The sequence below is a fragment of the Lepisma saccharinum genome, chromosome 17 (assembly GCF_977018435.1).
Source record: "Lepisma saccharinum chromosome 17, izLepSacc3.1, whole genome shotgun sequence".
In the NCBI taxonomy this organism is placed as follows: Eukaryota; Metazoa; Arthropoda; class Insecta; order Zygentoma; family Lepismatidae; genus Lepisma; species Lepisma saccharinum.
The window spans coordinates 3,212,387-3,500,744 of record NC_139245.1 but is presented as its reverse complement, the minus strand read 5'-3'; the positions used below and the strand labels follow the sequence as shown (position 1 = coordinate 3,500,744).

Sequence of the window (288,358 nt, the reverse complement as noted above, 5' to 3'; positions counted from 1 at the left end):
GTCTGTGCTTACAGTTTTGAAAATAGGAGTTTTAAACTAACTGAAGCGCAGGTGTATGTTAATGAGCTCTTATAGTTTACTTGCACACATTGTAAATTGTTCAACTCTTATGTCTTGGTATTTAATATTAAAATGTGGGGTGTAAAGTGTATTCTTTCGGGGTGTGAAGTGGAAAGTGATATGGGAGAGGGTACTTGTTTATTTACTTTGTAAGTTAGAACTGGTTCCGAAATTATTCTTTACAGGGAAGAAGCGAGCGTGACATTCATTATTAATGCCATTATTTACTTCAAAAAGAAGAATTGTCACTCACCCTTCCATGCGATTTATTTGTACTAATCTTCTATCTAAATTCCATTACCCAACTTTGTCGATTGACAGGTGAGCTAACGCAGCACACATTCGAACATGAAGTTTTATATCCTCCCTCCAAAGGCATCTCGTGAACGCATGCGGTGCATGCTGCGAATGCGTCAATTGTGGGGAAAAGGACAGCTTGCTCTGCGACGGCATTAATGAGCAATTCTACATTCAAATTTCTTCATATAGGAGAAGTATTGGGATCTGAAGTGAAAGAAAGTAATAATTATTTTCCCACAATTGATGCATGCGTCACTTCAGATCCAAGAAATGTAATATAAGCTTAGTTCAGCGCTCTCGTGTAAAATAAATACTTCTCCTATATGAAGAAATTAGAATGTAGAAATGCTCATGAATGTCGTCGCAGAGCAAGCTGCCCTTTTTCCCACAATTGACGCATGCGCAGCATGCACCGCATGCGTTCACGAGACGCCTCTACCTCCTTCTCATCCATGAGTCCTTACGGCTGCGTGCCGTAAGGTCCACGAACCCATAAGTTCTTGTTTTAAGTCCACTTTATGCACAGTAAGGCTAATCGGGACTGGACCTACAGTTTAAAGTGGGATCCGAACCACTATGTGCCTCCAAATTTGTAATGGGTTCTATTGGGTTCCACAACAGGACCGGAATATCTTTCTCTCACAATTTAAATTCGGTCCAAGTTGGAGTCGTGAGGGCAAGGGTGATGAGTGAAGGTGAGGTCGAGTCGCGAGGGTAAGGGAGGTTGCTCAATGTTAGTAAGACTTAATTTATTGAATCTTTCACATTCCACAGTTGTGATTAATCTCGTGATGCAAACAGAGGGTTCAACCATCCAACGTTTGGAGATAGAAAATTCTGCAGAAAACAGGTGGAAGATCGGCGCAGGAGCGAAACTTAAAATTCACTAGAAACCATCGCCCTCCTCCAAAAAGATATCGCTCTCCCTCCCATCACCATCTGCTCTTTACGGCGTCGTCTGATGCCGCTTCACCTACGACACACGCCATCCGCGATCTCAAGGGGTCGAAGAACGACGCTCGGAAAATGCAATCACTCGATACTGGTAAATTAGCCCATTACGGGAAGAGCCCACAAGGTCCCTCGGTCCCAACGGCTCTCGAGACGTAGGAAATCTGCCGCCATTCTCGGTGGCATCGCAGAAGACACGAAGGAGACGAGAGGTGATGGCTTCACGTCACGCCACCGCCGCAGCCACGCGCTTGTGTTTTGTTTCGCTCCTGCTGCCCCCTGGGAGGGGGATTAATTTAACGCTTTATGGCCTGGGATTAAAACGAAAGCAGAGAGAGACAACAAGGAAGGCGGGGATTCGAGGAAGACGACGAGGATTAAAACAGAACGAAGAACTGTTTAAAAGACATAAGGGGAGAGGGGGGAGGGAAACGCCCTCAAGAAATACCCGCTCTATTTTTACGGTTCTTCCACACGCAAATGGCGGAAATGAGTTAGAGCTTGTAACTGCGGAAGAGGACACGTCTTATCCGAAGTACTGGCGGGAGTTGGAACCCAAGCAGTAAAATGAGATTATGGCATCGGCCGCTTCGACCGGGAACCGAGGACGGAACGCAAGTCGCGAACAGCAACAGAGGCGCTTCCAATCTCTTACAAGAATTTGCACTTTAATCACGTTGAATGGAAGCAAAACGAAGAAGGAGCAACCAGGAAGCAACTGCCGATCTGCTCATAAGTATCTCCTTAGCTGTAATGCTGTCGAACCGTACAAATGAAGTAAGATTTCATTGAATGGTGTTTATGCCAATGGGAGGCCGCAGAACCTTCAACAAGAAAGGTCGGGAGGGGATTATGACATGTTTACTGGCTATCCTAAAATAGAAATGCTTTAAAAGAAGTATATTGATTGAGTTAAAATGTTTGGGTTGGTCAACACTTTAGCCCATTTTGCACCCTTCAATATACATATACTAGGAAATTTCGCCTTATTTTAAATTCTTACTGAAAAATGTAAAACAAGGGGTGTAAAATGTTTCTTGGGAAAAATTAAAAGTGCGAGGTAGTAAAGAGGCCTGCACAAGACAAACACAACACATTAAAAAGTCAGAAGTTATTAAAAGCTTCCTCACAGACGGCGGGAGCGACCAGCTAAAAACGTGAGAAAACAATGTTGTCGTCGCCCAACAGGGATGACAAACAGTTCGGAAGATTAAAAGTCTGCCCGAGGAAAGCAAAGTTCAACAAGAATAGGCCGAATACTTAAAACGACATTACAAACACGACACGCCTGAGGGTCCAGCCCTTGCAGAAAGTGACCATGAGTTAGACGGCTGTGTCCAATACGCAGTCGACTAAGAATAACTTCTTCTCGACGAGAAGGACAGGACGAGGAACGCCATGCACCTATAATGGTGGGCTTAATAGCGTGAAGCTTCTTCCCGTCACCACATCCCACTCTTCCTGCCAAGTGTCAAGGAGGCAAGAACGAAAGAAAAACTCAATAGCTATGCTGACCACGGCAGAAATTTATTTTATTATAAAACATAAACTAAACGTAACGTTTTAACCTTCTAACCTTGAAAAACACACGAGAGAAACAGGACATGACATAGAGTGGGATGAGGCTAAGCAGATAGGAAGGGAGAAGAGAATACTAGTGAGAAAATGGAAGGAGGCCAAGGAAATAGAGAAGAAAGGTGAAGATGACACAATGAACTTGAATGGGGGACTGAAGATAAACAAAGAATGGAAGAAGTTGTTAAAGAGTGGAAAGGACAAGAGAGAAAGAGGAGAGGAGAAGGAAGAAGAATGAAGGAAAAAGAGCGTGAGATAAAAAGTCCAACCACATTCTAGATGGAAGAAAATATGCTTAGCCATTTAGGTGAAAGTACAGCTGACAAGGGAAAGCCACCTGCTAGAATGTTCCAGAACAACTTTCTAATAGTCTGGAGGGGAGTAATGTTTATATATGTCGTCCAGTTTTGTACCTTGTTACATTTGTACTTGGTGCAGAGTCTGAAGAAGACCTTGATAGAAGGTTGAAACGTTACGTTTAGTTTATGTTTTAGAATAAAATAAATTTCTGCCTTGGTCAGCATATTTAGTTTTTCATATCATGGAAACAAGGCTTAATGGTGTTACAACGAAAGAAGTGTTGTAAAAAAACAAAAAAAACGAAGAAGACAAAGAGAGAGAGAGATGAGAGAGGGGAGAAGGAAAATAAAAAAAGAGAACAATAAAATGAAACTCGCCAACTTTCCAGAGAAGAGTGTTGAGTGAAGAGTTTTGAAGGCTGTTTGTTCTGAGCTATAGCCTACGTTCTGCCGCCGTGTGTATATGTGTATTAAATACGAAAATGTGTAAATATTTGTACTTATGGAGCAAAACATGTAAATATATGTACTCATAAGTAAAATATGTGACGATCTCTGTGGCAGAGTGGTTAGCACAGCGGGCTGCGACGCTAGGAGTCCCGGATTCGAATCAGCCTGTTCATGGATGTTTTCTCTGATTGTCCCTTCATCAATTTCATTATATCATCACTCATCTTCATCTTCGCGATTAGCCAAAAGTGGAAGAATATCGAAGTAAATTAATCAATCAAGTAAAACATTTGACTTGAAATGTCATTTAACCGATTTGATCTAAAAATGTTAACAGATAAAAGTGTAATTTGTTTTGCCTTCATTTCTCCTTGAATAAACAGTAACCTGGCCTGGCTCTACCTGTTACTTGTTCCGTTAGTGCCACAGGTGAATAAAACGCAAAAACATAATAAACTAGCAATACGGTTCATTCGAAATAACACATCTTAGAATAACTACCATACGATTTCTTGTTATTTTTCTGTGCCATGGATATAAGGGAAACTCTTTCTTTTCTCATGAATGAAAGTTCGGACGTTCAGATTAATAAGATACGAGGGTCACACTAAAAGTTTTTAGACACGCGCAAGTAAAACACTGGAGACCAAAAGTATGAATGCTATAATTTTTCAAAGTATTCTCCATGACAGTTGATACACTTGTTCATCCGCTCAAACCAAGTGTGAAAGCACTGGGACCACACATCTGCAGGCACCTCTTGAATGCACTGAACGAAGGCGGTGACTGCCTCCTCGGGAGTAGGAAATGAAGAACCTCGTAATGTATCCTTGATTTTAGGGAACAGGAAGAAATCACAAGGGGCGAGGTCGGGACTGTAAGGAGGATGAGTCATTTCTTCGATGTTGGAGGCTTTGAAGAATTCAATTGTTCGTACTGCTGTATGGCTGCGCGCATTGTCTTGATGCACAATAATGCGACTTCGTGGGCGTTTTTTCACGAACTTTCCGTACGATCTCCGGTAAACAAACCGTAGTGTACCATTCAGCATTAACGGTCCGACATCCCTGTAGCGGCACTGTTGCAATATGTCCCGTCCGACTGAAGAAAGTGGCAACCATTTGTTTGCCAACACTTCGTCCCTTCCTGACTTTTGTTGGTGGGTCTTCATCCGGGAAGATCCACTGCATCGACTGTCGTTTGCTCTCGGGTTCATAACAGTACACCCAAGTTTCGTCACCTGTTACGATGTCATACACTGCATTTGATTGTCCTTGGTTAAATTTGTCCAGCATTTTCATGCACCATGTGACCCGTGCCTGCTTTTGCTCCTGAGTAAGATGGTGTGGGATCCATCTGGCACAGAGCTTCCTGACACCAAGGCGGTCATGCAGGATCGTTTGAACCTGACTCATACCAATACCCAGTGTTGCACTAATAACTGCATATGTCACCCGGTTATCCTCCTCTATCATGCGACGCACTCTGTCGACGTTTTCTTGAGAAGTTGCTGTCACAGGACGACCATCACGTAATTCATAAGTGAGTTTCTGACGTCCACGTCGAAATTCTAAAAACCAATTAAACACAGTCGCAGGCATGGGGCTTCCTCCTGAAATGCATTTCGGAGCCTTTCATAACATTGCTGCTGCGTTAAACCTGCTCGAAAATCGTAAAAAATCATTGCTCTGAAGTGCTCCCGTGTTAAATCCATTTTACTGTACACACACGACAATAATTGACTAATTTCTGGCACACAACAATTAACAACTATAAATTCTGCAGCATTATCACACTTCACAGACTACTAACTTCAACATATCCTAGAGACAATGTATTGCTGCAATCAGTGTTGCCGCATCTAAAAACTTTTAGAGGCACCCGTATAAAAATAATATTTATTTCGTTGCTTAAATATGTACGTACACAGAATTACATATGAAATAACCCCCACATAGGAAATGACACGATCGTCCTTAATTTAAACACTGTAATATATATATAAGAGAGGTTCGTACGCTGCGCTGGCCTAGACCAGCAGTACTAGTTCAAAAATGTATCTAGCTTGTCACTAGCATACATGATATATTTCTCTAATTCCCTCTTTTTTCTTCTTGTTTATAATGAAAATGGCCTCGAAGAAATAGACTAAACTTGGTTGAAATTACAACAACTAATCATGCTCTGTACTTGAAATTAAACGTGTCCCTTAATCCCCTCGGATACAACGTATCTCTAATAATAATAACAAATGTCCACCGAAACTAAGCTTTAGCTTGTCACCAAACGAATCAAGAAAAAATGCGTGGACTTATCTATGCAATTCGTTGAAAGCAAATGGTTGATCCGTGTCCGCTAGTCATTTTACTAGCCCCGCCACTCTACCGGCACCGAAGAACCTTCCAAAGGTCTCACCTCTTGCCGAAAAAACGTAAGAATCCCAACCCCCGTTACTCAATCGGCTCCCTTATATAGGCGATTCGAAAAAACCAGTAAACGGAACTTTTTCCAACACCCAGGTTGAAAAGACAAGATTTTAAAACTAACAGCTTTCTGCCGACTGGCTTGCACCGTCACGTAGGCCATCCCTACAGCAAGTTACATTGGAAACTGCATAAAAAGGAAGTATAGCTCTCACTAAAAATAACATTGAACATACATAAAAAATAATAAGAAGAAGGATCTTGTAGTGATTCTATCATTACAAATTATATAAGTATCTGGTCTTACATAGGTTAGTAAGTCACAAACGTTTATTTTTAAAAAAAATACTAAGTGAGGTACTGACATGAAAACCGTTTTATTTTTCAACACAATCTCCACCAACATTGATATACTTATTCCATAGCTTTATCAGTCCCCCAAAACCTTATGCATAAAGCCTTTGAGCTGCTGTCCCAGCCACAGTCGCACCTCACGTTCAACACCATTATCCGACACCGTGCGCACACTTTTCGGAAATTCAAAGCATCATGATGTGGGCTAAACTATGAGAACTACACTATTGCTGTTGCTATGCTGTCTATCGTGACTCGCCTGTCAGCTCGATCATCTACAGGTACTGTTCTCGAGTATGGCCGCCATTTTTAAGCTGAGCTGCCCATGCGTGCGTCTGCTATCTAGCGACTGCTAACTGAATATCGTCAAGCTGGATTGTGCTGCTACCTAGTGGCACCTTTAGAAAATACTCACTATTTTTTGCTATCCTACATCAGTTTGTGACCTATTCACTGACTTCCCCTCGTATAATACCACTAGGGTTACCAGACGTCCGGTTTTTCGCGGACATATCCTACATTTCAGCCTTATGTCCGGCGTCCGGGAGGAATTTGAAAAATATCATAAAATGTCCTACATTTTGAGCGTCACATACTATTAATTAGGAAAATACATGTTTCAGTTGAACAAAGAGAAATCATGCAAGTTACAAGTCTATGGGCTGTACTCCCAAACTCAATAGTGAAATTTATTTTGATTCAGTTATTGCCGAAAAACAAAAAAAAAGTTTCTGCTAGAACAAAGGAAGCAATTAATGAACAAAATTTTGGGGCCAGATTCTGATGATGCCACTGTTCAGTTCCTGAGTGGAATTTCTTGCCTTGGGGTTTATACTGATGGAACAAAATGTTCCCCATTCTTATTCAATATTTTGATTGTAAAGCTGGGGGTATAGAGAACAAAGTTATTGAACTAAAAATAAACAAGATGAAACTTCTGGAACCATTTCAAATTACGGTAATTGCTGAATATGTATTTGCCGTTACAGGTCATAATGCAAATGTTGAGAGAGTGCTTTCATTACCATCAGCAAAACGGACTCACGAGATGCATATTTTTTTCATAAATTCTGTAAAACGTTTGGTACTGGGTCCTATAATTTCAAACTATTTAATTGTCCAGTCTCCCATAAATATATTTTGTCTAAACCTGAAGTTTTGAGAAAACTTGGCTCATCTGAGTTAAAACATGTAGTAAGAGGTGCATTTTTAGTATAAGTGTCGATTTTAAATTACTTTCTAACATGATTTGGAAATGTGTATTATTTATTGCGAATGTTTTGTGTCCTTCATTTTGACTTGAAGTCCTACATTTTAGGACATTATACTTTTCCTTATAGTGATCTGGTAACTCTTAAATACCACTTGATAAAACACGGATCGTAAGGGTGTAGCTACGACGGCAACTGTACTCGTGAATAGTCTCTACGTGCGGTTGTGATAGAGCTTTGTCAGTTCTTTCTATCCACCACAGAACCAGAGACGTCTCGTGAACGCATGCGGTGCATGCTGCGCATGCGTCAATTGTCGGAAAAAGGACAGCTTGCTCTGCGACGACATTAATGAGCATTTCTACATTCTAATTTCTTCATATAAGAGAATTATGTAAGAAATGTAATATAAGCTTAGTTGAGCGCTCTCGTGTAAAATAAATACTTCTCCTATATGAAGAAATTAGAATGTAGAAATGCTAATTAATGTCGTCGCAGAGCAAGCTCTCCTTTTTCCCACAATTGACGCATGCGTTCAGGACATGCCTCTGCACATAACACTATTCTATCTCGTACATTTCCGAAGATACGGATACTTTTCACAAACGACGATGCATATTCTTCTCTTCCTTCATCCCAGACACAAGGTGTGTCCTCAACAGACGTCACGCTGGTCTCTGAAGTCCGTCATGTGAATGTATCAATGAAACCACTCCCCGGGGCGTCTGAAGGAGACGGGTAATGTCCATGTCCTATACTCGTCTTCCTGTTCTCAGAAGTGCTGTCTCGTCCATCCATCATGGCAACAGGGAGTACTTCATAGAGAGGGGGCAGTCGCCAGGATCGCTATCTTTCCTTTCCCATTCCCTTGATCGGATTTCTCAGAACTGTGCCATGAGGTCATCGGTACCTATCAGAGTGAAGTTCGTACAGGGTGGTCATAAGTTTTGAAACCAATCGACGTCACGCTGCAAGACTGAGTCCAAACAAAGCGGTCACGTGTTTTTCTCCTACAGGGTGTCTACCGAAATACCAAACCCAAAATTCTTGACTTTTTCTTGGCGTTTTCTTCCTTTTTCTTAACATTTATTTAATTGCGCCCTACTTAGATGCAGTTCGAAATTAAGAAAATATAACTATATTTTTATTCAATGAAAATACCCTTCCATATCAGTAAGGATAGAAACTGTTGTAATTATTAATGCATGTAAATATTAATGCTTCAGACTTCATTCTGGATGGGGAATGGCCACATTATTTTGTTAATATTTTCACAAAACTTCAGGCTTACAAGAATGAAATTCTTAAGGGAAGAGTTAACAAATAGTAAGCACAACTCAATACAATTTTAGATTTGCAAATATTAAATTATATCAAATCCCAGTACAGCTGTATAACAATGTAAATTTACTATACTGTAAAAAAATAGCAAAAATTCATGACCAAAAGAATAATTTCTTGATTTTTCTTGACTTTCTTGACTGGTAGAACTGGTAGAACGCCATGGGCGTTGCTAGAATTTTTTGCAGGTGGAGTCGGGCAAATAAAAGAAGAAAAATAATAAGTATTACCACCACGGTTATAAATGTTAGTATACGATAATAAATATTATAAAGTAACAAAAATTAATTTTATCCGAAATAATAATAATAATAATAATAATAATAATTATTATTATTATTATTATTATTATTATTATTATTAGATAAATGGGGAGACTCGATCCACCAAACGAGTGAATACCAGCACAACTATTTTCCATTATTTATTTTGCATTTTATGCAGTTAGCATCTGAAAAGCACTTTGATATTAACTTTTGCACGTCTCGTTCAAGAAAAGGCTTTAAATGTTAGGGGGAATTGTTTTTCATAAAGTTTGTTTTGTGACCTCTCACCTACAACTGTAATTTGTTCTTTGGATGAAATAGTAGAATATAACTTGTTCCTGTATTTTTCACTCAATGTTTTCCATCCAATGCATTTTTACTTTCCTGTTCGAATACTAACTAAATGAACTTTATTTGTGTTCTTAATAATTAGAGTATTTCGACTTTCTTGTAACTTTAAATTAACGACGTCAATATCGGGGGGGTGCACCGACCCGTTCGACCCCCCTCCCGACGCCCATGACCCTGTGGGTCTGGGAGGGAGGGGAAACCGTAAACGTCGTACAGTCTAGATTCCTAAAACAAGGGCTAGGAGTAGGGAGGGGTACGGCAACATGTGGGGCACTTAGGGAAATGGGAAAATTAAGAGAGGAAGTGGATGCCAAAATGAGGAGCATTAAATACTGGGCAAAACTGATCACCACGGAGGGGGGAAATTTGAAGAAACTCTGTGTACAATCAAAGATAAGGGGGGTAATGGGAGGCAATGGGTAGCAAAAATAAAGACGGAATTATACAGTATAGGGCTAGGATGGGTGTGGGAAGAGGGAATAGAGGGGAGAATTGATATGCAGATGCTAGGGGCCATACGTGCCAGGCTGGAAGATATTACCAAACAGAAAATTTTGGCAGAATGCGACGCAAAAATATCGTTAACATCGGCGAAAATAGTGGATACGGATCGAGAATGGGGAAGGAGGAACTACGTAGATTTGTGTGGGGCAAAAGAAAGGTCAGGATTGGCCTGGTTCAGACTGGGGGGATGGGCACAAGTTAGGCTTAAACGTGAGGACGGGAGCGTAGAATGCCCGTTATGCGGCGAAGACGAGACGAAATTTCACATTCTCCTCCAGTGCAAAGAAACAGGGGAGGCAAGACAAAAATATATCAGGGAAATAGATGAAGATAACATTGAGAATATAATGACAAGCGTTATTAGGAGGGAGAGACCGAGAGGGGAAGAGACGCAAATAAGGAATCTGGGAACTTTCCTACATTACGCCTGGGTAAAGAGAGCAAAGAAGCTCAGTGGGGATAGCGAACAGGTGTGAAAGAAGGGAGGGGTACCAAATAAATAAATAAATTCATAAATACATTTGAGGAAACGTAGGAACCACTCAGGTAACAGTGCAAGTATAGGGAAAGATTTGAAATGAAATAGTGTTTGTGAACTACCAAGCAGTGGTGAAGGGGGAAGCAGACTATAAAGGAGGAAGGGTGTAGGGAAAGTGCACGAAAATTTTTCACTTGTATGGTATGTATAGCTGTAAAGGCTCATACTGGAAATAAATTCTATTCTATTCTATTCTATTCAAAGCCATTGAATTTTCCATCGGAAGGGGTAGCTTTAAAAATTGTGGCAGTAGTTATGAAACAAAATTGTGATGCGTATTGTGAGGATTAGTAGGGGTCCGCAATTCGAACAGAATTCGGGAAGATTGCTAGTCGAGTGCTCAACCCGATAATTCCAGCATTGGTGGAAGTACTTATCAGAGGTGTTTATTTCCTTTGCGGGGAGGGGAGGGGGGGACAGAATCCGAACTGTAGTTTCTTGTATTAATTTTTCTTTTCTTGTTTTATTATTATTATTTGTCCTCCTCCGTGGCCGTGTGGCCGTCTGAACTCCGATTGCTGGACGGCATGGGTTCGAGTCCGCCTGGGTTCAGTCTCTGGGTTCTCGGCCTGTGTATAGGACAGGTGGCAACCCACCATCGTGAGGAAATGGAGAGCTACGAGTGAGTAGCGTAACCCGATCACACGTCACCTCATTACCAGTTGAAGATCTCCACACCTCTAGGTAGATTTATTTTTCTTTCTTTTCTTTTCGTGCGAGCCATAGGCTGTACGCACTCCATAGTTTTCATTTTTTCTACAATATTTTGTTACATTTAGTTTTCTTTTAAGCTGTCTCTTAGTTTGTCCCCTATATACACATTCTTCCCCTTTTTCAACAGCTCTTCTTCCAGTCTTCCTTCCTTCTTCCTCGCCCCACTTCTCTTTTCCTGCACTCTCACCAAAAACGAATACATTTTACTTTACACACACTTACACTATAAAGACGGCTCGTCTGGAGCATGATCACTCATTTCGCTGCCTTCTCTAATAGCTTTCCCCCGCCGTTCTCTTACTTCTCCCAGGTATCTCCCCACTTGCTGCCCCGCTTCCTTTATCTTTATTCTGTCGTCCAGCACTTCTATCACCTCCCTCCCTGTTAAGTTTTTCATCCATTTGTCCCTTAGGTCACGTGTAGAAGGGCAGTTCAGTAGGATATGCTCGTCCGTCTCCTCCCCATCGCACAAAGGACATATCGTTTTTCCTGCTTCGTTTCTCTTCCTTAGTTGTTTCCATCCCCCTAATCTGAACCATGCCAGCGCGCCTGTTTCATTTTTTCCCACAACCTGGATATATTTCGCTTTCCCCCATTCTCTTACTCTTAGCTGTTCCCTGATTGAGTTCTTTGTTTGGCAGTCTGCTATTATTTCTTGTCTGTCTATGTCCAGTAACCTGTCTCTGATTTGATTTTCTGTTGGGATGCCCCCCCCCCCTTTTCCACCCTCTTCCCATGCCCAATCCATTCCACTATTATATAAGAGATTTTTCACTTCCAGACCCCAGATGTAAACGTTTTCCTTCCCTGTCTGTATTTCCAAACATTGTCCCCTCAGCGTAGTTTGACCCTCTTGTGATAATCGCATCCAATGTTTAACAACCCTCATCCGTGCTTTTACCGCGTCTCTGTTCAGGCCTAATTCTTTGCATCTCTAGGTAGGATTTTGGGAGGGAGACTGGCAGTCGGGAGATCGGCCAAGGCCCTCCGAGGGCTGTCGCGCTATGGGTTATTTTTGTTATTTAGCGTCGCTTTTCTGCCACTTTTGACTAATCACGACGACGATGATAAGTGATGATATGATGAAATTGATGAAGCGACATTCACAAACAATACCCATGCTCAGGCTAGGATTCGAACCCAGGATCCTTGGCGCGGAGGCAGGCATTTGACTGAATAGAAAACCCAATTTGTTACTGCATTTCTTCATGCAATCCACAAGCACGTAGATCGCCTGATTTAGCTGTTGAAGCTGTATATTCGACTATAAGATTTGTATAAACGATAAAGCGTGAAACCCGCCAACATGCACAACACCTGCTTCCTTTCCTATCTGTTGGAACATGACCCAGGAGTGAACGGATGAGGGTGAAGGTGATTCAGCTCAACGGGTGACAAACAGAAGACTGTGGGTGTCATCGGTGGGTCCTCACGCGAGACACCATGTCTTCTCCTCTCATGAGATGGTTCTGATAAGTGCTGATGGATGGGTGGTTCCCTACATGAAGAGGGTGGAACTGTCCTCCGTGTTGAGCCGTACTTCAGGATATGTCATAGTGTGAGATAAACTCTCTACGCATGTTCTCCCACAAATCTACAGAAGAATACCGTGGGCGAGTGCACGTGTGTGTGTGTGCAACACAATGGATATAAGAGTGGGGTGAAATGCCATCTAGCTTGTTGTATTAGGGTATCAAGGCGTGAGGAAACGAGTTTTGAAGTGTCTCGGTCTCGGTATCGTCTCGATTTACAAACACCCGTCTCGTTCTTGTCTTTCAATCTCGCCTCGAGACTCGAGAATAGTCGAGTAAGAATGTGCCACTTTACAAAAATTTCCAAAAGTGTATAGAGGTCAAGAAGAAATTATCTTTTTTCTTATTTGGAGTCGCTTTTCTGTCACTTTGTCTAAGCGACAATGACGATGAGCTGTCATTAGACGACATTCATGAAGGGACACCAGTGATGTGCCGTAGACTATGAGTTTACGTCTACATGCGTTGTCTACATGTAATATACGCGTAGATTACATTGGCTTGTAGTTTACATAGACTACGTAGACAATCTAAAGTGCATTAAAATTAATTTTCAAGGGTTTCATGAAAGGAAAGTGACATTTTCAACTATATTGGTTCCTATCGAAATGAAAAGAATCCTATTTAGAACAAAATTTCTCTACTCTTCTATTATCAACTATGGAAGCAGATAAATAGTATAGAAAAAATAACAACAGATGGCAGTCGTGAGGCAAGAGTGATCATTTTTCCATAAAACACTAGAATGTTTCCTATATTAGGTTTCTTCCTAGGTGAGAAATTGTTCGAATTTGGAAGAAAGAGTATGAAATGTTCTCTTCACACATCAGCAACTGATACGCAGTATAATTTTATTTTAATTTCACGGCGCCCTTTGCTAAGTTATCACCTTTCGCCATGTTGTTTACATAGATTACGTAATCTATGTGTATAAAATAGTCTACGTGTAAAATGTAGACTATTGTTGTTTACGTGTAGACGCACATCACTGAGGGACACATCCATAGCCAGGCCGGGACCCGACCACACATACAAAGCCTGCTTTTATACTACGACTACATTCTTCCGTAGCCGTGCGGTCTAAGTCGCTGTGCTTTGGACTCCGACTGCGGGACGGCATGGGTTCAGTCTCTGGGTTTTCGGCCTGTGTATAGGACCGCTGGCAACCCATCATCGTGAGGAAATTGGGGAGCTAGGAGTGAGTATCGTAACCAGGTATGGAAAATCTCCTATAACGGCTGAGGGTTCGACCTGCTGACTCCACGTCACCCCATTACCTCTTGAAGATCTCCACACCTCTAGGTAGGATTGTGGGAGGGAGACTGGCAGTCGGGAGATCGGCCTAGGCCCTTCCAGGGCTGTAGAGCCACGTGTTATTTTTATTAAATTTAAGTGTATGTGTGTGTTGAAATAAGTAACTACATTCTACTGTGGAAACGACAAAAACATTTTTTATATATATATGTTGTTTAGCGTCGTTTTTATGCTACGTTTGGCTAATAGCGACGACGAGGATGAAGGATGACATGATAAAATTTATGAAGGGACACTCAAATAGAACGGCCATACCATGGCGAGATTCGAACCCGCGAGCCCTGGTGAGGTAGCGCTCAGTAGGCGCAAATCTACGAATCAAAATAAAATGTTTGACTAATATATTTATTGAAATTAGTATTATAAAACTCCCTTCCGTTGCTATAGAGTCAGCATGATTCCGTATAAATCGTTGCTACGCCAATTCAGGCTCGTCTTCTCTTGACAGTGTCATTCGTTGACTCCAATAATAGACGTATGATTTATTTGTTGGTTTCTTGTCGAGTTTTCACGCACGAGAATATAAAATCTTCGCAGTGGCCTGCTCATTTCATGCTGGAGTTTCAGCTTTTATGCAACCTTCGGGGGAAGGGGGGGCGGTTGAAAGGCTTTGGTGCAGCCTGGTGGTCTGTGTCGCGTCGGGGTGGGCTTGCCTGTTGATTGAAAACTGCAGAGAGTTTGGAGTGGTTTATGAAAAGAGAGACCTCAGACTGGGAAGGACTTTGACTTTGTACCGAACCGCAAAATACCTGTGTACGTTTTCTTCGCGTGGAACCCTTCGTTCTGGTGGGTGGGTTTATGCCTCTGCAGTTCTTTGACGCCGTTGTGGCAGGAGCTAAAGAGCGAGTTCATCCTCGACGGAGTCTATAAGTGTTTGTTTCTCTCCGAACCTCACGTTCAATTGTGCCCAGTTCGTCGTTTTCATCGGTAACACACTCAAAACGATGTTAAAATGAAGTCAAAAGCCTGGAGGACTCTTGAAAAGACAGAAGAACATCGCCTTGCGCCAGGTGTAGAGGCGTAAAATGTCACGCCAGCACCATCTGGTGTCTGAAACAGGTACCCAGGTGTACGTCTCCCAAACTCAACCATTCCCAACAGCAAAAAACGTCTGAGCACTCTTCTACTTGCAAAAGGAACGCTCTCTTAAAAGTTGCCGAAAATATTAACACGGAAATTAAACTCATACTTTATCTGACAGCGTTCTTTCGTTTAATTTGGGTGCTCTAACACTTGACCCGTTTTTACGTTCATTCCTAAACGAAAACTTTATCTATGTTACCCATCACTGGAAAAAACTTGATGCCTCGCAACAATGCAGAAGGAGATTTCAGTCAAGTTTACGACCTTTAATATCCGCTCGATGCCTCTAAAACCTGTAATATTCATGTCGTAAGATATACGCACACACACGCACATTATAATGTGTGCAGATGGATATGCAAGTAATATTCATAAGCGTGTAGTTTTTACTAACCTTAAATGTGCTACGTAGGCCAGCGTGTGTTGAAATAAGCAACTACGTAGATCCTAGTAAGAAAATGACAAAATTAAGTTTTATGAATTGGTGTTAAACCACCTGTATCTACTTGCTACTTTGCAAAAAAGTGTGACTATATTTATTGAAGTTGGTATTATTATACTGCTTCTCCGTGTACGTTTCACTAAAATATAATAAGTATTTTAAAAGTTGTTTTGGGATTTTGTATTCTCAGGGGTGCCCACAGGGGGGATTCATCCAGATTTTTTGGGGGGGATTTTTTTCTTCAAATAATATAAAATTCAATATTTTTATATTTTTCCAAAATATATGTAACATTTTAAAACCTTAAATGCACCATACTTAATCCATTAGATGAAGAAAAGAAAGTGTTTAAGGTATTATCGAAGAGGGGGGATATCCAACTCTTAGGTACATTATTAGGCCTTATTGACACGTGGGTTCTAAATGAATTAAACTTTGTGGCCGCGGTGGCTCAGTTGGTAACGCGTCTGACTACCATGCTCAAGGTCCCGGGTTCGATCCCCGGGCGGTTCAAATCTGGGAACTTTTCTAACGGTGGAAGCGGCCCCGGCGCCCACCCAGCGTCGAATAACATGGGTACCTGGGGGAAACCCTGGGGGGTAAAGGCGGTCAGGGGCGTGATGCTGATCACATCACCCCCACTCACGACCGGATCAAGAAAGTGTGGGGCGTTACCCCCACACCCCCTATACGCCTTCATGGCGTGGTGCTATGCACAGGGGAACACTTTACCTTTTTTGGGGGGGACAGTATCCAACTCTAGGTAGATTATGGCGGGTATATTAGTTGAGCATTAAATTGAAGGGTGTATCCAATTCTTGTGTATTACTATTGTCTTAGACTGTTGCGGAAATTCTGGTGTGGAGACTGAGAATTGATTTTTTGGAGGAGGCAATATCTACTCTTCAATATCAACAGTAAGTCTAAAATTGGCATGGAAATTTTTGTGCTGTAGGATTGAGTTTTAAATTTAAAGGGGGAGATAGGAAGCTCTTGATAAAGTGTTAAATCTTAGATTGTCAAGGGATTTCTGTAGTGGAGAGAGAGTACGAACATTAAATTTTGGAGACTGTATTTAAAGATATGTTATCCATACGTTTTCGACCCCGAACGTGCCAAAAGTGAAGCTGGAAAAGACGAAATATCTCGGGATCCTAAGAAAGTATTGACACTCCATTAAATTAATATTCTTGAAAGCCTGTAAAGAAATGGATGTAAAAATTTTCTTGCTCGCTTCGTTCGCAATTGTCTTTGTATTTGACGCTTCACTGACAATAATGTGAAGTTTTTATAGTATAGCTGCATTACAAGACAAAGCGATATTCTCGATTATGATGAACGATTTTAGGGGTAGTCTTGAGTGATGGGCCCCTGTTTAGGGAGGAGGGGCAGATCAAGTAGAGTGTTCAGTAAAGCTAAGAAAGAAGTTACTTTCAGTAGACACGCTGTCATAATTAAATACTCGTACTTTGTGGTGATTACGATATGGTTTGAGGGCGCGAATGATATGATTTGGGGGGGACGTATGACATGATTTTGGGGGCGATGCGCGATTGGCCTTAGGGGGGATGGGCACCCGTGTGAATTCTTCTATTTCCTTCTTACGTGTGCAACAGAAAATGAATGGCATATAACCACTATGTTTATTGTGAAATTCAGCACCATCTGCCGTCAAATTTGGGAACTTTCTGTACATTTAAAACGAGTGACTAACGACAGACAGCAACTTGGTAGATACTCGTAAATATATGCTAATAGTAACAAACTTGACCCACCTAACCTATCCACGTAGGCATATACAGTAGTAGCAGAAATAAGCATGTAAATAAGTTAAGCCCGATTTAGACGAAAACATTTCATTTGGCACTTTAGCTAGCATAAATGCTTCCAAAAATATAGCAGACAATACTTTACACAGAAGCATTTCCTGTAACATTAATATTTGCGATTGCGATGCGAAGCGTGGAGAGAACGTTAGATAATATATACAGCACGAAAGGCATACGAGGTGATCCATTGCCCGTTGTTTACAATTGAAAAAAACACTCATTTATTCTTCCATGCGTGTACTGTAGCTATACGTTCCAAAGTATGCTTTGCACCTAATACCGTTTTATAGGGAATGTTATTCCTCTCGGTTGAATAGTTATCGGCTTTTAAAAACGTGAAGTGATACATTGTTTACATCTCACGCGGCCGCCATTACCACTGCACTCGTGACCTAGAGCTCGCTTCTGATTGGTTATGCTACGGAAATAGGACGGGTTCTATCCTTGAGAAATGCCATGGCATCTGAAATGCCATAAGATTTTTCACTTTACACGGTATCATTTTGGTCCTGGTGTAAATGTTATGAAAAATGCTAAGGGAATGCTTTCGTTTAGAGAGGGACTTCTACTGATGTACTCAAAAGTGCCTTTCATTGCAAAAATTGCGCCATTTTTTAGATTACAAATTTTGGATCAATGAAGAGATTTACAGAAATTATTATCGTGGTAAAAATGAACTCCAGAGGATGGTACTAGAATGATTTTTGTCCCACAGTCCTAGACGATATTATTTCAGAGCAGTGTCGCTTCAGTGTGAAATCTTCCTTAGACAAATCAAGTCTATTGTAAAATAATAGCCGTGCAACTGTTGTTTTTTTTGTTGGGAAGGGAGAGGGTGTGCAATTGGGAATCTTACTTTTTGATCATCTCTGTTATTGGTGGTGCTAACGTAAAGCCTTCATCGCATCACGACTGTGGAACACATGTCGGCCATATATGAGCGCGAACCGAGTTCGGAACACAGAGGCAGGTGGCCTAAGATAATTCATTATACAAAACGCAGGGTGTAAAAGAAGCTCTCCATTATCATTATCTACCTCGGTCTGTCACCAATTTATAATATTTATTTGGTTAACATTTCCATCCGGCTGGGTGAGTGAATGAGTTATGGAACATGCGATTCTGCTAGCTGGAATAGGAGGGAGAAGTGTTCCCGGTCTTTGAGTGTGTGTGTGTGTGGGGGGGATAACCGCTAAAGAGATTAAGCGCGAAACCAAACTCGGATACCGGAATAAGCGCGAAAGGAACAAGAGAGAAGGAATAACAGCGAAAATATTAACGGAATAACAGCGAATGACTGCTTCCCTGTATTCAGGCAGGTCTAGAATACATCCTTGTAGCAACTGGTATATGCGCTTGTTTCCAGCATCAACACAGATCGTGGAAAACAGAGGGGCGAGAGAGTGAGGCTTCCTTCGAGCTTATTGGAAGTCTCACGGGGACCGTCTGTGGCGCTAGTGTCACAGCGGCTGTCGGAAGATCCGAGAACTAGGTCTGACGTGTTGGTTAATTGCGACATTCATTACCCTCTCACCCAATGAAACAGGTCGGCGATGGTAATTAACTGCCACAGATAATGCAAGACAGTGCAGTCAGGAATTACGGAGCGAGGGAGGGGGCGTTGGTGGCAGCGGGAGGGGGGATCACCCTGAGGACGGGAAGGGGTAACTCGGATGCAGTACAAGGGGAAGCCAATCTACAGAGGTTTCCGTGTGGCTATGAGGGATGGGCTACGGAAACCGGACTAGAGCTGTCTTGACACAATCAACGACATTGTCCTCTCCCTCTCATAAACTTGATAATAGTGCAAATTTCATACATTTTTTCTCTTATTACAGCCTGTGTATTTTCAAGTGATACAATCGCAATTAGTGCAGAAATCGTGAACCGCTTCGTTGACAATACTGTTTCAATTCAGGCGTTCAAGTCGACTTGCGTGGCGGAGCGCGCTACAATGCTAGGGACCCGGGTTCGAATTCCGGCCTGGACATGCGTGTTCTATCATGAGCATATTCAACAACATCACTCATCATCATGGTCGCGATTAGCTAAAAGTGGCAGAAAAGCGATGCAAAATATCAAAAAAGAAATCATTGCGTTCGACAAAGTGAGCATACTGGTAGTGCCCGACAATTTATCTTCTAATTTTCCTTTCTGACTGACGACTCATAAGCAGGTGCTTCTATAGTTCATTATTATTATGTAACGAAGTGCTGTAGCCTCAAGTTGGACTCATTATTTTCTCCAAATCGAGGATTCCCGGTCTAGTCGTGGCATAGGTTTTTAAATGTTATCTTCACCTTAAGTACAAATTATTTTTGGCAAATATATATCCACGGGGTTGGTGCCCATACGAAAATATAAAGTACAGGGTTATTAAAAAAGAATGGTACAAAAGTAAAGTTAATTTATTTTTAAGTGAAAAGAGTTACAAAAGCAATTCTGGTGGGAAAGAAGAAAGGAAGGTTGTAAATTTATAGCCTGTGGTTGTAGTTGACGTAAAGTCCGCTAGCAGCACGAATCCTATCCCCCTCGACGTTCCTGGTAGACCGGGAATTTTTCTACTGCACAGATATCCAGTTGATTCAAACTTCTGCACCCAGCGTGTAATGCAGTGTCTATGTGGTGGTCGTTTCTTGAATTTCGCACGAAAGTGTCTCTGAACTGTAACAACTGCCCCTGTTCGTGCAAGTTCCATTACGCAATATGCTTGCTCTACCTTCGTTGTTGCCATTTTAGCTATCAACAACAAGTAGCGCCTCTAGCGGATTTTCCGTCAACTACAACCACAGGCTATAAATTTACAACCTTCCTTTCTTTCTTTCCCACCAGAATTGCTTTTATATCTCTTTTCACTTAAAAATAAATTAACCTTACTTTGTACCATTCTTTTTTACTAAAGCTGTATAATTATTTGTTGCAATAAATATTTAGAAGTGTAAATAATTTGAAAAAGAGATTGAATGAAAATGAATAAGAAGCCCCTGTTGCAGAAGCCATCTTAATTGAACAGCGGTAACAGCGCTCCTAGTGGCAGAACTTATAAACTGAACACCAGTAACACATTTTCTTTCTCGAAACATGAGAACCATTCTCTTTACTCAGTGTTCTCTTGCGCAACGTAGAAAACTGACAAAACGAAATTGATCCTTTCGATAGAAGTTAATATGCATGAATTTTTTCAGATCACAAAATAACTTTTTTTCCCTCCTAGAAGACTCTTCTCTCTTGTTCTCATCGTCGTTCTCCCCCCCCCTTTTCCTTCCAGAAAGAAAACTTCCCAACTTTTCTAATTACTAAAGAAATCCCCTCCGAAGGCAGAAGCAGCCTTAATGAAAAATAATTCATCTGAGAAACTTGACTGTCAGTTACGTTTTTTTCCGCCCTCGTCTATCTCGCATTTCTTTCTTCCCTGTTCAAAAACTAAGTATTTGAAGATAAATAAATCCTTCTTGACGCCAGCGTTGGGCATATTATTAAGAGACAGTAATATTCTTCGTCGAATTATTTACTGTTAGCAATGCAGTTCAGAAAAAGTGTGCATAATTTCAGACTTGACACAAAAAATAAGAATGAGTTTACAATTTTCATTTTTAAAGCCGAATGAAGTTTATAATTTAATCACTATCACTTTCAAAAATACCATTGGTTCTCTGCATTGTTGCGACTAAGAGTGAAAGGAATATTGCAAAAATTATCTGAAAACATAGATTGGTATAGAGATATGATCATCCTATATTGAGTAATCTTTGCATTATACTCACTGCTCAAGAAAAGAAATGTGTACCTATCAAGTTTTTAGTAGCATCGAAAACAAGTCTCATAATACTCGTAAAAGTAATTTGAAAAAGAGATTGAATGCCCTGTTGCGGAAGCCATCTTAATTGAACAGCGGTAACAGCGCTCCTAGTGGCAGAACTTGTAAACTTACCACCACGTAATGCGAATGCAATTAGGAGCTCATTATTGATTTTGTCAATGTCGATCTTACATACGTCAGTTTTGTCTTGTTCTCATCCCCAATAAACCTTCCCATCACCGGTGACGTAGATAAGTATCAAGCTGGAATTTCGCATAATTACCGGGATTTTAAAATAAATTTACGTGGAATGACTGGTTACATTTAGAAATATATTGAAAGCGTTGTAATTTCAAGAAAAATAAAATTTCCTTTTTTGTGTTCATTAGACATCAGAGCTTCACTCTAAGTCTACATGTTTTTATACAGTTACAAAAAATTGGAAGTTTTGATTTTGAAATACATTTTCTTCGTGGCTCAGTCGGTAACGCGTCTGACTACCATGCTAAAGGTCCCGGGTTCGATCCCCGGCCGGTTCAAATCCGGGAACTTTTCTAACGATGGAAGCGGCTCCGGCGCCCACCCAGCGTCGAATAACATGGGTACCTGGGGGAAACCCTGGGGGGTAAAGGCGGTCAGGGGCGTGATGCTGATCACATCACCCCCACTCACGACCGGATCAAGAAAGTGTGGGGCGTTACCCCCACACCCCCTATACGCCTTCATGGCGTGGTGCTATGCACAGGGGAACACTTTACCTTTTTTCCACTTACTCCTAACTTGTGCCTGAATTAACTTAGAACAAAAATAAATTGGTACAAATTTTCTCCAGGTTTGTGACAACGAAAAGAAGAGTTTAAACTTATAATAACAATTTTAATAATAACAATTGCCATTAACAACAGTGGGAGTGAAGAAAAGTGGTTCCAAAAGATGACGTCGTACACCTGCATTTCTTTGGTTCTTCCTTAGTGCCTCTGTAAACTTGTGAAATTATTTAACCTTTAAGACGCAAATCCAAGGGATTGATGACGTAAAATGATACCATAATGGAATGACCCAGCGGCGTGTCAGCAGTAAGGAAGGTAAATTCGAGAAATTGATTGCGGCAAGCTAAAAGATAAATGCTGGTCAATCGGAATCGAAACTCCATTCCTGACTGTACTGTCTTTAATAAACACTTTCGTTCAACAATTAACTTTTTCGTTGTTATCTCGTTTTAGGAAAACTAATGCCAGCCGCACGCAGGATCCGACTCGACGCTACTCAACACGACTAAGGTCTAAATCACCATCCCTGAGACCTTCTGTAAACAAACGGTCTCACCGATTCGATGTATCACTCCGCGTCAGCTGATCCATGACCGCAATCATCTGCTGTTACACTCATAGTTCGCCGCACCTATTCATTTTATATAAGAGCCTCTGAATGTGAGAACCCGTTCTCAAAACATCAGACGAATATGCAGCCGCATACATTGTTACTCTCCCGGTCATTCTCTCTTTCATAACCCTTAAAACTGCAGACACTGACACACCACTGCACTGGGATACCAACTTCACCACTTCATTTACTGGTTTCTCAGGATACTACTGACAGAACGTTACATAAATATTGAGTAGAATCTGTTTCTCACCCCTTTGCAAAGGCTGTCCTTGCTGGTGTTTTGAAAACAAGCTCGGAGAACACGGAGACTTTCCCTCACGCATAGAACTCGGCATGTTATTTTTCTAAGGATAAGTCAGGCAATATTACTAAGTTGCACTACTTCCTTGCTGTTCACATGATTATTTTTAGAAAATAACCATTGTTATAAAATATCATTATGTACACAAATCTCTAAGCTCATTGAAAGTTATATTACTACAAAATGTTCACACTTATCTTGCCTTGCCATGTCACCAAGTTATTTTACGAAGTGCACTATATTTGGCGGAACAAAAATCGTTATTAGGATGCTTGTCAAAGTTTCCAACCGCAATAAATTTACAAACTTTTTGTCTTGTTTTGATCATCATCAATATATTTATTGGACTTACAGCAATGCATATGGCTGTTTATGCCCATTATATATTTTATTTATATAAGATACAATTTACATAAAATGTACAAACAAATTTCAAATACACTCCTATCTATATCATCCTTAGAAATATACATTACCATGTTATATCATTTTGTCTAAAAAATGCAAGTAAAATATATTCAAAGAAAGAAGCCAAATTTATGGGAAATGATTACTGGTGCAAAGAGTTAACCATAAAGGTGAAGCAATAAGTAAAAAAGAAAGAGCATTGGGTTTAAAGTGAGACGTCATTTGCGGCAGCGTATCCCATACTACAAATTTGCCATTGTTTTACCTTACGTAATGAATCCTGTAACAACGCTGGATTTTCGTGTGGATTATTTTACTTCTATGAGTTTGCAATGCTTTCTGCATGCAGGTGGTTTTGTTTACAGAAGGTGTCAGGGTTTGTGATTTGACATATAGTCAATTTGTTGGCTAAAATCTGATAGCAGATTTCGTCTATGTACGTAGTAGGTCTAGGTCCGTCATTTGTAATTTGGGAAGCAGGTAACATATTAACGTAACGATTATAAGTAGAGCTCGGAAGTTGAGGAAAAATCCTTCTTTTTCCTAGTGTCCGAAGACGAGACCCAACATAATATATGTTCATTTTGGGTCATTGTAGGCCAGAAAAAGGTGGGTTTTATTTGTACTTTTTTTGCCTTTTTCGGCGTTTTTTGGCTTATTGGTCCTTTTTTAGCTTTTTTTTAGGTCCTAACGGCTTTTTTTGCAACTTCACCTTCTTTCGACTACGTTTTTACTTCCCATTCTCAATTCGAATCATCATCAGTTCATCACCTCTTAACCATCCTTTCTGTAGTAAAGAAATAATAAAGAAATATATTTGAACCATCTCTGAAACGAGAGAAAAACATTTTTGGACGACTGAAATAGGATCCGAAGTCTTATTTCTGTAACCCTACTGTGGTCAGGCCAAATATGATTCTTCAAATATGATTTTTCAAATTATATTAATCTAAAAAATATATAATGTCTGAAAGAAGATGCATTTCATTCATATAGTTTTTTCGCATTGTGTTCCTACCACCAGAATTTTGAATTTTTTTATTCATTAAATATGTAACTAAAACTGAAGTTATTAATTCATTTGGATCTCATTTATACGTCTTTTTTTCCGTTTTTAGGTCCTTTTTTGATATTTTAGGTCTTTTTATACGTCTTTTTTTGCCAATTTATAGGTCTTCAAATTCCGAGCCCTAATTATAAGTAACAGGTGGTTATAATTAAAGTGACGGTGTTCAGAGTGGTACAGCACGGGCTGCAATGAGAGTAGCAGTCTGAAACTTCGTAGATATGCTAATGAAGCAATGCGCTCGCGAATTATGCAAAAACAAAAATTAGTTCCAATTCTCGCCACCAGGGTACAAAATGGCGCTGTAAGCAGTCAAAACGTGGAATTTTCCGTAACTCTGACGTCAAAGTCGGTGACATTGCCTAACCATTGTGTGAGCTCCCTGGTTGTGGTTGGTGACGCTTGTTGCTTTTTCCTTTAGTAATGTTCATGTAATTCGAATAGCGAAATTGTAGCGATATTTTATTACAAAGAATATTGTTTTCTGCGATTTATAGTGTTTTTCCTGTAACTATACCATGTTTTGACTGCTTACAGCGCTATTTTTTACCCTGGTGGCGAGAATGGGAACTATTTTTTTTTTTGCATAATTCTCGAGCGCATTGCTTCATTAGCATATCTACGAAGTTTCAGACTGCTACTCTCATTACAGCCCGTGCTGTACCACTCTGAACACCGTCACTTTAATTATAACCACCTGGTATAACCGTTTACAGCATAATCAGTGTATCAATGTGTATGTAGAATTTATGGATCAATTTATAGGTTGTGAATTGAAGGCTATTTCTAGCAAACAATTCGTTAGAAAATACTATGTTAACCATTTAATGTAAGATTCAACCACATTTGCTGTATTCAAGTTGCCCCCTTGCCTGAAGTGAATGGATTGGCGCATTTTCTTTTTTTTTCGCAAACCGTTGCAACGTGACTCGAGTCAGATGCTTCGTCCGGTGTGAGGCCTCCCATAAGGCACTATGGTGAAACCTTCCCTGGAACAGTTTGCGACAAGAATGACGCGTCGTGTTGTGTCGGATCTGTCATGCGGCTAACCAATAATTAATCAAAAAACAAAATCTAAGATCCGATTATAAAATTAAGGAACTAACGAAATAATTAACACAACCAACTAACACTAATACGTAATTTCCATAATTCCCAACATCCCAGGGAAACCTTCCCTGATGCGCTTATGAACACACCTTTCCTTGCCGAGGCCCTCCCGGTAGGCTAATCATTGCTGGTTCCCAGGAAAAAAATATATACTATATATATATATAATAAAAATAAAATAAAAATGAAAAATAATGATAATAATAATAATAATAATAATCGTTTATTTTAAGTGTTGAGCACAGTATGAAACCTAATGCAGCACTAAGTCAAATACAAAAGTACAAAGTTACACGAATAAAATACGTAAGCTGTAGAATAACATAACATAACAAGTTAGCAAATTTACACTTCAAGTTACAGTTTTCAACGAGATCTATTATATCTCTGATACTAATAATTGTTTATTGTTATATAATACTAATAATAATAATAATAAACTACTCTCACACTTAATCTGAATCCCCAAACTAAAATAAATTTCATCCTACCTCTTAAATAACTTTATTCCAGTACATCCACTTTATTTTACTTAATTTCATGAACCCAAAAAATACATATCACTCACACACGCAACCATTTACAGTAATTTGTATGATGACTTATTCATTAAACGGAACATAAATTCCTCATTTACGAATTGCCATAAATAAACCTAAACGCACATTTCTAGAACTGGAACAAAACTAAACCCAGGTACTTAACTCACAATCTCAAATACCAATTTATAATTACAATTAAGATAAAATAATAATAATATGTAGTACAAAACTGTGTGTATAATCGACTGTTTTTGGGTCCCAGAATAGGCTTGAGTAATTGTATTTGTAACATATTGTATTCATTTACATGTAAGCTCAAATAAAGTTTGTGAATAAATAAACGGGGAAACCGTAATTCAGAGACAACTGAAGCCCTGGTTTTTATTTAAAGGCACCAGGGCATAAAGCGCATTTCCCTGAATGTATGCGGGCGGAGGAGGGCTCGTCAAGGGGTACCCCCTTTATTATTAGTATTATTATTTTGTGTGTAGCTGGCCTAAGGAAGTAAAATTAATGTTCCTGTAAATGTTCCTGGATTATTTCAACATACATACATTCACTCATCTGCAGAGAACATTGGGTAGAATTCAACGGCTGCTTAGTTCTCAAGAAGACGTGGTGTGAACTTCTCAAGTGCGGATCCATGATCCATGATCCATTCTTCCGTGAAGAGTTCATTGTTGCGCGGAAGAAGCGACGCCAACAATGCGAGGCTATAATTGTATCTCCTTTTCGGTAGCAATTTCTTATCGATTACAGTCTTCAGACCCTGTTCAACCCATCCGACTGCGTTTCCTGCCATTTCGAGGCGCTCCGGAGAAAAATAGAAAGCCTTGCCGCTCTCCTTTCATCTTCACTTCCCCACTCTTAAAACCATTCATTTTCTTCACTTCCTTAATTTCGTTCGGTATTGTTCATTTGCCGATTCGTGGTTTCGGGGCGGCGCAGTTGGTACCGCTTGTTCTGCCGTCGCAGCGGCCTGGATCACGTAGGTGTGGGTCACGCTGGAGTGGGAGATTGTCTATATAAAAGTAATGCCAACATCGATCCTGCTTCTCTTATTGGCTGAAATTCTGATGGCTTTCGTCGCTTGGGGATGACGCCTTCATTTCTTCATTTCCTCCAGATGAGCCCAAATAATATCAGTAATTTGATGCCATTACGGCTGTGCGTTTTTTTTTGGGGGGGGACACTCCCTTGAGAATAGATGTGATCGTGAGCATATGCTACTACATCAGTGAATCTACCTGGTGATACAGAAATAAATAAGAGAGAAAATCATCACCTCTCCAGAATTTTTCTCATACAATTGTCGCCGAGTTCTGAATTTCGAAAGAAAAAAATATTGAAATTAAGGGTAGCTCTACTATGATTCTTTAATTAATCATTGGAGTCACTAATACAAGCATTATTATTGTTTTTAACGTATTTATTCGTTCTATAGTTTTCGTTTGGCTTCTCTTTTCTCAGTTTTAGTAAAACTGAAGTCCTGAACGTATCACCAGTTCGGCATCTTTGACACAACCCCAGAGGAAGCTGACAGGAACCGTATCTGGTTTCGAGCCACCACTTGTTTTTCTGTAAAGCACAATACCATAACACAACCTAGCAAAGAAAACGCAACCGCAACTTCACGTTCAAAAATCTCTAAAGAAACTAAATTAGCAACATCTCATTTAGTCCACGTGGATTTGACGAGAGCTGTCATTTCTTGGACGAACGCTATTGGTGGGAAAGGTTTCAAGGGACGATTTATTGGACTCCACGTGGACCTGACATGTGGTTGTTAGGGGGAAAAATGATCTTTCGGAACTTTCTTTGAAGTAAAGTGAGGTTGGAATGAGGACGAGGAGTATAACTATATCCTTTTATTCGTGGTTACTTCTTTTCTACTTGATCATTTCCCTTTCTATGTTTTTTCATGTTTTGTGGTTCACTTTCTTCATTATTGTCTCTTTCTCTCTCCCTCTCATCGGTGTTTCGTTATATCATTTCCTTCTCTCTCTCTCTTTGATAGTTTCAAATTTCTATTCCTATTCTTTCTCTCTGTTGGTTTGCTTCTTTCTCTTCATTTTCCTCGTTCTCTAAATCTTCTTTTCTCTCCCTATTCAAATGTTCCTACAAAAATACTTCTTTTTATTTGCAAACGAAACTGATCCCTCGACCCTTCATCTCCTTCGCAACAGAATTTGAATCACTTGGAAATTTTACATGGATTCTGGTGACTGGAGTGTCCAAAAATCACTTCAAACGAAACTTTTACAATTTTACTTTATAAGTGCAGTATTTGCAAGTAACGCCTAAACAAGAAAACGAATTTAAGGTGTAATTGATGAAACGAGTCACGAACACACATGGACAGCACACATCTCAAATCCTACAGGAAATTATGCCGGCAGACACCAGACCCTCGTTAGTCAGCAAAATGCAGTGCAGGGTGTAGTACGTGGACGAAAGGTAGACATATGGGTGCTTACGGGGAAATCATCCCTTACACCTCAAACTATGTTCGTGAGCACTGGAAGGGGAGGGAGGGGTCATTCCTTATTCGCACTCATAACCCTTAACTGGTGTGGTGGACTTGAGTCGCGGTCAAAATGCCCGCGACTTTATTTTGAGAGTAGCCTATATGATCAAATAATTATGAAATTGAATTTTTATTTATTACATTAATGTTAATTAAGTATACAAAACATATTTTTGCTTAAAATTCTTCACACTAAAATATTTAAAAAAATTATCAACTATTATTTACCATTTTTTTCTTGTTTATTTATTTTTCTTGAAAATTCTGAACTCACTAATGTTCAAGATTCAATTCAATTCAATTCAATGGTCTTTACTCTTGGGCGAGGTTCAGAAAATGCTGATCTACCAGCAGTATATGGGATTAAGAGAAAAACGAATAAAAACACTGACATTCATAAATTGAAAAGTTATTTTTTTCTGCATCACTTAACTTGGGTCACAATATATGCAAAATCTCACAGTACATGTGCCACACACAGGCCGTTTGTACTTCTTACAAGCTCAGAATCATTACTATCAATTTCCACATTATCATCTGACTCTTCATTTTCAATCTAAGTATAGCGTCACAGTCGTTGGCCAAATTTTTGTTCACGTCTCGCGCCATAGCACCAAACCCCACAAAAAATGATAACGTAAACGATGTGATGTGGGTCACATTGACCAGAACTTGCTATTATACGAAAACAATCAACTGCACATGTCAGGTTGCAACTGCTGTCAATACACACTCAGTGGTGTGCCGTAGACTATAAGTTTACGTCTACATGCATTGTCTACACGTAATCTACGCATAGATTACATTGGGTTGTAGTTTACATACACTACGTAGACAATCTAAAGTGCATTAAAATTAATTTTCAAGGGTTTCATGAAAGGAAAGTGACATTTTCAACTACATTGGTTCCTAACGAAATTAAAAGAATCCTATACACAACAAAATTTCTCTTCTCTTCTATCATCAACTATGGAATAAGATAAATAGTATGCAAAAAACAACAACAGATGGCAGTCGTGAGGCAAGAGTGGTCTTTTCCCCATAAAACACTAGAATATTTCCTATATTAGGTTTCTTCCTAGGTGAGAAATTGTTCGAATTTATAAGGAAGAGTATGAAGAGTTTTTCTCACAAATCAGCAACTGATACGCAGTATAGTTTTCTTTTAATTCCACGGCGCCCTTTGCTAAGTTATCACCTTTCGCCATGTTGTTTACATAGATTACGTAATCTACGTGTATAAAATAGTCTACGTGTAGAATGTAGACTATCGATGTTTACGCGTAGATGCACATCACTGTACACACTGCAACTATATTCAGCTACTGAGAACCAGAGCCCTCTACCGGAAAACTCATAAGCTATAGAAACGGAAATTCACGCTCGACAGCATTTTGACCCGTACCACACCAGTTAAGGGTTAACTCATGCATATGTTTCTATAATTGATATTATAAATTCAACGCAATATTGATGCACTGCAACTTTCGTACTTAATATGTTCCGTGTTTAAACATGACTGGGACAAAAAGCGGTTTCTCCTTCTCCAAAGCAAACGATGATAATAAGGCAGATGAAAGGAAAAACCCAGGTATGCCAACTGCTAAAAGCCATAGGACAATATATTTTCTGCACTCCATCAGTACTAGCCACCTACCGACGGCGTTACTAAACGCCATTTTTCACACCCTTCATGAGGATACGTTCCTTTCCTTGGCTTATCTGCCACTTCGGAACATGGAGTGTATAATGGTGTTTAGGCAGAGCTTCAGCAGCCAACATTAAGTTGATTTCTGGTTACCCCTCCTTCTTTTCGGATGAATGCAAGAAGAATAGCTTCCGTCAGTCTCAACAGTGTTGAAAAATATCCGTACGCTGCAAAACGCATAGGAAGCGAGACAAAAGAATATCTTCAACAACACTCACCCTGGCATTCATTTAAGCCTACTCCTTCACCCCACGCCTGCCGGTTATTCTTAATCTTGCTGTGAGATATATTACAAACTTTGTTACCAAGTTTATTTCGGACACCGTAATCTTTTCTTCCTTTTCGAGGTTCCACGCTCGTATTCGCACCGAAAGTGTAAATAACTCCTGGTCACGTTCTTTTTTGACAAATCGAGGGCGAGTTTCGTACCAGGACCTGGCAACATAGGGACGTGACGTATATCGCGATGAGAAACGCTTCAATGAACGTTAGATGTCTCTGAAGTGTTACGCAAATCTCCTTGTAACTAATGCTGCTCTTGCGTGTACAAAGCACTGTGTCGTTTTGTTATTTTTTAAGGCCACAACAGGGCATGGGTAAAAGATAAGTCGCTTTACTTAGAAACACTAGACAAAGTGATATACATACTGCAAACTTTCGAAGCTTCCAGTCACATAAAATAACTTTTCTTCTGAAATCCGTGTGTTGCATCATTTTCATGCACATTAAACTTTGCAATTCATTCACGTATTTTCAGGTGTTAATAATTATATATAGGCATTTTAATGTTTCTAATTTGTCATTGTGTATGTAGTGGAAATCCAGTCGGATTCTTTTCATGTTCAATGTTCGTATATATTTATTTGGTGGTAGTGGCGGCTTCTGACTATTCACACCATCGTGCATGCACATTCAAATTAATCTGTAATGTAATTTACAGAAATCTGCCCGCAATGAAATCGCAATTACGTTAGGGAGTGTTTTCTCTTTGTAGTTTCAACCCCCCAATATCTCTGAAATAATGATAAGGCATAAAAACACTTTCTTTGTCCACTTCTGTTATACAAGAATGTTTAAATCGCGAAGCTCTCGATTTCAGGCGCACAGACGGAGTAACAGTGTTATGTAAACACAAATAATAATTTTATAACATAATTAGAGATAATTTTCTAAGGCAAGTTATAATCAAAAATGCATTTTATAGAGGATGTGTGTTGAAAATCTTGCAACATTGTGTTTACAGTTAAGACACAAGAAAGGGTAAAATAATGAAATTAAGGGAGAAACTGAGAGAGAGATATAGAAAACAAGACTAGAAAGAAAAAGAATACAAGAACGTATTAAGAAAACGGGAAAACAGAGTAATGAAAGAAGCAATAGGAACAGAGAGAAAGACAACAGAGTGAGAAGGAGAAATACAAGTGAACTCTTGTAGGAAAGTGAAAGAGAGAAAGAGACAAAGTAACAGAAATAAAGCAAGAGACAGGGGAATAAAGAAAGATAAATATATGAGGGACATACTAAAGGAGAAAAAAACAGAAAATAGGAAAGAAAAGATAGTTAAATAAACAATCAACAAGAGACAAAATAAGCAGAAGAAATAAGATTGAGAATCTAGGAGAAATAGATAACAAGAAATAAGTAAAGAATGGAAATGACAAAAATAAAACAATGAAGGATGAATGAGTAAGCTCCCTTTAGCGTCCATGTGCTGGCAGCTGACTAGTGTTTTCACAGCTCGAAAAATCAGCCAGCTCCATGCAAAGGAGGTAAGAGCTCTTTCTGTGATGGAGAAAATAACATTGTCACTTTTATGCCAATAGCTACGTGGACATGGAATTGAATTATTTCCAATCCACCTTAATTTGTACAATTGTGCTAAGAAATACAATCAAATGGATATGGTTTAAAAATGTCTGTACAGCAATCTATTTTCTCATGTCAACTTCAAGCAAATAGAATTACAAAATGATGCCGACAATCAACGAAAAATCTAATTAAACAAATTTGTCGACGTAGCTTTACTGAAGTTTTCTTTAAACGTCACGAGGAACTAAAAAAACACCCTTGCTTTTAAGTTCAAATGTCGCATTTTGTGTTTCCCAGTCGGAGGAAATTACACGGAAGAACATCATACGTGTTGCCGCCATCTCACGGGACCAACGCGAACAAAATTGTTCACCTGGCTTTGTTCGAACGAGAGCACGTCACGCAAATAGCGTGGTCAAGCCTCACGTTTAACTCTATTTTCAATTAAACTGAGTACGTCTGGTTCAATCTCGTTGTCACGAGAGACAACAATGATTGCTTTATTAATTTGATGGGGAAACGTGCAACTAAGGCGGAAGCCTGTAATGAAATTCTTAATTCTGCGAGATCTATTGCACAAGAAGATTAGTCATTCTTTTTTTTTTATCACTGAAGTCAATGTATTAGTGCGTTTGATTCCCAGAGGGCAAGCTTTAAGCGTCTATCAGATTAACGAATTACACTGCCATCTATATTTTACTACCAAAAGCAGAGACAATTTTCTTTCCTTCTGCGTTCATTCCCCAAAGAATACGTTTCTCGTGTCGAATTAATATCACATGTCGCCAGCTTTCAGCCATTTTATAAAACTTGCCTGCAACCCTCCACCGTTCCACTTTTAAAATCAATAGATTATCATTTAGGGAACATTATGCTGTTTTAAGCCGGGACAAGAAGCCACAACGCATTCCACGTTATGAAAATCTTTCGATAAAGCAGGAAAAAGAAGGAGGGCGAAGAAGAAGAAGACGTAAGCGTAGAAGAAGAGGAAGAAGAATGATATTGAAAAGTCTTGTGTTGCATCCATAAAGAAGTGGAACAACTTTTCGATCCACCATAATTTGATAGGGGGGTGGGAGATTACGGAGAGGAAAATATGAGAAGAGGAAGAAGAAGAAAAAAGCTTAAACAAGTGAGTGCACAAGATGTTGTATATCAGGAAGCCGCTGAAGTAAAAATGTTCTCCCCTGGTGAAGGATTAGGGCGGCTATATTGGGCAAGTTCCAACCTTTGCTTCGTGAATTGATGAACAAATTTCTATTAAATTTGACCGAGGAAGAGAGAGAGGGAGTTTTTGGGTGCCGGCGTAATGGAAGGGGGGGGGGGGTGCTGTAGGAAATCACCAGCTGGAACAGATTAACTTTTCGGAATCGATGCAGCCACGGAGCGTTATTAGCAACTCCGATGCCGTTCGGGGCAAGTGTGGCTCCGGTCTGAAGTAACGAGCGTCATGTGGGGGGAGCATTTCGGGGCCCGCGAGACGAACGAAACCTCCCTGGCTGCTGTCCATTTCCATGCATACACACATAAAACAAAGCAAATTGCTCCGCTCATGAGCGCTCGGCTTCCTCATGCATTATACATGAAGGATGTATTACATGTGTGCTGCGGCGTACATTAATTCTTAATTGATCGGGAGGACATTTCGTCACCGGAGCATTGTGGTTAGGGTACGCGGATCATCAATTTCATAATAGTCGAGTCAGTGGACAAATGAACGTAGCTTTTTGTTTGTTTATTGGATTATGTTGTGTATTGTAATAAGAGGTTAACTGCGACAAGAGAACCTAATGAAGCGTAAGGTTCAAATTAGATTTCTGCAGTGGTGTAGTCACAAATTTTACTCAGGGTATACATACACAGTATCAGCCTGACACCGGGATATACCTGCACTACACCTAGACGGAACTATACCTTTGCGTATACTTTCTACTTCCGTTTCGCTTACATTTATTTATGTTAATTTGGCCATTACTCCAGTGAGTTTATGACTAGGGAAAGGATTTTAAGGTGCAAATTTATGGCCGTCAAAGGAAAAAAGATTCTGAAAATGTATTCAAAAAGGTGCTGATAAAATGCCATTATTTCAATGCTCTGCTTTTCTGTGCCTTCTGTATATAATTCGCGCGGACCGCACAGAGAACTATTGTTGCGCGCGGACCGCGTAGAGAACTGTTTCTGCCGAATAGGTTTTGTTGAAGCTTGTATTTCTCTCGCGGGTTTTGCTACATTATCTTGGGAACTATTGCGGGCTGCAATGATTATATTATACCAGCTCAACAGAATTATAGAGGAGAAGGTCTAAATATGGGCGAAGGTTTAAATATGGGTTTTGGAGTTATCAGCGCTCCCGGGTGCTGCAGTCTGGCAGAGGTTATGGGAACTGGTTATCTGTCAAGGACAAAGGTTGCGGCGCCAATTCGCAAGAGAAAGTGGTGGTTAGTTTCGGCCTTGGACTCTGTTATAGAATTGCGACCTCCGAAAACTTTTTGCAGGTATGTTTTAACTCAGCGTTTTCTGAATTGTCATCTGCTTTGTATAGGTTATGATATTAGCGGTACATAAAATAAATGTGGGCTTTTATAATGCCATGATTTGTTCGTGAAATATATAGCACAGAGAGCGGAAATAAATTGAAGAAGAAAAATAGCGCGATGGTCTAAATATGGGCTATGACATGAGGACTAATTTTCAACAAATATTTGGATGTTTTTCTTAATTTTGATTTTTCCAATTCCGCGCGATTTTCAAAACAACAGATTATTCATAAATATGAATTTTATAATGTTTTAGCGATAAATGACTGTTTTTCTAAATTTTAATTGCTTTTTGTGATATTGCCACTAGTAGCCCATATTTAGACCACAATTTTGAAATACATCATTTTACCATTTTTTTTTAAATTGCTTTTTTTTTTTTAAAAAAATGGAGACCTTCTATACTTTAGCATGCTATTACATTTAAGTATATATTTCATAAATATGCATTTTAAAGGCAGGTGCTTGATATTTTAATTTTATTCCTCCGAAAATTACAAAATAAAAAGGGGGGCCCATATTTAGACCTTTTCCTCTACTATTAGGATTTTACGTAGCTGCTCAAGAAGAGTGAAAATATTTTTTTTTCTGTCCAAATATTTTTAAGAAAACATGAAAGAAAAGGAATGGTAAAGGTGCTGAAGCATCAAAGGGGGGGGGTATAGGGGGATAAATCTCACGAAAACGTTCAAAAAGGTGCAACAAAGTGTGATCATTTGACTTGATTGTATGTCCTAAAATACATATCTCAAACGATCGGTGTGAAAACAGATATATTTTTGAGAAGGTGCTGCACCTTACAATCCGACAGTCAAATACTTCTAGTTTCACGTGAATGGGAACATAATGTCGAGTAGGCCCATTTGATCATTTTAGACCTCAGAAATATATGAAGATATGGCCGCAAAACCACGTTGCTACAAATAACACTAATTCAAGAGTTTGTGCAAAACGTTCTTGTGACAAATGTGGTGACGTATATGGAGTGTTTTTGAGGAGACAGGTAGAAATAGCTCCAGAAGAAGACTATTGCTCAATGTAAGTAGTATAGTTTTTTTTTCATCTTTCTCATTGCTAGTGTTATTAGCAGTATAAATAAAGTTATTAACAGTGTACAAACTGACAATTCACAAAAGCAACAACAAGAAAGTAAAGTATAATAACATGATTTTTGTTTGAGTGCTATAATTAAAAGAGGCATTTTATATCGATTTATACTTTTAAAAATGTTTTCTGTATTGTATGTTGGGACTTATATCCATTACTACAATTTTAAATAGAGCTACTTAGTAAAGAGTAGAAGTTTCGTGATGTCAACCCTATTTCCTAGACGAGTTTTGCAAATTATATATTCCGACAAAGTTTCATATTGCCTAGTGGGCTGCATGGATGCCCGCAGGAATTTTTCCAGGGAGGGGCAAGGAAGGTATTTTTTCCAGGGGGGCAAACAAGCCACATTTTCCCCAATAGTGTTGTTCCCTCAAAAAACATTGCTTAAATTTGAATTTATCATGTTCATGCATTAATTAACACATATTATTGTGGCTGAAATGAAATTATGTGTGTCAAATATATAATTTTTGGTTGACTTTCATTTTCCAGTGGGGGGGGGGGGGCACGGCTCCCACTTGCCACCCCTTCCGGATATAGAAAACAAGACTAGAAAGAAAAAGAATACAAGAACGTATTAAGAAAACGGGAAAACAGAGTAATGAAAGAAGCAATAGGAACAGAGAGAAAGACAACAGAGTGAGAAGGAGAAATACAAGTGAACTCTTGTAGGAAAGTGAAAGAGAGAAAGAGACAAAGTAACAGAAATAAAGCAAGAGACAGGGGAATAAAGAAAGATAAATATATGAGGGACATACTAAAGGAGAAAAAAACAGAAAATAGGAAAGAAAAGATAGTTAAATAAACAATCAACAAGAGACAAAATAAGCAGAAGAAATAAGATTGAGAATCTAGGAGAAATAGATAACAAGAAATAAGTAAAGAATGGAAATGACAAAAATAAAACAATGAAGGATGAATGAGTAAGCTCCCTTTAGCGTCCATGTGCTGGCAGCTGACTAGTGTTTTCACAGCTCGAAAAATCAGCCAGCTCCATGCAAAGGAGGTAAGAGCTCTTTCTGTGATGGAGAAAATAACATTGTCACTTTTATGCCAATAGCTACGTGGACATGGAATTGAATTATTTCCAATCCACCTTAATTTGTACAATTGTGCTAAGAAATACAATCAAATGGATATGGTTTAAAAATGTCTGTACAGCAATCTATTTTCTCATGTCAACTTCAAGCAAATAGAATTACAAAATGATGCCGACAATCAACGAAAAATCTAATTAAACAAATTTGTCGACGTAGCTTTACTGAAGTTTTCTTTAAACGTCACGAGGAACTAAAAAAACACCCTTGCTTTTAAGTTCAAATGTCGCATTTTGTGTTTCCCAGTCGGAGGAAATTACACGGAAGAACATCATACGTGTTGCCGCCATCTCACGGGACCAACGCGAACAAAATTGTTCACCTGGCTTTGTTCGAACGAGAGCACGTCACGCAAATAGCGTGGTCAAGCCTCACGTTTAACTCTATTTTCAATTAAACTGAGTACGTCTGGTTCAATCTCGTTGTCACGAGAGACAACAATGATTGCTTTATTAATTTGATGGGGAAACGTGCAACTAAGGCGGAAGCCTGTAATGAAATTCTTAATTCTGCGAGATCTATTGCACAAGAAGATTAGTCATTCTTTTTTTTTTATCACTGAAGTCAATGTATTAGTGCGTTTGATTCCCAGAGGGCAAGCTTTAAGCGTCTATCAGATTAACGAATTACACTGCCATCTATATTTTACTACCAAAAGCAGAGACAATTTTCTTTCCTTCTGCGTTCATTCCCCAAAGAATACGTTTCTCGTGTCGAATTAATATCACATGTCGCCAGCTTTCAGCCATTTTATAAAACTTGCCTGCAACCCTCCACCGTTCCACTTTTAAAATCAATAGATTATCATTTAGGGAACATTATGCTGTTTTAAGCCGGGACAAGAAGCCACAACGCATTCCACGTTATGAAAATCTTTCGATAAAGCAGGAAAAAGAAGGAGGGCGAAGAAGAAGAAGACGTAAGCGTAGAAGAAGAGGAAGAAGAATGATATTGAAAAGTCTTGTGTTGCATCCATAAAGAAGTGGAACAACTTTTCGATCCACCATAATTTGATAGGGGGGTGGGAGATTACGGAGAGGAAAATATGAGAAGAGGAAGAAGAAGAAAAAAGCTTAAACAAGTGAGTGCACAAGATGTTGTATATCAGGAAGCCGCTGAAGTAAAAATGTTCTCCCCTGGTGAAGGATTAGGGCGGCTATATTGGGCAAGTTCCAACCTTTGCTTCGTGAATTGATGAACAAATTTCTATTAAATTTGACCGAGGAAGAGAGAGAGGGAGTTTTTGGGTGCCGGCGTCATGGAAGGGGGGGGGGGGTGCTGTAGGAAATCACCAGCTGGAACAGATTAACTTTTCGGAATCGATGCAGCCACGGAGCGTTATTAGCAACTCCGATGCCGTTCGGGGCAAGTGTGGCTCCGGTCTGAAGTAACGAGCGTCATGTGGGGGGAGCATTTCGGGGCCCGCGAGACGAACGAAACCTCCCTGGCTGCTGTCCATTTCCATGCATACACACATAAAACAAAGCAAATTGCTCCGCTCATGAGCGCTCGGCTTCCTCATGCATTATACATGAAGGATGTATTACATGTGTGCTGCGGCGTACATTAATTCTTAATTGATCGGGAGGACATTTCGTCACCGGAGCATTGTGGTTAGGGTACGCGGATCATCAATTTCATAATAGTCGAGTCAGTGGACAAATGAACGTAGCTTTTTGTTTGTTTATTGGATTATGTTGTGTATTGTAATAAGAGGTTAACTGCGACAAGAGAACCTAATGAAGCGTAAGGTTCAAATTAGATTTCTGCAGTGGTGTAGTCACAAATTTTACTCAGGGTATACATACACAGTATCAGCCTGACACCGGGATATACCTGCACTACACCTAGACGGAACTATACCTTTGCGTATACTTTCTACTTCCGTTTCGCTTACATTTATTTATGTTAATTTGGCCATTACTCCAGTGAGTTTATGACTAGGGAAAGGATTTTAAGGTGCAAATTTATGGCCGTCAAAGGAAAAAAGATTCTGAAAATGTATTCAAAAAGGTGCTGATAAAATGCCATTATTTCAATGCTCTGCTTTTCTGTGCCTTCTGTATATAATTCGCGCGGACCGCACAGAGAACTATTGTTGCGCGCGGACCGCGTAGAGAACTGTTTCTGCCGAATAGGTTTTGTTGAAGCTTGTATTTCTCTCGCGGGTTTTGCTACATTATCTTGGGAACTATTGCGGGCTGCAATGATTATATTATACCAGCTCAACAGAATTATAGAGGAGAAGGTCTAAATATGGGCGAAGGTTTAAATATGGGTTTTGGAGTTATCAGCGCTCCCGGGTGCTGCAGTCTGGCAGAGGTTATGGGAACTGGTTATCTGTCAAGGACAAAGGTTGCGGCGCCAATTCGCAAGAGAAAGTGGTGGTTAGTTTCGGCCTTGGACTCTGTTATAGAATTGCGACCTCCGAAAACTTTTTGCAGGTATGTTTTAACTCAGCGTTTTCTGAATTGTCATCTGCTTTGTATAGGTTATGATATTAGCGGTACATAAAATAAATGTGGGCTTTTATAATGCCATGATTTGTTCGTGAAATATATAGCACAGAGAGCGGAAATAAATTGAAGAAGAAAAATAGCGCGATGGTCTAAATATGGGCTATGACATGAGGACTAATTTTCAACAAATATTTGGATGTTTTTCTTAATTTTGATTTTTCCAATTCCGCGCGATTTTCAAAACAACAGATTATTCATAAATATGAATTTTATAATGTTTTAGCGATAAATGACTGTTTTTCTAAATTTTAATTGCTTTTTGTGATATTGCCACTAGTAGCCCATATTTAGACCACAATTTTGAAATACATCATTTTACCATTTTTTTTTAAATTGCTTTTTTTTTTTTAAAAAAATGGAGACCTTCTATACTTTAGCATGCTATTACATTTAAGTATATATTTCATAAATATGCATTTTAAAGGCAGGTGCTTGATATTTTAATTTTATTCCTCCGAAAATTACAAAATAAAAAGGGGGGCCCATATTTAGACCTTTTCCTCTACTATTAGGATTTTACGTAGCTGCTCAAGAAGAGTGAAAATATTTTTTTTTCTGTCCAAATATTTTTAAGAAAACATGAAAGAAAAGGAATGGTAAAGGTGCTGAAGCATCAAAGGGGGGGGGTATAGGGGGATAAATCTCACGAAAACGTTCAAAAAGGTGCAACAAAGTGTGATCATTTGACTTGATTGTATGTCCTAAAATACATATCTCAAACGATCGGTGTGAAAACAGATATATTTTTGAGAAGGTGCTGCACCTTACAATCCGACAGTCAAATACTTCTAGTTTCACGTGAATGGGAACATAATGTCGAGTAGGCCCATTTGATCATTTTAGACCTCAGAAATATATGAAGATATGGCCGCAAAACCACGTTGCTACAAATAACACTAATTCAAGAGTTTGTGCAAAACGTTCTTGTGACAAATGTGGTGACGTATATGGAGTGTTTTTGAGGAGACAGGTAGAAATAGCTCCAGAAGAAGACTATTGCTCAATGTAAGTAGTATAGTTTTTTTTTCATCTTTCTCATTGCTAGTGTTATTAGCAGTATAAATAAAGTTATTAACAGTGTACAAACTGACAATTCACAAAAGCAACAACAAGAAAGTAAAGTATAATAACATGATTTTTGTTTGAGTGCTATAATTAAAAGAGGCATTTTATATCGATTTATACTTTTAAAAATGTTTTCTGTATTGTATGTTGGGACTTATATCCATTACTACAATTTTAAATAGAGCTACTTAGTAAAGAGTAGAAGTTTCGTGATGTCAACCCTATTTCCTAGACGAGTTTTGCAAATTATATATTCCGACAAAGTTTCATATTGCCTAGTGGGCTGCATGGATGCCCGCAGGAATTTTTCCAGGGAGGGGCAAGGAAGGTATTTTTTCCAGGGGGGCAAACAAGCCACATTTTCCCCAATAGTGTTGTTCCCTCAAAAAACATTGCTTAAATTTGAATTTATCATGTTCATGCATTAATTAACACATATTATTGTGGCTGAAATGAAATTATGTGTGTCAAATATATAATTTTTGGTTGACTTTCATTTTCCAGTGGGGGGGGGGGGCACGGCTCCCACTTGCCACCCCTTCCGGATATAGAAAACAAGACTAGAAAGAAAAAGAATACAAGAACGTATTAAGAAAACGGGAAAACAGAGTAATGAAAGAAGCAATAGGAACAGAGAGAAAGACAACAGAGTGAGAAGGAGAAATACAAGTGAACTCTTGTAGGAAAGTGAAAGAGAGAAAGAGACAAAGTAACAGAAATAAAGCAAGAGACAGGGGAATAAAGAAAGATAAATATATGAGGGACATACTAAAGGAGAAAAAAACAGAAAATAGGAAAGAAAAGATAGTTAAATAAACAATCAACAAGAGACAAAATAAGCAGAAGAAATAAGATTGAGAATCTAGGAGAAATAGATAACAAGAAATAAGTAAAGAATGGAAATGACAAAAATAAAACAATGAAGGATGAATGAGTAAGCTCCCTTTAGCGTCCATGTGCTGGCAGCTGACTAGTGTTTTCACAGCTCGAAAAATCAGCCAGCTCCATGCAAAGGAGGTAAGAGCTCTTTCTGTGATGGAGAAAATAACATTGTCACTTTTATGCCAATAGCTACGTGGACATGGAATTGAATTATTTCCAATCCACCTTAATTTGTACAATTGTGCTAAGAAATACAATCAAATGGATATGGTTTAAAAATGTCTGTACAGCAATCTATTTTCTCATGTCAACTTCAAGCAAATAGAATTACAAAATGATGCCGACAATCAACGAAAAATCTAATTAAACAAATTTGTCGACGTAGCTTTACTGAAGTTTTCTTTAAACGTCACGAGGAACTAAAAAAACACCCTTGCTTTTAAGTTCAAATGTCGCATTTTGTGTTTCCCAGTCGGAGGAAATTACACGGAAGAACATCATACGTGTTGCCGCCATCTCACGGGACCAACGCGAACAAAATTGTTCACCTGGCTTTGTTCGAACGAGAGCACGTCACGCAAATAGCGTGGTCAAGCCTCACGTTTAACTCTATTTTCAATTAAACTGAGTACGTCTGGTTCAATCTCGTTGTCACGAGAGACAACAATGATTGCTTTATTAATTTGATGGGGAAACGTGCAACTAAGGCGGAAGCCTGTAATGAAATTCTTAATTCTGCGAGATCTATTGCACAAGAAGATTAGTCATTCTTTTTTTTATATCACTGAAGTCAATGTATTAGTGCGTTTGACTCCCAGAGGGCAAGCTTTAAGCGTCTATCAGATTAACGAATTACACTGCCATCTATATTTTACTACCAAAAGCAGAGACAATTTTCTTTCCTTCTGCGTTCATTCCCCAAAGAATACGTTTCTCGTGTCGAATTAATATCACATGTCGCCAGCTTTCAGCCATTTTATAAAACTTGCCTGCAACCCTCCACCGTTCCACTTTTAAAATCAATAGATTATCATTTAGGGAACATTATGCTGTTTTAGGCCGGGACAAGAAGCCACAACGCATTCCACGTTATGAAAATCTTTCGATAAAGCAGGAAAAAGAAGGAGGGCGAAGAAGAAGAAGACGTAAGCGTAGAAGAAGAGGAAGAAGAATGATATTGAAAAGTCTTGTGTTGCATCCATAAAGAAGTGGAACAACTTTTCGATCCACCATAATTTGATAGGGGGGTGGGAGATTACGGAGAGGAAAATATGAGAAGAGGAAGAAGAAGAAAAAAGCTTAAACAAGTGAGTGCACAAGATGTTGTATATCAGGAAGCCGCTGAAGTAAAAATGTTCTCCCCTGGTGAAGGATTAGGGCGGCTATATTGGGCAAGTTCCAACCTTTGCTTCGTGAATTGATGAACAAATTTCTATTAAATTTGACCGAGGAAGAGAGAGAGGGAGTTTTTGGGTGCCGGCGTCATGGAAGGGGGGGGGGGTGCTGTAGGAAATCACCAGCTGGAACAGATTAACTTTTCGGAATCGATGCAGCCACGGAGCGTTATTAGCAACTCCGATGCCGTTCGGGGCAAGTGTGGCTCCGGTCTGAAGTAACGAGCGTCATGTGGGGGGAGCATTTCGGGGCCCGCGAGACGAACGAAACCTCCCTGGCTGCTGTCCATTTCCATGCATACACACATAAAACAAAGCAAATTGCTCCGCTCATGAGCGCTCGGCTTCCTCATGCATTATACATGAAGGATGTATTACATGTGTGCTGCGGCGTACATTAATTCTTAATTGATCGGGAGGACATTTCGTCACCGGAGCATTGTGGTTAGGGTACGCGGATCATCAATTTCATAATAGTCGAGTCAGTGGACAAATGAACGTAGCTTTTTGTTTGTTTATTGGATTATGTTGTGTATTGTAATAAGAGGTTAACTGCGACAAGAGAACCTAATGAAGCGTAAGGTTCAAATTAGATTTCTGCAGTGGTGTAGTCACAAATTTTACTCAGGGTATACATACACAGTATCAGCCTGACACCGGGATATACCTGCACTACACCTAGACGGAACTATACCTTTGCGTATACTTTCTACTTCCGTTTCGCTTACATTTATTTATGTTAATTTGGCCATTACTCCAGTGAGTTTATGACTAGGGAAAGGATTTTAAGGTGCAAATTTATGGCCGTCAAAGGAAAAAAGATTCTGAAAATGTATTCAAAAAGGTGCTGATAAAATGCCATTATTTCAATGCTCTGTTTTTCTGTGCCTTCTGTATATAATTCGCGCGGACCGCACAGAGAACTATTGTTGCGCGCGGACCGCGTAGAGAACTGTTTCTGCCGAATAGGTTTTGTTGAAGTTTGTATTTCTCTCGCGGGTTTTGCTACATTATCTTGGGAACTATTGCGGGCTGCAATGATTATATTATACCAGCTCAACAGAATTATAGAGGAGAAGGTCTAAATATGGGCGAAGGTTTAAATATGGGTTTTGGAGTTATCAGCGCTCCCGGGTGCTGCAGTCTGGCAGAGGTTATGGGAACTGGTTATCTGTCAAGGACAAAGGTTGCGGCGCCAATTCGCAAGAGAAAGTGGTGGTTAGTTTCGGCCTTGGACTCTGTTATAGAATTGCGACCTCCGAAAACTTTTTGCAGGTATGTTTTAACTCAGCGTTTTCTGAATTGTCATCTGCTTTGTATAGGTTATGATATTAGCGGTACATAAAATAAATGTGGGCTTTTATAATGCCATGATTTGTTCGTGAAATATATAGCACAGAGAGCGGAAATAAATTGAAGAAGAAAAATAGCGCGATGGTCTAAATATGGGCTATGACATGAGGACTAATTTTCAACAAATATTTGGATGTTTTTCTTAATTTTGATTTTTCCAATTCCGCGCGATTTTCAAAACAACAGATTATTCATAAATATGAATTTTATAATGTTTTAGCGATAAATGACTGTTTTTCTAAATTTTAATTGCTTTTTGTGATATTGCCACTAGTAGCCCATATTTAGACCACAATTTTGAAATACATCATTTTACCATTTTTTTTTAAATTGCTTTTTTTTTTTAAAAAAAATGGAGACCTTCTATACTTTAGCATGCTATTACATTTAAGTATATATTTCATAAATATGCATTTTAAAGGCAGGTGCTTGATATTTTAATTTTATTCCTCCGAAAATTACAAAATAAAAAGGGGGGCCCATATTTAGACCTTTTCCTCTACTATTAGGATTTTACGTAGCTGCTCAAGAAGAGTGAAAATATTTTTTTTTCTGTCCAAATATTTTTAAGAAAACATGAAAGAAAAGGAATGGTAAAGGTGCTGAAGCATCAAAGGGGGGGGGGGGTATAGGGGGATAAATCTCACGAAAACGTTCAAAAAGGTGCAACAAAGTGTGATCATTTGACTTGATTGTATGTCCTAAAATACATATCTCAAACGATCGGTGTGAAAACAGATATATTTTTGAGAAGGTGCTGCACCTTACAATCCGACAGTCAAATACTTCTAGTTTCACGTGAATGGGAACATAATGTCGAGTAGGCCCATTTGATCATTTTAGACCTCAGAAATATATGAAGATATGGCCGCAAAACCACGTTGCTACAAATAACACTAATTCAAGAGTTTGTGCAAAACGTTCTTGTGACAAATGTGGTGACGTATTTGGAGTGTTTTTGAGGAGACAGGTAGAAATAGCTCCAGAAGAAGACTATTGCTCAATGTAAGTAGTATAGTTTTTTTTTCATCTTTCTCATTGCTAGTGTTATTAGCAGTATAAATAAAGTTATTAACAGTGTACAAACTGACAATTCACAAAAGCAACAACAAGAAAGTAAAGTATAATAACATGATTTTTGTTTGAGTGCTATAATTAAAAGAGGCATTTTATATCGATTTATACTTTTAAAAATGTTTTCTGTATTGTATGTTGGGACTTATATCCATTACTACAATTTTAAATAGAGCTACTTAGTAAAGAGTAGAAGTTTCGTGATGTCAACCCTATTTCCTAGACGAGTTTTGCAAATTATATATTCCGACAAAGTTTCATATTGCCTAGTGGGCTGCATGGATGCCCGCAGGAATTTTTCCAGGGAGGGGCAAGGAAGGTATTTTTTCCAGGGGGGCAAACAAGCCACATTTTCCCCAATAGTGTTGTTCCCTCAAAAAACATTGCTTAAATTTGAATTTATCATGTTCATGCATTAATTAACACATATTATTGTGGCTGAAATGAAATTATGTGTGTCAAATATATAATTTTTGGTTGACTTTCATTTTCCAGTGGGGGGGGGGGGCACGGCTCCCACTTGCCACCCCTTCCGGACGACCATGGTGGGCTTGCAATAAGAGAACGCTGCGAAGGGAAACAATTTCCAAACTCTATCCTCTATAGTTTGTTTCCGCCAGGAGCAGTTGTGTCACTAACACTTTCTGCGCCTCCCCCCGGAACTTTCAGTTGGACGCCCCTACTCGTTTAAAAGAAAACCTTTCCTCTCTACAACCTACATTTATATTAGATATATAAATCAAGGGGTCCCGGGTTCGATACCCCGTGGAGGCACATAGTGGTTCGGATCCAACTTTAAACTGTAGGTCCAGTCCCGATTAGCCTTACTGTGCATAAAGTGGACTTAAAACACCAAATCAATCAATATTAGGTATATATACAAATATGAAATTACATACATGTAATTTGAATCAATGCAAAAACTGGTACGACAGGTTAATGCAACCAACTGTAAAAAAATATAGGGGTGTCATTTTATTGGCGCCCACAGACGACAGAAATGTATATAGGATATCAAAACAGACAACTTATCTCAGTACAATTTGTATCGTTAGTGCGTCATTTCCGCGTTACAGTCGTTCAAAAAAGACAATTTTGCCGCTTGCATCCTGGTAACTGAAGATAGCATCGGTGACGTCATTTTTTACGGTAAAACGGTACATGGTTGCAAGGAACGCACAATTTGTAAAAAATGACAAACTACCAACTACATTATGTGCTGTAAAACGAAGCGAGGAACGCGTCAAGTGAACCAACGATACGAAAAACTGTAGCAAGTTAAGGAAGTGGTGATATTGGATCATGTCTCTTAGCATACATGTCACATTATTTGCAAATCTCATTGTAAGGTTGAAAGTCAGCGTTGGCAGCGCATTTTCTTGCCTGTCATCTACCCTTCGATGACTTGAACTATTCAGGTAATGAAGGTTTTCTTCCAATCTGGTAATTCACTTTCCAACTTTCTAGTGAATAACATTTTCCGTTGCAGTTGTAGGGGCATAAAATATAATATGTTTGGTTGAAAATGTATTTTAACGCCGAAAGGAAACGTTTGTGAACTATCGATCATTCTTAATTTATCATTCTTACTGCACCCCACCCCCGCACCGCGGTGTTCGCAGGGGTGTTATTTACGCCACTGGCCAGGAGATAGAAGTTGGCAGAAGTAGTAGTTATAATACTACTACGTTAATGGAAGTGCCTGCGGAGGAAGCCATAGGTGAGTATCTGACAAATTAGAGATATCGTTGGAACTGAATAACACACCTGTGGAACACAATGTGTATGGCAGCATATATTAACCTTGTCGCGGATAATGCTTTTGAATTAACAGCTCCCTAATCAAGGTAATTGTTATTCGAGATTTTCTTCGAGAATCCCTCAGTACTACATCTAAAAAAAAAAAATTAAAAAATATATATACGTAAATGGTGTTTAGGGATCCTGAGGACCCCAAATATAAAATGCAGCTACATAATGTATATCGCCACTGCTTTAATGAAAAAAAAAAAATCAAACATATGTTTATAAAACTGAATAAATTTGCAAGAAAATTAATCCTGTTCATTTTCAAGACACTTTTGAACAAACATTTTGAGCACAACTTGCACACTGGACACTTCCACAAAAAGTTACATAAACAGTACTTTGGGGTACACAGGACCCCTCACTTACTCAGCAGTGTGAACACGACTGGCTTTCCTGCAAAACTAATGGCTTTTCTAAACTCCTCACCAGATGTCAGGAAACTACAGAGATGGGCAGTCTGCAGAGCAAAGCCATCTGGTGGCAGTCACAAAAAACATACCAGCTGGGGTCCTCAGGTTAAGGTGAGGAGGGACCAGTGATGTGCCGTAGACTATAAGTTTACGTCTACATGCGTTGTGTACACGTAATCTACGCGTAGATTACATTGGGTTGTAGTTTACATAGACTACGTAGACAATCTAAAGTTCATTGACATTCATTTTCAAGGGTTTCATGAAAGGAAAGTGAAATTTTCAACTATACTTGTTCCTAACGAAATGAAAAGAATCCTATTTACAACAAAATTTCTCTTCTCTTCTATTATCAATTATGGAAGAAGATAAATAGATTGCTAAAAACAACAACAGATGGCAGTCGTGAGGCAAGAGTGGTCTTCTTCCCATAAAACACTAGAATATATCCTATATTAGGTTTTTCCTAGGTGAGAAATTGTTCGAATTTGAAAGAAGGAGTATGAAAAGTTCTCCTCACACATCAGCAACTGATACGCAGTATAATTTTCTTTTAATTCCACGGCTCCCTTTGCTAAGTTATCACCTTTCACCATGTTGTTTACATAGATTACGTAATCTACGTGTATATAATAGTCTACATGTAGAATGTAAACTATCGTTGTTTACGCGTAGACGCACATCACTGGGAGGGACAACACCAGTTATGCATTTATTTAAATATCGTCAGAATTGGCACTGCTACTAAAGAAATCCACGCATAATTTGAGAGTATGAATTTCTCCCCATGTTGCAAGTGAAAGCTGTTTTTAAAATTGATTATTAAGCTAGATACCATGTTTGAAAAATGTGATGAATACGTACTTAAAGAATCCCATGTATTCCTTATGGAGAGACAACTTCAAATTGAAGTTACGGCTAAACAAATGGGAGTTTCGACTATTTCTAGCGCAAATATCATCTTCAATGGATCCTTTACCCGATCATATATTTTTTCCGCCATCGGAAGTTTGATATCTCCAAGAAAACGAGTAAAATAATTCTCCTATAAGCGTAATGTATTTCTCCCTGCCTCCTACAGCCATTCTGGCAGTGTTGCCAAACCTGATGTGCATAAAAGAGCTACATTCCACCAAGATCTAAAGATGACTTTCAAGGATCTAGATTAACGAAGGCTGCATAAAGTGTCTCCTAGAGTAATTTAGGTGTCAGAGGGGTGGGGGCGCTGCTATTACCGTTATCTTTAAAGTGATGGAAATGTATTCTTAGTTTTCACCGCCTAGATTTGGCGGCATTACCCATCTCAATAATTTTATGATGTTCATATGAAATCGAAAATAAAGGATTCCCGAATAATAATATTGACATCTTCACCTTAAGCCACAACTCTATATATAAAAATACCTGGGGAGGAAAGAGGGGTGTGGGTGACGCAGCCTATATATTAATATCACGTCACGTGCAAGAAGTACACTCATGGTGGGGTAGAGGGCGGGTGCCACAGTTCACAGTAACGAGTGCACGAAAGAGCCAGATCTGGCTCCAAAAGAGCGAAGTTGGCAACAGTGAGCGACAGCTGTCCCAGCGAGAAAGACCTAGGGGAAATTGTCCCTCCTCGCCTTAAATTGTTCTTCTGTATTGTTGTTTGAACCTGTAGGTACAAAAATATCTCAAGCCGAAGAGTGACAGTTTTGCATCAGTTGTGCATTTGTTTCAATATCGTCGGAATGGGCTGCTATTAAAAGAAGAAAACAAGAGAGTATGCATTTCTCCCCATGTTGCAAGTGGAAGCGATTTCTCAAGTTGATCATTAAGCTGGACACAATGTTTGAAATATATGACAAATAAGAAGTTTCAGACTCCCATGCATTCCTCGTGGAGAACAAAACGCAACAACTTCAACTTCAAGTTACGGCTAATCAAATGGGAATTGCGACTTTTCCAACAACAAACAAAATCTTCAATCTGCCCTCTTTCCGTTCATGTGGTTTTCTACGCCGTCGGAAGTTTGATATTCCCAAGAGAAGAAGTAAAATAACACTCCCATAAGCGTAATCCTAAGTTTTCATCCCTTTCTGCAAACATCCAGCGCACAGACCTCTCTTTCTCCAGCTCACCGCTGGGAAAGGTTGGTGGGGGAGGAGCAGTTTAAGGTCCTCGCGACTGGCTGGACACAAAATGTTCCTCCTGCCCTTAACTCCTTACAAAGAATCTGGCGATATTAATCTGCTCTCAAGTGCAAGAAGAGAAATAAACGATTTACGATTTAGTTTGGGGGGAAGATATTTTCGGTACAATTTTGAATGTATGCAGTCCACGAATTTCGCTATTGCTGGTCTAAGGGGTTATCCTAATATGCGAGTAGGGGTAGTTTGTACTTTGCAGTCACGATAACCATAACTTCTTCTTTGCGAGCATTTGGAAAGCGAAGCTTAATTCTCCTACCGTCTTTAAACACGCCACTGGGAATAATGACCCTTCTGCCGAAACCGAAATCTTGACAAATCGAGGGACTGTTTTGAAGTCCTCAACACCTCCCTTTGATAAATGACCGGAAAATCAACCTGGAGAAGAGGAACACTCAGACACTGCCGCGAAAGAACACAAAGTCAAACACGTCATTCTTCCCACTATTACCGAGTCAATTTACCGTCCGCCTTTTTCACAATTTACGGACAGCAATTGCATCACCTGGGTAATTTTTTAAAACCGGCCGACCACCAACGTCGATTACAACTCCACGACCCTTGACAATGAAGCATCGCTTCATACGAAGCCAAAAATCTCCTGCTCACGAGCAAATTAGAAGCGAAGTTGAAGTAGCACGAGCAATCCAGAAAACAGTTGCACATCTGCAGCTAAACAAAGCAGGCAGTTTCAGAAAAAGGCGTGACTGAATTAGAATTGGAAATGCAGAATCTGACGGATCCACAATAGCATGTTTGGTTTGAATAAGCTAGCAGTGGGGGTTAGTTAAGGTAGCAGGTGCCACGCTGACAGCGTACAAGGAGCTGCGTTAAAAATGCCTGGCCAAGCAGGAGGGTGAGCGTACGATAAATTTTCAATGTTCTCAACGTCTGCTTTCAAGACAGACCTGACTGGTTCCTTCAAGAGCAACGGAACAAGCTAAATTGTCAGCTATTAACCATCTCTTACGGCTTTACACACAGAGTCCCTTTCCAGAGTTTCCTTACAAATAAAAGTAGCAGTAACTGTAATTTCTGACTACTGTTTTTTTTTGTTTTGACTTTGTTTCTGCAGTAACTGTAATTTCTGACTACTGTTTTCTGTTTTGACTTTGTTTCTGCAGTAACTAATTTCACCACTGTTTTTTTTTTTTGTTTTGACTGTTTGTCTTTGTTTCTGCAGTAACTGTAATTTCACCACTGTTTTTTTTGTTTTGACTGTTTGTCTTTGTTTCTGCAGTAACTGTAATTTCTGACTACTGTTTTTGTTTTGACTTTGTTTCTGCAGTAACTGTAATTTCTGACTACTGTTTTCTGTTTTGACTTTGTTTCTGCAGTAACTGTAATTTCTGACTACTGTTTTCTGTTTTGACTTTGTTTCTGCAGTAACTGTAATTTCTGACCACTGTTTTTTGTTTTGACTTTGTTTGTCTTTGTTTCTGCAGTAACTGTAATTTCTGACTACTGTTTTTGTTTTGACTTTGTTTCTGCAGTAACTGTAATTTCTGACTACTGTTTTCTGTTTTGACTTTGTTTCTGCAGTAACTGTAATTTCTGACTACTGTTTTTTACTTCGTTTGTGTTTGTTTCTGCAGTAACTGTAATTTCTGACTACTGTTTTTGTTTTGACTTTCTTGTCTTTGTTTCTGCAGTAACTGTAATTTCTGACTATTGTTTTTTTTGTTTGAACCTTGTTTGTCTTTGTTTCTAAGTGAGTGAGGGCCTGCTGGATCCAGAAAAAGGTAGACACGAGCTTCCAAATCATGCAGCTTCATTCTATTTCGGTGAAAGAGCAACGTGAAATATTCAGAGTAGGCTGCTAGAAAAATGTTTTATTCCTCGCAGTATGGAGAAGCAATTTGAGCCGTGAGGGAAATTTGTATTCCGCAGTGCGCTCGGTGCTTCAGGGACGAGATTGCAACGAAAGACTCTTCTCCTTCCTTATCCACAACATCCCAGCGCTGACAAACTCTCGCTCGAAGTGATGCCATAAAGATAATTAGGATTGAATGCGTTTGGTAGCGATCGCAGGAGGGAAAAAAAGAAGTACCTAGGGGTTCTCTTTTTTTTCCCCCTTCCTTCCGTTCTTTGTTCATACGCATTAAGAGTCCTGATGTATCGGATATCGAGCCCATGGGCCTCGTTGGGGCCCTTCTACGGCGTCTCCTTCTTTCTTTGCTCGGCTGAATTTCTCATTTCGTTACCTTTATCCCCTGTGATCCTTAGAAGAACAGGGCGCACTCCGGAGTTAATTAAAGTTTTCCTCAGTAGGCGGCGTTGAAGTGGCGCTGGAGAGTCAAATGGGGGAGATGTAAGGTCATGCTCTTAGCTTCTTCCGTCGCTACGCTTTCAGTTTTCAAAATCCACGGGATTTCTTCCGCCTATTCGACCCCCTCTCTAACACCATATACCTATATCTCCCCGCCGCCCCTCTTCCTGAACCCAAATCCTCCTTTGCTTGCATGCTCTGTACAGCACTAAACCTCTCCACGCTTCTTTTTCGATGCAACTTAATTACCCCTTCCTTCAGTCCGCCATTAGTCGAATGGGGCAACCGGCATACCAACGGGGCGGAAAGTCTTCAGGAATACCAACTTCGGAAAAAGACAGACGAGGTGTCCTCCTGCATAAATTTAATTGGACCTCTCCTCTAGCTAATTCATGGCTTGGGGATCCCCGGTGCGCTCCTGTACTCCAATCAAGCAGACAATTAACCTCAAAAAGGCGTGATAGGCCTAGGAGGCACGTTTTCTTCTGCGTTGCATCAGATCAGCAGTTCCGGGGAGAGAAAAGTTGCTTCTGGTGGAGGGAGAACTTCGTGTCCCCCTCCCCCGGACCCCGGTGTCTTCATTTTCTTAATTTAACTTAATAGTTTAATTAAATTAGCGTAAATGAGTGCCCCGCGCTCTTTTTTTCCGGAAAGAGCCTCTTCGTGTAGTAAAAAGGCTGGACGTTTCCCCCCCATTGGTAAATTATGATTGCAACAGTGGTAATTGGGGGAAGGATCTTGTCTCGGCGACCATCTTTTCCGTGTCTTTAACTTTTTTTTCGCTTCAGCCTGCAAGGATCAGGGTTCATTTAGGTGCGGGCAACTTTCTCCCATCTCATTTGGAAGTTTTAGGACACGTACGTGGACTGGAGATGGAAAGGATGTTAAGGACGTTACCGTCAAAATCACCGACAAGATGTCCCCTGTCGTATCTCCGACGATTGGGGGAGCAAATGTGTTTTTCTCTCTTGTAACCCTACGCGTTTCGAAAGAAGATCCTTGGGCGATTACCTTTGGAGGACTCTTTTGCTGCCTTAATGAGTCCCTGAAAGTCCTCTTCCTGAGGACCTCTTTGATGGACGGATTATCCTCAACCTTTCCCGACCTGCTTTTCGTAAATGATGCACAACAGGTGGAGCGATCGTGAACACTTTCTAATGAGTGTGGGTGGGGACTTCAATACGACATCGACCAATCACGAAACGGGAGCGTTACCCGGACGTGCAACTTTGCTAAGTAACGAAGCCGGACAGCTGGCACGACCAAGGAAGCCATATCGAAAGCAATCCTTCAAGAACTGGTCCTCCTCCCTCCGCCTTGTAGCATGTAACCTGACCATTAACCGGACACGCATCCTGAATAATAACTAATGGCGTTGCGGCAAAGGAATAGCAGACTCCGAAAAGAAGAGCACTTTGGTCGGTAATTAAATTGCACTACGGTTCGGGTCCCGAGACCCCGTTGAGAGTTCCTACAGGTATCAACCCCCTCCCTCCAACCCCCGGCCTCGATAAAACCTCTCCCGATGGCCATTCCTCTCTTCCTCCAATCAGGTCAATTGCCGATGTTGATTCGAGAACCTCAAGCGGAAATCTGTTGCTCCTATGGGAGCCTTCCGTTATGTGACTAGAGCTTCTCGTCAAAATATACCTGGTGAAACATTCATCATTTCTTCTAGTTCATCCACAGAGATACACTCTAAAGACCTTACACCCGAATTCTGAAATATGGAGTTCTAATGATAATTGTAGATTTTTCTTCATTCCCGCGACACAGAAATAATTGCCGTTGTTTTGTCATTACACCCGTTCCACTGTAAAGAACTAACTAACTCTCTAGCCTTCTTAAACCCGAAGGTTTATGGCTGCAGCAACACAGGTCTTCCATCTGTCACTATCCTGAGCAAGATCTATATACTCTTTTCCATCTCTATCAATTTCCTTTAGGTCCATCTCAACTCAACGTTATCTCTCCATCTTCGTCTTGGCCTTCCTACTGGTCTCATACCATCAGGCCTCCCAACAAGAATCCTGTAAACTCCTCTTTCCTCTCCCATTCGTGCCACATGACCTGCCCACCTAAGTCTTCTTGATTTAATTATGCTAATAATATCTGGATATGAATACAAATTATGTAGTTCTAAATTATGTAACCTTCTCCACTCACCTGTCTCCTCATCCCTTTTAGGTCCAAATATTTCTCTAAAGATTTTATTTTCAAATACTCTTAACTTATATTCCTCTTTCAATGTAAGGGACCAAGTTTCTCATCCATATAAAACTACAGGTAAAAAAAAGAAGTTTTGAATCATAATTTCAACACTCGAGAAGATTCCTAACATTGTTTCTAAAGTTCACTTTATGCACACATGCTTGCAAATGAGAATTGGATTTGCCCTTTAAAACCGGATTCGAGCCACCGACATATCGAATCGAACATGGGAGGTGTGGAAAATTGCTAAGGTGAACGCCTGATGAAGAAAAAGGGTGGATTAAATTAAGAGTTGTGGTAACTACGCGTAACTCGACTTTCCCCTTCTTCCTAAACTTCAGTACTTTCTTCGTTGACTTGATTTGTTTGAAATAATCCAAGGGATTGTTGACGCCCACTTCTCATACCAAAGATTTCGGCCCAAAGCTGGGATATGGAAATGTGGTTCAAGGGTTATCCACTACTGGAGGTGAGACGAATCTATGTACTGAAGCTATTTGGCAATTTCGGACCTACGTATCTGTACTAGGGATGGCCAGATCCGGATCCGGTTGGTTCCGGATCCTAAATTTTTTTCTGATCGGCTCCGGATCCGGATTTTTCGGATCCGGATCCGTTTTGCCATCCCACATGAGCGCTTCTTTGGAAAGTAAGAATGTGTTTATAACATATTGTTACCTGCTAATATACATATACATATATATAGTGTGTGCGCGCGTACGCGATTTGTAATTAATACACTTACAAGGGAGGTCATCTAAGTTTCCCCCTCCGATTTCCATGAAACTTGGCAGGTGTATAGAGGGGCCCAAAGGAAGAAATACGTGCTTTTGTGTTTCAGCTAAAAAAAAAACGGTTTTAGGGGGCAACCCCCTTCCCCTCAAATGCCAAGATGAGGAGAAATTGAAACCCCGAAACCACGTAAATATGGCATAGGAAGAAACAGGGGGCATAGGGCCCCTCTATACACCTGCCAAATTTCATGTAAATCGGAGGGGGACACAGGGGTCAGATTCCCACGTCAATTTGTCCTCATCTTGACATTTGAGGCGGGTTTTGCCCCCTAAAACAGTTTTTTAGCCGAAACAAACACGTATTTCTTCCTTTAGGCCCCTCTATACACCTGTGAAGTTTCATGAAAATCGGAGGGGGACGCAGGGATCATATGCCCACTTAAATTTGTCCTCATTTTGACATTTGAGGGGGTTTTGCCCCCTAAAACAGTTTTTTTTTAGCTCAAACAAAAAAAAAACACGTATTTCTTCCATTGGGCCCCACTATACACCTGCCAAGTTTCATGGAAATCGGAGGGGGACACTTAGATAACCTCCCTTGTTAGTCTTACACTTTGTAATTATATAACACTGCATATATTATAATGTTTTATTTTAATTTGTAAAACTGTAACTGTTGGACAATTGTATAATTTTTGTATAACATTTCTATCTTGTTAAATGTGTTAAAGGTTTCATCCTGGAATGGAATGTCTCACATTTATGTGTGTTTCCATTTCCAATACATTCGAATGAATACATATTCGTTTCAATGTTACAAAATCACCTCTGACATTTTATGTTAAACAAGTAAGATCATTTTTGTGCACGAGTGTGTTAGCCGATGCATAGCAAAGTATTTTAGGAACAACACTTGAAAAAAAATCTTGAAGGACTAACTAATGAAAAATTTCTTTGTAATCGAAGATCATAATACCTTTTAAGGTGTGGTAATATTATAATGGGATTGAGATACGAAACTCTCGGATCCGGATCTGTAACTTTGGGATCCGGATCCGTTTGGCCATCCCTAATCTGTACCCTGAAGCAAGAAGAGCTTGAAAATGACTGAACCTGTAAGGGATTGCTTGGGGCATGAAATGTTAAGGTTCTAAAATTGCATTAGCAGAAGCGACAGGGGAGTGTGCTTGTGTTCCGTCTTGAAGCACATAGAATCTGACAATCTATGAAGACACATGCCGAGGGAAGTTAGTCTCTCGCTTCGCATTCGAACCTAGTGCGAAGGTGACACGTGTCAAGATGTGTTAATCCATGTGGTTAGGGGTGGGATTTCCAAATAGACACGCGCCATGTTGTTTTCTTAGCTTTGTTTTCCCGGTCAAAACAGTGGTCGCATTCTGAGGAATGGGTAACTCTTTTCCCTATGTTCCTCCCTCATATCCACCCCAATAGCTCTTGACATTCCCTCGGTTTTCAGGACCATTGCATTTAAAGTTAAGTTATTTATTGTCATTATGTTATTTGTGTTGGAACATTATTGAATTTTGTTATGTTCCGCATGTGCCCTGAAGCCTCCTGGAATGACATATTCAGATTGTCCCGATTTTCTGTCCCGGGGTAGAAAATTCTTTGAGGAATTCCTTGTAACTTAATTTCACAAAGTTTCTTGTATTATTCTCATTTTGATTCCGTGCTCGTAGCGAACACACAAATTTGCCCTGTCTTGTTTGTCCTTGAAAGTGGTCAACGTGCAAGCGTTGCCAGTGATACCTTATAATCATTTTGTGTTTCAAATTAGCTAAATGAAGGATCCTCAACAATTTAGATTAACTACATGAAAGTTTTTGTTAAAATATTGATATATTTCATCTACCTTAAAATCAAATTTTACATAGGAAATGTAAATGTTAATAAACCTTGGTTACTTTTCGTACAAAAGACAACTTCCTAAGACATTTGTAAATGTTATTATCAATTTTCAGTTGTTCCAAAGCTGTTTTTATCCGGGTGTCGATGTATATGTAAGTCTTCTTCCTTTTACTGCTAGAGACTCCAAGTTATACCTACCTGCCTAATTTGGAAGATGGCATGTACAGCTTCTTCTTTTAGTTTGATTATTAAATGGAATATATTCGGACAAACACAAATTCCCGTACATCGTTTTAATGAATTCCATTTAACTCATCTTGCTGGTTTTACAGTCGATTGAAGAATGATCAGAGGTGAGGCAAGGGGTCTTACTTATCGCACAACACTTGAGCAGCCTTGTGTTCTGACGTCACGGAAGAAAGCTTTTTAATTTTATGCTAAATGCCTACGTTGTTAGGTTAGGTTAGCTACGTTTAGTTCTCTTAGCCTAAATAAGATTTTTTCATTGTATTTATGCTAATGGAACCTAACCTAACCTCGTAGGCATTCCTCGTCTGACGTCAGAACACAAGGTAGCAAAACTATTTTGCGACAAGGAAGACCCGAGTCAGGTTAGGTCAAGAGGCACCAGCCAATGAGGTGTTTCTCCACGCAAGTTGGCTTATCACTGGCAACACTTGCATGCTGACCAGTTTCAAGGACAAAAAAGACAGGACAAGTTTGCGTGTTCGCTAACAGCACGCAGCTGCAAATCCTTCCGTAACTGTGTTCGCTAAGAGCACGTGTTCGATATGAGCACGTTCGCTAACAGCACGGCACCCTCATTTTAATGGTTGATTGATTGATTGATTGAAGTGGTATATTTTACTTCGATTTTGCTGCCACTTTTGACTAATAGCGAAGATGAGAATGAGCGACGATATGATGAAATTAATGAACGGACATTCACAAAGAACACCCATGCCAAGGCCGATACTCTCATCAGTACCGATGCTTGAAAATTTTAAACAATTAAAAGTTGTTCAATATAGATTAATATTAGCGTGTAAGTATTCCGCCCTAATTATATGCATCAACTTAACAAGATTTTTGCTTTAAATATTTGAGGATTATATCAGAGTACTAAAATTATAAAATTAAGTTTATCACACAAAAGTGGTGTAAAAGTATAAGAACCTGCATAATTTCCAGGATTATAACACCATTAAGCCTTGTTTCCATGATTATGAAAAACTAAATATGCTGACCAAGGCAGTAATTTATTTTATTAAAAACATAAACTAAACGTAACGTTTCAACCTTCTAGCAAGGTCTTCTTCAGACTCTGTATCAAGTACAAAAGTAACAGGATACAAAAACAGGGTAATATATATACACAAACATTACTCCCTCCAGACTATGGGAGTATGGGGAAGACCACAGAAAAGATATGCAAAGTGCTTAGGAAAGCGGGAATTAAAACTTACAGGAAGGGAGGGAGAAGCATCTTAGGAATAGCGAAGAATGCAAGCAAGAAAAAGGAGAACAGAGAAGAGGAAGAGGAAGGGATTATCTACGAAGTGAAATGTAAAGAATGTCAGAGTGTGTACATAGGAGAAACGAAAAAAAGGCTGAAAGACAGGTTGAAACAACATAGGGATGATGTACGACTTAAGAGAGAGAGAAATGCAATATTTAAACACACGAGAGAAACAGGACATGACATAGAGTGGGATGAGGCTAAGCAGATAGGAATGGAGAAGAGAATGCTAGTGAGAAAATGGAAGGAAGCCAAGGAAATAGAGAAGAAAGGTGAAGAAGACACAATGAACTGGAATGGGGGACTGAAGTTAAACAAAGAATGGAAGAAGATGTTAGAAAGAGTGGAAAGGACAAGAGAGAAAGAGGAGAGGAGAAGGAAGAAAAATGAAGGGGAAAGAGCGTGAGATTAAAAGTCCAACCACATTCTATATGAAAGTAATTGTGTTTAGCCTTTTAGGTGAAAGTAAAGTTGGCAAGTGAAAGTCACCTGCTAGAAAGTTCCAAACAACTTTCTAAATAGTCTGGAGGGAGTAATGTTTGTGTATAAATAATACCCTGTTTTTGTATCTTGTTACTTTTGTACTTGATACAGAGTCTGAAGAAGACCTTGCTAGAAGGTTGAAACGTTACGTTTAGTTTATGTTTTTAATAAAATAAATTACTGCCTTGGTCAGCATATTTAGTTTTTCATAATTTCCAGGATAATTCCTTACACTGCGAAAGTGTCGCACGCAGTGGCGTGCCCAACCGGGAAGGGTTGGGGTCATAACCTCTTTCTTTGGCTCAGTATTCCTAAAAAAATCAAAGGTAGAAAAAGATGGCTAAATGAGGACTGACTACCAAAAAAATGCATACCCCCCCTTTCGAAAATCATGGGCACGCTACTGGTCGCACGGACTGTTTGAGGAGCCCGTGAATGGTCGAAGTATCGACAGGTATCGGTAAATAAATTCCAATCGATACTTTCCGATATCGATACATCGATATCGGCTCAGCTCTATTTATTATACAAGATGTTTAATCGTAAAATTAATTACAAGTATACACTATTTAAATTAGACAACTGTAGGATTTCGGGGGAGCTTCAGCCCGCCTAGCCCTCTTCCTGGCTACGTGCCTGGAAAGAGGATACAACAGAAACTAAGCAAATTAACAAGAGCTCTCTTTAACGACCGTCTTTCTACAATCAAATAAATAATGTTAATTTTCACTGGGGTCGTTTGACCCCCATGGACCAACTCCATCCACATAAATTTCTGTGGCGACTTCCACTGAAAACAGAAAAAAAAATGTCTCTCTCCTTTTCCCCTCCATTACCACAAGAATCTCAGAAACAAAACATCTTGTTCTTTCTAAACTGCAATGGACCGGTCGTGTAGACGTCGCGAAAATCCCGCGTATGACAATATTTAGCACATAACTCGAGTTCGTGTTTTTTTATTTCTTGGACGTCGTTTACGTCCTTCGAAGTTAAGTCGTCTCCGGATTTTTTATGGCGCCATTTCTGTCTCAGTTAACGTCCTCGCTTCTTCCTTTCGCTAATCTCTTTGCAGTCAAGGTAGTGTTGCTAACTTTTATATTTTAACACTAAATGTAGTAAAAAGAGCTATTTTTTTTAGAATATTTAATATCAGCGTGTGCGTTTTTAAACACAGATTTTTGAAACAGTTCTTGGATCAAAGGGTCTAGTTGAGTCTCAAACATATGCGTTCTGACGTATATTTGTACTGTACCTATAGAACGGACTGTACCTTATTTAATATAATTTAACCAGATGTTGTTGTTGCATGTGTTAATAAAAATTATTATTACATTATCTTGTGATCTGGGCCAGGATTTCTTTCAGTCATTTCCCTGTTTCTGCGTGGCTCTGAGGCCCACCCAGCCTCGTATTAATTAGTCCGTCTAATTCGCCCGTCGATTGGGTGGAATTCTGGCATAAAGAGTTCGGGGACATAATATGATATCTTCATTGATAGTAACATAATAGCGGAAGAGGTCATCCGACTCTGTCCGAAAGGTACAAAGTACATACTTGGAATATGGTATTGGCGAAAGTGACGTCACCTAGTACAGTTCGAAAGCGTCAAGACCACAGTGCAGAGCACGCCAAGGTTGCATGCTCAGTCACGTGACAAGCGGACTTGTTGTTAATTTGTTTCAAATCGCGGAGGTAGAAAGCCAGAAAGTTGTTTGTTGTAGTTCTTCTAATATGTGGAAATGTATGTATAAGTATCAAATGCTATGTGATTTCTGTGGTGAAAAACAAGTGTTTAAACCGTGGAAAACCAACGTATCCTCGGTTATATCTACTGATCGTACTGGCGCTGCAGTCGAAGTGCAGTTCGAAAGACTTTCACTTCCAGACTTGGAAGACCGCATTTCTAGACCATTCTCAAAGTATGCTCGCTTCAAGTATGGTCTTGCACCTTTCGGACACGGCCTTAGAATGTATATGGATAAGTATGTTAATCAGGTGTTGTCTTCTGATGTTATTCTCAGGATGATTCATGATATGTGGTTGATTGATGAAAAGGCCATAATTTTTCGTAAGAAGTTTGATTTAACCCACCCACTGCTCCAATAGTTGCTGATAATCCAACTCTAATAATTAAAATTATATTTAAATTATTAATTACGTAGCTAAGTGGTGTTGATGGGGCAATTTTATGGATAGTTGTTATTATTAAACAAATGATTCATGTTATTAACACTAATTTTAACACTAAAAAATTCGGACAAAAATTCACGCAGGATTCCCGGAATTCAAGGAGTAGCCACCCTATAGTTGTGCGTAAAAATCAATACAGCATTGGAGAAAACATCCTTCGAAAAAAGGGTAGCGGAAGTTACAAAACATCCATCTACCCCTTCAGGGTTCAAGTGTGTATGTATTCATGTATGTAGGGTTATGTATGAGTATCTATCTTTTCACACTGCGATGACAAAAAATCTCAATACTAGCTGACCACTAGGGGTGTTGCTTGAACTCTCAAAGAGGCAACACTGCATGAAATCCCGAATCTTGATTCCGGAAATCCCTTTCGAAAGACGCTCGCTGTTTCCGGAAGAGACTTGCCTAGCTGAAGAGTTAGTGGCTTCGAAGAACGAAAGGAGGAGGGAGAAATTGATGCGATCTTCATCGCTTGCGAGTGCCTCATTTAACGAGTTTCATCCCCGTCCATCGCTCAAACAGGGTTCTAGTTGGATTTGGGCTGGCCACAGTGCTTGCCGTCTATCAACGAATATATACTGTGAATTCCCTTCGCGTCCAACGCCTGTAGATACGAACACAGAAAACACTGGGAGACGCTATCCACGACGAAACAAAAGACGGAAGCAACGTTTTGAATGGAAGATCGCATGGACGAGAACATTTAAGGACTCGACCTCTTCCCCCCGTCCCTCCCCTAGAAATGATAAATATTACTTTATTTTCGAGAAAAAAAAGAACATTTTGCACTTTGCAAAATTAAATCATTTCCAAGAGTTTTGTTCCTCCAACAGTATAAAAACAAAAGTATCTGCTGTATCGAAGTCAACACACATTACACGTAGTAGTAGTAAAGAAAAAGAGAGTTAGAATTGCTCATTTCCATACATCGTTGTAATCAGATCAGCGACTGTTGGCTTACAAATGGCGATATCGTAACCAATGAGGTTTAACCGAGATGCGATCATTGTTATTGAAAACTAAACAAAACGACGTAAAATATCGTCGGCTATGGCATTTTTTAACGTTCCTACAGGAACCATTATTCAATTTAAAGATATTTATATTGATTGTGCAGTAGGTGCAATACGTGTAACAATTTTATTATTGTAAAATCTTTATATTATCTTTATTGTATTATCATGATCAATGTTTATTTTTCTTTGGTTTTACACGCCTGCTTAAATAAAGACCATTCTATTCTATACAAAGCCGAAGTTAGTTCATAAATCTAACAAAAGCTAGAAAGTGTGATCTGAAGGTAGGAATAGAATAGTTATCTCATTACACATTATTCTAATATTTTTTTAGGTTCACCGGCTTATTTTAGCTTTGTGTGATTGTATCTACAGAAGTCTCTGAGTTATACATGAAAAATAAATTTCAGCATAATAACGTACGTATTTTAAAATATACTTCGGCTTAATCTTCTACCAGTGGCCGCGGTGGCTCAGTCGGTAACGCGTCTGACTACCATGCTAAAGGTCCCGGGTTCGATCCCCGGCCGGTTCAAATCCGGGAACTTTCCTAACGATGGAAGCGGTCCCGGCGTCCACATAACATGGGTACCTGGGGGAAACCCTGGGGGGTAAAGGCAGGCGGTCAGGGGCGTGATGCTGATCACATCACCCCACTCACGACCGGATCAAGAAAGTGTGGGGCGTTACCCCCACACCCCCTATACGCCTTCATGGCGTGGTGCTATGCACAGGGGAACACTTTACTTTTTTTTTTACTTTACTTTTTTTAATCTTCTACCACATTCAAACCACGTGCAACATATTTTGCAATGTTATTTTATTATAAATGTTAATTGCAAATAATCTTCCGAAAAATTTATTTTTTCTAACATTTGGGAAAAAAATGAGAGTCTGGATTTGGACAGACTCTTACACCATTGTAACAAAAGAAGATCGATAGGGTCATAGTTCTAAATTTGCACACTACGTGACGATAGACGCGCCGAAGGCAGGGGTCAATAACCCCCCCCCCCCCTGTCATTTGGACCATTATAATTATAGTTAGGCCAATATTACATTATTTCCTCCATATTCCTATTCACAATTAGCACAAAATTGTTTTTCAGCACATGAACCCCGCCAGCTAAACAAATAGGCTACGATTATCGGTGTGCCTATGATTGTTATGGACGGATGACCAGCAATAGACTGGAATGATGAAGCAATAAAATAAATACTATTCTATTCAAAATATGATTTAAGATAAAAACAAAATTCAACGTTATAGTTTGCATACAAGTAGCTGAATGTGAATGTCTAACGAACCTACACATCCGGCCATCATAAGTTCGTAACATGAACAAGAAGCCTAATATTTCCCAGTGTGGCTCTTACGAGAAACATGGATGCCGTGTTGATGCTTAAAATGCCCATCCGAAGGCTGTCCATCAACGCTCTTTATACCAGAGTCCATTAGAGGACAGATTGCCGTCGGAGCAACTGTGGAAGTGCGAAGTGTGGCGCCCCCTCCCCCCTTAAGACTTTTTTTTACGAGTCTCTCCAAGTCTACGTGGCTACTTATATCCGATAAGGCAGCTAAAAGCTCTCCAGCGCTTCACGGTGGCAGATTTTGTACAAAAAACAGGCACGAGCAGATCAGCCATTTTTCACACTCAAACGATAAAATGGCACCCTCTTCTACGGGTAATCTTAAAAGTCCACAGCAGTTGCAGTATAGGGATGCCCACAACAGAGGACGAGGAACGCAGCCATATCAGGATGACGCCACCCAGTCCCCCTAAACAGTCCACACGACAAAGATAATTAAGTGATCTTAAACCAAATACATGTTTTCACGATATTTTAAGGTTATAACAAAAGCAAGGGGAACCCGGGGCAGAACGGAACACTTAATATTCAAACGACAGTAAACTATATATGAGACAAAAAGGCTACAAATTTAGGTACATATCCTTTGAACATTGACAGACATTAAAATAGAAATTACACAGAAAGAAACATTACACACAAAGAAAAACTGGAAAAAATGCAAACTGGGGCACAATGGACCGACCCCCTGGTCTCAGAATGTGAAATGTAATATAATTGGTGAACATTCGTCTACAAATGATATTATGTAGTAATTATATAACTTGTTGGTGTGGAAGGACCTACGATTTGTGTTCTTTGTTCTGACGTACCAGGCCTAACCGGGATGTCAGTGGGGCTTGAAGGCAAGAAATCAACATCTGAGAAAATATCCATGTTAACAGGCCAAATTCCAGTTGCTTCGAAACCTTTGAGTATTATTTACGCACACATCCTATTACACACGTAAGTAATGCACACAAAAGACAACAGTAGTTAAAACGGAAGAATGCAATAACATACCAACATGGGACAGAATGGAACTCTATTAGGTTCTGCCCCGTCCTACATTGTTAAGCTACATGAGGTTCTGGCGGAAAATGCCGGTGAAATATGCAACTGTTAATATACAACACTGTAGTACCCACCACGTCTTTAACATGCAAACCAGGGAAACCATGTGTTACATGTGGAAATGTATCTTACCTTCAGAGCCGAGATGTCCAAAAGTTACAAGACAACCTCTAAAATCCAGCAAAACATCGTGAACATAAGCGGAGTTCTGGTGGGGCCAGGCGGGGCCTGCCCCCCCCCCCCCAACTTAAAGAAGACTAAAAAATAGCACATGATTAAGTTCAATTACTACATTTTTGTTATGAAGCCATACCTCAAATCTTGACGTTTGGCATGTTGGCATGTGCGGTAATTGCACCGCAATAGCTGGTCTTAGACGATTTGATTGATGTGTACAGTTTGAAGAAAGAAAAACGTAAAATGACTTTGTGTTGAATCAACAGTTACTGCAGAGGCATCAAAAAAACTTTTCAATTTAATTGTTCTAAAATTTCTGAAGCTAACATTGTACCGTAACTTTTTAAAGTAATACGAGTATTGTATCAATAAAAAAATAATGAAATGCAATAATCGTACTGTTTTGCTTCTTTTAAAAGTGACAACCAATATACTAATTAATATTTGTTTACTTACGCGAGAAAATTTAACATTTTCATCTCTAAAATCCCTAAAACGAACTGTTTTTAAGTTGTTTTTTTTTTTTTAATTTCCGGGGGAAGGCCTCCGGATCCCTTATAAAGTAGGGGATATTCAATAACACTCGGGTACATCATATGCTTCTCCCAGAGTCTGCCCCCCCCAAAGCAAAAGCTCAAACTCCGCCCATGATCGTGAACTTGACATTGATCATTCAACATGGCGTGAACTACCTACCAACCAACAGTTGATTCGTTCCATAGACTTCCGTTAGCTTCCGCCACCTTACGGAGAAATTAAGGGGGGATTCCATTCTGCCCTGGGTTCCCCTAACCCCTACAAAATTCTCTTCCACCTCCCATGATATTCTTCTGGATATAATATCGAGCCACGATTTTTCTGAAAATAACATCAACCTAATTCGTGTGAAATTATAGCATAATGCTGTTCATATGTGTATTAATACACAGAATGTAGTCGTAGGTATATGTATGTACAGTTCATTTTTAACATACATCACGGATGTCCTCCCCTACCTTCCCTCCTCATGGCGATATAATTTAACAACAAAAATGTAGTATGTATGTTTTGAATGTATTCGATTAATTTATAAAATAAATTATGGATTCTATCAGCTCTGTAATCTAAGGAGCTTAATTTTAAGGGCACCACTATTTGCATCAGATGGTGCGAACGTCACAAAGCAGTGTGCGAATTAACTTGAGGGGCGGGGTGTGGGGGGATGACGGGGATTCCCCCTTCACAAAAGAAATTCCCGGTAATTATTTTTATCCCTGCCAGGGAAATTGTTATCCCCTCAAAGAAAATCGAAGTGAAAGTATGTAGTATATAATTTCGTAATTATTAGAGGCACATATTCTTGGTAAATAAAAAATCAAAATTCGGGTTCAAGAGCAGTAAATGAAATGAAATTTTACTGTTATAGCGGTGAAAAAGCAGTATATAAAATGACATTTTGGTTTTAAAAAATGTGAATATAATCCAAAATTTGATTTAGAAACTGCACTTACTTCACAAAATAAACATAATCCTTCTAATAGCACATTTATGTCGTTACCAGAATATTAAATTTAATCATGTATAGTACAAGGGTCCATTTTTCTTCTCAAATATTTACAGCAGAATTAATCAATTTTCCGTGAATTGCATAACTAACAGGATAATTCTGGCTTCAGAAAGTGTTGCGTCGGTAAATAAACTCAAAATTTCGGGTTTAAGAGTCTATTTCGCATTTTCTAGTTCATTTCGCATTATTTCGTGACAAATGCACCTCACACCTTTCAGAAATATGAAAAATTAACATTACAATGTGTTATTTCACATGTCGTGTTTTCGTCAAAAACGAAATATGCATGCCTCTAGTAATTATGTAACAAACACATCCGAAAAATCATTCGTGTCCGTTGATGGTCCAGCCATCAAAGATTTCCCTGCCGAAAAGTAAGCAGCCTTGTGAATTAAAAAAAGACACCATTCTGCACCGAGCCGAGACAACAGCAGGCTGTTTCCACCTAACTTTTCATGGCATAGTGTTCATATTTTACATTAAAGTGTTCACGCCAAACAAATATTCTATTGTAAGGTACTTACACACAGAAAACTAAATGCATCATGTCGATTGATGCACTAAAGTGTGTTTTATGGCTTCTTCAAAGAATCAGATTCACATTTGATGCATTTGGGTGCATTTTTGTATGTCGTGAAAGAAACACCAAAGTGCATCATTTGATTCAAGTGAAGATTTATTTCAGTCGAGATGCACTTCAATGCATCAGTTGATGTTCCTTGATGCATCTTTCTGCATCTTTTTGGATGATGCACTTAAACGTTTGGTCTGAGCTACAGAGTTTATGTAGCTCAGACGAAATGTTTTAAGAGCATCATCAAAAAAGATTCATTCTTGTGCATCAAAACACATCAAGGTGCATCAACTGATGCATTGAAGTGCATCTCAACTGAATAAATCTTCACTTGAATCAAATGATGCACTTTGGTGTTTCTTTCACGACATACAAAAATGCACCCAAATGCATCAAATGTGAATCTGATTCTTTGAAGAAGCCATAAAACACACTTTAGTGCCTCAATCGATGCATTCGGGTGCATCAATCGATATGATGCATTTAGTTCTCTGAGTGTACAACTGCAAGGCAATAGCCAAGGGTACTCGCAGGATTTTTTCTCGGGGGGGGGGGTGAAACTTTTATTATTATTGATATTTTTTGTTATTATTACTACTATTACCATGGACGTCGGGAGGGGAGGTCGAACGGGTCGGTGGACCAACTGGAAATTGACATCGTTAATTTAAAGATACAAGAAAGCCGAAAGTTCGTTACTCCTATTGTTAAGAACAGAAATAAAGTTCATTTAGTTAGTATTCGAACAGAATAATCAAAGTAAAAATGCATTGGATGGAAAACATTGAGTGGAAAATACATGAACAAGGTTATATTCTACCATTTAATCCAAATAACAAATGGTTCCACAGTTTTCAAAATTCTAATAATTACAGTTGTAGGTGAGAGGTCACACAACAGACGTTATAAAAAAAACGAAAAAAACCTAACATTTAAAGCCTTTTCTTGAACGAGACGTGCAAAGGTTAATATCACAATGTATTCAGATACTAACTGCATAAAATGCAAAAGAAATAATGGAAAATAGTTGTGCTGGTATTCACTCGATTGTTGGATCAGTAGTAACGCACCGGCGTTGACGAAGAAAACTTCGTATAAATTTCGTCTAAACCGGAAGTAGATAAGATAAGAGATAAGGAAGTAGATAAGATAAGGGGGGTGGTGTTTGTTAATTGGTCTGGGCGGAAATGATAAGTGGATCGAGAGGAGAATAATTGTGTGTGAATTGTGATCAGTGTTAATGAAGACTTGATACGGGTTTCCGGTGTTGATGGGTGGGTATTTTTGGGGGGCGTTTCCCGTTTGAGACCGTTGATGAGTCTGAGATTCCTGGAAATGGGTGTAATGGTTTTTCTGTCTGAATAGAACATGTCCGAACATGTTTTGGGCGTAGGTTTGGATGAATTTGCAATCTCTGGGTGGTGTAACGGTTCTGTGTGAACATGCCTGAACATGTTTTGGGCGTAGCCTTGTAGTTTTAAGTCTGTTTAACGGAAATGGTGACGTAGGAGGGAAAAGGGTATAAATAGAAAGGAAAGAGGATCTTAGTATTATGTGAGGATGGATGTAAGCGGTACACGTTTGTCTGATAATGGTGTGAATTTCTACGAGATCAGCTACGAAGAGTTCTGGGAACTTGTTCGGTCTTGCGGCGATCTGGACAGCGATCGAACGGTCCTGGATCGGTTGCTGAGTTATTTCCCGTTTATGTATGTAGCGATACCTGAATCTCCCTGGTGTGGATGTCACGTGGTCAACGGCTCAGGAAAAAGAATTCACCGTCGCTGCGAGACTTTGAAGGAGATAGAAGAGAGGAAAAGAAGAGGTGACGAGAGAACAGGATTTCCGAGTCACCGGTGTATCTGCGAACTACGTCGCAGGAAGGAAGAGTTGGGCGAAGCTTTGAAGAAGAGAGTGAAAGAGTGGCTTTCTTTGTTGGCAGACAGAAATTCCGTGTGGTGTTCTGGCTGTGATCGTCCATTGTTACTTAACTTAGAAGGTCATCCTTTTTTCCCTGTGGTTCCTCCCGAAAGTTTCGATTTTCGCAGACGGCTGTTCCCCGACGATCGTGAGGATATTCTGGCTGAACCTTTATCGCCGATAGTGAGGACCCCGTCACCTACAGTATCTGATTTTGAGAATATTCTGGCTGAACCTTCATACCCGATACCAAGGACCCTGTCACCTACAGAACCCGATTTAATTCGTTTTTACCTCGTATGAGAGTGTTTACTCACCACGATTGCTGGACTCGCACCGAGCCGTATGTTATCGATTACCTGTCAGTGAATTCGAGATACAGAACATACAGAAAGTGGCCTATAGGATTATGCCAGACTCCCGAAGAATTAGTGACTGCATGATTTTACTATTCAGGCTTTAGCGACAGGGTATTATTTTTTCATTGTTCGTACGGACTTTGCGATTGGACATCCAAAGATTGTCCTATTCTAGGACATTACATGTTGATACCCCAGTGTCCTTTCATACAGAGTGTTGCGGCGTTACATTGTAACTCCAAAAGCTGCCGTTTGTTAATTGGGGGGGGGGGTAAATATGTGTTATAAGAGTGGATGTGTCTAATTGTTTAGGGGCGTTTGTTATCATGTTAGTTCAGATAGATGGTGTTTGTGTAGGAATGTGTTATAAGACCGGTGCGGTTGGGACTGTAAATGCAAAGATAGAGAAAATGTGATACTGTTTATTTGCTGGATGGAGAACGGAAGGAAAGAAAAGAAAAAAGTACGTTTCTCCGAAGAGGTGGAGGTGTATGCGATACCGGGGGAGGAGGATCGACGAGGTACGTGGGCACTCGACGCTCTGCGCGAGAGGATGCGCAAGGAACTTCAGGGAGAAGTTATCAGCGAGGAAGAGGAGGGGTAGATAGGTATATAAAGAGTTCCGTTGTGTTTGAATTTCACTATTCAGCAGACATCTTCAGCTGTGTACATCATTGGAGATAGTTGTTACCGGAGGAAGCGATAGAACCGCTATTCGAAGGTAAGTATGATGGGTTTGGTGTCCTGGGTGTTGACGTTTTTCGGTGGGGTGATTGGAAAATTATCCCCAGCTGAACCAGTTTTGGATTGTAGTAGTGACGTACCTGCTGCTGAAAGTTTACCGGAATCATCGATACGTCCAGGTGGGAGTACGGAAGAGAAATGGTATGAGGGTAGTTGTATTAGCGAAGTAGAATTTCGACGTAGTTGGGAGGAAAAAAATGCCTGAATATCTGCATTAATATGAACTGTGTTTTCATCATGTTGCCTATGGTAAAAAACTTTTGCTGAAAACAAAAAACATATGTCTTACTTTTTGTTTCTTATTTCCAGATGGCATCCCTACCGTTCGAATTTGACCTCCTACACGCGAATGTGAAAAATGAAGCTGAACGTGGAGGTGAGAGAAGGAATCTATGGAGCAAGACCCATGCGAAGCAGGCTGAGAAGCAGATTGCGTGCTTTGTAGATTTTTGCGAGGAGAATGGTTTAGCTGGAGAGTTGTTGGAAAATCTGGAAGAGGTGTGCAAGGATATGGAGGTTAGGCTCGACAACCTCGTCAAGCTGTTCACGTACATATTCGACAGGAAACAAACAAGTCCGGTGTTTGAGGGATTTATTGAAAATATAAGAAAAGCTACCTATGTACCATCCCACTTCAGCATGAAAGTGTGTTTTGAACTGATGGAAGTTTTCAAAGGTGTGCGGAAGCAGAGAGGTATAGATAAAATGGGGGGTACAGAAGGTGAAATGGAGAAGAGGATGCTAGAGATTTTGAAAAAACGAAAATTGGATAACTAAAAACTAACAATGCTAACACACTAATCATCTTATTCAATTTTTGTTATTTCTATATATGTAATGTGTATAAGTTGTATGTTTATCGTATTGTTATGCATACAGTTTATAAAAGTTGACATGTGTGCAGAGTAACACTGTTTTTTCTGATCCATATATGTATTTTGAATAAATGGAAATAATAAACATATATTGAATATATATAAAAATGATTATGTTAATTATTTACTTGGAATACTTACAAAGTTCTCTCTCTCCATATTATTGATGGCTTCTATAAGATGTCAGAACAAACACTGTCAGTGTGTTCGACAAGTTTCATTTTCCATTCGCAATATCAAAGGAAATGGGTGGATGTTGATATCTGTGTAAGGAAATGGGTGGATGTTGATATCTCTGTACGGAAGTGGGTGGATAGCGGTATCATATTCTGCTAACAAGAATGACAAACCATTCGCAGTATGTCACAGAACCTGCTAACACACATAACTCATGGTTAAAGTGTAAAACCGGATACCTTTGTAACCGTAAGTTAATGACCGCTAATAACAGTATATATATATATCACACACACACACCCATATGTCAGAGTATATATATATATTACATATACATCTTGACCTTGACGACCTTGACCTTGACCTTGGCCGTGACCTTGACCTTGACGACCTTGACCTTGACCTTGGCCGTGACCTTGACCTTGACGACCTTGACCTTGACCTTGACCTTGACCTTGACGACCTTGACCTTGACCTTGACCGTGACCTTGGCCGTGACCTTGACCTTGGCCGTGACCTTGACCTTGGCCGTGACCTTGACCTTGGCCGTGACCTTGACCTTGACATGATCTTGGCCTTGACCTTGACATGATCTTGACCTTGAAATGACCTTGACACTTCAAACCCGGATATCTCGGTAACCGGAAGTGCTAGACCGGAAATAACACCATATTCGAATTCTACGCCTCGAGATCTATCGATTGGACAACTTGACCTTGAAATGACCTTCAAACTTCAAACCCGGATATCTCGGTAACCGAAAATGCTAGACCGCAAATGACACCATATTCGTATTCTACGCCTCAAGCACAATAAATAGATAGACTCAATTATTTCGAGGTAGTTCACAAATCGACCGGAAAAATGCGTGATTGTGTTATCTTGCCTAGTTAGAAGATTGCGAATTATCTCGAGGAAGTGCAAAACCAACCGGAAACGAATGTGCTATCGTGTCTACATATAAAACCACATTGTCCCCTCCACTAAACAGTCTCAGTGATACGATCGTGGTGGAACCATGTACTGGCAGTTATCCGGTGACGAGTTGCTTGCGCTATTTCGTGATGGGTATTTCAAAACACCCAAACAGCTCCAGGAAGTTTTGTTACATATTGCGCAAAAGATCATCTTGGGAGAGACGATCACCTTAGTAGAGGAGTATGATCGGATGCTGCAAACTGTGACAACGACTGTACCAGAGCTCTCCGGGGAAGAATGGACGTCTTCGAAGGGGACTGCATCTTCCGAATCGCATCAATGCGCATCCGACCCTCTTTCACCACCAGAAATTGCAGTGGATGGTGCTCCCACACCGGGGATGGAGCCTCGACCAGGACCGTCTTGGAGACCCGATCCCGGACTTTTTGGAGAAGGAGGTGGTGTACCCCCAAATGCCCCGGAACCTGTACCAGGACCTTCATGGAGGCCTGATCCAACGCCTTCGATCGAGAATGTGCCTGACCCTACATCTGAGTCTTCTGGAGGTAAGAAGAGTAGGAAAAGGAAGCATGTGCCTTGGGTGGACCAAACTATTGGTAACATTATATTCCACAATATACAAGAACGTAGTTATCCAAAATTCCGTGCTAAAGGACAACGTGTAGAATTTAGTTTTTCCAAGCAACCCGAAAATGTAGACCCCCAGACCTGGATACGTGAGGGTGTGGAAAATTTACTGCTTTATGTGAAAAAAGGTGCCAAGGATAGTGATCAGATCGGTCTCACACTTTCTAATGTATCCGATGTGACAGTGAAAGATATTTATGTGGGATGGCATAGATGTGATCAGTTGAAACCTGATATGGTTTGGGATATTCTGTCTAAAATACTTCAGAGTGCTAAGACCTTTCACTTTACAGACCGTTTAATGTTAAAAGCTGACCACGTTAACATACCGGTTGGTGGTGGTGGTGGTAAACGTGTGTATTGTCTCCCGAATCACATGGCTTCAACAGTGAAAAGAAGTGTTGTACGTGTGCGAAATAGAGATAAGCCTTTGTGTTTGGTTGAAGCTCTGATTATAGGGAAGGCACATGCAGATCGAGATCCTGCCTATAATGCCTACAGAGCCGGTTTCAAACTGCAAAAACCTGTGTTTGACCTGATGATTAAAGCTGGTGTGAATCTGACAGCCGATGCATGTATCGGAAGTGGGATACCTGAACTCAGAAAATTCCAACAATACCTTAGCGATTATAAGATAATTGTGTACAACAGTCTTCGAGATCCTAAAGACATACTCTTTGAGGGGCAAGTACAAAATGTGTCTAAATGCATCTACCTCTTGTATGATGACGTTCAGCAACATTTTGATGTTATTGTTAATCGTGTTGGGGCATTTGCAGCAACGCAGGAATGTCGCGGGTGTAATGAGTTGATATTTGGTAAACCACACAGTCACGCTTGTAAACAGATATGCTCTATGTGCCGTGCCACACCACCATGTGTACCCCAATCTAACACCTCCATCACGTGTAAGGTGTGCCATAGAATATTCAAAGATCGTGGATGTTTCACTAGGCATATGTCTACATCGTTTCGAAATGGTACAGTGTGTAGTGAAATTCAGCAGTGTCCAAAATGTTACAGAATCGTATTCACAAGTAACAGACATGAAAAGAAACATGACTGCAATGCAAAATACTGTAAAACGTGCAAAAAGGTAAAACCGATCAACCATCACTGTTACATACCAATTCCGAACCCCCAACAAAGGTCCAAATTTTTGTTGATATTTTACGATTTTGAATGTTACACTGATGTCCCTTATACAGAAAAAAACAATTCTTTTCTTCATGTTCCAAATCTGATCGTGATCCAAACAGCCTGTCATGCATGTTATTTACAAGAAGATTTATCAATACCTTGTCGAGTTTGCGGAATACGTCAATATGTATTTTGGGATGACCCAGTCGATACATTTTTATCGTACCTGGAACTGCAACACAAATTCAATAACGTCACTATTTGTGCACACAATGCACGTGGATATGACTCAACATTTCTGTTACGCAGAATGTTGGAAAGAGGAATGGCAGCTAGAATTGTTTTGAATGGAACGAAAATCATGAGCATGAAGTATCAGAATCTACATTTCATCGATAGTTTAAACTACGTTCAATCAAACCTTGCTGGATTTTCCAAACTCTTCGGCTTACCGATGCAAAAAGGATATTATCCACATTTGTGGAATACCTACGAACATCGAAATTATGTAGGAGAAATGCCACCGCCTTCAGCATACGGATATGATCACATGAAATCTGTGGAAGATCAAACTAAATTTATGCTATGGTACGAAAACGAACGCAAGAACAATGTTCCTTTCAACAACAAAGAACAGCTGTTGGAATATTGCATTAAGGACGTGACACTATTGAGGCAGGGTTGTTTAAAATTAAGACAGAATTTTATGGATATTAGCAAAATAGACATCTTCCAAAAGTGTATTACAATAGCATCCGTATGTTCATTAATCTACAGACAGCAGTTCATGCCTAGTGAGAGCATTGGTATAATCCCCCAAGGAGGTTACCACCATGCCGACATAATGTCGAAGGCTGCATTGAAATGGTTAACATATGTCGAGGAGCAAAACAATTTCGCAATCATTCACGGTGGGAGAACCCGTGAGAAATATGTGTTGGGTGCACGCTTCAAAGTAGACGGTTTCCGTGAAGAGACACAAACCTGTTACGAGTTTTTCGGGTGCTGGTTTCATGGCTGTCCACGATGTATATCCACAAACAGGTGTGTATATCCGGAGTTTGACAGAGAAGCGGGAGAAGAGGATGGTAGCAACCAGCAGGAGAAAACCCAAAACAACAATTATGTCGACCGTGTGAACACGGCAGCATTTCGATATGAAACAACATGTCGTAAAATCAGTGCTCTTCAGTCTGAAGGATATAATGTGGTAACTATGTGGGAGTGTGACTTTAAGAAAATATTGGACGCTGACCCACAACTTGATAAATACTTGTCATCACATCCAGTTGTGCAGTGTACACCTCTAAACCCTCGTGATGCATTATATGGTGGTAGAGTGGAGACTGTGAGAACTTATTATAAAATCAAGGAGGGTGAACAGCTGAAATACTATGATTTCACCAGTCTCTACCCCTATGTTAACAAATACTGTGTATACCCAATAGGACACCCTACCATATTCCTTGAAGATTCCATGCCTTCTGTACCGGAGATATTAGCCATGGAAGGTTTTATAAAATGTAAAGTCCTCCCACCTCAAACACTTCTTCACCCTGTATTACCCACAAAAATGAACAAGAAACTCATGTTTGTTTTGTGCAAGGAATGTGGATTACAATTAAAATGTGAAGGTACCTGTCAACATTCTGTAGAACAACGTGCACTTTCAGGAACGTGGGTGATAGCGGAAATGCGTAAAGCATGTTCTCTTGGTTATACCATACTATCGGTATCTGAAGTATGGAAATATGAAACAGCTGTGTATGACCCTGCCACAAAAACGGGGGGGCTGTTTACGGGGTATGTGAACACCTTCCTGAAAATAAAACAGGAAGCAAGTGGATGGCCGATGTGGTGTAAGACGCAAAAGAATAAAGAAACCTATATTCAGCAATATTTTGAGAGGGAGGGGATTTTGCTGGATGAAAATAACATTGAGGTGAACCCCGGTAAACGCACTCTCGCAAAACTGTGCCTGAATTCTTTGTGGGGAAAGTTCAGCCAACGGGAAAACCTCTCACAAACTACAATCATCACTGAATCTAAGGATTTCCTTGATAAGATAACCGATCCGAACATTATTATTGGTGGAGTTATATTTATCAACCAGGACACGGTAGTGGTAAACTGGAAATATGTCACCGATGCTGCTCCACAAAATGACAAGGTGAGTGTTCCCATCGGTGCATTCACAACCTGCCATGCACGTCTTAAATTATACGAACTTCTGGAAAAGTTAGGCGATAGAGTGTGCTACTGTGACACAGATTCTGTAATCTACATTGATAACCCTTCGATGAAATACCACCCACAATTAGGTGATGCGCTTGGTGAACTGACTGATGAACTAACGGAGTTTGGTTCGGATGCGGTGTGTGAAGAATTTGTCTCAACAGGGCCAAAATGTTACAGTTTGAAAATATGTAAACCTTTTTCTGAACCTGAATATATTTGCAAAGTAAAAGGTATCACGCTGAACGTGTCAAGTTTGACATTGGTGAATTTTCAAACAATGTGTGATATGGTTAAAGATGGAAAAGATGAAGTTGTTGTGGAGAATATTTTCCGAATTAGACGAACAAAAGAATTCCAGGTCATCAGTTCATTGGAAACACGTCTGTATCAACCTGTCTTGGTGAAACGATGTTTTGATGATAAATACCTCTCGTATCCTTTTGGATTCTGTATGAAGTAAATATATTTCTTGTACATACAATTATTGTAAATCTGATTCTGTATAAAATGCCTGTGTTCATTGTGTATAAAGTAAAGTCTTGAACATATATTATAAATGTGCTTATTTGATTCTGAATAACATATATATTATGTTAACAGAATGAATACCTATCATTTCCCCCACAGAACTCTCAGAGCACAAAACCCGTAAAGTAATTTGTGTAACATAATGTTTCCGAAACTCGTTCATCCTTTTACAATGATGGTCTGTGGAGCATCAGGAAGTGGTAAAACCACCTTCGTAACAAACCTTGCCGTTTCTATTGTTCATCTTGTTGAAGGGCCTATTAAAAAAATAGTATGGTGTTACGATCAGGAAAATAGTATTCCGAAAAAAATGTATGACGTAGATTTTCATAAGGGTATTGTTAATTGGGAATCGTGGAATGGTAAAACTCCGACTCTTATAATTCTGGATGATCTTATGATGGTTGCTCAAGGAGAAAAAGTTGCTGATCTTTTCACAAAGGGTAGTCACCACAAAAATATCTCGGTGGTCTTCATAACGCAAAATCTTTTTCATCAGGGTAAAAATTGCAGGGATATTTCTCTGAACGTGAAACATTTTGTTATATTTAAAAATCCACGTGATATGAACCAATTTACTGTTTTTGCACGGCAACTCCACCCACATCGTATGAAGGAACTCGAAAAAGTATATATAGATGCAACAAAAAAACCTTTCAGTTATTTGTATATTGATCTCTCCCAGTCAACACCGGATCCTCTACGTTATCAGACAGATATTTTTAACGAGAATTACTCGACAGCATATCTTCCTCAGGAATGCTTGAAACATCGAGATGAAGAAAACGAGGAAGAGACGTACCAGTTCACATTCTAAACATAATATTTCCTTCAAGAAACATTCACCCTTTTTACACGTGCTGAAAAATTCTCCATCGAAAGTTCGTAAATCGTTATTGAAGACCGCACCTAAAAAGACAATTCGTTTCATCAGTGAATGCTGTCTCAATGTTTTAAAAGGTAACGTAAAACTTAAACCGTCTGCAAAACGCCGTCTGGCACCTTACAAGACAGTTTTACGTAATCTTGTAAAACCTAAAGTGAATATCGAAAAACGGAGAAACATTCTAGTTCAGAAAGGAGGATTTTTACCTTTGCTTCTGGGTTCATTGCTATCGGGTCTTCTAGGAACCCTTATTCCACATTAAAATGTCATCCGTTTATAAGAAAATGGTTGTTCTGTCGCCAGAACAGCTAGAACGCATTCGAAACACCGAATCGTCTGCGAGTCTGAAATTATCTATTCTGGATAAAAGAATGAACGATATTATGAAAATGAAGGATATATCTGACGATCAAAAATGGCGTCTGTACAGAAAGGAACTGGACGAGTATTTATGGTTGAGTAGAAAATCAAAGGAACCATTACGAATTCCCATCGTTCAAGATAACAACGATTCAACTGTTTCGCCAGATTCATCGTATTTCCCTCCAAACCTGGCAGAAACATTGCCGCACAATACGCGACAGGAATTACGGGATATCATCGACGAATATCAATCCACAGCGCAACGTCTAATAGACGGGCGTCGGGAAACAGAACTTCCGAAACCAAGGACGTTGACATATTCGACATCATCGTCAACGGAAATTCCTGGGCCCTCTCACAGCCAGCAGCAACCCAAGAAAAAGAAGAAGAAGAAGAAGGCGGGTGTTCGCGTTTCCAGAAAAACTAAACCCTTCCTGAGAACACCCGATGCATACAAACTTGTTCCTTTAAGGAGAAGTCGAAGACGCAGAGATCTATCATGGGAGTCCCTAAATTGAAGCACAATAAAATTCTCTCGAAAATATATTACGATCCTAAACATGGTGCGTCATTTTCATCCGTGGATCGTTTATGGAAAGCGGTAAGAGATAAAAATATATCACGTGATGAGGTGAAAAAATGGTTGATGCATCAGGAAACATATACACTCCACAAAGGTGCCCGAAAAAGGTTCCCGCGAAATCACTATAATGTGTGGAACATTGACATGCTCTGGGAAGCCGATCTTAACGATATGACATCAATACAGAAACACAACGACGGCTTCAAATACCTTCTGACGGTTATCGATGTATTTTCAAAGTATGCCTTTGCATTACCTCTGAAAAATAAAACTAGCAATTCGGTAACCGAAGCTTTCAAGAACATTTTCGAGGAGAGTAAAAGGAAGCCTGTCACGCTGCAAACTGATCAGGGGACAGAATTCACAAATTCCACATTTCAGACGTTTCTAAAGAAAGAGCAGATACAATTCTCTACTGCCTCTAATCACCCCGTCAAAGCTAGTGTAGTGGAACGTTTTAACAGAACGTTAAAGGAGCGAATGTGGAAATATTTCACCTCGAAACAGACAAGACGTTACATAGATATTCTACCACGACTTCTCGATGGCTACAATAACACTATCCATAGTTCTATAGGAATGGCTCCTCGAGACGTAAACGAGACAAACGTTTATGCAGTGTGGAAACATCTTAACAGATATAACGATCATATTTCACACCCAGCTTCAGATTTGAATGTGGGGGATATGGTACGAATTTCGGTTGTTAAAGGACATTTCGAAAAGGGTTACGAACAGTCGTGGTCTCGAGAAGTCTTCAAAATTCATGCCATCGTTCAACGTACACCTGTGCCAGTTTACGTATTGGACGATTTAAATGGTGAACCTGTAAAAGGAACATTCTACAAGGAGGAAGTTCAGAAAGTTTATTCAGATCCTAACGAAGAGTATAAAATCGATAAAATTTTGAAAACACGCGGTAAAGGTCGAAAATTGGAATATCTCGTTCGCTGGCTTGGTTACCCACCCAGTTTTGACTCATGGATCAAGGCATCTTCGGTAAAACAGCTATCGAACAGATAAATTACATATTTATATCAAAACATGCACCTTCCACGTTTCAGTGAGTTTTTTTAACTCGGTGAGAATGGATGACGATTTCTACGTCTACCTCCCGTCATCTGCATCGGAAAAATATTTTCCAGACAACACGCTGACCCATTTCACAGTAAAACTTGCAAGACGTATCGATCTGATTCCCGAATTATGGGAAGTCGGATTAGCAGAATTACACCATTCAACTCTATACGATAATGTTCTGGAGACCGATTTCGGATCGGTGACTTTTCCTGTTCGAACATACGCAAATGCGAAAGATTTGATTACCACGATTGCAGATTCCCTTCCCGATGATCAAGAAATACGAAAAACCATTCTTAAGGAATTCTGGCATTTTCTAATCGAGCCGCAATGGGGTTCACCTGGTTCATCCATTTCCACGGACAACACACTCTACATCAACGAACAGCCGTTCTATTTTCCTGCAGCAAATTATACGGTGGAGGATCTTATCTCTTTTTTAAAAACTAGTCCTGCCAATGTAGCTGTGCCTACTCATCTTCGATTCTACTTTAAAGAAGCATTGGTTAAATATCTGAATGAGGTGGGTGTTTCGCACCCCGAATCGGACGGTCGTGTGGACAATACAGTGACACCAATCGACGTAACGGACGATTATGCTAAATTTCGGTACGATATATTGAAATCTATCTATTCTACACACATAACATCTAATAACACTGTGGATAAAAATCCTTATATATTTATATATTCGGATATTGTAAAACAGCAATTGGTTGGTGAAGAAATGTTACGACTTCTACGTCTTGCTCGAAAACCATGTTTTGAAATCGATACACCCTGTATAGTACCAGTAGCCCATCACACATTCGATCCAATTCATTACGTTCCTCTGGATAAAGGTTCTTTTGAAACGGTAGAAATCGCCTTGAATGATAGAAAAGGAAATTTTATACCTTTAAGAAGCAGCTCCGTTCCCACAATTGCTGTTCTACATTTTCGTAGAAAACGAAAACCTTTTTAAAAAACAACAGAACATCATTTATTTCAGTCTATGTCGAAAACCAGATGAATCATCATGTATTCACAAGTCGATTATTATACTCACCAAATACATGGAGGAATTGGACCCATTTTTCGTTCTAATAGAATCCAGAAAGGGAGAGGTCTGGGTTCTCTTTTTGCAGGACTTTTTAGAATGGTGAAACCTCTTCTCTGGAGTGGCGCAAAAGCAATCGGCAGAGAAGCTTTAAAAACCGGTGCTAATATCATCACCGATATGGCGACAACGCAGCAAACTCCGAAAACCATTGTACGTCAAAGAATACGCGAGGCAGGTCAAAATCTTAAAACTAAAACGCAACAGAAAATCGATTCTCTGGCAGGATCGGGTATAAGAATGAGATCAACAAGAAAAAATACTCATTCGATGTTAAAACACTCGGCCACCCGTACCTCAACACTTCGAAAGAAAGGTGGTACATCTGCAAAACGTCGACAAACCCGCAAACGAGGAAATAAACAGAAAAACACCGTCAAAGATATTTTTGGATAATAATGGAGAATAACGCTTGCATGATATCACAACTGGATCTGTTCCAGAAAAAACCTATCCAGCAGAATGTTGAAAAAACATACACCGTTACCTACAAACCGATCGTTTCCATCGATAATCAAAACGTAATTCTGTTTGTGCTACCTGCAACGGGAACAGATTTCCTCGATCTCTCATCTTGCTATCTACGTATGGAACTTGAAATGGTCAATCAAGATGGGAGTCGCATGAGCGCTTCTCCAACCGACAATGCAACCACAAAAAACTGCGGAGTCATAAATTATCTCCAGAATACTATGTTTTCGCAATGTAACGTTATGATCAATGGCATATCTGTAACATCTGCTGATAACAATTACGCATATAAATCAATCCTCGAAGTGATCACCAATTACGGTTCCGATGCTGCCAACACACATCTCACGAACGCCTTGTATTACTTGGACACACCAGGACAGCAAGATAAAATTAATGCTGCAAACAAGGGTTTTACTACCAGAAAAGATTTTTTCCAATACATTCCGACAACCGGAAATCCTACAGAAGTAACATCCACAGTGGAAGTTATGGGAAGACTCCACATTGATTTCTTCAATCAACCTAAATACCTCGTCAACGGTGTTGAAGTACGTATCGAACTTATTAAGGCACGTGATTCCTTTTACATTTGGGGTGATCAAGATTCACCTACCGTAAAAGTAAGAATATTAAAGGCAGTTCTCGAAATAAATCATGTAATTCCTACTCCTACCACAAGTCTGGCTATAGATAAAGCACTTTCTTACGCTCCAGCTCACTACCCTTTTACGAGAAGCATCATTAAAGCTTACTCTTACGTTACCGGGACACAGCAGATTTCCATCGATAATGTCTTCCAAGGTCCTTTCCCGAACGTTGTACTACTTGCTATGGTGTCCACTTCCAGTTATCTCGGTAGTGCCAAGACAAACCCGTTTGACTTTAGAAGTTTTAATCTATCTTCTTTCCAGCTTGTTAAGAATGGAGAACTCATACCTCACGAACCTTTGAGGATAACAGCAGAAGGAAATGGTGGTTTGGTGACACGTGCCTATCAGACACTCTTTTCGGGTACAGGTATCCACCACGGTAATTTCGGTCATCAGATCACCAGGGAAATGTTCCAAAATGGATCATTTTTTCTGATTTTCGACATTACATCAGATTTTTCAGGGAACGATACACACATCAGTCTTCAGGAACAAGGTACCTTAGGAGTGGAGATGCAGTTTTCTCCTCAACTACCCGAAAATATAACCTGTCTTATTTATGCCGAATTCGACGCTGCAGTGGATATAACAAAAAATAGAGATATCATCGTTCACTAGTGTAGTGTTTATAAATTGCATGTACTCCTGTTATCAGCTCGCAGTGGGCTCGGTACAGTCGCGAAGGAAACATCGGAGCTGTGATGGAAAAAACTGACGACCCGTTTTTGAAGATTGAATATCGGAATAGCGACTTTTCGAAAACATTATTCCAGAAAACTCGTTCACCTTGGTTTCACGCTTTGGACAACGGTCTCATCCAAGTGACTAAAAACAGGGATATTATCATCAACGATGAATACGTCGCAGATCAGACACGTCCTCACTCGCAACTGCTCATCCAAAAAAATCTTTTGTGGTGTTTACCCCAGAGACCTTCTACCTAGAGCGTTCTGCACCCCTGCCTTGATAATTGCAAACACAGACACTTCCGATTCCCAGGGAACGCATTGGGTTGCATTCTATTTCGATAAGAACAATGTGGCCGAATATTTTGATTCATACGGTTTCCATCCGTATTACCAAGAATTTGTAACATTCTTGAATCGACATTCCTCTGTCTGGACTTACAACAATACCCCCTTACAAGGGATATCTGCCACAACATGCGGACATTACTGCTGCGTATATGCTTATTACAAAGCACGTAACATCACAACCAAGGATTTTATACAAACCTTTCCACCAGTCATCGATAAAGATGAATATATTCGACAACGTTTCCATGACATCTTCAAACGTTTACCGAACTGCAAGTGTCCTAGAGGAACCCAAGTGTGTCGTTCTATCCAAGCAGTACGGGAGTGTACGTAACACGCATGTATAAGACATCTGTGCATTGATGTATCTTGTTCAGTGTCTCCTGGGAAGTTCTAGTGACAACATCATGGAACCTGTTATGAACGTTCCTGTGAACAAACACGAAAAGCTCGTGGAACGTATGACTCGCAAGACCCGCAAACGTCTCCTCCCACTCGAGATCGAGACAACTAATCTCAGCAACAAAAAATCACCCGACAAAAAAATGGATGTGGCAACGGAGAACGATCAAGGAAAAATACCTGACGCAATCAACTTGCCTCAAGACAGCAACGAATGTTCGAAACTACATAACGTAGATGCCTGCACAGATCTTTATCTTGCAAACATATACTTTCTGAACAGTGAAAAAACCAAGTATGTGGCAATAGGTTTCAAGAAAGACTCCCCTTACAACCTTGTGTGGGAATTTTCGCAGCAGGGAAGATCACCCGTATATATGGATTTGGCACAAATTCGTGAACTGTATACTATACAATCTGATCTGCTAACTTACGTCGATACAGGTCGACGATTCAATTATTGGGTTACCGGAAATATTACCATCAATGGAGTAAACTTTTTTGGAAAACGTTGTATTTCTATGTATCGTCATTCTTCACCGGATGCATTCATTTTTACTCCCGATGAACTGCACATATTCCTATGTAAACTGCTGAAACCTTTGAAAAAATTAATGAGGGAACGTTATCAGAAAATACAACCCTACGTGGAGGGTTATGTACATAATATCATGAAGAACATGTATTCGGACAAAAAGGAACCACCCGAAAATCTGCTGAATCCTTTCTACATTCTCTGGTACAATGAACTGATGACCGAAATATATCTCGTCAACGATCGGGGTCACACACTGACATTGTAAATCAACTGTTACTTACCATGCATCCATATTGTATTGTTATTTGTATTGTACACTAGAAATTGTAAACCTTTCTATAAATTTTGTAACCTAGAAATTGTTGTAAACCTTTCTCTATAAATAAAACATTTTAAATATTCAACATCTTTTATTTGTTATATTATTATTACAATAAAAATCATACATTTTCCAGGTATTTTCAACTGCACAGGTTTTCCTCGGGTTTCTACATCGAGTATGGTCTCTGCATTTTTTCCCCATCACATGTATACTGTTCAATTTAGGACATTCAAGATCTTCCATGTTCTGTACAAATACATTCCTGAGTCCTTTTTCCCCGATGCACTTTTCCACAAGTACCACTTTTTCCGTACCTTTAACATACACTGTTCCTTGTGGAAGTACAGAATATAAAAGATCACCTAATTTCTCATAGGGGACCCAACCGTTTTCCCAGTCAAGTCCGTGTTTGAAGTCCCGCAGCCAGTAATTTGTACGGCGGTACTTTTCACTCACTAAATGTAGACCGTACGGGGGTTTCACCAAAAAGTCAAATGTACATTCAAAAGGATATTTCAATACCCCCACTTCTTTCCACACAAATTCACCATCTCTCCCTCGAAGACCCTGAACATCCAGAAAACACACACCCATAGTTCAACAGGTAAACACTGTGATTGTGTCTTCAATGCTGGCTCGGCATATGGCACACTTATCCAATTGAGAAGAACAAACTCCGCAGGATACAAAATGACGGCACGGAAGAATTACAACACTGCAGGGTTTTTCAAAACATATCTTGCACATAAACACAGAATCCACACTTGGGGAGTCTTCCTTCACTGATTCTGGACAGTCACAGTATCTGCAACTTTTCGAATCACGATGTAACGCTGCAACACTTTGTATGTATTTGCAGCTTGGTATCGACTTGTAATGTTCTATAATCGGACAATCTTTACATGTCCATTCGCACACTGTGTACAAACAATGGAAACAGGTCACTCTATCACTAAATCCTGAATAATAAAAACCTGCAGTAACTAATTCTTCTGGAGTCTGCCGTATTCCTATCGGCCACCTTTTATACGTGTGGTATCTATTATTCACTGACACATAATCGACAGTATATCGGCCGTTATGGAACACCCGAGAATGGTAACCGAACACTCTCATATGTCATCCAATGGAAAACAATCTGATACTGTGGGTGACGGTGTTGCAGGTTCTAGCGGTGATAGACATTCATCCAGGTCACAATCGAGATCGTCAGGAAACAATTGTTGACAGATATCTGGTGAACAACTCACTCGGAAACAGGGGTGTCCTGCTAATTTACTCAACAAAGTACGATTGCATGCAGAACACCATACAGAATTTTTCTTCTCCAGCAGAACAAGCCACTCTTTCACTCTACCATTCAAAGCTTCATGGACACTACGCTCATCCTTCCTGTGGCTCAGTTCGCACATACATTTGTGGCTCGGGAATCCTGCTTCTTCGTCCACTCTTCTTTTCCTCTCGTCTATCTCCCTCAGCGTCTCGCAATATTGGTGAACGCCGTTTCCAGAATCGTCGAACGTGTAACAACCGCACCAGGGAGTTTCACGTACCCCTACGTACATGAACGGGAAATAACCCAACAGGCGGTTCAGGACAGTGCTGTCACGGTCCAGGTCACCGCAAGAACGGACAATTTCCCAGAACTCTTCGTAACTGTATTCGTAAAAATTCAGTCCTCCACTCAACAATCCTGTACCGCACTCGTCCATTCTCTCACACACCGATCACGCCTCGACCCACTATTTATACCTTCTCCCATCTACGTCATTTCCTCCAAAAGGCAACGCCCCAAACATGTTCATTCCTGTCCTCCATTCATAAGCATGTTCGAGCATGTTCCAGCATGTTCTGCTCGGAAAATTGTGCCAACCATCGAAATTACAAATAACCAACTCCCATCAATCACCTCAACACCCCACACCCTATTCCAATAACAGTATATCGGAAATCAATACACATTTTCACATCTTTCATACAATTTCTTAATAAAAAAAAAAATAAAAAAAAGACCCAACAGGGAATCGAACCCTGGACCATCCCAACATAACCAATCACAATCAAGAATTTAATCACGTGACACGTTTGTGAAATCTACTCCCATGACGTCATCATCAATAAATCAATCACTGAATCAGGTGACTCGGAAATCACCGATCTGAGTTGGCAACACTGCTCTTCCCAATTGGCAACACTGTTCACACTCTGCTCCTCTCAATCCATTTTTTGGGAAATCAATATATACACATTCCATTTTCACATCTTTCACAACAAAATTTAAGTAAAAAACATATACCCCGAACTCCTGGACCATTCACTTTAAACACTAACGCTTTAACAACTCACCTATTCAAATCTATACAAATTTAGAGGAAATACACCCCAGTTGGAAACACTACTCTTTTTATTCACATTTGGCAACACTGATCACAATTCACACACAATTATTCTCCTCTCGATCCACTTATCATTTCCGCCCAGACCAATTAACAAACACCACCCCCCTTATCTTATCTACTTCCTTATCTCTTATCTTATCTACTTCCGGTTTAGACGAAATTTATACGAAGTTTTCTTCGTCAACGCCGGTGCGTTACTACTGGATCGAGTATCCCCATTTATAGTTTTGTTAGTCAATAATATTTAGTATTGTATAATAACATTTACAACCGTGGTAATAATACTTATTATTTTTCTACTATTCAAATTTTATCATTTGCCCGACACCCCTGCAAAAATTTCTGGCGACGCCCATGACTATTACTACTTTACAAATTATAAAATTCAAATTCAATTAAAAATACTTTGACATTGTATACAAGCTCAGACTCGGGTCCACTATAAATAGAAACTGGATTTGCCTTGTTTCCTTTCAATCAACATTATCACTTCGTTGATGAACAGTTCTTTGTCTTCTTGTACTATTTCACAATGCACAATTATCAATCAGAGCCAGAGACCACTTAATCTACTTACTGCCCTTCATGGTACTCCGTGATTTTACGTGCCGAAGGGTACTGTAAAATAATAATAATAACAACAATAATAGTTGTAACTTACGGCCTGTAAGTTGCAGAAAACAATACTTTTTGTTATAAAACATCGCCACAATTTCACCATTCGGATTATATTAACTCTTTCCAGAAATCTCAGGGGGGAAGTGCCTCCTGTCCCCCACCCACCCTGCGGGCGCCCTTGGCTATAGTTTAGTTTGAGAGAGAGAGAGAGATTACTAGCTGGTAACACAAACTAATTTGAATACACCCCCCCAAAAAAAACTACCTCGTACAATGAAATCACAATTACGCCATTGAATGTACAGTGGGATCCACTAGTAATTCTCGGCAAATTGTCCATGACTATTTTCATTAATTTTTCTCTTACATCCTGTGTGTTCTTAAGCGATGGATTTTTATGTATGCTGGTGCAGAACTTGCCAAAAGCTTTTTTTTTAGTTTTCTTTTAATTCTTGAAGCTCTTATTGGATCAAATAAAGTGCACGAACATGGTGATGGACAATTTGCACTGTAATACTCATGGATCCCACTGTACATCCCTCCAATGCAAAAAAAAAACAAACAAAAAAAAACTTAATTCGCACAGGGGCAAAAAGGGTATTTTCACCAGATGCTGAGAATAGCAAAAAGGCTATTTTCACCGGGTGTTGACAGGAAAAAGCTAATTTCACCTGCAAAACTTACACCAACAACTTAATACAAGTTGATTTCTTATAGCTGTGGAATGCATGCATGGTCTCCGTATTCTGAATTTCTGATCTCGAACAATTTTCTTTTTGTATTTACAAGGTTTAAAATGTTTTATACATATTTTTAATTCAACATTTTCTGATTATTTTTATTACTGTCAAAAATGTTCGTTCAAATATGGTGTTACGTCCATCATTTGAGATAAAGGGGGTGACTTTCAGATTAAAGTTTAATCCCATATTTTGCTCGGATAGTTAATCGGGACTGAAAGTACAGTTTTAACATGTCCGTATTTAGAGGGGTGGTTTCCAGGGTTGAACCCCCACCCTCGAAACTTCTGACATGTTGCATTAATGGAAGTTCAGAAACCAAAATCTGTAACTCATTTTCAAATCTTTATTCGCAGTTTCGTAAAAATACCACAGGGAGAAATGCTGAAACGGTTGTGCTAGAATTTTCAAGCATTTGAAATTCTGAAATTTGAGCGAAACAGGTTTAATTCCCGGAATCGCAGCTCAACCGTGACTCCTCCATTTTCACTTTGCTGTCCTCTTCCTACTGTCAGTCTGGGTCAGACTGAAAATTCCTTTATGATTGCCCCTAAACCATAAATTCCCTGTCAGGTAGGTTTTATAAAGTCCCCTTTGATAAGAGTTCAAATCTAGGATATCCAGTTTTGTAGAGCATTACGTTTGCAATTGAGGTTACTGGTTACAATACATGCACCAGGCTAATTTATAAAAAAGAATAAGTGGTTACACAGTTTTCAAAAATTAAGTTTTTTAAGGTCAAACAACAAAAATCTTTTTAACTAAAATTTCCATCTAACTTTTAAAGCTTTATCTTGAAAGTATTTAAAATTTAATAACAAAGTATAATAATTGTGCATTTCAATACACACTGTATGAAACTAAAAAAAAAAACTTGTGCTGGACATAACAACAGCAATATTAATAATTATTATTATTATGGAATAAAATTAGCTTATAATTATGAAATTTTAATTATATAATTATTGTTATTATTTCTACTATTCAAATTTCTGGCGACGCCCATGAGAACAATTTTTCCTCCCTACGGCCAGGAGTTTAAAGTGGGTTTTGAACCACTATGCAACGTGCCTCTAATGAGGATCAAACCTAGAACCCCTTGATTACAGGGTGACAGCTTAACTGCTGCTCCATCAGGCCCTTTTGTTAATGCACTTAATTGTATTTACAATATATATGTATAATTTTAAAGACTAGGTTTAGTAGCTTGCGTCAAAATGAATGCACGCGTTGTACTCCCAGTAACATCCACGTGCGTCCACGAAAACAGACCAGGGTCATATACTGCACACGTGCACTTTAAAACCTGGGGAAAATAGCTCAAAAGTGATTTTGTCACTCTGTAATTTTAAACAGTAACACACAGATATATATATAATAATAATAAAAAAAATCACGCACTCATTTAAATTCATGGGTATCTATTTCCAGTAAAATAGGGTAGATCAGTGGTTCTCAAAGTTTTTTCTTTTCATTGTACCCCTTTAGTCGTAACTAAATCATAGGTTTTCTTCGAAAAGTGAGTTTTAGGGAACCTTTTTGGCTGCCTGATTGGTCGAAAGTTTTTTATTTTTGATATGTTGCAGGCGTGTATCTGCAATAGACCAGTATGGCATTTGGACTGTATGTGGAAAGATGATAAATCCTACGTTTACAATCTTTATTAGTTACAAATATAAAAATGTGAAACATATGCATATAAAAAAACTAATTTTCATACATTTTTCCAGTTATTGATTGATTGATTTGGTGTTTTAAGTTCACTTTATGCACAGTAAGGCTAATCGGGACTGAACCTAAATTTTTAAGTGGGATCCGAACCACTGTGTGCCTCCACCGGGTATGGAAACCCGGGACCTCTTGATTACAAGGCGACGATGCTACCACTGCGCCATCAGGGAGGCGCTCCAGTTATTGAAGAAAAAGTAAAGAGCAAAAATAAGCTTGTAAACAAACTGTGAAGCACAATTTTGGAACTTTTAAAATTATAAATCCTGACTTTCTAATGAGAAGGATGTGCCTGACAGGTTTTTTCTCCTTTTATGTCTGGTTGTGTACTTTAAACGTTCAAACGGAGATTCGGCTCAAAATTTAGTATATTATAGATTTCTAACGAGAATATTATTCAAAACAAATATAAGATTCTCAGTGACAAAATCAGCCCTATTTTCCTGTTGAATGCTAAAAGCTATGATGTCTGAAACAATGAAGTCTGTTCTACACACCCGCAGCAAAAATGTTGTCCTGTGGGTATTCTTGACATTTCTCTTCCAAGCTGATCGCGTACCCCCTTCAAGTCGTTCATGTACCCCTTGGTGTTTTTTATTGATTTGTTAAGTCCACTTTATGCACAGTAAGGCTAATCGTGACTGGATCTACAGTTTAAAGTGGAATCCGAACCACTGTGCCTCCACCTGGTATCGAACCCTGGAACCCTTGATTACAAGGTGAGTACCCCTTAGGGTACGCAACAACAGTTTCAGAACTACTGGTGTGGATGAAATTGAAATTTTGTGTGAGAAACTGAAGACGACCTCAAAAATGTTACTTAAAAACATATCATGTTTCGTAGTGTACGACAACACATGGTAATCAATAACAATATTGTTAAATTAAATAATGGTTCCCGTAGGAACGTCCAAAAATTGCCATAGCCGACGATATTTCACGTCGTCTTGACGGGGTATTGGTTAAAGTTTTCAAATAGCAATAATCGCACCTCGGTTAGACCTCATTGGTTACGATATCGCCACTGCGCAAAGCTAAACTTTTCATCCCATACCGCTGCTAATATACGAAATATCTTATCCAACCGCTTGCGAGAGTTGCAGCTCATTACAAATTTTAGATATTGTGTGAGCAACTTTTCATGTAAGTGTTATACAGTTTAACATAAAATATATTTATACATTTAATTGTTAGATAACTTTCAAGGGCCGTAGTTTGGGGAGGGTGGGACACACACAATTTGTAGAAAACTTTTAAGCCAGACAACGACATTCTGGCGCTTCAACAGCACCCAGCTGTAGAGGCGGGTGCAAAATGATGCCGTCATGGTTTAACCTGGTGAAAGTTTCGATGGACACCTGTGAATTAGGGAACGCCGCAGGGAAAACGTCCTGAGAAGAGAAATATTGTGCACGTTCCGAAAGGCGCCCATTATTGCCACATATGTTTTAAAATACAGAAAAGACTGCATTTCTTTTACAAATAAAGCTGTTCCCATAGCTGAAAATTTCTACTGTTTCTTGCAGTAGACAAAATCTACTGTTATTAATTGTACTCTACTCATGGACGTCCGGGAAGAGGGGGCAAGGGGGGCCGCGCCCCCCTGGAAAATGAATTTCCACCTGAAAATTATATATTTCACACAATTTCATTTCAGCCACAGTAATTTATGTTAATTATTATACATACGTTGAAGGAACATGATAATTTCAGACTGAAATAGTATTTTTTTGGGGGGCATCACTATTACGGGGGCAAAATATACCTCCTTTCCCCCCTGGGAAAAAATACCTTGCTTGCCCCTCCCTGGAAAAAAAATCCTGCGCACACCCATGACCAGGCACGTAGCCAGGGGGAGGGCGAAGGGGGCTGAACCCCACCGAAATCCTACAAATATCTAATTTAAAATGTGTGTAGTGGAAATCAATTTGACTTCCTTAGCAGGATTAAATATCGTTTATAATAATTTGTAATATACTGAGAAAATCATCTTCAAGGCTTCTACCCAACCACTTTTTCGCCTTTAGATGGCGGCTGCTGATAATGGATTGAGCCCCTCCCGAAATAAAATCATGGCTCTACTGTGTATCTCGGAAATCTAATTAAACTTCAGTAGGCCTAATGTACATGTACAGTAGAACTACAAACTAAATATTCTCCTGAGCATTACATGTAATACTCAGGCAAGTATCTAGAAATATATTTCGGGGGAGGGGGTCCGAACCAATTATGTCCAAGAAATAATAATAACGTTTACATTAAAACAATTAAATTATAATTAAATTAAATATTAATCACAATATGTGAATTTATTAATATTGCATTTTTATTACGTGAATACTTAAAAAGATGGTATAATAATATAAATACATGTGTATATATATAACAGCATATATTTATTATCTAGTTTGCATGTACTTAAGGTCGGCAAATTTGCATAAAAACAAGGAAGTTAATGTCAAATAGATAAAAATTTGAATATTTATTGAATAATAAAAAAATGATGTTCCTGATTAATATTTGATTAACAATTCATTCCTTTTCAATAACAAAAGTACCTCAATGAGTGTGTTACGAAACCAAATGTTTTAATTCTCCCCTCCCTCCCCACCTAGACTACTACTACTACTGAGTCATCTTCTCCACCACTGAATATACTGTCTGTCACAGGGTGTCTACCATTTCATAAAAACAGAATTCCCTGACTTTTCAAGGTTTTCCATTATAAGAAGCAAAATTTAGGACTTTAATTTTTGTCCACTTTAGTTTTTATTTTTATTATTATGCTACATGATATTACCGGTCCACTGCAAAAACAGGGGAGCATATTCTACAAAAGAACTCAGATACTCACTTATGCTGATTGTGATAATATCACAGACCCTTCCAGATCTTAAAGAGATGTTAAATTGAAACGACCCATTTTCCTGGAGTATTTACTATAAAATTTTTACTGTAAGTACTGGTAGTACTCAGTACATCAAACCGCAGTATAGTTTGCCCACAACCAATTTAAAATTTCTTGCATGTCCTATTCTCCTTTGCTCAAATACCTATTTTAAGTTCAATACCACAAAAAAATTGACTTTTCCAGAAAAAAAGCATAAATTTCCCTGACATTTCCACAAAAAATAAATTCCCTGACTTTTCCAGACTGGTAGACACTGTGTATTAGTTTAATATCATAACAAGCAAGCAAGGCCAAACTTCTTTTGGCATTCTGGTCTAGTGGTTCTCAAACCGCAATAGTCAAATTGCATGTAGATACATGTGTGGACTGTCAAAATTCAACACACTATGAATTTTCCTCATGGAGTGGAGTATATACGTATTGCCAGCAGAAGGGGAGGCGGGAGGATGTGCACCGTACCCCCAATGTAATTGCCCAACCTGAAAAATATAGTCGACCACCCATCCATCTCTAGAATACTGATCATTGCACTGATTACAGTAATGTCTGGAAGTAACTTTTAACTAGTTACTTTTTCAAAATATTAACTCTAACTGAAACTCAGTAACTTGTTTCAAGTAACAAATAATGAAAGTATACAGCCAGTCAGGTATGGTTTCGCTACTTCATTACAGCTTATTAGTTTAGACCAAAGATTGAAACAGATGTTCATTACTTATCTTAAAGATGCCACGTTCAGAGGAAAAGAGCTGGTCAGGTTGCAGCTCTTGAGGTGAATAGGTTAATATAGTTTTCATGTTTGTATGTTTACTTGAAATTATAGACAGTGTTAAAAATGTAAACATGAACATTGGTTTCCCCATTTAGGTGTCCCCGTTGTTTGCATACAGTTCACAAGTATATGAAGTAAGAAATGAGCACTTTTGGTTTCATCAGTTGTGTGACGATAGCACAGACTGACGAGAGTCAAGAAAAGTATTCATTCAAGTTTTACCATGAAGGAATGAACTTGTTGAATCCTTTAGATGAGTAATTGAAGTGCAGATTATTATAAAAACAACATTTCTTCTTTAAAAATAACAAAAGTGCTGCGATACATTTAAAGTATTCAACGATAGTTCGACTTGCAATGTATATTCTCAAACACAAGGGTAGATGGTAATTATGGTCTAATTACACGTCTATCTTTTCTACAACCTTATATAATCTTAAGCTTGATCATACCGAAGTAGGCTACAAATGAAATGTAATAATTCGTTGTTCTGATTGCTCCACAATAAAATGGTGATTTATCAAACCACATATATTTGTATTGTGACGAGAAGGTGTTCATATAGATTTCATCAATTAATATTTAAAGGTATGTTGTAGAGTTATTTGTTCAGGTATATTCAGACATACAAGTTCTCATGTATTTATTCTCTCTATGTCCTTCGGAAACCTATGAAGTGATACTTGACTCAGTAAATGTGTTCCTTATTGAACATGCAACCATATGCTTCACAGCTGACACCCATTTTTCTTGTAACAGAATCTCAACTTCACAGTTTCATATTAATCTCCACAGAACCATCAGCGTAACCACATGTTCGAGGGGAACCAGATGAGTGTGCATGCTCAGCAGTAGCTCCACCTTTAACACCGTTTATAGGTGTATGATCTTACTAACACCCATGGTGATCAGGAGTATGCATCACCTCTCAAAATTGTTCATCACAATCATGTCAGATTGTGTTGATAAATAAATAGTAATTGTAATTGATTTTTATGTGAATACAATAGCCTGTATATCTTCAATTTTGAATATTCGAAATGCAGAAAGTTTTCACTTTCCTTTTACATCCTGTAAGCTTACACTTGCACAGAGTGGTTTTGTACTGGGGTGCGAGGGGAAGGTTCCCCCTCTGCTTTAATGGCAGGTGTGTTTTAATTTTTGAAACTTGATTGTATATTGTTTTTCAGTGGTGGTTGTTGATTTGCTTTATTTTACTTCGCTTTTGTGCCACTTTTTGCTAATTTGCGAAGATGGGAATGAGTGATAATATGATGAAATTGATGAGTGGACACTCACAAACATCCATGTCCAAGGCGGGATTCGAACCTGAAACCCCTGGCATCGTAGCACAATGTGCTAACCACTCTGCCACAGGGGCCAGCTTCTCCAAGGTTGGAGCAAACATCCTCCATTCATGGACGTTCACAAAGAAGGGTAAACTGAGGCAATTGTACCTTTTACATAAGTACAACTGGGAAGTTAATGACTTAAATTTTAAAAATCACCTTGAGATTTTTTTAAAAATGAACAAAGATATTTTAGATATTAAAATGTAAATTTCAATTTTTCATGGTACTCTTGAAAGTACTTTAATAATTCAATATAACCAGACGTTGATGGTTTAAACTAATTTAGTTATTTAAAAAAAGCATAAAGTGTTGTGGTATTTTTGACTGAAAGGAGGTTTATACAAAATACAATTTGAACCTAAGAATGAATTATAATTGTACAGTTCTAGGAGAAATAAATATGACCAAAGTACACCGTATAACCATGGAGAAAGTGCATTTAAGAAGCCTTCATAAATGTACAATACACCAACAGTACTGCAACTTCATCAAATCAGCAACCTGATTCCTTTACATAATTTTTGGTCTGAAAGGAACAATTTAGTTCCTTTGATGATAAGCTATTCTTGGACCTCCATAAAAAAAATAATACAAAAAAAATGTATACGTCCAATCCCCACCTAGCAACTTCCACTTAAAGCGCTGGATGTAAGTGTAGGAAACAACACATTGAAATGCCATTATCCATGACTCATGGCTTCGTAGCACACTGGGGTGTAAGGGGGACCAACCTCCCTTCCATGTAGTACAGCCTGGACTGCATTTTGTAGACTAGCAAGATGTTGCCATCTGGACTCATAGCCAGTATAATCTTCTGTGGGACACGTGTTATGTCGTCCCTATATACTTGCGATTGTCCTTTCATTAATCTCATCACTAGGGCCCGGGACTTTGTTATAACCTATTTTTCAATTGGCTTCGGATCTATTATTGGGGTGAGATCTTTACATATCTGATGAAAATCAGCTGAAATAGACAAACTTGACAAAGCATATTTTGACATATTTCACCAATTTCATGTTTTTACAACATATTTCTTCAATTATGTTGTAATAAGATATATTTCTGTATAATTTCGTAATTCTCTCGCACATAATCGGTTATTTCATAATATTTTTCTTCGTAGCTTTAGCACAACGCATAGTTCATATTGTCAATGGCAGGATATGGAAATTACGGAGGAAGAAAGGTGCCGTCTTTTCTTAGTACAGAACAATATAATACCCCACTTTTTTTATCCCGCCAACAATTGATAGCCATGCAAACATTATTGAGGCAAAATGTTCTCTCTCATTGTTGCACGGGAAGTAAAGAAGTTTCGTTCTCATTTCTTTGCCTTTTTCGCTTTTCACGAAAATCAGTCAAAAGGAAAAATAACATTAGGTACATTACAGCCCCTACTCTACTCTATCGGGTATGGTAGAAATTCGAGAGTATTGTTGTTTACTGGGAATATTTCTGCATTTTTCTGACATATTTGTAATTTTTCATGACATATTTTACAGTTTTATAGGACAAAGTCCTGGGCCCTACTCATCACGATTCATCTTCATCTTCGTGATTAGCCAAAAGTGGAAGAAAAGCGAAGTAAAATAATTCAATCAATCAATGCATACGTAGAACACTAATTAATTGCGACAAAGAGCAAATCATTTATGAAGAATTCTTCACACTTCTAGGCTAGTAAAAATTTAATAAGTTCTGGTGCCATATTGTCCACTGCACGTCACTCCATTCTTAATATCTCAAAAGAGGTAGAGGAAAATGAGGTGAAGGATACTTTGAACAGACTGACCAGATTCTTCAGGGGAAAAAAACATGGACACTTCAGCTTACACTTTGCTTCAGCACTTACCATTATGTGTTCACTGCAGCAGCTGCAAAAGCACACCTAGTGCAGAGATATCAGCAGGCCTACAATCTTTAGTATTAAAGAAGGAAAATCTACATCCTGCAAAAATAAATCAAATTAAAAGATAAATAAATAAAGAAATAAAGTGTTTACAAATGTCATAAACAACTTTTAATTTACAAGAGTCAAACAAAAACCTTAATTTGTTTTTGTTCCTTATCTACTAGATTTCTGTATGTAGGGTTGCACACGTTTGCTGCATTTTAGTGCGGACCTATTTGGTCTAGGAATTAATTCGTGCAGTTGTTATGCACACATTCAAGCTGTAGTTCAAACACAAAATACATAAATACCTTAAGAAAAATATTGTCCATCGCGAGCTACCACTTTCGCCCATCTGTCAGGCAAGTAACGGATTCCGTGGCGAGAGAAGTCCTCATCCTTTGAAGCGATCCAGTCAGAGACCCATTTTTCGATATCTTCTGAAGAAGTGAACCGCTGTCCAATCAAATCGTTATTCATGCAATCGAACAAGTAGTAGTCCGAAGGAGCAACGTCTGGTGAATACGGCGGGTGGGGTAAAACTTTCCATCCGACATTTTCTAAATAGGTTTTGACCAGTTTTGCGACATGTGGGCGAGCGTTATCATGTTGAAAAATAAGTTTATCATGTCTGTTCTCCCATTCTGGTCGTTTCCTGGCCAGAGCTTGCTTCAAACGCATTAATTGTCGTCGATAACGTTCTCCATTAATAGTTTCACCCAGTTGCAGCAGCTCATAGTAAAACCACACCTTTCATATCCCACCATATGCACAGCATAACCTTTGCACAGTGATTATCTCGTTTCGGTTGTGATGGACCTGGTTCACCTGGCTTCACCCAGGCCTTTTTTCGTTTCGGGTTCTCGTAATGGATCCACTTCTCATCGCCAATAACAATGCGATGCAAAAACCCCTTTCTTTTCTGTCTTTGAAGCAGAAATTCGCAAATGGTTTTTCGTCTTTCAACGTCTCTGTCTTTCAATTCATGTGGAACCCTATGTGACATCTTTTGAATCATTCCAATGGCTTTGAGGCGTTTGGAAACTGTTGTTTGATCAACACCTAATGCTTCTGCAAGTTCTTCCTGCGTTTGACATGAATCCTGATCGAGGAATGCTCTCAATTCTTCATCTTCAATTTTTTTTTACTGTCCAGGTCGCTCTTGGTCTTCCAGGCTGAAATCACCACTTCTAAACCTTGCAAACCACTCCTGACACGTTCGCTCAGCTAGCGCATGGTCACCATACACTTCCACCAAAATACGATGACTTTCGGTAGCACTTTTCTGCATGTTAAAGTAATGAAGCAGAACACCCCGCAAAAACACTTTATCTGGCATGAACTGCGCCATGTTCAGTTGACTACAAAATGCTGTTGTTGACGCGGCAATCAACTGCCCTATACTACAAACGATGCATGCTGACAGGAGTTTTCAACGCATGTGTGGATACACGGAACTGTGGGACGATACGCTCATTACGCCATCTCTTGTCCAGGCGCACGAATTAATTCCTAGACCAAATATTATTGATCTACATATATTTTCAACTTTGATTTGCTGCCTGTATAAGTCTTTGTGGTCCACTTTGAGCCACTGCGAAAGCCTGTCCACCCATCTGCCTGCGAACTGAGGCCATTGTCGAACTTTCTTCTCCATTAGTAAACTTGCTGGTGTGGTATGCATGCACAGAGATATTGAATTTTCATTTGACGAGAAGTTTCTGAAAGTTTTAGGCTGACAGAGGGCAAGATACCAGGTGCAAGTGTGTATAGGAGGCATCATCTTTAAAACAACAAAAATGGAGTTTTGTAGCTCACTTGAGTTGTGTTTCAGCCTTGAGGTCATTTTGTAAATAACAGTTGATCTTTGGACTTGGACTTTTAAGGTTTTCGTTCGACTCTTGTAATGTATTGTAAGATTAAAAGACAAAGCCTAGATATATTACGCTGTTGCTGCATTCTTGCACAATGTTCAATATTCAAAAGTCCTAATCGTACACATAAAGCATTTTGACAATATGATTTGTTCTGGTTTTAAGAAGATGACAATGATAGAATCAAATTATTCAACAATTAAGCATCTTGAAGATATCTCTTGGAACCTGTAGGTGAAAACTAGCACTGTCTCTGTAAACCTGAGATGTCTGGTAACCGTATTTTTGAACAATCACTGCAAATAAATGTGATATTCCAGAATGTGTTGTCAGAGGTTACGATCATTAGTTATTTGACCAGTTTTACTTAACATTTGTCCAACTTCCGATATGTCATTGGAAAAAGGGAGTCTCGGTGTCCAATTTCAAGGTTAACATTAAAGATTTTTTTTCTACCTGTGACTTCTGTGACTTGCAGGAAAACATTTTGAACTTGCTAAAATGTGTTTGTTTTGTAACCATTACAAAGCACACAACAGAAACATATAAGAAGAACTTAGGAAGTTTTCACATGGTTTTAACACAAATTTTAACCTTTCTCGGCCTTCCTTCTTTTCTTGATCACAGGATACAGTCCCTGCAAAACTTTGATTGCCTGCTGAAGCTTTTTAGTTTCATGATGTATTGCATGTATCTTTATCCTACTTTGGGCCAAGTACAACTATGTATTTTCAGCACGTGGATGAGGTAGTCGGTGATATACTTGAAGTAAATTTTTTTATATTTGTTATCGACTGTTATTGGTATAAACGTTCATATCACTATATCTTTATATACAATGAGGACGATTTTCTTCAGATTACTTTGACAAGATTTGTAATTTGCAAATATAAGAATATTTTGCCTATTCAGTCACTCAATAGTTACTTCACCAAGGCTAAGAAACATATCATTCAAAAAACACCATTAAAACATGGTAAGTGACACTTTGGTCATTTGGAGTTCATTAAGAAAAAAGGTTATTAGAAGCTATACTGTAGATAAATTGTTTTTGTGTTTACCAATTTCAGAAGGCTCCACTGAGTCCAATGCAAATTGTATGACATGGCAATTTCACTTGAAAATTGAAGGATGGCACATTTTACTTTGTAACTAAAAATTACCAAAATGTCACTTCCCATGTTTTATACCCGAGCCCTTCAATTTATAACTGAAAATTTTAACAAATTCTAGGTTCGTTTTTAAATTAGTAAGTCAGATACCTCACCAAGGTAACAAAATAATACCAACAAAATTACTAAATATGTCTTTTTATTTCCTCTTTTTCTGTTCATATGCAGTTGCTTGAAAAAACAATGTTACATAAGCACATACAAAGAAGTTATCACTTCACACTTTTATATATATATGTACATATACACACACCTATGTACACATACTGAAAATATACTCTCTCAAACCGACTTTTATGCATCAATGTGAATGTATAATCTGCTATTAACAATTGCAATGCTCAAGTTCTACGTTCTGGTAGTCACGGACATTTCTGGGTTGTAATGATCCTATTGAGAGTCGATTGGATTGTTACAACCCAGAAGTGTCCATGACTGCACGTTCAATAACACAATCTATAGCATAATATTATCTCTACGAGAGAACCGATTTTTTCTTAGATATAATTAAAATCTTTTTATTTATTATTTTAGGTGAAATGGATCAAAATTTTTTGATAACTGAAAATATTTAAAGTCAAAACTGGAATCAATCTAATGCATTACAAAAAACACATGTAATAGGAAGATTTGACAAAGCATTTAATATCATCTATGTTTGCAGTAGAAAATGTCTTACGTCACGTGCCGGCAACATATTTGTTAAAAACACTAAAAAATACACAAACATCACAATGAAGAAGAACTCCTAAAGTGTTTTTTAAGGTGCTGTTTGTGTGTTTTTCTTACAAATAAATCATCTACGTTGTACAGTTACAATTTTCGCCTTTCTCATACAGCTGAGAAATTCTAAAGTAAAAATACCAATGCTCACAAAGCAAAAATCAAGTAGACAGCAATACTAGTCATACTTAGAGACTTGCATAACTTGAGTACTGTTTTTTTTTACTTTCCTTAATACTGAAAGCAATTACTAAGAATTCGTAAGATTTGTAAGATTTACACAATATTAATAGAAAGCTTGTACAGTGGACATAGGTAAATTTATGTTTGTCACAATACGAAAGCACACTTTTCACCTTCATCCAGTGCAAATTACTCACATGCTCCTCGTCAATTTTCTAACCATACATATACACCATTCTTTGAATTCACAAGTAGGTCAATACTCAGAACATATTTCTGCAAGCATAAGTTTCTTTCTTTGGTACATTGCTGTAATGCTGAATAATGTGATGATGTAATGCAACTGCATGTGTGATATAGTGCAAAATGGAGCTTCATAAATGTTCATTACTGCTACAAAAATCTCCAATCTGCATGAATTTTTCTGCTATTAAAAACTGTACACACAATAATAATCTAGAAAACAATGCTTCCAACCTTTGAACACAGTTTTCAAGTCTGCAATGAGTTAACAGAAGTCTTTCACTTGTCCCTAACCTGGGCAAATCAATATTGCAAACTGTTCATAATTTCCTTCAGGTTTTGGGCTTTATATCGTTTTCCCATCCTTGTCAAGTTTCTGACCAATGAACCTATCAAGACTATTACAGTTTTCTCAATTTCATTTTTCTAAAAATCCTTGGAGATCAATAGATTATAGGGATTAGTAATATGTGAACTTCTTCACTCACTTTTTTTGGTCAAAATATTTTTAACAGGTTTTGCTTATACAACCAAAAATTTTTTTACATTACATAAGAGTACGAAAGTTAAAATTAAATGTATCATGCATTCGATGAATTAGAACTGCTTTAAAATTAATATTTGTAAAAAATTCTTATTTTTAATTTTAGAATGAAGTAAATAATATTAATCTATGAATTCGAGATAGTGATGAGAGATAATTATTTATATAATTATACAAGTTCAGTGACAGTACACATATTCTGCAATCGCAGTGTAGAATGTTCAACCATCTTCCTAGTTGACAGGGCCTATACACTAATTATTCTACCTGTTTGAGTATTGCTTGAATCAGTGTAAAATTCAACCCCCACTCGCTTCTTTTAAAGGTTATTTAGGCTGCCATCCCTTGAAAAACATAACTAACAACTTGACATAAAACTGTGTTATTTTTCTTTCTTTTTGGCACACGGGGAAAGATGTGCTAGATGAAAAATGCATGCGTGACTAGGATACAAGCCCTGATCTCTGACATGCTGTGCCATTCCTCTTATCAACTAAGCTAGCAAGCATTGGTTTAATCTAATTTTCTGCTTCCTCTTAATTACAGGTGATATTAATGTTGCTACGTATTTCCCAGCATGGAACTGATAATTACCTTTCTATTTGACACATGCATGCATTTCTCGCTTACATTTCTGCATGTGATATTTTCATTTTAACAATTTCTTACAATTTCATTGTTTATTTTCCTTCCCCTTTCACTTCTGAAAATGTGGTTAATTTTTAGTTTCATTTTATCATAATTCTTTAAATTTATATCTAGAAATTATGTAACTACTTTAGTTTAGTCACTTTCATACAGAGTGATCCACTGAAGTGGAAACCACTGCGTCTGTGTTTGCACTATCGGCAAACGAGGTGGTTGTGGCCGTAAGTCGGCACTGTAGACTGTCCGTGAATCAACGTGCAAGTTTCCGGAACTAGTTTAAAGAGTGATTTATTTACGACATGGAACTTCTAAACCCGGGAATTATTTGGAAATATTTGCTGAGCCATAACACACTAGACAAAACACAATACGTAAAAAACACCCTATCACTTCACAGTCGCCAGACTAATAAACAGGCCACACATTACAAAATACGGACCCTTTCACTTTACAATCTCATGTCTACTTTCAGGACCTCTGTAAAAACTGGTTTCTAGCCCACTCCGACCAGGTTACATTAGTCTTAATAAAGCTGTATCAAAAATGTGTGCGCATCGAAGGCAAGTGAATCACATTTTAAAATAATTACGGAAACTGTTGTGCGCTTGCTTCACCAACACTCTAAGAGCCGTGAGTGGCTCGCTTGTCGATAGCACAAACACCGATGCGGTGGTCTACACTTCAGTGGATCACATTGTATTTCCAGTCATTATAAATTCATTAACAAACCATGGTTTATTTAGCTTTGGCTTATGGTATCATGCAGTTTCTTTTAGGTGCTGATTCTATTAAATCGCATATACATCCATAATTTTTATTTATAATTGCTGCTATATTCTTACTTTGGGAAATTAAATATGTTAATCACACATCAATTATGATAGTATATTTATCGCAAAGTATCACTCCACCATGATGAATATGGTGTTTCATGCACATAATAAAATTTGACAAAGTTATACTTTACAATAATGAATTTTATTGTCTAGTTTGGTTTTTAGTCCACTTTATGCACCTAAAAGCTAATCGAGACTGAACCTACAGTTTAAAGTTCGATCCAAACCATTATGTGCCTCCACTGGGTATCAAACCTGGGGTTCCTAGAATACAAGGCAACAACGTTACCACTATGCCATTGGGAGGCTTTTTTACTTTACAATGAACAAGCAGTAGCAATTATTGTTTGACTGAGAACACAAATATGACAAATTTTACATTACATTTTTAAGTTACTGTAGCAGAAACAAATGGAAAGGTAATTTCCCTGTAAATAAGTAAAACGGCATTCATAAAAAAATAAAATAAAACAAAAGCTTTCATCTACACACCTGCGTAATACAGTTAGTGAGAAAAAGCAAGTGAACATAAGAAAGAGGAAAAAAAAAAAAGAACACACATAAATAATTTTGTATAGTTTTATACAAATACAGTTGTACAAAAACTTTAAGCAACAGCCACCTTTTCCATTTTCTACCCTACAGTCTCGAGTGAGTTTACCACAACCCAATCTGATTTGGTCCACGAGATATTTGTGAATCAGTACAATCGACGAGCTTCACTTTCTGTATGAATTAAATTTGGCAACATTATCTTTGTATCTAAATATATCTGTTTGGCATGGTTCCTTTTTCTACCGCTCGCATTCATGGGAGGTGCTAGTTAATGTGGGCCACCCACGACAAGACAGTACATGCCTGACGAAGCCACCAGGCAGGTGACGAAATAGGTCACGAACAAAAACTGTGTGGAAAAATGAACTTATTAGAGTGAATTACATGTTTTCTTGGTTCATTACGAAACAACACAATGAAGATACAACAGCCCTTTGAGGGGTCAAGGTTTGTCAAATGGTTTTCCATTAGGTGACGAGGTCAAAGTAACATTATCAATTCTCATTGTGGCTTTCTAGGCCAATAGTTCAGAACAGCTACTTGCCAAATAGCTTGCAAATTTCCCTCACAATGCTGGGTTGATATCTGTATCCACATTACGGGAACTGGATTAGAGCTACTTCAAAATAAGTCCCAACTATACAAGTAATAATTTTATGGAAGAAAAGAAGTTTCAAACAAAAATTATATATGGAAGGACTTCAGTCATTACGTAGCAGTCCTATATATCATGTAAGATAATACGAATTCTGGCTTTCCTGGCAACGTGATTCAAACAAGTGTTCTCGGATAACCAGCCAGGTTAAATCGGTGTTAGCTTCCAACGTTTCAAGCTCATACATTGCTGTCATCTTCAGAATGAGATGTATGTACTTCAAATGTTGGATGCTAATACCGATTTAACCTGGCTGGTTATCCGAGAACACTTGTGCGAATCATGTAAGATACTTTGACTATGAATGACCCTTTTTCACAAAACAAAAACAGACAACACAATTCAAACAAACTTGAAACCAAGACAGCATTGCTATATATTAATCACATCATAAATTAAACAAACATTTGTACTGTTAGAGCCTTACAGACCACAGTTTAAAACAGGACTGGAGAATACAAGTATGCATGTGTACTTAAGTGTGGAAGACTGTTAAAATATTGTATTTACGAGTAATAAGAAAAGATTAAGTTTAGAGAGAAAGAACAGTTTTGCACAATATATAAAATCATCTCAATACTGCCATGATGTACATAGGTTCTGAAAATTGCTACTAGGATTTTCTGGAAAATACATTATTATACATTTCTTTCCACATTACAAGTCTATTACGACATTCGAAATGACTTTCTAAACATAAGAGTCAGTATTTTCAGAATCCCATGTACATCTTATGAAAAAAGAAAATGCTCAAAATTCAATTTTACATTTTAGCAAATCACACAGACATTTTGAAATTCAAAAATTTTCACATATTTTTTCACTTCTTGGGACCAATCAATTTCAATAGTACATTTTCCAAAACCACATAAAAAATTCTCCAGAAATGAAAAAAACAAAAACATTGGCCACCGTTTAGTATATGACGACTCGACATGCATGGACAAGGAAACTGTACCCCTTTCTCTTAACAATATTGTGCATACTCATGGTTTTAAAAATAATGAAAACACATTATCCTGATTATTATGAACAAACATCAGAGACAGTATATCTTAGTAACTTAAAATACATACCAACATAAATACTTATTTTCAGGGGATGTGTGCATTCAATTGACTAATATATATGCTACAGGAATAGTGGATTGCATATGGTTTACATTTTGATATCCATGAAACCGATCCTGTTCTACAAATTGAGCCAGGAGATCATATACACACACATGCATGCATATACATAAACAGGTCATAAAATTGTGGATATATCTATGAGAAATCACTGAATTGGAAACTACACGATACAAGTGCTCACTTCTTGAACATTTAATTCACTACCACTGGAAGCAGTGTTCATAATCACCCACTAATTATATTTTTTAAATATTTTTTTTAATATCACTTCAAATATCAAATACCATAATCTGTGTCTGTGCAATTAAGAAATTTCATATTAGCAAGATAAATAAGAAGTTGAGGATGATGTCAAGTATTGGAATATTTATTTGCTGAGATTTGCTTAAATTATTCCAGGCAATCGTAGGAAACTGTAAAAGGTAAAGTGTTCCCCTGTGCTTAGCACCACACCATGAAGGCGTATAGGGGGTGTGGGGGTAACGCCCCACACTTTCTTGATCCGGTCGTGAGTGGGGGTGATGTGATCAGCATCACGCCCCTGACCGCCTTTACCCCCCAGGGTTTCCCCCAGGTACCCATGTTATTCGATGCTGGGTGGATGCCGGGGCCGCTTCCAACGTTAGAAAAGTTCCCGGATTTGAACCGGCCGGGGATCGAACCCGGGACCTTTAGCATGGTAGTCAGACGCGTTACCGACTGAGCCACCTTCTGAAATCTTAGCATTTTGTTATTTTTCCAACCTTCTATCCTTCATTCGCATCCATCAATAATGGATTAATGCAATTATAACCAAATAAACAATTTCCTTCCGTTTGTTTCAACTCATCTAATATAAATATATTAATAACTTACGTTTTGCGAGTATCTAGGTAACTCCTGCGACGTTTCGGGATGCAACTGCTCCCTTCCTCAGGCTGTTCACGTTTAGGTTATGTATAAATCATAACCACGTCGACCTCTCCATACGTACAGGATATAGGATTGGTAAAAGGTGTGTGGTTAAAATACAATAAAAAAACTTTAAAACTGTGAATTTTCAGAACACGCGGACCGTGGCTATTCACAGTTTTAAAGTTTTAACATTCCAAGGAGCAGTTTCTAATCAGGGAAACACTATGGTACTATGATGTGCACCTGTAATGGGTTTTAAATTTTTGTTGTTTTTTAACCACACACCTTTTACCAATCCTATATCCTGTACCTATGGAGAGGTCGACGTGGTTATGATTTATACATAACCTAAACGTGAACAGCCTGAGGAAGGGAGCAGTTGCATCCCGAAACGTCGCAGGAGTTACCTAGATACTCGCAAAACGTAAGTTATTAATATATTTATATTAAATTTGTGAGTAATTCGCACAACTTTCATCATGAATTCAACTCATCTACTTGAAAGAACAATGGTAACTTCTTACATACTTTAGAATTAGTAAACAAGGAAGTGCTATAACAATTTAGCAGCACATTGTAAGAAAACAACCTGCAATTTGAACTCACTCTATTTAAATATGAAGCAACCTCACTGTAAAACAAACAACCTACATACACTTGAGGTACATGGTGGTTATATTAAACAATGTTAAAACATGCAACTGAATCTATGCAACAAGAATTACAATTCTGTGCACGGTTATTCTGATATTAATACCTTGTAGCATGAAATTTTTATTGTTTACATATCAGAGCAGTTTACAGCATTCTGTTATGGTAAACACAGATTTTAATGTATGAATAAGCATGTATTTTAATATTTTAACACGTTAACTGCCACGTGAGTTGTATTTAACTCGGGCTTGTGTTGCACACGGAGCCTCGTGAAGCATATTTGTCTCACATGTCTGTTTACCTTGAAAGCCTCGTGGTGTACCGCCAACCCATGCTACAACATACATGTTACGTGAAGAGTAGCCCCATGGACAAAATGTTGCAGAAGTTCATGAAAATCTTATTTCGTGAAGCTGTTATTGGTACAATTAATACAAACGATTTAAAAAGCGTGGTTTAAATTAATAGATGTACACTAACTTCTTCTACATTTATTTTTGCCTTTAAATTTCACTTAAATCTGACAATTAAACAAAAACATTTTCACTCATGAACAGTTTTCAAGTTTTTCGGATTGTGCATCTTGCCTTGAATTATTGCTGGCCAGTTCCTCGAACGATATTGATACACATAGTGGTTCGGATCCCACTTTAAACTGTAGGTCCAGTCCCGATTAGCCTTAATGTGCATAAAGTGGACTTAAAACACCAAATCAGCCAACAATGATATTGATACAGCAGTATACGGCAGAGTCATGTTACAAATAACAGAAGACTCAATACTCAGGAAAAAACAATAACAATGTTGTGAGCCAAATATGACTCATGTGGCATGCAGCGTAATAATTGATTCTAGTGCTGCATGAGTTGCCCATGACTCAACGCACATAAAAGAATTAAAAATAACAATTTTGCATCTAATCATCAAGAAACATATTGCTTTCAACATTTTTATTATATTCTTGTAATAAAACATCGTAGCCCCAGGGATTTTTTTTTTCTGTTGTGGCAGTCAACGTGTTAAACTTCAACTTGACTGGTATTAGTTTAACATTGAAATTGTAATGCAATTAAAATCTCTATTAGAAATTTGGCAAACTTACTATAAAAATGGCAAAAAATCTTACAATGCATATTTCTGCCAAAAGCACATTGGTAAAAATATTTATATATATCTTCTCCCTTACCAAAATTGATGTCAAAAAATTTCAAAGTATGATACAACCTTTATTCACAAAATTTTCTCACAACCAATTAATATTCACTATTTTTGCATTTTCATATTCGCATTACTTTTGTTCAAAAATACATTGAGTATATAATAGAATATCATTATTCATCAAGAGTGTATCCCTTGAAGAAAATGCTAACTAACACATCACAAAAAAACATTCTTCTATTAAAATACTGCTGTTGGTATTTTCACACTAATTGTGGAATTTTATAAAGCACCGTTTTGTAGGCACACAGTATGTATTGTTCAAGCATGAAAAAAAAACACTAACTTATAATGAAAAATATCAGCTACAAAGCAGCTACACACAGAAATGAAAATACTTGCAAGCTAACAATCTATGTCATTCCAAATTTGAAAAAAAAATCTAAAAAAATACATTCTTTCAAATATATATAAATATATTTATGTAATACAGAAAGCTAAATATATTTTGGTATATACATATATTATTTCATAAATAACAAAAATAATACTACATAAATTAAAACACTGTAAACCTACACTATAATATATATTTGGTGATGGGTAACTCTATGTGAGTGCATAATAAACTTTGCCTGAGATGTAACAATAAAAATGGAATAGATAACTTCTGTGATGTATGCACAGTGCAGTCACAAACTATATAATATATATGTATACAGGGTGTTCCGTGACCTTGATTCAAACTGGCAGGGTGGATGGAGACTGGCCCCCAGTGTCGATGGCTATGATATCGTCAGAATGACTGAACGGATGTTTAAGCAGATGAGACAGAGCTCAATGGTCACTTCGCATTGGCGTTGAGAGCTGCCATTGTGAACAATTACTCTTAACGTTTTCGTCATAGTGTGCTACAATACACTGTAGTAATGTTCGTATGAAATCTACAAACCGAATCTTCAATCTCTCGTATTCCACTGTCACAGGCAACCCCAACTAGTTTGGGCTTGTAAACTTTTTAATTACGCATTTCTGGACTGGGATTCATCTCATCTCATATCGATACTTAGGCCAGTTTCCATCAAAACTGCTGTAGCAAGACCCCGTGGTGGAGTGGTTAGCACATCGTGCTACAGCGCCAGGGGTCCCGGGTTCGAATCCTGGCCTGAGAATGGATGTTTGTGAGCATCCACAATCAAACCATCAAAACTGCCACTATATAAGCATAATTTTTTTTTTTTTTTGTTATTTACTTACGTACAGTGAGTATATACTTGTCAAATACAACGTTTCGGTGGCAACTGCCCCCTTCTTCAGGTCAAGAAGTCGGCTTTATGGAAATCCACAAAGCTTCGCCATTTAGAAAGGATATAGGTTTTTACGTGGACGGGTTGAATGCTAAGATAACAAATGACTAAAACAGGACTATTCCCACATTTTAAAATCCCTTAAAACTCATATAAAAACTGTTAAAACCCATGTTACTATCCGATCACAATTCACATGTTGACTGGAACTGCCACTTTGATTCTAGGTCACGGAAACACCCTGTGAATATATTGCATTGCATGTCAAGCAATGGTTGTTGAGATTGTGGAAATTTAAATTATTTTTTTTTAGATCTGTCAGTTCAAATGAAGGGTAATGGGGTAAAAACAGGTAAGTCAACTTTGTCAAACTCCAAAAAAAAAAAAATGAAATTTTATGATTCGACAAATTAAAGTTTCAAATATATGAAACGAAAGAAAACATGTTGTAAACTCCACCACACCATCCACATGGCAGGAAATAACATCACTATCTTGCTCACGACAGAAAATTGACTTATCTGTTCATTTTCCCTGTCCCTTCAAATGTAGAGCAAAATACACTTCCAAGAGCAACAGGGTAGGACAAAAATTAATTTAAAACACTTTTGGGGATCAAGTAATGGCTAAAAATGAATACAAATTTTGACCATAACTTGCTTCAAAAAAAGTTTTAATTCAATTTGTTTACATACATACCTTATTCACACACACACACACACACACACACGTACATAGAATGTCAATTGGTAATCTTGACTGAATGCGCAAGCAGGAATCTCCCATACTTAGGCGATGCAGCTAGCACTGCACTTAGAGGCATCAGGAGTCCAGACTTGAGACTTCTGCATGCTGTCATTGGCTCTTTATTGTAGCGATTTATGTCCGAACTGGCAAGCATTCCATGGCAGACTGATAGCAAACTTTGAAGCTGCCTACGCATAGCAGATTCTCTCTCTCCTCCTTTCTGCAGACGTGTGCCTGCATTCGGACAGGGTTACTAACTGATACTGGTAGATACAATGTAAGCAACTCTGTATAGATTTTCATTGACGTCATAGAAATACACGTGAGATGTAGCTGCCATGATTGCGATCCTGGTAAGTAAACAAACGTGACTTAACATTGGAGAGGGGAGATTTAATATAATGATCGGTTCCTCAAATGGAAACTCTTGCTTGTTATTTTCATTTAATTATCTGAAAATGGATATGAGGGTTCTTTTTTCTCAATATCGACAAATATCAAACTGAATGAGCAGTGAGTCAAGAGTTGTTGACAAGTAACCGCTTGCTATGGCTTGTGGGAATACAACCTGCCGACTTTGATGAAGCAAACAAAAATGAATGAGTGTGCAGTGGTAAAATTCAGGTAACTACAAAATTCACGTATTTCTTTGTATTTTACTGAAGTTCATATTAGCATATCCCAAAAATGTTAATGGGATTTTATTTTTTATATTGAAGATAACTTTTATTTCCTAAGGCAAGATATTTTTGAGATGAACATGATGGAAATTACAGTGAAACAATAAGCAGGTGGAATAGACAAGATAACTGTGTATATATCTGGCATTTCAACCTTTGTCCAAATATTGATATCCTTTTTCACTCCTTTTGTGTCAAGTTCACATATTACTTCACATTATCACTGTATCCCTTTCTGTCAACTACACTAAGAGATTGTACATATGAAGAATTAGTAGTGTCATTTCTAGATGGTGCAACATTGTTTTAGATTGTACTCAATATTCCTGACATCACACACACAACTAAAACTACTGTGTAATTTTCAAAAAAACAAAGTGCTGCAACCCTAATGCATAGTAACTTATCTTCTTACTCTTTGTTACAAGCCAGCTCGTGAACATGTTATGACGTCACGTGAAATTCACCTGTATGAACATATGACAGGAAGAGGCCATTAAGACAGATAATATCAAATGAAACCAAACACGAACACTCATCACACAATAAGAAAGGGTTTATATTTTGCAGCCAGGCAACATTTGCACCAGAGGTCGCAAAATGGTTTCGGATGATATGACACACACACAGGATTGCCCAAGGGGGGAGGGGATTATAACACCCCCTTTTTTGCACAGTATTCCCAAAAAAAAGAACGTCAAAGTAAGGAAAAGAGGGCAAATTGAGAACTGACTACTAAAAAAAAGGATACATAACTCTCTCTCTCCTTTCGAAAATTCTGGGCACGCCACCCATTGCTTTAATACTGACTGAGTTGACTGTTGGATAAGTGTCGAGCAAGTGTCAAAAAAATGGTATGGGGGTTATTTGGATGTCTGTTACGTGTTGAGTTCAGGGGATATGCTTACATGCATCACACACAAACAGCCAATACCATACTCACCCAAGAATCAAATATATCCTTCATTCTCTAAACCTAGCATTGCTTTCTGCACCCTCCCAACCTCCTCTCTTTTCCACAGATGGAACCATTCAATGTGTAAGGGGCACCTGATTCTTCTTTACTGCTGCTTTTATTTATATATAGGTTTGTATACCATACCACTTATAGATCCCGAGTCATTCTTCTTCGTGTTCTATGGCACTCTTGTCCGTATTTGGACCATGGCCTTCCCAATCTTCCGCTTCCATCCCATCCTATCCAAGTCTGCTCTCTTCCAGTTCCTAGTTCTCATCAGTTGTACTGCATCTACTACAACCGCTTCTTCCCATCTGTTTCTCGGTCTCCCCACTGATCTTTTCCCTCCAAAATTTCCTTGCATCACCTTCTTGGGAATTCGGCTTTCATCCATCCTGATTACATGTCCTGCCCACTCTAACCTTTTAGCTTTTATATAACTTCAGATGAGGACATCTTTGTAAAATTCATATAATTCCTGATTGGTTCTTATTCTCCAAATATCTTGCACTTTTATTGGTTCAAATATTTTCCTCAATATTTTCCGTTCAAACAAGTCCTCCATTTCAGCTTCACTTTCAATAAAGGTCCATGTTTCACTTACGTGTATCATTATGCTGCGAATTAGGGTTTTATACAAAGTAACTTTACTTTAACTCTACGGTTTACTCCAGTGGCGACTTGTGACTTTTTCGGAGTGTATGAAGAAATTATGGTAAACCAAGAAAGTTTTGAAAAATGCGTTCAATTACAATCACACGTATCGCTTGTACTATCCTTTGCATTTAGAATGTTAGCTGCAGGGCCATGCTCAAGGTAGGGCAAGGGGCCCTTGCTCCTCACTTTGAACTACGAAATATTTAAATTTGAACCTATAAAATCCAACGAAAATAACAAACAATATTTCAGACTTTTCAAGAATTTCGATTTTCTTCTCCCTCCCTGTCGTCGAGTGGGTTCACCATAACGAAATTATGCTAAATTTTTCTAAATTGTGCTAGGATTTATTATGAATTACCTTTTTTTGGATAGTTGTAATTCTGCATCTACTTTTCTAGAGTTTTGAACTTGCGTAACAGTTATGTAATAGTATAAAATTTCCCCCAAAATTGTTTAAAATTGTGCAACAAACAACATGGGTTCAACATAGAAAAAAGTTTACCTCCAAATTTCCACCGATTTCCTACCACAAATCTCCTGGCGAACTAAATCGGGCTGCATGAAGTAAATATAGAAGATGGATCGTGGCATGGTTGTAAAAAAGCTTGACGCTGGATCGGATACTCCCTTTCGTTTGAAAAATGTCCGCTGGTGAAGTAGAAATAAGATTTGGATATAATATTATCTCTATTCCCTGAAAGCATATTCCATTGAATTCGATTTTTCCTCTCCCAGGGACTGGCGTTTGCAGATTTTTACCACTATGTCAAAAGCAGGGTGCTAAGTGTCAACAAATATCAAACTGTGCTTGGTTTAGTACCATTTTGCTGGGATTGGCAACGCTGATTGAGGAACAACTTGCTGGTTCCTCAGTCCTCGCCGCCCCTTCCACCCCTCACCCATCTGTCTGTAGGATGACCGCCGTGGTTCCTCAGCGAGCGGAAGAAAGCCTGTGGCCATCGTCTTTTGGCTGCTACTGGTGCATGCGAAAGCAGTCAACTCTTGACAGTAGCTAATCTAGTCAATTGTACGTACATTGCACTCATAATTTTATAACGCATTAAACTCCTAAAAGGTAGAGAACTCGAAATAAGTACAACTGAATTGTAGGAAGTTCCTCACTTCCTACATGGAGGAATCGTCCCTGGTTTACTCCATGGCAGTATTTACTCTTTGTATTCTATTTCTTACTTGTATAATCTCATAATTTTTGTCTGTGATGAATAATCTAGATAAGGGAAACTTGATACCACTTCCAATTCATGTTCTCCAATTTCATTCACTCCATGGATCCCGAATCAGTAGTATTTGAAAATACTGCTATTCACTTCTTTGTGAAATTACTAGGTGAGAGCTTACGTATCAGCCAAGCATATAAGCATATCTCCTGAACTCAGTGTAGTCACCCAATAGAGACATATCCTCCCTCCCTCCACCTTACACTTCCAAAACGCACCTGACACAACCAACCAATCAACACTCACTCAGTCGTAATTCAATGTGAGGAACACATCATCCAATGCCTGTTCACTATCAACTCTTCGTCTGGCTTCACTGCAGTTGGAAGCAGCAAACTTTCAATTCCAGACGACAATGCTGCAAATTATCATTTGTGTACTTTTATCTGGCGAGTGTTTCCTTCAGTTATGTACGGTACATGCATGTGCATGCATCAATGTACGTATGTGTGTGTATGCTTAAACAGCATGCAAACAGCTAATAATGACACAAATTAGTCTTCACGATACTATCAACAATTGGTTCAAAATAAATAAGGAATGATTAGGTAGCGAAGTCACAATTCTCAAGGCAAAAAGGCAAAAAAACAAAAAAACAAAAAAAACAAATAAAGGTACATAAAATATTCACTCTTTTTCCTCATTTGTAAACTAGTTCTGGTTTTATAAATAACTCAGTGCACACAAATTTCAACTATTTTCTTCTAAAAGAAATATATGTGCATAAAAAAAAAATCTCTGAAATCTAGAGGATAATTATTACATGCCAAAAATTGTTGGCAAAAGAGCATGGTAACACATACAATTAACATCTTACGATATTTCTATTGCAGATAAAAGACTAGATATTATGACTTTGAAACTAATACTTCAAACATAAAATATAACTATCCTATTTGGGAAAGTTCACAATCTATATCTTTTTAAAACATTTTAGATGTTAGCGGGAAAGCTATGTCTACTCCTTCACTATAAATAGAGTAAGGCACCATAGTGTAAAAGAACTAAGGATACCTCTAGCATCAGAAATCTAAATACATTTATCACGTAATGCATCAAGCAAATTTGGGCAACCATCTACTTTCACACCTTTTTGTTTCAAATCTACCAGTCTTGCTTCCAGGGCTCTTTTGTCTTTTCCCAAAGCCCACCACAACCTGACGCACAGCTGAAGAAATGGAACGTAATACTCCAGGATATCAGCATCGCTAACAGCTTCGAACCTTTGCAAAGCGAGCTCTGCAAACTTCTCGGCATCGCTGAAACCATCTATCGCAAAATGACAAGCGACTACCTCGCAAAGCGTAAGCATCACTTTTGGGTGACGATCCGTGTATAACTTATTCATGAGATAAAATATATTTTCCAAGAGAGGCACTGCTTCCTCGAATCTTGAGAGCTTCATCCAACACTTAGCTTCTTTGTATTCTTGCTCGTAGAGAAACGTGGTGAACGTGTTGCAAGTTTTCAGCTGAACATTTTGGCTCACGTGATGGAAAAGATCTTCGAATAAACCACTACGTTCAGAAATTAATTCTGGCGTAAAATTACCAAGCAGCACTTTCTTCGGGAAATTCACGCTTGTCATCAAATGAGGGAAATCTCTACGTAGAGACAGATACAATTTCAGGAAATCTGAGTATCTTCTTTCAATCACAGCTGGATTTGGGTCCTGGTTGGGGCCCTTTCGAACCATGATAGTGTAAGCCTATGAAACAAGCGAGTGTTAGACTGAAGTAATTAAGAGTATTCTTTAACATGATACCAATCAATAACATTTAATTCAAGTTTCCACATCCAATTCCATATCCTGACTAAGAACACTAACAAAGTAAACAGATTGAAAGAATTCTTTTTTATTTTCCACACAGCTTTCTTTTCCTTCCTCGATAAAAAAACTAAACTGTGAAAAACTTGCCTCAGGGCATTTATAAATATATATATAAATTCAGGCATAAATCGCCTTGTACACGATCAAATTAATCACGAACAAGTCGTTGATTGAATGCTTAAAAGGAAATGACGTCAGAGACAACGTCATTCTTCTCATTGAATGCAAGGTTACTTCCAAGTATTTCCATTTAGGAACTGTTCTAAATAACACCATCCAAGCCTGACTGTTGACCAGAGCACATGCTACTGATATTAACGGAAAGAAGCATCGAGGTGCAGAATGCTATTTATTTCTATTCTGTGGTGAAGAGAAAGCATCAAAGTGTAAACACGTGTTCGTGACTTTCGAGAAAGGAAAGGAGGAGCAGTGGAACATTCTGTATTTATTTAATCTCAACTATACAAAAAAGAATAATGAATATTTCTACAGCAGTGAGTAATGTGATAATGAAATATATTCGACACGACGACAACCAACTGTAAAACATAATATTTTGCTTTGATCTTAAATTGAAGTTTAGATAAACACAATGAAAAACAACTATATGTATATCTGTGGAAATGAGATTTGTATAGAGTTGCCAGCTTTTCTGATTGGACGTTTTTTTTCTGATAAAAAACTGGCATTTTTTAAAGAAAAAAATGCACATTTTGGCTTTTTACTAATTACAGCTAGCCTATTTCACTTGCAGTGTCAGTTAAGAGTTTTAAAGTATCATGAAGTCATATTTTGGAACTACCTAAATAATTTTACATCCAAGAGAGACACATTGGCATTTTCTGCTAGTTACTAATTTGTTTTTGCCTTGAGTTCGTGTATTACCTACACAGTGACATAGTGGTAACACTGTCTTATAATCAGAGGGCACCAGGTTTGATCCTCAGTGGAGACAGATTCGGATTCCATTTTAAAACTGTAGGCTTATCTGGTTAATCTAACTGAGCAAAAATGAACTTAATTCAAAGTTTCATGTGTAAAAAGTAAAGAAAAAAGTGCTCCCCTGTGCATAGCACCATGCCATGAAGGCGTATAGGGTGTGTGGGGGGTAACGCTCCACACTTTCTTGATCCGGTCGTGAGTGGGGGTGATGTGATCAGCATCACGCCCCTGACTGCCTTTACCCCCAGGTACCCATGTTATTCGACGCTGGGTGGGCACCGGGGCCGCTTCCATCGTTAGAAAAGTTCCCGGATTTGAATCGGCCAGGGATCGAACCCGGGACCTTTAGCATGGTAGTCAGACACGTTACCGACTGAGCCACCGCGGCCATGTGTTTGTCATCATGACCATTTAGAAACAAAATGATTTGGTTATACTCAAGTTGCATTTCTCTGATGTCACAAAAATGAAGCAAATGCTAATATTAAACTATTAGATGTTTCACAACAATCAAAAACTTTACTATTCACAATACATATGCAGAACTATATGCATACATACCCCCATTTAATACTTAAGATCAGTATGCTACTACAAATTAGATTTAGAGCTCTCTTTTTACAGTAGAGAGATAAATGAAAGCTGTGGAATAAGATAAATGCAGCCAAGTAATATATTTTCATTGATTTGAAACATTTTGGTGAAAAAAGCCGAAGCCCAGCCAAAAAAGCCATGGAAAAAAACTGTTTTCCCCCCAAAAAAGCCACTTCCAACTCTAGATTTTTATAAAATTAATTTGTTGTGTTCACATTGTTTTTCTTGTGTCTCAGATCGTATTTAGATTATTAATAATACCGAGAAAATACACCAGCATCATACTTCTTTCTAGTTTCTAATATGCGCTACTTCTTCTTTGTGAATAAAATTATTATGTTTAAGTATATTTATTTCTTTTCATGTCGTACACACTGCCACGTATTGCTAAAATGTAAACTTGTCCAATTTTTCTTGCATGTGCAATTTCAGACCGTTCAACGACTTTCAATTGTCAATTTTAAGCGCTCAATTGAATGACTTGTTCGTGATTTATTTGATCGTGTAGAAAGAACTTTTTGTCAATGAGTGTGTATTCAACAGAAAAGCTGTTTGCAATATACATTCTGTAATTAAAAATTAGAGATGACATTTTTATGAAGTTTTTGCTGATACCAACAAAATACTCATACATAATTTACCAACGACTCTATTATGAAATTACAAATGATCCATGAACAAACTGAATGGATCACTACTTGGAAAAATGGAACAACATAGACATTTGCTTTCAAAATAAGGGTACATGAATTAAAGTTAACAGGTGAAAATGTAGTTGTGTCGTTTGATGAAATATCTAATCCACTGGCAAGATCTAATCTGTTGTTTTTTTCATATATGTAAAGGACTCTTTATAAAATTTAAAGAAAAACACATATGCATAAGCTAATAAAACACTTTGTCTTCCAAATTAGTATATATTATGCAAGGTGGTGGTAACTGAAAGGAATCAACAATCTATTAAATGAAAATAATATTTCGTAATTTTATGTTTCATATACTACTTTTAATAACCAATAAAATGGTAAGTGTGTTCCATTACAACTTTTCACTATGCGGCATCATACAGTGCGATTCAATCAGTATACATCACATTTATTACTAAATAATAAGTAAAAAAAAGCAATTAATGTTAGCTAAAATCTGATTGCATGTTTTGAAAGATCAGCCAATTTAAACATTTTATCTACAATATATCAACATCTATATTATACGTAGAAAGTTTCAGCGAAAAATGCAGGCTCGACCAGGACTCAAATCTGGGTCTCTGCCATACCTTGCCATTGCTCTAACCTATGAGCTACCAAGCCAGCCTAGTCTCGCCTGATTTTTTGCTGTCGCTGTTTTACATGCGTGGAACCATCTAGCTGCCAGTGCTACCGCAATGGGATCTGTTGCCAGGTTCGAGTACTGGTCGAGCCTGCATTTTTCGCTGAAAAATTTACGTAGTACATCTCCTGTGTGTGCCTAATCTTCAATCTATCTTATAGTTTGAGAATGGCAAACAGATAAAAGAAATCATTGCACATTTTTGTTAAACTAATAATAATATGTAAAACATACAACCTACAATAAAATAAACTTTAATTGTTGTTTTTATTTACATATAAGTTTGTATACCATACCACTTATAGATACTGAGTCATTTATATTTGAAAATGCTAACTATTTTCGCGTTCCCATTTCATTCTAGTGTTCCCTCACAAATAGACATTACCTCTGGCAAAATAACACAGTAGCATAATTTTGCACGGAATTGTAAGCTACTTATAGAATATCATATAAAATAGCCAATCATCTTACTAACATGCATATATCGGCTGATGCTGATACAGAACTAATTAATCTGTTCCTTCCTTATTATAAAAAAGAAGAAAAGCATTCACAAAGTAATATTAACATCTTATGATAATGAATGTAGTGAAAATTTCTCAATTTCACCATCAGACATCTATGTTTGCATTCTATGTAAAAATGTTGTATTTCAGTTACACTGGATGAATTGAGTTCCAGACGTGTATGCACAGTTTATGTCCAGGCCGGGATTTGAACCTGGGACCCCTGGTGTTGTAGTGTGATGTGCTAACCTCTCGACTGTGGGCGCCAGCTTTCCGCACATTTAAATACACAGAAAGAATACTGAAACTAAATTTGAAACAATCATCCATTACGGTTTTAGCTGGTGCCGGTTCATCGGGAAATAGATTTCTCCATTTCTATACATATGAGATGCTCAAAATATGCTTCCAACATAGCGATTCACTGTGTGTGCGTAAAGATTAATGCCCACCGAGATGCAGAGCAACGTGGCATATAGATTAACGCCCACCAAGACAAGGAGCAACATGGCGACTGATGCATTTTCGGTGTTTCAGTGGCCGATAACCTGCAGACTTCGTGCTTTGGTTTCGTGTGTTTCTCTGTAGTGGGCTACACCACTGATTTCAATAAAATGAATGAATTAATTAAAAAATTTTGGGTGCATCGGTACTTAAGGCTATTCTGCACCCTTCAATATATTCGGGGAAATATCCCCTTACCTAAAATTCTGACTTAAGAGATTAAAACAAGGAGTGTAAAAAGCCCCTTGGAAAAAATTAAAATTGCAAGGTTGTAAAAAGACCTGCACAAAACACGCACAACACGTTAAAAAGTCAGAAGGTATTAAAAGCTTCCTCACAGACGGGTTAAGGGATCAGTTCTTTGCAAAAATCTAAAAACCTTGGATAAAACAGTTGTCATCACCCAACAGGGATGACAAACAGCTAGGAAGTTTAAAAGTCTGTCCGAGGGTAGCTAATAAGAATATGCCGCACACTTAAAAGAACGTTAGAAGCACAACACATCGGAGGGTCCAGCCCTTGCAGCAAGTGACCATGTGTTAGATGGCTGTGTCCTATACGCAGGCAGGTAAGAATAACTTCTTCTCGACAAGAGGGATGGGACGAGCAACGCCAAGCACCTATGGTGGGCTTGATAGCGTGAAGCTTGTTCCCAATTTCCGCATCCCACTCTTCCTGCCAAGTGTCAAGAAGGCAACCACGAATAACATTCTGCAGGTCGCTAGCTGGCAGAAGGTGGACGAGGTCGCCGTCTGCGTCAACAGACTTGGCGGCAGCATCGGCTGCTTCATTTCCTTGTATGCTCACATGTCTAGCGACCCAACAGAAGCAGACATCAGCACTGGCACATAAACATACGAGCCGTCTGAAGAGGAGTTGCACTACTGCCACATTTCTCCATGTCTCAGTGGGCGACATGCTTAAGAGGTACTGTTGACAAACTGTGACTGAACGTCTCACACCGAGGACTGTAGCAGCGGCACTGCTCTAAATATAACAAACTCGTTCTTGAAGGTCAAACCAATCCCTACTGGCAAGCTTGCCAACTCATCCAGGTGAATGCATGTATGAGCGCGGGGACTTTTCGAACACACTGTACAATGAAGACATGGAAAACCTTGTCATACGGTATGACACATGCCTGAACCATGGTGGTAAGTATGTAGAAAAATTACCAAATGTATTCTGTAACAAAGAAGTAAAATAAAACTAATTCTCTTATTTCTAAAAAGAAATGGTCAGGACATTCCAAATGACCCTCTTATTTATGTTAGGCACAAATTTGTCTTCCTTTTATATCTTGTTAAAAGGCAACTGCTGAATTAAATACTACAGTGCCTCTTTCTGTCCCTACAGTACGGACGCGATAAGAAGCGGCGTGCAATCAGAACGCAGAACGGCAGAACGTGACCAAATTCTGTCTCCTCGTTGGCTGCCATGTAGCTGGGGGGGTTTCTACGTTGCCACGTTCGCACAAACACACGGACAGGCTAGTCAGCTGTTGGCAAGCTCGGGATAAAAGCGTCACGCGAAATTAAGCACGTACGTATCAGTATGCTAATATATGTTATTTCCGTCGTAAATTGATAAATTAACGAATCTAGAAGTTTGAATCGGAAGTTTCTTGTAGGTTGACGTTAACTTCCAGTGTGAATTTTACATTCTGGCAAGCATGAAACATTTTATCTTCCTGCTCTACACAGCAACCGAAAACCTTCACTGAAAGAACCTTTGTTGTGTTTTTATTATGGTACATTGCAAGCATCAGCTACCGGCATCTTTTTACTTATGTTGTATCGTATCACAATTACCAACAAAAGAAAATGCATCTTGTGTTATGAACAACACTGTGGCAAATCGTTCTCCTTTGATTTCATGCCGCCTCTCTTTGCCTTCTTTGTCACGCCGCGATTGTTGAAGCTTCAGAACGTACAAATGAAATGTATTTCTTGAAAATTAGGGCAAATTACGTATAAACAAATTATTTACAACTTCGTTTCGTTAACACGGTTTTAAATTATATTTTGAGGAACCTACAAAAATTCACCTCTAAAACAGAATTTTACAGAACTGATTTACTGTATTACGGAGAAAATTTATCAAGAACAAATAAATTGTGTGTGAATTGATTGATTGAGTTGGTGTTTTAAAGTCCACTTTATGCACACTACGGCTAATCTGGAATGGACCTACAGTTGGAAGTGGGATCCGAACCACTATGTGCCTCGACAGGGTATCAAACCCAGGACTACTTGATTAGAAGGCGACAACACTTACCCTACCACTGTGCCATCGGGAAGGCACATGTGGGTGTGTGAAGTGAGATAATTTGGGAGCTATATGAGAATACAGGCTCTGGCAATACAGAGTTCAATAAATTACAACGAAACGCTTGGCAATTGCTCGATTTCCTTAACATTAATGATACATTTGGTACGTGTGTTATTAATGCTTTGAGCTACCTGTATGTAAAATCAAAAAAATGAATGAAAGAACAGAAGTAGTAGTTAAAGAATCAGTTGTTTTTTCTTACCGGCTGCCATTGCAGTGGCGCTATCACAAGATCATCTTCATTGTTGGTTGGTAAAGGAACATCTTCATCTTAGCTACTACTGTAACTGTTGTCTTCCCGCCCAAGTGAAATTACAAAATCCTCCATTTGCTGCTCTTCAACTCCCTCCTTTTCCCATGCTTCGGAAATAATCTTCCTTGCGTGTTCTATAGCCGAACGCCACTTATCTGCTGTCACATCCCCGATAGCCTGTTCTGTCAATTGCAAAATTTTGGACGGTGTAAAAGGTGGCAAAGTGTTCCTCTGTGCTACCAGCCCTTTGACCTGTGCCCAAATAAGTTCGATTGCATCGTACATACAATGATAAGGCGGGAGACGGACCACCGTATGTCCCGCTTCTTCTGCAAGCTTGTCTATTCGATATATGGGGAACTGGGGTCTGTGTAACATAAGGAGCTGCAGTAGTTCAGCCTTCCTCATGTTTCTGTGGACTCGCGAAAATCCTCAAGTAGGTCAATCCGGCAACAGCGCGTCGCTACCAGAGTGGGTGGTCCCACGCCGCTTGCTAGCGCGTCCCGACTGTAGTGTGCCTGTCAGCGGTCCACCTGGTGCCCGGCCAGATGTCTCCGCTATGGAAACCTTTGGCTTCGAAATGACTTCCAGTTCTCAGAATTACAGTTACAATTACAATCAAAATAAATAAGTACCTTGTCACAGGGGATGTTGTCCTCGTGCCACGGAGTTTTGATAACAAGACATGCTAAAAGGTCACTTAAGTTTCCTAACAGCTCGTGGCGCGAGAGCAGCAACTGAAACGCACACAATCTGTCAATTTCTTAACCTCATTCCATTTGCAGTAACTTCGCGATTTCACTCTAGTTGTATTTTTAAAGTGCTTGGTGTTCCAAGTGTTATTTGTGTTTTGCTATACTTCTAATAATGGCACATACGTACACGTTACAACAAAATACAGTCTATGCAACAAACCCACACACATTAGAACTGAAGGAGCATACCAGGAGAGAAACTGAAGCAATTTCAGAAGCTGAACTGTTGCATGTAAATGGAAATTTCCTAAAAACAGGAAATGTGTGGAAGCGAGCATCTATGTTGCTCCTGCGCTGCGACGTTTCGGGACGCAACTCCTCCCTTCCTCAGGCTGTTCACGATTATGTTATATATAATTCATAACCATGTCGACCTCTCCATAGGTACAGGAAATAGGATTGGTAAAAGGTGTGTGGTTAAAAAACAATAAAAATCTAAAACCCATTACAGGTGCACGTCATACTACCATGCTGTTTCCCCAATTAGAAACTGCTCCTTGGAATGTTAAAACTTCAGTTTCTAATCGGGGAAACAGCATGGTAATATGACGTGCACCTGTAATGGGTTTTAGATTTTTATTGTTTTTTAACCACACACCTTTTACCAATCCTATATCCTGTACCATGGTTATGAATTATATATAACATAAACGTGAACAGCCTGAGGAAGGGAGCAATTGCGTCCCGAAACGTCGCAGGAGCAACATAGATACTCGCAAAACGTAAGTTATCAATATATTTATATTAAATTTGTGAGTAATTCGCACAACTTTCATCATGAATTTGTGTGGAAGCACGAGGACAACATTTCCAACATAACCTGTGACATGGTACATGCTTACTTTGAATGTAATTGTAACTGTAATTCTGAGAACTCAAAAGTCATTTCGAAGCCAACGGTTTCCATAGCGGAGATATCTCACATGATATGACGGAAGTTGCCGACAGGCACGCAAGGGACGGAAAAATGCATTGTATTTTGTACTTGCTTAGTCTTGACTCAAAAACAAATAAAAAGATAAAGCTGCTTGCAATAATGTCAACGTTTCACTGGCTCCAAAGTTCCCAATACAGTCCTCGGGATGTTGGCAAAAAGCCAACTTCCTACCCTGTCCTGAACATTTATTCCTCCATTTATATCTTTGTAGTATCACTAATGACAGTCAAGTTATATTCAGAAGTACTACAATTTCAATAATAATAAACATTATATATCCATACCACATGTTTTTTCTCCTTTCCATCACTAATGGTTCTTGCAGAAACAATCTCAAAGGTTAGAGTTGGCAAAACTGCTACGTCACCATTTGTAGTGCTCTCAGGTGAAATATTTGCTTTGGTTTCTCTAGGAACTTTCGACCAAGACCCTGAAAGTATTTACAATTACACACATAAAGGCAAAATGTCTGCATGCAAATAAAGTCTAGCATGTAAATTGAAAAACTTACAAGAAAATACTTTGACAGACAAAATAGCTGGTGGATTACTGATTACCTTGCTTTTTCTCCTATACGTATACATACACACTCACCCGCACCCACACATAGTGCTTTTTTGGTAGTACAACAGTAAGTTGTACAGGTACATTCTCATCACTATAAAAACTAATAATTCCCCCCTCAATTTGAGTTTTAGCAATTATTTAAGATTGTGTTCAATATATGCTTTCGTAGTTAGGTTAGGCGGGCCAAGTTTGTTTCTCTTAGCATTAAAATAAAGTCCCTAAATGCATTCTACCAAGCTTCCAATTTACTTCTACATTAATTTCTAGTAGTCTGCGATACTTACAGTTGCTTGTTAACAGAAAATATATGGCAAGCACGCATGCATCTGCAAAGGTAATTTTTAAGTTGTTTTTTCCAACATAAATAACTTTTTTTAAAAAATCCAAACAGTACTTATTACGTTAAGGAAGGTTCAAATTTCGTGCGACAGTGTTTGCCCCCCCCCCTCACCATACTTGAACCAGCATGCATTCTGTTGGCCTGATGCCTTAGACCTTACGACCAGAGTGCAGGACTCTTTATCTTTTTAACTTACCCTACAATAAATAAATAAAAAATCATAATAAGTGCATTTCTACTGAACCTAATATTAATTTCTTTCCATTACCAGAAACCTGAACCCGAGATTTACAACCTAACCATGGTGAAACCAACACAGAATGAAGGGTGACATGGCTCCCTATTTAGATCAAATGCACCAATCTTGCAGTGGTGGATGGTTCTGAAATTCAGGAGACTTTAGCCACATATTCCCCATTATACTGTCCAACTGAATGTGTTGCTTACTATCTCATAAAAACTGATTCTAACTTTCTTTTTATATTTCAAAATCTCCTTTTCTTTTTAAGTGGCGTAACAGCACACCCAGTGAGGGCCAGGGGGTACCCTTGACGCTCTGTACCCCCTGGAGAAAGTGAAATATTTTGCATGGTTTATGAACATTTTCAGTCGATTTTAGCTCTCGGAAATGTGCTATTGTGAAGTAAAGTACATCTGTTACCTTAGCACGTTACTTTACTGTGAAGAAGAACAGCTCGAAGGCTTGGCGCAAGTGAATATAGAAACCAAAATGACTTTCCAGAACAGCAGCTATAATTTTAAGTAGTTAGGTTAGGTACTGATAGTTATTTTCAACATGTTCTTTCGCTATTTTAGTGTACATACAAACTGTTATTACTAACAAAAAGTGGCGAAAATACTCAGAAATTGCAGGTTTTAACTTACATGGGCCATATTTGAGGATCAAGTATCTCCGATATTTGTGCTTTCCAAATGTTTGAACCACTTTTACATTACATGAAACATTGAAATATGTCGATTAAAAAAACTTGACGTAATTTTCGAGGGGGTACAGTGGATAAACGGCCCCAGCCAGGGCCTACCTACTGACTGCCAGCCTTGCTCCCACCTGCCGAGGTGGTAAATCAAGGTGGTAAATCATCCATCCAGTTACATGGTGATGCGTGATCAGCACAAAAAAAAAACAGTCGTTGTAGGTTTCCATGACCGTATCACGCTACTCATCCTTCCATAATGTTTCATTTTATTGTTAGAAGTGGGTTTTTTTTCTTTTATTTTGCAGGTATGAAACATTGGATCACTTGGTTCTATGTCACCATAAGGGTAAGTAATAAATATGTTAGCACCCTGAGTCTTGTCACTGCTGTTTATTATTGTTCAAGACCAGTTTGCTACTTCTTTGCAAGTATATCCCTAATTGCCCTAATGATTCAGGGCCAATATCAAAATTTTGAGCTCTCTCTGGGATCAAACCCAAGACGGTTCACACCAAAGGCAACAGTGCTAACCATTTTGGTTAACCGAACATTAATTTGTCTAGTTTTTGTTGTTTGCTGGAAACAGTAGGGAGAACAGACTAGTGGGAGGTAATCAAACAGCCAACAACTTCTAAATAGAATGTCACCAAATATATTTTACACACAATTAATCAGGTATCTTAAATATAATATATAATTTACCTAGCTTTTTCTAGTAAGTATTTTGCAGTGATCAGAACGCTACATTTTAAAAGTAGCTTCGCTAGAGCTACAGCTATTCTTCCAAAATGTAGCTTCGCTACAGCTACAGCTACATTTATCAAAAAGTAGCTCGCTACGCTACTCATGTGCGCTACTCGCTACTTTGCTACTTTTGCATAAAAAAAACTTAAAAATAACCATGTGAATATTAAAAAATCCCCTACTACTGGTAAATAGATTCTGTTATTTATTATCATGATTCCCGTCATTCAAAAATTTTGATAGCTGTGTTACTTCAGTTACTTATTTTTACTATAGTTTTTGAGAATAACGTACCTATGCAAGTGGCATTTCAATTCAAATTTGATATATGAATATTGCAATTAGGGTGTTACCCAAATTAATGATTACAACTATACACAAATGAAATTTGGTAGGATTACGTTTATGTTCACATCAACTTATTTTTCTTGAGAATAAATATTTCATTTTTTAATAGACTGATATGATGGCAGCATTTTGAATGAAAAGTACCTGGGGCCCTTTGTTTACAAAAGGGCTCCAGGTTCGATACCCAGCGGAGGCACATAGTGGCTCGGATCCAGTCTCGATCAGCTTATCTATGCATAAAATGGACTCAAAACAAAAAGTAGGAAAGACGCCAAGTTGGGAGGATGGGATCCTCCTGCTCCTCCATTCCCCACACTGCTCATCATTCATCATTCTTCCTCGTTCTCACAATTAGCCGAAAGTGGCAGAAAGCTACTAGTATAGATAAGAGAATAATTAAATAAACCATTCATCCTCATTGTCATGATTGAGAAGAATTGAAGAATAGATGAGGAGGTAAACAGAAGAGGACACATGGGTGGTGGACTATATCAAAGCGTTCGAAGATTAATATGGAACAGGGATGTACCTATGCAATGCAAGAAGGTAACATGTAACACATACTATGTGCCAATAATTACGTGACATAGAGAGACAAGAAAAAGATGCAGGCAGTGGAGATGAAATTTTAAGGAGTCTATGGGAGAAGACTAGAAGGGATAGAATAAGGAATGAGAAGATCCGACAGCCAGTGGGTGTGGTGAAGCTTCAGGACAGGATAGATCAGGCACAGATGAGATGGTTGGGATACATGAGGAGGATGGATGCAGAAAGACTACCAGTAAGAGATTATAATGCACAAGGACAAGGGGGAGACCAAAATGTCGGTGGAAAGAGCAGATACCGGAGAGTGTTAGGAGAAGAGGAGAAGATTGGGAACACCATGGAAAGAGAGGAGTGGTGGAAGACCAAGAAATAATGCAGAGTCTTGACTTCTATGCCGACCCAGTCAGAGGCAGGAAACGGCAAAGGATAGTGATGATGATGTCATGATTAGCAAAAGTTACAGAAAAGTGACGCAAAAGTAGGAAAAATACATAATTTTTAAAACTATGTATATTAACTAAAGAACTAAAGGAAATTGTCGTTTCTGCAGGAATGTCAATAACTCGTACGTACTTTTTACAATATGATACAATATATTGAGGAAACTGTCGTGTAAACCCGAGTGTTCTACACGTATTGTAATTTTATAATTTGTGAACAAATATTTTCGCGAAAATAATTGTAATTCCAGAAACTCTGTCATTCTTGTAACAATAATTTCTTGCTGGTGAGATCCTATATACTGACAATGATCAATGCTGTTAATGTACTGAACCATTTATTGCTGGCACTATTCCTTTGTCAGTGCAGTGGAAAATCCATCGCTCCTTTTTGCACTGCAAGTTGTGTCTTACACAGCAATTAATGACATTTTGGTGCCTCTTACACCATGAATATCCACAGGATTTGTTCCGGGGGTGACGCAAACGAGGCACTTTTTTCCAGCGGTGCAGCAAACGAGGCATGTTTCTCCCCAAAATAGCGATGCAGCTCAAAAAAACTTAGCTGTTAGCTGGAATATATTCATATATGTCAGTTAGATATCCAGATACTAATTAAATAACATGCAGATATCTACAATCTAGATAACCTGTATTTTTATGTAATTGACTTTGTCTTTATGAACCTCCTGCAAAATTAAAGGTTATTGTTGATTTTTTCTGACGCTGTTGCCACATTCAAAATTCACCTTAAAATGCTGAGAGAAAATGTAGCTGTAGCGAAATTTTCGCTACAACTACAGGAATTTTGTAGCTTCGCTACCACTACAACTACAATTTTCAAAATGTAGCGTCGCTACAGCTACAGCTACAAATTCTGTAGCGACGTTACAAGTAGCATGCTACTTCTGACCACTGGTATTTTGAATGTTCTTATTCCACTATAACAACAATAGCAATATCTCTTCGGGTATTTGTACACATGCACATAAATACACAACATTAGTTATAATGGTAAGACTTACTGATATGTGCACTGGCCTGGCTTTGCGATCCACTTTGTCCACTGAAGCTCAAAGTTCCATGACCAAGCCTCAAGTCAGGCTCATCATCCAAATTATCTAGTTCTGGATTCATCATCTTCTACATTGCTATATCAAAAAACCTATTAAAAAATAAATATAGGCTACATTAAGCGTCTTGAAGTTCAACATTTCAGGATATGTAACTCACAATAAAGAACTGAAAATGCAAAGATGAAATTGGTGTTTGTTGAGGCAATTAAGTGCTCATGGACAAGTGACAGCTGGAAATAATGGAAAGATAAGAGGTTGGAATGAATCTAGTGTTAACTTTCCTACAATCATCTGTGTACCTGTCTACAGTGGCGCAGGAACGTTTTTCATTTGGGGGGGGGGGGGGTACAAAATTCAGCCTCCCATATATATAAACACACATACTACTGCACCTAGAAATACATTTCGGGGGTCCAACCAAGTGTTGCAATAATAATAATAATAATAATAATAATTATTATTATTATTATATTTAATTAAATTAAAATATTAATTAGATATGTAAGTTAATTAATATTGCATTGTTGTTATAACGTGAATAGGTAAAAGATTGTAAAAGAATAGATATATAACAGCATCTAGCTTGCATGTAGTTAAGATCGCCAAGATTTGCATAAAAACAACTGCCCTGGCAAGGAATTTAATGTCAAATAGAAAAATAATTGAATATTTATTGAATAACAAAAACAAAAGTTACATCCAATTAACGAAAAGTAAAGTTTCTGATTAATATTTTATGGATATTATCATTAGTTGTGTGCATAAGTCTTTGGAACCTTTCAAAGCCGTATGAGCCAAATTCCTTGCCTTCCAATAAGTTCAGCGGAAATAATCATCGATTATAAGTAATAAATGCTAAACAATTATATTTTGATTATTTACTTTTTGGTAAGTCTTTCGGGGAAGTGTCCGGGCCCCCTCCTAAATACGTCCTTGATAATTAGGTATAATGTGAAGACATGGGAAATATTCTATTTTAGAACAGCACACACGAATGTCCTGTTATTTAATGCAAAATTTCCATAACTATTTTTTTCTTTGTTTTTCTTAGAATTTATGTTTTTTTAAACAGATTTTAAAAGCAGATAACAATTCTGAAACATATAAAGCTCTGGACTTCGTTCTGGGCTTATTTGGATTTAACGGAACAAAAAATCAGGAGTTCGAAATGTGAAAATTTCGAACAAAGATACGTCTATTCAATTTAATGCAGGTTGAGATTAAAGGGGGTGAGGAGGATCTTGAGCCACCCCAACCAGGAATAACCATCTCCCACCCACTGGATATAGAAACCACATTATTGAATATATCATACTTATAGAGTTCCACTTCAGTTCATTCTAATTTTAAATTCCCATAGCTACACATAAAAATATCTTTAAACAATTTATGGCAGATGTGTACCACATCCAATGTCTTTTAGAAGCCATTTATTTGGTATTTACTCAGACATCTGTAGGGTGTTGTATAAAAAAAAAAGGAAAAAACTGAGTTGAGATGGTTCCCGATCAACTCGTAAAGTCCAACTTTGAAATATTTGTGAAACATTTGACAAAGCATTTATTTGTTATATAATTAGCTGTACCTAATGACACTCTTCAAGCACTGAAAGTACTATCATTACATATACAAAACCCAAATACTTCAGATGTCAGAGGAAGCAAGGAAAGGCATACGCTCAATTTTTTTTTTTCGTATCAATCTTTGGTGGACAAGGTTTCTTTTCGTATGGAGTAGTATTCAATGCGGACACATGCGTGTGTTTTCAGGTGACATGTCAACTTCTCGTTTATGTGAAAAGGTAAACTTTAATGTAAGCAAAAGCATGTGCACGTCACAGTTAAAGATTTTCGCATCTACAAATGCAAAACACATTCTCACCTCGCCGGCCTCCGGAGCGGAGGGAGAATACCGCGCTTTGATGCCAGAGGTCCCAGGTTGGGCATGTGAGTGTTTATCAATTTCATGATATCCATCCTCATCTTTGCGACTAGCCAAAAGTGGCAGAAATGCGAAGTAAAATAAACCAAATAAATCAATTAAACATTCGCATCTCACTCAAAGACCTTGCGAATCCAATCCAATATCTACCAATAGAACCTGCAGTGAGTTTCGTTTATCTCGTGCATTCATCTGACTAATGTAATTTTCTTACATATTGACTTTAGGGTTTAACTTAAAATGGCGTTGTGTTTGGGTTGCACTCGATACCAAAATTAGATTTTAAGCAATTAATGTCCAATTATAAGTATACCTAATACATAGGTAAAAATAATTCCCTCTCCCCTCCTCTGATAATAAACGTAAATTGGCCCTGTTTAAATGTCTAGGAAAAATTTCATTTCAATTAGGAATTATATCGCGATGCGACGAGTCGGGAATTGTCACAGCCTCATCTCGTCTCCTGTGTGGCGACATCCTTCTCGTTCATGTTTGTGTTTATTTTTGTTTCGGTTTCCACTCAGATGTTATTAAAATTTATTCTAGATTCACTTCATGCTCAGATCGGCTAATTGGGACTCTATTTTCAAAATCTCTTAATATATAGTAGGTTTAAGTATAGTTTTCCGAACACCCTCTTACAAAGTTATGATGAATATGGGTGAGGTACAGCAGTACATTGTACCCCCAAGTTGGTCTGTAGTGTCTCATTCGTGTAAGTATTTCGTTTTGGAAAATTCCATTTTAAATATTCAAAAGAAAATGGGATCAGTCATATACTCTTCTGATGAAGATTTGTATCTTATCTTCGAATCGACGTGACCACTTCTTTAGAAAAGTGTACCCCCCCTTACGCAAAGGAGCATTCGTATGCAGCGTGATTGTCTGAGAGCAAATCTGATTCCATCGTTCCACACACATTTTAAACAATTTTCATCTCCTTAAAGAGGTTTCCAAGAACTTAGGTCAATGAACTAACTAGTAGCAACCACAATGTAGTAAAATAGGTTTAGAATGGTTTGAATTTCTGTGGTAAGGAAGATAATGTTTAGGCCTATAAGCTATAAACAATACAACTTTTTTATTCGGTGAACTTAAAATAGGTTCTTTTACTTTGCGTCTGCTGTCAAATTAGCAAGGGGGGTACAGGGGGTACAACTCGATTTACGGATTTAGGGGGGTACAGTACCCCCTTCAAAAATTTATGGGGGTACAATGTACCCCTGTACCCCCCCCCCCCCCCCGTTCCTGCACCACTGCCAGTCTAGGCTACATGCCTAGACTACATTTACGAGGATTAAGAAACAAAACTTGCAGAAGTTTTATGGGCATCGACCCAAAGTAAAGCAAATCACCAATGTTTTATCAAATGTTATAAAATTAAGGCCGAGTCTGCTGCCACGCACGTGTCAGCAGTAAGATTAAGCGTCAAATTTGCTGCTGCCACGTAATTCGTCTGCTAAGAGTATGTTACAAATCTTAAGAACTGATTAAGACGAGAGAAATGCAAGTTTATGATTAGTGGGAATGAATGTACAGGCAATTTAGAATCTTTTTCTTTAGAAAGCATTTAGCGATATTATTCTAATGTTAACAGAACCTAACCTAACTACGAGAGCATTTAGGTTTATTATTAGAAGAATGATGAGGGACCTCATTTTAAAACATTTTCGTGAAAGTATTCGCTACAACTTCACAGTATGTGTTACAGACGTAATTGCATACATAGCATGATGAAATCACGATAAAACAAAGACCGAGTCTACTGCCACGCGCATCTTTTTTGAGATTCCAGCAGAAAAAGAACGTGGCAGCAGACACTGCCTAAAATTAAAGCTATTAAGGAGTATGGTTCATAGCAGTTAAATACTTCAGATGACTGATTGGATATTGTAATCCAGTGAAATCGTATAGACAGTGACGTGCACTGAGGAGTAGCTAGTCTAGCAGAGATAGATCAATCAATCTCACATCTCGAATTATATTCAAATCACAATATTTATTGTCTTGTTAAAGCCACCACAGCTCATATGCAACACCTTCTTTTCCACGCGCTTCTCGTCCATCGGTGTTCTCCGCGGGCAAAGCAGGCTGGATACCCTAGCTCGCTCTTCTTCAGCCAGGCCAGTTTCCAGGTAGAAACGGCCGGCCCAAGGAAAAGGAAGATTTCGACCTCTACTTCCCTTGCCCCCACGCTCCCCGCTGCAATGGTTGAAAGCCCAGGCTTTCAGGTTCCCCAGTCTATCTCCTATAGGACAGATAGGGGATTGGTTTCTCATAATTTTTTTGTAAATCCTCTAAAGAACACAGGGTAAAATTTTCTGCAGTACTTATGTTCTCTGTATTTACACAACCTTTTACACGTTGTACAATATGTGTGTATGTATAATATGGGATGTAGTTTTATTGTTTATAAAATGGGAACATGTTATGTGCAGACAATAATGTTATGCTTTCTTTCTTTCTTTTTCCTTTTTCAAATATGGAATATATAATGATTAAATTACAAATATGTGCTCAGGCTCTCTCTGACTCTCGTTTTAGTAGTGTTTTATTTAAATATACTAATATATTGGCCTGTAACAGTCATAAATACGGATGTATTTATTTGGGCAAGAGAACGCGTGTTCATAATGTTGTTGGTTTGGTTTATTTTACTTCGCTTTTCTTCCACATTTGGTTATCGCGAAAATGAGGATTGAGTGATGATATGATGAAATTGGTGAAGGGACCTCATATGAACAATCCAGGCCAGGATTCGAACCCGTGATGAGTGCGCATTCTTGTCCTATGTGTTGCAGTGAATAATGAAATAATTTGGAATGAAAAATGTATCTCAGAACTCAAAAAGTCAAATGAATATCATTGAAGAAACTACAAAAAAGTGTGTTGTGTTTTGTTTCCTGTCACCAAATCAACCAAGCGCGGGGGAGTGGTTATCATAGCGCGCTACGACACCAGGCGTTCTGGGTTCGAACCCCGACCCGGGCATGGACGTTCCCTGTGCTCGTCCCTTCATCAGTTTCATCGTATCATCTTCGAAATTAACCAAATGTGACAAAAAAGCGACGCTAAGTAACAAAAATGAAATCAAATCATTGATTGATTGCTTAAATTGGTTTATTTTACTTCGCTTTTCCGCCACCTTTGGTACAACAAAATAGATGAAGGAACACACACAAAGAACACAAATGGCCAATCCGAGATTCGAACCCAAGAACTCTGGCTTAGAGTCAAATCAAATAGTTTTTTATTTTCGAATGTGGGTGGGGGTTACGTGTACTTTTTTCTGGTACTCATTCATAATTTTGCAATCTTTTCCTGTTATTGACATTCTTCTTTTTTGAAGGAATACTGGACATAAAGGGAGAAGGGGTGTGACTCACACCAACCCCCCCCCACCCCCTTGAGCATGCTACTGACTGCTACCCCAAGTGTCGACGTCACCGCACGTCACTGCGTATAGATTTTGCAACCTTCTAATACAAACCTCCGAGTACACTATTGTTAATAAGTAAAGAATAAATCATACCTTAAACAGCGAGTAGTAAATGCCACATTTAAATTACGTTATTTAACACGATTAGCTTTCCAAAAACATAACTAAAAAAAAAAAAAGAACAGTTTGCACACAAGGAAAATTTCCAATAAAAAAAACTTTCACTAAAATTGAAAAAATACAACTTACACAGTGAAATCCAGTAATGTACAGTGTGCTTTCTCGATAAAAATCATTTTAGAACATGTGAAATAATTATTTTTATTACAAAATCAAAGTAATAGGAGGGTCTGGATGGAATTTGCCTCATAATTCTGTGCTACAGAAATCAGACGAAAAATATATACATATATAACTTACCACGTCTATAACAAAATACGTGCTTTCACGTGAATTAGTAAACATTATACTTATATAATGCTTTCACTTACATTAAAATGTTACTTTCCCTTTTTATTCTGACAAATTTCCGTCTGCACTATATTGTCACAGAGTGAAATACTTCAGTGTGGTCAGGTAAGTATCTTTTAAATTCCCTAAGAAGCGTCGGGTTTTCTGACTTGCACGGCGATCAATGTGCTGTGCAATTGGAAGATTATCCCTAAGTCGAGGTCAAATATGTTTAAACCAGCATTCTTTTGCAACTATTTCTTGTATGGAATAGTACACCTTATCGCAATGAGTACAAGTATTCGTTCACAAACTTTGCCAGTCCGCTAATATTTTTTTCGGGCACTCTACTAAAATACGTTTAAGACGTAATAGCTAATCATTGCGTAACTCTACACGGCAAAGAAAACATTGTTAGTAGTTGTCATCCACTTGTCCTTATATTAGCATTTTTCATGTAAATATAAACAGAAAGCATGTGTACCGTAGCCCAGTCTGTGAATGTTAATAACATAATATCAGACAGTTTACATGTTCAAAGTGTCAGTGGAATGTTTTGTGATGTAAAGATACACGTTGCTGACAAGGTGATATGGACTCATTCATGTGTTTTCAGTATATTTAGTTCGTATCTAAAAAACATATATCTCTCTCGCCTATCCATCAACACTAGTTCAGTCGCTTCAGCTACGGAAATGGGCAGTGCAACACAAAGTGTGCAGTATGACTGGTCTTTTAGTAAACCTTTAGAAATCAAACTGTTAGTGAATCCTGAAGATAGTTGCTTAGAATGTGCAAGGAAAGTGGTTGATTTTGTGTACTTGGGCAGAATCAATGTGTCAAACGAACATCTCCATCATGTCGAAACTATTGCCAGAGTGTTTAATATGCCTCAATTACTGTCATTATGTAGCACTTACAAAGAAAAACGTAAAGAGCATGTCTTGGCGCAGAGTGACAATTCTTACCCTGAATCAGATCATAAATCTCTGCCTGTGAACGATTACGTACACATGAATTTACTGGAAGGTGATTCGATTCTAATGCCAGTAAAGTTGGGTGAAAGTAATGTTGGAATCAATAATGACCTCAAAAGTCCAGTTTTCTTGTCGGATAAATTTCAGGTAGGTTTTAATGTAAGTGAATTAGAGACTAATACCATCTGTCGTGTAACTGAAGATGATATATTGACTGGTGAAGGCAGTTTTAGTGAAAGTACACAGAAGAATATTTTTCCCTGCTCCAAGTGTAAGTTGAAGTTTAAAACAAAGCTCCTTTTATGTCAACACAGATTGGTGCATTTAAGGAAATCTTATGTTTGTTATACATGCAACAGTTCATACTTTAAAGTTCATGAATTGTTGAAGCATTTGAGAGACGTGGACCATCAAGAACTTGTGTGCTCATTGTGTATGTACGAAGCAGAGAGTAATGAAAATTTAAAGAAACATTTGCATCGCCATCAACATAAAAAACCTTTCTTCTGTGGTGCATGTGATATAAGGTTTCAAACAAGAACAGCTTTAAATCTGCACACTCCAAAACATTCAACCGAAAAACCTTACGTATGTAACATGTGCAGCAAAGGTTTCAAGTGGAAACATGCACTACAGAATCACATGATTGTGCACACACCAGAGAAAAAACATCTTTGTGATCAGTGTGGATTCAGTACAGCACACCAAAGTACATTTAAAACTCACAAGTTAGTACATTCTGGTCATACTTTCAAGTGTCCGTATTTGGAGTGCAAGTTTCAGGCAGTGAGGAAGCAGAATCTCAAAGGTCATCTTCTTACTCACACAAAAGAAAAGCCATTTCAGTGTGAAATTTGTGGACAAGCATTTTCGTTAGTGAGAAATATGCGTAGGCATGCACGTATGCATGATTCGTCAAATAAATTGATGTCCTGTTCTGTTTGCCAGTTTCAAACTACTCGGTTGGATAAGTTGAAAGATCATATCAAAAAACACACTTCAAAGAGTAATGTATCAACATGTACTGTGAAACCAAGAAATATAAAATGTGATAAGAAGCCCAAGCAAGTCCTTCATTTTGAAGATTTTGACATTGCAGCAGAAGTTGAACTTGTACATGACCAAAGTGTTGATTGTCAACCAGTTAGTACCATGATTGATAGTGATTCAAATGGCAACACATTCACAGTTCTATCAATAGGTGGGAGTGGCATTATTTCAAGTCAAACAGTGCAGAGTACTGAAAATATTACACCATTCCCAGAAGAAGGAATGCAGACAGTATATATTTTCCCATAGCGATATGTTTCGTATGCACTAATGCAAATTTGTGTGATGTGATATGTTATTCTTTCTTTTAATAGCTGCTGAACTACATAGCAAAATGTTTTATGCTAATACTGTATAATAATAATAATATTTATTTCTGTAAACCTGTGATATAGACATGGAAAAAGTTAATGGTAACACATGGAGTATTGAGAGTTTTGTATACAATATATGATTGTTAAGAATATGATATGTCCTAAAAAGATTACATAAAATTTTACATACACAAAAGAGAGAGATATTACTATATAGAATTTCAAAACATGAGAGTATATATGTTATAAACAGTACAAAATGATTATAAATTAAAAGTTAAAGAATATAATAATGAATAAATATGGCATAAATAACTAGAGATATTATTAGTTAATGTGTAGTCCTCCTATATTTTCCATAAATGAAGATAGACTATATAATGCTTTGTTTAGCAAATGACTATATAATGCTTTGTTTAACAAATAGTCTTTTATAGTCAATGTCTGTTTATTTCGGGGTGGGGGAGTATTTAAATATTGTTTGGGATGTTATTAAAAACCATATTCCAGCATTCAGTGGTGTATTTTTTGATAAGTGCAGTCTGTCATTTTTGCTTCTAGTAAATAGTGGTAATGAGCAATTTGTTATCAACAAAAGAAAGAGAAGTTAGGTGTAAGCTTGAAAAATTGGGAATAAATTATATGAACAAAGACGTACATATTCAAGACAACGTTTGTGCCAGTGGTAGTTCATGAAAGAAATATTGATTGAGCTCAATTTGTAGTAAAATAGCCTAGTAAAATTAATTATGGCAGCATAAATATTTTTACATTAATGTTACTTCACTTAGACCACTTTCAAATTTTAATAGTTTGAATTTTGATTATTTTCTTTCCACTCGGAAGTTTTTTTACGCTGATAGTTTGGTACTATATCATAGAATGAAACCTCCAAGTATCATACCATTATTTCCTTTCTTTCATTGGAAATATGATTGATTGATTGATTTTAGTTTATTTTACTTCACGTTTTGTGCCTCTTGGCTAATTTGCGAAGATGGGGATGAGTGATGAAATTGATGAATGGACATTCACAAACAACCAAGCCCGACCGGGATTCGAACCCGGGACCCTTGGAGTCGCAGCGCAATGTGCTAACCACTCGGCCACAGGGTCAGGCATTGGAAATATGTCCATGTCCCAAGCAAAGACAAAGTGACCCTAACATGGGGGAGTGGTGAAAGGTTAGTAAGCAGTAGCACCGATTGGGTGCCAAAACTGGGAGGGGCAAGGACAGTTTACTTTTTCTTGGTACACAAGGCTTAGGATAAAGAGGCCATAGTGGGGGGACAACTGCCCCTATCGTTGTAAGTAAAGTAAAGTTTCCATGAAAATTGCACTGTGCCATGAAGGAACAGATGTGGAGGTCGAGTCCCACACAATCTCAATCTTGGCCATTTTTTGGAGGTGATGTGGTCAGCACCATGCTCCCCTACCCAGGGGCATCTGTAGACTTTTAAATTTTTTCTCTGCACTTAGCAGGTGTATCATCTAGGTACCCATTTTATTCAGGGTTGCCATTTTGCCTGTTTTTTTTTTTCGAAAAAATCCAACCGGGGCCAATTTTTTTGGGAGTTTTCAAATAAAACCTGGACAAAAACTTTTTTTTTCAAGGTTGTGTTTAAAAATGAAATATTTTTTTCCCTGGGAGTAACGTAATGGAACATTCAATTTGTATTGTTTTAGTTAACTGAATCAAAAACTATGTAATATTTTCATAGTTAAGCATTGATAATGAAGGTCTTGCACCTTTCAAATGATGAAACTAAGTTAACTAAAATATTTGACCAATAGTTTGATTCTACTTTTCCTGGATGGTTTAATAGTTAAAGCTCTTGCTTTGTGATCAGTTTCCAGGTTTGCATTCCCTGAGGAGGCACAAATTTTGATGTACGCAATCACTATGGCCTCTTAATGCTAAGCCTTGTCTACCAAGAAAAAATTAAACTGCCCTTGCCCCCCCCCCCCTCTCAGTTTTGGCACCCAATCGCAGCTACTGTCTTTACATAGGACATGGGCAGAAGTTATCTTGATGATGCAGTCACAATCAACTCTCCACAGAAAGCAACATTGACAATGAACTACTTTCCCTTGTAATCACTCAGTTTCAACTAGGTCTTGGAAAACTAAACCATGTCACACTTACAGGGCTCGAAAAATCCAGGTCGCCATGGTTACTAAAAGTTTCAGTCTGGCGACTGTGATCTCTTGCTGTAATATTGCCGTTATTGAAGTTTGCATGCATGAAATTTTGAACATCCTAAGTTCAAATTGCAATACAGCGTAAGTTAGCAATTTTTTTTTTTTTTTATCAACGTTGTGAACATTCCACAGAATCAGTAACAATTTCTTACTCTTTGTCTCTCAACCCCCCCATTTCCCGCTTTCTCACATGATGTAGCGATGTTTTGAATAGGGTGATGCTCAGCTTCTTATAGTATGCACAGTTGCTAGGAGGTGGGTTACCTGGCGCCTGATTTTCAGAGCTGGCACCTAGCTCTGAAGAAGATTTTTCGAGCACTGCACACTTACCTATCTTCCGCTCTGACTCCGACACGAGAGCAGTTTTGGTATTTTGAATTTACAATATAGAGAAAGTCTCCAATTTCGTTAATTTTCGGTATACTAACTAATTTTGGCCTCCTAATCACGAATATGTTCTAAAAAAACCAGGGGTCACGTCTGAAAATTGTACATTTTGATGAAAAATTGTTTGTTTACCGCAAAAAACCATCCACGGGTAGCCCCACAAACCATTGACGTTAGCCCCAAAAATCATCCATGGGTAGCCCCACAAACCATCTTTGGGTAGCCCCAAAAACCATCCACGGGTAGCCCCACGAACCATTCACATGAGGTTAGGTTAGGCCTGTTAGGTTAGGTTCCATTAGCACTCATTTCACCCCTAAATTCATCGAAAGAATAGGGATCGTACTAGATTTGAACATCATAAATCATTTTCTTGTAAAACAACGGTGTGGTTGGACACAATGACAGGAGATTACATTTTTGTTCGTAAAACTACACATATACACCTATATATATATATATATAAATATTCAATCGGCTTTTTTTCAAATTTTCAGACGTGACCCCCGTTTTTTTTCAACAGATTCGTAATTAGGAGGTCAAAATTAGTTAGTATACCAAAAATTAACAAAATTGGAGACTTTCTCTATATTGTAAATTCGCTCCGCAGTTTTCACTACCAACATCCAAGCATTAAACCTCATCCAACATTAGTCAGCACCTCATACTTGCATCAAAACTAAATGGACATTTGTTATTGTTATCACCTCCCCAACCATATGATCCCTAGTGTCATCAATGTTAGAGCTGAGTTGATGCAGATATTTTCACAGATTCCCACTGCTACGGATGCTTGTAATAATTAAAAGTTGTTCAAAATATTGAGTTTATTTTACTTTGCTGTTTTGACACATTTGGCTAATCACAAAGATGAGAATGAGTGATGATATTGATGAAGGGACACTCACAAACAACACCAACATGCCTAGGTTGAGATTCGAACCTGGTATGCCTAGCATTGAAGCATGCTGTGCTAACCACTCCACCATGGAGGCCGGCTTTGTTCAATTGTTGATTACTATTTATGTGTAAGTATTCCATTCTAATTATGCATCAATGTACCAAAATTTTTGGTTTAAAATATTTGAGAATTATATCAGAATATTAAATTACATAGTTTTTCTTGTATGTACGCATTGCTTGCATTGTAGACTTATTTTCCTGTAGTTTAAACATTGACAACATCCATTATATAACGGATTCTTTCTTTTTTTAAAAAAAAATTGCTAACCATTGTTATAACTGTATCTTTAGTCAAAATGAAAATAAATGTCTGATGAAGGGAGCGTGTGTTCTGAAACGTCACAACAAAAAACTGTTTTCTTATGCTTGTAATAACCGTAAACTACAGGAAAATAATTAAATTACATGTTATGTTGTCACAAAAATTTAGATTTTTCACATAAAACTTGTCCGAAATGAAAATAAACTTTGAATTTTGCTAATTAAGACTCTGCAAAAATATCATACAGCAGTTTTCTGAATCTTGTGAAAGGCCAGAAAAGTATTGCCCGGTATCAGTAAATACCCACCGATACCACTGGTATCGAACGATACCGATTCATCGTTTCAGGTCTAATCAATATCCTTACGTTTTTGTAGGTGGGAATGTACGCTCGAAGGTGGAAGATATACTTCCAGGTGGGATATACTTTGATGATCTTCACTTCCGTCTGTCTTTTGACCTCGCTCTCTTGTTATTTCTGTCTGCGAGTGTGTGCACGCAAATGGAGCTCCAATAGTCCCTTCCAAGTTTGCTATTTTGACTCTCTTTACACTCATGTTTGTAGTTGGTTACAAAATGCAACACCAAGTTGTTTACTTCATTCATTTTGTGTCACGTAGTGTATTTGGTGTTTGCACTTTGTTCTGGAATGGTCTGCAGTGTGGTGTGTAGTCATATGGTAAATCCTAACCAATCAACGAATGCTGAAAACAACAGGCCAGCATTTGTTGAAACTTTAACACTGCCATTCTGGTGAACAGTGTTTACTTGGTTGAACCCAATTTCCTTATACCAGCTAACACTGCACTACATCTTGTGCCAAAAAGCAAAAAGTGCAATTAACTAGAAATGGCTAATATGAACTATTGGTAATCGCTGTGAGAAAATGTCACCAATCTGAACCTATTGTGATGACTTTCAGCTGATTTTCACTATGAAGCCAGATATCCGATGTTTAAACCAGGCACGTCGCCTGATAATGTTCGCAGGAGCACATGAACACTCATGTATATGTCTTAAATTACGTACATATTAAATGCACACACACACACACACACACACACATACATATGTTTATTCATTAAAATACTATATTTGATGTACGAGTATATAAACACAATTTACTCTGATACTACTTATTTTACGTCTGATAGCTTCTCTAGATAGTTGGTAACACTGACTCCCACGGTGTTCCACGGAGGGCGTTGAACAAAATTGCTTTGCTTGTTGCATAGAGCTGACAGCTAAGGGGCTGTTGACCACTTTAACCCGAAGATGTTCACTTCGCTGTGCGAACACTGATGCAAGCGGAAATACTTCTTACATTCGGCACCAGAGTGCAGCATATACAAGGCATGTCTAGGGGGACCCGAAAATGTCTGTGCTACATAGTTGCAAACTTTAGCGAGAATTCGCTAAACCTGGCAGATTTGAAGCAGGAGAGGGACAATTTCCCCTAGGTCCTTCTTGCATTACTTCAAATATAGCATGATTTTTGGGGGGAACATTGTTGAAAATAACTGTTATTCTAACTTTTTCAATTGAAGATGAAGTTACAAGGGAGTGGAGTAAATCTGCATTCAGTACCAAAACATTATTGTGAACACTCGTATGCGAACCGCACGTGACGCCACTGGTTTAAACCCAGGTGAGGCATGAATGTATTATTGTATTCGCCCATTCATCCATTTCATCAGTTCGTCTTTATCATTGCAATTAACCCAGAGAGTGCATAAAAAAATAGGGAGAATGAGAGTGGCTTTAAACTTTTCCAGCACTGGTTACTGGATAAGATGATGGGATCAAGATTATATATAGTGCCAAAATCAATCCCCTTCCATCTTATTGATTTTCAGTCGCTCTGTACACATTTGGACACACAATTTTCTGTAGATATCAAATCCTGTTGGCTTTTTGCTTGTGCAGTGGTTTATAGACCATGGTGCCATCTACAAAGCTTCTCTGCAAACATATTTGTGTGCAAGATGTATTTTACTTGAAAATAGCAAACTTACTGGCATAAAGATTGACTTGGAAACTGATTCTATATATGTTACTGAGCTACTCTCTGGACATACACTATTATACCATACAGTTTTAATCTCTTCTTTCCTTATGTCATTATTATACAGGGTGTTTCATAATAGAGTAAACAACTTTAATTTATTTTGACTAAACTATATATAATACAACAATTATATTTGTTGTGTATCAATCAGTAACACTTCAAGTTTCTATGATTGTCCGGAAATGTTCAATGTGGGTTCCACCAGTTACGCGACACACATCCTTCAACCGTCTCTCTTTTTGTTTTAATTTTGGTTACATTATTTTCTAATTTAGACGTGACATTTTACCATTGCTTTGAATATATTGACCTGGTTCAGCTTGCGAGCTCTGGGTTTATAACACCAGACTGACAAGTCACTCACAAGTCTTTAGTTAGCTAATTAGTTAACAGTAAATAAGATTAACACAAAAGGAAATAAACTACTAATAATATCTAATTTTTACCTTATATTTGAAAATAAATCTTCAAATCCAATATTCACTACATCACTATAGATTTTACAGTATAAACAGTGGTATTTCCAATAATCAATATCAACTTTTCTTCTTATGCTGTTCTATTTTCTTCTTTCTTTCTCAGAGAATATGGTGTGGGATTATAGTAGTAACAATTAGTTTCAATAACAGCTCTTCACAAGCGTACCTTTACTAGCGATTTAAACTACCATCTAATGTGTTTAAAAGTATTTTCTCGATGCCCGAATAAAGTTTGGTCAACCACAGGGAACTCTGAATGCGACTTCTGATGGCACTACTGCCAACCGAGGAAGTAGTTCTTAATTCTTTTGTGTCTCGAACTGAACTGTTTTCGTTCTTTGGTCAACCGCGGGGAACTCGCAGCACGACGTCTGATGGCACTACGGCCAATCGAGGAAATCTTTGCTCACCGAGGAAGTTGATGTTAAGCCTTTTGTTTCCCCAACTGCACTGTTCTCGTCCTTTTTTCATCACTCACCCCATTACAACTCTAAGACTGTGATTGGTCTTAGCATAATCACGCCATGCAATGTTATCCAATGGCATTCAGGCTCTTACCCGCCTAGCTACAGCTTCTATTGCAACACTATTCAATCCATTGTCCTAGTTGTTTTGCTTTGCTAGGATCACGGCTCAGCACATGTAACTAAACACTCTCACTGAAACCAAACGCTCTTCCTATGCACAATTCCTGTTCCTTGAAATCACCCTTTTGTCCTACATGTGCGTTATTATACGTGACCCAAAGTAATCGGTCACAATCCCATCAAAATTCGAGTTCTTGCCACACTTTCCTTGCGTAATATCCTCCAAACTGTGGAATGAGAAACATCACCCAATTCCTTGCTTGCTCATCTTGTTGATATTTGTGGACTACGATGGAAGACTTCCCACACGGGATCAACATTTTCCAAGTTAGGTGACCTTCCTGTGTGTTTCTTTGCACAAAACCAGTTTCAACAAAATATTTGTGCCACTGGTAAATTAATTTTCTTCTAGGTAGTACGGAACCATCCCTCTACAGTTGTTGCGGACTTCATCCATCATGGTACTTTTAGACAGAACCTGCTTCATCTGGATCTGTGAAAGTCGCCATTTTCTTTAACACTACACCAGCACCACAAATGTCTTGCACATAAAAACAAAACTTGGAAGATTTTGTCATTCTTATACAACAAACCTCATTGTTGTGTTTCAGATAATTTTCTAATGATAAACCTGATAAGTTTTATGATACACGTGGTATGTGATATTTAGATAGTGAATGAAAGGAAGGAGAGCCAGAATGACAATATAACAAATGAGAATGGAAAGGAAACACTCACCAGAAAATCGAAAAGTGTCCAGTGAGTGTTTCCTATTTCATTCTGATTTGATATACGAGGGCCATCGTATCATTGGAATCATTTACAATCCTTCAATGTAATCTCCTGCTGCTGCATGAACACGTTTCCAAACATCTGGCAGTCATTAGATGCCATTGATAGCTCCTGTTCGTGCCAGTGAGCGCAAAGACCGCTCTGTGGTCAAAATGATGCTCAGGATGTCTGGAAAGAGTTTCCCCTTCATCTTGGGAAACAAATCAAAGTCGCAGGACTCATATCAGGAGAGTAACCCCATTGTTGCAGTACGTTCTGCACCACTTGTGCTGTATGACATCTTGCGTTATCGTGGAGAACGATGTGTCCTGATTGGAGATGTGGTCTTTTGCGCCTAAGAGCAGGGTGCAAATGGTCACAAAGGTAACTGACGTAATAGTCTGTATTCATTATAATACCTTGTTGAACACGATGTGCAGGGATAGCCCCGTCATGGTCATATATCAAAATCACCACCACCTTCAAATTATGTAGATCTGTTGCTGTGCTAGGATGCCCACCACCATGTTCTTTCGACCACTTTCCAATGTTTTGGCCCTATCTGGCAACAGTACGATATGGTAAAGGGTGATCCCCACATGCCTCTCATAAGCCCTTTTGAATTTGCCGTGCATTCCATCCACGTGCAACCTGAAATTTCATGAATATTTTCTGTTCTTCACGCGTGAACATTGTTCAGGGTGGTATTATACACGCACTTCACTTTAACGTCTTCTAACTACCACACAACGGTACTATTCACCACCAAACACCTACACACAATCCGTAGTACAACACTAATCACTGCCAAGCATAACTAACAGTGTCACTACATGAAAAATGTCCCTCGTATGTATATAATTTTATCACACACCAGTGGCGTAGCATGGACATTTCGGCTGGAAACGCCAAGTCCAAAGGAAGGGTCGGCCCTTTCTTGCTTAATAATTTACTTATAGAATTAGTCGCCACATGTATTGTTTATTTGCCTGAAGTCAGCTGGGTTTTCAATAAAACATCATCATTGCATGTTTTAGCTAGAAAATGAGATGCCTCACTATGCCACAAATGTTTTGAACTCTGGTGTTTTATACCTTTTTCTAAATACCTTTTTTTATATACCTTTCTGCTTGACGCAAGTCATTAAAAAACCTACTTGAATCACAAGCACCTCTGCACAACAGTAGATGTGGGCGATCCAACTACTGATTGATTTGGTTTATTTTACTTCGCTTTTCTACCACTTTTGGTTAATTGTGAATATGAATATATGAGTGATGATATTGATGAAGGGACACTGACAAAGAACACCCGTGCTCAAGCCGGGATTCGCACCAAGGACCTCTGTCGTCTTGGCGCACTGTGCAAAGCTTTCTGACACGGAGGTGGGTGGATGATCCAACTATCGTGCACTCTACTGACGTAACAGTGCCGATTAGTAATTCAGACCACTGTTTATTACATCTTGAGAATTCTGATAAACATTTTAAAATAATTTTGTCCAGAGACAATTCGATGTTAAGAGTTTTCAAATGAATGGTAAACATTTCCATTGACACAATATTAAGCAGTTAGGTAATAACAATAAAAAAAATAATAGTTTTGAGGGTTAAGTGGTAGAGCAGCCACAGGCTGAATTTCTACCACGAAGACTTAACCAACTTATTTGACAAAAACTGTGTTGATCTTTTAGTTTCTAATGCACATCGCTGTTCGTGCGGAAATTATACAATGCGGTGGCCATTAAGAAACGGTATATTTGAGATTGGTAAAGTTACGTCAGTCAATATTGCGTATTGTAGCATCACATAGCACGAGTTGCATGAGCGCAATGAACCGTGTAGGAATTCTACCGCTGTCGTCTGCTTCAGAAGGCAAGAAGGGTCACATGAACCAATCACGGTAGACCTCTGCTGCTCCGTACGCTGTCGTATGAGAGAGCATTTACGCACGTGCTGTAGACATCGAAGCTTTCCCTCCAGAAAGGCAGCAAGGAATATAGAGTCTTTTACGCCGAACCTGCCCGGCGTCCGGCCAGGAAAGGCATTGAAAGAAGATGCTAGAACGAGTGTTGAGAGTGGAGCGTTGCAAGCGGATCGCGAAAAATAGCTATTATAATGCCATGAAGGTCAAACATATATGAAATTAGTCAAGTTTTACTTTATATTCACAGCATTTACGCATTTTTGAAATTTTAAATGTGGGAACGCCAGGCATACGGGCATACTATAACGCTACGCCACTGTCACACACACACGTGCATATCGAATTTGGAAGACTAATTCTACTTTCAAATTGATGAAATTGATTTTTCAAAATTACTAAGGTAAAAGAAAGAGGAACATACTTTAGAACTGATCACATACATTTATTCATAAATACTGTTTCCAGACAAACACAAACATTTTACATTTCCATACATGATTGTTTAGGCATCACACAGCTATTTAACATTTATAGTTTACCAACAATAGAGCATTTTGTCACATGACAACACAATTTTTGTTTAGGGATTCTGCCATAACCTCATTGTCCACATGTAAATGTATCTTTTATAAAAATATAGATGTCTTTTTATATAAAAACAGTAAAACATTGTTTTTTTTTTACTGTAACATATTTATTATACTGTAAGTCTTGTCATATTCTTGACCACAATTAACAATAAGAATTAAGGTGATCGGTCATTATCATGATATAGCTTATGAGAAGGGAACTGCGATTTATATGTAGTAAAAATGTGTAAATACATATTTAGTTATTTTCACCAAAATATGAAGTTAAATATGGACCTAAAATTGTAAAAAAAAATAATAATTTAATAATTATGTATGTAATTCTTGAGTTTTAAAACAATTGCTTGCGCTTCTCTCGGCATTGCATTTATTACCGTGACTGTGTTGAAGACAAACCAGAAGCAAATCCATTGTGTGTGTGTCACAAAATTATTGCTTCTGGCACGTAACTAGTAGGACTCTCTTCCAACGTTGCTAAAATAACATTTGTAACAACCAGGAGCTGATTTGTGAGCCCTCATTCTCTATTGTTGACAACAATGGTAAATAAACAGGAATTTCAACTGTTTTACAATAGTGAGGGCAAATAGTTTGGAAGTGTAAAAGAAAAGAAAACATTACAAGAAAACTTGTAATTAACACAATCGGAGGGTATTAAAAAAAGGTCGTAAACTTTTGTTTGTTAACGTTGCTTCGGACTTTGTTAGTTATTCGCAAGAAATTCACTCAACTCTTTTGGACACACCGGGACATGCAGTTATTGCGCGAATATGGAGAATGTGTTGAGAAATGTTCTGAAATATGGAAATAATATGTAAATATAACTAAAATATGTAAGATATGAGCCAAAACCTAATACGTGTACAAATATGGAAAATAAAAACATTTTTTCGAGTCTATATGCCATGCTGCGCAAAGATAACATAGAAAATATACCTGATTTCAGCTTCATACATAGATAATTATTTACATATAAATCCGTTCCCTGCTTATGAGGAAAATATACCTTTGAATTTGTTTGTCTAGGGAGATGAGTAAAACCTAAATATGCTATCAAAAGCATAATATCCCCATGTAATCCAAAATATCTAATTAGGAACTAATGGCTGAGCAAACATATTACACAAAGATTACAAGTACAAAGGAGCTTCATTTTACATTTTCCTGCTTTGTACACTTTGTTATCATGGTCTCAATGAAGAAACATGCTATCAAATATTCATTACACATTTTCCCACAATATAAGATTTTTAATGATAGTTGATTGAAAAAATGCATACAAGGTTCCACTGTATATAGAATTTAATTTATATATATTTACAAAAATAAGAATTATTTTCATTTTTCTTTTTTTAAAATGATGATTCTTATATTTAAGTTTCCAATATGAAATTCTTGATTTATCAAAACATCTTTAAAAAGTTAAAAAGAGGTACCAAGTATAAACAGCAAAAAAACGTACTGCACTTTGTTTATTATGAATAAGCTTAACAAGGTTACTATGTTATATAATAAATGTAGATAAATCAGTAAGGCACATTCATAGTTACAGGTGTTAATTTTATCTGTCTAGTGCAGTGTGTAATCTAGAAAATATCTTTAATACAGAAAGTATATTATCAAAGTTGCTTTGTGCACGGTAAGTTCCATGCAGAAATTATTCCTGGATATTTTAAGTACAAGGTGACAGCCTTACCAACTCATATAATCATGAAGGTATTTCAAGAAATTGACCCATTTCATGTAGATTATTGTCATGAATTTACTTTTCAATGATTTTTTCCTTGACGTAAATGTATCATGTCAATTATTGGTCCACTTGTCAGTATAACAGCATCTCTTGGAAAAATGATTCAGTCATGCGACTTTCTTGAGATTCTCAGACTTGCCAGTTATATGTATGTATGTATGTATATGTGTGTGTATATATATATTTATATTATATTATATTATATTTATATTACAGGGTGAGTCACCTAACATTACCACTGGAAATATTTGGTGACAACAATGAATATTGAAAAACTACTTGTATGCAAAGACAAAGTTAGGAGAGAGGCTCATGAAATTAATGGATACGATAAATTCAACCACGTAAGGACGTATGATTTTAAAAAAAGAAACCTCATATTATTTTTAGTTCAGTTGAAAGTAGCGAAAAAAAAACAACATTAAGAATGTCTTTTGTTACATTGTAATATGCCAATTAGTTTCAAAGTAATTGTAACGTGAAGTTGATGCTTGAAACAAAGATCTCAGAAGTTCATTCGAGTGTCGTGACAAACATTGATTGATTGAGTTGGAGTTTTTAGTCCACTTTACGCACAGTAAGGCTAATCGGGACTGGACCTACAGTTTAAAGAGGGATCCAAACCAGTATGTGCCTCCACCAGGTATTGAACCCATGACCCCTTGATTACAAGGCTATGAGAAGCTACGACTGTGCCATCAGGTAGGTGCTCGTGACAAACATGTTTCCCCTTTTGACTTCATTTGTGTTTTTTAACAAACATGTTTCCTTTTTTGGCTGTTTTTTTTCCATCAACTGTATGCAGCACTTAAATTGGCCAACCCGGTCTCCCAATCTGACACCTTCAGACTTATTTTTGTAGGGCAGGTTAAAGGGGGAAGTCTATCACCATGCACCTATAACCTCACAGGATATGAAACATTGTATTGAGGCAGCCTGCGGCAGGTTTACAGAGGACATGCTACGCCGTGATTGAAAGTGTGTGTGGCAAATAATGGGGAACACTTTGAACATTTATTGTCCTGAAATTCTTTCGTTTTCTGTAATTCAATGTGTACAATGCTCTGACAAAGAGAATCCATACTGTAAAGAACAATACTAATAAAGTTTATATGTATGTGTAATGTGGGATTTAAATTCCTTCCTAAACTCTTCATCATTGTAAATAATAAAGGTTCCATTTTAACACATTTCTTCTTTCATTCTTGATGATGTCCTCCAATATACATATGAATGAACTGTTGAGGTTCATCTTGATCGTTGTATTTCACACTCAATTTCACGTTACAATTACTTGGGACGTAATTGACGTACAATGTAATAAACAAAACTCTCAATCTCTTTTTCCCCCCTACTTTCAATTGCGCTAAGAATAATATGGGATTTCCATTTTTAAAAAACAACTAAGTTTGGGTTGAAAATCACATTTCCTTACTTTGTTGAATGTATTGATTCCACTAATTTCATGAGCCCTTTATGTCCGTCCAAGTAGTTTTTCAATGTTGATTGTTGTTCATAATATATTTCCGGTGGTAATGTTAGGTGACTCACACTATATATATCCATTTATATCAGTCTGCTAAATTTCACATTAAAATAAGTTTGCAATTGACAGGTCCACCATGTTTTTACATCAGTTTTAAAATGTCATGCGAGTATAAGAGAGCCAATTAAGTCTCCCATTAAGTACCTTAACTAGGGTTAACACCAACTTCAGGGGTCGGGATTGTTTTAGTCGCCATTTTGAAACCGGTCAGTGGATTACAAAATCATGTTCGCATCCTTTTCACATTTTCTGTGACCTTTACAACGAGTCGGTATACTCGATTTGGCCCACCTTACTTTTTTTGCAAAACCATTTTCTACACGGAAAACGGTAGGTGGTCCAGACAAATGTTTCATATGATAATCGTATTTTTTCCCGCCTTTCCGAATCTGCATTCCAAACATACCCTTCCCAATTGAAAATCGCACGAACGGGGCATGTGCCCCCCCACTAAAACCACAAAGGGTGGCTTTCGGACTGTTGCAAATACTTTCTACGGATTCTTTGGACCCAACTTAGTGGTGCATTTTTTTGTTTCAACTTATACGATCTCCCGTTCGAGAAAAAGGTAGTGTCTGGGTCACTCTGAAACACCCTGTATATATATATATATATATATATATATATATATATATATATATATATATATATATATATATATATATATATATATATTCCTTCTGTAGGTGTGTGTGTGTGAAAATTTTACACCATTTCACTAATCAGTACAAATGTGGCAGAATCCCTTGTAAGTACACATGCTCTCATTAGTGAAAAGAAATATTCCATAACATTTCTAACCAAATCATACAGCTGAATGAAATAACAAAGTTATATGTCACATTCTAATAAATAAAGTATAAGTCAATGTCATAGCTTTAAATATGATATAGGGATGTTAAAAATCATTTCATAGTGTTTTAGCAGCACATCATAATTCATTATTAAGAGAATTGTTCACTTAATATTGATGGTACAAAAATATATATAAATAATAACAATACAAGAAGAGGAAGAGAATGAATAAATAGAATACTTTTCAGATTTTACACAAAGTAACATAAAAGTAGAAAACGTATTTACACCACAATGTTGAAAAAGTAACACTGGAATGCTAAGTGCTGGATAAACTTTGCACTACTATGTTTTGGAAAGTTCTTCGAGTTCATCATTGTCCTCATCAGGACAAACTACTTCCAGCATTGCTTGTAAAACAGAAGTAAGTTTTTCTGGAAGAAAGAAAAAGTTATATCAGGCGTATTTACCATGATGAATTTTTATACATATATCCTTATCTGTAAACTTATTAAAACGGTATATAAAGAGAGGCATACATATTTTGTTTTTGACGAAAACACAAAAGTAAAATAACACATTGTAATGTTAATTTTTCATGTTTGTGAAAGATGTGAGGTGCATTTTCCTACCCTCTTTTGTCAGAAAGTAATGCGAAATGAACTGTAAAATGTGAAATAAGACTCAAACACGAAATTTAGAGTTTATTTACCAACGCGATACTTTCTGAAGTCACAATTATCCTGTGAGTTATGCAATTCACAGAAAATTGATTAATTAATATTTGAGAAGCAAAAATGGACCCCTTTACACAGGAATAGACTTAATACTCTGGTAATGATATAAATGTGCTATTAGAAGGGATATGTGTGTAGTAAGTGCAGTTTTTAAATCAAATTTGTGATTATATTCACATTTTTTAAAACCAAAATGTCATTTTATATACTGCTGTCTCACCGCTATAACAACGAAATTTTATTTTATTTACCGCTTTTGAACCTGAAATTGACTGTTTTTGTACTGAAATTTTGCTTTTTTTATTTACCACAAATATGTGCCTCTACATATAGGGTGGTGCATATTGTATCTACCAATAGAAGTTGACAACACTGTCAGAATGCAGGTGCGCATGCACAGAAGTTTCTCATGCTTAAGCAGCTGCAAGTCTTGCAATTAGTCTGCCATGGAATGTTGGCGGGTTCAGACACGAATCGTGGCAGTAGAGGCATTCATCCGAACGGGTCCCATTCAGGAGACACTGCGACGAAAGCCCAATGAGGGTCGCCACTCGCCATCCACCAGTGCCAGTGTGTCTCAACATGATACGATGGGTCACACAATAGATAGCCAATGGCAGTGTGCAGAAACAGAAGTCTTCATGTCGAAGGAGGCAGATTCTCTGGCACCCTGATGCTTCCCAGTGGAGCACCTACTGCGTCTCCTGAATGAGACCCATTCGGATGAATGCCTCTACTGCCACGATTCGTGTCTGAACCGGCCAACATTCCATGGCAGACTAATTGTGAGACTTGCACTGCCGAAGTATGGGAAACTTCTGCACATGCGCACCTGCATTCCGACAGGGTTGCCAACTTCTATTGGTAGATGCAATAAGCGCCACCCTGTATAAACCATTATCTAAGTGCTTAAGTACAAGATGTTGACCCTCAGTCATTCATGTGGTAGGGTGTCTGACTAGCATTGGGGGACTTGGGTTCTACAGCTATGAGGGGAAACTAATTGCTTGATAATGTGGAAATTATATGATGATGAAAGTTATACAAGTAATGATGAAAAAGCCTTACTTGCCATTGGAATCAGTGATCCCATGTTCTCACAGCACAGTACATAGTAATCGCAAGACTTGTCGAACGTCAGGGTTGATCTTTCAACCGGGGGGAGGGAGAACAATATTTCTCCACAGTAAGCACCAAGGTCATTGCCTATTTAATGTAAAAGCTCACTGTAGTACCTTATGACTACAAAAGACAACATAACAGTGCATTGTTTTTAAGTTTAACTGTAACATCGATGATTGCATGATTCTTTAGTCCTAAGAGGGGCCTTCCTGATGGCACAGTGGTAGCGTCGTCTCCTTGTAATCAAGGGGTCCCGGGAGGCACATATTGGTTCGAATCCCACTTTAAAACTGTAGGTCCAGTCCCAATTAGCGTTACTGTGTATAAAGTGGACTTAAATCACCAATTCAAGTTATGCTATCCCATACGATGACAATTATGAAATCTGATTAATTTGTATTCTTCATGTAATTAAATTTAACAAATTGACATGTACGAAAGTAAACATACAGCACAGCATGTTATAGTATTTTATTTTCTTGTTGATATTGCTTTTGTGAATTGTTGGTTTATATAGTGTTAATAACTTTAATGATACAGCTAATAACACAAAAAATGATTGACTTTGGAAGAAAATACTTTGGAGACCGAACCACTTAAATTGAGCAATACAAAAAACCAACAATTCTCATTTTTTTCTTTATCTCCGTGTTTGAAACTGAAATGAAAACACCTCAATTGTCATGTTTAAAGGTAAACGTCAATTGTTGTGAGAAAGAGAAACAAGAACATTGGGACTTATCTCGCTACTTTGAAATCTGAAGTCACGCTAAGTCAAGCTTCTACATTGGTTTTGATCATGAAAAAAATATTTCATATCACTCAATACATATTCAGGGGGTTTCATCATTGGTCGACACATGGCACGGCACTCTTGACCCCACCCCACTGTAGGTCCAGTCCCAATTTCCCTACCTGAGCATAAAGTCGACTTGAGCACAATACAAGAAATCTCAGACCAGCTCAGTTCTTTACAAAACTGGCCAAAATCTTTCTGCATTCATTGCAATATATCAGAATTTCTGATGTTTCTGTACAATTTACTGTGCCACTTCCAGTTAATTCTTGCTTATTTTATTTTTGCAACTGTGTTTAGCGAGTAAACATAATAATAAACATGGGTACTAATCAGAAACTGGGAAATCAATATTTCTTTGGTTAACTGATCAACCTCGTCAGCTGCAAAAAGTAGTAGTGTGCGGGATCCTGAAATGTCAGAACAGGGATTTGGAAAACAATTTCCCATCCCAATCTTAACTTCGGGAAATAACTTTTCAATTTTTCATTATCCTGATGGGTTGGAAACTTTTGAATGGTTGTGCATTAAGTGGCTAATTCTCAAATTTTTCCACACTATAAGCGTGGGAAATTTATTTGCAAATGCCAGTTCTCATTCTAGCGAAAATCGAAAACAACCGCTTCAGATAGAAATAACATGTAGAATTTGGTATGTTTCACACTGTTTGGAAAATCCTGAAAATTTTCCATTCCAAATATTTTAATTTTAAAAATTTCTGTCTCAACGAAAAAATTTCCATCCTCCACACCCCTACAAAAGTCACTATATTAGAGATATTCCAAAATGTCAAATTAAACTTTGTTTCAGCAATAGTTTCTGATTACTTCATATGTATCAAATACTTTGATATGAACAAACTAATAATGAGCTAGTAAAAAAAATGTATATCGTAAATTTAGTAATTTATAAGTTTTTCAGTCTCCTCAATTGCATATTTGTAGCATTGGTTGATCTGAGATATCAAAGGTTAAATTTATATTGACTGTTGACTTTTCATTGGTTTTCTCCTGTAGACAGTTGGAAGTAGCGATCAAGATTATATGTCACAGTCAATAGTTTCAATAGGTTTGATTGATGGACAACATGAGAATGTATAGATCACATCAAGGCGTTAATTCACATTGACGTGAGCCTGAGGAAATTATCAGCAAGTTTGCTGCAACGACTTTGCAACGTCAGTAGTTATAATTTATGTAAAATATTATTTCAATCAATGTCAAAGTAATACGAGGTGTGACACAAAGAAAAAACGGGATTGATTGTATAAGTGAAAAACAAAAACGAGTTGGCAACAACAGTTTTGGTGACGACATGTGACACCCCTAGTCTATCTGTGCTGCAAGTTTGGGACTCACCCGGTCTCGCCAGTTGGGAGTATTGCATCATTGAGTGAACACCTGCAACCGTGTTCTTCCGAAAAAATGTCTAGTGTGAAAAGTGAACAAAGAATCAACATCAAATTCCTTGTGAAATTTAAGAAATCGGCAACAGAAACATTCCAAATGTTAAGTGAGGCTTATGGGAATGATACTTTGTCTAGGACATGCGCGTTTGAATGGCATAAACGGTTTTCGGAGGGAAGGGACAGTGTGGATGACAGAATCCCCAAGACCCAAAAAAGCTCACGTCACATTCAAAATTCAAGGCAATGTTGATTGTCTTTTTAGACATTCGTAGAATTGTAATGATTGAGTGGGTTCCCAGTGGTCAAACTGTAAATCAGCACTTCTTCATTGAGGTACTGAAAAAACTTCGTAAAAAATTAGGAAAAAAGGCCCCAGTTGTGGAGTGATGGATGGATTTTGCATCAAGACAATGCACCCACTTACAAGGCACTATCTGTCAAGCAGTTTCTGACCAGCAAAAACATTACTGTGATGGAGCATCCTCCTTATTCCCCAGACTTAGCCCCATGTGACCTTTTTTTTATTTCCTATGGTTAAATCTGGCATTAAGGGAACCCATTTTTCCTCAGTTGAAGACAAGGCAAAAACGGAAATGCTCCTGAAGGACCTTACTGAAACTGTCTTTCAACAATGTTACCAACAATGGCAGCATCGAATGCAGAAGTGTGTGAATGCCAAAGGGGACTACTTTGAAGGTGATAACATCACTAAGAACTAATTCTGCAAGTAGACTGAATTATATGTACAATCCCGTTTTTTTGTGTCACACCTCGTATACAACATACATGTTAATATCTACATATATTGTAAACAATACCTAAAGTAAACATATATTGCTTTTATATGTCTGTATTATATTGTTCTGCAAATTTGGTCTGACCAAAATAATTTGAGTATATAATTCAATAATTCGGCATAAGGGGGGAGGGGGATGTTCTACCTTTTTTGGAGTGGTGCATCATAGGCATTGGGAGGGATGGGCACCCCTGATGTGGTCCATACTTTAATAAATAATAATAATATGTTAATAATAACAATATGTCTTATAATTAGGCCTAACCAATTTTTCAAGAAAGGGATACCCTGACCTCATTTGGATGTCCCATTTATGGGCCAAAATATTATGGTCACCCTATTTGTAGCACATGAAACAAAACATTTCAGAGCTCTGCACTTGTTAGTTCCTGAAATATCAATGAGTCACTTTTGATAGCTTGTTGCCTCTTACAGCTAGACAGAAAAAACATTTTGATGCGTTTAACTGCAATTTCACTAAGTCTAACATTACCATTTGTATCTGGTAATTTCTGAGAAGGTGATAGTTGAAATGGATGAATACATAAATGAGCACAATAATGGCATAAGGTTACTTATTAGTTCTCTTAAAACTAGCAATACATAGTAGAAAGTGAATTCTTTTTGAGTGCCGGCCAGTCCCCATGGCAGAGTGGTTACCACATCGCGCTACAATGCCAGGGGTCCCGGGTTCAAATCCTGGCCTGGGCATGGATGTTTGAGTGTGTCCATTCATCAATTTCATCATATTATCACTCGTCCCCATCTTCGCAAATTAGCCAAAGTCGCACAAAAAGTGAAGTCAAATAAAGCAAATCGATCAATCAATCTTTTTGAGAGTATGAAATGAAAATTAGACAAGAGATGTTAAGAATGGGCCACCACTTTGAAAAACTCTTATAACACAAGTTAGTACTCGTTATGCAATATAAATATAATTGTCTGCATGCTAAGATATGTTGCGTAAAAATAAGTGGGACGACATGGGTCAAAAAATACCGGCATCTGCAGTCACATGCTATCTTGGCCCAGAGCCAAAATAAACGCACTGTCCAATTGGCTCCTTAGACCATTAATTGGCAAATAGAAACCTCCTTTGAAAGTGGTAACCACAAGATTGTAAATTTTGGTGAAAGTCTATCACAGTCGAGAGAAATACTGCATTAAAAAACAGTGTTACATGTTTCCAGTGAAATTATAAATTTATTCTACACAAATTCTCATTTATCTCATTACTAAGACTTTGCAGAACTTTAACCACAGCTGCAAGCTTGCCCTGTATTTACCCCACATTTCCTGCTAGGCAGGGTGCGAAATCACTGCAGATTGGTGGGGGGAAGGAGCAGACAGACAGACACACATGCACACACACACAGACACTTTTATATATATACAAGCTTAATGCCATTAAATATGTGTCAATTATTAAATAATGAAATTATATTACAAAATATACAATATATTATATCGACTGTCTTTCATTCAAAGTGTACTTGCAAATTAAAGATTTTAATGTACTACTGATGCTATGATCAATGATTTTCCTAAGGGAAGGGGAGGGAGACAAAAATTAAGAAGATAATAGTTTCCTGTATAAAATTCACATATAAATGCCATTACGTGTTTTATTAATATATTTCTATACTTCGTGGTTGCTAACGAAAGGCGAAGAGAGAAGAAATAACAAGTCGCTCCTATTTCTGTGTTCTGGGGATTGCTGGGTTCAGTGTCCTAAGGGATGACCGTTCTTTTTGTATATTTTCGATATTATTCCAGTCAAGTATATTCGAATCCCAAACTAGTTGTTTATGTTTGTTGTTAAAACAAAAACTCTCCCCTCCAGAAGAGTTTGGTGGGGGGATTTCAGGTCCTCCCCCCTGGGATTTCGCAACCTGGTGCTAGGGTGGTTTTACCAATTCTTTCCTCCTGCACCCAAGTGGTTATTGGACTCTATTTCGCAAATTTCGCTAGTTTTCCTGTAAAAAATTGAATTGCCAAAATACTTCCATGTGCACTCGACTCCCCATGCCTTGTCGATCGTGCCTTATGCTCATCATTGTTATACTCGTGACCTACAGTGCGCTAGGAAAACAAAATGCAAGCCGCATGTTTCGATCATAATGACAACATGGCGTGATTGGTATGCACCAGATTCAGTCATTATGACCAACGTGTTAAGGTGTAAAGATAGATGTGTTTTGTAAGAAAGTATGGCTTTGACTAAATGTACTTACTCAGTAGCTTTTGTGATGTCTGAGGTTTATTTTTCCATTTTATGCACACTAGGTAAACTGGTACACCAGACAGCGTTATGGCCAAGCCAATGACTGCAAAAAAGGAAGAAAATGTTATTATTTGAACAGAAAATGCTTACTCATGTTTCCTTAAGAGAATTGCAAAATTGTATGCACAGAAACCTAAAGAAAAAACAGAATAACTACTTAGGTGAAGTTTTTCTTGTATGTACGCATTGCTTGCATTATAGAATTATTTTCTTGTAGTTTACGGTTATTACAAGCATAAGAAAACAGTTTTTCTTTGTGACGTTTCAGGAGAACACACGCTCCTTTCATCAGACATTTATTTTCATTTTGACTAAAGATACAGTTACAAACACATCAAACGTCACAAAGAAAAACTGTTTTCTTATGCTTGTAATAACCGTAAACTACAAGAAAATAATACTTAGGTGAAATTCAGCCTAGGGCTTATCTGCCACCAGGCCTGTAGCCAGAATTATATTTCGGGAGGGATCATCATTTGACGTGTGCTCTGTCTTTCTTGCTTTCATATTTTTCTTGTGTATTTAGTCCCGCAAGCATGCAAATAGCGCTAACTTTATAATATTACATGGCTTAGAAGTGCAAGGGAACAACGCAATTGAGCTTAAAACAAAGATAAAGAAATAACATTTAGCTAAGCACCCATGTGCAGAATAGTTCACAGTGTTGCAATCTCTCAATGATATCGATGGGGGACACCTGTACCCCAATGGAGGTTTAATACGATATAATATAAAATTTACAATTTAGTACAGACTGGTACTATTGATCAAATACATATTATAAACAAAATTATTTAAAAAAAATCATACAGATTACATCATAGTGCATGAACACAGCCTCTGCTCTGCCGGGAAGAAATTCTCCATCATTTTGAAAGGATTCTAGTTCAGATATATTTCACATGCTCTTAGGTAGGTATTCCAGTATTTACAACCGCAAATGCGAATGAGGACTGATATGCCAGAGATTAAATTTGAAATTTCTTCTTGTACAAGAGTTGTGCATACTGGTGCAAGGGATCAACCTGTCAGCCAGATATGATGGCTTGCTGAATTTAATGAGTTTTTATATATGGCAATATGGTACATATTCATATTTATGTAAGGTAAAATGTGCTCACGCCTTGGGGTGCAAAATATGAACTGCATTTTGATATTTGTGAATTTTTATTGGTAAAGTTTTGATTTATTCTACCAGAGTGCACATCTCAATAGTCTAGAAATGGATAGACAAGTGTTGCAAATAATTACAACTTGATTATAATATTTTGTTATATTTATACAAATACCCAAGTGTTCCAAATGCTTTATTAACTGGTCAGCTAATACACTGATTTTGGATTGAAGTAAATTACATTATTTATTTATTTCTGATTACCAAATGTTGCTAAAATGTTTAAATTATAACTTATTTTAAAATGTGACTCAACCATGAATTGACCTTTGTCTTTATTGGCAAATACAACACAAATAATCTCAACAGAGAGATCCAAGTATGAAAACTGTGAGGACACCAGAGGTTGGTTTTGTATCTCAGTGGTATTAGCAAGTTCAATTTCTGGTTGAGCCACAATTCAATAAGCTATACTTTTTTCATATACCCATGCATCACAAATCTCCAATGAATATCCATACGATACCCAGAAATGTCCAGATCAGATCCATGGATATTAGGAATATCCATTAGACGTCCATAGGATATCCAGAGAATGTCCCAATCTGGATATAGGTAGTTCAGTCAAAAAAGAACATCACTTATAGCTATTGAGATGAATAATTATTCATCCAAATCAGTAAATGATGCTTTTCTATTTTTAGGTTTCTTAATTTGAAGAAAAATAAATAAAAGGAATACTCACTTGTATTCCAGGGCTGAACAATTGTAGGCACCAACACTAGGAACAAACAGCACAGCAGGAACAAAATAGGGAGAGCCAGATGAACCTTAATAGGGCGTGGCATATTTGGCTTCGTGTGTCTCAAATACAGAAGTCCTGCTATGCTTGCTCCAACTGACAACCACAGAACAAAACTGAAGTAATTGATAAGCACAAATATATTGCTTGTACAGAGCATCACAAGGGACATAACACACTGCAAAGAGAAAATTTTCATAAAATGTAGTTCAAAGTAATGAATCACAATGACAAAATAGAAAAATTACATTGAATATAGTTAAAATTAATGGGAATAATGAGAAGATTCATTACATGCAAAATGTATTTTGCATCATCATCATCCTTTGCAGGTTCCTGCCTCTGGCTGGGTCGGCATAGAAGTCAAGCCTCTCCATTTTCTCCTGGTCTTCCACCACCCCGCTCTTTCCACGGTGTTCCAATCTTGTCCTCTTCTCCTAACACTCTCCACTATCTGCTCTTTCCACTGACATCTTGGTCTCCCCCTTGGCCTTATTCTCACTTGTTGTCCATTGTAAGCTCTTACTGGTAGTCTTTCTGCATCCATCCTCTTCATGTGTCCGAACCATCTCATCTGTGCCTGATCTATCCTGTCCTGAAGCTACCCCTACTTCTAGTCTTCCCCAATACACTCCTTAAAAAATTCATCTCCACTGCCTGCATCTTTCTTTGTCTCTGTCATTGTCCAAGTCTCTGCTCCATACGTAATTATTGGTACATTATATTCTTGCATTTCATAGGTACATCCCTGTTCTACATTAATCTTCGAACGCCGTGATCGAGTCCACCATCCATTTGTCCTCTTTTGTTTACTTCCTCATCTATTCTTCCACTTCTCTCAATATACATGCAAAATATTATTTTCTTGTGTATTTATTTTTACCACTGCTTGAAGTGGAAGGGGTGACTCTTATACCCCCTATACATTTGTTGAAATTTATATTACTGAAGTTCAAATGGTCCTTAGGCTTGGCTTGACTTCGACCTATTCTAAAAATGTGTAGAGTTTTGAGAAACTACAGCAATATTCAAAGTTTTGCAAATTATGCCTGTTTAAAAATACTTCTATACAATTCAAGAAGCCATTCACATGGTTTGTGTGCATATTATTATTTGTATTCATATTAGTTTGGAAGAATTTAATGAAGAAAATCTCAGTCACAATTATGCAGGCACTCTATACATTTCTAAGTAGAATTTTGAATACACAGCTGAATATGTTGAATTCTGAATATGTAGATGTAATTCTTTAAAATAATAGATACTTTTGTAAAGAAAAATGAGTTTTCCAGAAAAAGTCAAATGTTGTGTTTACTTAAGAGAAAAACTTCTGGTCCATAGTTAGCAGTTAGTCTGTTGCTAAATTTACTTTTACATCTCTCCTATAAACCTTAAAATTAATTCCATACAATTATTTTTCTGTTTTAGTTCTTTAGTTTTTAAAAATTACTCAATGTGGGTAACTGCAGTGCAGAGAATTAGAGAATTCAATGTTATAATGTTTAGTCAGTGCTTGAAGTGGGGGGGGGATGCAAGCAGAAGTTTTGCAAAGCACCCCCCCCCCCCAGCTGTCTCATTGTCATCATGTTAAACCATAATAGGAGCACCCCCCTCGACCAATCATCATCCCAGTTAACATATTCCACTTCAAGAGCTGCTGTGAGGTCACATTTTTTGTGAATTTAAAAGCTGATACAGAACTACAAAAATAATATATCATAAAGTGTGTGAAATGTTCATATTATGATTTATACATGCCTGTAGGATTTGTTATAATTTTGTAATTGCACTGGTAGAAATAAATATGAAAAGGAGGTAACAGGGCAATAAATATTTCAAGGGTAGCACCAGGCCCATAGCCAGGTTTTTATTTCAGGGAGGGGGGGGGGGGGAGCTCATCCCTTATCAGCACAGGCCTCACCTTAAATATTTGTAAAGGGAGCAGGCTACTAATAAAACTTGATTAGTGGAATTACCACGGTTATAATTGTCATTTTACAATAATAACTATCATAAGTTATTAAAAATAAACCAATTTTGATCCAAATGTATTATTATTATTATTATATAAATGGGGAGACTTTGATACTCATCCACCATATGAGTGAATATTCAACACAAGTGATATCCATTAATTTTCTTACATTTTGTACAGTTAATAATAATAATAATAACCCATGGCTCAACAGCCCTCGAAAGGGCCTGGGCCTATTTTCCGACTGCCAGTCTCCCTCCCACGATCCTACCTAGAGGTGTGGAGATCTTCAACCAGAAGTGGGGTTAGCACGTCGAACCCCCAGCCATTGTAGGAGATTTCCGAGACCGGGTTACACTACTTACTCGTAGCTCCACAATTTCCTCATGATGGTGGGTTGCCACCAGCCCTATACACAGGCCGAGAACCCAGAAACTGACCCAGGTGAACTTGAACCCATGCCGTCCCACAGTTAATGTACTGACTTTCATAGTTATTGTATTTTGTTATTAACTTTTACACATTTCATTAAAAAAAAAGGTTCTAAACGTTAGGGCCAAACTTTACTAATGAAGTTTATATTGTCTGACCCTCTCAAAGAAAACTATGCATTTTGAGAGCTGTGGATCCATTTATTCTTTGGATCAAATGGTAGAATATAAATATATAACCTTGTTCCTCTATTATACATATTTTCTCTATTTAATGTTTAATGCTGCTAAGAAAGTAAAATAAATACCACTATACACTATTTAAATTAGATATTTGTAGGATTTCTTGTGGGGGCTTCAGCCCCCTTAGCCCTCCCCCTGGCTACGTGCCTGGGTACCACATATATATAATCAGATGTTGATTGCACGTAAGAGCACATATATGCAACAATAACAACAACAAATCAGTATTTTCATATGGAGAAAGATCTTCAAAATACAGTAATAACAAGATCTACATACAAGGACAAGAGGAAAGAATGTTATAAAATTCAACACAAAGCATAATTATACAACTAGATAATTTTGTTATCATTGGAACTTTCTTTTCTATCTGTATAACATACTGGGCAAATAGACATTCCTCACATTGTGATTTTGAATTTTTCCAAATTTTAGTTTGTGGACCTCAACATGCACTAGTTTTTATCTTCTTTTCACTTCTTTGAAGTGTCATCAAGGTATCCACCACTTCAAAATAATTTTGTACTATATTATAAGCATAGGCGTGCGCACGGGGGGCAGTTGCCCTCCCTAATCATGGGCATCCGCAGATTTTTTCAAAGGAGGTACAAGCAAGGTATTTTTTCATGGAGTATATTACCTCGAAAATAGTGTTGGTCCCTCAAAAAACAAAAATTGAATTTTAAATTATTGCATTAATGTAAATTACTAGGACTGAAATCGAATTATATGTGTGAAATATATACTTTTAGCTTGACATTCAATTTCTAAGGGGGAGGTGTTGCCATCCTTGCTCCCCCTTACAGACGCCCATGTCCCTACAATATTATACTTTCATCTACAAATTTAGTGTAGAGGAATCTTATCACTGTTATTAAACGATATTATACTCTTCAAGAAAATAAAGTATTTTCAAGTCGATTCAAGTTCAAAGCAACTACTAGTGAAGGGGGTGCAGTGATGCAACCACAGGAGGAGCAATGAGCATTTCCCCTCCCCAACCTTGGATGGAAATCAATTCTAGGGGGGCAAGGGGGGTCAAACATTGAGGTAAAAGAAAGCAAAACTAGTAGAATCTAAGAGTAGCAGGACAAAAGGATTACCAAGATGGGATTAGTTTCAAAGGAAAATTGTCCCCCCTCGATATCAAATTTTATACAATTCAAAATACATTTCGTAAAATATTCTTGCTTGCTTCGCTTGCAGTGTCTGCTTTTCTTACAGTCTTGTCAAGTTCAGAGCCGTAGCTAGAGGGCGGTGGGAGTTGGCTCTGGGCTCCAAATGATCTAACTGAAGAAAATTGTAAAAGAGAATGCCAATATTAAATCAATATTGTTTTCAATTTGCAAAACTTTAGATCTAGAAATTTTCTTGCTCGTTTCGATCTCAATTTTCTTCTTTTCTGTAATGCATTGTAAATTTCCAGAGAGAGAAGTTGTAACTACTAAGTGCTTCAGACTCTTGCTGCTAAACAGTTTTGTCTTAAATGCATGAACACAATTGTTTGGTAGAAAGGGAGTCCGGCACATTTCAGAGAATTTATTTATTCATTATGATGCCTCTATGTTGCTGCATTAGATATACACACACACACATCAATGCAATGAAACTAAAACGGTGAGATAAAACGAGGTTTTCTTTTCAGACTTAACTTTCATCAAAGCTTTTGCCACCCCTAATCAGAGGGTCTGCACACGCCTATGTTTGAAGTCTATATTTACACTCCTAGAAGCTACTAAACATGTACTTACCGTAAACAGAAGAGATGGTATTGGAGTAAATTTCCTCACATGAATAAATGAGAAGAAAGATGGAAGGTGGCCTTCTTGAGAACCAGCAAGAAAAAGCCGAGATGATGTGAATAAGATTCCATTCACTCCACCAAAAGTAGACAAAGCAACGAATACAGGCACCGACCAGCTTAGTGTGCCAAACATCCTGTTACCAAATGTCTAGAAAATAAAAAGAATAACACATTCATATTTCATTCCCAAATTGTAGACAATAACAAAATTTAAAGGATTATTCTCGTCTAAACTATATCAGTTATGCAACAAGTGTACACCGGTACTCACCCAAGTAACCACAACCATTGGACCAACCGCAGTTTTTACATGGCAAAGGTTGGGTTGGCAAATTCAAGTTGATCTTACGTTGGGCCAATGGTTGTCGCCAATGCTTGCCCAACCATGGAAAAGTGAGTCAAAATCAGTTTTGACAATTCCCCTCTTAAGACAACTTTCAAGAGTATGCTGTAAATTCTAGAGTGTGCAATAAGTGACATGTAACAGTTCTTTTCGAATAATTCAGTCACAGCACATACTGGAAATATAATATTTAGAAGCTATTTTTAACTTGTAGTCACTCACGAGTCCTTTGTCAGCTGCCATGGATGAAAGATATCTCTGTGCTGGGAATTGCTTATTGTTTGTTTAGCTGTAGCAGGAAAAGAACATTCTTACAAGTATTCTTGTGAAGGTGCTTGAAGATCCATACATGTAAAATAAACAATGTTATGTACAGATTAAATTCCATGAAAAGTGGAAAGAAATCTCTAGAAAGTTTTTTGTGCTACCACTTGAAGGTACCTTGAAAATAATGATACCACATGAATGAGAAAGTGCTGTGTATTTTTTTAATTTTACCCAAATAATTTGTACTAGAGTTTATATTTGGCTTCAATAAATTATATATATATATATATATATATATATATATAAGAACACAAGCCTATCTACACTTCAGTTTTCAGTACATTGGCCCAACATAAAAACCACACTTTGGGCCAATGTTGGAACCACAGCCAAAATTACCATTGCCTAATGGTATGTTCTTACGTTTGGCTAACCATTTTCAGTATGGTTGGCCCAATGTTTGACCAACCACTTTTGGTTACTTGGGCATGCCAGTCTTCTTCTTATAAGGCGCTACAGCTCTTTATGGGCTTTGGCCTGCTCAATTACATCCTTCCATTCTTCTCTACTCAACACACATTTCTTCCAGTTCTGTGTCTTCAGTTTTCTTATGTCATTTCTGACATCGTCTATCCATCTGGTTTTGGGCCTTCCTTATGATCTTGTAGCAATAGGTCTCCAATTGTAAATTTGTTTCACAGTTCTTTCTTCGGGCATTCTTTCAATATGACCCAACCAGCTCAATCTTTGTGTTTTGATAAATCTTCTTATATTCTTACTCTTTATTAATGTTTCAAGCTCTTCATTTGTTTTTATTCGCCATATATTATTAGATTGTCTCGTTGGGCCATATATTTTCCTTAATATCTTTCTTTCAAATATCATTAGTTTTCGAATTATATCTTCTTTCAGCACCCAGGTTTCACAGCCATATGTAACCACAGGTCTTATTATGGATTTATACAGCTTTAATTTTATTTTTCTGGAAACTAGTTTGAATTGGAATATCCTCTTATTCCCATAAAATGCTCTATTTCCAGCTGCAATCCTTTCTTTAATTTCTTCTTCGATTTCATTGTTTCCATTTACTATTGACCCGAGATATTTAAATGACTGTACCTGCTCTATGTGCATTGTATCTATATCCTCTTTTTGTTGTTGGATTTTTCTTCTTGTACATCTCATGTACTTTGTCTTTTTTTCGTTCACTATTAGTCCATATTTCATTGCCTGTTGCTTTAGTTTCACTAGTGAGTCCACCATTGATTGCTTAGTTCTTGTAGTAATTACTATATCGTCTGCATATGCACAGATCTGTCTTAATCTTGTTGAAATGTTTCCTCTGATTTCCAACTTCTGAATTATTTCATCCATGACTATGCTAAATAAAGTTGCTGATAATGGGTCTCCTTGTTTTACTCCTCTATTTATTGCAAATTTCTGACTAAAATCATTGTTTCCTTTTACTACTGCTGTAGTGTTTTGTAATGTCAACTTTATTAATCTTATTAGTTTGTTTGGGACATTAATTTTCTTTAGACATGTAGGAATTATATTTCTATTTACTGAGTCAAATGCTTGCATAAAATCGATAAATATGTTATGCAATTCAATATTATATTCATAACATTTTTCATATATTTGTCGCAGTATGAATATATTATCAACTGTAGATCTATTTGGTCTAAATCCCATTTGATATTCACCCAATTTGTTTTCTGTGATTTCGGAGATTCTATTTTGTAGAAGAATTGCAAAGATTTTGTATGCGACATTCAGAAGCGTAATTGGTCTGTAGTTATTACACTGCAACCTGTCTCCTTTTTTAAAGATTGGGCAAATGATACCATGTAGCCATTCTTGTGGCATTTCCTCTTTATTCCATATGTTGAGTATAAAATTATAAATTTTATTCCTTATCATATATCCTCCGTGTCTTATCAGTTCTGCTGTGATATTATCTGAACCAGGTGACTTATTCATTTTTAAGGATTTTATGATTTTATTTACCTCCTCATATGTTGGTATTGGAATTTCAGTATCATTTTCCAATTTTTCGGGTATTTCATCTTCATACGGTACGTGTTCCCAATTTAATAATTCCTGAAAGTACTCTTTCCAACGGAGTAATACTTTTTCTTTCTCAGATATTACTTCTCCAGATGCATCTTTACATAATCAAGTTGCATGAGTGTAGTTCCTTACATGAGATGTCACAGCCTTAAAAAAATTTCTTGAATCCTTTCTTCTATGGTATTCCTCAATCTCTTAGATTCTATTATTTATCCATTCTTTTTTCTTCTTTCTGCATACATTGTTGGCAATTCTCCTTTTATTCTCATATTCTTCACAATTTGCCCTTGTGTGTCTCTGTAAACATCTTTGTCGTGCAGCATTTTTCTGATTTATTACCATTTTACATTCATTATCCCACCATTCATTCCTTGGTTTACCATCTTGCTTTTGTATTACTTCAGTTGCTGTTTTCAGAATAGCTTCTTTGAGTTGTTTCCAATCTTCATTTATATCTTGGGTATCAATAATGTTTTCCAAATTTTGACTAATTTTTTTCCTATATTGTTTCAGAATTTCTTTACTATGCATATTGCTTTTATTCCATTTTATCTGTTGTCTTGGAATACTTTTTCGTACAGGTATTAATTTCTGTTTGATTACTGCCTTGACCAAAAAATGATCCGAATCACAATTCAGACCCCTCATTGTTTTTACATCCTGCACCATTTCCTTTTTATGTTCGTTTACTAAAACGTGGTCAATTTGGTTGGTAGTTTTCCCATCTGGGGACACCCAGGTACCTTTATGTATCTTTTTATGTTCATACTGTGTACTGATTACAGTCATATTATTTGCAATAGCATAGTTACATACTAATTCTCCATTATTATTGGTTATCTCATGCAATGTATGTTTACCTGTTACTTCTTTAAATGCATCCTCTTTTCCTATTTTTGCATTTAAATCTCCCAACAGGACTATCAGGTCATGTCTCGGGGTTTTATCTTGCACTACTTGCAGTTCTTCATAAAACTTATCTTTAATGTTGGGCCAACGTTGGAACCACAGCCAAAATTACCATTGCCTAATGGTATGTTCTTACGTTTGGCTAACCATTTTCAGTATGGTTGGCCCAATGTTTGACCAACCACTTTTGGTTACTTGGACATGCCAGTGGATTTGCAAATAAATAGAAAGATATAACCCCCCCCCCCCCCACACACACACAATAAACTCGAGTACCTATGGCAATACAGGTAAAATTTTCATGCCTGACAGGGATCATTTTATTCCCCTTCTTTCCATAAATGATGATGACATTTGTATCAAATGTTTCAAATTATACTTTTAAATGTAAACTTCATGAAGCAAATATCATTTCAGGCTTTCAAATATATTAGTGTGAATTGCATACACCACAGCTAACCATTATAAAACTGACAGTATGTACCCACTTTATCATCAAAGAATGCTGAATAATATTTTAAGTATTTATTATTGGTGACTAAAAAAATGTAATATATTGATAACTTCCATGTAATTGCAAAGTTGTTACTTCATCATCCTCATGTTAAAATTTTGCACAAGATGGAGTTGGTGAACTGTTAATTTATATATAAAGGTACAACAAATGTTAATTTGATGTAAATATTGGTTCTGTATTAAGTCTGTCATCATAATGCACTTGTATTTCCTGTTCACAACAATGTATATTTGGACCAATACTTATTGGAGAGCTTGTTGTATACCAACATATTTTATATTATTATGAATATAATTGATTATATTGGAGACAGTTGTAATACAAACATTTTCACCATGTCTAATTATTTTGCCTCACTTTACTTGCACTTATAAAGATAAGCCTGAAGAATATATTTTTCACATGAGTCTCCACCCCTAGAAAGCAACACTGAATTTGCAGCCAATATCAAAATCCATGAACATGATGAATAATGGGTATCTTCACACTTAGTAATAGTTCATGCATTACTTGCTAAATTTTATAGTTTCATTATGATATATATGGGCAGCTCAGGAATAAAACTTGACGACCCACTAAAGTATGAAACCAAGAAAACTGCAGGTGAAAGTTCATCCACTGCATTGTGGCTTATGGGTTACCTAGATGTTCCAGTGTGTATCTGCCTTTCAGCGGCTACTGAAGGAACTTCATTCACTACTGTACAGCAAATTTAGACTGTGCAGCAACTGAATCAAATGTTTAATCAATTTTGAATGGAGTGTGGGTTATTAAGTTTTACTCCAGAGCTGCTCATATTTTAAGACATAATTCAGATTAAAGTCTCATAATAAAGTTTTGGGAAATTTTCAAACTTGTATTGTATATTGTGCAAATTTCAGTGATAAGCAGTGGGGTGCGCAAGATTTTCGAAAGGGAGGGGTTATGTATACCTTTCTTGGTAGTCAGCCCTCATTTTGTCTTGGCATTCTTTTCTTTAGGAATACTAGGCCAAAGGGGGGTTATAACACCCACCAACCCCCCCTTGGGCATGCCACTGGGTTATGTATACTTTTTCTTGGTAGTCAGCCCTCATTTTGTCATATTTTCATACCTTTGACGTTATTTTTTTTTTAGGAAGACTGGGCCAAAGGGGGGGGGGGGGTTATACCCACACCAACCCGCCCAAGCACGTCACTGGTGATAAGTATAATCTTTTGGCTGAGAAGCTTTGAAATACTGAAGAAAAAAGTAAGGCAAATTAATATGTTCAGTAATTGTGACTTGCTTCCCAAGGAACAAAATGATTGATTGGTGTTTTATGTCCACTTTATGCACGGTAAGGCTAATTGGGACTGGACCTACAGTTTAAAATGGGATCTGAACCAATGACTCCAACAGGTATCGAACCAGACACCCCTTGATTACTAGGCGACGACGCATAACTGCACCATGCGGGAGGCCCAAGAAACAAATACATCACAATCAGCTTTCATATTTTTGCAAATGAGGATGATGATAATGATGAAAATGAATTAATTTTGTTACTATTTTTATAGACTATACTATTGTGTGTGTGTGTTAAGGAACCAGAATTGGTGCTGAATCATCAGCATATTGAAGGAGGAAATCCCATTCATTATGTGCAGATTCTGGTGTACCTCCTTTCATTGATGTTATTTCACCAGATATAGTGCAATTGTAGAATGAATTTTTAATTACATTTGAGAATTCCATTAAAAAAATCTCTGAAATTATGCTTCAGTGTATGAAAGAATGTATACTTACTACTGCAACAGCTGGTGATGCAAGCATTTCATCTGATGAGATCACAGCAAAATATGCAAGATTAGCAAGGACATACACAATAGTGACAATAGGCATAGCAATCCATATTGCCCGAGGAAGATTCCTGAAAATAAAAAATCATTTTGTAAATTTCTACTTGTTTTCATCTGTACATGTATACTATGTAACCAAAAGTCACCAGACACCCAGTGTTGTTCATTCCAAAGACACCAGCCAGGTAACTAATACAATGTCGGACCTCCTTTCGCTATTATTACAGCATTTACGCTTTGGGGCAGGCTTTCCACTAAGTTCTGGTATATTGCTTGTGGATTTTTTTGCACATTCCTCCTGTAGCCTCATAAATAGTTCATGGATGGTTTTCGGTCAAGTAGGTCTGACACACAACCGACGCTCCAGTTCATCCCAAATATGTTTTATGGGGTCCCAGTCAGGGCTTTGAGCAGGCCAGCTAAGCACATCCACCTGATTGTCCTCAAGCCACGATGCAATGGACTCTGCTTTATGGGCAGGGGAAGGGGCGCCGACTTGTCAAAATTATTCGGGGGGGGGGGGCTCTGTTCACTGAAATAAATTAATGAATGACTCACTCTCTTCCTTTTTTAAGTTTTGGCCACGGAATCTCATAAAAGCCCATGAATTCCTCAAAAATATCAAAATTTTTACTCGTATTCACAGTTCGAATGCAGAATATTAATTGTCCATGGATGGATATGTCAACCATAATAGCAAAATATTCCCGACTTTTAATATCTGCTACCACGGAGTGCAAAACAGATCCCCCTAATGTATCAATGATCTCGTTCTGAATGTCATGTGAGAGCCATTTGTAGCCCAAACGTCCCATCCACTATTTAGTTCATGCACATCGTCTTTTGAAACTTTCTTTTTAGTAAAAATATTAACAATACTCATAATTACATACTTGGTATATAGTAATAAGTCACGTGTGTTGCTGTCTCTGGTCATAGCCCCCCCAAAGTTGATGGTTTATTGGTCTCAGCCCCCAAAGTTGATGGTCTAGAACATTTCAAATGTGTATTTACAGTTAAGTTCATGTGACACAATTCAGAGTAAACTTTACAAGAGAAGCATAATAATACATTAGATCCTCTTAAGCAAAATTATTTGGGGGGCACTGCCCCTACATCATTAACATTGGGGGGGGGGGCCTCGAGCCCCCCAAGCCCCATGGAGTCGGCGCCTATGGGAGGGGCATTACATTATCGTGCTGATGGAGAAAAGGGGCCCATTGCAAACTGTTGCCACAGTGTGGGCAGCATGCTCTTGTCTAAAATGTCCTCATAAACACCACTGTTCATGTTGCCATTGACTAAAACTAATGACCCAAACCAGGAGAAACAGCCCCAGACAATGACACTACCGCCACTTTCACTTGGGTGTCTTGTGACTTTTGGCTGATATCATATGTCATTCATATACACTGACATTAATGTATGAACGCACAATTATTAACATGTCAATTTTTACATGGATCCTTATTAGGATATTGTTATACTGGTTTACAAGTAGAGCTGTCATTCTAGAAAGTCACTTTGCAATTTCATGCAACTACAAATTTAGGTGAGAGATTTGCTAGTGTTGAACTATGTATGTTTTCAGTTTATTAAATGCCTGTCTTCCTATGCATGTGGTGACGAGTTTGATACCTGGTGGAAGCACATAGTGGTTCGGATACCAATTAGGCTATCTGTGCAGGCTGCTTGAAACTTATAAAATCTCCACGGCCCATGCTAAATGCTGACTATAGAACATCCCTTAGTTCAAGGGCGACTGCAGGATTTTTACTCAGGGGGGACTTTTATTAGTATTATTATTATTATTACAATTATTATTATTACCTTACAAATCATAAAATTGAAATGAATAGTAGACTCGAGTCTATTATTTAGATAGAAACTGGTTTCGTCTTGCTTGCTTTCCAGAATCATCTATCACTTTGTTGAACAGTTCTTTGCCTTGTTGTACTTTTTCACTATGCACAGATATCAAACAGATACTCTGATGTCCTTCATGGTACCTCTGATCTCGCAGGCCCTCGGATTAAGGGGGGTAAAAATCTTGATGAAAGTTCAGTCGGAAAAAGAAAAATCTCATTTAATTTAAGTTTTTATTGCATTGATGAGTACTAAACAGAGGCGTATAAAATGAGTGCCAGGACCCACCGAATATCACTCTATTAGAAGAATTCCAGCTTCCGTGGCCCAAAAGTTCTCTGTCCCCCCCCCCCTTTTATTTTCCTTCTCTGTAGTTCAGGCTGATTTACATATAAGCATGATTTCGTAAGAGAGATTCAAAACTACTGAACATAATTTATTCATTTCCAGTGTGTGAACAATTTACTCTGCGACCGCATAGGTGTGACGAAACTAGGCTAGCGAATAAAATGCTTGCGTCATAATAAGTCATTTGCTGGGGAACGAAGTGAGGTAGTCCAATTACATAGGAAGTAAACCCGCAGTAGTTACTCGGAACTTTTGCCGGTTTGAAAATACTTCATTTTTTTAGAGGCGATAATATTGTATAACGGTAATAAGATTTCTCTACACTAAATTTCTAAGTGATAGTATTAGGAGGGGCAACTGTCCCCCGTGTACGTACACGCCTATATCTGGTCCATATTTTTACGTGCCGAAAGGAATGTAAAAACAGGCCTCGGAATGGACATTTTCACGAAACTGAACCCTTTCCTTTCGTTAACATGGTGTTGTCTTTTTTTTTTGTCTCTGATCACTACAGCGACGAGATTAACGAATAGTGCGCGCGTCAAATCTCCTGCATATGGCGATAGCCAATAGCAGCGCACTGCAGCGGTGCCATGTCGAAATCTCGCACGGAAAAGAGACAGCGTGGTTGAGCGAAACGCCTTGTCACCGAACTAGGCAACGCCGCACGTCTGTGATTCGCTGGTGCTGTTCAGCCGTTCAAGGCCATTTGCAGGAGATTTGACGCGCACTAGTAAAATGACGTGCAGTACTAAAATTAATAATGGTTAATATTAAAGTATTTATACATAGCAAAATACATTGGACAAGAAAGAGGCTTCTGGAATATTCTTCTTTTAAAAAATTAAACAGCCGGAAATCGTGAATGGTAATCAGTTGGTCCAAAAGACTAAAAATATTTTGAATTAAATGTACAGTCACAGGCAATAAAAATGGAACACATAGATCCTGAAATACACGCTTTTCTACAAGGCATTATGTGTGTTGGCTAACTTCGATGATGTGTAGATTTCAATAGCAAAATTTCAACGACAAGTTCTGCCACCGCCGGAGAGATAGACACCGTGCAGAGAAGCGAGCATTTCAGGATACCCTGCACAGTAGGGTGGATCGAAAAACCGTTTTTTTCGAAATCGGTCTGCGGCTAGTGCTTAAAGTTTGTGGTTGGTGGTCCTTATAACCCATATAAAATTCCAACTTGATCGGATAATATCTTCAGGCTGCGCTTTTTAGTCAAAATTTTAAATTTTTATGAAAAAATGTCAAAAATTTGCAATTTTTAGTGATGGTTTCTCGATGTTTCTGGAGTGATTTAATGGCAAAAAATTACATATATTGCTTGTATGTTGCTTAATATTAACGATTTAGTGTGTTTGAATCAGGGAAAATGGTTTCTTAGTTCGCCAAAATTCGTCAAAAAATGCCAAATATACAGAAATGTTACGGATGTTGGGTAGGCAATAACCCGCTATAATTACTCGACCCCACCGACTTAAAATTACCAAAAACGATAAGGTAATAGGAAAGGAAGTAAACTGCAGCTCTTAGTTCATCGACTAATCCACTATCCAACACTCACAACGAGGAGGTGGGTGCAATCGAGTGCCGCCCGCTCACCCACCCAGGTAGACTGGCCTATTTAGGTTTTAAAGTCCGGTTTGGTATAAAACTTTGGTAATATTTTCCTGTCCTCCAATCGAGCTCTAATATAGCCATCTCAGGAGTCATAACCATATACAGGAATTGATGCAGCAGTTACATCCTTGACGCACCGTTCTACAGCCTGGCTATGGCACGGCAGGTCAAAAAAAGTCTGCAGTTTTCCTAGGGAATAGTCTATTCCTGCTGTGATCTCTTCTAAGTCTTCATTCGTAAGTAAGTGTGCTACTGGAGGCGATGTTATTTCTTCTTTTTCCCAGTGCACTAAATCTGTGTAATCTTTGGCATTAAAGTTAATCACTGGGGGTGCACATTTTCTAATGGTGTTGTTTGGTTGGCTTTTTCTTGCTTCCGATCTTCTTCGCCGTGTTTTGACGCACATTTGGGCGACTGTCTGCCAACATACCAACAAGTATGTTTTCTGAATGCTCCAGAAAGCATGATTTTGAAGACGTTCATAGAGGAAAGTCTTTAAATCGTTTGGTAAGTACTCCATTTTCTGTAATGTTAGCCACAGGTTTTTTGATGTGTCCTTGATAGTTCCATTGCATTTGATGTAAAACCACATGGGAGCGTAAACTTTAACGACAAATTCTGTCAATGTCTTAAGAGCAGGTGATGGATTTGACGTTGCTACATACAGTCGAAGGATGCGCCCTGCAAGAGTCAGCCATCGAGCATGGTGAATGGGCCCAGGAAGACACATCGCAAGATCATGTGGACACACTCCACCGTTTGCAGCCGGGCACATTTTGTAGAGGTATTTTGTAGAGGTAAGCCTGGTCTTTGCTGAGAACATCAACGTCAATATCAGGAAGCAGTGCTTCAATGTTTTCGAACTGGACGATGGGCCGGTCTTGGCAGGTAGACAAGCTCTTTCCTACGTCGCCATGAAATCCCTTCGGGCCGGATGTCTTGCCGTCAATTTCCTCAAAAATGAATCTTAGGGGCAGTTCATTAGAATGCAATTGACACACAATCCATTGGAGAGGACGCTGGATATATTCTTCTAGACGCCGGATGATGCCGGTGTGCTTCCCCGTGTTCTTCCTCTCTCCGTCGGATCCTATGCACGACAATTCCGTCAAATCTAAGCCTTCTTCGCAGAGAAAGTTCCAAATAGCGGCAGTTGCTCCTTCTGCGTCGGCTGTTTTGGGCGTAACATGGGTAAGGTAGAAGGAACCAGGTTCCTCGATGAGAGAAATGTGCTCTTCTTGACAAGTCCGTTGGTACGTTTTTCCAGTCTCTTCACATGTTTCGTTCACCAAAGTAGAATCTTTCCTTCCATCGAAGTACAACGACAAAATTTTCTTGTTCTGGGGACATTGTTGTTCTTGTAGTGTTTGTAGCGTTCGTGAGCCCTGTCGCCTGAAATTGTTTCTGTCTATAACAATGTTAAATTTCTCCTTTTGAGGTAGTGTTTTATATATATCACTCAGAAGACTTGGCGCCAAATGTGCAGCTACTCTGTCTGACACACCTCCCCTCTCACATGCACGCGAAAACGAACTCAGATTGACCCTGGTCTGACTACTTGTTCCTGAGTTAAACTTCTTCTTTTGTGGAATTAATTCTCCATCTTCATCATCGCCAGGTAAGTCTTCCTTGTCTTCGACATTTTCAGCTTCGTCCACTTGCCGCACTTCTCACGACGAACGCTCTTCTATACGTTTTTCAAAGCTAAGCTGCTCGGTTTCTTCCCTTTTTATTTTTTTCAGATTTCTTTTCGTTGTCGGGATATCTTCTCTTCGAATGTACATTTTTGGTCTGTTCTCTGGTCTTCTAAAAATTCCTTCTCCATTTCAGATATTTTGAGAGAGCATTTGCAGGCACTGTAGTTCACACACTTTTCATGGTAAGTGTTGGATAGTCGATTAGTCGATGAACTAAGAGCTGCAGTTTACTTCCTTTCCTATTACCTTATCGTTTTTGGTAATTTTAAGTCGGTGGGGTCGAGTAATTATAGCGGGTTATTGCCTACCCAACATCCGTAACATTTCTGTATATTTGGCATTTTTTGACGAATTTTGGCGAACTAAGAAACCATTTTCCCTGATTCAAACACACTAAATCGTTAATATTAAGCAACATACAAGCAATATATGTAATTTTTTGCCATTAAATCACTCCAGAAACATCGAGAAACCATCACTAAAAATTGCAAATTTTTGACATTTTTTCATAAAAATTTAAAATTTTGACTAAAAAGCGCAGCCTGAAGATATTATCCGATCAAGTTGGAATTTTATATGGGTTATAAGGACCACCAACCACAAACTTTAAGCACTAGCCGCAGACCGATTTCGAAAAAAACGGTTTTTCGATCCACCCTACTGCACAGCACGCTACGACGCCAGAAGTCCTGGGTTAGAATCCTAGTCTGAGCATGAGTGTTCTTTGCGAGTTCCCCTTCATCAATTTCTTCATATCACTCATCTTCAATGGCGCGATTAGCTAAATGTGGCAGAAAAGCGACGTTATAACAAAAATCAAATCATGCAAGTAAAGTACTAGTATTCACACGACAAAAGAGACGCGAAGATAGATTGATTTGCTTTATTTTACTTCGCTTCTTGTGCCACTTTCGGCTAATTTGCGAAGATGGTGGTGAGTAGGGAGCGGAAGTTGATGACCTAAAAAATATAGGTACATGACCTATAAAATGTCCTAAAAAAATGGGAAAAAATGACGTAGAAATGTAAAAAAATGACCATTAAATTTGTTAATTTCAGGTTAAAAATTGAAATTAAAAGGAAATTAAACAAAATGCAATCTTGCTTTCAAAAAAAAAAAAGCACCAAATGATACCACATGCACATTCAATTAAAATATGCAACAAGGATTCCCAATGGAAAAATCTTATCTTAAATCTGAGTTTGCCCCAGACGGACACCTAGTAGTTTCCCCCGACACAACAAAGACTGTCACCAGTTCAGCATTTCTTTTGCTCAGAAATTGCAATCCTGCAAGATATATATAAGCCTATGTCAGTGGCGGAGCGTGACCTTTCCAACAGTGTAAGCCTAGCATGACGAAGGCTATTTCCCATTGTGCTTATTTTTGGGCTGACATGGTTAGTGATTTATCCACACACATCGACCCCCCACCCCCCAATTTTTTCAGAACACTTCCCTGGAATTTTTCACCAAATTAAAAATTCTGGATATCTGATAATTAAGTCAGTGTTATTCCTATCACAATGAGTAACGTATCGATATAAAATATGCAAAGTTAGATAAAATGAATAATAATAAACAAACGAAAAAAGTAGGAAACAGAAAAGTGCTGAATACTTTTTACAACCGCATAACCAAAGTATCAGCTCCGTATCATGAATCGCAAAATCGGCGCACTTTATTTTTCGTTTCTGTTACTATGTCTGCTAGAGAAGGAAGGGGAGGGCCTACCTATATCCACATGTTTCTTCTTGGCATCAAAATCCTTGCTGGACAACGGCATCTTCAACAAGTTCTCCACCCCACCGCACAATCACACTCATTTTATTCCATAATGCACTTCACTACTGTATCACACCACAGCACAGGGACGACAGTCCGCTTTTCAATAGATGGAATTCGCACAATCAATACCTCGAGACTTTAACAAACACACAGCAAGAAGGGGGAAACAAAAAGAAACCAGATCCAAAATCGGCCACTGCTCAAAGCAGTGATCTTTCGCACTGTGAGGGAAATATCCCTTTCGGATATAAATAAATTCCCTCTCTTGCCTTAAAATTCCCTATATTTAGTAAAAAAAAAAATACAATATAAAAGAAATGCTCACTAATTGTAGGGACATATCCAGAAATTTCTATCAAAGGACATGTAAGTGCTTTCTTAGGATAGTGTAAAAGCAAATCTAGCACCTAAAAGATCATAAACAGGCTTTTCGTACGTTGTTCGAAGAGTGTTTGAATCACGGACTATGTAATTAATAATATTTGGTTCACATTTGACATGAAATTTGTAAAATTGGTTCAATCTTCAGTTTTCATTAACATTTATTTCACTTTTTAGCTCAATTATTACCAGCTGAGTTCATACATAAACGGAAAACAGAGTCTTAATATGTCTAATGTTTATGCTCTCCTACAGTACAAGCGAAAAACAGAAACAACAAGAATTTAGCACATCAATGTGTATCTAATTTTCCCGTATCCCGCTCATTTCTAGGTTTCTCCTTTTTCCCCTTCCTGTTAGTTTTTTGCTTCTGAATTCCCTGTTCCTGGAAAAAAAAAAAACCTCCTTGAAGCACCACCGGCTCAAATTTCCTTTGCAGTCAACCATTCATACCCGATAACGCTGGAGCCCCTCCTCTTGCAGGACCTGTGTCTCGCTGTCGCGTATTCAGTGAAGCCAACCCAAGCATAATGGTGCTAAATCTCGCACAAGTTTAAAAAGTCGTTTGTAAGTTGGAGATATAAATAAAACAACAGGGCCGCTTTTCGTTGTGGTTGAATTTTCTCAAACTTTTCACATAACGTGGAACCCATGCCGTTGGTTGAACCATTCGAATTTATATTTGTTTTTGTTATAAATTAATATTTATAATATGAAAATCCCAGAACAATTTAGTAGTATGTAGCATAATTTCGGAGTTTAAACGACACCATGGATGTCCAGAAGGGGCAAGGGGAGGAGACACTTCTTGAAAAAATGAATGTCAACCATTTTCACACATATAATTTCATTTCAGTCACATCAAATTGTTAATTATTGTAAGGGCGTTGCAGAAAAATGTTAACTTCAAATTGAATTAGTATATATATTTTGAGAAGAGAAATATACCTAGTTTACCCCAACCCCTGAAAAAAATACTTTGCTTAATCCTCCCTGGTGGAAAGAAATACTGCGGACGTCCATGAACAACACTTTTTCTAAACATGTGGTTTGCAACGCTGTTGTAAGCCTGTGGCCGTAGGTTTACACACCTAGGGTTTCGACGCGCTCTTCTCCCTATATTCCTTGCTCTTCGCCTTCCAGATACGGTGGGCGACGGTAGGCACTGCTCCTTCGCGGTCAGAAATTTGTAAGGCAACATTCAGACGGCTTACAACTTTCCCCAAGCAAAAGGCGGGAGTTCTCATGTGCCGTCTGGTGCTGAAGTGTTGCAATCTAACAAACAGGATCTCGAAGACTGGTATCGGGCCGAGATGAACTTTGAAGTTTTTACGAATTTTGCCATATAATTACATACATTTTACTAGAACTAATAAAGTGTAAGCCCGGCTTACACGGCTTACATGGACGCTCCGCGCCTGGCCTATGTTCACCTTGGTGAAAAGACTCAAGAATATTACAAAATGAAAGAAGTGACAAAATATGACGAAACAATTCACCGAATATTGCGAAAAATGCTGAAAATCGGGGAAAATTACCTAAAACCTGAAAATTGGCAAAAAAATGCAAAAAAATGCACTTTAAAATAACCTTTTTTGGGTTCTAGACGAAGTGTAATATTGTGGGCATCGTATCCGAGATGTCAGAAAAAAGATGACATTTCATCAACTTCCGCTTCCTAGTGATGATATGATGAAATTGCTGAATGAACACTCACAAACTTCCATGCCCAGGCAAGGATTCGAAACCGGGACCCCTGGCGTCGTAGCGCGATGTACTAACCACTCCGCCACGGTGGCAGGCTGGTGCGAAGATAGAGAATAGGAGATCGGAAGATGAAGCCCGAGCGGCCAAAGACTAAACTTCAGGAAACCCAGACTTTTCGCCTCCAGTTGTGATAGTTTCAAAGGGATTAAAGCGGTGTTGCTACTTGCTACACGCCTGATTCTTGTCCAGCCGTACGCGACATCTTTTGCTGTCGACATGCACCCTTCGCTCTTATTTCAGGGAGAGGCAGGGAATCAGAGACCCATTCGTTTGAGGCTTCACCGTGCTTGGCCTTGTTGAGGACGCCACCTGTTTCGAAACGAAACATTTGGCAAACCAGAATACCACGAGAATTTCCCCTCGCCACGGCAACTGTTCAAAGCCGATTGGTTCAGCGGTTCATGTGACCCTTCCTGGCTTTCGACGGAAAAGACAAAAATTGAATTTTGAAGTTTATTCTTTCGCCGAACAGACTTTAGTAAAAAGATACGAGAAAGGAAAAGAGTTTCAAATTGTACGAAAAAAATATACCGGTAACTAGGTAACTTTTCCTTATTCCATTGGGGGTTTAGTCTAATGCTACTGTACTTCCCACTTACTTTTTCCTTGGCGATCGTGTAAAGCAGCGAAGTAGTTTCTCAAAATTAACCAGGATGATATGAGTCATCAAATAATTTGAAATCTGAATCACCTGCTCTAGAATAGTTTAAAGCTGGTCATACATGGCCGTATTTAAAGGGGGGTTTAGGGTTCAAGCCCCCCAAAACTTCCGACATGTTGGATTAATGGAAGTTCAGAAACTTTTGTAACACATTTTCAAAAATTTATTCGCAGTTTCACAAAAATACAACAGGGAGACAGACAATCCTCGAATGATCGAGCTAGAATTTCAAACATTTTGAGTTCTGAAATTTGAGCGAAACTGATTTAATTCTCAGAATCGCAGCCATTGCTGTTCCTGGATCAGACTGAAAATTTCCTTGCGATTGTCCCAAAATTCCCGTTGCAACTTTTAAATTCCCTGTTCAATAAGAGTTTAAATCCTCCTTTATAAGAGTTCAAACCTAAAATATCCAGCTTCGTAGCGCGTTACATTAACTATCCTTCACCCAGCGGTTCGATATAGTAGATACATTTAACCCATATGCGGTCCTATAAAACACATACTTATATATTGCATAGTGGTTGTATGTAATGCTGTTTGGTAAGTATAGGACCAATATGAGCGTCGGAAAGTGGGATCTAACTGGTTCATAGAAACGCCCCCCCCCCCCCACCGAATTGACATTGTTTATTGCAAGTTACAAAATAGCAGAATGTTTGTTAGTTTTATTGTTAATAACGGAAATAAAGTCCAGTTAGTATTCCAACAGAATAACCATAGAACAACGGCGTTAGATCGAAGAATTGAGGTTACGATACAGGCACCAGGTTATGCTTTACCATTTAATACAAAGAATAACTGGTTCCACAGTTTTCAAATTTCCACAAAATTAAGTTTTGGTAAAACAACATAAACTTTATGACTAAAATTTCTCTCTTACTTTTAAAGTTTCTTCTTGAGGTACCTAAAATTTAATAACAAAATATAATAACTGGGGCAGAAATTTTTGGTGGCCGCGGTGGCTCAGTCGGTAACGCGTCTGACTACCATGCTAAAGGTCCCGGGTTCGATCCCCGGCCGGTTCAAATCCGGGAACTTTTCTAACGATGGAAGCGGCCCCGGCGCCCACCCAGCGTCGAATAACATGGGTACCTGGGGGAAACCCTGTGGGGTAAAGGCGGTTAGGGGCGTGATGCTGATCACATCACCCCCACACCCCCTATACGCCTTCATGGCGTGGTGCTATGCACAGGGGAGCACTTTACCTTTTTTACCTTTTTTTTTCATTTCAGTACACACTGCATGAAACGTAAAATAAATAAAGACAGTTGTGCTACATATTCACCCTTCTGATGGATAGAGTAGAAAAGTCTCCTCAAGGATATAAGAACAGCAATAATAATAATACGTTTGAAATTAATTAGTTTAGGATTTTTTAAAAAACTATTATTATTATTTCCATTATTCAAATTTCTTGCGACGCCCATGGGAACAATTATAAGTGACCCCCCCCCACCCGAAATTTTTTCCTGCCTACGGCCATGTGGTCATATGCAGTGGATACGTGCAGAGTGTATCGTGGACAGATATATCCGTCGAACTGACTACGGGGAAAAGTGGTTCTGGCGGATATATTATCAGTAGGGCTCGGAAGGTGAAGACCTTAAAAATAGCCAAAAAAAAGACATAAAAATATTAAAAAAGGATCTAAAAACGAAAAAAAGGACGTATAAATGTGATCCAAATTAATTAATAACTTCAGTTTTGATTACATATTTAATGAATAAAAAAAATACAAAATTCTGGTGGTATGGAACACACAGTGCGAAAAAACTGAAAGCTTCAAAACAAGAGAAAGTTGCCACTTACAGCGCGACCTTCAAGACAAATTACGCTTAAAGGACCTCGTACCGTACCTGCTTCAGTCGTCCAAAAATATATTTCTTTGTTTCTTTTTTTTTTTATTTCTTTACTACAGAAAGGATGTTTAAGAGGTGATGAACTGATGATGATTCGAAGTGAGAATGGGTAGTAAAAACGTAGTCGAAAGAAGGTGAAGTAGCAGAAAAAAGCCGTTAAGACCTAAAAAAGGCTAAAAAAGGACCAATAAGCCAAAAAACGCCGAAAAAGGCAAAAAAGGACAAATAAAACCCACCTTTTTCTGGCCTACAATGACCCAAAATGAACATATATTATGTTGGGCCTCGTCTTCGGACACTAGGAAAAAAAAAGGATTTTTCCTCAACTTCCGAGACCTAATTCAGTCATATACATTTAATAGAATAGTCGTTATTGGTAAACAGCGATAGTCTGAAGTGAAAAATATTAGCTGGCGGGATGCTTTGCGATCCTTTAACATGGTGACAATGAGACAGCATGTCTTGCGAAAATTTTGATAGCTGGTAGATATTATCCCCTCACTTCGAGCACTGGATATGTCCACAATATGTAATCTGTCCGAGGAATCTCTGCAGCAAGTGAACGAAAGCAAGTGTCTACGCAAGTAGCGACTTAAAGGCGCTCGACCAATGAATGTGTTGGAGAGAAAGGCGTGGCATGGAGGGGGAAACGAAATTACAGCTACAAGCAGTTTGCAGCAGGGCGCACTGCTTCTCTCCGCCCACTTGCTCCCCTTCTCTACCTTTATGTGTGGCGTTGCTTCACAGATTCGTGGGACAGCGTATAGACATCCACGTGTGTAGAAATATATTTCAGAAGGTGCCCTCTCCTGAACCAAGTATCACGCATGTATAGTAATACACTTTGTTAAGAATAGGTCTATAAATTATGATAAAATAATAATAATTATACTAGTAAGGAAAAAAAGATGGTGTAAAATATAGAAATAACAGAACAATCATTTATCCAGGTATTGTTTAATAAAGACTGCTGAATATAGTTTTTGTCAAAATAAGTAGAAAACGGCATGATTTATACAATAAGAAAAAGACTGTTAAATCAGATGTCGAACCGTTTGTCCACTCTCCCTGGAAATTGCCATCGCTCATTTCATGTTACAAAAAAAACAGAAAGCTTGTAATTGTTGAAGTTATTGCAGAAATTACGTTCAAACAACCAAAGTAAATAATAATCATAATATTATATCGAAAAATATGAATGTTCAAATATTAGAGTTTTGTGTGTGAGAGGTCAAATAACTTAACGTTTACTACAATTGCCCCCTAACTTTTAAAGCTTATTCTTCAACGAGGTAAAAGTTAATAACAAAATATAATAACTATGCATTTCATTTCAATACACGTGTATGAAATTTATAAAATAATGACAAGAAGTTGTGCTGAATATTCACTCATGTGGTAGATCGGGTAGAAAGTATTCCCAAGAATATAGCAATAGTATTAATAATAATAATAATAAATTATACATTGGTTTATAATAGTTAATACTGTATAACGATAATCATAACCATGACAATAATAATTATTGTTATTATTTCTACTATTCAAATTTTATCAATGGCCCCACAAAAATTTCTGACGACTCATGCTTACATAGCCTACTTACGCTATGTAAATTGACAATGTAATCTACACACACAATTTATAGCCTACGGCAATTCACTAGTGACACAGTTTTTATTCTAGAAATAGTCTAGCTACATTTCACTGAAAAGCGAACCCTTGGAAAAGTTATATCTTGACGTCCCATGTCCTTAGCAGGATCGCCCACACGCCTCAGACAATTTTCCAAGATTGGAAAAAAAAACAACTTCGTGGATCTATCTTCGCGCTGAGGGACGTGATCAAATGCCTTTGTTAGCGAGGTCGAACCTTCCCTCTATCTCGTTCCGGCTGGTCGTTACATTAAAAGGCTTTCAGGTTTCCCCGTCCTGGCAGGCACGTTGAGCAAACTCCAACTGTCGACTTTCAATTGTTCCAAGCAGATAGATGGTGCGCCTCACTTAATTTAATTCACATGAATTCTGGATACGGGAGAAATAAAGGTGAAACCACCAGTTGGAGCTGAAGGAAGAGCATTAATAAAACATGTTCTGGCCTTCGTCTCAAAAGGGAAGAAGAGTAAACGAGGTGAGACATTGCACACGGTTTGCCACTTACCCCCACATTACTTAATTTTTGTCTTAAATGGAAACCGCTGTACATTTCAAGGGATATAGCCAGCCAGTAAGGGAAAGATCTTGCTCTATATTTCAATACATCCACCTCGGTTTTCGTGTAACAAATTTGCTTCTCGACTGTTCTCACGTCGTCCACGTCACGTCTAGTACACTTTGATTTATTTATAATCACTACGCGAATTAAGCTTTCTGCCCACTCAGTGGCGTATTTGTGTTTTCATTTTGGAAACTAGTTTTTGGGGGGTATGCAAATTTGTACATATGTTACCAGCCGGTTCTAAGCACCTTACAACATTGGTTGTAACCTACGTCATTAAATGTAGGCGCTGTGCTTCGGGCTCCCGACTGCATGGGTTCGAGTCCGCCTGGGTTCTCGGCCTGTGTATAGGGCCGGTGGCAACCCACCATCGTGAGGAAATTGGGGAGCTACGAGTGAGTAGCGTAACCCGGTCTCGGAAATCTCCTACAACGGCCGGGGGTTCGACGTTCTGACCCCACGTTACCACACTTCTGGTTGAAGATCTCCACACCTCTAGGTAGGATTATGGGAGGGAGACTGGCGGCCGGGAGATAGGCCCAGGCCCTTTCGAGGGCTGTCGAGCCATGTGTTCCTATTATTATTGTAACGAAGGGGAGAGTTTAATGAGTTCAAATTGCTGAGATTCGTAATTTTATGCCCTTTCCTTCGTAATGACTTGACCTCTGATTTTAGGTTTTTAACCTATTTTTTCCTTTACAGGTATGTAAGAAATAATAAGTTATGTCAGCGTTTGATTAAAAAACGCAACAACTGTTGAAGTTTTATAGAGCCTAAAAATACTATTTTGCTTGTTAGAACCTGTTTTAGGTTTTTGCGCCTAAATAAAGCTATTTTTTGTTTTTATATAGTTTTAAAGGTTTTACAGAATTTTTATGTCACACACAGACATTTGCTTTGTTTGGTCACGCACAAATTCAATGACGAACGTGTTTGAAGCATACTCTATGTTGATTTCTCATCCTCCAAGTCCATGGTGATGTTTGGAAGCTCTAAACAAAGCAAAATTTCTGGTGCTACTGTTACCTGTACAATCCAAAGTGGTCTGACCTGTGTGGTCTTGCTCACTTTCGCGTCACTTTGGTGCTTTGTGGCAAACTAACATTTCAGCATTGAAGTTTGCACCACTGACTATGTTTTTGTTGAAATATTATTTTCAGCATATAACATGATTTATAACATGGAAAAAGATTGTTGCCTAACTATACGGTGAAGAGTGGATTTTATTAGCAAATTTCCAATGGTAAGTTCTGTCATTGCCTTAGGGTTAGGCAACACACATAACGTTATGCAAGATAGTGCGTATTTCAGGATATACTCTATGTGATCAGAAGTATCCGGACACCCACCTGAAAATAAAGTACAAGTTTGGGCAACCCTCCACCGGGAACACTGGCAGTCAATACAGTGTTGGCCCACCCTTAGCCTTGATGGCAGCGTTCACTCTCACAGGCATACTTTCAATCAGGTGCCGGAAGGTTTCCTGAGGAATGGCAGCCCATTCCTCGCAGAGCGCCAAAATGAGAAGAGGTATTGATGTGCATCGGTGTGGTCTGGCACGAAGTCGGTATTCCAAAACATCCCAGAGATGTTCTATGGGTTTCAAATCAGGACTCTGCGCAGGCCAGTCCATTAGTGGGACGTTGTTGTCGTCAAACCACTCCCCCCCCCCAGAAGCCCTGCAGTATGGACGGGTGCTCGGTCATGTTGAAAGACACAATGGTCATCCCCGAACTGGTCTTCGACGGTAGGAAGAATGAAAGCTGTTAAAATGTCAACGTAACCTTGTGCCCTGACATTGCCAAGTAAAGCAACAAGGGGGCCAAGCCCCCTCCAGCAGAAACATGACCAAACTGTAACCTCGCCACCGCCGAATTTTACTGTCGGCACTATACAGGTTGGTAGATGTCGTTCACCAAGCATTCGCCACACCCACACCCTACCATCGGATCGCCACATTGTGTACTGTGATTCATCACTCCACACAACGGTTTTCCACTGTTCTATGGTCCAGTTTCGACGCTCCTTGCACCACACGAGGAGGCGTTTGGCATTTGTCTGTGTGATGTTTGACTTATGGGTAGCTGCTCGGCCATGGAAACCAAGTTGCCGCACCTTGCGCCAAACAGTAATGGTGCTTGGAGTAGATCCTGATGCAGTTCAGAATTCCTGTGTGATGGTGGCGATGGATGATTGACGATAATGCTGTACCACCCTCTTCAACACTCCATGGTCTTTGGAGGTCAACATGGGAGGTTGGCCTGCACGCTTTTGGGTTGTACACATTCCTTCACTGTAACATTGGAAACAGTGGACAGAGGGATGATTAGGAGGGTGGAAATCTCACACACAGACTTCCTACACAAGTGGCATCCAACCAACTGACCACGTTGAAAGTCTATACTGCTATCTCACACTGTCTGCAGACTACTGAGTTCGCTGACTATGTGTTCCACACGGTAGATAGCAGTACTGTGTCGCCCTCTGTGATACACACACGTTGCGCGGTGTGTCCGGATACTTTTGACCACATAGAGTAGGTGACTATACCTAATCAGCATTTTTCAGGAATTTTGAACTATTTTAAGTTTTTTTGAACCTACTTCAGAATTTTTCGGACCTAACTTAATATTTTTAGAACCTATTTTAGGATTTTTAGAGCCTATTTTAAGAACCTAAAAATCCGAGGTATAGTAATGACTGTTGTTAATTCCCTCACCTTCGTCTTTCGATGCGTCTAAAACTAATAGCAAATCGCCAATTAACATAAGTAAATGACTATTGCAACGGAGGCCGCAATATAAAACTGAGTGTGATCGTTAATTCGCCACTGCTTTGTATCCAAAATATTTGTCTTCTTTCAACAGAAAGTATTAGTTCTAACAAACTTTCCACTAACTTCGCAGTATTCGAAATCACCACGTCAGACTTAGCTGTATCTTGAATCTGCGCATTCAACGTGCCATGTGATTTCCTCCTACTATCAAAATAACTTCTTACTCTTTAATTTCAACTCGTGAAATCCATAGACCAATGTTAATTTCCTAGCCCGGTGGATAAACTTTACGCCCAACGCTATACTCCTGAAAAGAATCCTCCGATACTGATTCGCTTCAAACATCAAGATTTCTATGACCCCTTTGGATGCCTCTGTCGGTGGCAGAGCTAGGGGACAAATTAAGGAGCGTTCCAGACGCTGTAATTTAATCAACGCTTGGGAAATGAAAAATACACGTCTCCCTTCCTCTCCCCCGTCGTTGAACTAATCAATGTCAAGCGAAACATGCTTGTTGCTTCTCCTCCGTCTAATTTTGCATTTAGCTCGAGATAGACGCCGTTCAACGTAAGACTAATTACATCTTTTATAGTTGATAAATCTAATAATATTCGTTGATACTTCGGCTAAATCCTGTTGTGCAACTTTGAGCAAAGTTCAAATTTATATTTCCTTGATGAGAAATTAAATCGTCCCAGATTAAGCGTGTTGGTGGATAGTAGAGTAGTGTCCCGGGTTCTGCGCCCGAAAATGGGGCTCCGTGGGGCTCGCAGTGTTGCCAACTCCTCACTCGAAAAAATCACCAAAGTTTTTGTTTTTGGGTATAACCTAACCTCAAGCAAGAAGCTGGCAACACTGCGAGAAAGCCTCAAGCAGTGTTGCCAACTCCTCACTCGAAAAAATCACCAAGGTTTTTGTTTTTGGGTATAACCTAACCTCAAGCAAGAAGCTGGCAACACTGCGAGAAAGCCTCAAGCAGTGTGGCCAACTCCTCACTTGAAAAAATCACCAAGGTTTGTTTTTGGGTCTAACCTAACCTAAAGCAAGGAGCTGGCAATACTGCTTGAGGCTCGCCTTGCAGCGTGGCCAACTCCTCACTCGAAAAAATCACCAAGGTTTGTTTTTGGGTCTAACCTAACCTAAAGCAAGGAGCTGGCAACACTGCGAGAAAGCCTCAAGCAGTGTTGCCAACTCCTCACTCGAAAAAATCACCAAGGTTTTTGTTTTTGGGTATAACCTAACCTCAAGCAAGAAGCTGGCAACACTGCGAGAAAGCCTCAAGCAGTGTGGCCAACTCCTCACTTGAAAAAATCACCAAGGTTTGTTTTTGGGTCTAACCTAACCTAAAGCAAGGAGCTGGCAATACTGCTTGAGGCTCGCCTTGCAGCGTGGCCAACTCCTCACTCGATAAAATCACCAAGGTTTGTTTTTGGGTCTAACCTAACCTAAAGCAAGGAGCTGGCAATACTGCTTGAGGCTTGTTCTGCAGTATTGCCAACATCTTACTCGAAAAATCACCAAGGTTTTTATTTGGTCTAACCTAACCTAAAGCAAGGAGCTGGCAATACTGCTTGAGGTCTGCCTTACAGTGCATAAAGCAATTTGCCAACCTACTGGTACTTTTGCCATAGCTTTTTTTTACAAAAAAAAAGAGAAAGGAGAAAAAGAGAGAGAGGGAAGAGTTAAACAACCGACAGTATTACCAACACCTACCTACAGCTTTTTTTACTTGGCAAGGGCTATTTTGCTTGAGGCTTAGCCAATTTATATACTGACGTAACATACACACACTAGGCAAGAAGAGCCAGCAACAAATATATACTGCCGTAAAAGAGAGAGGGATGGATGGATGGCAACACAGTATGTGTGTGCGTGTGTGTGTATAATATGTAGTATTATTAACTAGATTGTGTTGGCAACCCACCTACAACTAAAAAAGATAGAGATGCCAATGTTGCTGTAAGATGAAGAGAGAGACCTATCGTGACCTTTGTAAACCTCTCTCGGGGGGAAACACGATGTGCTATACACACGTGCGCGCTGGCGCTTCTCATTATTTTCGTATTGTGACGCAAACAAACAAATAAATAATTGTTGTTTTTTAGGATGCCTGGCCCCTATAACCTCGCCAGGGTGCGTGGTGCCCAACCAAAAAAAAAGTAAAAGGTTTTCTAACGGCTGCGGTTGTAGATTACCGCACCTCTGTAGGGTTTCACGTGTTTTTTTTTCCCCCAAACTTCCATGAAACCCTACAGAGGACCTCCGTAATGCATGCAACGTGTACTAACGACTCTAGTGTTATTTGATGTTGTAATATTTTGGATATAGAGTTTTATTGTGAGATATAGATAAAAATAATTATGTTTATTATAATATTTTTTGATGAAGATGGAGAATGTATGTGTGTGTTACAAATAAAGTTGCATGCTTATTGTTTTTAGTGTGTTTGTATGTGTATGTGTTTTTGATGTTCGACAGCATCTGAAACGATAAAAAAAGAATTTTATTGTTAATTTTCTCATGTAAAAACAACAACAAAATTTTTGTGCAAAAATTTCTGATTGTCTCGTGCTATAGTGCAAAAACTGATGAGAAAAAATATATTGTAACTGATAACTGATGAAATTGATATTGTAACTGATCTTGAACTAGTGAAATTTTCGTATTGTGCCATTGAAACTGATTGTGCTAGTACAAAAATTTCTTATTGTGCAAGAAAAAATGTTAAAAACTTGTTAAAACTGCTCTGTGACCCTCTCGTTCTTCACGTCGTGGACGAAGGACTTCTCGGCGACCAGGATGACGCTGCACATGGTGTCCTCGGGCAAGGCTTCGTGGAACTCGCAGACGACCTTGATGTTGGTTCGATCGTTGACCACCACCTGCTTTCTCTTAGATGTGTTGATGACGAACATGGGTCTGCGGGTTTTGAATTCGCTGGGCGTGTAGTACATGTCCATGCTTCCCTCGGTCACGCGTTTGAAAGAGGTGTAAGCTTCGTAAAGTTTGAGGTAATCGTCTTTTGTCATGTCGAGGTTGTAATTCTCGCGCGGGAAGACTTCGTTGCGTCCATTCTTCAGATAAACGTTCTTGATTTTGCAGTCGTCGAACTTGCTGGAATCTTTTTCCTGGTTGTTATCGCGCCTGGTCTGAAAGAGCACTACGACGAAATCTGGCATGTCGAACTGTATGTTGTTGAACTGTGTCGTTACGTCGAATTCCATGTGATTTCCCGACGCCATCTTCTGCACGCACTGGTAACCGTGAAAGTGAATCGGTACCTGCGGATTCTTCAAGATCTCCGCTTTGTACTTGAGAGCGTAGTTTGTTTCGTATTCCACGATCGGCATTCTCAATTCCATGCTCCGGATGACGCACTTGGCCGCTTCAGGTAATGTGTTGGCTATCGGCGTGCCGTCGGCGTTCAAGTTGGTGTATCGCATCAGTGCGTCGTTGTCGTTGGCCGCTCTTCGAAACGTGACGCGCAATCCTCCCTTCCACATGATCTCCTTGTAGTCCGAGAAGAATCCCGGCAGCAGACGCATGGGAAAAAGCACCGTGTGACTTCTAGTCGATATTTTGGTCCCCGCTTCGAATCCTCCCGCCTGGTAGTATGTCGCGTCTGTTTTGGATAATTTCAAAGTTCCCACTGCCGTCGACGTGATGCCTGGATAGTCTATTCTGTCGATGACGGTGTTGTGTTTCCTCACCTCCACCTGCGAGAACAGGTGAGGCACGAAGTTGTCCACGAGTATCAAATTTGCATTGGGCGGAAACGCGTCTCCGCTTTCCTTCTTCACCACGTCGAATTGAAGGTAGAGGTCCGCTCTGTGAGGATGAACGAACCCGTCGCCTACGTCCACGTCGTATTCGATCTCCCTGTTCGCTTCGTTGAGATTGGCGAACGTGCGACGGTTGGGAGGGAAAGATTGCAATTCGTAACTTTCGATTTGCTCCATTTTCACTATGCGTGTTATTTATTATACGTTGATCTCCACGATGGCAGTGGTCGTTGCACCTGCGAAATCCACCACCTCTCCTTTCTCGTTCGTCACCACCAACTCTATGTCGTCTATGCGGTTGCGGCATACTGGAAAATAGATCGGCGAAGAGGGTGTGTAGATGATCGGTTCCATGAATTCGGAACTGGGTTTGAACGTAGCTATGATTCCCGTCTGCTTGTGACTTCCCAGCAACTCCCCGTCCGAAGATTTAGTGATCATTCCTTCTGCCACGTTACAGTGAACGTTCAGAGTCTCTATGGCCAGAAATTTAGGAATGTTTGCTGCCGTGTGCTTGATGCCAGCTTCGAGTTTTGCGTTGTTCTCGAAACCTAAAAGTTCACCCATGGTACCCAGGTCCACGGTCTCCGTCGCCGACACGATTTCCACTCTGTGCGTGACCGAATTTTGAGAAAAGTACGTGCCTTTGGGTAACTGAGCTTGCAAAGTGGAAAGATTGTATTGGCCTGGCGTGACGACGATGTGTTCGCTTCCGACGCTAATTTTGTTGTTGTGCTGCGTGACGTTAGGTATCAGGTACATGCTGTAGAATGCACGCAGAGCTACGGATTTAGGATAGACGATGTCGTCGTGCAGCGTGAGTTTCAAGATTGAAGATTCGCTCGTGAGATGGAACACGCCCATCGTGTTTAAGATTCCACAATGCTTTCTGAAAATGTTCCACCGACGGGTTATTTATTTTAGACATGTATGCGAGAACGGAAAGGCATAGGTGGCCGCAGTTAACATCGGTGAAACCCTGGATGCGTTTGTCATTGTAGTAGAGGTTGGCAACACTGAGATACTTTACCAACCTGGCAGGTGGTGTGCCACCGAACGAATCGAAAACAAATGCATTGTTATCGTCAATTTTGAGGTAGCATATCCAATGTGTACCAGGATTTTTGTAACTGTCCAGGTTGACCACGCCATACTCCTTTTTCTTCACAGCAGAGGGTAGAGAATCGGACATGAAAACACCCCTGAAGTTTTTTATTCCCAACAGTTCGATCAGAGATTCAATATCGAAGTTGGACAGGGCTTCTTCTTTTTTTTATATTTTTTCAAAGCATCGAGGTTGTTTTTTTGTTTTTTGGTTATACCTTTCCCCTTCTTCTCCATAGCCAGGTTGTGACGTTTCTGTTCTTCCAATTCTGCCTTGTTCTTCTTCGAGTCGATGACGGTTTTCGCGATGGCGGCGTTACCGCCGGCCAAACTTCCAACGGCCCCCAATGCTGCCAGGATGGCTGGGATGCTGAATATGAAACCTCCGATTTTTTGCTGTTTCCGCGAACGCTGCAAGCGTCTCAATTGAGGTGTCCTGAGAAGTAATTTCATTCCGTGTCCTTTCGTCAAGCAAGAACGTTTCTTCTCGCGTTGTTTCTTGGTGAGTAAACCATCGAGGGCACCTAGATTTTTCAGATTGGAGTATGGTATCTGGTACACGACACCTTTGGGCTTCATGTTGATGCTTTATATGTTATCTTCACGGTATGTTATTTATATATATGTTCTGAGATTTTTTTTGTTTTGTGTAATTTTTTTCGGTATGTTATTTATATATAAATGTTCTGAGATTTTTTTTGTTGCGTGTAATTTTTTTTTCAAGGATATACTCCGCGCAGAGCCCTTACACAAATTCTATTACGTGCTTTGTTTTCTTACCAAGAAGTTCCTTTGTACCCTTGTACACGATTTGAGTTTTGTTCTCGATTAAAATAGCTAGCTTCTCGTCGGATAACATGTTAGCGTATCGATCTGGTAAAAATAGACTGTATTGTGCGTTGAGCAACAGACGCGCCTTGGGACCATACTGGGTAGAAACAATTGAACCGGAAGTTATCGTGTAAGGTTTGTCCACTTCCAATTCCTGAATTTTTACATATTCGACTGATGAATTTAGCATTTGTTTTAATGCTTGGGCGTCTAGTGATTGTTTACTCATTTTTATAAGATGGCAAACACAACTGGAGTTTTTTTTTTTTTATGTAGTGTTTTTTATATGCCGAAGAAATTTTTTTTACGGTTCGAGAATTTTTTTTATTTCTACACACCCCATCCAAATTTTTGTTTCGTGTTCATGGCAATGGTGGTGCCCAGTGCTGCAACTCTTTCTCCCAGCGAAGCGTTTCTGCTAACGAATCTTTCGAAAGCTGCGTGCTCTAACTTTCTGTCTGCTTCGTGACGTGCATCCAGATCGGTGCGAGTGGTGTTGTAGGCGATGTCGTGATCTTTGCATGCGGCGTCCAACGGATTCACACCCTTGTCTCCTCTCTCCAATCTTTTCTCGAGTTTGGTACCCGGTCCGCAGAACTGGTAGCCGGGTAAATGTATCTCGAAAGGTAACTTGTTGATGATGTCGTTCACGAGTCCCTTTCCTTCGGCCATGTTCCAGAATCTCGGAGGCAGCGTGTTGATAATTTTAATGAGGTGACCTATGCCCTTGTCGTCGTTCACGATGAAGTTGGAAAGTTTGGTGCTGATCATGTCCACAATTCCTACCTTCTCGTTGTAGAAATTACGATTGCCTGCATTCTCCTCTCCTGCAATAACCAACAACCTGTCTATGAGCTTGCGCACGTCGTCCACCCACACAAACTCTTTGGGCAGGGTGTTGTAGAGTTTGACGCCGCTGCCTGTTTTGACCTGGTTCCATATCGGCTTGATGAGATTCCTGTACTTTTCACCGCTGCTCGATTTCACCCTATTCTGCGAGGCGTCGTTGTTCTGGTACAAGGCATCCGTCATGATCAAAATTTCCTTGTAACTCTGGTAATCTTCGTCGGTGTAATCTTTCGGCTGCTTTTTGGCAACGAGTTCCCACAGTCCCACCGTACCCGGATACCTGTTCCAACTATCCTTCTCGCCTAAATTAACTTTAATGTCGTTGCCTTCGAAACTCACCTTCGATTTTCCAATCTTCCAAACCACACCGCCGCCTTCGTTGCTCTCCATGCTCGGATACAATCCGAACACTTCATCCTTGTCGAATTTCCCCGTGCTCAGGTAGTCTCGTGCCAAAGGTCCCAACTCGATCTTATCCAAAGACGATGGCGTGCTACCTATGGCTCGACGTCGTGGCGGTACGTCCTTCAGTTCGAACGGCGTCGAAGGAATGCTCGAAATGGGTGTGGGTACGGTGTAACTTTTAGCTGCAAGTGGTACGAGTTCGTTGATCAAATTTTTATTTTGTTCCGTAACGCCTTTAATTTCTTTACCTAGATCGCTGATGGCGTCGATCACAGGTTGATCTTGACGTTTCTTCTCTTCGTAGAATCCGCGATTCTCGGATTTCCAACCTTTGAAGCGTTTCGCGAGGTAATCGCGAAGCTTGAGATTTTCGTCTTCGATTTTTCGTTTCGTCATAACGTTATTTATACACGTCGTTTCTCACAACGTTGCAACGTTTAGAAAGTCGTTGATTTTGTTTCTGTATTTTCCGTCGTTGGGTTTTCTTGTCATGTCGATCGTCGCGAATCCGAAATCGTCACTGTTCCAACAGTGGGAGCAGCAGCGTTCCGAAAATTGATTGTAGTTCATGTCTCCGCCTACGTAGTCATCGTACGCGTGCTTGAGGTTGGTGTGATCTTGACGAAACAAACATATGAAATTAGCGTTGTCGCGTACTAACTGTTTTGGAATTTTGGAAAACGTTTGAGCTAGGAAGAAGCAATCTATTCCTTTGTGACGACCTTGCGTGAAAAAATTGCGAATTTCATTTTGATTTTCCAGGATGACATCGTCGAACACGACTGAATTTTCACGACAATCGTCGAGTGGCTTTATTTCCGAAGAGAACGTTGCAATGTCCAGACCATCGTACAGTTTCATCAGTTGCTGGTATTTGGATTGCTCCAAACTTTTCGAAAATACGTAGAGGTGCCTGCTCTTCCAATCTAACCAATTCGGTGCGAGGAGAAAATTGTCCACGAGCAGTGTTGTTCTCCCACACCCCGAAGGACCTACGATCAGACAGCGGATGCTGTCGGGAAGCAACTCGCCGTTCTTTTTTTTTGTTTGACTTTCCGAATCCGGTAGACGCTTCACCACGTTCCACGTACTCACAAGATCACTTCGTTCGCGTCGATCCAACTCTTTTCCGGAAGTCCTAGCCATTTGACAAACAGTTTGTCGCCTTTCCTACGCAATACTTTCTCGATGAGGTACGTGTCGGGATGTTTTGTTTTAGAGAGTTCCTCTTCGTAAAATCTTCCTTTCAAAATCTCGCCGCTACTATCTTTTATTATATACGTGTGTCGGTTTCCGGGTAAAACTCGAACCACCGTAAAAAGTTCCGTGCTCCAATTTTTTGTGAACCCCTTCTCGAAGGTGCGTTTGAATTTGCTGATCCTCACCTGGTCTCCAATTTTGAATTTTGATTTCTTGGTAGTCGTGGGAGTGTACTTTGGACAGTAAACTGTAGAAATTAAACGCTGCTCGTCAGATTTCGTAACGTCAGCTGGCTTCATGCCTATCGTTCTGTGTACCGTATCATTATAGGTGTCGACGAGTTCCGGCAGTATGTCGACCCATTTGTAATTTCCTCGAAGCGTGAATTGTTTCCACATGTGTGTTTTCAAGGTTCGATTAAATCTTTCCACGATGCTGGCTTTGATGTGACTGAAGGTTGAATAATGTCGAATGTCGTGTTTCCGAATAAACTTTTGGAATACGGCATTATAAAATTCCTTCCCCTTGTCTGTTTGCAAAAACCGAGGTCGTCTGTTGCTTTCGCGAAAAATTGTCTTGAATGCTTCCGTGACGCATGTTCCCGTTTTGGCTTTCAAAGGTAGAGCCCATGCGAATTTCGAAAACGTGTCTATGACGGTGAGGAGGTACTTGTTGCCCTTGTTCAATTTATGCACATTTTTTAGATTGCCGCTACTCATCTCCACGAGGTCACTTTGCCAGAGGTCATCGATTCCCTTGGTTACCACAGCTAAACGTTCGTAGTTGCGACGTGCAGGTTTATGCAATTCTTCGACGATGGCTTGCCTAGACATTTTTTAGAGATTACGTTTGAAGAGAAGCACCAGCGTGATGGGATTCAAAGAGGGTGGCACTTCGCTCGTGTTTTGAATGATCAGCTTATCGCCGGCACTCACGTCAAAAACGGTGAGATCTTCGTCTTCGTGTATTTCATATATGTTGCGCGTTTCGTTCCAACGTGCCAGAGGAATGTTTCCTGCTTTCTGGACACCACGATTCGATATCAAGGTCATGGTGGGAACGCTAGCTTTTCTGCCGTGCGACCAGTACGAAAATTCATTTATCTGAATCGTGCCATCGAGGAGAAACTTGTAGTACGGATGATAAGGATGTAACATGTACAGTTTGTTACCTTCGACGAACGTGGAGATTCTTTGTTGATTGGGTACGCTGTTGATTTCGATGGCTTGCAGAGAATGCAGTTTAGCGAATTTAGTATCGACGCTAACGAGGTTGCTGTGAAGCTGTCCCAGTGTATTTTGTACGGGCAACAAATGTTCGACGATGGTATCCGTTACTGAAGAAAATGACGGCTTGATTTTCACTTCCACGTTCAACTGCTTGAAGTTTTCGTTGAGTTCTTGCAACTTTGCACCGAAAGAGGCCAGCGTCGATTCCTGCGTGGATTCCAGCACTCCAACTTGATCTCTGATGTTGACGACGATACTCTGAAGGTTCTCGACTTGATTCAATTTCGAACTTTTCTCGGTAAGATCGTTCACGATGCTTCGCATCTCGGTAAACTGCGTGTGAAGGTCGGCGACGCTCTGCGAAGTGGGCAGCGTCGACACCAGCGAAGCAAGTTCGTCTCGAATCTGTTCCACGTTCGCTGTTTCCGTTTCTAGTCGTTTTAGCATACGTGATATGCTCCTTTTCAAAGCGTGTAATTCTTTTGAGGTGGGGAGATTGGCCACCCTACTCTCGAGATCGCTCAATGAACTTTTGACGTCGCTCGAATCGGATAGTGCCGTCACCGCTGTTTTCAATTTTTCCAAATCTTCGCTCGAAGGTACGCTCGTCCGTAACGATTCCAAGTCACCCTGTATGTTGTCTAGTACGTGATGAAAATGAGCAAGGTTCGATTCGACGTTCAAATTTTCTAAATATTCGATCTTCTGCTGAACCGTGCTCAACGTGTCATGTATGCTCGTCAACGCACGTGCTTCAGCGTGAATATTTTTAATTTCTTCGTTGATCAACTCCAGAGACGCCTGAAGCGTAGCGATGGTGGTTTGAATGTGTTCGAAATCTTGATAAGCCTCCAATTGAATTTTTATGTTCGCGACGCTTTTGCCGATGACCTGCAGTTCGTCTGACGATGGTAGGTTCGTCATGGTATCTTCCAAAGTTTGTAACTTGGATTTAATTTCTTCCAACGTGCCAGCGAATTCTTCTTGTAATTTGGAAACAACAACATGCAAGCGTTCTACATCAATATCCTTCACGACGGTTTGAAGTTCAGAGAAATTCTTTTCGATTGCCGAAGTTCGTTCTTCGATTTCGAGTTTCAATTTTTCCAAATCTTCATTTTTCGATTGAAATTGCTGCAATTTGGCCAAATCATTTTGAAGCTTATCCACGCTCAACTGTATATTTTGAACATTGTCGTAAGAAGGTACGTCGACATAATTTTTTATGAGCGTTTTCAGTTCGGAATCGATTTTCAGAATGGGGTCGAGACATTGCGTTTGGAGCGTAGCGATCTCCGACTCTAAACTTTTGTTTAAGGTCTCCTGCAAAGCGATCAAATCGCTCCTCAACTTTTTAATTCGGACGTCCAACATGAGAATCTCTTCTGCGTGGTCTACACGTTTGGTGTGGCCGAAAATGTCGTTAGGCATTTTGGTTAACGGTTATTTATAATAGGATACACGATTCGTAATTCAACGAAGAGAGGAATGAGTTTGTCGTAATCTCCTAGGAGTTCCACGTATAAACAATCTCCTGCAGAAACATCGTACGTAATGTTAGAAAGCATCTTGTCGTGCTTGATTCGAAAAATGTTCTTGCCGGTAGATATTTTGATTTCGCCTACGTTTTCCGGATTCACGGTGATTTGAAGTTTTCCATCGATCGGAATTTCGTAAAAATGTAAATTGTTGTTGAAGACGTAAAACATCTTGCCTACATCGTCATCCAATTTCGTCCAAATGCTGTTAAGGTGAACAATCAGTAGACCGTTGAGTTTAGTTAACATGGAAGGTAGAAATTCATGATCTGTCGTCGCGCGGTGTACAGTCTCCATGTTGGTTTGTTTTCGGAAACCAAAGAGATTCATAGGTATGCTGGTTATTTAAAATACGGTCAAAGTTTTTTTGTAATAACAGTCAGTGTTTTTTTTTTGTAATGACTAACAAAATGATTTTTTTTTTTTGTTTTTGTTTTTGTTTTTGTTGTTTTATGAATCTTCTGTTGAAGATGGGCATATGTTGCAGGTTTTGCTTTCTGCTAAGCGATAGTGTCCCCACGGCAGTGTGTGGATTCCACATTGGAGAACGCACCTCTTGTCGTCGTTGGGATCCAGGGCAATCTTCCTCACTTTGTTGGTGGTCGACGCTCTGGATGCGCTGTTCTGCTCTTAGAACCGACGACTTGGTCTTGAGGCAATCCACGAAGTCCTCGAATGTGAGATGCTCCCGAACCACCTGTCTGCCGACACCCTTGGCCTTCTTGGTAACGCCGCCCTCGGCTTTGATGGTATAGGCCTTGGCGCGAAGACCTGCAAACTCGAGAATCACGTCTCCGTCCTTCTCGTCTTTGAGTTTGCCGGGCTTTTTTTTGTTGCGAGTCGGGATTTTGTATCGGTTTGGCTGGGGATAGCCTGACGTGTCAAAGAGGTTAACCAAAGATGGAACTGTGGCTATATCCCCGTATGCGTCGGCTGTGCGAACGTGGTACACCAAGCTGTCCGTGTCCGTGTAGAGAAGCGAGATGTCGTGACCGTAGTGTGGACGTAATATGTTGTAATACGTCTCGAACATGTGAAGCTTGCTCAGATCCAGAACAGTAGCTCCGACGTAGATGGGCTTGGTGAGTTTCACCACACCTTGCTTCATGTGAATCAGAGCCAGCTGCTCGTTATAGATTGTTCGAGACTTGAACAATGGACTTGCGACAAGCTGACGACATCGCTCTTTCCTCGTCACCAATTTTATGTCCACGCGATTCCGTACATTCTCCATGGTTTTGCCAAACACCGCATTATTCATAAGCTTGAAGAAATCCTTATCAAGCTCGGACGTGGCTGCGGTGCGGTGTTTGGTGTTGACTTCGATATATGGGTGCAACCACGGAGAATGCTCGAACTTGAGGATGTGGTGAACTGCGCGGACTGTGACCCCTTGCTGCATCAACCACCGGAGATTCTGGTAGTGAAGAACGTAATTCTTCTTAGGTTCAAAATCCATGACGAGCTTCTTCTGGTTGGAATCGGGTGGACACTTAAACTCGGGCGCAGGGGGAAGATCGCAGAACAAATCCTGCAGCTTCTCGGAGAACTCAAGGTCCACCTCAGCGAAGAACCCATGTTCCGAATCGCCGAAGCTTTCGATGTCGAATTTGGAAGGATCAGCCCACTCGAACCCTCTAAAGGGGAGTGGCTGCATCATGGAGTGCCCGTACAAGTTATTCACGTCCGTGTGCATGATGTAGCTTGACGGTTGGGTGGAGTCGTAGCCAGTAGCCATGTGATGGTTGTTGGCGCGTGCGTGCCGTTGCGACACCTGGGCCATTCCACCCCGTACGGCGCGTTCCACAAACAGCACCATGTCTACGTCCGAAAGAAGCTCCAGCTTGATTTTCGTCACCAGAAACATGGCTGACCACGCCAGTCCGGGGAGACTATAGAAGTAGGCGGGATCCAGGTGGTAGATGTTCATTGCGGTCGCCCGGAACGTCTGGAACACGTCGGCGAGGAGCGTCACATCAAGTCTGAGGTAGGCGTCGTGGTAGTCTCCGAGAGTTCGACAACCCAGCTCGCGCCACATGGACTGGGCGTGATGATATTCTTCGTCGCTGATGTTCGAGCCTCGTAGCTGACTGTAGAACTTCGCCTGGGGAGGTAGCGACGTCTCCGCAAACTTGGTAGAGTCGGTGACGTATTCGTAGGGGTAGACCCCCTTACGCCTGAAAAGACCGGCGTCCAAGTTTGGAAAATTTGCAGAGGTAATAAGCATTTGTTCGTTGCTCAGCTTCCCCGCAAGAGCATCGAGGCTGGCCGGGAGGAACCTCAGGGAGTCGAGGAAGCGAAGCTCGATGCTCCTGCTTTTTGAGTTGGGGATCGGCACCCACTTGCTGACGCTAATATAACGCTCCTCGTTTTGTGCCAGGATATTGATTCTTGCATTGTCGTATCCAAGATGCTTGATCAGGTGGTGAAAGTCGTACCCCGAGCCATTGTGAAAAAACACAGGGATGAAGCGCGGGTCCCGGGCCAAGCGGTTGCAGTCGTTGCACCAAGGACCAACGTACCTACCGTTAAAGTGATCGTGGTGATGGACTTTACGGTTGTTGATGCTAAACTCACAGGTGCACACAGGACAGGTAGTAGCCTCCTCGTGTCTACGTTGATCGTCGGGGGACAGTGGGAGCATAGACTTGGGGGTCAACAGCACCTTCCCTATCTCGATGGCCTCGACAACCATCCTCTCGAGGAAGTGTTTGGCTGCGTCGGGACCGCGATACACGTAGGGCTCGGGGGCAATGTGTTGGTCCCGTCGCACCACAACGTATGCGAAACTGGATGCCTCGTGGAGTTGGTAAGGGGTGGTGGAGGAAACTTCGGGATCGGGATCGCAAGTGGACAGGGGTTTGAGGAAGGCCTCGAAATCCGCGATGATGATAGCGGGGTGCTCCACCATGGCACCGTGCATGTGGAAACGCTCCACGGTACCAGGTTCGGGCAAGTCTGCCACCCCAGGCTCGTTGGCTTTGCAGTAGAGCTTGTGGTTAGCGAGCTTCTCGGCAGCGATGTTGGGACCTCTGATGCGCTGGTAATCCTGCCGTTCTCGATTACGAAATATAGACAAGCACCTGGGACAAACTTCTATGTGGGTTTTGTCTTTGCTCAGCTGGCTCGAAACAAGCCGAGAGAGGGAACGGATGAGAGTGTAATGGTGATGGGTCTCGTCCTTGATGAGCAGAAGATAAATTTCCTGCGCACCGCCGTCGTCTACGTCGCTCACCCGGATAGGGTACACCACATTTTCGTCGGTGAGGCCATAAACGTTGATGGCCAACCGAGGGTTGCGTGTACGGGCCTCGAACTTGCGAATGTCCGAGACCTCCACCGGGTAGTCGATCACAGCAATGGCATCTTCCAGCTCTGGCTCGTAGGGTAGGTAGTGGTTAACTCGGTGTGGATGGTTTTTCCGGTCGACAGGGTGCAACGCTGCAAGCACACACCATATGAAGCACTTGGCGTCACTGTTTTGAATGTTCAGGACAGCCTTCTTTGCCGCGATGGCAGATGGTAAGGGGACGTAGCTGGAGGCGGAGAGAGGCACAAACTTGCAAAGTTTGACGCGCAGTTCGTGAGGCTCCCCACACAGCGAACCCCCCGAGCCCTTAGCTTCATGTTCCTCCTGCCTTGCCAGCAGCTCCTCGACAAACTTGTTGTAGATGACCTCGAGGTTGTCGACATCCGCCAGATGCAGCGTCTTCGCCTTGGTGTTGTGGCAGAAGCTGTAAATTTCATCAGACGGCTTCTTGTACCAGCAACGTAGCGATGCGTAGAATTTAGTAGAGTGCGTAGCCAGTGCATCGCCGAGGATAGAAATAATTTGAGCTTGCACGTTCTCCAAAAAACTGCGCACGTCGCATGAGCCCTCCGAAGTAAGGGGAAAGTTCTCTAATAAACGCTGGAAAGCAGACTGGTTCGCTTTTATCGCAGGCTTGACGCATTTGGCGGGTGGTGCATTGATGGAGGCTGCTTCTGCCTTCCTCTTGGTTGAGCTGGTCGACGGTTGAGCCCCAGATGTACTTGTGCTTAAACAAGTAAGCTTATGCTTTTTGACATATGCAATTGTAATGTGTTTATTGCATCCGGAACACAGTTCGGTGGCAGCCAAATGCTGGCCTGGCACGCAGGTGCGACAATGTCTTGCAAAATGTTTGCTCGATATAGTTCTTTTCAACACAGGGCAACTTTTCATGGAGCGCATTTTTTCGGGGTATGTTTATTTATATATGGGTGGTGTTGCCTTCCTCAAATATGTGCTTTAATCAACTCTATAAAAAAATAAAAAATATATATAAGAAAAATATAATTGTAGATAGAAAAAAAAACACAATAAATATTGTATGCATGTGTAATTCTATTTAGTTTATTTTTGTTAGACACAAATTTTCTTCAGATTTTATTGCCCATTAGTATATTTTTCCACCAATCTAGTAGAGGTATGAAACTATGAAAATATTCTTGTTTATATATATTCTATTATTTTGGCTGATATAATAGCAAATATATATATATAGCTATTTTGAAATTCTAAAACTTTCAGGTATACTTATTTTTACATGCAAACCTACATCATAAAAAAATTACACAATTGTATTTTTTTTCCATACACACATTTTTTTATTTTCAGAAAACAAAATTATTTTCGATCTTTATTTTTTTAAATCAAACAATAAACATTATTTGTGTTTATAGTATTCGTCGGGCAATAGCAGATAAAACAAGAATGGGTTTTCTACGACCTATAGTTTACGAGTTACAAAACAACTTAGAAATTACATCTTGAAATTTAAATTTAAAATAACTCGAAAACAGTAAGCACTAATCATTATGTTTCCAATAGGTTGTAGAGTACATTCAATTTTTTATCAAATATCATTAAAATTTTCGAAATAGGGTAAAAACTAAGCCAGCAAATCAAGTTTCTCAAAAAATAAAAAAATTGTCTATATTTTCGAAACTTGAGGGGGTGGAATCGATTTTATTTGCTAGTCGAATAGTTTTCGTCAAATCCTATCCAACAAACCTAAAATCATCATCCTAGGTCAATTAGGAGACAAGAAAATCAATGTCTTGGAAAACATCTTAAGACAAATGTCTTAAGAAAATTTTCTTGACAGACCGGAAGTAACATCTTGACAGACCGGAAGTCGACTTTCTTAAAGATTAAGACAAATATCTTAAGATGTTTTCCAAGACATTGATTTTCTTGGTTCCTATGGGACCTAGAACCACGCAACTTTGGATTATGTATATACTGTTGTTTTTTCCTACATATTTACTAGGGTTCGATAGTGCTGTGGTTGTGTTGTTGCCTTGTAATCAAGAGGTCCTAGGTTCGAACCCGATAAAAGTATATAGTGGTTCGGATTCTACTTTAAAAAAAACTGTAGGTCTAGTCCCGATTAGCCTTACTGTACATAAAATAGACTTAAAACAAGAAATCCAATCAGAGTATCAACAAATTCAAAAAAATAGAGTTTCCCCCTGTACACTTGTATAATTGTAAACTCCAAGTTCGATACCCGACGGAGGTGGTTCGGATCCCACTGTAGACCCAGTTTCGATTAGTCTTACTATGCATAAAATAGACTTAAAACAACAAAATCCAATCCAGAGTATCAACAAATTAAAAAAAAATAGAGTTTCCCCCTGTACACTTGTATAATTGTAAACTCCAAGTTCGATACCCGACGGAGGTGGTTCGGATCCCACTGTAGGCCCAGTTTCGATTAGCCTTACTATGTATAAAATAGACTTAAAACAACAAAATCCAATCGAGAGTATCAATAAATTCAAAAAAATAAAGTTTCCCCTGTACACTTGTATAATTGTAAACTTCAAGTTCGATACCCAGTGGAAGTGGATTCTTTTCAAGCACATGTTATATATGCTCATATTTTTTTGTTTAGCGTAATTTCATTGTTTAATCAAAAACAACACTTTCTGTTCACTAACGTTGCTCGCAATTATTATTAACACACACATGCAAAAAAAATAACAAAAAAACAAAACTTACCTACAAAAAGCTGCTAGCAATTTAACACACACAAAAACAGTAGTATAATTGCGTAAATTTTAGTTTTATAGCTGGTCAAGCAACTTGTGTGCGTATAACTTATGCTGATATGGTACTCACCTGACAGACCAAACTAATTCGGTTTCTATTACACTTGATATTACACTTGGTATAGCGTACACTTTTATGCGACTACCCAGTAGCAATACTCGACTGCAACTGATGTGCGCGGGGTTTCTAATAGAAACTTATACCTGTCGGTAGCTAAAATTCCAAGGTTGGTTCGAGTTACGTGTACAGGGCCTTTGACGATAAATAATAACAAAAAAACAACACACCCGTCCATCATGATTTGGATCGCAGCCTTTGGAATTTTCTGCATTGTAGTCGTCATAATATGGGTCACCTTGGCATACTATAGAAAATCCAGCAAGAAGAATAGCGAAAAAAGCAGACAAAAACCCTGGCGTGCATCACGCCCCGGATTCGCCAGATGTTGAACAATACCCGAGCGTCCCTGGCGTGCCCGGCGGCGAAAACAACGCAATACCCACGAGGCCACCCGCACAAAAAACCGACCGGAACTGGGCGGAGCAGACCTTCGGGTGGGAACAATAACGCAGAAGACAATCAGACACCACTGCCTCACGTTCCCACGCTAACTCCTCCAATTACCAGCAGCACTCTGCCAAATAACCAAAATACTACAACAACAATTAACCCACCCACTATTGCCGGCACCACCACTACCATACAAAAAAAAACACGTGAAACCCTACAGAGGTGCGGTAATCTACAACCGCAGCCGTTAGAAAACCTTTTACTTTTTTTTGGTTGGGCACCACGCACCCTGGCGAGGTTATAGGGGCCAGGCATCCTAAAAAACAACAATTATTTATTTGTTTGTTTGCGTCACAATACGAAAATAATGAGAAGCGCCAGCGCGCGCACGTGTGTATAGCACATCGTGTTTCCCCCCGAGAGAGGTTTACAAAGGTCACGATAGGTCTCTCTCTTCATCTTACAGCAACATTGGCATCTCTATCTTTTTTAGTTGTAGGTGGGTTGCCAACACAATCTAGTTAATAATACTACATATTATACACACACACGCACACACATACTGTGTTGCCATCCATCCATCCCTCTCTCTTTTACGGCAGTATATATTTGTTGCTGGCTCTTCTTGCCTAGTGTGTGTATGTTACGTCAGTATATAAATTGGCTAAGCCTCAAGCAAAATAGCCCTTGCCAAGTAAAAAAAGCTGTAGGTAGGTGTTGGTAATACTGTCGGTTGTTTAACTCTTCCCTCTCTCTCTTTTTCTCCTTTCTCTTTTTTTTTGTAAAAAAAAGCTATGGCAAAAGTACCAGTAGGTTGGCAAATTGCTTTATGCACTGTAAGGCAGACCTCAAGCAGTATTGCCAGCTCCTTGCTTTAGGTTAGGTTAGACCAAATAAAAACCTTGGTGATTTTTCGAGTAAGATGTTGGCAATACTGCAGAACAAGCCTCAAGCAGTATTGCCAGCTCCTTGCTTTAGGTTAGGTTAGACCCAAAAACAAACCTTGGTGATTTTTTCGAGTGAGGAGCTGGCCACGCTGCAAGGCGAGCCTCAAGCAGTATTGCCAGCTCCTTGCTTTAGGTTAGGTTAGACCCAAAAACAAACCTTGGTGATTTTTTCAAGTGAGGAGTTGGCCACACTGCTTGAGGCTTTCTCGCAGTGTTGCCAGCTTCTTGCTTGAGGTTAGGTTATACCCAAAAACAAAAACCTTGGTGATTTTTTCGAGTGAGGAGTTGGCAACACTGCTTGAGGCTTTCTCGCAGTGTTGCCAGCTTCTTGCTTGAGGTTAGGTTATACCCAAAAACAAAAACTTTGGTGATTTTTTCGAGTGAGGAGTTGGCAACACTGCGAGCCCCACGGAGCCCCATTTTCGGGCGCAGAACCCGGGACACTACTCTACTGTGGATTTTAAACACTTCATCACTTTGCTACTTTTACCATCGGCGTAACTTGGCGGGGGAAAAGGGCGGGGGAGCACTTGCCCAAATTGTCAGTTTCATTCAAGCTAATAGTACTTTTCATAACATCCTCGGACCTGAGGAGAAAAGTAATTAAGAGTAATATTTGTTATTTCGCAAATATCACAGTTATTTAGCACCAAAGTTGAACCGCAAGTTCGATTCTGACCCCTCAAAATTAGACCCAAGTTACGCCAATGAGCGGGCCTCCCTGAGGCACACGGCACAGCGATTCGGATCCATCTATGCATAAAGTGTACATACTTAAAACAACAATTCAACAGATGTAATGCGAGTTCAGTTTCATGAAATTCGAGATTCTCCACAGAATATGTTGAGACTGCCCTAACGGCACCAGGAAACGTATCACGACATTCTACATGTGAACAAATCGATGGCCGGAATAACACAAACATCACAAAAATACAATTCCTAGATTCCTGTCTGCTGCTTTCAACTTCCATTTGATTGGTGATCATACATCACACTGTGCACCGCTCCAGAACATATCGTGCAAACTATGCAGATACCAAATACACTACATGGCAGCAAATCAATTAAGTAGACGATGATGATGCACCTTGTAACCAAATAGACACGTGAGTGCAGAGAGAGTGAAAAAGAGTGCAGCAAACTAGACAGGCATGAGATTCCCGGAATAGCCTAGTGTACAGTCTCGGACACTGTTGGCTTGTAACGATTCCATTGAAAGTCAATGTATTCATTACAAGCCGGCAGTGTCCGTGACTGTACGTTTGTGCTTTAGAGCTCTCCTGGCGGCAAATTATATTGTGTTGGGATATCGGCTAGGTGAATGATATACGCTCCTCACAAAAAGTTTGGAATATTTCCATATTAGGACGAAAAGTTTGGAATATTGTTATGTTAGGGATGAGTAGTATGGAATATTGTTATGTTACGGACGAAAAGTTTGGAATATTGTTATGCTAGGGACGAAAAGTTTGTAATATTATGTCAGGGACAAAAACTTTGGAATATTGTTATGTTAGGGATAAAAAGTTTGGAATATTGTTATCTTAGGGACAGAAAGTTTGGAATATTGTTATGTTAGGGACAAAAAGGTGGTAGGCACGGTCGGATATGTCGACGAAAACACAAGAATGTCCAGCAGACAGGCAGATATGTGTTGTTGTATTCCAAAGCTGTGCCTATCACCTAATGCCCAATATAACAATATTCCAAACTTTTTGTGAGGATTATAATATTAAATTATGTATTACCATATCCCATAATTACATGTTGCAATGTGCGGGGTAGCTTTACCTTATATATTCTTATACGCATTCATTCATTGTTCTCTGCCTTAATGTAAGCATGTTCTTCTCTCCAAACTAGACTTTCCGATTTTGCGCCTTATGCTTCATGTCAGCGTATATCCACATAGTTTAATATTATAATCCTCACAAAAAGTTTGGAATATTGTTATATTAGGAAGGGGCTATGGATCTTGGCTATTTGTGGAGGTGATGCGATCAGCACCGCGCTTCGCACTCCGGTCTCGGAAGACAGAAAACAACTTGGGCAGAATACAACGCCCTGGCCCTTCTCCATAGGTTTAATTTAGTTTTTAGATTATTATTAACGAGGCCCTTACCTGTATGGATCCTGGAGTTCCTCGGTGACGAAATTCAGGAAGTTCCAGCCCCCAAATGCGAAGAGCCCCGAATAAAACGCAAGAGAGATGCTCCCGGGGTCGTAGCGACCGTCAAAAGAATTCTCGAAGTGGTTAACTTCTCCTGAAAAGAAAATAATTTGGTTCAACACAAACAGAACTAGGAATTCAAGTGAAGGGAGCTTCTGTTCTCCAGAAACGTTACACAAAGAAAGCGTGCTTACTTGTTTGCAACAATTGAGGACCTCTATGAAAAAATAGGCCCAAGTCCCAAATTTCACAAGAGTCACAAAAAAGTTATAATGAACTTGTTATTGAAAGTATTTTTCTATTTCAAATAATACAAGGTATTTCCAGCATTTTGCACGAAAATAAATTGGGACATAGTATGTAAGTACAGTTCAATAAAATATTATTTTAATTGTAAAATTACAGGCCCTTTTTCCGCGGAGACATTAATCTATTATGAGTTAATATGCTCGCTTGCTATTGGTCGGATCGGCAAAATAAAAAATACCACGTGATAGCCCGAAACCTCCTCTTTCCAACGTGACTTGATGGTTTGTTCCATCTCAAATAGGTTCGGCGTAAAAAAAATCATAAAGTGACCCATGTTTTCGGCACCGGTGGAATATTGAAAAGCATATTTCTTGGATATTTTGGCCCCTGTACCTTTGCTATGGATACCTTTTCGATCGTCGCCATTTTAGATTTTTTTACCCCTACCAGTTCCACAGAGAGGCCTCCGGAAGATCCCTTTTTGGCACGGCCTCGGGCGTGGTAACCATAGCTCCATCCACGAAACATTTTACCTCGGTTTATAGAACTCTGACCAAAGTTTCCCTTGGTTGCATTGTTTGAAGTTGCAAACACGTTTCATATCAGTAGCAACAACCCACTATACCCTGTTCCAGCTAACTGTAGAGCAGGGCTGCGCATATCGGCAGAGGAGGAGTAGGAAAATCGAGTGGTAAAAGTACAGCGTTGCCAACCTTACGGTCCTGACCGTACATGTACTGACGTACGGTCCAAACCTTAGTCCGTACGCTAAATGCACGGCTTGTCAAAATTTGTTCTTGCAGTTATATCCCTAATGTTTCCCTAAGAAATTCTTAAACCAATCGTACGGACCTGCAGACAAAAATACAGCCCGTTTCCCATGTGCGTTCGGTATTATCCTTTTCAAAAGTTTGCAACGCTGCATAGCAAAGGAGGAAATCGGGTAACTCCCGTCGCCCATTACACAATCCCGTTTCTCTCACTGTTCATTGGTGGAGCCGTCTCGTGTCACTACTTGCGCACAGACTTGTTCTCGTTCGGCTGGTCTACAGTTAGCTGGTACGGGGTTTACATCAGCAATACCTAGGACCTCTGTGAAATATGAGTCCATGTCCATGGGAACAGGACCTTTTTCGACGGAGTGGAAATTTTAATTTCTTTTTCAATCACAAAATGAGATTTTTGCACTTAACCTTATTTCATCGTGTGCTCCAACACATAAAAAGCCTAAAAAGTCAATTTCACAAAAAAGTGGACTTGGGTTCTCAATTGAAAATTGTAAGAGAACTCTCTTATAATGCATGCAATACGCACAAGAAATAGAAATGTCTCCCTGTTAACGTTTATTACAGAATATTACAGTGCCTTCGTTTGGTTATTGTAGCCTAGGTTTCAAGTTCACGTTTCTCTTCGATAGGCACACTGAGAAGCTCTACTAAGTGGTTCAAAATTATGGGGACACCCGAATAAAATTTGACTCGCATACTGTTCCGCAAATATTAGGTTTATAATGGGGGTGGGGGAAATGTTATAGGGCATATGACGCCATCTTGAAACCCACCATCTTGAATTCAACTTCAAAATTTAAATAGAAACCATAGCTTGTGACGCCTCAATTGAAATGAAATTTTCTTAAGAGTTCAACGGTATGCTTATTGTTGCTCTACATGTAATCAACTTTTATTCAGGTGTCTCCATACTTTTGGACTACACTGTATAATAGAAGTAACATGTTATCGAGATCAGATTCATGTAGTCGGAACGTGGCACCTCTCTATCTCCCGTGATTATGACACACATAACTCTAAATGCATGAAATTAAGGTTGATGCACTTTTAATGCATCCATTGACACAGTTAAGTGTGTTATCTTTATCTTATCTTTTGTTATCTTTGGGAAGATAGTGTCTGATGAATTTTAGTGCATCACACAGAACTGAAGCTGATAAACGTATCTTTTTATGCATTTGTGTGTGTATTTTGACACACCCAAAAGTGCATCATGTGCAGCAGGGGTGCCCATAGGCGCGCCATGGGAATTTTTTGGGGGGACAAATATTTATACCAATTCTATACGAGGTCACTATTTATATTTTGAGCCTAACAATGAAAAAACAGGAATTTGGCATTGAAAACTGCTTTATTGTTTTTCGAAGTATTCTCCTTTATGGTCAATACACTTTTGCATTCGTTCGAACCATTTGTCAAAGCAGTTTTTCCAATCTTCTTGAGACACCTCTATAATATGGTTTTTGAACGCATCAACGGCGTCTTCCGCCGACGAAAATCGTTGTCCACGCAATTTATTCTTGACATTCGGGTACAAGAAGTCATTGGGTGCCAAATCAGGACTGTACGGCGGATGACCCATCAATTCGATTTTTTGACTGTTCATAAAGTCGGTTGTTAGACGAGATGTGTGACAGCTGGCATTGTCTTGATCCGACGGCTTTTGTTTGTTTTCCGTATTTGACCGAAGACCTCTGGCAAACAAATTGTTGTGTACCATTCAGAGTTGACCGTTCTACGTTCCTCTAAAGGCACAGTTGCCACATGACCAGTTTTCCCGAAAAAACAGGCGACCATTTGTTTCGATGTGCTTCGAGCGCGAACAACTTTTGTTGGATTGGGTTCATCTTGAAACACCCATACAGTCGACTGCTGTTTACGTTCCGGCTCATATCCATGATTCGTCATCTGTTACAATCTTATATACGTCTTTTGAAGCACCACGATTGTATTTATTGAGCATTTGTTTGCACCAATTGACGCGAGCGTCTTTTTGAGTTTTTGTCAAATTGTGTGGGATCCAACGAGAACATACCTTTCTCACAGCTAAATGATCATGTAATATTTTATATATGCTGGTGGAACTAATGCCTATGGTTGCCTCAATCTCACAGTATGTCACATGACGATCTTGCAGTATTAGGTTTTGCACAGCATCAATGTTTTATTGAACAACAACTGATTTTGGACGACCTTCGCGAATCTCGTCGGTGAGCGAATGGCGGCCACGATTAAATTCGTTATACCAGCGTTTCACAGTGGCAAAGGATGGGGCTTCATCGCCAAATGTGGAAGTAAGTTGATCGATGCACTCTTGTCTTGATAATCCACGTCGAAAATCGTAAAAAAATCATCGCACGAAAATGTTCACGAGTTAATTCCATTTTATTGTTGTCGCGCAATCTCCAAGGCAACATAAACAACAGAAATCAAGCTATTGACAAAACATTTGAAGTACGTTATGGTCAATAATGCCAGACGATTCCGTGCAAACGTCAAATCGTGACTAACTTCAATCAGCGTTGCCAAGGCTCAAAATATAAATAGTGACCCTCGTATATCTTCACACAAGAATGGAGGGATCGTTTCGTTTGATTGTCTTGTTATTAATTTTTAGTTATGGTTTTATGTACAGTTTTTCTACCTACCTGTGGTTATCGCGGCGATAGGGTTGAAATGAAACGCCACCTCTTATGCCTTTAGAATCGGTTTGGTTGGGGGGAGCGTGCTGTTCGCATTAATACAAGGTTAGTGAAGCTGACAAAATGCTAAGAATAAAGTTCAGTACGCTAACAATGACAGTGAGCCTGAACTGTTTTGTACGTTTTATGTTAGCAAATATGAAAGTGAGCCTCAAGTACCTAAAGTAAACATATATTGCTTAAATATGAATTTATTATATTGTTCCGTAAATTTTGTCTGACCAAAATAATTTGAGTAAATAATTCGTCATAAAGGAGGGAGGGGCGAAGGTTCTATACTTTCGAGGGGGAGTGCGTCATTGGTCTTGGGGGGGGGGGGGATGGGCACACCTGATGTGCAGTTTATGCACGTTGATGTATCATTGGAGTCAACCTACATGTGTCAATCGACACATTTCGGGTTCTGTGTGCAGCATTTGCTTTTATACTGTTGGATGTATTGTGCTGAAGAAAAAATTATATTCGCTTTTGTGTAGTTTTCTAAATTGATGAGTGATAAATGGGTACGTATGTGTTTAGTGTTGTTATGTGTTGCTTGTGAATGCAAACCAGAGTGGATAAAAATCATGATTTTTATTTAAATCGATTGTTGATGTTTTTTAAAAAAAACGCTTAAAATTGCTTGTGTGGTTTTTGGCACCATATATAGATTTATGTTGTTGTTTTTTGTAGAAAGGCTCTTTCTATTTTACAACCCTGTAAAATAATTGAACAGTTTGATTAAAGCAAATAAAAAAAATATATGTAACTATACATTTTTCCGTTGCTTGAGTGTGTTAATGAAACTATAATAATTTCAGTAACTTTTCTTTCACTGAAAATAAATCATTCTGGATGTAGGTACTATATAATTGTAACTTAAAATATTTTTAATAGACTTTGTAACTGAATTTTGGCAATTTTTTAAATTATAGTTTGCAAAATATCATCTGCCATGTTTATTTACAGCTTAATGGTGGCACAATTTACAGTTTAACATGATTAGTATTTTGTATATTATTCTACACAAAATGTTTGCTATTTTTGCCCATAACAATTATTGAATTTTATATCAAGATAAATTTAAGTATGTTTACAGTTTGCATATTACTTTTTTTCTTTCGTATGAGCTTTACCCCATCACTACAAATATTTATTTTCCTTTCCTAAAGCCTAATAAACACTATTAAATTATTACCAGATTAATGTACTTTCATCAAAAGTGATTATGATATCTACAAAATCCTTATGTACATTATTCAATAAATAATTTAAAGTGACTTGCAAACAGAGGCCTGCACAAGACCTGGAGCAGACCCGTTCGCGAGACATCGCTCCTGAAATGCCATGCAACCTGCGCAACACCCTCGCTTGAGCAGCTTGTATGCCCACCTGCCCAGATCGTTCCTGGCAGGCATTGTAGACCCGCCGGGTACCCGCAGTCTTAGGATACCTAGTAGGTCTCAGTTCGTTCTTTCCATCAACTGCAGACCCCTCCCTCTGCATGACGTAGTTGCTTCGAGCAGAAACTGCACCGGGCCCACACCGTTCTGAAGTGTTGCCAACTGCAATAGATTTTCACTACTTACTAAAGCGAACTCAAAGCTTCGTAAGACACATCACCAATGAAATGAGATTTACGAATGTTGCTACCCCCCCCCCCCCCCACACACACACATTGAAATAGGTTTTCCGTGGCACAGGATCCATAAGTATATGTCGTAAATAACCAATATACGTATATATAGTGATATAGGGCAGGACTGAAACATGTCACGTTCGACGCTGAGGTCGCGAGTCAAACAACACACTGTTCTACTGCGAACACCAGGGCCGTAGCCAGCCAGGGGCATTGCCGTTACCCTCGTTTGGGGGGGAAGGGCAAGTACTTGGATAAACGTAACAACAACAACAATCACAATAATAGTAATAAAGTAGCATGAAAGGCATTATTATCCTCATAAATCACGCAAAAAGGGGGTAGAAGTCGGTTCTCACGCATTTATGTTGAAACAGAGGATTAGAAATATTTTTTTCAACACGTCAATTTCGCATTAGATAATAATGGAAAACAAGCACACAAACTATTTTTGAAAGAAAGAAAGTGCATGATAAATGTATTCCGAATGTACATACATATGGCATGTAAAATTTCCATCTACAATATTTTCTTTTCACATGGAGCGACGTATTACATAATTAATTCATCCAACTCGTAACAAACCAACATTAATAGCAAATAATATCACAGTCCGCCATAGCATTCTCTGTTTTAAAACTTTTCTCACTTAGATCGTTCGGCGCTCAGGGCCGACTCCCGCTACCCCTTTGCTACGGCATTGAACTTGATGAGACTTGTACTTTAATGTTTGACCCCCACCCTGACCCCTCCGCTAGACAATTTCCGTCCAAGGTTGTGAGCAATGCACCCTGCCCCCTGTGGTTGCGCCACTGCGTGCCTGGTTAAGGCACCATGCAATGAAAAACAATTAGTTTTCAGTGAGGAGATTTTTGTTTGCTCGATCATTCATTTAGATAAATGAAACTGTAATATTGCGTGCATTTCCTGGCAATAAAATAAAAACTGCTTACGCTGAACTGAAATCGCTAAGTATATAAATTGTCCTTGGAGAAGAAGCTCCTCCTAGGACTTCGTAGGATTTAGTAGCTACGTAAGTAGGCAACACTGGCTGCAGCCGTCCACGTGGTGATGAAACACCTGGAGCGACACGCTGCCGGAGGGCTGTTTCCTTCCAGCAGGTTTTGCAGGCGCCCGGGTCTTGTTGAATGCCCAGGTACCTTGTAAGCGCAGAGCGCCTTGAAGACCAAGAACCCGGATAGAGATGCAAGTCGACTCGTTGCCGTGGGCAGGCGAGCAGGTAAACCTGTTATCGCGTGCAAGCGGGCAGTGGGTAGGTAAAAGGCAGACTATGCTGGCCTCTACTTGCAAAACTCATCTGATTTAAATCAACATGATGTAAACTTTCACAAAAGATGTGTAATGTTAAACTGGTGTCGAGGTACAAATGCTGCGATGTCAAAGGCGACTATAGCCTTGTCTAGTCTTACGGTGGGCGGCCCTCATGCTGGCAAGGGAAGCGGGGAATACGCAGCAGACCAACCAGACAACAGCGGTGGCGCCGAGAGTTATGACGTCATGGGAGAAGGTGCTGCGGGCAGCTCGTTCTACAGGCTGCTGCGTTCCTTACCACGCTGGATTGGTCGCTTCCTCGCTCACCACTTCCCTTACCAGCATATAGAGCGCCCGCCATAAGATTAGACAATAGCTATAGTAGATAAAAGTATGTTACCAGATTAATGTACTTTCATCAAAAGTGATTATGTACTTATGTAAAAGATATATGCACTGATGGTGTAGATTAAATAATCAAAATCTAATTATTGATAACAACTCGTTTGAACCAGTTTCCAAATTCAAATACTTAGGAGTAATATTAACAAGTAAAAATTATATTAAAGAGGAAATAAAAAGTGGGCTTAATTCAAAAAATGCATGTTACTTCACTCTTTATAAACTTCTCGTTTAATATCTAAGAAACTAAAAGTTAAAATATACAAAACAGTAATTTTGCCTGTAGTATTATATGGGTGTGAAACTTGGTCCCTTACATTGAAAGAGGAACATAAATAGAGAGTATTTGAAAATAAGATACTTAGGAAAATCTTTGGACCTAAAAGGGATGAGGAGACAGGTGAGTGGAGAAGGTTACATAATTTAGAACTACATAATTTGTATTCATGTCCAGATATTATTAGAATAATTAAATCAAGAAGACTTAGGTGGGCAGGCCATGTGGCACGAATGAGAGAGGAAAGAGGAGTTTACAGGATTCTTGTTGGGAAACCTGATGGTAAGAGACCTGAAGGAAGGGCCAAAACGAAGACGGAGGAACAACGTTGAGATGGACCCAAAGGAAATCTGTAGGGATGGAAAAGAGTATATAGATCTTGCTCAAGATAGGGACAGATGGAAGGCCTGTGTTGCTGCAGCCATGAACCTTCGGGTTTAAGAAGGCTAGAGAGTTAGTTAGTTAGATAAAAGTATGTGGCCAAACATGTAGGCTATATTCTGTTTCTACAATATTATCAATAAATATTGTATGGTGAAACGTTGTTTACTTTCTGAATGGCCCTAGCATGTTACTTGACTAACACACGCACGCAAAAATTCTTATCAAGACCGGTTATATACCACAATTAACGTTGCATTACCCTTTGGAACTGTCTAATTGGTCGGCAAGACATGCTTCGGTAACGGAGGAAAAGACAATTATAAGTGGCCAATTGAAACAATTCGTGATCAGTTCGTGATATCAAGCAAGTTCGCATTCGACACGTGCGACTCTAGTGCAGTACAATTGGCGAATGACGTCAGCACGTGCGAAATAAAAGGTGGCAACCTCTTATGAGTCCGAACGCACGTGTGTCTTCAAGGAGTGACATAATATGTTGCTTCTTGATTCTTAGACCTTCTGCTCGAGTTTTGCACTTGGAAGGCTTCCATCGGGTTCTTGGCCTCTTTCCCTCCCAGACCCCCTCCCCCTCCCCCCTGCCCGCAATCCTTGCAGAAATAAGCTACGGCCAAGAATCTGACCGAGTTCCCTACAACATTGTGTTTCTTTAACAGTTTCACAGCGTCTTCAAAGCAAGCGACATACAATGAATCTCCTCCCAGACTTTTTGAGTTGGTTCATCTCCGTAATTGCAATGTATGCTACAACTTGCCAATTGTGCCCTTGCGTAAAGAGTAAAGTGGTACCCCGTTCTTTGCACCACACCATGAATGCATATAGGGGGTGTGGAGTTAGGGCCACACACTTTCTTGATCACGGCCGGATGTGGGGGTGATGTGATCAGCACCACGCCCCTGAACCCCATTACCCCCGACAGTTTCCTCCAGGTACCCACTTTAAGATTTTAAGACTGAAATTGAGGTACTACCAACAATCTTTACACTTAAAAACATAAAGAAATAGAAAGTAATGATATTGACAAATTTCAGTCTCTCCTCGAAGATCAACACGAGACCATTGTTTATAAATCGAGACGAGAACGAGAGTGGACCTTTCGAGACCGAGACTCGAACTGAACTCAAATGTAGAGTATTGGGATATTTCGTCCAAACTAAGATTTGCTTTACCTTGTGACTTATTAAGACACACCACCCAAAGTAACATATACCACCCCTTAAATCATGATATACCATGAAAACAATGCGTTGGAGGAAATTTAAAAGGTGACAGAGATCGAAGCTAATTTTACTAAAACATCAAAATTCAATAACTTCGTTAAATAGCATGTAAAACCCAGAAATTCTTTCGAAAAACTCAATATGCTGACCAAGGCAGAAATTTATTTTATTATAAAACATAAACTAAACGTAACGTTTCAACCTTCTAGCAAGGTCTTCTTCAGACTCTGCACCAAGTTCACAAGGTACAAAACAGGAAGATATTTTTAGCTAAATAGCTAAATCGCCTGTCAGGTGAAAGTACAGTTGACAAGGGAAGCCCACCTGCTGGAATGTTCCAGAAAAAACAACTTTCTAATAGTCTTGTGTCTGGAGGGGAGTGATTTTTGTGTATATATACCTTCCTGTTTTGTACCTTGTTTCATTTGTACTTGGTACAGAGTCTGAAGAAGACTCTGCTAGAATGTTGAAACGTTACGTTTAATTTATGTTTTAATATAAAATAAATTTCTGCCTTGGTCAGCATATTGAGTTTTTTATATCATGGAAACAAGGCTTAATGGTGTTAAAATTCTTTCGAATTTATTTCGACAGGATCTTATAAGGTGCAACATTTAGCAATATGATACTTACCATTTTATATAAAATTTATATTTCGGTCTGAAATCTCTCTTGGAGTTAAGAACTATGCAGTTAATAGTGATGGCAAACTACAATACAGGGACCTATAATACAGCACAAACATAAATTTTTAAAATTAAATACCAATGTTTAAGATCTGCACTCATTATTTATCCCAGGTGCATCATTGCATCATAGTTCTCTTTGGATTAAAATTGTTAATCGAGATTAACTGAGTTTAATTCTCGTGGATGGAACCAATTCATCATCTGAGTTCAGCTGCGAAGAGGGAAGTTGTTTAACATGACGAAGTTGGAACTTGTAGTTGCATCATCAAACAGATCAACCGCTTTATCCCTGGAGCCATGGGAAGCCAGGTTTTTGCACGCGCAACCAGACAGGACGAAAAAAGCAGAGAAGACATAAATACTAAGGTCAGCTTTAGACGAAAGCATTTTCTTAGCATTCTTCTTTCTTCGTTGCGTAACCAATCAGAAGCAACCTCTAGGTCACGTGTGCAGCTGTAATGGCTGCCGCGTGAGATGTAAACAATGTATCACTTCACATTTTTAAAATACGATAACTATTCAACCGAGAGGAATAACGTTTCTTATAAAAAGGTTTTACGTACAAAATCAATGGCACTGCTTAAATACATAGTTTATAACGTACACAGTACACGTATGGAGGAATATTTTAGTTGTTTCAATTGTAAACAACGTTCACTCACCATAAATGGTCCAACTCCACGTGCCTTTCGTGCTGTATATATTATACATTGTAATCGCAGAAAGCGACCGAAATGTGACGTGAAATGCTTCCGTGTAAAGTACTGTCTGATATAAGGTTTTTGGAAGCATTTACATAGCATTTATGCTAGCAAAAATGTTAAAGGAAATGCTTCCGTCTAAAGCCACAATGTCCCGTCACAGTCAACCGAACATTGATGCCTGTAAGCGTAGGCCTAACATAACCTCACAAGGCTTATATAATTGAGGTGTAAAACGTTCACCGTATGGTGTTGCGGGATATTTTACTGTTTTACGTAGGTGATATTGCAAACCTCTTGCTTGTATACAATTCTACTTTGTGGTTGGTTTCCTTAAGTATAACGGACACAGGTAAAGCCAGATGAAATAGAAATGTTTTTCTCTTCCAAACGTTCCCTAGGAATCGTTTTAGGCGTCAAGTTACTATAATACTGTGCGTTTTTAGTGTAGAGTGTGTGTGTGTGTATATATATATATATATATATATATATATATATTCCATAGGCGTCAACATGAAGGGTAGGGTGTCCTGTCAACCGCCAATAGTGACAGTCGCCACCAGTCCACCCTCTCTCCCCTGAGGCAATGACCGTTGATTCCCATCACACTTTTCACAGGGTTTGGACTGGCTACATGCAATATGTATTGCATATAGGCGTATTTAAAATCAGCTATGGCTTCGTCAGTTTTACTTTGAGCTCAAATTAACCTCCGTCACTAATATTTATTTATTTAAATTTTCTACTCTCATAAGTCAACGTACACAGGAACTCTTCAAAGTTTTTGGAGATGAGATATTGTTTTCAAAGAAGTGACAATATCACCACTTTCTTCATATTTTTTTACCGTTGTTTCCAGTCTGTCATCTAGAGTCATGTAAGCAATCTTCCTTCGTTTACCTTCCATGTTGAGCTTTTTTACAGCACCTTTCTTTATACTTTAGCTTGCGAATATTTTTCTATATAAGCCTGGTCTACGTAACTTTTATCCTCTCGTCTAATATCTAAGAATCTAAAGGTTAGTCTATACAAGATAGTAATTATGCCTGCAGTTTTGTATGGATGTGAAACGTTGTCCATTGCATGATGAGCTTTTGTACCTAAAAGAGATGAAACAACAGTAGAGCGAAGACGTTGATATGATACTGAACTGCATAATCTATATTCATCATTTTTTTAAATTTTATTTTCGGAGAGCGGTCTGACAGACAGTAGATACGTGCGTTTTTTGTTACGTTGTTTCAAATGGCTCATAACTCATTTTCAATTTCAGCAAAATATTACATATTACTCTCTTCTGATAACATAAAAATGTAGACTTTTAAGAATTGGAAATTTCAAAAGTATAAAGAAACCATTGAAATTTTTTTGACCGATTTTTCTTCTCCTTTGTATAAATTACGTAAGGGTTTCTTTAACTAAACAATAATAATTGAAAACTGCTTTAGAATAGTTTCTATAACCATGTCAAGTCACAACAAATGCTTCAGAAATTGAAAAGAGTAAAACAGCTCGCAGTTCAAAATATGGATTGCAGCGATAAGCCCTCGGGTTTAGGATGTTAGACTGTGAGTTAAAAGTTAATGTCAATCCTGCTCTACACTAAAACTTTGACTGCAGTATTTTTTAAAAGTATGCCGTTCTAACAAGCTCTTTTCAAGCTTTTGAAGGTATGGATATAGTAAAATAAAATCAACGTATATCTTCCTATTTCTAAAAAATATAAAACTGTGTCATATTTGCAGAGATTATTAAGCCACAAAATACTTCATGTCCCTTACTGGCAAGCTCTTGCCGGGTTGAATCGCAAAACTTAAATAGACGCTTCCTAGATTTTCGCCTTAGCTGTTTTTATTCACAGCAAAACGTTTGACGTCATTCGCAAGCTACGAGATGTCAAAACCAACAAAGGGCGCCTTATCTAGCTCAATTACAAAATCTGAATCTGACTTCCCGGTTAGTTCATCGATTAGAACCCACTCTCAGTAGGAGACTTTGCTTTTTTTGGTGGGATGGTCAAGGGAGGGTTGGAACATATTCGGTAATCTGCAGCCTCGTTATTTACTGTTCCCACTGAGACTTAGTGTGTCAATTTTCAATTGATTACTATCAGTCTTTGGGAAGTTACTTCTTAAAAATTACAGTTGCAGTTCCTATACTTTTTTTGAAATGTAATTAATTCATTTACTGTAAATTACTTTTACAACCACTTTATTCATAGGCGGATGCACAGTGTGGCGTATCCACCTGAATTATAGAAAAAGAGCCTCAAGTAAACAATCCTTCAACAGTAGCGTTGAAACTTTACAGTATATTTAAAAATATAATAATTGTTACTTGCTTGATTGATATGCCACAACGCTGGCAGTATACAGTGACACTTAATCGTGCAGTTCGCAACACTGAGTACATCAACAGACTTCACCAATGGCATCCGACTTTCTTTCATCCCTTACCAATTAAAAAACAAAGTTGTTCTCCATGTAAAGTAGCCTCTCATTGGGTGCTTCAAGGTTGTCTGTTTATGTTTCGGACCCTACAGGCTGGCCAGGCTGATGTGTCGCAGATGTTTTGTCAACACGCCACAAGAGGGTGTGGATGGCCCCGTATCGGAAAAGGACGAACCTTGGAGGCTTACAGGTGGATTCTGTTGAGGTAACAGGGAAATAATGAGAAGCTATTACTGTAATGAATGCTGTGGACCAGCACTGCTGGCCTTGCTGTACCGGAGTGCACGAGCATGAGTATTTACTGTGATATATGTAACTGATATTGACATTTGGAAAACTGGAACATACTAAAATGCATTCAATGTTAAAAATGTCTTTAAAATACTAATGGACTATAAATGTACTAAAAAAAATTAAGTATTTCACGTACGTAGTCTTCTTATGAAAGCTGGTCAAAAAGGGGAATCTCCACCAATCTTTCTAGACATGGCACTGTACAGCTCAGCTCACCGCCGATGAAGGAAATCTCCTATTACAGTTGTCTAGGAAAGCTCGATGATTCAAGACATAAGCTGCCATTGCTCTTAGGCTTTTGGCACTCCGACAATATCTGCATCCGGCCGTTTAGGTCCTTCTCAAGACGTCTCCACTCACCGTACGAGATGGACGACTGCCAGTTTCCTCGCGAGGAGAGACAAAATTAACAACTGGGTGATGCTTTCTTGGCCTCAACGCACAGACGTCAGGTGCGTACGTACGATGGAAGCTGCTCGTGGTATTTCTTACAACCTTTTACGGGCCTTGCCAGACTAGTTCCTTTGAGCCTTAGAATGCCAAGACTCGATTTGAAGTCAGACCAACTCCTGAGACAATTCGAGCTTGAAAAGAAACTTTGTAAAGCGGTATTTCATGGTCATTGGTATCGCTAGCGGAGGAAGGGAGGAGACAAACCTTCCATTAATTGAAAATCATTTTTTTTAAAAGGAGGGTATTGGTGAACATGTATGTGAAGGGGGATTGAGGGGGAATTCCCTCTGGTTTATGCATCTCACAGACTGGTTGCCAAAAATTGATTTAATTCGAAGGGTGAAAATTGTGGCGATATTTTATTACAAGTAATGTTTTCTGCAATTTACAAGCTGCCAGTTTCAGCAATGAACTGCCATGCTCAACGAAGAAAACGACAGAATGTTTTCACAAATCATGTTGACTGTCGTTTCTATTACTTAATAACTAGGGGTGTGCGGGACGGAAACATTTTGGTCTGAACGGGATCGGGAAGGAAATATCTACTTTTTTGGCGAGAAGCCGGTAGAGTTATGTCTTTTCCCCTATACACGTATAGGCTTAACTACACGAAGGAACTTTCAAATTTAAATCAAATATTTTTAATGCATAAAGATAGATACATACTAATTATAAATAACAGCTGTGTGCACCATAAATTATTTTTTTTAAAACTGTATCGTTTAGTCTGTAGTACCCGTTAATACTTTAAAAACTGTCATGATCATTTTTATGGTAGTTGGATGACAGCGGAAATTGGCGGTCCTATATAGTCATTTCGCTAGTCAACTTTTTACAGTGTAGACGTAAAATAGCCAGTCAGTGGGGGCAATCAGGGGGCGTGGGGCATCTGACCTGCACTTTTTAACAAATTTTACCCCAGCACTAATGGCCTCTTAATGCTAAACCTTATCTTCCAAGAAAAAGTAAACTGCCCTTGCCCTCCCTCTCCCCCCAACCTCTTCAAGTTTTAGCACCCGATTACTGCTACTGACAAAAGTAGAAAGACAATCCATCCGGTTAAAATCTACCAACCGTTAACCATTCATCAATCCTAATCAACGGGCCTGTACACACATGCAATACACCAATAGACATTAATGCTCAATTAACTGTGAATATCTTTTTATTGATTGCAGTAGCAAATCAATATTATCAATAGTGCTATTTTTCATAACATACCAAGGAAATCGATATCGTACGATGGTGTACGACTGATGTACCTTGCTAATTCAACTTTGTTATAAACATGTGCGTACACACATGGAAACAAACACCAAAAAATTATGTATCTTCGCTATTGCTGAATTTGTTGCAGTCCACACTTTACCACCTGAGTTGTTCGAAAACGACGATGCATTACCGGTCTTATTTTTGTATAGATGTTTCTCTCGTCTGTTGTATCTTCACAATAGTTGGGCAAACCTTTTGGAACTTACTGTACGTGAGGAGGGTATGAAGTTGAAAATAACCCCCTTTACATGACATTACTAATCTCCTAACAAGGAGGAGATAATCTTGTGGGATCAAAAACCATTAATTGTCTGTTCACTCTGGCTTCAACAATCTATATCATATATCAAGTCAGAAATTACCGGTTATTCACTTATTTCATAATAGTAATAATTGTACTACTAACATGAAATATTTTAAGAAAATGGATGGAACTTCTATGAGTTACTATGCATGAAATATTAAAAACTTGTTGCTATATGAGATTTGAAACAATTTGTACCGGTATTTGCTTCTGAAGTATCTATTGATAATCCAAATACTCTCTCCTCATTTACTCCAATTGGAACATTACTCATACCACGACATTTCAAGAAAGACATTATGTAAACATCTTACGTCCGTAGAGATAGCTAATGACTTGAAAACATAATTACTTAAAATGTTGCTTCATCGAGATTAGTTTTCCACACGCAAAACATTACAGAGTCCCTCATGGTGGTACACGTACCTGAAGACATGTACACAGCCCCAGCGATAATGATTGCTAACAAAGCAGAAAGTTTGGCTGCAGTGAAGACACTTTGAATTCTCATGGCCCATCTAACGCTGGCACAGTTTATAGCCGTCAATAGACCTGAAAGACAAGATAAACCCATTATCAGCTATTGTTGAGAAGTAAAGTTGTAGAATGGGGCACAATATACAATACTCTTCACTGTGTGAATTAAGCTTTTTGCTTTGAGGGGAGGGGGGCGTTGTGATTTCGTTTTGGGAGGTAGACTTTTGAGTGTGCATATTTGTATATATGCTATCAGTTGACCTCTGATTCTTAGGTTCTAAAAAGTGTGCTTTTAGGCTCCTCAAGAAGGCTCTAAAAATCCTAAAATAGGTTCTAAAAATCTTAAATTAGGCTTGAAAAGTCCTGAAGTAGGTTCCAAAAAAACTTAAAACCGTTCAAAACTACTGAACAATATTGATTAGGTACAATAGTTAAAAACAAAATTTCAAAAGAACCGAAAGAAGTGCTAATGTGTATACATAGCACATATTAATTTTCTAACCAAATTTGTACACATCATTTTCAAAGTTATCCACAAATTATTGTAATACTATACTTGTGCTGTTACTTGTTACTTGTTTACATGAAAAATTAATTATGTATGTATAATTTGCTGCACAATACCAGGGTGGATCTCTCTGTTTTCACAAGGAAGGAAAAAAAAGCTGCGTGGAAAATAAAACAGAAATCTCTCAATATGTTTACTTTGTTATTGCCTTTTGCAGAACAATCTATCTGACAGATGGAATATTATTGCAAAATAAGATATATATATATATATTCAAATTGATTAGGTAAATGTGTTTTTTTTAATTACATACATTTGTAACTTCTATATTCTGTGCATTTATGTAGAATTTGCATAACTGGATATGTAATATTAATTCATGTAGGACAAAAAAGCTGCTTTTTACAGTTAGATAAGAAGCGTAAAATAGACTAAGCTTAAATGTAACCCTACTTAATAATAATAATAATAATAATAATAATAATAATAATAGTTGCTGTAGCTTACTTCGCTACAATTTCACCATTCGAATTTTTCATTAACTCTTTCCCTGCAGGCGCCCTTGGTTTTATAAGTACCTTAGAACAGTGGACATTAAATCTTATGATAGCTAACTTTTAGATGTAATTTAGAAACGCTATATTTACATTCTAAGAACACACACTGATACACAAAAAGAGCTATCGAACTAATAGCACTGAAAACTTGATCAAATTCCTATTACCAAGTTCAAATTTAACGTCTATCTAATCTATGTAAACTTTTTATTTTTGTGTGATAACACTTTAATACGTGTAAAATATCAGCACTATGCCATGATATCTTAAGTGGAAACAGCCTGCTGTTGTCTCGGCTCTGTGAGGTTGGTCTGTTGCAGAATGGTTATGAGCTATTGCTGCAAAGTATAGCTGTAGAATGGGGCACAATACACTTCGTATTATAACATCACAACAATTTATCAAGGTTCTTAGTGTTCAGAACTGAAATTTAAAAGCAACCTTTTATTAACTATTGTTGCCAAGTCAGGTTGTAGTGTAGAATGGGATGTAATAAATTATTCTCTATCACAATTGAACAGAGCGAGTTCTTAGCAGCCGATAATCCTAAAAGATGAAAGGAATCTTTTACCCGTCACTGTTACCAAGATAACAAGTGGAAAGAAGTAACGTTATTTCCAGAATATCACAACAATTAGCACAGTTCGCAGTGTTCAGTATATCTGAAAACACAATAGCAAACATACAGTAACCGTTGTTGTCTTACGATAAGCAATAGAAAGGGCACAAACATTGGCGTATCCAGCGGGGGACACTTGCCACGACACCCCCCCCCCCCACATAGGAAAACAAGTGGTGCAATTTTTTATTTTTTCATTGTGCTTTTTACGAGGAACGTAAAATAAACGCTAGTCAATTTTCAAATTATTCAAAATAACGTATTGACAGAAATCCGAAGAATAGATCCAGCAAACGTTTTGGCTTTTTAAAGTAACAGTAAAAATACTTGTGTTACATTTAATAGAGAACAAGTTACTTTTTCGAGTAAAGGAACTGTATCTCATTTACTTTCAAAAAGTAACCAAACGCTAGGAAGGAGAATTTACAGTGGGATCCATGAGCATTACCGTGCAAATTGTCCATCACCATGTTTTTTTAACTTTATTTGGCCCAATAAGAGCTTCAAGAATTAAAAGAAAACTCAAAAGAAGCTGTTGACAACTTCTGCACCAGCATACATAAAAATATATCGCTTAAAAACACATAGGATGTAAGATAAAAATTAATTAAAATAGTCATGGACAATTTGCACGGCAATACTCATGGATCCCACTAAACCCGTTGGCCCCGTGTACGTACGCCACTGAATGTTCGTGCAGCTGCTAGTTTGAGAACCGGATTCTTCGGTTTAGTGAATATGCAAGGACAAGCGAAGATTCTTGTTTTCCCGCGCAGCGATGCCGAATGTGCAAGCTCGTGCTCAAGTGCACAGAAAGAAAGGAGGAAGAAAAAACAATCTTCCTTTGCCTTGAAACACGAGGTCAATGCCAGCAATGCGTTTAATCTTCAAATCAGAGGGGCTTTCTCGGCAACGGAGGCCGCACAAAGATTGGGGCACACATTTCAGTGTCAGTTTAGGCCCGGACATTGTTCGGCTACGAACGACGTCCGTATCACGATTAGTACTGTTAAGTGTAACTTGCCGATGTTACGGACCTATTGAAAAACACGCTGAAATTCCTGCAACGAACATCCTATCTTTGAACAGAAACATTACATCATGTATTGCCGCTTGATTCTGACCAAAAAAAAGAAAAAGAACTGCCACTTTCAGGTTGTGTTTGAATCATTTTAAGTCAACGGTATTTTTTCAACGGACTGTACAACAGAAATAAATGCATTGGTGTGCACGTCAACGACGCCAGACCTGGTCCTGACCAGAAGCACATTATAGTGGGAGCATCCCCCAGCTAGTCCCAAGACTCATGCAAACACCTACATCCCCAAATCCACTTCGAGCACTGGCTAGTCATGACAATGAGAATGAATGCTGGTTAGATGACATTGATGAGTGAACAGCGATTTATCAACACCCACCCAAATTTCCTCAACACCCATAAATTTTTCCACAAAGGCCCAAATTTTAGTCATTTTGGCTCAAAATTTACATTTCCATACCCCTCCCCCCAGATAAAAAGTTCTGGATAAACCCATGAAGATAATTCATTGATTTGACTTATTTTACTTCGGATTTCTGCCACTTTTGGCTAATCGCGAAGATGAGGATGAGTGATGACATGATGAAATTCATGGACACACACACACATGTCCAGACAGGGATTCGAAAACGGAACCCCTGTTGTCGTAGAGCGTTGTCGCGGGGGTCGAACCCTGAAGAGAACACTTACAGAGAAACATCCAGGACATACCAGAACTCGAACCTGTGAAAGTCGAAATGTTCGACTGACACTCAATGTGCACCACTGTTTTCCTACACAAATCTTCAATGAAGTCACCATGCTTGTTCGGTGGTGTACATCAGAACAAAGAACCCGATACCATGCATAAATCTACATTTTCGTTCATCAAATATATTTTAACAACATTATATTCTCTTCAGACGGCATGAACAAAAGAGCACATGCTTCACATGTTGAAGCGAGGCAGCGACTCCATGAGTGGGTGATCACGTGTCAAGACCATACAATTAGTTGCAAGAGCATGTTTTGCTGGTGTGTAGGAGGTAGGAAAAATGCAGTCTTTCCCCTTTAGGTATCTGCACGAACTTCTTTGTTTGCAAACAACGAATCGCCCTATCATCAGCCAGTGCTGTGATACAGGGGCGTCATCAACGGAAAACCAAGGGTTGGTTCTAGCCACTTCCCGTGAAATAGTATTGAACCCATTCCTATCCATCCAAATCTTCTACACGAGAAATTTTCAGAATAACACACTCTCACACACACACAGAGAAATTATATTTTATATATATATATATATATATATATATATATATATATATATATATATATATATATATATATACAGGATGTCTCATAAGTAATAGCGCAAACTGACACAGGTGAAAGCACATGATAATAGAAGAAAAAAAGTCTCGGTAAACATGGGTTTGCAAACTATAGCAGTTTTCGAGATAATTGCAAATGTGTGGTTACAAGCCGCCACTGACTTCATTGTTTGTAAACGTCGTCCTAGTTGGTAAAATGCTAATAATGTGTGCGAATGTATGGTTAGAAGCCGTCACTAATTGCATTTTGTAAACACCGAGTGCTTTACTCCTTGTTTTGTTTACAAAATAGAACATTTCAGAGAGGTGACGTTGTATGGATACAATCAGTACGCAGTCTAATCGTACTGTGGGAGTCATGTCAGTTGTACTGTACTGCGTAGTGCAAATGGAACCTTACAGCAACGAAGAGTACATTTTACCAAGTAGGACGACGTTTACAAACAATGAAGTCAGTGGCGGCTTGTAACCACACATTCGCGATTATCTCGAAAACGGCTCGTTTGCAGACCCATGTTTACTGAAACTTTTTTGCTTCTATTATCGCGTTCTTTCAACTTTGTCAGTTTGCGCTATCACTTTTGAGACACCCTGTATACAGTGTGTGTGGGGGTGTAAAAAACAGAGGAAGAAATATAGAAAGCATCAGAGAACGAGACAGAGAAACATAAGAAGATAAACAGAGGAATGATGAGATAAGGAGAGAGATAAACAGGAATATAAAAGGGAGAAAATACTAACTGAACGGTGATGGCAGAATTTTCTATTGAAAAAATACTATTGAAGTCGGTTCATCGCCTTAGAGTTAGGCAACACACATAACTCATTGTGAAGCCAGTATTTCAGGACCTAGATGTCCCATTTTTATTGCCGGTGAGTGTACAACAGATTGTTCAGTTCAGTATCGTGTAACCTCTTCCCTTCCATCTCTTTTTAGGTTAAATATCTTCTTTTAATGCGAATATCTAAAAATATTTCTGCAGATGAAACTCTAGTCAATGCTACTTGAACGCGACAAAGATTTTGATTTGGGCATCCGTCTGTTTATGGGGATCAAGCAATTACCATAGAAGAATTTCTACAGAATATCTAAAACTACTTTCTCTGTCTCACCCATGTACATAATCAATTGGACACAATATATCAACATGTATGAAACCTTAATTAATCTGATATGCATCCCATATATGTAATCTAGTGGATGTAATATATATTTGAAACTCAATTATGCTGATCTATATCCCAAATGTGTAATCAAGGGTATGTAATATATATTTGTAACTCAATTATGCTGATCTGCATCCCATATATGTAATCTAGTGGATGTAATATACATTTGTAACTCAATTATGCTGATCTACATCCCAAATATGTTATCAAGGGTATGTAATATATATATTTGTAACCATAACTGCTATATGCCATGTATGTAATCAAACCGATATGTAATAATATATACTTGTAACTTTAATTATACTGCATCCCAAATAAGTAATCAAGTGGATGTATTTGTACTGAAATCATGCTAATGTTATATGTAACAAATGACGTGCTCTATACTGCTGCAGATAGAAATATCTACAATGTAGTCAACAGAACAAGAACAAATTACAATTACAATCAACACCTTTTTAATGCTGCAATATCTCCGAAACAATTAGCGCTATAAATATGAAATAATAACACCAAGTAGAACATTAATTACGAGCAGAAAACGTGCTTAGATCATTATTGGAAACATTCCGGTTCTCGGGCCCAAGATTCGTATTCCTAGGTTGATCCATTTCGTTTACAAAGTATGTTTCTTGGAACAGCTAAACTTAACAGGACTCTCCCTTGGTGAGAGCATTGACGGTAATTATGGAGCTATTTGAAAAGAACAAGTAGCGGGTTCCGGTCTCGAAAGCCAGAAAACAGCGGCGATGGGACTCGATGAGCTGACCACGTGTAACACAATGAAAAAGCTACTTTGTTGGCCCTGATAAAGGTTTTACGCCACGAGCTTGGTTTTTAGTTGTTTTTTACCCAAAAAGTTCGTTGTTACATTTATATTTTTGTAATTTAGAATCTTACAATAATTTTTACCAGATGTTCATGTAGTTGCAGTTGATACCAGACTTTACACTTATCTGAATTTCTTCTTTAATCTTGTCAGCAATTATCTACACCATTCTGGGAAATTTTAAGCTATTGCCCAAACAAGTTCAAACTGGGTCCTAGGTCAATGGCACCAAATTACATTAATTTTTTCTCTGAAACGATACAAGCGAGATTTCTGACAACTTCTTTGATAAGAAATTATATTTCTGCAAACATTGTGACGTCAAATATAAGTCACTGAGGTTGAATTACGCAGTGAACAATTGTAACTTGCATATTGTAACCGAGTATACTCATATCAAGTGTGTCACGCCCTTATAAAGTGAGGCCAACCATGGGTAAACACACAGCTGACTGAACCATGATATTCTGATATCAGGATTGCAAAACAATTGTACATAATCTATTTTAAACTTTAATTCGAATAATCATGAAATATTTTGACAATAAATGGCACTGACTAGCAATAGTAATGGACTGCTAGTAGATTTCTGTTCTGCCAACCACGGCCCACAGATTACATCAAAGAGAGAAATATCAAGTCTTTATTTTACCCTCTCTCTCTGTGATGATACTAACCGCAGCTCCCCTGAATCAATATGTACCAAGTCCTGTCTATAGGAGGGTTTCATGTTACGTCAGGATGCGCACAGCCGCCATGTTTGCAAGGGAATAGCCATTACGTAGCATTTGTTACATCTGCACCAACTACAAGTTTGTTTTAAATCACGAATGTGTGTGTTACTATCTCCCGCTCGCCTGCTGGAATTCCGTTTACAAGAACTGACCTCAAACATGGCTGCTCGAACCACAATGCAGTAGTTTGTGACGTAGGAGAAACACGCCTATATCACTGATCCCGTCAGGAAATTAAAATACATAAGTGTACACTTTACACAATTCAGTGTCAGACTAATGATTTTCCCCTAAAAGTATTGTTGAATTTGTAATTTTCAGTTGAAATTATGGATTTCTGGAGTGGTGTGCCTGAGCCTCAATTCAAGAAACCCAACATTTATGATATATTCTATTGAGATTTGGTACAAACAGACAAAAGTGACAACATTGGATCAAACGCCAGCTTTGCAAATTGCTATATTCATAAAAAGCCACAGAAGTCACTTGAAAGAGCATTACCACTATAATTAGTAATTACAACCAAACCAATCTTAGGCCACAGGCGCTCTCTGACACCTTTGCAACAATGTTAAAACAGTCTTCCATCTGGTCTGAGCAGCCCCTATTCCAAATTGATGCAGGACTGCTATACTATATTAATATGTACAGGACTGGCCAAAATTTAGTTGTGCAGAACAGGCCCTTCTTGTAAGGTACCTGGACCCAATATGGTCTATTTGCTGTTTTCAAGTAGTTACATGGTTAATTCAACAGATGACGTTAGTATGTCAATTAGACTGTTCGAATGACTTGATTGAACAAGTTGGCTGTCTGTACCTGTAGTACAGTAACTTTAATACAAAGAAGCGAAATAGCTGGACCTCGTGATTGTGTTCCACGTGATCTAATATTGCATAGGTAAGTTATTACTTACTACATCTTCTAAGTGATAGTTGGGTAACAGTATGGCATAGTGAAAACACATTTCACTCGTTTATTTCCTAATTATTTACATTTGGACTTACCTGTTCTGCATAGTGGAACATTTTTGAACGCGGGATTTTGCTTTTTTTCACTGAAAAAATCGTAATTTTTCACATTACAAGTATTTATTGTTCTTTGCTAATTCGCTTTCGTTACACACAATATGACGGGCAAATCTTGACTCACGTTGTCTATCGTCAGCTGATATGCAGTGTTTCCAAACTTATGAACCGAAAAATGCCGCACAAACTATTCACAAAAGGTTTTTAAGCGAAAATTGATCCACAAACCAATCACGGAAGGTTAGGTTAGGTTCAGTTAGGTTAGGCAAACAGAAATTAAATAAATAAAAAACCGCTCACACGTCATCTTGTAAAACTACCGCGTGGTTGCTACACTAACAGGGGGTTACATAATCGAACGCACGGAACATTTGATTCACGTAGTCGAAGGTAATGGTGGCAAGAGTTATCGTGCATCGGAGATACATTAATGTCGAAAAATACATGTTTTACCGGCCGAATAAGTTGAACGAAGGGAGAAAACACTTCCACGAGCTTCCTAAAGTCTACAGAAACTCAATTCCGTAAGTTGCTTCTCATGTAAATTTGAAGAAATGTGTTCTCACTATACCATACTGTTATATCTCTATCAATGTACTTAGTTTGGACTTTATGGAAAAAAAAACTATGTAAGGTGGACTCAATACGGCCTACGTAGGAATATATCGTGAAGGACATGTGCAAATGTGGCATATGTTACACTTATGTTCACGTAGAGTGTGTGGATCTCACTAACGATGATAAAGGAGGGAAAATTCCATTTGCCCAGATTGTGATATGTAATCCATGGTCTTCTGGTAACAAATTGTGACATATCACTCCCTTATTTATTGGTTTGTAAACAATGTCATTTCTTTGTGCAAATCTCATAGGATGTAAATAAAATGTAAGTGTACCAATATACTTATCACTAGAGCCCGGAAGTTCAGGCATTTATTTTCGTTAAAATAGGCAGGCAAAAAGGCATTTATAATATGGTAAATAGGCACTAAAAATGAAAAAAAAGGCAAAATAAACCGAAAAAAGGCACATTTAGAAGTCGCTTACTTTTATCTATAATTTCTGGCAAAATGTTAAAATCTAAATTGGGAAGAGCATTTCAATTTTCTCCGTCTTGATTGCACATAACTACAAGGTGCTTTTTAAGTTCTAAACATTCATTGATAGTCGTCTGTCAGAGAGAATGTTTTTCATAATAGAAAATGATCTTTCTACTTCGACAGAAGTTATTGGAGCATACATATAACAAGCTAATGTAGCTGGACTCATTTTGGTAACAGCATTTTCACCTTTTAGAATATCACAAATTGTTTTCAATTGTTTCAAGTCCTCATTTGCACTCACTACCCGTTAGCACTTTTGCGCAACAGCTCACCCCTTTTCTCCTGGCACTTCCATCATCTGCTGCATAGATTCCTCGAAGATTTTCATGGATGCTATAATTGTAATTGTGTCTGGCAATGCACCATAATGTGCAAAAGTAAACTTGAATAGCACAGGAGTTTTTTCACTTCACGAATTGAAGCCGCTTCATTTTCTGGAAGAGCATCGATCACCTCACTGATTTTTTGAAGGTTGTTAGCATAATATATAGCTGCTGATATCCTGGTAGGTTCCCTATCTCGTCAAGACTGGTTGCTGAGGTAAACTAAGCTCAATCGCAACTTCCTGAAATTTTCGGGTTCGAGAGGGAGATTTCAGAAATATTTTCTTTGTGTTCGAAATCAACCTGTCCACTTCAGCAGTCAATCATGCACAAGAAATGTTAACCGAACGGCAATATCCTGACTCAGCATGAAATACTTTTTTCTCACACTTTTCTCCTTCAGCAATGTTGAAACATGCGTGAGTTCAATATTACTTAAATAAGGCGAAAATTATTCAGATAATAAACGGAAGAAAAATAAATGCCAACAACGTTTTTTGGGAGAAAAATAATATATATATACACATTTTTTTTAAAAAAAATGTCAAATTTCATTGAAAAAGGCAATAAAAAGGCATAATTAAAAATAGGCAGTGGGGTCCCAAATAGGCAAAATAGGCAAAATGAAAAGGCTTCCAAAACATTCGAAACAACATAAGAAACGTATATCCGGAAAATTTGCCAAACTTCCGGGCTCTACTTATCACCTATAAAAACAACATAGTTGTACGTTCTTTACAATTTCTGTTGCATATTTTGATGTGAAGGAACAAAATATATAACGAGGCCATATTGGGTACATATGTATCTTCCTTACATCCATGTTATTATTTGAAATTGGCTCTAATTTTCAGTAAACGTCCAGAAATGTTCCCTCTTTTGAATCCTGCAATTAGTTTTACCTTTCTGACTTTGTACACCATTAGAAACAGTCGTAAACCTTAGATATATATATAACACTTTTAGGCGTATAGTTCTGATAGCAGGCTCTCATTTAGGGAAGACCACAGCCCCGAAACTCCTGCAAAGACGTTGTTTATTAGTATGACAGGCAGACACTTGAGTGTATTGTAAAAGTGACACCCCTTCCACCACCCCCCATGTATGCTGCATTCTCTCGGACAACCTACAGCGATACTGTTCTCATGTCACTTTCTCAGCATCAGCAGAAAATAATCTATATTCTAGACGTTGAGAAAGGTCACTGAAAACTTTTCCCATGGTATAAAGTACTGTACAAGTCAGCATGGGATCATGTATAAGCCGATTACCTTGTACCATGTTTCTTCGAAAACTTATACATATATAATCACTTATTGGTAAGTCTTTCGGGTGTAAAAAAAGAAAACATCGCAAGGAATAAAGACAAACATTTTTACATATTTATAAAAAGTACTCTACGATTTCTGCAGGGAGATTGCGTCATAATATACGAACAAATAAAACATTAGTATTTTTGGCAAATCACAGTTTCATAGATTCTTTACATAAAAATTACCGGAGTAATTAATAAGAGATATTTATATACAAAAGGAGACGCCATTTAAACACATAGGTTTTACCAAAGTGTTTGTATGCAGTTATATGAAGCATTCAAGTTTGTATGAAGGCAAATAATTTAGAATTATCCAGTGGCGTGTCCAGGGAGGGGTTAAGGAGTACAACCATTCTACGGCATAAAATGTCTGATGCAGGAAAATACTGCATGTTATTATCGCGTTTTACTAAATTCCCTATAGTACAACACAGACATTCTTTCATCGTAACTGTTTACACAAAACTACAAACGCGTGTGACAAATTTCAACAGAAATAATACACATTCAACTGAACAAGGATTATCTGAACTTACCTAATCATACTTTGAGTCAAGGAAAATACACTTATTATCAGCATTATGAATAAGGGCAAAAGTGTGCAAAATATATAGAATAGGTCATTATCCTCAAGTACGTTCTGAACAAGTATAGGGCGGTCATTGAGAACAAAATTGTTAGCTGCTCGTCTGCTGTGAAGTTTTGTTTTCTTTGTTCGATCTCCTGCAAACCATACCATAATGTTAAAGAGCAATGTTCTTTTCTAAAATGACCCTTGAATAAACAGATTACGTTAGCAGAAATATAAGTACGAGTATACTGCTATATTTGTGATATTTCAGCAGGGCCCACGGATTTCTTACAGTGCCAGTTAGACTACGCTTTCAGTCCACCCATTCAACTATTCAATTGTGAAGCATATAGGCTGTGGTGTATCGTACCTTGTCATGTAGCGAGTATTCACACATTCTTGTTCTCGACCATGACGACTGGGGGGAGGGGGGTGTTGAATCAAATCACGCTCATCAGCCGTTACTTCCCACTCACCTCTGGTATGAGTATTAATTAACAGGAAGCTGATTAGGGCCCAGAATACTCAAACAAAGTAAAGGATTCGGCCTGACTGTACTGATAAATGGTGACTGTAATATATTTAAAAAAAGGAAATAAAGAAGTTATATTACTATAATTTAAAGTTAAAAGCGCTCATTGATGGCAGCAGTGGCGGACTTTCGCATCGAGACCATCCATGCTGCAATAGATGCATGGCCAGAGAGAGAGAGTTCCAGCCTTTGGGAGGGAAAAAATGGACATTTTGAAAACAGATTGGTGCTATTTGTGTGTAATACATGTAAGTGTAACATACTAAAAGAAAATTTTAAAATCTGAAACCATATTAAACTTATTCACAAAATAGTGTAAAACACTATTTATAGCTAGACTAGGTATATGTATATGTACAGTATGTATGTGTATAATACATATATACACTCCTCACAAAAAGTTTGGAATATTGTTATATTAGGTAATAGGTGATAGGTACGGTAGCTTACGTCGGTGTAAACACACGAACGTCCAGCAGACAGTCAGATACCATTTGTTGTTGCATTCCAAGGCTGTGTCTATCACCTAATGCCTATATATATATATATATATATATATATATATATATATATATATACACACACAGTGGCAGAACATGTCGAGATCTAGCCACCGAAGTTTACAGATTTGAATCCTAGCATGGGTGTTCCTTCGTAAATTCCATCTAATCATTCTTCCTCCTCGTCGCAATTATTCAAATTAGGCAGAAAAGCGACGTAGAGTGCCACACACGTAAATTTGCCGTTGCGTAGAAACGTATTTTCGTTTCGTCTCCCTCTCTCTTAGCATCACGTGTTCTACCCTGCTCGAAAACCTTCGCTATTGTTGCCATATTGTCATTCCATTCCTGGACACACTCGCGCAAACTTCATTGAAAACAATTGAACAGCGCTCCAGCTCGCGGTTCCCACCGGTCAGCAGGGACGGCAATGTGGCAATATAGCACGGCGTAGTCGTTGCTTCTTTTATGCAGTGCATGTTCATTGGCTAGCTAGTAACTAGTGTTGCCAACTGTAATAATGAAGCACTATTTCTGTCACGGAAGGGGAAAGCAGGTAAAGTGGCGGTGAGTTTTGTTGGATTGGAAGCACCATATTTTTATTTTATACTAAGTATTTGACCGGTTTGACGTTGTGTGCGTGTATTGCGTGTGTTTATGTAAAAGTGTGTGTTTGCTAATGAACGTTAAATTCCATAATGCCTCCAGTTCTGTCGAAGTTGAAATCAAAAACCTTGCATAGCCAAGCTCGGGAAATTCTAAGCAACGTGCACGAGTTCATGAAGGAGGAAGCCAGTCATGGTGTTAGCATCCCAATAAAGCATTTTGGCAAGAGAGCAGCGAACAGCAGCAACAAATTGTTCATATTTCATAATTTTGGAATTATTCAAAATAAATAAATTGTGTGGCTCCAACATCATTTCAACTCTGGCTCCGGCACGTGTTCTTGTAGAAATTGCATAGAGGAGGCTGTCATTTTTGCTGCTTAATGCGATACATATTGTTTTCTGTGTTAAAATTGCCATGCTTTGATGGGTGACCAAGTTCATAGCAGGGCCGGCGGAAGGGGAGGGCGAACCGTCCCATCGCCCAGAGCGGCAAAATTTGAAGAGAAGAAAAAAATAAGCCTATTGAAAACTGTGATCGAGCGAGATATTCTTTTGCGCTGAATAGTATTGAAATAGCATAAGAAGTCTCATTATTTATTTTATATTTTGATGTTTTAGTTAGGAATATATTGATTTTCAATTTTCCGTTGCTGCGTAATGACCGGGGGGGGTCGAAATAGAGCGGCATCTGCCGCCACCTCCCAGGGAGGCAAAATGACTAGCGCCGGCCCTGGTTCATAACAAAAGAAAAAGCCGCGCAGCTTATCGTCTAGTGGCAGTATATGTACTTGTTATTGTTGTGGAAGCCGGCATCCTTTGTAAATGTACAACAAAGGCAACCGACTGTCGCCGATCTCAGAGAGGAAATAATAATACTGCTTCAGGAGGAGTGTTATGGTGCAATTGTAGCGGTTTAACACGTTGGCATGTTATTATCTGCCGTTGCAGTTCCATACCAGTGTATACGGGTTTTGGGAGTGAAAAGTTAGAACGCCACCAGTGCATTAATGCAATGAAAAATAATATATATATTTTTTTTATTTTGTTTGAAATCACTCAAATAAGGAATCGTATGAAGAAGTCTTCTTTGCAGCATTTTTGGTAATTTTACTTATGTGTTAGTTCATATTTTGCGAATTTTTAGTCCATATGTATGTAGCTACATTCATAGTCACTTGTTAGTACATATTAATCCTAGTCCTGGTATAATGCATGACGTTTAAAACTCAACGTTAGATAGACCTGAATTCTCTAATTTTATTGTTGTACGTAACAGCTGTGCATCGGCGCACCGCAGCGATTTTTCTATCTGCTCCATTAGCAACACTGCTTCTTTAGTTCTGTCGCGCATTGCACGGCAGAATTATCTGCGCTGGACTCTAAAAAGAAAATAATGGTGCTATTAAGTGAATCGTGCTCCACGAATAATCAAACGTTGCGATACATTAATGCGCAATTTACACCAGCTCGTGCGCAGAATGGTATTTAAAAAACAACCATTTGAACTTGCTGATCTTGACGAGCATACGTACTAACAATAACAAAATTCGATCTCTGATGTAATACTCACGTTCAACATGTAAACAAAGATTATGGATTATCAACTTTTCACTCTTTGATGACTTCATGGAGAGTTGAGCGTATATTCTTGGAGTTATCTAGAGGTAATTATGAATTAACTAGAGCTAGTTAATGTATTAGCTAAACTGTTAAGTTCAAGTTAGGAGCCAACGCTTTTCTGCCAATTTGGACTAATCGTAAAGATGAAGATGAGTGATGATATGATGAAACAGTGGCGGCGCTTGGGTTCCAAGGTGCCAAAACTGGAGGGGAGCAAAGACAGTATGTTTCCCTTTGATTTAGCATAGTGCGGGGGCAAAAGTGGCGAAAATTGGGGGCATGCCCCCCTCGCCCCCCCCATGAAATTGATGAAGGGACACTCATAAATAACATCCATGTCCAGGCCGGGATTCGAACACAAGGACCCTATATCTATGTGTACTGTGCCGAAAAAAACATGCAAGCAGTTTTATCCACCCTAAAGACCAGGAGGCCTCTTGCAGACAATGAATGCAGTAGTCCTGAATTGTGTAAACCAATTCAATATAGTTTGCCATGTCGAAACCTTTCCATTCCTTCAGATGTCAAAATGTTGTCGAAAAATACGCTGCATTAAGTAGCGGAGTCATTGTTTCTAAAGAACTTTTCCAGAAAACACTCCATGTTCTTCCGACTAAAGAAGCATGACGACTGAAGGCTTCTTTAAACCGAGGAATGTGCGTTCCACTTCGCCATCTTCAATGATGTTGGTATGGCGCCAAATTTAAATCCTCTAATTGTTTCTGACCGGTATATGCGAATGCCAGCTAAAGTGGACCAACGAAGTATTGTTCTTTAATTCATATTTTCATAATTACAAATGTACTTATAAAGCACATATTACTAACAAGTTACTCCTATTGTTTTATAAATTAATGTGAAACATACGCAAAGAATGTTGTATGTAAATAAAAAATTACATTGTAGCTTTTAAAATATAATTATGATAAAGAAAGTAACTTAAGTATTTCGACAAAATAGGGTGTTCTTAAACACATTAGCTCTTAGCATCATGTCACATGAATTCCAACCTTTTGTTAAGGATGAACCTCGTATAACGTGATGAGTGCAAAATAGCCAAAGTAAGTGCTGACGCACCCAAAATTTTAAATTCAAATTTAAATTCCAACTTATTTTGTGGGTTGATAGATACGGTTGAGTATTGAGTTGTAGAGCTATTTTCGTGTCGGAACACCAAGATTTTTTTAAATCCCACGGGAGATCCATGAGATTGTATTTGATCAATACATTGCACAGCTTGTTTTTCCCGATTCAAAGAATCTTATATTACACGATAAACTTTACCCAGCGTAGGAGTTGTCGGCCTTCGGAAAACATTTCTGACGCAATTCCAACTTATTTTGCGCTTCAACGAGATAAATACATTTCGATTTTATAGCTATGATACTGCATTAGCGTAACTAACATGGGTAAATGCAGAAGCAGATATCAGCAGTGCGGGAATATATTTTCTTTATGAAAGGAAATCGACTCTTTTCGAATAACTAAGTGCGGGTTAATATTGTTGTTCATTTATTATTTTACATGGCGAAGATAAAGGCTCTTGCATTATCTTACGCTTAACCATAACACATTTCTTTATCTATATTAAATCATGGTATGGTTCACACAAAACGAAACAAACACACACATCATTGCATTTTTTTTTATTATTTTTTTATCGGTCATAACTTGAGTGGCCAATACATTTAGCATCATTATGTTCGCAAGAACGGATGTGAGCAATTGAACTCGGTGTTACACTTCTGGACGCTAGCCTGAGGCAGTGAGATTACTTTCGTAACATGTCTGGTTGTTTTGCATTGGTAGCTTTGGAGCGAGTCTCAAGTCCTGGAGCAGCCAATCAACAAACGAACCGCTGGCGTCATCTCTACCCAGCACCTATCGCTATCCCTGTTGCTCGCGCTCTGGACTGTTGGTAGGCTCACTAACTGGACTCGCGCGATCAGTTGGAGTTGTTATGAAAATAATCTGACTACACACCTACAGAACAAGACCACGAGCCACAACTGGTGTGTGTAGTTAATATTACTTCTTCCCAACGTGGAAGAGCATAAGTGTAAGTAGCCACGAGCATATAGAGGCGCCAAACACAATCATGCTACCTAATCATGACTGTGTACTGAAAATAATATTCACAGTCAAGAGAATGGTCATCTTTGAAAAAAAAAAAAAAAAAAACTTACTGGTTACACGGTAATATTAGGTTAGTCAAAAAGTAAATGCAATGTTTTTCTTTTCTTCCTTAGGTTGGCTGTACAGCTTTCTGCTCTCGCAAGCCGATAGATAGTATCGTTGTCTTCGCCTGTGGCAGGTTACAGCGTCATCACTTCAGTTCGCTCTGCAGTGTTGCCAAGTAAACATGGCTGCGCCACTGTCCGTGTGCACCACAGAAGAACAGCGTTCTGTAATACGTTTTTTGTGGACTGAAGGTGTACCAGGAACTAAAATCCATAGAAGACTTTCAGCACAATACGGTGACAATGTTTTAGCGCTGCGAAGTGTTTACCAGTGGATTGAAAAGTTCAAAAGCGGTCGAACAAGTGTGAAGGACGAGGAAAGAGCAGGTCGTCCAGCCACATCCACTACTGATGACAACATTGAGCAAGTCCGTGAGCTGGTTCTGAATAACCGACGAGTGAATGTTGATGAAGTGGCAAACCATATGCACATTAGTCATGGTTCTGCATATGAAATTATCCATAACAGGCTCAACTTTCATAAAGTCTGTGCGAGATGGGTCCCTAAAGAACTCACTGACGAGAACAAGCGAAATCGTGTGAGAATCTGTCAGCAATTATTGGACAGACATGCTAACGAAGGTGAAGCCTTTTTGAAACGAATCATCACTGGAGATGAAACATGGATCCATCACTTCGAACCGCCGCCAACACCGATCAAACTCTTCAGAATCTGGGCTTCGAGGTGTTAGAGCATCCTGCATACAGTCCCGATCTCGCCCCGTCGGATTACCATCTGTTTGGTGCACTTAAAGATGCTTTAAGAGGCCGTCGATTCGACACAGATCAACAGGTGAAGGAAGCGGTGCATACGTGGCTTTGCTGCTCAACCCAAAACATTTTTTTCTCAGGGTATCGGAAAGCTTGTGGAACGTTGGACCAAGTGTATTGAAGTGCAGGGGGACTATGTTGGAAAATGATATCATTGTAAGTTTTCTATTGTTGCTGTGAAAAAAATGATTGCATTTACTTTTTGACTGACCTAATATCATTACCACTAATAAGCTCGTAACGAAAAAGTCTCTCATACCACTAAAAATAGTTTGTAGGTCTAGGCCAGCAAATATGTTAGAAAAAATACAATATAGATTCAAACATTAATGAATATTACACAAGAGGAAAATACATGTTACTTGATAGTTCTCAGATTGAAAGGTCTTCGACAAGGACAGAGCTCTCGCAAATAAATCCTGTCAACGTGATATACGTATGTGCCATCAATGCAAGCAATAAATTACATGGAAAGAACACGTGAAATGCAATTTACAAAATGAATAACAGACGAGCCTACAATACAGTTTGCATTAGATTAAGCTTATCGTAGTGATAGTGTGTCACACCTAGTTCTTATCGCATGACACCGTAACTGTCCAGATAAAGGACATCTAGAGTATGGGGCCTGCGGGATGGTGCAGTGATATCGTAGTCGCTTTGCAATCAAGAGGTCCGGGGTTAGATAGCAGGTGAAGGCACATGGTAGTTTGGATCACACTTTAAAAAACAGATTAATTCAAAATACTAATGAAAAGTGTAGCTAGATTCTTCCGAAATTTTTAGTCAGAATGTAGAGATTATATTTATATTTATCACTCTTGTAATTACAAACCCGTTACATAATCCGAATTAAAGAACTGAATGGCTTGAAACTGAACTGTAGCATCAAAATTTTACGAAATAATTAAAATGTATTTTACATTTCATACTCTCTGTTATAGTGATATATACAGGGTGTCATTTTAATGGCGCCCTCGGACCAAGGGAACGTATAGAGGACATCAAAACAAACAACTTTTCTCAGTAAAATTTTTCTCGTTGGTGCATCGTTTCAGCGCTACAGTCGTTCAAAAAAGCCCGTTTTGCCGCCTGAATGCTGGCAACCGCACACAACATTTAATTGCATTTGTGACGTCATATCCCATCGTGAAGCGATGCGTTCCAGGGTTGCCAGGAACACACATATTCTATGAAAAATGACATAGCTACAATCAGCCATATTATGTACCGTAAAACAAAACGAGAAAACACGTTCTGTAACCTAACAGGAAGTAAACAAACGATACGAAAAAGGGTAGAAAGGAAATAGAATTCAAATTGAAATGGACGTATCAAATTTTGTCTCGGCTTAGATGTCAAATATTTGCAAATCTAGTTACTAAGTTGGCATCTACAATTTAATCTATCCAATTCGTCCTTCTGATACTAGTTGTCTGTGACACACTGAACAGATAACAAAATAGGAATGAAAGCACTCAAAATTCCAAACGTAAGTAACACATAATATAATGTATATTCAGGGCATTATGAGGCAAGTGGCATAAATGGTTGAAAATACAGGGAATATAAGTAGTAGTAATACAAGCTCTCCAACGAGAGTGTTTATCTATGCACTAGATACACATGTAATAGTTTGCAACTGTGAACAGGGCAGTATATTCGCTACTGATTCATCATTAGATTTTTACTGTGGTTGTACGTGTTTTAGTCGTAATGTAACAACGTGAACCTCGGATACTTCCATTATCAACACAAAAGTACCACAAGGCATCTGGACACAAACCTGCAGATATTAACCTTGCAACGAGATTTGCAAATATTTGACATGTAGCTGGGCGTAAACAGCCACATGTAAGCTGTAAGTGCAATAAAATTTATTGTTGTTGATATTTGATATGTAGGCTGAGACAAAATCTGATATTGACACTTCATTTTGAATACGTTTTTTTTTACCATTTTCCTATCGTTGGTTCACTTTTGACTTTCCCGGAGATGACTGCTGATCTTCTGGCTGGTAGGCTATGATGTTCTGTCTACTGGACGCGTTTCTCGCTTCGTTTTACAGCTAATAATGTGGTTGGTAGTTTGACATTTTTCACAAAATTTGCGTGTTACTTGCAACCCTGCCGTGTGCTGTTTCGCCGCAGGAAATGACGTCACATATGCGATCAAATGTTGTGTTGGGTTGCCAGCATCCAGGCGGCAAAACTGTCTTTTTTTGAACGGCTGTAGCGTCGAATCGATGCACCAACGAGAAAAATGTTACTGAGAAAGTTGTTTGTTTTGATGTCGTCTATACGAATCTGTGGTCCGTGGGCGCCATTAAATCGACACCCTGTATATATATAAATAAAACTATTATCAACGTCCTCTCGTTATTTTGTTGAACATGGCAGTTAATTGCTGTAACTGACCACCTCTAAATCGCAGAAAACAATATTATTTGTAATAAAATATCGCGCTCGCACACACACACACACACACATTGGAAATTATTTTTTTAATGCACGCATATTTATGGTAATTTAGAAAATATATTTACAAATTACGTTAATAAGATGAATTGCATTATTATTTCAATTTTAAATATATATTATTGCATAAAATCTACAAGCATAGAAACCTTCTAGTTACTTATTTTATTAGTGCACTTTCTTCAAAACTATCTCCAATATAAGATATTATGTACTACTAGTATATATAACTGTCGGATGTCTATTATATTGTATGCATACAGTATTGGCCAAATTATTGGACTCGTCAGTTGAAAAAATCGAACACAGATAAACTCACTTTATATAGAGAAAAATGACAGATTTAATGTTTCGTGATTCACATTGCATTGTTATACTCCTCAAGTACTGTCAATACTTCGTGTGACCACCTTTGGTTCTTTTCGAGCCCATTTCAATCACTTCTTCTGTATAATTCCTTTATCACTCTTATTTCTAAACTTCAAACCACGTGGTTTATGAAATTACATGTTTGTCCGGAGATACAAATAAAGAATACCCTTACAGCAATAAGAATTAATATTATTTCCTTTGTTCTAAACAAATAGAACAAGCAACATGGTAAGCAATGTACGTATTGTTCCAGCATTTTTGCGAAATGTGCAAAGACTCGTGCTGCCATCTATTGGTGGGACACAGTTAAAGAAAGGATTGTGGGAATCACGATTATATCGAAGCGGACTGAATCCCATAAAAAGTTATAACAAACGTCAAATTAATTTAGTTACAACACTTTCAAAACAAGAAAATGTGCTTAATTTTTACAATGAGTCCAATAATTTGACCAATTCTGTATATAACTCATAATCACTTCTTTTTGCCACACTTAGTTTTCCTTCAAGACGTGGTATGGTACAATTGGTAATAAATTGACACTGCTGTAAAGTAAACTGGGGTGATCTCAGGTTAATGTGCACGTCTCCTATAGTATTAACAGGTCTAGTTCTTGGAAGAATACATCTAGAACATATGGCTCCATTGTACACTCAATTAACTGTTTTGTAGCTTGTCCAAGTGGTTGTTTTTTGGTCCTGTTTCGGTCGATTCAAGGAAATGAAAATACAGCTAAAATACAAGAAACAGATAAGTCTTTCTCCTCCACAATCTCATGCTGTAAAGCAGCTTAAATGGTTAGACGTTCATATCAACGCATAAAAGAGGAGGCTGATTACATACTGCGACGAACAAAGATTTTTGATTGTTCTGCACATATTTACAAACGCTTACTTACGTCAAGAAAACATCTGCGGCTTTTCTCTGCGGTTTTCATTTTGCGTCAAATGACAGGTGGGAAGCAATCAGTATAGATGTCAGGAGAGCAGCAACGTCATTTGCCCGCTTGAATAAAATTCGAAAATTTCCCGATGAGGGAAATGCAGACTTTTTTTCAGTCCAGAACGATAGGATTATTAATGTTTCCTTCCAAATCCCGTCCCGATTAAACATTTGTCAGCCCCGCACACCAGAGGTGCCCACAGGGGGATGATTCATGACGCGCCTGCGTCATGGGAATTTTTTGGGAGGACAAAATGTTATAGTTTAGCTACCAATTCTAGGTATAGATCTTCACACAAAAATGGGGGAATCGCTTCGTTTGATTGACTTATTGATTTTTAGTTATGGTTATTATGGACAGTTTTTCTATCTACCTGTGGGTGATCGCAGCGATGGGGTTGAAATGAAACACCACCTCTTACGCTTTTAGAATCTGTTTGGAAGGGAGGGGGGTGCTGGTCGCATTAATACGAGGTTAGAGTGCGCGTCAAATCTCCTGCATATGGCGATAGCCAATAGCAGCGCACTGCAGCGATGCCAAGTCGAAATCTCATACGGAAAAGAGAAAGAGTGGTTGAGCGAAACGCCTTGTCACGGAACTAGGCAACGCCGCACGTCTGTGATTCGCTCGTGCTGTTCAACCGTTCAAGGCCATATGCAGGAGATTTGACGCGCACTTTAGTCAAGCAGACAAACTTAAGAATAAGGTTCAGTACACCAACAACGGCAGTGAGCCTAGGCAGTTTTGTACGTACATAGCAAACATGAAAATGAGCCGTGCTTTTTCTTTCTCTAGTCTTTTAATTTCAACTGCAATGAAATGTTTCGAATATCACGCCCCTTTCGATTGTTGGCATCTCGGCCAGTAGTAAACAATGTCGGGTGTTTTCTTTGTGATAGTTTCTTCTGTATTATATTGTTCTACAAATTTTGTCTGACCATAATAATTTGAGTAAATAATTCGGCATAAAGGGGGGGGGGGGTGCGTCATAGGCCTCAGTTACTGCCGTCAACATGATTCTAATGTCTCTTGTGAAAACATTCTCTCGTTCTTTTCTTGGACATGGCAGTTAATTCCCGTAACTGACAGCGTGTAAATTGAAGAAATAAATATTGCTTGTAATAAAATATCGCTACAATATCACCATTCTAATTACATGAACTTTACCAGGGGCCAGGGGTTGGGGGCACTTGCCCTCCTTGAGATTTCTGGAAAAAGTTAATGTAATTCAAATGGTGAAATTGTAGAGATATTTTAGAACAAAAAGTATTGTTTTCTGTGACTTACAGACCGTGAGTTACAGCAATTATTATTATTATTATTGTGTAGGATTAGCTACATTTAAGCTTACAGTCTATTTTACATTGATTATAATCAATAGATAATTATCTAACTATAAAAAAACATCTTTTTGTCCTACATGAATTAATATGTTAAGTTTGCAGTTATGCAAATTGTATATAAATACACAAAATATGGAAATTACAAATGTATGTAATTTTAAAAACAAACATTAGTAGTAGCAACAATGATGGTAATAACAAAAATAATAGAAATAATAACAAAATGATAGAAATAATAATAATGATGCATTTCTATGACTGCCCCCACCCCTGAGAAAAAATCCTGCGGGCGCTCTTGTTTGAAACATCTCTTTACTCCTGTATTTTGATAAGAGAGTACAAGGAAGAAAGGTCGTTGCAGACAAGACCATTAGTACCCAGAGGCACGGAGCCTGAGGTGTAGGATATGATGCATGTAATCTTGTTTTGTGTTTCTGAGTCTTGACAGACATTAACTGGGTAAGTTTATGGTAGAAATTTATGTGCCCCTTCTGTGTGTATGTACATATGTTTGCAGGCCGACACTCGTTTCTTTTTGAGTTTGGCGTATTTTCATTGCTCCTATCGCTTAAGTACTGTCATGGGAATGAACCAGTTTAGCAATGGCAATGATTTAAGGCTCAAAAATACCTAAATTCCAGGCATGACTATAGCTTCTCTACTCTTGTCGAAGAAACGAGAAAATAAAAATGATATACGTTCTACCGCAGTTCTTTGAAGGATAGCCTAAAGCTAGTTGGAGCAGTGCTTACGGTGTTCGTGAGAAGTAACAAGCAAATAAGGTCACAGAATACACAATAGTTTATAACACCATTAAGCCTTGTTTCCATGATTATGAAAAAATATAAATATGCTGACCAAGGCAGTAATTTATTTTATTAAAAACATAAACTAAACGTAACGTTTCAACCTTCTAGCAAGGTCTTCATCAGACTCTGTATCAAGTACAAAAGTAACAAAATACCAAAAACAGGGCATTATATATACACAAAACATTACTCCCTCCAGACTATTAGAAAGTTGTTTTGGAACTTTCTAGCAGGTGGCTTTCACTAGTGAACTGTACTTTCACCTAAAAGGCTAAAAATATATACTTCCATATAGAATGTGGATTGGGCTTTATATCTCACGCTCTTTTTCCTTCATTTTTCTCCCTTCTCCTCTCCTCTTTCTCTCTTGTCCTTTCCACTATTTCTAACACTTTCTTCCATTCTTTGTTTAACTTCAGTCCCCCATTCCAGTTCATTGTGTCTTCTTCACCTTTCTTCTCTATTTCCTTGGCTTCCTTCCATTTTCTCACTAGCATTCTCTTCTCCCTTCCTATCTGCTTAGCCTCATCCCACTCTATGTCATGTCCTGTTTCTCTCGTGTGTTTAAATATCGCATTTCTCTCTCTCTTAAGTCGTACATCATCCCTATGTTGTTTCAACCTATCTTTCAGTCTCTTTTTCGTTTCTCCTATTTGGAAGTATATATTTTTAGCCTTTTAGGTGAAAGTACAGTTCACTAGTGAAAGCCACCTGCTAGAAAGTTCCAAAACAACTTTCTAATAGTCTGGAGGGAGTAATGTTTTGTGTATATATAATGCCCTGTTTTTGGTATCTTGTTACTTTTGTACTTGATACAGAGTCTGATGAAGACCTTGCTAGAAGGTTGAAACGTTACGTTTAGTTTATGTTTTTAATAAAATAAATTACTGCCTTGGTCAGCATATTTATATTTTTTCACAATAGTTTAGCTCGCGTATTTCGAACAAAGAATGGGCAAATATATCCGCAGCCAATATAATCGTGTATGGGGTTTGTGTTGTGTGCTGTCCATATCTGTTTGTGATTTCCCTTTCACAAATTTCATCCTCATATTATCCAAAAATGGCAAAAGAGAGAAATAAAATAAAACAAATTTAAAAAATGTCATTGTGTTCCTGAGTTTTTCACATTAACGTCCTTACCGGAAACCATTGTTCCACAGATGTAATGCTTATCTGTAGCCATATAAATTATTTTGTATCATCATCGGTAAGCACACGATGATGGAAAATAATTTACGTGGTTATAGACATCATTTTTGAACGGTTCCTAGGCTGCAGACTAGGTTAGCCTAGTGTAAAATCGCCCCCTGTTAACAACATTTCTGCTATTCTATTCAAATTTTCAATTTATTGTAAACATTAATTACCTTGTAGAACAACTATTTCTGTACACGTTTTAGTGATCCCATCTAGAAATACGTTAGATTATGAATGCCAAGCATGTAACCAGGGGGCAGGACTAAGGGTGCTGAAGCCCCCCGCCACAATCCTACAAATATCTATTGGTAAAATTTGCCTCTAACTTTTAAAGCCTTTTTTTGAACGAAATGTGTAATAACTAAATACAATAACTATGAATTTCAGTACACTAACTGTACAAAATGTAAGAAAAATAATGTCACTCATACCGTGGAACGAGTACAAAGTTCCTCCATTTATATAATTATAATAATAATAATAAATTTGGATTAAAATGGGTTTATTTTTAATTTATTTGTAAAATGATAATATAACAGTGGTAAAAATTATTATTGTCATTATTATTTCAACTAATTAAGTTTTATCAATATTTTTTACAAATATTTCTGGCGAAACTCTGCTGATAAGGGATGAGACCCCCGAAATAAAATCCTGGCTACGGCCTAATGTGTGCTGTTACATTCTTCTCTTTGCATCATTGCTTCGTCTATGCATATAATAATAGCAGTGATTTTAGTAATTATTATTAATTAATCTATTCTTATTAACATTATTTTTATATTAATAATAGGTCTATTAAACTTAATGGAATATATTATTTTTGTTGTTACATGTGAGGCTAGCACGTGGAGCACTCATGAACTATAATTTCTAGGCACGTGTATGTCTCCTAGAAATGAGAGTAGTCGTTCATTCTCCTACGATATTTCTAAAAATAACGTAATTCGCAGACATTTTTTGTGACGCCGTACACGCTTTTCGGGGGACATAGATAACAGCTGACCTTGAGAAGGAAAAAGGTAGTTATTTCCCTGTATCCTCTTGAAATTTATCAAGAGTGCGTGGCTCACGGAACTTGCGACATTCAAGTGTTTTTTACAAGTGGCGTAATTACGTGGTACTCGACTGCTGTCCTGCGACAGCCTCTTCTTCAGCGAGAATAATATCGGGGAATTTCATGTCTGGCCAAGGTTCAAGCTGGTTAAACCTATCAAATATCGATTGATGTTAATGACTACATGAGGGATTTCCCGCTCAAATGTTATCTGTAACACTTAAAATAATCTTGAATGGTGGCGTGCATACAAGATAAGCTACCGCAGCACTGCTTCGGAATGCAATTCGAATTTTGCACAACTCCGAGGATTCTCCCCGAAAGTGTCGAGAGGCATTTTTGCGGAGCCCGTGAAAGACTAATATGCCGCGAAGCAGTGGCGTGCGGTGTTTATATCAAGGCAAGCCTGCCGCTTAATGTACTATTGTTTATTTAAAAATTATATATTCAGTGCTTCTGCTATCTAAATGGTCACCACACGACAGACTTAATCAGATTTGGTTAATTTATGTTATGTTCAATATATAAGAGACTTACTTCTATTGCAATAACACATTTTTCAACACTAAAATTGACTACAACATCTAGGCTAAAAGCAGTGGCGTGCCCATGGGGGGTTGGTGGGGAATACCCCCGCCCCCGCGGCTTATTATTTCTAAAAAAACATGAAAGACAGGAAAAGAAGGCAACATGAGGGCAGACTACTAAAAAAAAGTATACGTAACCCCCCGCCTCCCCCTTTTAGAAAATACTGGGACACGCCACAGTCTATGGAGGTTTTTTTCAAATTCACAAACCTGATCCGGTTCTACGAAACCATACTTCTGAGAGCAGTGTGGCGATTCGGGGGTGGTGGGGGTTAGTTGCCCCCTTCTTTTTGCCACTTTGTTTCCCACGCTATGACTTCATAATGCTAAGTTTTGTTCACTGTCCCACACGCTTTGGGCTCCAGTTACGGGACGCGCATAGGTTTGAGTCTCCTAGGGGAAGCGTAACAACTTTTCTCCTGAGATTTCGGCCAGTGTATGGGAACGGTGGCCACTCACTATCGTGAGGAAATTGGGGAGCTACGAATGAGTGCTGTAACCCAGCCAAGGAAATCTACAACAACGACTGGGGGTTCGTCGTGCTGGCCACACGTCAGGTGGGAGTGAGGCCGGCAGTCTGTAGGTAGATCCTGGCAATGACTGGCTGTTGCACCACGGATAATTTATTATTATATTATTCAATATATAGGGGACGTACTTCTTAATAACAAATTTTTCAACACTAAAATTGACTACAACTCTATGAGCAGTGGCGTGCTAAAGTGGGGCTTGGTGGCGTTCATTTGGCCTATTATTCCAAAAAAAAAGTCAAAGGCAGAAAATCGCCTACTAAAAACAGTAAACGTACCCCCTCCCCCTTTTAGAAAAACCTAGACACGCCACTGACTATGAGGGTTATTAAACTTATTTTTTCAAATTCACAAACCTGACCCAGTTCTACGAAACCACACTTCTGAGCAGTGGCGGCAATTCGGTGGAGCGTGGGGGCATTGTCCCCCACTTTTTGGCACTTTTCCCTCCACACTATAGTTTCTTAATGCTAAGCCTTGTCTACCAAGAAAGGTAAACCGTCTTTGCCCCCCTCCCCTCCAGTTTTGATAGCCAGTCGCCGCTATGCTTCTGAGATCATAGGTTCTTATCGAGACAGGACGAGACTTGGTAGTTTCTTGTCTTGTCTCGTGTGTAAGGAAGTGTGTCTCGTTCAACGTGCAAATTCCTATGTGTATCCCTCTACTCGTCTAGATTTTCCCGCCTCGTTACCTTTCTCGTCTCAGTTTCGTCTCGAAGTATGTATGTAGTATTATAAGCAATATATGCAACGTAAATGTATGCAACCACGCTCCACAAGTTCACAGTTGCCACTAGTGTATTAACTTCGCAATAACGATAAACAAAATACGTGACCAAACTACAAATAATCAGTTTGTCACTCAATTGGTACGTATATCCGAATAAGTCTCATAATAAAACAATTTTGGCTTACGTGAAATTTTTCAAACTTTTTCACGATCGTCTCGAACGAGAGTAAGTCTCGGTCTCGCCTCGATTTTACAAAGGCTTGTTTCGTTCTTTACCGCAGTCCCAAGAATATCCCTCAGATAAGTTAATTAACAAACACTTAAAGTTGTATTCGTATTGTATTGCGTCGCCTCTCTGCCACTTTGGGCTAATCGCAACAATTAAGATGGGTGGTGATTAGACAGTGATTCATCCACGCACCTCAAATTTTCAGAAACATCACACTAAAATTTTCCACGAAGGCCCAATTTATGGTCATTTTGGCACCAAATTTATCTTTTCACCCCTCTAAAAAAAAAGACCTTACACCCCCTTCCCCCCAAATTGGAAATTATGGATTAAGATGAAATTGATAACATTGAGTGGCTGACCCACGATCTCGACACGAAAGGTTTCGGTTTCCAGTCCCTGACAGGCCGTTTCTTAGCGAGTGCCATGTCATCAATTTCATCATTCGTCATTCATCTTCATCATCGCGATTGTCTTAAATGGAAGAGCAACACAAAATAAGAATAATACGACAAGATGAAATTGATTCAAGAACATCCATTCCCTGGGCGGGTACAAAATTCAGCCTCCCCTCACACACACATACATATATATATATATATATATATATATATATATATATATATATATATATATATATGTGTGTGTGTGTGTGTGTGTGTGTGTGTGTGTGTGTGTGTGTGTGTGTATACTCGCACAAAAACACACATACCACTTCACAGGTGCTTATACTTACGTATAATGTAAAGGCATGGAAAATAATCCATTTTAGAACAGTACACACGAATTTCCTGGATTTTTAAATGAATAAGAGCATTCTTCTGGAGTGTTTTTTTTTAGAGTAAGTTTTACCTGATTCACACACATTTTAATCAATTTTCATCTCCTTAAAGAGGTTTCTAAGAACACAGGTCAATGAACTAACTAGTAGCAAGCACTATGTAGTATAATAAGTTTACAATGGTTTGAATTCCTGTGGTAGGAAGATAATGCTTGTAAGTTATAAACAATAGAAACCTTTTTTAATTGAGCGAATTGGAAATAGGTTCTTTTAACAGTAGTACCTTGCCTGTCAAATTATCTAAGGGGGTACAGTATCCCTCTTCAAAAATTTAGGGGGTACATTGTACCCCTGCACCCCCCCCCCCCCCGTTCCTGCGCCAGTGAGTAGAGAGATGAGTCGACCAGCCAGTGTATTCGGATGTACCAAGGGGTATTAATCCCTTTAGGTACAGATTTTCTACCACACTGGATATATGAGAAGTGGTAAAGCTAACGGAATGCTGAAAAACAATCCATTCCTGTCAGTGGCGGCGATTAGGTTCCAAATCTAGGGGGGGAAGGTGCAAAAAGAGGGGGAGCAAGGACATAAGGTACAGAAGGTTTAGCATAGTGCGGGGGCAAAAGTGGGGGTGCCCCGAACCCCAATCGCCGCCACTGATTTCTGTTATTTATCCACACATTCTCAATATCTACCAAAAGTTTTTCGAACACTACCCCGAAGGTTTTCTAAAACCCCCAATATATGATCATTTTGGGGCTAAGCTTACCCTTGTACCCTCTAAAAACCCTTGCCCCTTTAAGAAATTTGTTAGTACGCCGCTGGTTCCTATAACATTTCATTTGTTTTGATATTGCTGCAAAGTTACATTTTGAAGTTTAGAATCTGACAATGAGATAATCGCTTACAAAAGTTAGAAAAAAGTAAATACTCACACAGACATACAGCTGCTAGCAGTTTGACAGCGCTCTCTGGTGGCTCACAGTCAGGGAAGAATGGTTTGGTGAAATACTGGGCGAATGTCAGTGCCACGATGGCTTGAGTTGTTGGCCGAATGATAATCAGAGCCACCCACAGTCTGAGGAAGGCAGGAAGAGGACCGAAAGCCTCCAAAATGTACGCATAGTCACCCCCCGATCGAGTTATGCACGTCCCCAGTTCGGCGTAACACAGAGCCCCAAGCATTGAGAAGATTCCGCACAATGTCCAAATAACCAGCGACCCTCCTACAGAATGCGTATATTCGTACACACCTTTCGGTGAGATGAAAATACCAGAACCAATGATGGTCCCTATGATGATAGCCACACCATTGAGAAGCGTGATCTTCCTTTTGAGTTCGATTTTGTTCGGCGACGATTCCACAACGGCGTCCTTTTTCCGTAGGAATTTGTTTGCCTCTCCTTTTCCCATTCTTGCAAAATTACCCCAGCTGCACAAACACCACCCCTTGGTAAACTTGGGGGAGGAAATATAATCAATTCCTGTCCTTCCCACTCCACCCCTAGCTCTCCACAACCAAGTCGTGGGCTGGGAGGAAATGAAACAAAAATCTGCCGGTAAAAGCTTTCCTCTCTCCGCTCTGTATATTACGACTGCACAAAAACAACGACTGTCCTAAAGCTGACTCAGGGTGGATTCGACACTTGTATTCTCGTAGCGAAACTCTTGTTTTGATTTGTCGAGATTTCGAGCCCTGCACGTGAATGTTGAAGCACGGTTTACTGGAATAGCACGTTCCCGGTCTTGTAGCGTCGTGTTCTGCGCTGAGCACACAGTTACCCCGACGATATCAAGATATCGGCACAGTGTTGCTATCTCACAGTACAAAATAAGCGCTAAATTTTCAAGCACACATTTTGTATCCTCGTTGCACAGATTCATGGTGGTGGCACATCGTGGTCCGTTTCTAAAGTTCTAATCCAGCTTAGTCTGCTGCCACTTCGCCTTACATTGAGGAGTTTAGTAATTATTTCTATCTTTTACCAGCTCAGTAGTCATGCTAAGTATGAGGGTCATTGGTTCTTTTATAGTTAGCCAATGATAGAGAATAAATAATTTGTACATATATATCCTTTCAAGTATGGAACTTGTTAAATCCAAGATCCTGGAATTCCCTGGAGTATTTTCTGTACGCACTGTAAGTTCTTCACATTCGAGCGTGTTCCACTATTCCAGTAATGTTTCTACTTTCTTCCTTAAGTTTTGCATTCCCTCTCTAATTTTCATTTAGAATACTTTAAAATTTGTGTTGCGCTTCCAACAAGATTGTCGTTTACTAAACTGCGTACACAAAACACAAGCAAAGAAAAAGACATATTCAGAAAGAGAAAATGTAATTTCCATGATCTGGTCTCAATTTAAGCATCAAACAATTACTTTCATATGCGTAAATGCATTATTAATTATTTATTGCTCCCTTGTACTCCACTTATCTGGCATATTGTTCATATTTTGCATACATAGTAAGACGAACCAATTACTTTTATTTTAAATAAACTTCTGCTTTATTTATACCTACAAGTTTAAATATCGAGATATTTTAAGGGAACTATGCTGCCATCTGTTTTTATCCTCGTAAGCTCATTGCACTTGTGACTTGTAACATGTGTCTAAAATCGATGTTTGTGCTTCTGTCACATGAACTAATCATAATTTGTAGTTCCAAACGATCTAGAATAAGCATTTTGATGCAATTATGTTATAATATAAATAATAAATTACCAGGGCAGTGACAAGACTCAGAATTTCACAAGAAACAAAATAAACCAGTAGTTAAACGGAACAATAGTAGACAAAAATACGCTCTCTACAATTGCTTTAATGCAATTATTAATTGATTTTGTGTTTTAAGTCCACTTTATGCACAGTAAGGCTAATCAGGACTGAACCTGGAGTTTAAAGAAGGATCCGAACCACTATGTGCCTCCTTGATTACAAGGCGACGACGCTACCACTGCGCCATCGTGGAGGCTCTTTATTGCAATTATTGGACGTTATAATGAAAACAAGAGATGTCAAAATTAATCTGGTCTCGTAATCAAGGGGAGACGAGTCAGATTTTCGGATTACAGTACATTTAAGTGACTCGGATAACACTTTCGTTTTCACTCAGGTAGGCTAATCGGGACTGGACCTACAGTTTAAAGTGGGATCATACCCGTGTACAATGTGCTTGTGCCGCATGGACGTTCGGAAGTAGGCGGCAATGGGGGCCGCGCCCTCTTGGAAAATGAGTGTCCACCTAAAAAGTACATATTTCACACATAATACCATTTCAGTCACAGTAATTTTTGTTAATTATTATAAGTGCTTTAAGGAAAATTTTAATTTCAGATTGAAACAGTGTTTCTTGAGGGGGCATCACTATTATGGGGAAAACTATGCCTCCCTCCCCCCCGGAAGGAAATAACTTGCTTGCCCCTCCCTTGAAAAAATCCTACGGACGTCCATCCGGGGATCGAACCTTTGCTGGTTAATAATATTTCTTGAAGTTGTCAAATCACGATGACCGTATAAATATATTTAAAAATATTTCTTTATGTTCATTGTTTACTTTATGCTTTTTCTGCATCTTTACGTTAATAGCGGAGATAAGGAGAACGATGATTTGATGAAATCCATTACAGAACGAACGGAATGCCCCAGTTCGGATTCGAACATCCCAGAGTGTCGAGATTGTGGGCACTCAGACCTCTTGCTTAGCTCAAAGGAATGTTAAAATTAATTTCGCCAGTTTGTAACAAATACTATTAAACAGAGTGAGAGATGTGTAGCTAGAGAGAAAGAGGGAGGCCTAGAGAGAGAGATAGAGAGAGAGAGAGAGAGAGAGAGAGAGAAAGAAAGAAGGAAAGTTTCTTGTTTCCTTCTTTCTCTCTCCTTCTCTCTCTCCCTCTTTTCTCTCTCTCCTTTCTCTCTTTCTTTCTTTCCATCTTTCTCTTTCCTTCTTTCTTTCTTTCCCGCTCTCTCTTTCTTTCTCTCTCTCTTTCCTTCTCTCTCTCTTTCCTTCTTTCTTTCCTTCGTTCTTTCTTTCGGAAGAGAAAGAAAGAACGAAGGAAAGAAGGATCGAGAAAGAGGGAAGGGGAGTGGGGACAGAGAGAGAGAGGGGACAGAGAGAGAGAGAGAGAGAGAGAGATACCTTTCCTCTCTCTCTTTCTCTCTCTCATTTTCCTTCTCTCCTCTTTCTCTTTCTTTCCTCTCTCTCTTTAGGAAGGAGAGAAGAAAAAGAGAGAGAAGAAATAAGAAGTAGATGTATCTCTCTCCTTCTCTCTTTCTCTTTTCTGAGAGAGAGAGAGAAAAGAAAGAAAGAAAGGGAGGAAAATACTTCTTTCTTTCTTTCCAACGAGAGCTCTGTCTCTCTCTCTCTCTCTCTCTCTCTCTAGAAGAGAAAAGAAAGAAGAAACGAGAAAGGAATAAAGAAACAAGGAGAGAGAGAGAGGGGGTTTCCTTCTTTCTTCTTATTTCTTTCTTTTCCCTTTCTCTCTTTCTCTCTCTCTCTCTCTCTCTCTTTCCTTGTTTCTTTATTCCTTTCTCGTTTCTTCTTTCTTTTCTCTTCTAGAGAGAGAGAGAGAGAGAGAGAGAGAGAGACAGAGCTCTCGTTGGAAAGAAAGAAAGAAGTATTTTCCTCCCTTTCTTTCTTTCTTTTCTCTCTCTCTCTCAGAAAAGAGAAAGAGAGAAGGAGAGAGATACATCTACTTCTTATTTCTTCTCTCTCTTTTTCTTCTCTCCTTCCTAAAGAGAGAGAGGAAAGAAAGAGAAAGAGGAGAGAAGGAAAATGAGAGAGAGAAAGAGAGAGAGGAAAGGCATCTCTCTCTCTCTCTCTCTGTCCCCACTCCCCTTCCCTCTTTCTCGATCCTTCTTTCCTTCGTTCTTTCTTTCTCTTCCGAAAGAAAGAACGAAGGAAAGAAAGAAGGCAAAGAGAGAGAAGGAAAGAGAGAGAAAGAAAGAGAGAGAGAGAGAGAAAGAGAGAGAAAGAAAGAGAGAGCGGGAAAGAAAGAAAGAAGGAAAGAGAAAGATGGAAAGAAAGAAAGAGAAAGGAGAGAGAGAGAGAGAAAAGAGGGAGAAGGAAAGAAAGAAGCAGAGAAGAAGGGAAAGAGAGAGAGAAGGACAGAAAAGGAAACAAAGAATGAAAGACAGAAATAAAAGCTGTTAGTGAAAAAAGTCGTGAGATGGCAATACTGCATCGATCAGCTGACGCGCATGCGCAGTCAAAGGGTTCCTCACCCTTCACGCACGCACCTCCTGCATGTGTAAAACCTCGTTCCTGTTACGTCAGCTGTGTAGGCGAGGAGAAGAACATCGTAAACGAAAAGAAGCGAATTCACAACACAGTTGCTATCGGACGCCGCACGCAAATTTATGACCTTTAGGAATGAACTTCGTACTTGTGAACAGTTATGGAACTGTGTTTACTATTTGGGATTGCTTTTTTCTCACCAGATTTGTTTACATCGATCACACTACTGACCTGTGCTGCGTAAATGATCAAACGAATGCGGCATAGTAGTAATGCAATGCAAAGCAGTGTCGTTCCAGGGAAGGGGGAGAACTAATCACTAGGGAACGGATTTTAAGGTGTAGCACCTTTCCAAAAATATAGCTGTTTTCATATCGATCGCTTGAGATATGTACTTAGGACATGAAATCAAGTAAAATGAACACACTTTGTTGCAACTTATTGCACCTTTTCGTGAGATTAGCACATGTATCCCCTTTTTACCCACTCTTTTATGCTTCAGCATCCTTTTCCTTCCTTTCTCTCATGTTTTGTTAAAAAATTGGACAGAAAAATAAATGATTTTCACTCTTCTTGAGCACCTACATAAAATCCTACAATCTCATTTTGTAGAGCAGAACGAGAACTATAAAATGGTTTAATATAATCATTGAAGCTCCAATAGTTCCCAAGATAATGTAGTAAAACCCGCGAGAGAAAACACAAACTTCATCAAAACCTATTTGGCAGAACCACCGTTCTCTCTGCGGTCCGCGCGAATTATATACAGAAGGCGCAGAAAAAGAGAGCATTGAATGAAGGCATTTTATCAGCACTTTTTATTGCACCTTTTTGAGAACATTTTCTTCCCTTTCCCGAGCATAATCACCTTAAAATTCTTTCCCTTCTAATCACAAGTTCAATGATATTTCCATCCCAATTAACGGTTTTATAGGGTTCATTTACCTCCCTGATTTTTCGCGACAATAACGAACAAAGGATAATTCAATGGGAAAATATTAAGCACAACAAATCTTATTTTAAAAAATTCAAAAGTAAGATATCAAATTTAGAATATTCAGTGGAGGCAGGCACGTATCTAGAAATATATTTCGTGGGGGGAGGGGGGTTCCGACCAAGTGGCTCAATATTATTAATAATAATAAAGCCAATTATATTTAATTAAGTTAAAATAATATTAATTAAATATGTAAATTAATTGATACTGTATTATTATTATTACATGAATAGTTAAATGATAGTAAAAGAATAGTACGAATTCATTATCTGCCTTACGTGTAGTTGAGATCGCCAAAATTTGAATAAAAACAACTGCTCTGGCAAGAGAATTAATGTCAAATAGATAGAGAATTGAATATTTATTGGATAACAAAAAAGGAGTTATCCAACTGACGAAAAATAAAAAAGTTCCTGATTAATATTTAATGCATATCATCATAAGCAGTAGAGTGCATAAATCTTTGGATCTGTCCTTCAAAGCCGTGTGATCCCAATTCCTTGCCTTCCAATAGGTTCGGCAGAAATAAATAACCATGGATTACATAACAAATAATAAAAATTATATTTTCATTATTCAATATTAATACTAGGTAAGTCCTTCGGAGGGGGGGGTGTCCGGACCCCCATGGACCCCTCTCTAAATACGTCATTGAGTGGACGATAGCTTTCGATAACAAACTATATGAACATTACAAAATAATTTCTGGTGCAAGGACGCTACGACACCAAAGGTCACGGGTTCGAATCCCGACCTGGCTATGGGTGTCCCTTCATCAATTTAATCAAATCGGCACTCATTCTTTGCGATTAGCCAAAAAGAACATAAAAGCGAAGTAAAATAAACAAAATCAATCAATTGATCTAGTGTAAGAGTTGAATGTGGAAACTTCAAGTGAACCTCCCCCTTCCTATGTATCTTGCCCCCTAGGGATGGTATCGTACCGAGCTTTAGTCGAGTCTCGACCTCGTCTCGAATTGTAAATGCCTGTCTCGTTCTCGCTTTGTCTCGATTTATAAACATGTGCCTCGTTCTTGTTTCTGTCTCGAAGTGCAAGTCTCAAGTCTAGAAAATAAGGCCGTGTCCGAAAGGTGCAAGACCGTACTTGAAGCGAGCATCCTCCGAGTATGGTCTTGGAGTGTGGTCTTCAAGTCGTGGACTGGAAGTGAAAGTCTTTCGAATTGCACTTCGACTGCAGCGCCAAATACGATCAGTAGATAGAACTGAGGACACGTTGTTTTCCTCACGTTTTAAACACTTGTTTTTAACCATAGAATTCACATAGCATTTTCAAACGTTCGTACACATACATTTCCACACATTAGAAGAACTTTAACCGACAACTTGCTGACCCATAACGCATATTTAACCCGTGTTGCTAGCTTTCTATCTCCGCGATTTAAAACAAATGAACAACGAGTGTGGATATCACGTGACCTAGTCACCAAGCATCTGCGCTGAGAGCTGCGTGCTTCTGTTCTTGGCGCTTTCGAACTGTACTAGGTGACGTCACTTCCGTCAATACCATACTTCAAGTATGTACTTTGCACCTTTTGGGCAGAGCCTCAATCCCCTCTGTGTGTGAGGTTCTACCTGTCTTCCGAGAAAAGGTGGTGCAAGAGGACTGCTATCAATACGTTTTGTCAAAATATTAGTTCATCATCGGAAGAAAACTTGCCTCTTTCGCAGTTGAAGTCTAAAATTAAGCCAACCCATGTTTCACGTGAAGAGTTTGTCAGTGAGGAAAGTGAATATGATGTGGATAAAAGTGATCCAGATTATCTTCCAGGAGGAAATCAACATTGTGAGGCGAGAGAATGTCCAGAAGTATTCTCTTCGCGTTCGAGATGTCACATTCTACTTCGTTTGGACCACTTTATAAATTGTATAGATTGTAAATACCAATTAAGACTGTTGGGAGGGGGGAGATCTTAATCTACACACACAAATAAATAACTCATTTCATGGAAAAACCTGACATCTATCTTTTCTTTTAGGTCTAACTGAAAGATGCTCACCATAAAAGAAAGAACCAGTATTGTTTGCTGGAAACTGCTGGCCAAACCTTTGCAGCCGTCGAGGAAAGTGTTCGGCAACGATACCACAAAGAGGCACCATCGAGGGAGAATATCCGTCTCCTGATTAACAAATTCAAGGAAGACTGGGAGCGTCTACGATGTGAAACGACGGCATCCTGGGCACTGTGTTCTACCAACAGGATAGTGACCCTCCTCACTGGACGAGACATTTCCGGACCGCTGGATTGGACGAGGTTCACGACGGATATGGACACCAAGATCACCAGATCTCACACCCTTGGACTTTTTTGCCTGGGGTTTTATCAAATCACAAGTGTACAAGGTCAAGATCAACTCCGTTGAACAACTCAAGGGACGAATTATTCAGGCTGTGAATAACATTACACCACAAATGCTGGAAAGGTTTTTAGGAACTGTGTCGAAAGGTGGGGTTTCTGTGTTGACTAGTGTTGCTCACGGGACGGGACAAGCCTTTTGAAATTCGAGACGGGACGAGACGGAATGCCTTTCTCGTCTCGTTTTCGAGACGAGACACGAGACGGGACGGGACGGCTTTTGAAAAGTCTCGTCTCGTCTCGAATGTCTCGAAAAAATAAAAGCAAAATATTTAATCAGTTGCAAATACTTGTTTGCTTGGAAAAAGGTATTTCAATTAGAAACGTTGATAAGCGCGTGTTAAGTCAAAAGAAGACTATTCTAGAGAGAGGAATGAATGAATGAACACCTAAACTTATTTTCAATACTCTTTCGAAACACAGGGTTACTCCCCATTTTTATTTTTCAATTCATTCCAGGTTAATAAGTTTATGTTACGATAGTACTCCAGATACTAATACAATTCTGAATAACATCAAGTAAAAGGGCAGGTAGAGAAGGTGGAAGGAGGGGCCAAAAGATCGTGGAGTATCTGAGTCCGAGATTTATCTTGTAAACATAGTCTCAGCTCTATAGGTTGGAAAGATAAACGGACCGACGGATAGGGTTTATTATTTTTATTTAATTTTTACATCAAAGGGTGTACAGAAGTGAATGTTATTAGGAAGTAGTTAAAACATTGTGGGAAACATGGCAGTACAAAATGATAAGGAGTTGTTGGGAAAGTTATTAAGGAGTCCAAGATATTAGCAAGACTAAGAGAAAGAGATAATTAGGGACAAATAATCTTGCATTATCCCACTCCGAACAGATGAGAGCTAAAGAGGAGGAGAAAATAAGGGTATTATGGAAAGAAGTAATTTGGTGATTTTAGTGTTTACAGGGAACCATGACAAGATTTTACCACGTGATTATTTGCACGGGTTGCAAAATTTTTAGAATGTTATGGAAATTTCGGAAATGTCTTTGTTGAGAAAATTCTTGTTGTTTCCCTCAGGCATTCGACAGGTGGTTGGATTCGATCTTTTTACGTCCGTTTGAAGATTATTTCCAATGCTTTTTTTTTATTTATTTATTTCTTATTTGAGGAGAATACTATTCCTTGGATTGTAATAACGAAATACTGAGCCTGATATAGAATAGATTTCAAATGAAGGAAGTGCACTAAGTTCTGTATAATCGTCGTAGAAGGAAACGTTGTTCTACGGGAACTCCCCAATGGTACAGTGGTAGCGTCGTCACCTTGTAATCATTCGATACCCGGTGAAGGAACATAGTGATTTGAATCCCACTTTAAAGTGTGGGTCCAGTCCCGATTAGCCTTTCTGTAAATCAGATGAAGGAATGTTGTAGCTGTTCTTTTTATTCTGTGAATTTAGCCTTCAAGTTTATGAGCAAAATACATGTAGTATCTACTGTCTACATTTTCAATCGTTACTAAAGAAATTTCACAAAGTAGTTTTATCAAACTTCAGAGGGAAGCTGACACCAATGTCAGGGTGGCGGGAGCCTGTTTACGGCCAAGGTGTATTCCGAGACTATTTTTCGCCCTTCCTCACTGACAGAGGTTTCGCTTTGAACAATGGACACCGTTGCTTCAGGGGGCAAACATCAAACATAGGGGCGAGGTTGACCTGCAGTAGCGGGTAAGTGCCATAAATCCAGGCCTAATGTAGGAATGAAGGTTGATGCAAGGGAGGGGCAATAAAAATTCTGTAATTTGCTTTGCTAGCTGACAGGAAGTTTTGCAGGAAAAGCTGAAAAGGAAAACGGCAGACTTTGAATGAAAGAGGGACAGTGAACACAAGTGCTTTGTATTATTCGCCGACACACAAGCTTCCATTTCGAAGGTGAGGCTATCAGCAGCGAAGTTATTAGAGGGTTGGAAGCAGTGACGACGCCAGAGGAGGCAGGGGGACGCCCCATGTCAGACACTTCGCCCCCCCGGGCCCTCCCAACTGAAGTTAATTAAATATCGAATAATAAGAGAGTTCATTTATAATAGTATGACGATTTTCACCTTTTCAAAGTGGTGTATTCTGCATGATATCACTTTCCTGCTTATAATACCAACTTGATTAACAAATATTAATTTGTTTAGTATATATATAGCTATGTGTATGTGACTTTCGTTCAAGATTCGAGCGCCGACCTGGGCATAGGTGATTTCTCATTCATTTATGTCCTGTAATAGCCGAGATTAACCTAAGTTTTAACCAGTCTTAAGAACTGGGAAAAAGTGTTGAATGTGGATGGTTTTAAAACATCACGAATATTTTCAGGACCACAAGACATCATCTGTAGTACGGGCAAATTATTCTAATCGTTGTCGTTAGTGACAACGCTAATTATTAAAAGACATTCAAAGTTGATTCAAGATTTGGTTGGTTGGTTGATTTGATGTTTTAATTCCACTTTATACACAGAAAAGCCAATCGGGATTGGACTTATAGTTTAAAGTGCCTCCACTGTGTATCGAACCCAGGACCAAAGGTGATCGAAGAAAACCCGACACTACATGTCAGTTGTTGTGGATTCATCGCGGTTTCTTACTATTCAGGGATTTGAATTTCGAGATGATGAGTCTGAGGAAACCGTAACAAAGGGAATTTCTTCGATACTCTTGAAGTTAATGAGGGGATATTATTTGGAAATGTATTGAACGTGAACCTTAAAATGCAAATTACACTTAAAATTCGATTCAAAACATATCGCGGGCAGGTAAAAGAATGCTTATTAGGATTTGCCACTCTTCAATCATTGGATGCAGGTTCGCTCTTTCTCGTACATATCAAATTCGAAGAACTTCTTCCCACGAACCCCATAGGTGCCTGTAATTGTGTAGCACAGACATACGTTGGAGTGGTAGAGTAAGAGTAAGTAATGCCAGGGTCAGAATATTTCTTGAATTATGAGATAACTGTAACCTTTGTCTGATTTTTTTTATCCTGTGATAACATTTCCCTGAAAGGTGAAACACAAATTTGCCCAAAACTCTTCAGCGTTACGAAGATGGTTGTCCTTAAAATCTTTGAAAAGGCTTGCTCGAAACAGGATGCTGGATGCAAACTGCCTCATTTGGCTGTTCTTGACATTGAGAAGAAATGTCAAGTCCTGGACGTACCAAAGGTGGGCAATGTGTTCTCCAAAGCACATAGAGCAGAATTCTCCTACAGGAGAAGTGCCTCACATTGTTTCTAATACTTAAGAAGATTCATTTCTTCCAACGTCACGTTTATTTTGCAAGAAAATTAAACTCTTCGAAGCATTTTTTCGTCATTTATATTATTATCTTATAACTAAAATATTTATATCAGTAGTTTCATCTCAAGAAAGACGATGAATTATAATATTATGAATGTCTTCCAATACTGAAATAGGCCACTAGAGACAACGCAACTTATCAATAAAAAAGAATTAATGTCTTTATTAAAACGAATCATGTGGAGATAAACTCGTAATCAAGAAGTAAATTTAGGCAGTAAACGTCCACTCTAAATAAAAGGCAAACACAAAACACGATACATGAATATAATAATAATAATAATTATTATTATAAGTATTATTATATATGTATATATATGTGTAGTGTTTTCGGGCGTTTTAATGTGACTGCCCCCTTACAATATTTTGTTGCCAGCCTTCCGCCCCCACCCCCCAGTCACATTTCCCTGGCGCCGTCACTGGTTGGAACTAAATTTATTAGGACGAGGAAAGTAACATTAGCTGTTGACAGTGTTGCTCCAAAGGACGTGATGTGTGCTACTGTTTGTATAAATTATAGGAAATTTAAGCAAACAATTATAATTGTTGAGACTTGAGAGTTGTTTCCTTCACTTGATCGTAGGAAGAGGTTTTTTGAGACAGAGTGGGATTATTTTACACATACATGAGAAAGGGTGGTTGTTTAAAGATAGAGACGTATTTTGCACATTTTTTAAAAGTTCAGATAAAACGAGAAATTACTCTTATGAAAAGAAATAACGCAGTACAGGGAAAGAATAACTCTTCACATTTCTCGCACCTGTTGGGATGCAACCCACATGCACAAGAGTATTGCAGGAAGTCTATGAACGAGGATAAAGAGGGATATGTGAAATTTGACTTAGCTGCGGGTGAATTAGTGGGTTCTAATATTCTTAAGGTTGATATTGGATTTCAAGTCCACTTGATTCACAAATAGGCTAAATCGCGAACCGACCTACAGTTTAAAGTGCGATCCGATCCACTTTGTGCCTCCATTGGGTATCTTGATTACAAGAACTCGACGTTATTACTACGTAATCGGGGAGGCACCCAATTTACACAAATATGTTGATTCCAATAACACGTTATATATATAATCTGATAATGATGCACTTTTGGTGCATCTAAACATATTTTTTTCAACTATAGCATGTCTAAAAGAATCATTGAAGTTGGGATTTTTATAACTTCAGGAGGCACGGCTCTGTAAATGTGCGATATAAAATATATGCAGGTTTGCCTTCCATACGTGGTGGTTTTGTCACGTTTCTTCGCTTCGTACGAGGGTCACTATTTATATTTAGAGCCTAACAATGAAAAACCGGGAATTTGGCATTGAAAACTGCTTTATTGTTTTTCGAAGTATTCTCCTTTATGGTCAATACACTTTTGCATTCGTTCGAACCATTAGTCAAAGCAGTTTTTCCAATCTTCTTGAGACACCTCCATAATATGATTTTTGAACGCATCAACGGCGTCTTCCGCCGACGAAAATCGTTGTCCACGCAATTTATTCTTGACATTCGGGAACAAGAAGTAGTCATTGGGTGCCAAATCACGACTGTACGGCGGATGACCCATCAATTCGATTTTTTGACTGTTCGTAAAGTCGGTTGTTAGACGAGATGTGTGACAGCTGGCATTGTCTTGATGAAGAATGATCCGACGGCGTTTGTTTGTTTTCCGTATTTGACCGAAGACCTCTGGCAAACAAATTGTTGTGTACCATTCAGAGTTGACCAATCTACGTTTCTCTAAAGGCACAGTTTCCACATGACCAGTTTTCCCGAAAAAACAGGCGACCATTTGTTTCGATGTGCTTCGAGCGCGAACAACTTTTGTTGGATTGGGTTCATCTTGAAACACCCATACAGTCGACTGCTGTTTACGTTCCGGCTCATATGCATATATCCATGATTCGTCACCTGTTACAATCTTATGTACGTCTTTTGAAGCACCACGATTGTATTTATTGAGCATTTGTTTGCACCAATTGACGCGAGCGTCTTTTTGAGTTTTTGTCAAATTGTGTGGGATCCAACGAGAACATACCTTTCTCACAGCTAAATGATCATGTAATATTTTATATATGCTGGTGGAACTAATGCCTATGGTTGCCTCAATCTCACAGTATGTCACATGACGATCTTGCAGTATTAGGTTTTGCACAGCGTCAATGTTTTCTTGAACAACAACTGATTTTGGACGACCTTCGCGAATCTCGTCGGTGAGCGAATGGCGGCCACGATTAAATTCGTTATACCAGCGTTTCACAGTGGCAAAGGATGGGGCTTCATCGCCAAATGTGGAAGTAAGTTGATCGAACACTCTTGTCTTGATATTCCACGTCGAAAATCGTAAAAAATCTTCGCACGAAAATGTTCACGAGTTAATTCCATTTTATTGTTGTCGCGCAATCTCCAAGGCAACATAAACAACACAAATGAAGCTATTGACAAAACATTTGAAGTACGTTATGGTCAATAATGCCAGACGATTCCGTGCAAACGTCAAATCGCGCCTAACTTCAATCAGTGTTGCCAAGGCTCAAAATATAAATAGTGACCCTCGTACAACATACACTTTTGCAGGAACGGCTTCTTGCATCCTCCTGGGGCCTTGCTCTAGCTAAACAAAAATATATTTCTTTAGCATAATCGAGGGTTACTTTTTTATGCCGAACAAGGATTTTATTGCGATCATACGGCTTTGAATGACAGTATCAATGAAGATTTATGTACACTACTACTTATAATAATGAGAATAAAATATAAATCAGGAATTTTATTTTTCTTCAAGTATACTTAACATCCTTTTTTATTATTTAGCAAATATTCAATTCATCACCTTTTTTGACATGAAACTTCTTGCCAGGACAGTTGTTTTTATGCAAATTTAGGCGATCTTAACTACACGTAAGCTAGATATTAGCTAATATTCGTGCTGTTATATTACTATTCTTCTACACTCTTTGTAACATTTCATGTAATAACAATAATAGAATTGATTAATTTACATATTCAAGTGAATAGACATATGAATTATATTAATGTATTAATTTAAACATTTGCTTAATTGTTGTCGTTAATGTTATTATTATCATTTTTTCTGAAACACTTGGCTCGGACACCCTCCCCTGACATATATTTCTAGATGCGTGCCTGCCGAAGGATAAATTAGATCAAGCGGTGATAGTATCTGACTTAGAGGCTAAAGAGAAAACAAAGAAGTATGTGCGTCATAAGCTGAGCATAAGAAACAGCACAATATCACAAAGAAACACTTTTTGAAACTTATGTCATAGAAGATGTTTAGCAATATTAAAAACAATAAATGCTTTCTATTTGTAATATACTAAGTATTGAAATTTTAAATAGTCTTTTGTGTTCGTACTACACATTTAAAAACTTTTTTGTTGCTCCCGAGCGCTAAGTTTAGAATTTAAAGAAAAAATGAACATTTTCATAGTGCACGGAAGTTCGACATTCAGAAAGAAAGAAGGTCTAGTGGAAAACATTTCAAAACTTCCAAAAGGTATAGCAGTAATGAAAAGAGCACTCTTGTATGGAAGCCAGAAAAACCACATGGTAGATTTCATAAGATACCTAGCAATGAGTAACCAACAAACTGCATTTTTAATATTAATATCCTCATGATTAACGAACCTTATTTATTCTCACCACGCAATGGGTAAAATATTTGGAGCTTCATCCCACTTTCCGGAAAACTATTTCGTGTTTCTGCTACTTTTGACTTTTGTTGGCATGATATCCCGGATAACTTTTACGAGACGAGACGAGACAAAACGAGACGGGACGAGACGAGACGGGACAGAACCCTTCGAGACGGGACACGAGACGGGACAAACGAATATTTTCGAGACGAGACACGAGACGAGACAGCATTTTCACGAGACGGGACGGGACAGACCAAAGTCTCGTCTCGTCTCGTGGGCAACACTAGTGTTGACATGCAGGTGAGCATGTTCAACTGAGGTGAACGTAGATCTAGTGGGACTGTACATTTAATCTGTGTTTGTATTTCTTTCATTAAAGGGTGTTCTCACAGAAATGAGTTGTTATTTGAGAAACACCCTGTGTGTATATATATATATATATATATATATATATATAATATACATATTTATAATGTTATTCAATATAAAAGTAAATTATTAAATACATGAAGGGATCAATTTGTTTCTTTTATACATATCAGATACTCATAAAGTAGCAAACCAATTCATTTACTAACTGGTTAAAGGTGTCAAATTACGAAATAGTTGAAAATAGTTTATGTGTAAATTGTTTACTTTTTGCTTTCGATTAATATAAATCTATTAGATTTCATAGTTTTATTTGTCTTGTATTATTGTTTTACTTTTACTGTGCATATATTGGTGTAGAACTTTTAATAATTGCTTGAAAGAGAGACTGACAGAAAGCATTGATCATTCACAACCATACTATATACTTTGGGCCTGTATTGTCCTCAGTAAAGTATATTTGAAGTCAAAACGAATTGCTTATCTTCTGTTGTTGTACCAGAAACTCTCCCTCCCTGGACATTTTGGTTAAGGAATTTTAGAGGCCAAATTGTTGGTGAGGCGAGAATCCCCCTCCCAGGAAGTTTACCACAGGAAGGAGGAAAGAAGCGCTATGGAAGAAGTTATGAATATGTGAACTCAGTTACAGGAAAAGTTGGTTGCAGTCAAAGGAAGAGATTGAGAAGATATTTCAAATGAATTTCACAACATTGAGCAGTGACATAATCAAATAGAATACATCAAGACGTAGCCACACATTGCTTTATCATCTTTCTGTGGCAGGAACCAGGAAGGAAGTAGCGAACGTTTCGTACGTACTGCGGTTAAAAACTCGCGAGAGACATGAATCATTCAAAAGAAAAAAGAGGTGGAGGATACGACCACCTGAAGGAAGATTATCTACAGAAGAGGAAAGCAATGTTAGACCATATAAACAGCTTTGCACGCATGGAGTTGTACTTACGTTCCCTTGCGAACTTGTATGAACGTTTTCAAAGAAATGAAACTTGCATTTCACAAACCAAAAAATGACCAATGTGGATTATGTTCTGGTGATGAGAAGGTAAAACAGGAAGGAAAAACAATCTTCATATCTCAAGAAAGAAGAAAGTGAGAGAAATGAAAGAATACATCATCCTGTACAGCAATATTTGATCTGCAGCAAGTTATTCATTTACCAATATCAAATCATTCCTCATTTTTTTATAAGAAACCTTTAGCTAATTACAACTTCACAGTTTATGAATTGAACACGGCAAAATGCCTCTTTTTAGCCTGAAGGATTTGACAGTTGTTGCTCTTGTGAGGTAGGAACACGTTGGTATAACTTCTTAACGAACATTGATTATGATGTTCGAAGGAAAACGTTGTTCCTCTGTATTCCAACAGCTGTATTGATCAAAATAAAAACAGAATAGTTGATGTAATTGAAATTGTTTTTAAGTTTCTTTGAACCTCAAATATGATCAGAACAATGGAGACTTAGCACACAGTTCTATTTCAAGATTTCTAAAACATTTTTAGAACTCATTCCTGCACAGTTGTTTCCCATTATTCAGCCTGCCCGAAGAAACTAGCCTATCATTAGTACACAAAACACGAGATTTTCTTGAATTTCAGAAAACTCGCTGAAGATTTAAGACCTTTTCAACCGAACAAAACTACACACGATATTTCTTTCAATTGGGAGAACATTCGCGGTTAAATTTAAAAAGAAATACAATTTACATTAAAACTAGTCATTAGCAGAATGATCACTCAAAGTCAAGACGTCGTCGCCTTGTAATCAAGGGGCCTCGGGTTCGATACCCGAGGGAGGCACTAGTGGTTCGGATCCCACTTTAAACTGTAGTTCCAATCCCGATTAGCCTTAATGTGCAGAAAGTGGACTTAAAACACCAAATCAATCAATCAATCAACTCAATGTCAAGAGATATTATGCCTTAAAGATAGTTATGGAGAAACCACCGCCATTGAACATAGAACTTGAAGATTTCAAGGGCAAACTATGAAGATTTGTTGCTATTGGACTCTAGCTCTTAAACTGGCATCTAAGACAACGATTGTGCCGGATTCTATAATGCATTTAACCACTTGAACTTTATTGTACGATTACAAATTTGTCACTGTATCAAATTTATTTGAAAATAATGTTCAAGGCCCGCCCATAAAAAAAACAAACTTTTTTTTATGAAAGAAAGAAGGAATTACCTTCAAATGACTTTATCACCTTCAAAATAATCACCAGAGGAGGCAATACACTGTGACCAGCGTTTGTACAGGTCTTGGAAACATTGTTGATAGTCTTTGACATAAGTGTTCGCAAAATAAGCGTAACATTTAATTTAATGTCCGGGACGTCGTCAAATCTTCGCCCTTTCAGAGCCATCTTAAGCTTGGAAAAAAGGAAAACATCAGCAGGCGATAAGTCCGGAGAATATGGAGGGTGTTTGATCACTGTCACTGAATGCTTAGTAAGGTATTGTTTTACAGACAAAAGAGACAATGCAGTATGAGGCCGAGCATTATCGTGTAACAGAAACCACTGGCCAGAATCACAGAGGTCCTTACTAACCAGCTTCATCCTGTTTCTGAGTCGACCAAGCACTCTTTGGTTTTCAGGGACATATTCATGGTGAATCAGTCCTCGGGAATCAAAAAATGCGATCAGCAGCACCTTTGTCTTCGATTTCGACATCCGTGCTTTTTTTCTTTACGGGTGAGAACTGTCCTTTCCACTGCGCACTCTGTCTTTTTGTTTCGGGGTCATATTGTAAACACTGCCCGTATCATCTGTAATGTTTCGGTAAACCATTTACCCAATTTGTAACAAAACTTTATATTGTAACATTGTTCAATCTTGGTGCGCGTATTTTGTACGCCGCCTGCACACGACCTGCATCTGACGCACGCTTGCCCCGATACAGACTGCCTGTAACAGGTTGAAACATGCACTGACGGGAAGTTTAGATATAGCTCTTCGCAGTGTTGCCAGAATACGGTACCTTTTTATTTGGTTTGGTTCTTTTCTTGACAGTTCTGTTTCTTTATGGGCGGACCTTAAATTAAGCCAAATAAAAACAAACTAAATTAAACAAAAATATTATGCTAAATTATTATTAGACAACTTTCTTGAATTGACATAACTATTATTTCTAAACAAACAACGATTACATTCCGACATAACGACGTATCTCACAAAATTACAAGGTTACTAGATAATTGAAGAACATGTACACGATCTGTGTACTTTATATTCCCCCCCAAGCACGAGGTATTTTAGGACGAAAAACGTATAAAGGAGAAATAAAAAGTTAACTTATGGCACATCGTCAAGGTAAAAAACTTATTTTGCTTCTCCTGAATAGTTGGAATATGTCTGTCGAGGGCCAATAATGCTAACAATTAGGCTTCTGATTGATGAAAGACAAACGTACCAGCAGGCAGGGTTGTTCAAGGTACAGGAACCATAAATTCTAATGGGTTCTATTTGGTTCCGCTGCAGGACCGGAATCTTTTCTCGCACAATTTAAATTCGGTCCAAGTTCCTGGACCGTATTTAAATTGAGGCGGAGTTGGTGCAGCACATAAAACAAACTCTCTGTGGTGGACATTTCCTTGCAGACGACAAATAAAATTTGCCGCAAACATGGCGGCTGCGCTCATCCCCAGTGGCGTGCCCAAGAGGGGGTTGGTGGGGGTTATAAGCCCCCTTTGGCCCAGTATTCCTAACAAAAGAACGTCAAAATTAGGAAAATATAACAAAATGAGGGCTAACTACCAAGAAAAGGTATACATAACCCTTCCCTTTCGAAAATCCTGGGCACGCCACTGCTCATCCCGACGTCACGTGATGGTCGGGAGCTATAAGTGGTCGACTTTCGATCTGACCACCGAAGTTTCCGGTTCGAATCCAGACCTGGGAATGATTTTGTGTGTCCACCTTCATCAATTTCATCTGATCATCACTCACCCTCATCGTCGCGATTAGGCAAAAGTGGTAGAAAGACGACGTAAAATAAAAATATCCCAATGATATATCAAGCACGTGAAATATTCTTAAAAAACGACGTTTATCTTACAAAAATTCCCATGAAAGATGATCATATTCCCGATGTACGTATTACGATTGTGGAAATTACGAATAACGCAAGATATATTTTTCACTTCACTATCTAGCGTGTGCTATTGGTTTTTGAACTTCCGGTTTACAAACAGACCAATAGGGCACAGCAATTTTATACTCTGCCCGTATTTGCCCACAGTCTTTCTAAACCTAAGGTTATCTTGCATCAGCTTCAAGCAAAGAATGTGAAAAAACTCGTGGGTCAGGAGCTGATAGCTATAGATTCAATCGTGAAACAGCAATTTGAATCAGTAAACCAGAGCAAAGTAGATAATATCAAATATCACTCTTGCCACATTAACTGCGGAAACTCTCTAGCATACACGCACAAAGGGGGCTGCAACTGCGTGTTCGAGCACCCTCTGTTCTGAACAGGGCTCGACATGGAAATTTTCACGAAACGGAAAGCTTTAATATGGCGACGAGATTAATGACTAGTGAAATGACGTGCTGTATTTACAATTAAAAATAGTTAATATTAAGAAAAATCACATAAACTTAATATAATATCAAGTACATTGGATTGGAGTCTTCTGCTTGTAATCAAGTGGTCCAGGGGTCGAGGCACATACTGGTTCGTTATTGGTATTCACAATTCGTTCACAATTTAAAATAGCAAAATAGTGATTATACCGTACACACAAACGTAAAAAAAAAATATACTGTAGTTAGTATCGTACATGAATTTGTTATTTTGCCTATGTGCCACTAGATATTTTTTTTTACTACTCATAAAATAGATGGATTTACGCCCAACTGTTAATAAATAATAGTCCATGTGATGTAAAACTTAATTATGAAATCATTTTTAACAATAAAAATACCATTTGATCTGCCTTCAATTTAGATGCTCGATGAACTGGACAAATTTAGCTGTTCTAAAATTTAAGCAAAAGGAGGGGAAAAAGAACTTGTTAATCGTTGTGTACCTATTGAAACTCGTCATACATTTATTTTGATTTCTTTATTATTTTACTGTGTCCATTGGGCAACTATTTTACTTCGCCGCGCCGTTCCTTTATATTCGGTAAAATACTTGATTCCTCTCCCTAAATTACCGTAATCGCGCAGTCAACAAGATATAAATGTCTGATAATCTGAAGACCACAATTCGTTCTTATTAAAGTTATGGTTTGTTTCGTCGCGAATACAAGTTCAAGACCACTAACTAACTATATACATACTTATATCTCAAGTTCACTACACTGCACTCGTAATTAGCATTGAACGTACAGTACCTTAAATATGAATAGATGTCCAGTATACCGATATTGGTATAGCGTCTTGCCTGTACAGTCAAAGTGGACAGTCAAATACTGGTGTAGTTGATTTTCTGGTACGTAGCACATCTGCATCTCGGAATCGAAACCAGGTGAATTCCGGCTAGGAAACAATGCTAAGATGGCGCCTCGCTTACAACAAAAATTTCCGGAGCTTGCGTTGAAGGAAAAAAAAAGAATGTTGTCGAGTGCCGTCTGGCCTAGGTGTATGCGTTGATTGCAAGAACTATCTGTTGACTGGGTGGGGTCTCCCTTATCGCACAACGCTAGGACTCGCGTTCTGATGTCAGGTTAGGTCAGGTCTGTTAGATTTGGTTCTTTGGCATAAATACACTGTGAATGTAATGTAAAAATACGCACGAGGGAAAAACAAAATTGCGTGGGAAAATTGTCGGAGAGAATTTTAGGAACTAAAGTGTAGCGGTTGATAAAAGGATTAGTTAGAATTTTGGAGCACATTAATATTATCGACGTTACACTATACAGCTATTGTAATTTAACTTCAATTCAAAACAAATGCTATTAAGGCCGTTACAAGCGATTTATTTTATATACAGTATGTTTTAAAAGTTCTGCAGGATTCTAAAAACCTGAATTAGATTCTACAAATTCTAAATTAACTACGAAATTACTTACATTAACATTTTTTGCTTAATATGTTGTTTGCTCTTTTCACATTCTATATTTGGCCTATTTCTGTATTTTGATATACTTACGTATTAGCAATACGTTAGGTAATTCTTGACATTGAACCCTTTTTAAATATGTACAGCAAAAAGTTGCTGTATACACACAGAACCCAATTGAACGAAAACTAGTCTCTGCGCAAGTAATGTTTCGAGAGGCCTATATAGGTATGTTTCACCTACGTCACAAACTGTTGCATTGTGGGATCGAGCAGCCATGATTGAGGCCGGTTCTTGTAAGCAATTCAAGCGGGCGGGCGGGAGATTTGACCCTTGTTTGCGATGGTACATTGTGCAGTATTCGGTTGTTTAACAGAAACTCACGTTTATTCCCCAATTTTCCGAGAAAGAACAAAAGGTGCGCTTCACGTCACGGAACTTGATAATTGTTGATCAGAAGATTGGCGAGAATAAATTGTGCCAACATTAATGAACAAAGCAAACATTACAGACTGTGGAACATTTCCTCTCAGGTAAGTTCATATATCACCTTTTTCTGTGACTTTTAGTACAAATGGATCAAGCTGGTGTGTTTAATCATAAAGTAGTGTTTATTTGTTTTTGTTTGGTAGAAAGGTGCTGATACTTCCTATAAATTTAACGATAAAATGATAACATTCAACGTTAAATTCATATTGATAATTTTACGTTTGTACTTGATTATTTATATTTCGTTATTTTAACACAAACTGTTATTAATTTTTAGCCGATCCATGAGAATAGGTGCCGGTAGAAGGCTTTGCGTACTGTCAGAAAAAAAAGCACTGCTTGATTAAAACATATTAACGATACATCAAAGTATCCCAAATTGATTTGGTTTATTTTACTTCACTTTTCTGCCAGTTTTGGATAATCGTGAAGACGAGGCTGAGTGATGATATGATGAAATTGATTAAGGAAAACTCACAAAGAAAACTCATGCCCAGGCCAGGATTCGAACCCGGGACCCCTGGCATCGTAGCGCGCTGTGTTAACCACTCCGCCACGGAGGCCAGCATATCCAAAATTGTTAAAACAAGGAGTGAAATTACTGTTTTTGAGCAACTCAGCATTTTAAGTTACAGCGCTTGAACAAACCTTAAAGGGAAACAGGGGCGATAATGGCGAAGCCTTGAAAATATTAGTAAATCTGTACTGTATCTAAATATTTCAAACAGAATCCGAACCACTAATAAATACGAAAACGAATTGATTCCAGGTAGCTGGGTCAAGTAAAATTAAACACGTGAACTAGAGTTGGCCAGAGGTTTAGGCCCCTTTTCATTTCGTTATCGTCCAGTTCATGTGGATCTACACAGCAAAACTCCGCCTTTTCTCCATATCTTTTTGTGTCGACTTCGCAAAGAGCTTGAACACGAAAAACTACCGCCATTTCCAGATGGCACAACATTGTCATTAATTGTATGCAATGTTACAGAAATTTTACACAGTACTAACAAGAAACGTCCAGTTGGAGCAGGTGTAACGAACGCTACGTGCATAGAGAACGGATTCCATTCTCCTACGTGGTGGGTATTTTCTTGCAGACGACAAACAACTGGTCGCAAAATGGGGGCGGTGCGAATTCTGACGTCACATGAAACCCACCTAGTGGAACCACAAGCCTGTGCACCGTACTCTCGCGAGGAGGCGAGGGGCAGGGTGGATCATGCTTTCTTATGGCCCTAGCTGAACGGAGGAAGGGAAAGCTGCGCGGAGACTTTTCGTCGAAGGTTCTTTTCTTTGTGATTGCTCGATACCAGCCATTTGCAGCAGTGCTCACTGTTTTGCTCCTGCCCACTCGTTTTCTCTCCTCCCTACCGTTATGCTCACCCTTGTTCCACAGTTTCCGGAGAGACAGAGTGTAGTTTGTAGCAGGGTAGGGTAGCTCCCGGCAGCTAGGCGGCAGTGGAGTCCAGTGTTGCCAGATGAAGGGAAATTTCCCTTTTGCAGGGAAATTCGGACCGAAATTTTAGCCAAAAGGGAAAAGGTAATTTCGATGAAAAGTACCACAATTGCAGGAAAATTTTAAGGTCATCTGACGACATTATTACAGTTTATGTTAATTTTGAATTTCATATCCACATTTTTATGTTATTTATTTATTTTACTATTCATATTTGTTTCTGCTCCTTTAAGTTTATTGTACGTGCTTTTATGCATCTTTGAATAAATAGTAACGATGAGGATTAACGATTAAATGGATTCCTGACCAGGATTCAAACCTGGGACATCTGGCCAGGAAGTGAGGAAACCGAAATGTGATTTTTTTATTAAAATATATTTTTTATTCAAACGAATAACGAATTGAACGGAATACTTAACTACGTACTACTACTGCTTCCACCACCATCACTAATAATGCTGCTACTACCACTACTACTAATTATTATTATTATTAGAGCCCGGAAGTTTGGCAAAATGCCTCTTTTTATCTACTGCATATATTGATAAAAATTTTCCGGATATACGTTTTTTATGTTGTTTCGAATGTTTTAGAAGCCTTTTCATTTTGCCTATTTGGGACCCCACTGCCTATTTTTAATTATAATGCCTTTTTTTGCCTTTTTCAATGAAATGTGACCATTTTTTAAAAAAATATGTTGGCATTTATTTTTCTTCCGTTTATTATGTGAATAATTTTCGCTTTATTTAAGTAATATTGAACTCACGCATGTTTCAACATTGCTGAAGGAGAAAAGTGTGAGAAAAAAGTATTTTATGCTCAGTTAGGATATTGCCTTTCGGTTAACATTTCCTTGTGCATGATTGACTGCTGAAGTGGAGAGGTTGATTTCGAACACAAAGAAGATATTTCTGAAATCTCCCTCTCGAACCCGAAAATTTCAGGAAGTTGCGCCTGAGCTTAGTTTACCTCCACAACCAGTCTTGACAAGATGGGGAACCTGGATATCAGCAGCTATATATTATGCTAACAACCTTGAAAAAATCAGTGAGGTGATCGATGCTCATCCAGAAAATGAAGCGGCTTCAATTCGTGAAGTGAAAAACTCCTGTGCTATTCAGAACTGAAGAATGAACTGTCGTTTATTTTTGCACATTACTTGTGCATTGCCAGAGACAATTACAAAGCTAGAAAAAAGAGGTGAGACTCTTGTAGCATCCATGAAAATCTTCGAGGAATCTATGCAGCAGATGATGGAAGTGCCAGGAGAAAAGGGGTCAGCTGTTGCGGAAAAGTGCAAACGTGTAGTGAGTGCAAATAAGGACTTGAAACAATTGAAAACAATTTGTGATATTCTAAAAGGTGACAATGCTGTTACCAGAATGAGCCCAGCTACATTAGCTTGTTTTATGTATGCTCCAATAACTTCTGTCGAAGTAGAAAGATCATTTTCTATTATGAAAAACATTCTCTCTGACAGACGACTATCAATGAATGTTGAGAACTTAAAAAAACAGCTTGTAGTTATGTGTAATCAAGACGGAGAAAATTGAAATGCTCTTCCCAATGTAGATTTTAACATTTTGCCAGAGATTATAGATAAAAGTAAATGACTTCCAAATGTGCCTTTCTTCGCTTTATTTTGCCTTTTTTTACATTTTTAGTGCCTATTTTCCACATTATAAATGCCTTTTTGCCTGCCTATTTTAACGAAAATAAATGCCTGAACTTCCGGGCTCTAATTATTATTGTATAATTTGCTTAGGTGAAAGGAAAAATTGGTTCAAAAAGGGACATTTTGCCCCTTGGAAAGGGAAATTGTGCCCTCATATTGTGGCAACACTGGTGGAGTCACCTTAATGTCCATAGGGTACGTAGTGATTGCTGCCACAACAGTTTTAAGCAATCTGATTGGCTGACATGATGTGACATCATTTGTGTGAGCACAGACAATGTTAGGTGAGGTTAGGCTAGATAGAGGAAGAAAAAGTGTTGTGGTACTAATTCCAATCTAATGCATATGGTGGTCTTTAGAATTAAATAATGAAAATATATTTGTTGCTTAATCGATGGTTATGTATTTATCCTCCAAACTTATTGGAAGGCAAGGATTAGGTATATTGTGATCATACAGCTTTGAATGACAGTACCAAAGAAGATTTATGAAATATTTATAACTACCTACAACGTAAACATTCATAAAATATTACCAGGAACTTTACTTTTTGTCAACTGCATCTAACATCCTTTTTTTATATTCAATAAATATTCAATTCTTTTTCTATTTGACATTAATTTCCTTACGAGGGCATTTTTTTTTACAGATTTTGCCGACCTTAACTACATGTAAGCTAAATAATGAATATATGCTGTTACATCACTATTCTTATATCGTCCTTTTACCTATGCATATAATAAAATAAAGTAATTTGAATATTTTAATTAATTTAATATAATTATTTTAGTTTAAACATTATTATTGTTTTTATTATTATTTTGAGACACTTGGTTTGGACCCCCCCCCCCCCGAAACATATTTCTAGATACGTGCCTGATTGCTAGGTGGCAACTCGTTCATGTTGATTTAGCTCATGAGCAGAAACATGTTTCAGTTCTTTATAGCATTACATTAGTATTAAATTAACAATATATTTTGTATTTTCAGCAGTGAATAAAAAAAAATATTGCAGTATTGTACTCACCAAATTTTCAAACTATCTTTTCACAGTCCAATTTCCATAGATTGGGGTGAGCCAAGTAGCATTATGTCGTTTTGTGTAGAACACTGAACTAGGCATGCCAAAGTTTCTGTCTACTTAAGGGTAAGGTTGTAGTTAACTTTAGACTTTATACACTAGAAGCCTATACCCATAATCAGAGTGTATTTCTTTCTGCTAAAACTTTATTCCAAACTGTACAATGAAAATAATTTAAACGTTTTCCTTTCAGAGTCGATGCAGAGTTTCTGCAAACAGGAACTGAGTGCCAAATTGTATTCATTCGCCTCGTCTAAACCAAGGTGTTCTGCAGAAGTATCAGGAGGAATAAGAATACTAAACAGTTTCAAATGTGTATGCTTGCCTTTGATATTTATTGTTTGGTATTGTTGTAGGATAAAGATGATCAAGGGCCTGTTTCAAACTTCAATCAATTCTTACAAATTATAACATGAAAATTTCTGAGGATGAATCAAAGCCAATGGCAATAAATATTTGAAAACTTCCTACCTAGAGTGAATATAGTGAAAAACGTTAAATTATTGAACAGGTAGCAAACTTTGTATATTTGGGAAGCTATATTTCACAGTTTGAACACCAAAAAGATGTCGAGAAAAATTTAATAAAAAAAAAATAGAATAAATTAAATAAATTAGGTTTGAAATGCTCTAAGAGAGAAAGGCAGTGGAGATGAAATTCGTAAGGAGTATATTGGGGCAGACTAGAAGGGACAGAATAAGGAATGTGGAGATCCAACAGACAGTGAAGCTTAAGAGAATGGGTGCAGAAAGACTACCAGTAAGAGCTTACAATGCACACGGAGTGGGAATAAGGCCAAGGGGGAGACCAAGATGTCGGTAGAAAGAGCAGATAGCAGAGAGTGTTAGGAGAAGGAAACAAGATTGGAACACTGTGGAAAGAGAGGAATGGTGGAAGACCAGAAGAAAATGGAGAGGCTTCACATCTATGCCAACGCAGCCAGAGGCAGTAAACGGCAGAGGATGATGATGATGAATAGATTAAATGGAATTTTGAGGGGTGTAAGGGGTGGCCTTCCATGTAGTACACCCAATTGTCAGCCTCACTTCCACATAGTACACCTGGACTGCTTTTTGCAGACTAACGAGGCTCTGGCGACTCGCCCTATGGCCAGTATAATTCTGTGTGTTGTCCTGTCTTTTGTCATTGTGTGTGCCGAGTGCCTCTTTACAGCCTCAGCTTTTAACATAGGTCAGAAATGTTTTAAGATTCTGGTTATGCAATGTTACAACTATGTTATTTGTTATGATAAGGGGCTGGCCCCCGTATAACGTGATGGGCGCGAAATAGCCTTAGTGCTGACGCACTCATAAATTTGAATTCAATTTCAATTTCAAATGGAATTTTGGAAATAAATTTTGGAAAAGAAATGAGAAAAGAAATTCAAATTAGATACCATAAAATAATTTCAAAACTGGCTCTTCTACATGGTAGAGAATGTTGGACTCTTCGCCAACACGATAAAGCAAAAATAAATTATTCATAAATGAAATTTTTGCAGGTTTTAAATGGAGTAACCTTATGAGACAAAATCAGAAGTGAAGAAATCCAAAATAAATGGAAGGTTGAAGCAATTGTGGAAAAAATTAAAAAATATCAGTTAAATTGAAATCAACCTATTCTGAGGATGCCAGATAGCCGTTTGCATATAAAATTACTAACTGATTGCCCAGCATTGCCCAGGCATTTATTTATCCCAATCTTTTATTTGACAGGAAAATAATGAATTCTAACTCTAGTGTAAAATGTAACTAATTTTAAATGTGATCGTGAATGTCACCAGTTAGCTTAGCGACTCTGAAAACTATGAATTCGACACTAATCTAGGTCATTTGTCGCATTTTATTTTTCATTTGCAACACAACCTGAATGTTAGACAACCTGAGAAACACTGTTGTTGTGCGGGATTGCATAGAGTCACGGATGTCTACTTGTGTCGAATTTAATATTGGTCGTTCGCAATTATTTTTACATGTCACCCCTTCCCACCCCACCTGGGTGCCTGGGGTGTCTTACCCCAAAAATATTATTTCCAGATTGCAAGTGATACGTGTACCAAGTTTGGTTGAAATTGCTCCAAGTGTTTGAGAGTTATGCCGGAACAAACATATATACACACCCACATACATCCATTTTTATATATATAGAAGATTAAATTACATGGCAAAAGAAATTTAGGAAGACCATATCGCCAATGGAATGATCAGTTTTTGTAGTCGCAGAATGGGCTTTGGTATACCCAGACCTGCAAGAGGAAAAAGAAGAAGAAAATAAAGATATATCTTGTCAGGTGTTTCAAGTAGGTGGACTGGGATGTAGATATAACATTAGTTTGTTTATTTGTCAAGCACATTTAGAAAAATGCAATTTAGCTGAAATTATTGTTTTGTGGTCAAGTTATATTTTTGTATTATTTCCTGTAATCAGCATAAAAGAGAAATTTTTTTCTAATGTTTTTACAAATCATTCACTTGGTTCATTCAGTATAACACTGTATCAATGTCACTTTGACTCTGAACAAACTTTCCTCCATCATTTCAAATATTTTAAAACACTTTTCCAAAAGTAAAAATTTGTAGTCAATTATGCATAATCCTGTTATCATAACATAGCTAATAGCACTTAACATGTACATGTGTACTAAGAAATCTAATTATGCTCATGAAACGCAAATCCTATCCTTATTTCTGTGAAATATATGCAAGCAATGAACGTATTGCATAATATTGTCTATGGCATACATAAGTAAATAGGACAAAATATTGCACGGGAAGTTCATAGGCATTCTGTTGACCCCTGGGAATGACCCAAACTGCAAGTCATGCATGAAAGAATGACCTTCAGATAGCCCTCGGGATGACTTGCAAATTTCGCAAAGAATCTAACAAGGTTTCCAAGTAATTCATTATCAGATTGAAGTTGAATTCACACAACATGCCCACTACAGTGTACAAAGGTTCATTAGATGGAAATGAATGTGGACACTTTATCAAAATGTATTTTTTCAGCAGAGAATGTATGATTCATGCTGGTGAACAGGGTGAGACTACTAGTAAATAAAACCATATGGCACAAAGTCCTTTGAGGGTTGAGACTGCCAAGCAGTATTTTATTGAATGACACATGGCTACTGCATTAAGTGGTGTTGTAGTTTCTATCTGGCTTCCTAGACAAGTGTCTTTCACATAGTTATTCAATTGTCCTAAACATCTTGTATCAATATGGATATTTTAAGGATTCTGCCAGGTCCGAACCCTGGACATAGCAATAGTTGACTTGAACTTTGATAAGAAAACCTAGTGTTGGAAATTGTTTAGGTAAATTGTACAATACGTATTCAGATAATGCTAGTTTGCAGAATACAATCGAACACATTAAACTTATATAGCAGAAATTTAAATTTTCATAACATTTTTCGTCGGTTCCTGGATTAAAGTTCACAAGAAACACTAGAATTAAAATAAAATACTAAACTTAACTCCATTGGCCAACAGCCCTTTGAGGACTAGGGCTTAAAGAGGCAGAAAAGTGAAGTAAAATCAGAAAAATACAAATAAACTGCACTTCAGCAGGGAAGTGCTGCTGAGGATATATCAAAGCAGAAGCTTTAGCTGTTTACTGTGAAAATTCTAGTAAGATAGAAAAACATATTCATACAATAAAACATTTATTTAATCTCTTCCAGTCATACAGTTTCATTTCATCTTAAATACTTTTGAAACAATAAACTTAATATTTAAATATATGCACAATAGATACAAAATTGTCACAATACAACATTATTTCACTATTCATATACTTACAATTCCAGTTTTATTGTCATTATTTAAATGTGTCACTTGAGCAAGTTTTTAATATTACCAAAAAATATTAAATAATTGCTGTTACCTTGTTTCCAATTGCAACAATATTTTAGATTTAATGTCATGTATAAAAGTAAGAGTGATATGTCTTGCATTTATTTCATGCTTGCAATGCAATAAATCCCATTTTTCATGCAAGATAAAAATTATCATAATTATGTACATATATTAAAAATCATTATACACTTCACAATTTACAATAAAAACAGTCTCCTTCACACTTAATAAATGTAGTGTTAGACTGAACAAACCAAAGATTTACAAAAGTTGAGTTTTAGAGATAACAAATAACAAACAAAAACCAAGATACAAAAAATTTCCTACTCTAGCATTCCTAAAAATGCTATTCGATTTCTACAGATTTTTACCATAAATAAAATCATAAATATAGCATAGAAAATGAAATCAATCTGTCTTTACAGCAACAGTTGCATTGATTTCGTAAATGCTTTAGTCTTAACATTGATGTAATAATGGAATATGTATCAAGTTTTGAGGAATGAACATATTTTCTCCAACAAACTTGTTTAATTAAAAAGTACATGGAGATTTTTTCAAGAACACAGACACTTTAGTCTCATTGAACAGACACAAACATATACTATATATCTCCTACTCAAATCAGCTGCCTGAAGTATATCAATAGTTTGCATTTATCAATTCATTATGATAAATAAGCAATTGAGTGACTCGTGTAAAATTAATTCAGTTGCACATACAACACATTTTCCCATGGAGTAACAATCAAAAGAAAATTAGAAAAAGAACCGAGTATGAAGATTTATTGTTAAAAATAGTGTATCAACTGCAGTAACAAAGGACACAACAAAAACGTATTAACAATGAAAGAGAAAATCTCTAAATATTTTTGTTTATTTTAAAATATTAATTCAAATATAAAGAGCTGTAAATAGTAATTAGAAAAACATTTATAGTCTTCATCAATCTTTTGACTATGAATTGAGAATTTATATATTTAAACATTTTGATTTATCATTAATCGTCTTAATCTGATACATGCCATTTCTAAACAAAAGCCCACGTAAGGATGGCATTTTAATATCAATAATTGGTCATGCAGATGATTAAAACAAGTAAGAAGATGTTACTTACCTAGAATTCATGGACAAGTCCTTAAAATGAATAATCATTTTCATATGATTTTAATTTTTGTCTATAACAATTTTTCATGTGCCACAAATTATTCAAATTGGATCACGGTGTGCTCATTTCAATACTTCTTTCCTATCATAGTGTATGGAAATGTTCCATGAAGAAAGGAATATCACAGTACGGTGACCAGCTTTTGGCCATCAGTTTAAGAGATTTCCACTTTTGGCATTGAGTTTAAGGGAAATTTAATTGCGAAAAAATTGGCATATTTTTAGCAACACAGCGTCACTCCAGCAATTGTTCATGGACTGAATAATATTGAACAAAAGAATTGATCTACATTTTATCTTGAAATATACAGAATAAAAATTTACAAATTTGTAAATTTCTGTCCAGTGATGCTGCAGAACCAAGTATTTTCTTTTTATATCTTGCGCAAATTTTAAAAATTCTACAACTATAATTAAGTGCTACCATTAGTTCTGACTTAATTAGTTCTAAGCTTCTTTGAATTCTCTGATCAGTCCAATTATTGCTCATCAATGAAAAAATTATTTCAGTGTCGAAATCTGATCCTGGGATGCTCTTACTAAGCTTTGATACATCAATTTGTTTCTTAAATCACTGAAAATATTGACCCATCTTTGTTTCACACTTCCTGTTCTTACCACATTCACCAACACACATGCTGAATGCTAAACATGCAAGATCTTGCAGTCGACTTGGTTTGCCGAACTTTTATTACATCAGAATAAATTGAAATTTTGTGATTTTCATTGATATACAAGTCAGGAGAAATAGAATGGAGCGGAGGGGATGTAAAAACATTAGCTCTAATATGAGAGTTTCCGTGAAATACAGGAGAGTTGGTTACCCTATATCTCAGTGCGATTAGCAAGAAGGTTCATGAAAAATCTTTGAAGATCATTAAATTGAGTCAGGGGTGTCCACAGGGTGATTCATGATGCGCCTACGTCATGGGAATTTTGGGGGGGATAAAATTACCTATCAATTCTACATATCTGCACACAAAAATGGGGGGATTGTTTCGTTTGATTGATTGTTCAGCATCTATTCAGGATTTAACAACTTCCACAAGAATACTATTTCCTGTAGCAAACATGAAAGTTACCCGTACAATATTTTAATTTCAACTGCGATGAAAGGTTTCGAATGTCATGCGCCTTTCGATTGTTGACATCTCGGCCAGTGGTAAACAATGCCTGGTGCTTTCTTTCAGTTTTAGTGTTGGATGATTTCAGGCAAGATTTGTTTATCTTGTATGTGTTCCTGTTGTACGACTGACTACATAATTGTAAAATATTGTCAGTTTTCGTTGTCTAAAGCTTAGGTATTTCGAAAATTTAATTTTTAAAAAATGAAATCAAGTTATCCACATTCAAACAAAAATCCATTACTGCGTGTTCATCCAAACTATATTTGTGCGTGTGTGTGTGTGGGTGGGGGGTTATTATGAACAATTCTTTTGGGGGGATTTTGATTAACGACTTTGATGGGGATGCATCCATGGCCTTGGGGGGGGGGGATGGGCACCCCTGAATTGAATTAATTGCTGATCACACCTGAAAGGTATGTACTTTATTGTGAATATATTACTTGTCGTCATTTTGTCCTAGAATGATCAGAATACCCCAGAAAAGTATGCAGTGCTCAAAGCAACAGGGGGAGCCAGGGGGGTGGTATCTCCCCAGCTGTCTCACTGTCACTATGTTGCACCATAGAAGCACCCGCTCCCCGATTAACAATTTCCATTTCAAGCACTGCTGTTATTCAAGCCTGAAGCATCTGCCATGTGCTCCCAACAGCTGCATGTGTGATGCAACATCATCACTTTCCTTCTTACCTGCCTTACGCTAGAAACCCAATTACAAGTCCCAATGGATTCCTGCATAGTTTCCTTGAACCAAACATTGGCTGCATCTACACAAAAGAATATAAGTTGGTTGGCAGTATATTCTTTTAAAAATATTCAGACAAGAATTACAACAGATTAGAACATTATCACCATTCTAGACTAGCATGTGTATTAACACTTTTGATAGACAATACATTATGTACACCACATAATTCTTTGCTACCAGAAATTTTCCACACTTTATATATACCTTCACAATTAGATCATAATACATGGGTTGGAGATTTAATAGTGGCAACCATTTATTTACAAATGATACAAAAGAGATACCTCTGTGAAACTTTTACAGCCCTTTGATGTACACCCTGTACCAGCTAACTGTAGACCAGGCGAAAGAGAACAATTCTCTGCGCAAGTAGTGATGCGAGACGGCTCCACAAATGAACAGTGAGAGAAACGGGATTGCATAATGGGCAACTGGAGTTACCCAATTTTCCTGCTTCTCTCTGTAAGTGTTGCAAACTTTTGAAAGTGACAAAACTGTACGCACATGGCAAACGGACTGTATTTTTGTCTCCAGGTCCGTACGCTTGGTTTAGGAATTTCTTAGGGAATATTACGGATAAAACAGCAAGTTCAAATTTTGATAGAAGTGCATTTAGCGAACGGACCAAGGTCTGGACCGTACGTCCGTAAATGCGATGAAATTTCCCTCCTCCTCCTCTGCCGCTATGCGCGGCCCTGCTGTGTACAACCATTGCCAGTGATGTGGAAGTCGTAGTATACCTGTAGCAGCACTTGTTCTGTTGATCGTTCGAATGGAGCAGTCTATTACCTGAAGAATCTAAATGAATGCTAAAAAGTGGTTCCTTCATCTTAGGGATCAAATCAAAGTCACAGGGCCTGGTAGAGCACCTGCCAGCCCCATCAAGCTAACAAATCAACTACATGCACCTGAGCATTGTCCCGCCCAATGATGGGAGGATTCAGCAGAAAGTGTCATCTCTTCTTTCACAATTCAGGTCGCAGGTTATGCAATAAATAAAAAAGAAGAGGAATACTGGGCATTGATGGTTTGTCTTTTGGGGTATAGTATGCGTTAAGATAACACCATCACAGTTGTACATGAGAATCATCATAACTTTGACATTAGTGGGGCTCTGACTACATAACTTTAGACTGCCAACTCTAATGATACTCTATTCCTCTTATCACTGCGCATGTGCCTAGTGCTGGAAGGAAGAGTCCATTTACTGGGAGGTAGCTTAGGTATCAAACTAACATGTGGTATAAGCGAGAAGCACTGGTTCAGTTTCATGGTGAATATACAGCAGTGTTGCCACTAATAAATCTCCAACCCACGTACATAAGCCACATTTAAAAATAAATCCCAATGAACTCCATGTAATATCATCTTTAAGGATGCTCTACTCATGATTCAATGCTACAGTAATATCACTAAGTAAATATGAGGCATGAAATCCTTACGTAGACACATTTTATCATGTTAAAGATGTCCGTCCACACATGTTTTTAAAATCATGACTATACATTTATATTTAGCCTTAAATTTGTAAAAGTACATAATATTCAAGTCATGTGTCACTCATTCAGAGTTCTGTGAAATATCAAACATTAACATTTGCTGTCATTTGATGGGAAACAAATAAGTTACCAGATATTTCTTCTCCACAGTGAAGAGAAAAACTTTGTGTTTCACACGACATGAGCACATTAGGCAGAATTCAGCGCACACTAATTATAATGAATCGTGGACATAGAAAAAGTTTCGAAGAAAACATTTTCAAGGGATTTACAACAAATTAGTTGGTATAAACATTTTTAGTGGCATAGTAATATATATGGAATTTCGCGATACTGATAAAGTACCAATATAAAATTAATGATAATCAATATGCTAATGATCTGATAGGAAATTTCAAGTGTTTTCTGAAGAACATGAAAGGTACATTTATTTTGTTAATTAATGTAAGTAGCCAGGTGACTGCAATGGATTTTGCTTTGAAAAAGGTTATGTATTCAGACATTTACTTTACAAAACCAAGGGTACATTAATTTGAAAATACTAAAAAAATGGCAGATAACGTTAAAGGTTCTTCATGGGTACATTGGATCGGTAAAGTTATTGGTACTTTTTACCAATAAAATTCCACCCCCATTAAGTCTAAATCAGCCAATAGCAATAGAGTACCAATAAATCTGTCGCATTATTATATGACATTAAAGAAACTTCTTACGTCACGTGCTGGCAACATTTTTGTTAAAACAACACAAAACATGCAAACAGCATGATATGAGATTCCAGTGGTGGCGACTGGGTTACAAAACTTTGGGAGGGGGGGGGGGGGCAAGGTGCCAAAACTGGCAGTGGGGGGGTGAAGGAGGGTTTACTTTCCTTTGGTACATAAGGTTTAGCATAGTGCAGGGAATATAGTGGCAAAAAGTGGGTTGGGGGCAACTGTCCCCATGTCCTCCCATAATCGCTGCCACTGCGAGACACTTTAAAAGTTTGTCCAAGCTTTTGACTCCTTCTCAGATTCATCAAACTTTTAAAGTGTCTCAAATCATGCTGTTTGTGTGTTATTAAATGATCTAACTGTTACTTTACAAAAAAGGAAAATTATTTAATGAGAAAAGTATTTGGTATCCCTTATTTCCAGCATCTTAGTGCACTATCACACAGATAATAATTAACATGCAAAGACAACAGTAACGGCATGACAACAATCACCATAAAGTACACCTTAATTACAAATGTTTCAAGTTTTTGAAAGATGGAGAAATCTCAATTTATTTGCATTTCTTTTGTTAAAGTGAAAAGAATATTATAAAAACAATAAAACTTGATGTAGACTTACTGGGGGATGATGTGAATACAATTAAGAATAATGCTAAAATATTTTTCAAAACTGCTAAAGAGATAGGTTTGGAAGTTAACAAAGAGAAAACTAAATATATGGTTACAGGCCGAAACCAAGTGGTAGGTAATAATCAAAATCTAATTATTGATAACAACTCGTTTGAACCAGTTTCCAAATTCAAATACTTAGGAGTAATATTAACAAATGAAAATTATATTAAAGAGGAAATAAAAAGTAGGCTTAATTCAGGAAATGCATGTTACTTCTCTCTTCATAAACTTTTGTCTTCTCGTTTAATATCTAAGAAACTAAAAGTTAAAATATACAAGACAGTAATTTTGCCTGTAGTATTATATGGGTGTGAAACTTGGTCCCTTACATTGAAAGAGGAACATAAATTGAGAGTATTTGAAAATAAGATCCTTAGGAAAATCTTTGGACCTAAAAGGGATGAGGAGACAGGTGAGTGGAGAAGGTTA

At 38.5% G+C, this 288,358-nt stretch overlaps 3 protein-coding genes, 1 non-coding gene and 1 pseudogene across 5 annotated transcripts; 2 read left to right on the top strand and 3 right to left on the bottom strand.

Moving 5' to 3' along the window:
* The first annotated feature begins 61,861 nt into the window (after nucleotides 1-61,861).
* LOC146001800 (U4 spliceosomal RNA) lies at nucleotides 61,862-61,985 on the top strand (annotated as a pseudogene).
* Nucleotides 61,986-90,005: 28,020 nt separating this feature from the next.
* On the bottom strand, nucleotides 90,006-90,146 carry LOC146001798 (U4 spliceosomal RNA). Its single transcript, XR_014443602.1, has one exon. It is a non-coding gene; the product is annotated as a U4 spliceosomal RNA (small nuclear RNA).
* Nucleotides 90,147-113,504: 23,358 nt separating this feature from the next.
* On the bottom strand, nucleotides 113,505-133,811 carry Snx21 (Sorting nexin 21). 2 transcript variants are annotated; one of them, XM_083138840.1, is made up of 4 exons: nucleotides 133,757-133,811; nucleotides 127,835-127,974; nucleotides 123,171-123,316; nucleotides 113,505-114,609 (listed from the first exon to the last, which is right to left on the bottom strand). In XM_083138840.1, exons 2-4 carry the CDS (start codon nucleotides 127,947-127,949, stop codon nucleotides 113,932-113,934), a joined length of 939 nt encoding a protein of 312 aa, XP_082994966.1. In that variant the 5' UTR covers nucleotides 127,950-127,974; nucleotides 133,757-133,811; the 3' UTR covers nucleotides 113,505-113,931. The 2 variants fall into 2 exon arrangements, with proteins under 2 accessions (XP_082994966.1, XP_082994967.1); XM_083138841.1 differs by having other exon boundaries at nucleotides 133,686-133,810.
* Nucleotides 133,812-134,183: 372 nt separating this feature from the next.
* Plzf (Promyelocytic leukemia zinc finger) lies at nucleotides 134,184-136,395 on the top strand. Its single transcript, XM_083138449.1, has one exon. It carries the CDS (start codon nucleotides 134,192-134,194, stop codon nucleotides 135,989-135,991), a length of 1,800 nt encoding a protein of 599 aa, XP_082994575.1. The 5' UTR covers nucleotides 134,184-134,191; the 3' UTR covers nucleotides 135,992-136,395.
* A 13,858-nt stretch (nucleotides 136,396-150,253) lies between these two features.
* JhI-21 (Juvenile hormone Inducible-21) lies at nucleotides 150,254-253,225 on the bottom strand. Its single transcript, XM_083138448.1, has 8 exons — nucleotides 252,410-253,225; nucleotides 222,988-223,113; nucleotides 207,421-207,562; nucleotides 169,771-169,894; nucleotides 163,842-164,042; nucleotides 159,385-159,619; nucleotides 157,476-157,568; nucleotides 150,254-150,816 (listed from the first exon to the last, which is right to left on the bottom strand). Exons 1-8 carry the CDS (start codon nucleotides 252,885-252,887, stop codon nucleotides 150,728-150,730), a joined length of 1,488 nt encoding a protein of 495 aa, XP_082994574.1. The 5' UTR covers nucleotides 252,888-253,225; the 3' UTR covers nucleotides 150,254-150,727.
* Nucleotides 253,226-288,358: the final 35,133 nt, after the last annotated feature.

Coding starts and splice junctions, on each gene's coding strand:
- Snx21 (XM_083138840.1), bottom strand. CDS start 127,949: ATGATGAATCCAGAACTAGATAATTTGGATGATGAGCCTGACTTGAGG. Junction 123,317..127,834: donor CCAGGCCAGTGCACATATCA/GTAAGTCTTACC, acceptor AAATACTTTCAG/GGTCTTGGTCGAAAGTTCCT. Junction 114,610..123,170: donor GAAAGGAGAAAAAACATGTG/GTATGGATATAT, acceptor CTTGTTTCATAG/GCTTACACTATCATGGTTCG.
- Plzf (XM_083138449.1), top strand. CDS start 134,192: ATGTGTACCGTAGCCCAGTCTGTGAATGTTAATAACATAATATCAGAC.
- JhI-21 (XM_083138448.1), bottom strand. CDS start 252,887: ATGGGAAAAGGAGAGGCAAACAAATTCCTACGGAAAAAGGACGCCGTT. Junction 223,114..252,409: donor GCTAGCAGCTGTATGTCTGT/GTGAGTATTTAC, acceptor CTTGTCTTTCAG/GTCTATTGACGGCTATAAAC. Junction 157,569..159,384: donor TGTTCAGCCCTGGAATACAA/GTGAGTATTCCT, acceptor CCTTTTTTGCAG/TCATTGGCTTGGCCATAACG.